The sequence below is a fragment of the Labrus bergylta genome, chromosome 5 (genome assembly GCF_963930695.1).
Source record: "Labrus bergylta chromosome 5, fLabBer1.1, whole genome shotgun sequence".
Taxonomy (NCBI): Eukaryota; Metazoa; Chordata; class Actinopteri; order Labriformes; family Labridae; genus Labrus; species Labrus bergylta.
Window position 1 is genome coordinate 15258890 of NC_089199.1, and position 266764 is coordinate 15525653.

Here is a 266764-nt window from a genome sequence, read left to right on the forward strand (position 1 = left end):
AGAGAACGAAGAAGAGACGAAAAGATGGACAAAGAAAGGGAGAGAAAGACAAACAGTTAGGCCTACATGTTAAAACAAGGCAGGGGGGTTTGTTTGACGCAAATACAGTCTGAAAAACCAACCAAATCAGTTTAAGTATGTCATGTCTCTCAAACTCTTTTTCCCCATGTCCTGCCCCACTTTGTCTCATCCTCTGTCTTTCCAAATGTTTCAGCTAAACTCTAAGTACTTTGCCTCTCTCCATAATCCCTCCGCTGCCTGTAATTTGATTTCTTCCCTCAGTTTTACCCCTTCAGTTGTCTTCCTCCTTAATTAGCTCATATCCCTCTGGTTGGCCAGATTGAGGGTGTTGACACGCACTAGGCACAGCCCCATATCAAACATATAGCCTACTACAGTATATAGATAAACTGCCCTCCAGATCAATATATGCTAAGTTTTTTCTACTTCTTTCAAGAAGCCTTAATTGCATTTTTGTGCTTCTTCTGTTTTGTGTTGCTTGCCGACATGCAGCTCTAGTTATCAGTGGTCTTCTGTTTCATATAAGTGTGGGAAACCTCACAGTTGACAATATTAGATTGTAGTTGTTTACATCTATGTCTCTATCAGATGAGGTTTACATTTTCTGCATTTTAAAAGTGAAAAAAAAATTGGTGAATGGTAAATTCCCTCAAAACACTTTATTCTAAGACTTCAGTAATGCATTACAAAGACGTTAATGCGTAACGTTTGGTCCAGTGTTATGTTCTGACACTTTGCCTCTACGTATATTTCAACTGTCCTAGATCATTTTAGTGTAATCAAAGAAATAAGGAGGGAAAGTGCTTCTAAAAGTTCACATTTCAAATATCCAAATTGTTTTACGCAGCTTTCATTTATTTACCTAATAATCCCCTGAAGCAGCTGAAAGACTATTTACTGTCTGTAATTTGGAGTCCTGTTGCTTTTTCTCCAAGCGTTAATTAACCTTCAAATGGAGAAATTATTGCAGACACACAAGTATGCATGCACGACACACACACACACACACACACACACACACACACACACACACACACACACACACACACACACACACACACACACACACACACACACAGACTCTGACAATGGAGGAGATTCTGCATGCTTTTCATCCGAGATCTCCTTCCCTGCTTCTTTGTCTTTCAGACACACACGTGTATATTCCAGACTTAAAACATGCAAGTCAACATTTATTCTCCCCCCCCCCCCCCCCCCCCTTTTATTCATCCTCTCCTCCCTCCGTTCCTTTTGTGCACCAAAGTCCGACTCAGTCTCAGCCTCTGGATTCTTTGTACTCCTGTCAGCGCTGAAAGAACATGGCAGGTTCAAAGATGACACATATCTGTTCTCTGCTCAGAAACCAGTTAATTTTCCTGCTTTTGCTCCATTTGTTTCTTTCTTCGGCTCCTTTTAGTCCTATATGTCATCAGTGTGATGACGTAGCTGTAAAACATTCTATTATTTTGATATAAGCCCTAATTAGCTCTTCAGTCTAAATGAAAAAGCTCATTCATATGAAAATGGGGCACTGATAGGGATTTCCTCCGCTAGCAATAATCGCTAACCTTACATAGCAACTCTTAATTAGAAACGGACTTGATTGACAGTGAGTAAGTTCTCATATACACACGTGCATACGTAAGCATTAAATAATACATTCCTCTGACTATGTACCATTATACTTATTATAATATATGTTCTTTTTCCTCTCCTCATTTGTTTTTTTGGTCATGCCTCATGATGTCAGCCGTCTGATACCTTAATTCATGCAGTGTTTACTGTCCCAAAAAGATCCCCGTCAGCCTTCCTCTCCTCCTCTATTTACCGCTTCATGGCTGCATATTAAACATCAGGTGTGTGTACATAAAATCATTGTGAGGAGGCACGGGGTGGCAGGGGGACAACAGAGGAGCGGAGACCATTCTAGGGAGACGCTGAACAGCAGATACAATGACTGATGGTGCGAAACTAAACAAACAAAAAAAATCTCCTTTTCCGTCTTCTTTGATTCCACAGCTGCGTCTTTTAATGACCAGTTTATTGTGTTACCACTCTTTGTGGGATTTATCAGTGCATGAACAAGTTCCATGAAACAGTGGCTCAACTTAATTCAAGATATTTATATGGACTTTTCTGTGGATAAAACTTTACTTTGACCTCCCTTTATAAACATTTTAAATAGTTTCAAACAAAAAGAATATTATTCTGATGTCTGTATTTATGATGACATTTTAATGTTGTATTTATTTTATCTAAAAGCAACCATATCTGGGTAAAGAAGCACATGATGATTTCACAGTAATAAATAAATCTGTGATTACTAATAATGAGCCATTTATGATAAATGATAAAAGTAAGTTTAAGCTATTACCGTGTTATACAACTTTACAAACTTAATCTACAAATCATGTCACGGACAGGTTTATTAAACAAGGTTCATGAAGTGAACTGTTTTCCTTCTTGGTATTGGTGACAGGTTGGATTTGATTTAAAAAAAACAAAATGTCCCTCCTTACTTTCATCTATTGAATATGACCTGCTTCTTGTATTTTCCCTCTTGTTTTAACAGATACTTCAGAGTGTAAAAAAGAAGCTTTTCATTTATTACTACACAAAAATACCAGATAATAACTACAAACATTTAATATTTGGACGGCAGAAGGTAAATCTTTAGAGACTTGGGTTGGGAACTGGAGGGTCGCTGGTTCAAGGAGGCGGACAAAATTATGGAAGCTGGTCTGGTAGCTGGAGAGGTGCCCTTGAGCAAGGCACCAAACCCCAACACTGCCATAGTGCGCTCCCTGCGTAGCATTGTGTAGCAGCCCCACTCTGACGTCTCTCCACTAGTGCAAACCACACGTCCTGTTTGTGCATGTGTGTTATTCGGGCCTTTTATGCCCTTAGAGCTACCAGCCCTGGTGCTCTAGATTGAACCAGTCCTAGTACACTAGGAATCAGACACAGAATCAATTAGCCAATTCATGAACTAAGGCAGTGACCGTCACAATAACAACAGAAACAACAAATGTGCGTTGGAATTGGAACTAGATATAAATAAATGTAAGGTACTAACTTAGTGAAACGATGGTGTATTTTAAAGTCCCTTTGTCTCTGTCATTGATAGTGTTTTATAAATAATTTATTTATGTTTTATTCATTATAAATGCTAATGGTAGGTAAAACGAAACGGTTCTTGAGGTGGTATTTTTAACTGTTAATTAAACAGTCTAACAACATCTACATGCCTTAAAGCCCAGATCAGCAAAGGTCTCATTGTCAGAACCTGCAGAGAAGAGAAAGTTAATGACTGATCTTGTAAAATCATCATCAAAGTTATCAAGTTTTTAAAAACAGTATCAAACAGTACTTTCCTCAAACAAAGCAACGCAGTTTGTTTGGGTTTCTTATCTTTACACAGATTCGAGATGACGCAGTTTTGTGATGTAAGAATCTGTTTCCTGGAGTTCGATCAGCTCACGTGTTTTAGATATGTCAACATTTTCAAAGTTCTTTTTCCCCATTCCTTTGCTAACTTTATATCTACATTAAAAACAACTAGCAGTGTTTTTTTAAGCTGTTCAATTCAGCAACCCGATATTCCCACAGTAATTCACAAAACCATACAGACGAGGTTATGAGTTGAGATTTTAAGTTTAGAAAGTTCAACTTTTAGACTCTAATCTTCACTGTTAATGCTCATCACATTGTTATGTTTCAGTGATTCAGTTTTTGTGAAGTCGTTGTTACTTTTCCCAGACACAAAGAAACAGCCGGAAGACGGTAAATATGATTATTATGAATTCAGCTATCTGTGCCCCGTAGTTTCACCGGCCCTGTCACAAGTGAGTGTGGCTGTCTGTCTGTCTCAAACTAAGAAATCAGATTAGACATACCCGCGGCTCGTATGCACGCTCAGAGTATGTGTGGATGGGAAGATTTAATGGAGGATTGGGGTTGAGGGGTTGTCTCTTTACTGATGTCAGGCCCCAGGCTTCAGGGTAGTGTCCCACGGAAATGAGCCATTAAAATTGAGGACGTATTTATTTTTCTCTTGCTTTTTTCCTTCTCTGCATTTGGCACGGGGTGCAGAAGTCAGGCAGGCTGTTTGGGAATGAGTTTTTGCGGGATGAAGGAAAGTCCTCAGTGTAGAGCGGTCTGTGAGTTAGATTTCGTAAATGGAAGTGCTGCTTCGTTTATCATGGCTTTTCTATTTAATCAGCGGTGTCTGTTAGTGGATGGAATAGTTTCCTGTTGGGCCAAACAGAAGTTCAAGCATGAACCTAGATCTCTTCTCATCACCAGCAGACATTTCAGTAAAGTTAAGTGTGCACCTTAAACTCGCCCAATTGTTTCAGCAGTTCTAGACATCCAAGTGTTGGCTTGTTTAAGATTTCACAGAAGTCAAACACAGATTAAGTTCAAAATGAGGTGATGGTTTTCAGCCAGTATGAGGCCAAGATTTGTGCACTGAGAGAACGTTTGACATGATGTGATCCAGACATGTGAATCCATAACTTAACATAATGTTGAACTCATCAATTAAAGATGATGGGAAAGAAACATTGTTTTTCCAATATTTTCATAATCAGTGAAACAACAACACCCCAGGACTACAGGGATAATTTTTTTTATTTGATATTTAAAACACAAAATGTTTCATCAGAAAACCATCATTATTTTTCATGTGTACCATCCAACAGTGAAATCAAGTGTTTCGTTTTTACTAAACGTTTTTACAAATTGTTAGTTTATACTTACTATAATACGTCGTTCCATTTGAATTGTTTTCCTTTATGATTGACAGAAATGTATTTAACGGCCCAAAGCTTGCACTGTTTAGCAAAAACAACTGAACCAACCCAAACAACAAAACCAAAAATACTGCAACCCAATTTGACTTAATAAGTTGATACCATCCCTCCCTTTCTACATGAAATAATTTGTCTACCTGGCCTATAAGCTCTCTTTCTGGCTTCAGAATGATCACATACAGTAAAAAGTGTTTTCAGGTTTTTTCAAAATGACACCTCAAACAGCTTGAACTGTCTCTCTACTATCTCAGGCTGACATGATAAATACAAACTGTATCAACCCAACTATACAGAGATTTAGTTTCATACTGTTTTCTGTAAACAGTAAAGTTTGTCTCCTAATCCACCGTTTCAGAGTCTAGAAGTCGACACATTTATATTTCGCGCTGCACTACTGTGTGTGTGTGTTTGCAGCGGTGATTTGGTTTGCACAGAGGTCAAGTAAATACAAAACTCCCAGCAACCACGATGCATGGTCATTGTCTGCGCTGATCCCTTCCTGTCTGCTCGCTCTGTGTATTAATCTGTTTAATAAAATGTGTGGTTGATTAAAGCCTTAGTGAATGCAGACTTCAGGATCATCTCACATGGATACGATTGGCTGACTGGTTCACTCATCTGGAGGCAGTTCTGACTCGTGAAAGACACATCTTGGTTCACTTATTGATGTTCCTCCCTGAGCTAATCTTCTCCTTCCTCTTCATCACTGATGAAGTAAAAGTGTTTTCAAACACAAAAAAACATGCCTCTTGTTCTCTAATCTTACTCTTTTTGTCAGTTGAGTGGATGTTTTCATCTATCTTATCTGGTTCTTCTCTTATTTTCTAGTGCTGAGGCTTAAATACAGTATGTGTTGATGAAATGAGAAGGTAATCCAATCATTGTAACATCTGTTGAACCTGTGTAGTCAACACGTTAGATTTAGGCCAGTCCAAAAGTCTAATTCTACATCTAGACATTTTGCATTTAAAGACATTACTGAAAATGAAAAACTGTGTTTATACTGTAAAGCTTTTTTAATTGTTAAGGCCTGCAATCATTGCATGACTAACTACAACACACCATACCAAAGTCCTGTAAATATATGTGTATTTATATTCCTCTTGTGTTTAAATTATATCTACTTTTATATGCTATGTATTCAACATATAACATCTTGTTGGTCATGTCTCAGCTTTGTGCTCTATTAAGTCATTTATGAGATCGGGTCATCAAACCAACATTTCTCTAAAGGGCCAAAATAAAGAGCCAGAAACACTTCAAATTGTTATGAAACCAGAGCGAGATTAAGAGCTCAGATAACAAATAAAATAATTATACGTTAGGGAAAACTGTGCTCACAAAATGTTTCCAAAGTTATTGAGATAAGGGCTATGATATAAAACAGTAATATAACAAATAACAAACTCTCACTACAAAACAACAACTCAAAACATTAAATATCCAAATTTACAATAAAACCTTTCTACATAAAAAAATAAAAAAAAACATAAAATAGTCAAATAAAACTTGTGTTCTCACAGGGATGCGATGCTGTCAACACCACAAAGTGGTATCGTTGGTATTTTATGAACTAACATAAGAACTGCTCACTTTTTGGTTAGAATTCATAGATGAGATAATGGTGATAATAGGAGCATATTTCTACATAAAATCAGCTGTTCTGTTGGACCATTACACATCTCGTTTGTAAGTATTTGCAAGGGTGGCGCAATCTGAAATCATAGCTGAGTTTGTTCGTCCTGTTCTCTTATATTCACAAAGTAACCTTTAGTACCGAGTCCCAACAATGTGAGACTATTACAACAGAAATCTACTTTGGCTCTTCCCTCCTGCTTAAATATGGATGGAGGGATGAAAGGAGTCCATGATGTTCACTCACAGAAGAACAACAAACATAACTCTCTATCTGTATCAGTCCGTTTTTTTCCTCGGATGCTCTCTGCTGTGATGCAGTGACTCAGATTTCAGTCCGCCCCTCTGGAGATTTTTAGATTTTCTTTTGTATAAATATGAATGAATGTTTCGTCTGCATGCATTTATTTAATTGGAACATGTAAAAAAACAAAACAAAATGGGAAGGTAATTTCACTAATTTCAGCAGCCTGTGAAAACACTGCAGGGCAGAGTACCAAGCTATACGTGAGTGTTACTGACTGTACACTCACAAATAGGCATGCACTTGATTGTTCACACAGGAGGAACGGACACATGTAGACATTTACAATCAGATTTTCCTACTTCAATGCATCTGTCTAGGCCTGCAGGCTTTAAAAAATCTTTCAGTATCACTCTGTGAGCTCGACCATATGCTTATTGTGGTGAGTCTAAGAGTAATATTGAGGCTTAATGACATAACTCCCACCTGGAGAAGCAGCCATTATTAAGCCTGCTACAGAGATAAGGCAGACATTAGCAGAGTCTGTTCTTTTCATGGCTACTGCAACAAAAAGAGTGACAGCCTCTTAACACTAAACGTGCCCACTCAGACGCGCTGCTTTCTCTTTCTTGGTTCCTGTCTGCAGGGATGTGGCAGAGAGCATTGTGTTTGGGTCAGAGGCCGTTTTAAATAAGCAATAAATGTTAAATCTGCCCGACATCTTCAGTATCCATTACTGCAAAGAGCAAGCTGGGGGGGAGATAGAGACAGAGAAAAGCGGGAGCCAAGCTGGTAGACGGAGAAGATGAGATCAATAGAGGCAGAATGGAGGATTGATCCGAGCTCTTAGATCTTTCAGATTAGTGGCTCGATTAGGGACAAATATGGAGGCTTATTCATGTGACCTTAGCAGTGACAGCCTGAACTAAGTGGTCAAAGAGTAATTACATTCAAACTCTGATATCACACTGATGCTGGAGATCTGGAGATGATTGCTTTGCTAGATTTTCTAAAATCTCGACAAGACAAAAGTTTGTATGGCCCAATTTTTGTAAAAGGCCAATGCACGCTGTCACAGATGTTGCCTTTTTAACACTCTGAGATTTAACACTCTGCCTCAGATCAAGGATCAAGTCCATGCTTTGGTCGGTGATGCCACATGATGTGGGGTTTAATTTCTGGTCTGTCCTGTGAAGAACGCTAGAGAAAATTGTGTTGAATAACAAAATGTGTTCTCCAATGTCCTGAGGCATTTAAAGCAGCGGTTGTGAACAACGGAGCCTTCATGTGCTGTCCAAAAAAAAAAATGCACATGCAAATATACCATGTTTTGCAAATGATTGTGCTATCCGTTGGCTATTGTAGTCTGTAATCTAATCACAACCGGTCTGACAAGTAGCCCCTGAATACACACACACAGACACACACAGACGAACATCGATCAGAACACAACAATTGTTGCTCATTCAACATTTCCAATAAGAGGCCAAACGAGGCCAACTAGGGACAAGTTAGCAAAAGCTATAAACTCTCGGTGCGGTACACACCAGATTTATGCTCTGTATTTGAACTATATTAAGATAACATCATCAAAACCATATCAAATTGATTGAAATTCAAAATTTACAATCAAGCAAAAATGTGGATATTATATTTTTTGAATCCTTACATTTCTCAACAAACGATTCAGCTGTACTCCAAGATGTATTTGAAATAAAGTGTATGTTTCTCTCCCTGTATTGAACACCTCACCCTGTACATTTGTAAAGCCCATTTAATGCTAGCCCACAAGAGCACCCACATAAATGTAACACGGCTACCATGAATTACTGATTCTCCTTGGTTCACCGAGCTAGCGTTAGCAATTAGTGTTTAGCTAGTGTTAGCTTTAGACTTAGCTTTTGCAAACCTCATCTTTGGCTCCACCCTCTCATCTCATCCGAATACGGTCACTTGTGGTTCCAGCAAACAAAGATGGTAACATTTCAAAAGCAAAACTTGAGGAATGAAGACAAAAGTAAACAAATCAACAGGTGCCGTCTCGGTGGATTAGTTTACTTCTTATGTGAAGTGTTTGAAAGTAAACCTTCCTAGCTAGCACAACGTACATGCTAAACTGTACTATGGAGCAGTCCATGAGTCAAACAAATGCAGTTCTTGTAGTTCTCTGTGCTTTATATCTTGTGTAATTCATGTAGCTGATGAGTTTTGTATGATTGGCAGATGAAGTTTACTCGTGTTGCCCACACCGATACGACTGTGAGAGATACAACAACAAACAACACTTACAGCAAGAATTAGTGAAAGACAAGCCCTGTTTACGCTTCTGTGCGAACGGCTATTTTAAATTAGATGAATAAATTTGGAAGCTTAATTATTTTTGGTGCTTTGAGCTATTATTCTCCTCTATAGGAAACCGAGGGGTGAGATGAGAGGAAGGGAGAGGATATATGATCCCTAGAAGACAATTACAGACAAATTTTTTTTTTACTTTTTCCGTCTCCCTCATTCAGTCCCCAACAGGCATAACTTTAGTTCTTTCACTCATCATAAGATTGGCTCCAAACAAAATAAACTCAATTAACCTTATTTCTCCTCCTTAATTCTTAATTTCTAGAAGACTCCTTCCAGCAAACACCCACTCAAGGGCTCTGAAATTGTTCCTTTAAGTTTAAGCATGAATGTAAAATAGGCTGTCTTAATCAGAGTATAGAGTCGTTACTAACCGCAGCCTGTCAGTCTGTCCACTTTCAGCCCCACACATGGAGTTTTTGGCCGAGTGTAATTCAATCAATTCACACTAACTCTCTCCTCCTCCCCTCTTTTCCTGCTTTACTTGCCAGGTCATGTTCTGTGGCTTGTATGTTTGATTGAGGCCTCCCTCTTGTGTCTGGAAGAGAGGGGAGGTGGGTTCCGTGGGGAGAGAAGGCCTGGTCGCGTCGGGACTGAACTTCCCTGGGCTGGGAAACAATTACAACCCCCACCTCCCCATATTTCTCTATTTCTCCTCTTGTCTGTCCTCTGCTATTCTTTTCTTTCTCTCTTGCTTTAACACTCTGTCTCTTCCATCCCAGTCCTGGGGCACTATATACCCCCTTTATTTATTTATGTATCAGGAGACGGAAATGGATTCCCACCCAGGGAAGAGGGGTGAGAGGGAGGTGACTGGTGAGTGTGTGCACATGGATGTGAGAGTTTGCATGTAGACATGCAGGCATCCAGTACATACAGTGTGTTGTGATGTATGGAGGGAGATTCTGTATTTAAAGGAACCGCAATGAGTTTTTGGATTGTATCATTAAGATGTATGAGGATGCATATGGTTGATTTTATTCCGGCTGATAGATAGTTACTGGTTTGAACATACTCACTAATATAGCAAGGTACCAAAAGAGGCCATGTAGAATCAGATGCATCGATGTTTTAAAATACTTTAAATTGTCTTTGCAAATATTTTCATGTACTGTAGCAAATGCCCTTATCACGTTTGTAAGACCTGAAGGATGTAACTTGAGTAACATTGGAAGTAAACAAAACTTTGTTTACGTAAATCACCCGAGGGTACCTTTAATTCATGTTTAGTGTTTCTTGAAGGGTATAAACCCCAGAGGATGTTGCCATGGCAGCAGAGCAGACTGTCTGCCTCCTCTTATCCTTTAATTTTCTTATTCATGCTTTTAATTTTTGAACACATTCTGAAAACGCAAACACAACACATCTTGAGGAAACTCATTGATATCAACTGATTTTCTTGAAAAAAGTTTTCAAACTGTCAGGAAAAAAAAGCTGTTTTCAGCAACAAACCTTTTTCCATCCCTATAGGACGATGTTATGAAGCAGCAGGCATAGTCTCCATACTGCAAATGATCCTTTTGACCAGACATGACTCACAGCGCACTTAGTGCCTGCATGAATAAAAAGTGCCAAAAAAAGTCAGAGCTACATAAAACGCGAATAATCAGCTAAAATGGGAAAGGCAAAACACAAAGGAAACACTCTGAAAAGCTAATCAGGCTCACAGCTAGATGAGACGTTGTGATTGAGTTGTGCACTTCCCTGCTCATTCCTGTATGAAGAACTTTGCTTGACCTCTAGGTGACCCCTTTGAAAGAAGTCAAGGACTTCTGCTCAGTTGCTTTGGGCTGGAAGTGGAGGAAGACAGGGTGAGCTGAGGTTCAGCGGGCCAGCTTTCTGTTAGCCCCAGAGTGCGTGTTATCACCTCCATCAGAGCAGCACACTGCAGTAATTGCAGCCTGTGATCTCCGTCTGGCCCAGCTTTAAAACATTTTTTTAACGTCTCTCAAATATTCTCCCCTGCTACTCACATACTTCAGATACTTGAAAGCAAATCGTGTTGAAAGAATCTTTTTCAGTCCTTGTTTTGAACTACATGTGTGATTTATTGTGAACATCACACATAAGGCAACAAACTTAACAATGATCACTTCATGTCTGATTTCTGCTTCACATTTTGTTCTTGTGTTGACAGGTTTGATCTTTTGAATTTATTTGGTTGGATTTTGATAAATAATGTCTCACGACAATTCAAAGAAAACATCCTGAGGTATAAGTTTGCCCACACAGGTGGCAGTGTCATAAAGTCAAATCAAAGAGATAATCTGTGTGGGATTTATATTTATTTTTTAATTAATAAGAACACATCTGTGTTCATATTCAGAGCAGACATATGATTATCGACTTCTTATCAGAAATGATGATAAATATGTGATATGATGTTTGAGATGACACAGTAATTAATTTAACTGATGAGTGTACTCCTATTGTCAAATCTGGCAGTATTTTCATAGTACCGTTTTTAAAAACTTTTTCTTAAAAAACTGAAAACTTTAAGAAATTAAAAAACTAAAAGAACAGTGTTTTAGAAAACTGTAACATCTGTGTGAATTATTATCATAATAATTGCCATAGTGCTGGCATAGTACAACATTTTATTTTTTATTTTTTATTGTGAGTTTTTTTAATTTGACTGTAAAAGTTTGAGGAGAAATAAAACTGCCTTTACCTGGATAAATCCAGATATTACATACAAACTTGTGATCTTCACAGTAGAAACATAAACACACACACAAAGTACGCTTTGTTTGTGTGTATTTGCATGTGGTTTGCGTGGCTCTAAGGCTGCAGCTTATCACCTGCCGGGCCAGGTCTGTTTTCTTATCACTCTTTTTATTTATATTTTTTTCTGCCTGTGATTGGCTTTTATCAGCCCTCTGAGCTCTGATTGGCCATTATCTCTGCTTGCTGCTCTGATTGGGAGGTCAGAATGCCTTATTGAAATGGGGCATGAATAGTCTGATAACACACTGATATCCGAGTTCAACCCAAACTCGCTGATAATACTCAACATTATATCCTTTTATCCCTCAACCTGTTCCCACCAGACCCTTCGGCCTCTCCATCCACGAACAGCATTATCTAATTTTAAAGTTATGTAACCTGTCATATAACATGTGCTCACTTCAGTAGAGAAACTGCATGTTTAATGTACTGGACCTTTGAACAAATCTTTGATATTTGTACTTTTATGGTTTGTATTTCCTTTGATTTAATTCTTAAACACTGGAGAAGGAAAATGTGGATTTATGCTCCACAAATAAAATCAAGCTGCTGTGGCATTAAATGATTCACATGCAGAATAAAATAAGTCTAACAATAGAATGCATGTGTTTCATTTAAATGATTCAACAGAATAGAAATGAATCAAGATTATCATTTCATAAACAGGACAATGCTGCTAACTTAATTATGTATCAGAAAAAAATGATCCTTTTTTTATATAATAATAACACCTGCTGGGGCCATTTCTATTCATTTTGAATACTTCTACCTTTAATTCCAATTTATTTTGTTAAGTTACTTTTGCTCTTACTTGCAATACTTCACTAGTTTACTGTTTTTTAGATTGTATTCCTTCAGTAATCTATCTGAATATAAATTGCAGCACTGGTAATACAAGCTGTAGTTGATATTTAGAATATCTCATTCTTACTGTAAAACTAATAGCAGGTTTTTAGGTTGGGTCACCAACATGTTTTGCAACGGTGGTATAACTGAATTGAATTACCTTCTTTTATTATATCAGCTCACCTTGCAGTAGCTCTGTATTATAGACATTACGAGCACAGATATAGGACACACAGATAGGGGGCTTTGAACTCTTATCCACCCCTTTACATCATCTGTTGTGAAAAGAGATGATTCTTGTTTCCCACATGTTGTCTGTTTCTCCTGCTCTGTGAAGTGTTGGTCTTTCTCTCTTTAAAAAAAAATCACATCAGCAGGTCCTCCTTTTTCTGTCTCCAGGATGTCCGTGTACTTGAATATGTACCTCTAGGGGGTAGTAGTAATCAAGAATGCTTAACCTGGTGACTGATGAGAGTGTGTGTGTTTGAGTAGTGTGAGTGATTCTGTGTGTGTGCGTGTGCTTTTCTGAAAACAGCAAGATTTTCTTCAATAAATACTTAGAACATTTGAAATCCTAAATATCATCATCAGCTTACTGTTGACTAAATGGATGTAACTCCCTCCTCTTCAAAACTCTTCAGTTAGACTTCACCCATACTTTAAAAATGACCCCTTCAAAATAAAGTGAGTTTCTTTGTATTACACTGATTTTCACCAAACTCTAAATGTTTAAGAATCAAAAAAGTGAAGGCCCTATATAAGTCCTTGGAACCTACCTCACTTTGATACTGTATGAAAACAACATATAAATATGAAATGTTTGTATAGCAATGACTATAGAGATCTATTCTATTCTATTCTATTTATATTAACAAAGCACAGGAGGGAGTCAGCTCTATTTTTGCATTTAAATAATGCTTTTTGAAATCCTTTGAGCTGCAGCCAGCATTGACAGAGTAACTGTTAAGTACATTAGTGTGATTGTTGAAATACAAGTAATGACAGTAATGTATGTGAGTGTGATAGAGCTAACACAGATATGCTTTATGTTGCCCTGAACTTTACTTTCCCCCCCCTCAGTACCCAGCTCAGACATTTAGTCTTTAATGTTGTATATCAAACCCATCCAGATCTCAATTATCATTCTTAATGAGGGTCTGACTCTGGAGGAATCCCTCTTCCATCTGCAACCTTCAAAGGTCCTTAAAAGAAACATCTGAGGCTCTCTATCGGACAAAGTTTCTCCTTCATTTGAATAATTCTCCTAAATCGGCCAGAGGGAGATATGAAAGTAAAGAGCGCGCCTTTTAAGTCCTGAAAGTGAAATGAGATCTGTGGATCACAGGAGGGAGGTGTGGTGGTCTATGATATGAATGAGAGTTTGAGGATCTGTAGCAAGCTGGAATTGTTTTTATTAATTTCTACCCATTGTACTTTTATAACGTGATTGCACCGTGTATTTAGTATATCCAGTATATTCACAATCATGCACACTTACTCTGAGGTAGAAGAAGAGGTCAGGAGGTGTTGGAGGGGAAGGTGTGTGTGTGTGTGTGTGTGTGTGTGTGTGTGTGTGTGTGTGTGTGTGTGTGTGTGTGTGTGTGTGTGTGTGTGCGTGTGTGCGTGTGTGCGTGTGTGCATGTGTTAGTGTGTTCAGAGGGCCTGTATCTCATTACATAGGAGTGTGATAGCCATCAGAGTCAGAATAATATTTAGCACATGCTGCCTGCTAATGAAGCGGTAATGTCCACAGACTGGAAATGAGAACCAGAGAGGCCTTTCTTTCTTTTATCCGCTCATCTTTACAGCGTTCTTCTTCCATCCCTGCTCTAATATTGCTAATCAAATAACTGAATGCTGCTTGTATTCACTATGTTTGTGACAACTTTGTCTTCCAAAATCCTGCTTCCTTCTTCCATTTGTTGGTTTGGGAGTGATGGGGAAGAGGGCAAAATGTCTCTCTTTTTCTCTCAAAAGGTGAGAAAAACTCAGTCAAGCATTTCAAATGACAGAAGGTCTTGGGATTAAAAAAATGGATACATTTTTATCACCATGACTTTTCAGCCTTTTTCATGACTTGCATTTTGAGCTAAATCTATCATTCGGGACATTTTAGGCATGACTGACAGGTTGAATTTAATAAATATTTTTCTTATAACCACTTTTTCTGCCAAAGCGTATTGCTTACTTAGCGTTACTGTGAAATAAATAAACTACATTACAAATAAATATACAACTGAAGTGCAAATGTAGCTAAATGAAACTTAAGTATGAGTGTAAAAGTTCTCACCAGTTAAATGGCCCCCATCAATGTTTGTTGGTATATTTGACTTTAACTTCAAATAACTTCAAATAAACTGTACTTCATTTTTTCAGGTTCTCAAAATTAAATCGGCAAAGTTACTTATAGCTAGTTTTGTAGTCAAGACAACAGTAACCGAGACCAAGAAATACCCGAGACCGGAGAGCTCCGTGACCGAGAAAAGACCGAGACATTTAGGTATCCAAATCGAGTCAAGACGGCCGTAACCAGGGAGGAAAAAATCATATTACAAATAAATTGAAGTTATTTGTTGTTTTGGAGTGGGCCATTTTTCTTCTAATCACAGTTATGACATGGAAAAATAGCCTTTGTTTGGTGTTCTTGAACGGACTTGATCTAAAGTCTGAGACCGAGACAAGACCGAGTAAAAAAGAGTTAAAGTCATAACGCTCAATTCATTTTACCTCAGAGTTACAAACACACAGTAATCCAGTAGTCATTGTAACAAGACCCCACATACTTAGTTTGCTGTACAAATAAGTTATGTAATAATAGTCATTGTGCTGTTTTGATATATTACTTTGCATCATAACATTTGAGTCATTTGTTTTGTCCCTTTATCTGCACTCAGAAACAAAGAGGGAGGCTACAACAAAAGGGTTTCTGTGTTGTGAATGCAAATCGATCAGAAGTCACGACTACATCTGTGAAGAGGAAATCAGCTGCAGGGCTTCAGATGTGCAAAGCTTTCTTTTTTTTCTAAGTGTGTGTTTTTTTTTTACAGTAAGTTCCATCTCCATCAGCTGCAGATTTTGTACTTCTCCGAAAGCACAAAGCATTATTTCACTCTAATCGTAACAAAGCAGCTTGCTAAGAAGAGAGTTATTATAGAGCATTGTTGGCTGCTGGATGGACTCACCTGTTGTGTAATACAGATATGAACATATTAACATTTAGAAATGAATGGCTGTTTGATTATAACATTATAAAACAACAGCCACACACATACATAAAACTGTCTGTAATTTCACTTCATGAACTTTGAAGACTGTCGGACCTCACACACGGCTCTGATTGTGGATTAGGTTTAGAGTCAAAACATAAATAAGGTTTTATAGCTGAACAATAAAACACTCCTCTTTGTTTGATCCTCTGCAGGTTTACTGTGCTTTATTTGGGTTTTGGTTATATTAGTTTGGATTCTTCTGTGCTTCCATCTTTGGGCTCATGTTACTGTTTTATGATCGGTGCGTTAATAACAGTTAATAACAGCCTCGTGTTATCAAGCAGGAAAGCAGACAAAGCCAGGCCGTTGTTTGTATGGCTTATAATATAGACATTTCTTTAAAAGGAAAAAAAAAAAACCCTTACAACTTTTTATTATGAAATGAGTCCATAAAAGATGTATATTAACTCTCTGCTTTACACACATGCTCACAGACGCACATGTTCACACTCTCTCACGCGCAAATGCACACGCAGTCAGTGTTAGCAGTCGCTAAAGGCCAAATGCAAATCCTCCGAAAGTTAAACCAACGGAGAAAGCAGGCCTGAACTCAGCTTATTTGGTTAATGTCATTAAGTCTGTCTGTGTCAGTCACCCTCCACACAGCCCATCCTTTCTCTCTTTTTTACAAACGCCCGGACACAAAAACACCTGCAGAAAAGAAAACGTGATTGTTTCAACTCTCACCCGTGGCCCCCTGTTCTCTCTCTCTCTCTGTCTGCAGCCCTCATCCTTGTCGAGAAGATTTACATGCCCCCTTTTTTTGCCCCTTTTATGCAGAGACTCTGTTCTATAGAATCCCCCCCCCCTTCAACACACACACAAACACACACAGTTACTGCACAAACACAGCTGACAGGAGGTGGAGGCGCTGCCATGACACAGTCGCGTGCCGTCCAACAAATCCCTCTCAATCCGCCAGCCAGCAGGCCCCGAGTGGGCTTGTGTGCGTCTTTGAAACTGTCTTCAGTCTTCCAGTGTGTGTGCTTCAGGGTATTTTATAGGGTTTGTAGCTTTGTGTGTGTGGATCTGTCCTGCTCCCCAACCATTGTGTCTATTTCAGCTTTTTTTTCATAGCTTCTCTGATATGTTTTTTTTTTAAGGCTATTTGGCCTTTGGATCAAGCAGATTTATTTAAGAAAACAGAAACAGAATCACACAGTCAGTTGATTGTCTTAAAGATGTAGTCAGTGTCCTGAACATCAAATACAAGTTTGTTTTGAGCCAGCTTGTTGCACTCATCAATCCTCTTTCCAATCGGTTAGTCTCTCTTGATTAATCAATATGTCTATTTGATGGACCAGTCTTCCAATAAATCTATCTTATCTCTTTTATGTGTATAAAAAAAAATAAAAAATAAAGTTTGTCTAAGGATTGGTATCTACTTGACAAATTAGGTTAATATTCACCTTTGTAAAATCCAATATGTTGCAGCATGTATTGCTAACCCAAGCAGAAAGACAAGACAACAGCCATTGTAGCCGCTCTGTGCGGCTGAATCTTAAAGTTAACTTCATAGATAATACTAACATATACTATATACATAATACTATGCATTGACAGGTTTAATGTGGTCAGGTCACTATCAAAGTTTAGCAAGCTATTTCTAGCATTTGCTGTGGTAGCTGACAGAAAGTAAGGCTGAGGGGGATGGGACAGCATCTATTCTAAAACCTGTATTGAGTCATTAAGCCAAGTGTTGGGCCAACTTAATTTTAACTTGAGGACTCTAGATGTCAAGTTTGTTATAAAAAAAAAAGAAAATCAACTTTTGGGGCAAAAATATGAACCAAGTGTCATGGCAGTCCATCACTGTCACCTGTGAAGACGCTCAGCCTGCCAGTATTATTTCTCAAAGGTACCATCTTTACAAAATGTAAAATAACATTTATTTTGCAGTCTAAATGCATTATTTTTGTGTAAAATAGTTGCGATAAAACAGCCTAAAATTAGTCTTTCGAAAAAAATCTCAAATACTTGTGAAGATTTTGTATATGTACCAAATGTCCTTGATACAATTTAACATCATTCATATTGCTTAGAGGCTGTGTTCAAACCTTTAAAAACTACACTACATACGGATGTTGCTGTTTGCGTTTGCTGTCAGGATGTTATAAAACCCCACTAATGGAAAAAGTCATGTAAATCCAATGTGTAGGAACAAATCTTAACTCTATACAGCCATTGTTAAGGTTCCTGTTCTACATGTTGGAATCATGCTGCATGTGAATAAAAAACGCACACTTCTTCTCTAAGTCTGGTTGTACATTACATTTTTTCTTGTGTGTATTCCCTCCTTACATTATGTCTGAAAGATTTAAGTGATGCAGTCAGTGACGGATGGCTTTGCTTTGCTGTGTGGCATTTTAACCAGGTCTTTAGAAACAACTCTGCAGCTGCCTCCTGATATATGGCACTGTGGGTTAAACACACACACACACACACACACACACACACACACACACACACACACACACACACACACACACACACACACACACACACACACACACACACACACACACACACACACACACACTCACAGCAGCCCTCCAGCTCTCCTCAGTCCAGGGGGCAGTAAAGTGGTTATCTCTCTCTCTCAGATCCTAATCTGACAGCAGCTTCTGCCTGTTGCCAGGTTACCCCTTGGGCGTCAATCTCTATTTAAATCCTCTTTGCCTCCCGCCCACCCATCAACACCAGCCCTGCACACCCACCACCACCACCCTCCACTCCCCTTCTCTTCCCTCCCCAGCCCTGAGACTCCACTCTCTGTTCCCCAACTCCTCCACCTCCCCGAGTCTGAGTTTGACAGTGGCATCAGGCTGGATTCACACAGGGCAGCAGGTGACACATGGACACTTTGGAATCAGCTTAAGGAAAAAGATGGACAGTGTGTATTTTAGGAGGTAGACTCTCATGATGAAGTTTACTCTACATGCTCTTTGTTTGTTTGAGAGACCAGGTTTTTTTTTGAGAGACCAGTGGCACGCATAGGGTCTTGAAACTAAAAAGAGGATGTGGGCAGAGTCTGCTCAGACAGATGAGGGGGATCGATGGAGAGATAAGGGTGTTCTGATGTCTGACAGAACGTTCTTCTCTTCCTCCTCTCTGTCCTGCTGTGGTTCGTGAATGGAGGTCTATTGTCTGTGTTGGATAGGGCGTCTTGGATGTTGACCCTTCCCCAGAGGTCACAAGGGGAGCAGGGTGCATGAGAGAGCGCAAATACAAAGACAAGGCCACTGAGGGGCCCAGACACTGTGCCAGTTTGACCTTGGAGAGGCTGTACAGTAGTGTGTTTGTTTGTGCTGTTAGTTTGGTCTATTAACTATTGTTGACTGCTTAAGGACTGGAGGCGACAGACGCTGGATTGTTTTCTACAGGAGGAAGAAAGACTCACAGGTGTCTGTTCAAAGGTTCATATGAATAGATAGGTAGATATATAGACAAACGGAGGGACGGCTGGATTGATGTATCTCGCCCAGGTCCGTTTACTTTGATGTGTTCAAGTTTTTGGGGATTTTAAAGTTTGTGGCTTTTTTGAACCTAAAGATGGTTCTTAAGAGAGAAAGGACTTCTTCTTTCTTCCTTTTGTTTTCTTGTTGACAAAGATTCCCACTTGTTCGGGGAACATTGTGCAGATTTGGTATAGTGGTGTAATTTGCTCCTTGGTGTCTGTATTTATATTTGTGGTATATTGATACGTGGCTTTAAAACATCCACAGAAAACATCCGTGGATTGTCCATGGTTCATGAATTTCATTTTTGAAAAGAGGGGATGAAAGGGAGTTGAGCATCCAATGATGGCTTTACCTTTTTCAATTCCAACATAGGCCATAGGACATAGGACACGCCCAGTCTGTACATTCAAACAGTTATTGGTGGTTCCTGCTGTTCTCATGCAATGACACTGAGCCATCTTTGGCATTTCAAAGCGGTGCTTCATGCAGGATCCCAGAAGAGTTGTGGTTTTTGGTGGAGGTGTGTCTCTGCTGTGTTTTGTGTGTCTGCAGTCCACTTGGCTTTCTCTGGTCAGTGTGTCCGTCAGTGGGTTTTGTTAGAGGGCACGCTCGATGCATCTGAAACCTCTGGCTGGACGGCCGGCAGGCACTGCTCAGCCTATGGTGCTCCACCTGGCTGATTGATGCGGGCCTGTTTGAAGTCCTCTCAGGGAGAATGAGCTCCATTCATAAGCTGCTGCACTCTCCACACTGCCAACCCCACCCCTCACTGCTGTCCCTCCACTCTGTTAACAGCTGAAATGTTACCCCGCTCAGCGCTCACAGTGGTATGAGACGGATGTGTACCGACAGCAGCATGATAGACTCCGGATGATCTCCGTCTGTGGTGAGCTGCTGCCTGATGGAGTTAGAGTTCTTTGCTTTTAATTCAAATAAGCTTTAGGTTGACTATCCCTAACCCTTTTTAACATAATGTAAGAAACATTAGATCTGTAATCCAAATAAACAATGTAGAATCTCACAATCAATCTATGATTTTAGTTCATAACACAGACATTTGTTTAAAATGCAAATAGCATTTTCTTTGAGCCAAATATGAACAATTAATTGCTTTTGTCACATTTTAACCTTTGGCAAATCAAAACTAGTACTTGGTATTTTTACTTGAATCACAAATGATTCATCCATTAATAAAAGATATATATATTTGAAAAAAAAAATACATGACAGTTTGCTGACTATGAACCTCTGGTACTTTTTTTTATTATGAAATGATATTGTCATTTTTCAATCTTGTTAAATGATGAGAAATCTCAATCATGAAAATGCTCTATTAGAAAACTCATAACTCCACTCTGTATAGCCCCCAAACTGATACCTTTAAAGCAATAGTTTGAAATCCATATTTTTGAGAATAATATCAAGAGAGAGATACAACTCTCACTTTTGCAAATATTTTATTTTATTTATTTAACGTTTTTCAACCAGTTAATCAACCCATTGAAATGAATTATTCTTTCACAGGGGTGACCAGGCCAAGATGGCAGCATCACACATCATAATAAACACAACATGATTACGAAACCGTTTACAAACAATAAGTTAAGAGTAAAAACAATTAAAATGTGCAAATTGGTTCGCAGATAAAGTGCAGAAGTGGTGATCACAGATTAGAATTCAAAAACATGTTTTTTGTCAGTGAAATGAGGTCTGTGAGTTTTAAATCATTTTGGAGAACGCTCCATGTCTTGCAGCAAAACTAAACGCGAACACGAGGAACAGAAAATAAGAAAATATCACAGGAACACAGGTCATCTGGTTCTTTTGAGGTATGAACATAAATAAGAAGAACTAAAACAAGAAGAGCTTTATGAATAAGACTGAGCCAGTGTCTATACATGCAAGGTAAGTAAGGCAGAACAAGACAGTAAAAAGACAAAGGACAAAAGTACATCCAAAAAGCAAAAATGCAGAATGCAAGAGCCACTGAATACAGTATCCCCCGAGAAACTAAACTAATGGTCACTAGTTATCATATTATATCTGAGTTTGATCTGAAGTGTGAAAAAAAATGTATACAGGTCCAGGCTATAGCCTCTCATTTGCTGGGATATCAAACTTTTCATCTTGAAAGGAACAGAACAAGTTTATTTGCCAAAAAGTCAAAGTATCCTGTGACTTTTAAGACTTCTCATCAAACATTCCTTATTCACTTCTGAAAATGTTTTTGTGCACATGCGCCTGGTCATGCATGTGTACTTCTTGTTGTCTCCTTGTGTCACGGACATGTGAGTAAGAGTACCTCGCAATTTTCTATCAGAGAGATCTGTTGTTGACAGGCAGAGTCGAGGTCAGTTCCTGGCCCTCTCAGCACGTTTTGTCTGCGGGATCCCTGGAATGTGCAGGAATGTGGGCTTGGACAGGTGGAGAGGTCTTCCCAGAGACACACACCTAAACACAACAGAACCCCCCCCCCCCCCCCTCTTCCTCCATACTCCCTGCCTGCTCCCACTCTTTCAAGTTTCCCCTCATTCTACATCTTAAGAGTGAGTTTGAGGACTCGCCCCTTTCTCATTTTGTCTCTGTGAACTGAAGAGACAGTCTGACGAGAAATGGACGATTTTACATTTCCAACCGTTTCATCTCATTTTTCTCCTCTCTGCAATTTTCTTCCTTATTCTGTTTGGTTGAGTTTAGGACACATACAGACAGATAAGCCTACTATTTTATAGATGGACTGTCAGGGTGTTTCAAGGTTCTTCTAGGACAGGTATTCCTCTGGGTTAAACAGGAGAAATCATAGCCTGAAGTATTTTTTATTGACTTTGATCAAGGTGTTTTTTGTGGAAACTTTTATTGAATATATAAAAATGATATTAAAGAAACGAACACAACGTAAAACATTAAAAAACAGAAGACATACACTTGATCACACACAGACTCAAACATATTAATGAGGCATTGACGTAGAGATAATCAAAGAAGATTTAAAGAGAGAAAATGTCAGCATACTTAGATACTAGGGTTTTCAATTAGCAGTGTTAGAGAATTGGAGACTTTCAAGCATCAGAAATAACTTCACGAGTAAATGTAAAAGACAGCACCTGCATTTTTCATTTCCATAAAGCTTCTTTTATCCAACTCTGGTTACAATTTTAAATTTAGCAAAGGTGACTTATCTTCTGGGTCACCTTCATACTTTCAGTAACCTTATGATGTGTTTTACAAGTTCTATGAAGTATAAAACTTGTTTTAATGGAACAGAATAATCATCTGATTTTCTTTTTTTTTGCTTTTATCATGTTTTGTTTAATTTCAACACGCACAAATCTGTTCAGTGTTCACAGCGCCAAAAACACAAACAGAACTTGGGAAACATCCGTTCAGCATATTTGCATTTCAGTTTTTATATTTCCATACAAGGATGCTCAAACACTATTCAGATATCCCATGTCTACTTCCTTCTCTCCTTCATTAGTCTGTCTACAGGACTGTGTACCAGCCTCCTCTGCCCCATTACTGCATCCTCTCAGGGGTAACCAGACCCAACCAGAGCCACCCGGACCCTCTTGACACCCACTCCCACACACACACTGTCCTGTAAGACTTCTGTTCCCTCTGATTAGATTTGTCTTCTCAAATTCAATCTAACTCTGAAACAAACACCCTTTTATTCACCCGAGGATACACACAAACACTCCAAAACATGACACTGAAACTCTACTTAGTTGATTGTTTATGTGGTGACTCTGATTCTCCGTAAAAGCTGCTAATAGGAGCAAATTACTGCCAACAACTTCGAAATATCAAGTGCTAGACTGCTCTGCTGTAATGCAGTTAGTGCTGACCAATCCGATTATGGGCCTGCGAGGGGTTCAATGGAGCACCGGGGAGGGACGGAAGGGATGGAGAGAGGGGGGCGTGACAGCCTCAGGGGACAGGGAGTGGAGGGGTACCTGGCTCCTGGACGGGAACTGTTGCTGTTTGTCTGTAATTGTGTTTGGAGTGGACCCTGGGTTAGAGAGGATACGTGATCTGGTCAGTCTTTATTAGCAAACATAAAACATCTGCTTAGCTGAGGGCTTCTTTTGTCTCTCTTTAACAGAAATGATACCTAGAGGGCTTCAGCAACACTTAGATCGATACATTTCCATGTAAGAATGGGAGAAGGTTTTTTCTGCAATTCAGTTTAATTCAGACATCTTCATTCATCCTACTGTGGGCAAGTGGTTTACATAAAACGCATATGAAACACAGCTACATACAGACAACTTATGAGCTAAAATATGGAACAAGATCCAACACTAATACTTATCATTTAGCGACTTACACAAAAACAAAGTGAATTAAAAAAAGGAAATGTTTCTTGAGTCAATGATAGAAAGTCTGTCAAGATACACAAGACCTTTGGAGTATTTAGTCATCTGCAGATAGTTTGAACAATTAAGAGAAGCACTTATTTTAATAAGCAGGTTCAATTGAATTCAGTTCAAACAACTGTATAAATCCCTCTAGGGGCAATAAGTTCGGAGCAACTTCTATGTGAAAGACATACGGACAACAATAAATTAAATAAGAAGAGAGATCAAATATGGGATAAGATCTAAAAAGAATACTAATATTTAGCAGACTGGTGAATAAATAACTGGATAAAACACACAAGGTATCAGTCTTACTAAAGGGTCAGTCTGAAGGAATTATAAGACCCGAGGAGCCTTTACAGTTGTTATCGCGTTGCAGAGGGGAGTTTTACACACAGGTCAAACTGGACAACATGTCTAGAAGAAGTTCATACTTAGTTTTACACCAATGATTTTAACATTATTGCTAAGACTGTGTTTTACTGTGAGGCTGTCAAACCATCAGATAAAAAAAAAAGCAGAGAACACTCTCTACAATAGAATATGACGTCATCCTGATGGCAGCAGAGCAAATTCACTCGGTATACTTCAAGCCAAAGTATACCGACTGCTTTCTAGAGGATCTGCTGTTTACTAAATCAATTCAAATCACTTTCTTATGACCTCAGTGTAGACTTTTTTTTTCAAACTGTTCTGTTCTGTTGCAGTAAAATGCTGAAGATGATTGAAGGTTGTATTGAGGTTAAGGACATGTAACTTTCCTTTTAGAACAAGCAGTTTCTGCCTTGTCGTGTTTGTTTGTTTTTTCTTCTTCTTCTTCAAGAGAGAGACACATTAGGCTGGTTGTGAACCCAGAGGTCGGCGAAAACACAGATCTTAGCTCGCAGGGTCGACTTTGTTTGACGTCTGGAAATGTCGGAGTGGTAACTCAAACCAGGCCTGTTAATCACGGCTAATGCAAGTTTGATGCCGCTGTATTTCTCCCTCTATCTACTGCTTCATTTAGCCTCCATTACCTCAGCCTTACTTCCTCATTCCACATCCCCTCTCCTCCCTCCCCCCCCCCCCCCTTCTTGTCTCCCCCTCAGGCATCCCAAACCTCATTTACACAGATATGTTTAGCCAGCACAGGAAGCAACCCGTGCCCTTAACAAAATTACGGCCCAGCCAGCGAATGAGCCGCGGGGCTGGTCTGCAGGGACCAATCACAGAGGGGCTTGGCTCTACCACTTCCTGCTTAGTTGGACTCAAAAATACTGACTTTTTTTCTAGCCCCCCTTTCTGTGAGATGAATTTGGACCCAACTGAATGCTCACCTCCTACATCGTGAACTAATGTACTCCATTACAGCTTTTATATGTGCAGCTTTAAACGATGTTAATGATAAGAGCTGTAATGATGGTGATGTAAATGCACTGAGTGCTGCGTTAACAGACTCAGGGTGCACTGCCGCTCCGATCACTATCTCTGCGGCGCCTCAGTAATTTGGCTCTGAAGTTGGCTCTATTAATGGGACTCTGCTTTTCCTTTTTCCTCTCATATCCTTTTATTCTCCCTGCATTCCTTTTTACATCCTCTTTTTCTTCCACGGCCAGTTTTAAAGAGATTGCACTATTTTTGCAGAGCTTCACATGCCTATATGGGGGTTGACAAGGATAAAAAAAAAAAAAAAAGCTGATTTGCATTTGGAGAAACAGGCTGCAAATCAGAAATGTTGCAAATTCAAACACACGTGCATCACTTTTTGAGATGATTTTTCTTTTGCATTTGTTTTTTGGGTTTGTTTTCTACTGTGCATTTTGCTGCCCTTTTTATGCATTTTTGCAATTTGTTTTTGGACTTTTGTTTTTGTGTTTTGCATCTTGCATCCTCTCTGAATGTGCAGCCCAATACTTCAGTGAGAAATCTTATGGGCCATTGTACATAACAGATGTTGAAGAAATACTTAATATACTGTATCTTTAAAAAAAAAACTCTATCCAACAACCATTTCTTCAGTCATCCCAACATGCGTGTTGTATCAGTAGGAGATATCCTAAAGATGAGTGTGTGTGTTTGATTCCTGATTATTATTCCTCTGTTGTCCATGGTCTCACAAGGAGAAGGATGCCACTTAATCAAGTCTCTCCTCCCGCTACCTCTTCTCCTTCTTGAATCCGTTTCAGTATGCATCAGGGACTCTGGTGGGGTATAACCATGTGTGATATCTCTCTCTCCTTCATTCCAATCAGCTCTCCCTCCATGCCCTCCGCTCAGGTAATTAACTTCTCCCTCCCACCTCCGTCCCCTCCACGCCCAGCCTCTCTCTGCTCCTTATCTGTGCTCCTTTCAGACTGTTAAAACTATCAGCCTCCCCCCCTCCATCTCACCCTGTCTAATTCCTCTGAAGGTGGGGAATAGGTAGAAACTAATCCAGACCTTCCACCACATCCACTCACCACCTCCGTCTCACACCACCTGAATTTCTTTATACCCTTTCTTGTCCCTTTTTTTAAAAAAGCATCAGGGCTTTTCACCTTCAGCTTGAAGGGAGATTCAAGAGCTGGAGATTGGATTAATTACACATTTTACCCTGATCAGTAAAAGAGAAACTTGATCGACACGCACTTTAACTGATTAGGACACACACACACACACACACACACACACACACACACTGAGTAGAAAAGGTGAGCACAGAGGCAAAATCTTTGCCGTTTTAGAACTGTGAAGGATTAAAAGGTATTGTAATGGCTTTTTTCTCCTCTCAGTTCATTTGTATTGACAACTTGTTACTCGTCTGTCGCACAGCGGAGAGCAGGGAGGTCGCAGATCTATGAAATGAGTCAGGCCAACAAAGACAGAGGCGGGGGAGGAAGGGACGAAGACGCTTTCATCTTTCCTCCAGTGAGGCCTCTTATGCACTAATTCTAATTCATGATCTGATTCATAGCTTCTCTAAAAGGTAACGTGCACACACTGCAGGAGTGAATGGAGAATACAAAGACAGGTACAATCTGTGACAGATAATCGCAGTCATAATTACCATAGTTTGATAAAGAAGAGACGGCCCTGATTGAATAGGACAGGAGTTTAGCAGAAAGACATACGCGCTCCCCTCTTGACTTCTTTCTTTCTCTCTGCCTCTCAGTATATATAGCCCTCACTAATAGCCTGTGACTGGCAGTGTGTGGCACTGCTCGCTGAGTTAGAGGTCAAGTGTTAAGTGTTGTGTGTGCGCTAAGGATTTGTTCCAGATCGTGTGTGGTTAACCGAGACGATGAGAAGTGCACTGTTAAAATTTTGCTCAACTGGCAAGCACATGACATTTCAGCTGAGCTGGGTCGTAAAATTAAAAGTCATGTTCATATTAGCATTTCAGGTTTTCTAAGTTAGCATTTAGCAAAATGAAAAGCTATTTATCAAGGAAAGTGTTTCTCAAGATTTCTATTCATTTGATGTATAATCGTGGAGGGACAAAACGTTTTTTTTTATTCCACAAAAAAATGTACTTAATTGAATTGAATTATCAAACAGCGTTATCTCTACTTTGTCCTCTATTTGGGTTCTAAATTGTACATTTTGGACCTTTTTTATTGGCAATTGAGCGTCTGTCTTACACAATAAGGAGTGGATCATATTTAAAAGTTGTCAGTATAAAGGACACTTCATCCATCATACAGATTTATGTATTTCTTACTATACAGATGATTAAACTGTAAACTTCCAGTGTTTATTTATTCAAAGCTTATGGATTCTTATGGACAGGTTTACTTTTCATTTGACATTTTTACCTCCATGGGATGTATCTTTTGAACTCTATTTATTGATCTCATTTCCTGTCTCTAAATGTAAAGCATGAAAAATAAACCTTAAAAAAACATTTTTTTGAATGTAACTAGTGTTGAAGACTGGTGAACAAGATCAACACTGATGCCCATAGCACCATGTTTGTTACCTGGCTTCTGACTCTTTGAACTGCATTACCTTCTTTCTGTATAAATATAAACAATCTAATACATTCTTTCACTTTTTTGTTTATTTCACGTTTTTGTTATAGTAAGAAAATGGTTAATTACACTTGTAGTTGTATAGCAGTAATTTTTCTCAACATGTCTTTTAATTCCTTTGACAGTTTAAAATGATTCAGCAAGAAACAGGAAACTCTAAAAATCAATCTGTCACTCTTCTCAGAGGCCAATATGATTGATGGAAACTGGAACTGGTCAGGAAAAAAGAGCTCTCACATGTAAATCGGTGGTTTTCAACTGGTGGGTTGTGATCTAAGATGGTGGTGGGGCTGATTTCAGTGGGACAGGAATGTGTGCCTGGAAAAAAGAATTCCGTCAAAAAGTCTATGAAGATCTTTTTACAACATGTTTATTTAGTTCCATCTCTTTGTTCTGTAACAGGTTTTGTACTGTCTGAGGTCCAAACTGCACTTTTTTTTCATTAAAGAAATCTGATTGGTTGAAAAATATCTGAAATTTGGGTTGAGATTTGCCATTATGGGGTTTGTGGTGGACAGACCAGTTGAGAACCTGCTTTTTGCAACTTTTGGGTGAATTTTACAGTGTGTATTAGTGTGTACTGTTTTACAGTGTGAAAGCTCTTCTGTCAGGTGTCTTTTGTGGGCATTCATGAAGGGACACTCCTCTCTCTACCTGGTATTTAACCATCAGCTCTTTGAAAGGGTGTTCTCCTGATGAATACCAAATCAGATCCTCTCTGCATTGTGTATCTGCTTCCCCTTACACAGCCTAAAATACTATCACTGATAGTTTCAAATGTAAAGACTGCCCTCCGTCACGGCTTCAGCACACACATATAGCCTATAGGACAGTATAAATTTCTGAATCCATGCCTCTTTCTTTTTTACTCCATTTGATGGCTCATGTTGCAGAGACAAAGATACAGATCCCTCCTCCTTTTACACCTCAGAATATAGACCTGCACAAAGAACTGATTCACACACCCTCCATAGACTGTTGAACACTTAACATCCAGCAGCACAGCGCAGGTTGGCCTCCGACTCAGGTCTCTTTGCTGTCACAGTAAAAGTGAAAGCTGTTGAGGCTGTAGCTGTGCAGGCCTCAGTAAGGGAGCAGGATGGATGGATGGAGAAAGAGAATGACTGAGATAAAAGTAGAAATGGAGAGCTGAAAATGAGAGGGTGCAACAGGAGAAAGGGAAGCAGTAGATTACTCACAGTTCTTATCTCAAAGTGGAAAAAAAGGTTATAGTGTTGAGAGGAGAGACATAGAAGGAGGGAGGGAGAGCATTAATGGCTTTGGTCTGGTTGGTCAACAGCTCCGTATAAGACCTGGAGCCCCGCTTGTGTCTGACCTCCCTGTGTAGTTACGCTGCATGAAGATGAAATGTAAGTGCACGTTATCTCTGCACATCACCTCCCCTCTCCTCCATCTATTCAACCTTCTCAGGAAAGTAGTTGTTTGTAGCAGTGGAGTTTCTTCTTCTTCTTTTTTTTACCACAGTGGTGGCACATGGGGGACAACTTTTACTCATACTCAGAGTTCTTTCATCGATTTGAATCTCAATGCAATTAAGATGCATATGGATCACAATGAACACTCCTACTTTCCTGTTCTGTTTTTGTTTTTGTCTTAGGAGACATTTCGATTTGTTGCAGTCTTTTATAATAAATCATTATTTTCAGATTCAGAGTTATACTCTATGTGCGTGTTCTCAGATTATTGATATTAGCAACACCTGTGCTTATGACGAGTCAAGAGGTCTGCTGGAGACAGCCGTTAAGAGGCTGTGCAATTTCATGCTGATCTACTGTTACACAGTTATTGGCCAGTGCATTTAAAAAACAAAACAAAACAAGAGCTTCTTTTTGCTAACAGTTTGATGAGAAAATTAAGACTGCAAATGTAGCTATGTTACCATTAGCTTGCCTGATAGCCAGTGCTAACTCCTGCCCCGGAGCCCGAGAGTTTTTTTTGGTTCTGTATGAATTAATCAAATAAAAGATAACACCAGTGAGCTTTGGAGTAGATTTTAATGAACTTACAAACTAGATGTGTCCCTCAGTTCTGATCACCAGCTTTATAGATGTCATATAAGTCTTTAAAAATGATGGAGATAATTAAATACAAATATTCAAATCTGCTTTACACATCTTCAAGGTTACTTCCAATACACATCACATAGTCGCCATCAGAGACTGTACGTTTTCTCAGTTGAACTCAAAACTGTGTTGAAATGAACTTCTTAGTTTGAATGCTAACATGACAAGCTGATGAACTGAGGACCGTTTGATGTAAATGACACCTCAAACCATTTATCATTAATCTATTCTTTATTACTGCTACAATTATTTCATAATATACAGTAGCATAATATTTCATGAGTTCATTTATTTTTTGCGGTTGTATCATATATTAATTAAATCTTAAGACATTCAAGCTTAACTTATAAAGAGGTTTATTATTCAATCAGCATGGTCCCTGTTCCTCCCACATTACTCCTTTACAATAACGCACTTCAAAGTGTGCTGGTGGCGCAGTTGTTAATGCCCCATGTACAGAGGCAACAGTCCTCCGAGGAGGCCAGGGGTTCGAATCTGACCTGTGGCTCCATTCCAGCATGTGATCTCCACTCTCTCTGTATTATATATATATTTATTTATTTTGGGCAAATTATAAATCCCGCCATCCTTCTATACAAACATGACATGCCCACTATGTCTGTCTGTTTGAACCTGTGAGCTGATTGGCTTGTTTGTATTTCTTGCCTGTTGTTTTTTTATTTTTTTTAACACCCCTCCCTCCTCATCACCTAATTCTAACAAAGAGTGGCCATACCTTCATAGTGTTCACTGTGCTGCATCTACCTCGTCTTTATCGCTCGGCGTTTGTGGGTCAGATGGAAGAATTAGAAACCACATAGGTTTACTTGGTACCGTTTGTTGTTTATCTTTATTTCCTTTCATCAGCAGGTTGCTACCAGAGGCATTGTGTAGGAAAAGGTCAAACAGTAAATATTAAGTGGTACAACATGTTAACAAAACACCATCTTGAGGCCTGCTTTAGGTCATTGCAGTAATTTAAAAGCACTACCCATCGCTCTTTCACTGTGTGACAGATGATACAAAGTATCGTTACAAGCAGCTCCCAGGGGAGGGAACAGATAGGAGCACAGGATTCAGCAGGAAGGAGGACTAATGAGATGCAAGGGATGGTCAGAGGTAGATAAGATTTCTGTGTCAATCACACACACGCTGGTGCAGAAAATATGAAAAGCCAACTAAGCACATATACCATAGAGACAACACCATTTTTTTTTATTTATGTAAAGAGCACTGTGTAATTTTTTTGGGATGGGTCCTCTGCTGTGCCCCCCTGGGTCTGTCTCCTTGTGTCTAACTGGATTAGGATGGACAGACAGAGATGGAACCAGCAGGAAAATAATAGCATTAGTACCTGCACACTGAGCACGAGTGATCCATTGTCAATCCAAACCCATTCAGCTGTGATTGACTGGTGATAAAGACTTTCAAATGAAGAGCACTTTGCCCTCCATGTGATAACCATACATTTATAGAAGGAGCATTCACAGTCTAACGGAATGAGTACACTTTACATGCATTAGCATTGGCTGATTTCAAAGTTTTGAGCCATTGTTAATCAATCGGAGAGAATCTGCTCGTAAACCTGCTTTCCATTGACCATCTTTGTTTTTAAGAGCACAATGAGAAGTAACTAACTGACAGGAATGTGTCCATCAATGAGCACGCTGTGTATCTTTGCTCCCAGAAACAAATCAGAGATGTGGCTGTTTCCTATAAGTCAGCTAGAAATCTCCTGTAAAAGGTAGAAATACCAAGATAGCAGAAAGTAACAGTAATAGATAATTTGTGAGCTGTAATCTCCTGAGATCTCCATTAAGTGGCAGCGACCACAGAGCTGGTCCGATAACCTTTCTGTCTGGGAAGCAGCACTATCTGTTAGAAGAAGACTTCATTGGATTAAACATACCCACCTACAGCCCAAAACATCTGATCTCTGACTGGTAGTTGCCATCTTTAATTACTCAGTGCAATTACAGTAAAGGCGGACAGATGGTGAAACAGTGATTACACTACACCCATGACATGTTTCAAAGCCTTACAGTAACCTGTATTTCTGAATTTAAATTTTTAAGATATTTGTTAAGCAAATGTCAGTAGTCAGTGTGTGAATATTGTCATAAAGTAGATTATCTGATGGATGTGTTATTCATGCATGTATCTGAATTAATTAGCTGTAGCATGGCAGCGGTGGAAGTTGAGTTTTTCTTCTTTATGCAAATTCAATCCACCGTGGAGTCTGTAAAGTCAACTTTTTTTGTAGAAAAAAAAAGATAGCAGCACTTTGATTGCAGATTGAATCAAGAGGGATTCTTTCTCAGGAAGGCATGAATAAACGCTCTGGATTTCAATATTGTTTTTGGGAGGGAGAGGTTTTGTCTTGCCTTTGCCTTTGTTGGTGCTTAACATAGACAGGAACCATGTGGAAGAGAGATGGGGTGACACGCATCATCTGGCAGAGGGTTGGATTCAACCTGTGGGCCAATGAACCAGAGCTTTGCTTCTGTGAATGTGGTCCATGCTCTAACCACTTAATCACACCAGCAACCTCACCCTCAGTTTCATTGTTTATTGAAATATTTCACTTTGAATTGAAAATATGAATTTCATGATGCTGCTAGAGGTCCAGATAAACGTAGTCATCAGGATTCAGGTTTTGTTTATTATGACATCGCATGATTTTGCCCCATCTTTTAGGTGAATCCAATATTTGTTATTTTCATTCTTCAACCAAGCTGTTGACACGATACGATACGATCCGATGCAATACGATACAATTCACTTTGCCCTTTGGGGAAATTGTCTTGGACTCAAGCGCTTAACACATTCAGCTCCACAGTGTCATCAAAAAACAACAACAATAAAAACAAACAACAATCCACTTGCAAACAGAGCAGCACACATCAATAAAATCTTCAAACATATAAATGCACATTACCCATATTGCGCAAAATCCGCACAGCATCACAACATATCTCCACACGACTGAATGAATGTAATTCAGCATTTTAGATCCAGCTGCTATTATACAAAACATCCTCCATTAAAAACTAGTTGAACATAGATTGGTCGCAGATTTCTGAATGGCTTCTATATCATTAGTTTATACAAAAAGTTGAGCTAGTTGTATAAGTGCTGGATGAATGCAGGAATTGGGATTCAGTGAAAGAAAGACAAAACAGAGCAGAAGAGGATGACTCAAAATAAAAGAAGGATGGGTAAAGAAAACATCAACTTGGCTTTAGAATGAAAAATGTCATTTGTTATTGAGGTGTCTGAAGGAAGTTTTACAAATGATTACACAAAGTCTGTACAACAACAAGCATGTTGCACATCTGTGTCCTATCCTGATATCTAGAAATGTGATTGATGATCGTATACATAATAACGTAGTGATAATGCACTGCTCGTATCAAAGCTGTTGCTTTGCTGTTATCTGAAAGGAAGTGTGCTGGCATGAATGAAGTGTGTGTGTGTGTGTGTGTGTGTGTGTGTGTGTGTGTGTGTGTGTGTGTGTGTGTGTGTGTGTGTGTGTGTGTGTGTGTGTGTGTGTGTGTGTGTGTGTGTTGAGAAAGCAAGAGCACGCATTAACACAGTGGAAGTGGCGGCGCTGTTCATTTGTCAAGAGATGGATTGCAGCCATTGAGAGGAAAAGCTTTTAATTTGGCTCTGGTGTGGTAATTAGGTTTCAATTCGCAGCGCTCACTAAGAGGAATTGGGAGCATAATGAAGTTAGTCATCTTACTGTGTGTGTTATGAGAGTGGAAGAGGAGAGGGGAGGTTAAGTATACACAGTGTACATTTCTCAGTGACCCTCATACGCTCATTCATTGTGTAATGCTGTTTATTACGGGTATCACAGTGCCTCTAAGCATTAGTTAAGTGGCCTCGGCACATTACTGTAATGGAGAGAGAACATGAAAACACATTGGAACTTGATCCAGCTCCTCCCTGCTGCTCTCTCCTCTCTTTTTAAATAATGTCTCTTTTTACAGTATAGAAAATATTTTACCCCGGTCTCGCTCTTCCTCCATCTTCTCCCTAGTGTCTCCTTCCCATGATCTGCTCGTTGCTTCGTCTGGACCGAGCTGAAGTCACTAATGGCTGCGTTAAGTATGCAGAAAGGACAGAACATGGGACGTTCATGTTACATGACCTGGGACAAGAAGGAGGTGGGAGGAAGAACGACTTGGCCATGAGAGGATAGAAAGGGTATTAATGTGTGTGTGAATAGGTTTTCCTTAAAAGGACAAAAAATAACAGAAAAACTGTTGTTTACATAAAAAACAGACTAGTCAGAAAGAAAGGTATGATAGATTTCATTTTTGTATTAATGTCTCTAAATGTTTGATAAGTTCTTGCTTCTTGTGTCTCTGTGCACACTTATGCTTTGTGTGTGTGTGTGTGTGTGTGTGTGTGTGTGTGTGTGTGTGTGTGTGTGTGTGTGTGTGTGTGTGTGTGTGTGTGGCGTGCATGCGTTTGTGTGTTTGTATATTTGGCAGCGGGCACAGTAGCCACATGACGACCCCTGCATGACCCCTGAGAAGCGTGTAGGCGCCGGGGTTCAGTCTGACTCTTGTCACATGATCCCCTGCTGCCCTCCCTCTCTCCATTCACAATGGAGTATTAATCTGAACAACACACACACACACACACACACACACACACACAATTTCTAAACAGTCACACATACTTTCTTCGAAATAAAAAAAAAAGAAACCACACACACACTCACAAATAGACGTTTCTTTGTCTCCATGTGCAACGTTTGGTGAGGGCCTGTCAGCTGTAACATTCGATTTGTAACAATCGATGTTCAACACGCTTTACTTTGGACCATTTCTTAATTTATTGGCGTCTTCATAGAAGTCTGTGTGTCTGATCTCGTGGGGTAGAGGTAGGTGTCCTGGTGCATGGAGGCAGAAAAACCTTTCTTCGCAACATGCGTTCTGTGTAGGCATTGATGTCTCTCTCTCTCTCTCTCTCTCTCTCTCTCTCGCTCACTGGTTTGTCATCAGGGGATCAGCAGGGTGAGAGATAGATGAGGTGGTCTGAGGTGCTAATAGAGAATGTGGGTGTCCTGTCAGTTATGTCACTCCATCTATTGGCTGCACTGGAATCAAAGCCCTGTTCAGCGTTTTATTTTGTAAATCTTAATTTCTTGCTTGTAGAAGTGAACACGCCGTTACCCGAGCGACTTCCTCCTACCTCTCCGGTCTCTCCCACGGTTGGGGCCTCCAACCTTCCAGCATCCTTGGTGTGTGGGCTGACTCCAGCCTGGTTTCCTGTTATAGAAATTTGCGGAACCATGATCCCCCTGAACACATACACATACACACATAGTCACACACACACACACACACACACACACACACACATCCTCAGTAGTCCTGTTGCCATCTGTAGGTGAGTGTGTCTTTGAATGTGATATACTGTATGTGTACTGCTTTCTCACACAATGGAGTCCATGCACAAGAACCAACAAGGCTGGTGGAGAAGGAGAACTAAAGTTGAACGGGTGAAGTAAAGTCATGACACTCACATACACAAGGCGCTCACAGTTCTCAAAAAGACATCTCAAAGGTTATCGTCCTGACAAAAAGAATACTGTTATAATATACGCATCACTGTAAAAGATGGGGCTGTGTCAGATTATCCATACTGCTCTTTAACGTTAAGCTGCTGTAATCAATGGTTCTATAGTTCGGGAGGATCAAATGATAATGTGAGATGTGAAAGTGGTCTTTCATTATGATGAACCCACAGAAAATTAGTGGCCCACTTCACTGTTTCCCCCTGAGCTTTATAGAGGCCTTTTTTTTCTTTCTTTCAGCTCATTGTTTTCTTTTTCTTTTATCTTTACAGTTTTGGATTCTGTTTGCAGAAATAATTAACAAAATTAAGCCATTTATTCCCTTCTGGAGCTCGAGAACAAAAACAGAGCTTCAACCTAAATTACGATGTGAGTCCTCGGGTGGCAACTGACTCCACTCTAAATGTCAAAATCAGCAGCTGCCGGCTACAATGCTATACCTTTCCCACTGTTCAAATGTTGCCATTCCCCTACTCATCAATGAGTGAATATGAGATAAACAGGAATTGTTGAATCTTAATAACATGAAAAACTTAAAGAATAGTTGGCATAGTTCCACAAAGGTTACTTTCTGTTTTTGATAAGACTTGCACACTTTTATCCAGCTATAATAAATGTGAATTGATTTTAATGTGATTTGAAATGAAAAGCAGGACACACTGTGACTAAAAGTACACTAACATTAGTTTACAGGGTGTCTGAGGCACCCACAGTGATGGAGGCGTAACCGAAGAACAAAAAAGTACAAGTTGCAACTTCTCGCTGGAGATGAGTGGGGAAGGTGAGCAGCAGGGTGAGGTTTCAGAACATGGACTAATAACCTCACAGTGTCACTCAATCCACAGCGATTGTGCCGCAGTTCCTCGGCAGTGTTGTCACGGCAATCTGAGCACCATTGTCCTCATATGTGTCCTGCGGCAGTGGTTCATGAAGGAAGTCATTTCCTAAATGACAATAAAAAGCACAATGAGAGGGTGTAAGTGAGCAGATTGATCATATTTACTTCACAATAGAACCAGTCTAGAGGAGACGGACGGATTTTCTTTCACTCTGTACACTTGAGGTGAATGTGTGAAAATCTCAGAATGAGCTTCTGTGTTCACATTATACACTTGTTTTATTTTATAACGGATTTGTGATCAGTGTATGGTTTAATAAGTTTATGAAATTGTGAGAGTCTATGCTTGTTAAGGTCAAAGTGATGTAACTGGCTAAGCTTAGGCCCACATTGACTCCAGGTCTCTCACAATGGACAAGGTCTGCCAGCAACATAGTAAAAACATTGTACTAAAACCAGTCTGCTAACCCCCACCCATCTCTAGCCGTGCAGAGAGGTTGCTCATATGCTGTCTGGCTCTCTCATCAGCAGGTCAGGAGAACAAACCCCCAAGAAGAGTTTGAATACAGAGGAATGTGAATTTCCTCATACTTGTATGTTTCAGTAGCTAATGTCCTCCAATTCTCATCCCGCTCCAAACCTGTCTCCTAGAATTCGCTTATAAAGGCCCCTAACTTACAACAAAGGATTATGCAGCAATGTCCTTCCTTAATTGACGTAACTTACAAATATGAAGTATTTGCAAGAGTTTCCACACATTTGTATTTGCATTTTCCAATACTATCTAGTTTTTCTATCATTGCCATTATATAACAAAACAATGATCAAGTTGACTTCTTGATATAGTTGTTTACTGACACAGTTTTAAGGATAGGGTTATGTGACTGATATGTCAAGCTCTGCTCTTCACTGAAAATAACATCTTAAGAAAATTCAGCATTCTGTGATTCATCCCTTAATTGTCATCCTGCCCTGTGTCTGTGTATGCGTTTGTGTTTATGTTTACAGGCCTGCACATGAGTAGCTCAATGGCACCCAGGGTTAAACTGTTTGGGAAACTCACATTGTGTACGAGCTCATTCAGTTGCAGCAGCTGCATTTGCTGCAGAGATTTCTGTGCACATAAAATGGCTCTTCTGCAGGTGACAAAACAGCCTCTTTATACTGGAGCTGTATAAAGGACAATACAACAATACAGTAGGGTGTTGCGGCCACGGCAACAAAGGGAGTGAAATTAAAGATGTGAAGAAGCTGTGTGAGGCCGTGTGGAAATGGTTACAGTGGGTGGTAGTGGGTTAGTGGGAGGGAGGAGGGGTCTGCTGTGTTAAGAAGCAGACGCAACATGGGAAGCGGATCATGTCTGTCACTGTCCTTCTTTTCTTTTTCTTTTGGCCACCTCTTTTTCTCTCATCACTCACAACCATGTCTCCAGTTTCTATTGGCCTGTTTTCATCCCTTGCCCCACCTAAGTGTGTGAAAGTTGTGTTTCGTTCTAAATATATATTCGTTTTAAATAAAGGGTAGAATTTTACTTTCATAAAAAGTAAGAAATTAACAGTATAAATAGGTCAGTCAATATCAGACACACAGGTGCTGAGCGAGTGGAGGAAGGGTTAAAGAAGCGCGCAACACAAATTAGAAAAAAAAAAAGGAAAAGCAATAAAAGGAGAGGAAATGAAAAGCAGCTTGATGGTGGAGGCTGATAAGAGGTCCACTCGTCAAAAAGGCAATCAGTTGAAATAAAAAAAATGTTTAGAGAAGAAGTATAGATGTGAGAAAGAAGAAGAAAAAGGATATAGCAGCACATATGACACATCACAACACTTTTACCATGAAGGTCTTCAAAGTTACTGGATTTATGCATTATCGTGTATTTTTGTGTGTACGTGTGTGCGCGCGTGTGTGTGCATGCATGTCCGGTTTTGCATATTTAGCTCATTATCAGTTTTGACTGCCGTCATTTCCAGCAAGCTGAGTGAGATATCAGAGCTGGGATCTGCAAAGGGGGAGGTTAGAACTATATAAAAAAAAATTACTGGAGTTGCAACATGTGAGCTGTGTGCTGTGGCTGGGTTCAAAACTGAGGCTCTAATGCTGTTCAGCTCTGCTCAAGACAACCTGATCACTTGAGTCAACAAACACAAGCCCAGAGGTCTTCCTCCTTCTCTCATAAACACGCTCTTATTCCTGTCACAGCTTCTCCCTGTCCATCTTTCATCAGGTCTTCTCTTTTCCGATTGTTATTTTGCGGTGCGCTTTCGTTAGTGCATGTTTCTTTTTTTGACTTGGTCTTTCCAATAATGTGTTACTAGGAAAAGAAGGGGCCTCCGGTCTGAACTGTTGTAGCTCTGCTGGTCATTAGAAGGTCAGCGGAGAGACAACCTTAACAGCATAAGCTCTGGTCTTCAGAATAAACCCCAAGCAATAATTATCCACAGTCTCTCAAGCATCCCTGCTCATGGCTGTCACATGGACACTGATTTCTTTTAGGAACAAAACACTGAACTGATGTCGAGTTGACACCAAAGGAAAATGTTTCTATTGGGTGTGGCAAACTGGATAAGTGGCAATTTTGTGGCACTGGAGTAAAAGTTAAGATTTAAATAATGTTTTTAACATTTTATATCAGGTGTGCTTTGTTGCGTGGGGTTTTATGTGGGACTACAGATTTTAAAAAATGAGCGACACTCTAAATCTGGTGAAACCATTTTATATACTATTTACCCAAATTCATTGGTGCAATGAATTTGGGAAATAATATAACTGGAGGGAACAATGGTGTCTAGAGACGATCAGGTAACTGTGTGCATGTGCCAACTTCACATTGTGGTTTATCTGTCACATCTCTTCAGACAATAGATACACAACATAATAACAGTAAGCAAATGTTCCTCTCTGCCGTCCCTCAACATATTTTACAGTAGCACAAAATGAAAGGACTGTTAGATTGGAGGTGCTTCTCCATCTATCATTTGAAGATGAATATATACATATATTGTGCATCAAACTAAACAGTTGTAGAACGTTGTAGTCATTAGATTATGACTGACAGGTGCTGAGGTTGGGCTTCAATGAGTTATCATCCTGAAATAATGAATGGAATAACAAGAACAAAGAAACCCTATGACATATCAGATCACAGACTTTATTTTAGTTTTAGTTTTGACTACTGTTTTTGTTTAGTTAGCTCTAAGTTTCTTCTTCTCCAATAATTCATTGACGGCTTTATTGAGAAGCACTTTGTAACGTCTGTTCTTAAAAGGTGCTATATAAATAAACTTTACTGACTTGATAATCAGCTAAGAGAATTCAATGAAGATGCATATTTGGCTGAAAACTCTCTCAAATCTTAGGCAGTTTGTGGTCATTTGTAACAGGTCCAGTTAGTAATTTTAAATCATACTCAGTCTTTACAGACATACAGTATATGGGCCAGTATGGGTGCAATGTACCTGAGGTTTTTTTGTCCCTTCTTTTTTCTGTACTGCGCTCCCGGCCTAGATACCCCTCCTCTCAGATTTCCTAAGGGCTGAGCCCTGGGCCTTTTGTCAAACGTGTTATAAGATAGGGGGGGCCCAGACGCCCAGTCCCAGGGGCCCTAACACACAGGACGTTAGCCTGGTGCTACAGAGTAGCTCTGTGGGGTAGACGTATTTGTCCCCCGCTCTCTGCTGGACCCTCCCTCCTTTTTTTATTGGAGCATCCGACCAAAGAAAAGAGCTGATTGTTTGGAGACAAGAGGGATGAATTTGTCCGCCTCAGAAGGGAGAAGAAAAGCAATTTGAAAAGGACTTGTCAGTTGTGGATCGGGTGGTTGAGGGGTGTCCTAGTTTGCATGGGGAATGCGCTGTGTGTCAGCATGTTCTACCTGTTCTGCAGAATACAGTGTGTGTGCCCATTCAGTGTTTGTATTCCTTATCCAGTCTGTAACACAGGGATGCATACATCCTGATTACTCCTTTTTGTTGTGATTTATCCTCCTAACTTTCAGCTATTATTATGCCTATCCTGATTTGTTTTGTTCACGATTCACGGTCTGCTATTAGATTCTCTTATGTTTCTTGAAAACCTTCATGATATGTCGTATCTTCATCCATAAATGTCAGTATAAAACTCATGTATGGCCTCAGTGAGAGTATGTCATTGCGTCACTGAGAATATGAAAGTTCTGTTAGTGACGTGTTGTTCATTTCTCCGTTTGGATGCAGCTGATGCTGATGGCATGTTCTCAGGATGGCCGATAGTAGCCCTCTCTTTCTTCCCCCTTGAGATACGAGCAGAGACAACACCTCTGTGTATCAAACCCAGGTCTCTCTGCAGCTTGTCCCAGATTGCAGCAGAGACTCATTGGTGCAGAATGGACACGCCAAACATCCCCTGGCCCTTTTACAGTAAGCCGTGTGGGAGCATGGTGTTTAAAATAAAATGACTGCATCTCAGGTTTATTTGTCTCTTGGTTACCCCGGGGACAGGTTTGAGGAGGATTTTGTTTTAGTTATTGGGGTCAAAAAGTAATGTAGGTGTCGCTATGCTCCCAAAGTGTTGTACAATACGTCAACCTTTTTTTACAATGGATTTGTGATGGGCAGTTATATGTATTTATATGCACGTACAATTCCTGCAGTTGACTATTTTAATGACAGTTTGACTTGTATCTACAGTACGTCACCATTAAATTAACATTAACCTGACTAATGTATCTATTTTTGTTCTCCTTCTTCTCAACCCCTCCTCTTTATGTGATTATTGAGGTGGACCTCTGCTCCTTAAGTCTTTCATCTCCTTTATCACCATCTCTAACCTGCTCGTCTGAACTTACTTCTGGCCATGTTTTTGATTCCCTTAATTGTGCTTTGTAGAAAAGCAAATGGTCTTGCAAAGGTTGGAGCTGATTTAAGATGCCCACCCAGTTCCCAAACTCCTAAACCTCAAGAGGACTTTATGCTTATTCCTTGTCTGTGCTTTATCTCCTCTTTATGAGGAAAGTATCCTTCTGCTCATATTTTCAGCCAGGATGTGACATTTCAAAGAGGCGTGGGGTGGGAGGGGGGTTAAAGACTGGCATAGTAAGTGCTTCCAAGGTTAAAGGTCAGGAAAGACTTGAGAGGAGGCTGCATGCTGCACTTGAGTTGACCCTTAACTTCAGTCATGTAAGACTCACAGGTGGAGCCTCGAGGTATAGAGACATCAGCTTCGGATTTCTAAGCAGCTCAAATCAGAAGACGAGACTGGAACACTGACAGTATTTCTGAAGAATCTTTTACTGAACTCTGAGCATTACATAATAGCAGGGTTGTGCACAAAGTTCTGGACCCTGCAAATAGACATTGTCGATGTACCGGTCTTCCATGGCTTTTCATTCACTTGTATTTTGGAGCCGTTCTCACATAAGAGCCTTTATTTTTAGGCCTGTTTTTCATATTTGTACTCCTAATAACAGCTGATCTCTTCCCAAAACTATGTTGCATTTGTTTTATTTTTACCATGCACCTTGTTTTTGGTTCCCATCCTTTCATGCTAGTATGAAAATAAACATTTATAACCCTTTTTCTGCTTGAGATAGAACACATTTGAGATAGAAAGTGTAAGTGTTTTATTAGTAGAGATTGCTTCAGAAGATTTTGAACTGCTCTGCTACACAATGGTAATGCGTCTTTGACCCTAAAGCAGGTGTTAGCTTCACTCTGATTTATTACTTATTTTAAAGTTCTGAGGAAAATCATTTTCGGAAATCCAATCATGTCTAACATGGTCAGCAGTGATATTAGATATTAAAAGTATTAAAAGGTAATGGCTTATATCACTACTGTGCTGGTATCATGTGACCACCTGAGAATGAGAAGGCCAATTTCATAAGAGTATTATCTAATGAGCAGATGCAACTGATTGAGTAATTGTGGGAACATATGGCTCAGCCTGCTCAGTTTCTGTCTCAGCTCTAATCTGCTGCTCTCTGTGAAGTGACCTGTTTATTAGAAAGAGGTGCTTCGTGTCAACAAAGGTTACAGCGGTTATGTTAATGCACTTATACTGTGATGAAGAGAATTACTGCAAAGCCTGTCCTGAATGAAGAGGATAGGCGTGTTATCAGGAGTGTTACAAAAGCCCCTCTATGCCCTGGTCAGACAATAAACTTTAAAAAAATACAACAACAACAACTTTTTTCAATACATAAAAGATTTAATAATAGGGTCTAAAAATGTTTGTAGACCCTGAAGTGAAATAATTATTTTTAGTCATCATTGCTACATTTCTTTATTGTCGAGAAGGGGTATCCAATGACCCACATTTTCAACTTTATATGACAGGTCAAATAAATCTACTCCAAACAAAATGAAAGTGGCTCACAGATATACTTACATCACATTGCTTACTTTTATTCATATGATGTATCTACACAAAAATACACGTGTTTACATGAAAAATGTCAATACCCAAGGCTCACATCAGAACATCTTAAAGTTACATCACTAGCACACTATGTCAAATGTATCTGTGTTTCAAATGTCAATGTGTCAAGTTCACATGTCCAGCATCTTGATTTCACATCAAAGTCTGAAGTAAGCATTATTAAACTTATATTCTGTATTCTCGTATCAGTGTATCACCTCCATTAATACCCCTTTTATATCCAACATATTGATTATGTCACCCTGATTGGTGTTCAGAAGAGAGGTGTAGGAAGATCACCCAATGTAGTTAAAGCAACAATTTATAACTTGTGTACTTTCAAAGTCGACCTAATACTATGATAACTTTCAACAGGGAGAATGGTGTCTATCCTCTACCGCAGAGGTCCCCAGTCGCCTGCTTTCAGCACTTTGAAACTTTGGCAGCGGGCCGCAGTTCTCTCCTGAGAAGTGCGTACGGCCTCCAGCTAAAAAGAAGCCATTTAGCCCGTTTGATACAATGGCTTTGGCTAAGAGACAGTGGTGAATGAAGCTAAGACGAGAAGAGAGAATGATCCAGCTAGAAGCCAGACTAAAGTAAATATTGGACTTCGTCAGTCAAAATGGTTCTTTGGCTTCTCACGTCTTTTCCGGTGTGAAGATGTGCAGAGACTTATGTGTATCCTATAACTTTATATTAATTCACTACTTACTCCATTGATGTATTATCAGAGTATAGGAGCAAGTTTGGGTTCAGGGGAAGTGTATCTCGATGGACAATTATCCCCTATAAAATCCCAGTACAGAATCACTTTAAAAAAAACACTATTCACTACATTTTCATTGTAAGGAAGAGAGAAGCAAGTTGTATTATCAAATTATGCTCCCTGTACTACACAGAGCCGCATGGTACCACATTTGTGTGGGTAGCACTATTCGATTGGAACACTTCCTTCACCACCCTCTGATTGTCAACAAAAGGACGTTGTCTATTGGGTCAGCAGTGAACTTAGAGACCTTCCATGGACACCAAAGCTTACCAAATCAAATTCCTCCATATTGTTGCTTTCAGTCCTTCAGTTCTGAATTTACATTTCATGACACTCATGAAAAAGCTGCTTCATAAGGTACATAAAGCCAAATAAAGACGACACCAACACCATCCAAACAAATAAAGAAAACTGGGCAGTATCACCTCAGTCCACCAACTTGCACCTTGTCATGGCCTGCTCCAGCTTTCCCGTTACTTCCCCAATGGCTTCTTGTGTTTTGCTATGTGTTTGGAAGGACACTCTAAATGATAGCTCTGATGCCGTGTTTGGCATCTTTGTTGGTTTAATGACTACTGGTTGGATTTTTTCTGTGTATTTGTGCAATCTGCAGAGAAGTTTGGTGCAGTTACTGTGGGCTTGAGCATGGGGCTGCGCATTGCTTCTTTAGCTAACTGAAAGTAAGGCTGGTACCGTAGATGAGGCAAACACACTTGTCCGTCCTATTCGCAAAAAAGTCTCCCTCTTTCTGTCCAGTGGAAATGTTAAGTTTTTTTGCTTTTTCTAGGCATGGCCAACTTTGTTTTCCATTATAAATCTGGCTAAACTGACTTGCTTATTGCACTGAACGCCTCGCTTTAGCTCAGCTAGCATACAGCGTAACCATTTGGATCTGATGATCAAAGTTGCTGTGACATTGCTGTGATGGTTAAATTCAGCTGCTGAAAAACTAGACAGGGGATTCACCTTTTTATTGACAGCTGACAGGCCTATCCTTTTTGGACACTGTCTATAAACCTCTTGGGTGAGCTACTGAGAACCTGGCAACAGCCTACCTGTAGCTCATGAGTGATTTTCCTTTGTTTAGCTACAAACATTTTATTTGCAAATGTGTGGCTGACGTTCCAAAAATAAGGACTAGTCCATTTTTAATTTTAAAATATGAAGCTAGATATCATTTTCGGGTCTGTATGTTGATATGAAGCTAACCAGTTAATTTAGGTTAGCACAAAGACAGGAAGCAGCTAGCCTGATTCTTTCCATAGAGCACCATTAGCAACGGTAATGCTTGTGTGAAAATGGCAGAGTTTGATTTAGAGAAATATATGTGTGACTTTGCCTGGCGCAGAACCTTCTGGGACATTTATGGGATGGAAGTTATCGGTGACTGTCAATGGATTTCGTAAATGGATAGAAGAATGCTTGTTGTTTCCCCCCTGTTTTCAGTCTTTATGCTAAGCTAAGATACCATTCTAAATAGCAAGGGGATTACTAAAGTCTTGGCAAGAAAGCACATACGTGTCTCTAAGAATGTGTACGTGTCCCTTTAATGTGTAGCTCAAGAGATAAACATAGATGCATATAAAGCAACAGAACATTTAATGCACAGAAGATGAACTTTAGATGGTTATTATGACTGGACAGGGGAAAAAAGAGGAGTGACTGACATCATATCTTTTAATTGTATGAATCTTTTATCTAAATGTGCATTAATGAAAAGGGACATTTATAACACATACACACCTATGTTTCTCAGGTTTAACATGGTACCATTAATAAGGAGGAAAGCTTAGTTAGCCATATCATTTCCTGCATCTGTTGTTTTTATGAAGACATATATATATTAAATACTGGATATTGAATAGAAGGAGAAGATGTGATAGTGAACTTGATCTCTTTATTTCTTATGAGTATAAATGTTGACCAGCTCAGAGAAAGCGCTTCAGCTAGAAATATATAATCATAACTGTTGTAACAGTATCCGTAATATGACTCAAGGGATATAGCCACAGAAAAACAAGGCAGTGAAAATAAATTATCTTAATAACAATAATTATAATAATAACAATAATTATAATAAACAGTCAAATCAAATTTAGAATCATAAACCTTTCTTGCTCGCTTGTTTCTTTGTGGAAAAAGTTGTCCATAAGCAAAAAGAAAAAAAAAAATCCAGCATATTTAATATTCAAAGTTGTGAAGGGGTTTCTCAGTCTGAGACGTCCCCATCAGACTCGCATATTTACAGTATTCACAGTTTATTATAAACCTGTTGGGCACATACTGAACCACACTTCAGTGGTGTAAAACTTTGCTTTACGTGTGTATGGCTGACTGACAAGAAGGAGAACATCTCTTTCGGTCTTCGTCCAACAAAATATGTACCTATAGATCAGGAGTAAACTGGTCCTTTCCTTCCATAATGCATCTGTTCTCAATCAGGAGAAAGTTCTCCAGCGTTCTTATTTGTTAACCTCTCTCCCCTCCTCTCCCTCTCAGCCCATGGCCGTAACCATGTTAGAGTGGTGCGGGTGCCCAAAGGACGGGTGTAGCGGGGTGGGCGTAGGGAGCATGTGTCCTGTGTGGCTGAAAGGCGGCAGGTGGCCCATTGACATGTGTCCGGCCAGAGAGGCTGCGCTGAAGGGAGAGCTCTTGTCATGCAGGCTTTTTGAAAACTCCTCGTAGCTGTCGCTGCACCGCTTGTTCTTTTTGGATTTGTTGGACATTTTTCGGTTGCGCGTCTGTATTCCCTCTTTTTTCATTGTCAGCGGCCGGTTCACCTGTGTAGAGGGGGGAAACGTGGGTGTTAGTGATCAGCTAAAAGTTGAGAGAAAAATATCAAACCAAGTAGAGGAAATGGTTATCCAACAGACTGAATTCAATACTTATGTCTCCATATGGCTAACAGAAGTAAAAAGATTAACATCATTTATTTTGTTATTCTTTACGTCTCCGGCTTTTTACCCAGAGACTATTTTTAGGTGGAATGTTAAACATGGCCGAATGAAAAAAAATTTTTTTTTCCAAAACATTTGTGGAGGTCAACATAAGAGAGCAAATCAGGCTTAGGCTACACATACAATACTAGCTCATGAGAACATTCATGGTTACTGGTTTTCTTCTTTATACAAATAAAAGAAATAGAATCAACCATCAGATTCATCCTTTAAAGTATGCATCATAAGTCATTTGTGACTTGAGTGATAAACAATAAACACTGAATAGCGTGAAGACGGAATCCAATCTTTATACTTATTCTGAAGTACTCCACTCTTATATCAGTTCCACCTTTGTGACTCTCAAGGAGATTGTGCCTCCAATGGAAACAAAAAACACAAAGAAAGATAACACCAACCGGTCCAACAGTCTCTCTCTCTCTCCTTCTCTCCCTCTCTCCCTCACTTATCCCTCAACAATCAGTGTAACCTTCCTGACTTTGCTTCCCGTCTACCTGACCCTGCCTGCTTTGTGCAGGCCCTATACCTGGCGATCAGCAGACACTTACATTATGCAGTTTGTAGTAGAGGCCGCAGGCATTGCACACAGGGTCTCCGTTTGCATTGCGCCTCCAGAGCGTGGTGGTGGTCGTCTGACAGTTAGCACAACAGGTGCCTGCTCGTCTGGCAGCAGACTGTGGAGAAATATGAATAAGGCTTTAAGAATCAACTTGGAAATACATTTCATAAAGTAAGAGATGACGATTCTAAATAGCTGCATGGCAGGTCACTTAAACTCATTTTGACATTTTACAGCTGTTTATTTTTGCAGTACTAACAGTGCATAATAATAAATCTTCAATCATTTATCAAGTTATCTTTGGTCATGTTCTTCTTGAAACATGACTTAAAACATCAGTTATCACTATTGTTTAACATACATATGTGTTCAATTTCATGGGGGAATCTCTTCACTATTTTGATAACAGAATTCAAACAGTCATACATTGATCTTAAGTATTTATTCAGCGCTTAAAGCTCTGATCTAAACTTGTTCAAACTCATGAGGCATGACAATTCAGATGGATTCTTTACACTTGACCATTTCATACTTTTCATACTTTTCACCACAGAAATAACACATCCATCTGCATCCAGAATCTCCTTATCCAAGTTTCATCTGACAAAACAGTTTTTAATTTTTGAGATATTCAAATTATTATTTATAGCCTAACTCACTGTGCCCATATTTCTCCTGTGAGGTCATACATCAGCGCTCATAACTTTCCCTATCGTCGTTTTAATGTTCGCTCAGTACTTTCTCTGTCACGCACTGAAAGCTTGACCACTGTGTTCGAGCTCGGAGCCTGTAGTCAGGAGTCCGCAGCAGGAAACAGGCGCTGGCCCCGCTGCTTTATCTTGACCGGTCACACATCCGGAGAGGAAACAACTGGAAGCTGCTGCTCAACGCAGCGAGCTCCGAGCCCACCGAAGCGTACGGAACATAGTCTGATATATGGCTGAGTGTGACATTATGGCAGAAAGACGCCGAAATAGTTATCGTATATTTTGTGTAGGCTAAGGCAGACAGGTGTTTGCAGGTCGGCATCGAGTACATGTCGACCCGTTTGTCGTAGTGACGTCGCCCAAAAACTGAGAGCAACTCCCGTGCGTCAAAACAGAATCACTGATCAGGTGATTCCTTTTTCTAAATTAGATATCTATGGAAGTCTTTTAATAATAATAACAGATTATGTAGTATTAATCATTTTCAACCAATAGGTCTTTTTACTGTATTCCATATCATAGCGCGATTTGTTTCTTGATTGACCGATATAGGTTACCGCTTTAGAGTAAAACGTCCCTCCATTTGAGAAGTGTGGATTTTACTTTAATACATTTTTTTTTTTATTGGTTTGTCGTCCCACTTTCCCACGTCACCCTCTGCATTCGTTTATGTTTCCTTCAAAAGAGAACAGTCTCTGTAAATGAAGGTGCTGTGAAATGAGCAGTGTCGTTTGACTCTACTTATGTCTGTAGGCTGTACTTCATTTCATGACTGCTTCCTGCTGCATTTTACTTAACTACACATAACTAGTTTTTAGTAATTAATTACAATTATATCTCACACCTTAAAATGTCCACTCCCATAACTTGGTCGCTGCACAATTGGTGAAGTGTTTACAGATTTGAGCTCTCAGATGAGCTGATATGAAATTGGCCTGACTGCACACAGCATCACTCATGTTTGAAGCAGGTCATCATGGGACATGGGACTTTAAACAGCTCCACATTTGCTCTGTCCCTTCACACAGACTCTGTATGCCCTTTGAACATTGTGTCTTCAAAACATTCACTTTCAAAGTGCTACAAAAACCTCCCTGCGTGGTTCCAGCTGATAGGAAACCCAAACCCACATAAACAAACAGCTTTTTAAGGGCTTAGAAAGATAGACAGAACATTTTCTATCCACCTTAAAATGAATAGTAAAATAAATACCTTCAGTTTATTTGAGAAAAAAAAAATCACAATCAACTAATTGTGTGTGAGCACAGCCCTGTAATGCGGTGCTTACTCTGCTATCAATGACAGTATCAGAAGCAGCAGCAATAATGATAACAGAAACAACTCAGATAGTCCCTCTGTGCTAACACGCTGAACTGAATGAGCCAGAGGTGAATGACAAACACAATTCCTGGAAACTGATTGGAAAAATATAACTTTCCTGCAATTGTGTTCCTTCTCCCACTATCCCTCCACCTTACTCTCTTTTGATTTATTAGCACACACAAACACACAAACACACAGATGTTACTAACCAGTCTGCGTTTGGGTTTGATGAGCGGTCTGTTCTGGCCGTTCATCTTGTGGTACAGGCCGCAGGCGTTGCACAGATAGTGTCCCGTGCTGTCGCGTCTCCATAGAGGGGTAGAGGTCGCTCCGCAGTTCACACACTCACGGCCCTCTGAAGAAGAACAACACACTTTGTGAGATGTGTTTGAGAAGTTCATTTTAAACCTATTGCTCAATTGTAAATCTCTATTTCATTTGGCTATCGAGCACATTTGTTGAATCCAATGATCATGTGTAGGGGTCACTATCATCTTTTACTGCCACTTATATGGAGTAACTAATGTGTGCGTGACTCAGTATTTGTGTGGACTTATTGCTTGATTAGTAATTGCATTTCCAAAATTCAGTTTAAGATAAAATGCATTTTTGAGTTAACTTTTCACCCTTGGAGAGAAATGAACCGCAAGTATAAAGTAACTTTGTTATAGTTATGCACTAGCAGAAGGACAGAAACAGCAGAGAAAGATTTACAATCATTAAATGTAACGTCAGTTAAAGCTTCAAAGCAGCATGATAGATAGAGTTGACAAAAGCAGAATAATTTAATGCAATATATAAAAACATAAATGATCTGAATGTCCAACAAACAAACAACCAATCAGGGAAACATGAAATAATGCCGGCCAGTATTTCTTCACATTTTAAACCAAGTATTCATAATATAATCACAGTAGAGTCACAACAGTAACTGTGAGAAGAAAATGTCTAACTGAATAATAAATATGTTACTCATGTTATGTTAGATAGGTCACCCTACATTATAAACGTGTCAAACACAGCCAGACTTCAGCTGGCAGCGCCCTGCTCTAATCAAATAACAATCAGGACAGGGTATTAATGTCTAATGTAACAGAGACCAGACTGGGAGCCTAAATGCTCAGGTTTTGGCTCTGTGCACCTGCGGATCTTCCTTTCACAACTCTGGGCCTGATCCAGTTCACAGTTCATCGTTGTTACAGAGTCATGCTGCACAAAGAAGGATTATCAACGTTTATCTTTGTTGAAGCGCTGTTAAGGAGTGTCCTTAGACAGCATCATTGAAAAATAGAACTGTTTTTATACATTATTCTTCTGTTGCCATTTCTAAATATCACCTGAATGTGACAATGATCAAATTACAGCCTTTAAAAGGCAGGTTTTGTAATGCAGAATAAGTCATAAGAAATCAATCTGGTTACATTGGAAATATAAGCATATTCACATCTATTACCATATGACTTTTACACTACCATTTAAGTATTCAGACAGGCAGTATGTGCATACATTTCCCCTCTGTGAATCAATATTATAAACACTTTTCTTATCTGAAAAGAACATCTTGAAATATTTGGCTTTAATGTCAAATGTTCTTTATTTAAACAGAAAACAAGTTTAGGCCTATTCTTTAATTAGTCATGTTTAATTAACAGTTAAGTTATTTGGAAAAAAATCTTTAGATTATAATCTTCAACCATTTCAATCCTAATTATGACTTTATTATGTCTTTGTTTTTGTTCATGTATCAAATGATATAAAATCATCTGAAATTGGTGGAATATATATAACTATTATATCTTTGTAAAATATTCCCTAAAAGAACTACCAAATGATGCATACATAAGATAAAGATATTTTAGCATTACCCTTAACTACACCTGATGTGAATTTGTTTTATTTTGGTTGTTTTTTAAGTTTTGTTTTTACTGCCACCAGTCGGCTCACTAAACAGCAGACAAATGATATGCTAACTTAAAAATAGACTGAATATTTCTATACGATCTTTTGTAATCCTCCCCCCCCCCTCCTTTAGGCTACTGTTTGTGGGACTGATCTGAGGTGTGTTTCAGGTGACTCACCGGTGCAGGAGCGTGTCTTCCCCTTGTTCTTGGAGATGAAGCTGGGTGGAGTTCCCAGCAGGCTGCCGGGGTGAAACAGACTGCCGCCGTACTCGTGCGCCTGGAGAGAGTAGGGATAGGTCGGTATGGGGTGGTGGGTGGAAGGGGTGTGAGCCAGGCCGTTCCTCAGAGGAGAGGAGCCCTCCATCTTCATCCCATCCGTTAACGACACCTGGTATTTGATAGATTCCTTCTCGTCCATCCTGCTGAGGCAGGGAGACGTGGCACCGGGGTCCGGTGATACGTCCTTTGGCGGTGTGGGCGGGAATGTGTACAGAGACGGGCTGGAGTGGGACGGCGGCGTTAACGAGGAGGCTGAGACCGTGTTTGAGGTGCTGCTGCACGGGTAGACTGCAGAGAGGCCAGCGGGGGACGCGGAGCCTGGGTGATGCAGGCTTGGCTTGCTGAAGGGGCTGACGGCCCAGGCGTTGTGGTGGTGGAGGCCTGACAGGGCTGCTTTCCCTCCGTCCAGCCATGAAATCCCCGGGCTGTGGAGGATTTGAGGCCGGCAGACCTGAGTCCCCGTCAGACGCGCTGAAAAATAATCCACAAATTGAATAATTATTACAAACAGACAGAAAGATTAAGTGGCTATTACAATAGGCCTAACATGTGAGGTGTTTCGTAGCATGCAAAAAAAAACAAAAACTACCATTATATTCATCGATAGCTACATTTTCCCGATCTTGATGTGTAAAGAAAGTCACCTTAATTTACAAAAAGAAAAAAACGATCTGCTATTTCCTGAACTTGTTAGTAAGTGCTATTAAAATAGTCCGAGTCCCTTGCATGTGTGCAAATTTCCTTTAGGCCTATCTACTCTTTCCGATCTCAAGATTATTTTCTTTTTCATAAAAGGGACAACTCAAAATTATTAAAAAAAAAAAAAAACTCAATAGGGAATTAATATAATTATACAAAAGTGCAGAGAAAACCTCATTTTTTTTATCAACGTGTTAAACTGCAGAAAATGACACGTTCAGTGGGTTAAATAGATTTTTTTTGTTAAAATCTTAATTCTATTGGAAGAAAATATATTTTTTTAAAACTTCACTATGTAGACAGTTTTTATTCATGAAAAAAAAAAAAACTTTCCATGAATAACTTTTATTTCTCATCAATGTTTGCACTGTTGGTAGCTCCATCTTACCGTGCGCTTGGCTGTAGGACACCCTGGCCCGGGCGGAGTTGTGGTAATACGGGTTTCCCTGCGAGTCCAGGTGATTAAAGAAAACGTCCACCTCATCCGGAGGCAGCAGCTGCGCCTGAGGCTCCATGTAGTTGTGACCCAGGCCGTGGTGGTGTGAGTCCGGGTGCTGCCCGTTTAGCACGGCGTGGTGGTGCATCCAGCGGGGCTGATCAGCCGCCACATCCATCTCTGCGTGGGGCTTTACAGTGCTTCACAGTGAGCAAATATCCAGCAGAGGACACCGAATGAGAGGCTGTGGAGTCCTTTATGATATCTTCACTTTGTCCATTTACAGTAGAAGAATTATTATCTTTTTTTTCCCCGTTCTGATTAAATTCCTCTCTTTTCCTGGAGCCTGTACGTGAAGTTTAACACTGGAAACCTGCAACAAGCAAACATCACATGTTAATGTTTTAAAGGCTGTAGCCATAGTGTTTTGTTTCTTAACATCACTTGTCTTTATACCGAGATAGCTTCACGATGGATAGTTAACTTTACTACATCACTCTCTTTACACCTATACAACCCACTTTGTCTTATTGCACAAAATACTTCACTGAATACAGGAAAACAAACCTTGCACACCGTACCTTAGTTGGTTTTATTTTATCCACAGGTTTCGGTCAACTCCTCCTTGGAAAACTATTCTTGTGTCCCTTTCGGCTGCAGCAGGTCCTCTCCTGTCTTCAGCTGCTGTTTGTCAGAGTAAACTCCGTCCGCTGGGACTTACAGCAACACGTATAAATGTGTGTGACAGCGCGGGGCCAGGCTTGTCAAGCTGGTGGGCGGAGCTTTGATGAAAGCTTCTTCTCAGTCAATCACACAGCAGTTTCTGCTGAGGCGGGTCCAGAGAGCTCAGAGTCACTACGATGTTTCTGTCATATTCATTCAGAGAAGGTGGAGGGTCTGCTTTAGGCCTTATTGTGACTTTGATGTAGACCACTTTATGTCATTTAATATTTTATTACCATGGTAATATCCCCTGAGGAGGAGTATCATTTTAAAATGAACTGGCTTTTTCAAAACATATTTATAGTTTATTAGTCTATGAGTTGGCCCAGCCTGCAACCACACACCACTTTAATAATCTAAGAAATATATCTGGCTACACTGGATTTCATTTGAAGATGTAACAGAGGAAGTGAAGCTGCAACACGTGTCACTGCATCTTTTTGTATAGCCACTTACTCTTACATTAGTTCATTCCCTCCCAGGACACTTTAATCCTAAAATGTATGTTCGTGTCTTTAAGGTGCCAAAGTGTCCCAAATAGAATAAATAAATACAAATAAAAATCTAAGATTTTTTTTTTTAATCCGTGTTCTATTATCAATGTGCAGATATAAGAATATTACGTTGAAATAAAATACCTGCTGCACTGATGATATGTTTTGTTATAGATCATTTAACCATCAAATTATTAGGCTAAAGGCTTTTTTTGCAGTCATTTATTGTGAGTATTTTTGGACTCATTCTTGGTCTGTTGTTGGTCGTTTAATAGCTTAAGTTCAGGCTGCATTCTAGAAATGTAACTCTCCCTCTCTCTCTCTCTCTCTCTCTCTCTCACACACACACACACACACACACACACACACACACACGCGCGCGCACGCTCACTCTTTCTCCCCCTCGAGCATGATTGACAGACAATAATTGGAGAGAAGGCGCGTGCAGCCCCGGCCGGCCAGCTCTGCCGCCTGCTTGACGCCGTTTCCTGACGTCAGTGCATCTCAGTGGAGAAAAAAAGAAAATAGAATCAGGACATGAACTTTTAGAGGGACAGAGAGAGAGTGTGTGTGTGTGTGGGGGGGGGGGGGGGAGTCTTCTAGTCCCATCGGATGAACTCAAGGAAGTGATATTTACACTGTGGTAGCATTAATAATACATTAGTAGGCCTTCATCCCAAACCCTGCTGTGATTACTAAGAACATATCAACAAGCAGTGCGTGGCAAACAATAGCTAAGGTTATTTGAGATCAGATTTGATAAGAATAGATTGCAATAAAGAAAAATTCCAAAACTGAGATATTGTGATTAAGGAAATTCTGCAAACATGTAAGTGACCTAACAGTAGGCTACATCACACAAAAACAAGTCAAAGCGGTTTCGCATAGTCTTCTTATCTTACACTATTTACACTCTCTCAACAGTTAAACAATAAAAGAAGATCTTGCTCCAGCTGCGTATAGTGTTTGTTTCTCCCTCAAGCCTGAGTGTTACACAATCCAACAGGTCAGTTTTGGATTTTTTTTTTTAATTGATCCTCCATCCAGCCAAGTAGCCAAGTCATCCATTTCAGCAAAACTATCGGCCTATCTGATAAGAAAGGCCCAACTGGTCAAGGGAGATGGGGTGTTCACCAATAATGGGTTTCTGTCTCTTTTGGTTTCCTGCCATTTTTGTAAAGTGTCATGAGATAGGTTTTGTTGTGATTTGGCAATATATGTATGAGGAGACAAACGTTTTGGCACGCTCTAATATGATTTAAGTCCCTCATTTGATCTATTTTTCTTTGTAAAACTGTGTAACTTCACTTGATAGATGAGTTTAAATCAATGAGCATCAAGTACCAACACTTGTTTCTCTCCGCATGTTTGTAGGGCAGGTGCAAATGTCACTTAGATAAATAAAGGGATCTATCTATCTATCTATCTATCTATCTATCTATTTTAAACAATAAATACGATAGCCTAATTATTTGATAATGTATTTATTGGTCCTACTTCCTGTCAATGATAAACAGTCAAGTTTATCTTAAAAAATACACTCTGATGTATAGAAGTGAATGTCATTATTTATTCAGGGAAAACGCTTCTTTTCAGGCGGTATTAATGGATAAACTCCCTCTTCTATAGAGTGGAGAAAGCAGAGCACAGCGGAGGGACAAGTGCGTCAGTATTAGAGCTCATCAGCATGATAATGTGCAAATACACATGCTTTGAGTGTGAGCCCTTTTGATCTGGCGTGCCGATAAAAACCTTATCGGCAGAGAACATCCACTTCCATTTTAGGATTTGACATTAATTCAATCCGCCCTTTTTAACTGCTCTTTTTTCTCTCACACGAGCTCAGGAGAGAGAGGTCGCAGCTCCGAGAATCTCATTACAGAGCTGCCATTGAAAGAAATGATTTACCTTGCCAAATAATAAAGATTTAAAAAAGAAAAAAAAAAAGAAAATTCAAACGTCACTGATTAAAATAGACCAGAATAAAATGTTTTATTTGTTTCAAGCAAATATAAATAACTCTGATCAGATGTTGGTCTGTGTTGCCCCTTTTTTTTTTAATTTGGTTTAGTTTTGACATTTTGTGCTCTTTGTCTTTTAAAATAATTGTTTTCTATTTAAATGATCGTGTTGTGCTTGGAAAGGGAAATCCAATGCTGCTAGGATCCTTGGGTCGTTGTGATTATCACCCAGCCCGGGGTAATTTTTCATCGGTGCTGGCTAATCTTTGTTCTTTGTGCAGATAATAAATAGCCTAATCGTTATCTGCGAGCTGCTGGAGGTGTCGGGGAGAAAGGGGGCTGATCGGGCCGGGAAATAGGCTCCAAAGTGCCGCGGAATAAATGGCATTTCTTATCTCTCTCCCCCAGATTATCGCCGCCTTTTCAACACGTGCACAACAAATAGATCTAATGCAGGGAATGCATCATTTACTGGAGCAGATCCGTGCAAATGATAGATGCATAGATAGAGGAAGAGGAGGCCGTATGGTGTTGGCTGTGTTCTTTAGAGGTTTAATGTTGTGCTTGTGCATGTCTTATTTAAAGAGCATAAAGAGGGCTCTTTTCTCCTATTACTTTTTAGGTTATCTGCATGAGCCATCTGAGGTTCCGGTTCTTTGTAGTGATATTTCTTTTTGCTTTCATGTTGGATTTTACTGGAGAAGAGTTAAACAGGCGCAGCAGACTCCATCCAGGGAGAAAAATATATTTGAATAGTATTTTCATGTGGTGGATATTCAGTAAAATGGGAGCAGGCGGTTTTAAACCACTGGTTCTGTTTAGAGTTGTTTTCTTATATAAACCACACTTGTTTGAAACTCAAAGGCAGAAGACAAGTGGGATTGATTTGACTTTTATTTCATTACATGGTCTTTACCTTTTATAGCACTTTGTGTTTGTATAAAACATTGTGTTCTCTAAATAAAGAAAACAGTGAAGATGGTTTGATTTAACTATTTCATAATTTCTTCAAAACATCTTAACTCATTTTAAACAAAAGAAGAAAACATGAAAACTTTATTTTCAGTGTCTTATATGAAACACAGAAGCATAAATTAAAGTGACTGAATGAATCAAAGAACATGCTGATGGAAAACAAACAAACACTTTAGTCCTAGCACAAAAAGCTCCACAAAAAGATTCAATACACATTCAATCAGAAAGAGCTGCTATAAAGTCTGAAGAGAGGTGCTGTGTTAAAGCATTGTGCTGCAGTGTGTTTAGGGTGACCAGTTATGGCAATGAAAGGCATTTTTTCATTCTATACAAACGTGATGTTTAATAAGTTGGCAGCTGCAGCAGCCCTGGGTGCTGCTGATGGTCTCCACGGTAACACAGATAACAGCGCAGTCATTTTCCATATCTTACAGTCTATTATATTCAAGGATTAGTTCTCCTTCCCCAAAAGGTCAAACATAAAGTCAAGCCAAGTCCTCCTCCTCCTCCTCCTCCTTCTACAGTGATGGAGCATTTCTCTTATAAACCCGTGTGATGACCTTTGTTGACATGCTTTGATAGATGCATACCTCCCACTGAGGACAACAAACCTCATATTCTCAAATAGGCCTGACACTGATTTATATTTGGTTTGGCTGTGATTACATTTTTTTCATATTGTACATCGAAAATCACTGTTTCATCTCCTCTTATATTTACAGTAATTCAATCATCCCTTAGTCAAAGACAAGAGACATATAATGAAAAAGATTAAATTATACAAGAGTTCATCCGTTGTGTTCAGGAATTTGCAGTATTTTAAACATTAATTCGGCTGTTTAGTTCCAAAGATTTTAGCATTTGTCAGGGGGCAGCCTCAATATGTCAGGGTCTTAACTCATAAACCATCCTAAGGCTAAAAGTTGCTCCTATAGCTTGCAGAATTTGGGGAGACTTCTGAAAAAGTTGTGCCAGTCCCAACTTTAGGACTCCCTTGTTGTACGAAAAAGACCCAACTGCTAGTTAATGGGAAAGCAGGTCTAATCCCCGCGTGTCTTATAATATAAAAATGACAAAATTATTCTTCAAATAATTTACAACAGAAACTTTGGTGGAACAAAGTGTGACAAAGTGTGACAACCAAACTTAATTATTACAAGAAAAACATGCGATATCTCTCAATGGGCGTATTGTTTTTAAAGCCCAAAACCATTTCAGCAGTAAAAGTTGTTCCTAAATCCAGAAAACAGTCCCTTGTGTCATTAAGACCTGCTCTCAATCACAGATGTGGTGAGTGTAATGTGACATATCAAAAACACAAAAATCATCATCCATATTTATATGGCTGTTGTATTAGAAAGTAGTTTTAAAAAGAGTCAAAGCAGCTTACCATCAAATAACACCTGCTACCACTGCCACACAGGCGATACACAGCTCTATTTTTCATTCAAACCAAATGATCTCAACAACCTCACCACCCTTTGATTGTCTAGCTTCTGTTTGTTGAAGCCATACAAATTTCCTCCATCTCAACCCGGAGAAAACTGAGGTCCTTGTATTGGCCCCTGATCTATTTCAGCAAGGAGGTCAGCCATTAAATCCGACCCCTCTCCATCAACACCAAGTCCTCCTCTAAGAACCGTAGTGTTGTTTTTGACAAACGTTTAAACTTCAAGGGCCACATCACTGAACTGGTTGAATCCTGCTTCTTTCATTTAAGAAAAATTGCAAAAAAATCAAACCTATTCTAACAACCACACACATTGAACTCTTAATACACAACTTAAACTTCTCCCACTTAGATTACTGCATGTCTCTCTTTATGTTCATCACTTAGTCCTCAATGTCATGACTACGGTTGGCACAAAATGCAGCAGCTTGGTTGTTAACACACACAGGTTGTCATTCCCTTATCACTCCAATTCTTCCAGTTCACTTCAGGGTTGATTTTTAAAATGTGGATTATTAAATACAAAGCCCTGCATGGCCTGGCACCTACTTTTCCCTCCCTGTAGCAGCCACCTTCTCCAATGTTCTGATCAGGGCCTGTAAACACTTCCTCGCTCTTATTTTAAAACCAGAGGTGATCGAGCGTTGGCAGAGGCAGCTCCTAAACTCTGGAACAGTCTCCTGCATAACATCTCCTCTGCCCAATCCGTAGTTTCTTTTAAACAGCTGCTAAACACTCATTATTATAGGTCTGACTGTGAATGTGACTGGTGTTTGTGTTTCTGTTTGAATGTATGGTTTATGTTCCATAATCTAAGTATGTATGTGTGTGTGTGCTTGTCCGACTGTCCTCAATCTGTGATTATGTGAAGTACTTTGTAACTGTGTGTTTTTAAAAGGATAAATAAACTTTATCATCATTATGATAAATCTAAATAACACAGGGCTAACAGAGAATACAATTGGAACAACTCTTCACTTCAATGCAGTGCTGATGAATGAATGTGTCACGCCTGTTTTTGAGTGGAAGTCCTTGAACTGAAAATGCGATGAGCACTGTAGATGTGCTCTGACGGTTCTTGTCACACTGGAATGAAAATCAAAGTGATTTTAAACACCTGAACCCACTGCGACGGGGTAGATGAGTCAGTTACAGCATGCTGGATAGACTTTTTTTCATTTTTATTTTCACGGCAAAGATTCACACTTAGTTATAGATTAAACTGTTTAAAGAAACCAGGATACATTTTTTTTCTTCTTCTAATCATTTTGTATTGTTTTTGTTGTTGTTGTAATTAACCATGTCATCATGTATGTTTTGGCCGGATACACTGCAGGCAAGAATACACACAGACACAGAACAGTTGCAGCATTGTAGTGGTTAGAGTTATTTAAGGTTTCCTCCCCTTCTCATTGGTACTTTTTGGTACCTTATAATTCAGAAAAAGGTGCCTAAAGTCTTGCAAAGAGCCTTCAAGTAAGTAGACAGTGTCTCTGGTCCGTCTTTTGAATTTAGGAATTGTTTGTGCTTTTCAAGATAGAAGTATGAGCCACATGGCTATTAAGGAGCTAAATGCTATAACTATATGATCTTTCCTTTTAGGTAGAAGAGTGTAGAGGCACTCATGGGATTGGGAGTGATATCTTTTTGAAACACGTTACATATGTATTTGCAAAGAGTCCAAAATGTGTTAAGGCTGGCACAGGAGCAGAACAAATGTACGTAGTTCTATAGGGCTGACCTTCACATTGAGGACATAAGGGGTCTTTATTTGGGAACAATTTGGTCAGCCTTGCCTTGGTCAGATCTTCCAAACAATTTTGACCTTTTTCAAGCAGTGTTTATATATGGAGAAGATTATTAGGCCAAGCACTGCCTCTCATTGGTTACAATACCATACCATATAATATCATACCAGTCAGAACCATTTGATTTAACTTGGATCTTTTGAAGCACATAAAAAGCCTCCTAATGATAAGATACACATTTTTGAAGGCCCTGCATGTTGGAATAATCAGGTGGACAGTGACACCTAGGGGAGAAGTGCTCTCACACTGATGCAGCTGCCTTCCTCTTCTCTTGATTCATACGTAAGCTTTGATTTGTTTCAAGGGTACTGCCCACCTGTTCATTTTTTTTACAGCAGTATGAAGAACTCTACATTAAAGATAATCTCTTCTGAACTTAACTCTATGCTTACAGTAAGCACTGGAGAGTTTCTCCGGTGTCTTTCGAACGCCCTTCTATCTCTTGTTTCTGTGTGCAGTCTCTTGAAGGATCTTGAGTGAGTCATTAGAGGTCAAAGGTTCACTCATTCACTTCCTCCGAGGGAGCAGCAGGAAGTGAGAGTTTACAACACCTTGTTGCAAACAACCTGTCAATCAAATGGAATCTTTGGAGCTGGTTGGGGAATAAAAGAAGTTAAAACACTTTTTTTCAGCCTATGAGTCTTCACCAGTTTAGGACGTTTTGGTTTTATTTTGTCTTTCTGAGCCCCTCTTCTCTCTCGCTCTCTCTCACTCTGTGCTTGCGTACATGGGTGTGTGTGTGTGAGCGTGCTTGAGTGCAGTGTGAATTAATTCAATGACTTAAGAATTGTTTTTTATATACTCACAGGGATTATTAACCTCACATTTTAATTTGTAATTCTGGAATATTTAATATGAGGATTATATTTGTATTGCTTTATAGTTGCTATATAATTTTAGTGAGGTAATGTTTATTGAATTGAATAGTGAACATGGATAAAAGTGATGGATAAAACTGCCAACCTGCCTATTGTAGGACAACCTGCTATAGGGTCACTGGTTTCTCTCAGTGGTGAAATCGTGTGTTCCACAAATGTCATAGCCCTCGAAGAGGGGGCCCCCAGTTTTACTCCCAACTTTCTCCGTTTACTGCATGTCATCCCCCAATTTCTCACCCATGATTCTGACTTCACACACTGTCCTGTCCTCTCAACAAATGCATGAAAAGCCCAAAAAATATCTTCACAACAGTCATCCAGTCATTGTGGCAATATTTCAGTTTGCACAAAAGTTGTGTATAGACGTGGTGGACATTGTTATCCATACAGTGCTAGAAGTCAGATATGAAATGAATGCAAAAAGGCCAATTTCCCATGTTTTCTTTCACTCAGCCAGCCTTTATATAAAGCATGTTTGATGAGACAATCTGTTCGACTGCTGTTGAAATGACTTCCCTACAGTATATTAGAACATCTGTATGTTTGATTTTGTCCAAAGGTTGAGGTTGAATTCATGCAGAGAAAGAACAAGTGTGTGTAAAAAGAGTTTTCTTCATGTGAGTATCTGTGTTTGTGTGTGTTTTGCTAACTTTCATGTTTGTTTGTGTGTTCATTTCTCACCTCATCCTGTGTTGGATCCTCATTGAGTCTATTAATCCCTGACTTTGTCCTCATACTGTGAAGACATTTAGGAAATGTGTGCTGCTTTGCTTAAGCTGAATCCCCAGCAGTAACCTGTCCTGCCTGTCACACACACACACACACACACACACACACACACACACACACACACACAAATAGAAACAAACTCCTTCACAAGTGAACCTTGTCTTGCTCTCTCTTGCTCTTGGTTTAATCTTAAGGTTGCTAAAGTTACATCAATCATTGTGTCATTAAATGGAGTGCATGCATATGTCTGTGGGTTTGTGTGTGTGTGTGTGTGTGTGTGTGTGTGTGTGTGTGTGTGTGTGTGTGTGTGTGTGTGTGTATGTGTGTGTATGTATTTGTGCTTGTCTTTTGTCACTCTACCTCAACTTTCTGCAGGTGCAAGAGAGAAAGTAACAGTGAGAAAAACACAAATACACACCTGACCATTGGGCTGCTTTACCACATCCTTTGTACTGTACTTGACTTCTTCCACAACACACACTTACTTACACACACGCACATAAAAGCACAGAAGTTTATGTTTCATAACCTTTGACAAGCACGGGGTGTGTATCTCGTGGTTGTTTTTTTTTGTCACAGGTATTCCTGGTGTTTATGGGGGATTATGATGAGCTGCTTCTGACTACCGGCTTATTTCCTTTCATGTGTGTTTGTGTCAATCTGTATTATCAGTCTAGATAATCCTCTGATTTCACAAACAGTCTGCTTGATCAGCATTCTCCATCTCCTCACATCTCCTTTTGCTGCAGCTTCTCTCCTCATTCTCGTCATCAAAGTGACAGTTTGGTGGATTAAAATGAAAACAGTCAGGAGAGACTCTGATACAGAAGTAAACTAAAGAAGAGAACTGAAGCCTCTCTGTTTAATGTTGGGAGTGGAGGTTTCTATCTGTATACCTGAAAAGAAATAAACTTATTTATTTTGACAGCAAACTTCAACAGCAATTGCTCAAAAAAAACTCTGAACATGCATTGATCTCTTTTTTTTATTTTTTTATTTCTACATGAAATGAACTCTTCAGAAAATCATAGTTTAAACCAACAGAAATGGTCACAGTGCACAGAAGGTTTGAATTCAGATATACTGTGATAATCTGTTTCCCTTAACTTGCAAAGATAGATTGACCTTTAACCTACAGATCTAGAGTGTTGGCATCTCTGAGAAGCAAAAACAAGCTGTGAACACATCAGTGACCTTATCACCTCTGAAGATATTGTGAATTTTTCAAAGCGCAGTTGTTTACACACAGGAGACAATGAGCTATTTTATTCTTCATTTGAAGTCGTGTTTCAGTGCACTGGAGTCAAGTACGCCCAATTCATTTTTAGTCTTCATATACAGTATGTGATGTTATAGCTTAAAAGTGCTCAATGTTCGCCAGGTATTTCCAATGTTTTATGGCTGCTATTTGATGCTGGACACACAAGGCTGGTTAGAGGGTTGACAATGAACCAAAACAGTAATGTTGCAGGCTGAACAGATAAAGCTACAATATCTGCAAAGTTACGAAAGCTTGAGGGGGTCTACAATCAGGTGATAAAATCTGTGCATTCATCCCCATAACCATAAAACTCCCTGTCACGTATGTCATTATGTAATACAAAATACATAATGACATGCAAACATTCTCTATAGCTACTTTAAATATAATCTGATAAATCCAGCTCTCTCCAATACAATGTTACAATTCACTTAGCAGACACTTTTATCCAAAGCAACGTACATCAGCTCAGCTGGGGATTGAACCCTCAACCTTCCGGTCGCGAGGCGACAGTTTTACTCTACTGCGCTACAGCCGCTACAGCTGCCTTGTTTGAGCTACAGCTGCCTCGCCTGTCCAATACCAGACAGGACACACGGAGACAATGTTGTTTGAATATTTTTCTGCTTTTAACGAAGTCATGAAAACTATGAGATCACTTAAAGCATGCCAGGCTGTTCTTAAGTAGAAATGCACATTGTTTATCAAAGTGTAAAAGATGGTCACATTTCAAATAGCAGGATTAAAAACAAGCAAAGGAAACACAATGAAGTTGAAAAAGTTGAAAATGAAGTGTTGGAATAGGAATTGCTGAAGACCTCAGCAGTTAACCTGACTCCAGTTAGATATGTTACTAGGGCTGTGAATCTTTGGGTGTCTCATGGTTCGATTTGATTTTGATTCTTGGGGTCACGATTCGATTCAGAATCTATTTTCGATTCAAAACGATTCTGGATTCATGGTTCAAGTCTATTTTTGAATAAGTACATACTTCGGGATCTACTCAAGTCATCTGTGAGACTGGCTGAATTTCTTGCTGCTCCATTTGGCATTCTACTGAGTGAAAGAGCTTCTTTTTAATGGATCAGGTTTATTATTATGTATTCTATTTTTGTTGATATTGATTTTAATAAAGTACTATAGGCCTACATGTTCACACAATCAATGATGTAACCCAAATTTCTTTCTGCAGCAAGACATAAATGTTTGACAACCCCCCCGTCTACAATCATGCATCAAGCAGACAAGCAGATGCTGCTCGTGTTAGTTTCATAAATATTTTAGACCTAAATGTTTTTCTATGTTTGAAAACTTCACATACAACACATCCTCCCCCTCTCTCCCTCTCACTGACAAACCCCCTTCATCACCACCTTCTCATAGAGATCTAGAAATGACAGCGATTTATTGAGGCCTAAAACGCATGGGGCTTTCTGTGTCGTCCCCTCTCTACTCTCTCCCCCTCCTTCTCCCCCCAGCTCCTCACCACATCAGGATACACTTGTTCTGGTGAATTCCGGTTTCAAACGGAACGCTGCCTTGCTCTGGTTTTGTGCAGGAGCAGTATTAAAAGCAGGCACATGCTGTCTCTCAGTGGCCCTGTGGTCTTGGGGGGTGGGGTGGGTTTGGGGTGGGGGGGTGTAACGGCCACTTAAACCTCACACACCTTTGAGACCTCACCCGCTCCTGCTTCCTCCCTCTCTTCACCCATAACAGCAACTTGTGCAGCCTTATCAACATGAGAGCAGATAGATGGATGGAAGGTTCCTTCCACAACAGGCCAAAGTTCAACACCTCCTCCTCCTCCTCTTTGGTCCTCCTGCCTCATCAACACTGTCACTGATCACTGAGAACACCTTTACACCAGACTCCCTGATGTTCAGCCTGTGCAGTAAATAATCAACATATATTTCACATTCAAGCATAAAAGGGAGGCCACAAACCGTTTTAAAACTTCTTAATCGCAACTCAATGTCTAATTCTGCCTTGACCCCTAACCTCAGTTATGCGGCCCCTAGTGTGGAAAAGATGTACTACAAAGAGTTTTGAATTTTATTTTGTTTTTTATTGGTGAGATAACATATCAAAAAAGAGACATAAATGACTAAAAGGTGCACGATGAGACAATTGACAGACACAAATTCTTAGAAACAATGTTCAGATGATGAAGATGAGTTTGGTAGCAGAGATATAATGTTCATTTAAAAAAATATGTTGAGACCTGTTTTCACATTTGTCAGTCGACGCTCTCTTGTTTTTTCAGTTGTTCGAGAACAGAACTCAAAAAGGTATCAGTTGTAGACATCAAAACCACTGCAAAAACATAACATTTTTCAAAAAAAAGCTTTAATAAGTATGACAGCATTCCCTTTTTCTCACTGAATTGTTCTTATAATCCCTGAGTGTTTGCACAAGTATTGTTTTGAGTGTTTATTTCTTCTCAGAGCACAATATCTATTGTTCTGTCATTTCAATGCACAGAGTTTCTGCCTTTTTGTGTTTCTCATGTGAAACATTGAGACAAGACGCCCAACCATTTTTTTTAGGCTCTGCTAAGCAACATTGCCACCTGGTGTTAAACAGAGTGGGCCTTCTGGATATACTGTATCGTTGCTCGTGATGAGCCCTTAAGGAAGGTTTTGGTCCCCACCTGTGATCTCTGTTACTGAACCAGAGGAAGGAACTTCATTTGTACTAAAGTGTTGAAGTTGCAAATTGCAAATTTAAGTCATATTCAGCCTTTACATGTCATTGTTTGACCATCATTAAAGTTGTCTGGATTGATGGATGTTTCCTGAATAATCAAATAAAACAATTGTTTTAAAGCACATTTAAGTTAAAGTTTACATTTAAGTTAAAGCTCTTTTGTCAAAGTTGACAAGAGAGCTCAACAATCAAAAAATAAAACCATAAAACACTAAGACCAATTCAAAAACAACTGGGAAATAAACAGGAAAGTGTGAACATTTTGATTTGATATTCTTTATTAATCTCTGAGGGAAATTTGGTGTGAAGATTGATTGGAAAAGAAAAGATAAAAAATACCATCTCTCATGCAGAGCCAAAAGCCTTGGAATAAAAGTTTGTATTGAGGTCTGATCTTAAAAATAGGCAGTGTGTTGGTGCCGAACATGTGGAGACAGAACGATCACTTCACCTCAAAAAACAGCTCTTGAATTTCAATTTTAGTTGAAATTTCCATAGCAATTTTGGATTTGATATTTTTTGTAATTTGTCTATGTATTTACCTATTATTTTATCTTATAGCTTTTTAACCTTTCAAAACTTGGGTTAGGGTTAGGGTTATGTGTTTACATTAATTAAGCCTCTTTTATTGCCATCATAGGTCAGGCTCTTGCTGTGTTTTTGCAAAATTTGTCTTTAAAAAAAAAACGTTATATTGACTGCTGCTTATGCATATTATAAGGACGTGTTACAAGGGAACTTTCCTCAGAGCACTGCAGTGTTTCTCAGAGCGGGATGTGCTGGCTAACCGCTGCCCAGGCTGAGGCTTCCGGCCTGGGGGACAGCAGAGCCTGCGGGTACCCCTTACACCCTGCTGCAGCTTCACTATCACCTAACACCAGACACTGTGCCAGGATACTGTGGTGACACAACCCTGGGCCTCTGTTCCTCCCTGTCAACAAGACTGATGGATGTACAGTGAGGAAATGAAGAGGACAGGAGGAGTCATTGACATTTAGAAGGAGAGTAGCTGATTAAGATTTTTTGTTTGTCTGTTTTTTATCATTTATTTTTACCACCAGTTTTTAAAAGGATTTCTCTCAAATATAAACTTTACTTACAGGTCCAACAAAAATGTGTTTGTTCCAAATAGAGTCACTGCAGAATTAAGCTGACAGACATCTTTAGCTAAAATGAAGTTTTCATTTGGCTCTTCAATTTGTTACCAAGCCACCAGGGGGCAGAACATAGTCTTTTCATTATTTTCTCCTGTAAGACAACATACATACAGGACACAAAGGCAAAATCAAATGAGAAAGCTGATATTTTAATGGACTTTATGGGTGATTGAACTTGATTACACACTGAGTCTCCTGTGTGTATGTGTGTGTGTGTGTGTGTGTGTGTGTGTGTGTGTGTGTGTGTGTGTGTGTGTGTGTGTGTGTGTGTGTGTGTGTGTGTGTGTGTGTGTGTGTGTGCGTGTGTGTGTGTGTGTGCATGTGTGCGTGCGTGTGTGCGTGTGTGCGTGTGTGTGTGCGCGTGTGTGCGTGTGTGTGTCAGGCCTCTTTGTGGGGACATATGTGTAAACCAAAGGAAAGGGTAAAAGGAGCTTGTGGATGAATAACAATAATTATGCCGGCGTGATCAAACCATCTTTAATGGAGGCCATTTAAGGTTAGAAGTTGACCTGTTTTAATGAAGTTGAGCAAATCATCCATCTCTTTATCTGCTGAGAGAGACACTGAGTCTCCTGTGTGTGTGTGTGTGTGTGTGTGTGTGTGTGTGTGTGTGTGTGTGTGTGTGTGTGTGTGTGTGTGTGTGTGTGTGTGTGTGTGTGTGTGTGTGTGTGTGTGTGTGGGACGAGAGAGAAAGAGTGTGCACTTGGATACAAGCACATTGTAGATGTGTGTATAAGTAGTGTGTGTGAAATTCCGTGGCCGGTCGGGAGTCTGCCTGAGATGAGTCTGTGTGTTTAGATCAGAGTCCACTGGGCTGAGCCCCCTCATAGGTTAATATTAGACACCCAGCTTGTCGTAGGGACTGACAGCTCATCGTGAACACACACACACACACATACACTGTGAGAACCCAACGCATCACTCACAAACCAACTCTAAGCTCTCAGGAAAGCCTCCATGTCTCTCTCTGACTCCAACTTAAAAAAGTGGGTGAGGTCAAGTGTGTGTGTTTCTGTGTTTTTTTTTTCACTTTGTGGTAGTGGGAAGAGGATACTTTGAGACTATGACTTCAGGGTAAAGCTTCCAAAGGTCAGTGTGTCAGACTTAGACCTGGGAAAGTATGAGAAAGTTAGGAAAATGGCCTCTTCCAAACTGTGCTTGTCTGTGTTAAGTGTGAAACCACCAGCTTTGGGTTTGGCTCTTCCGTAATACAGCTGGAAGCAGAACACAAGAGGCAGTGGGTGGACAGAAGGGGGGGGGGGGGGGGTTAAAATCCCTGTCAGCTCTCTGCTGCATGAATAACATGATGATGAAGTTTACATTTCAAGAGCTGTTTTTCTACCATATCTAGGTTGGTGATAACCTCTCATCTACTGTTATGAAGACGTTGACTCTCATGTCATCATCTGACCTGAAATACATGTACATGTTAAAATCCACGTGAAGGCTGTATTTCCCACAAAATGAGAATCTATTTGTGGTTGTTGCTGACTGGAGTGGTTTATTTCATCTTAAAAAACGAAGAGAGAGCTTGTGGAACATACCATACTAACTACATACTTGGTAGAGCAAGCAGCAGGATAATAAAACAACCATGTAACTAAGGAAATAATAAGGGTCTCCTATCATCAGCTGTATTTTCTGCAGGAAGAATACAGCAACATTTCTCTCTCCCATGTATGTGCTGCAACAAATAAATCAATGTTTGAGAAACACTGAACAAGCTATCTTGCCAGATATGGAGAGCTTAACACTGATAGCTAATGTTAACATAATGTTCAGTTATTATAAAAGCTGGAGCAAGGAATTAGCTGAGGCAACACCAAGCAGACAGTCTAGAACCAGACAACCACCTCCTGATCAAACATAACTTGAACACTAAACACTGCTTGGTCTACATGCCATTGTTGTAGAAGTCACCAATCCTTGAGTCCCCAGTGCTCGAGGCCGAGTCAACAGAGAAAAATCAAAGTCAAGTCCGACTCTGAGTCCAAGTTTGAGTCCTCAGGGTCGAGTATGATCCCAGATGGGCTTCAGTTTTTCACTTTAACACATTCATTTATTGATGTAAAGGTGTTAAATACTAAGTCTTCATGTTTACACTGTACCTGAAGGTCTACAGGTTGTAAAACACAGAGCCAAATTAACATTGAATAACTGTAAAAAAAAAAAGAAGAAAAAAGTCAGCATTGCAAAATGTCAGGTGATTTTATAGTGTTGTATTGACATGAATTCACTTTCAAAGATTAGAGAAGCTGTTTACAGGAGCTGTAAATGTTTCCATGTGAGCAGTGATATCGCAGCAGCAAATATCAGAAACTTTGCAAGTTGCCAAAGCAGAGGAAACTCTCCAGATCTCCAGAGAGGAATGATGAACTGTAAGCATCTAAAATAAAATGTTGAACGCAGCTCTGATGGATCTCTAGATTTATAAGGAGGAGCACCGCTGATTATGTTTCACTCTATGAACCTCGACTGACTTTGTGGGACCATTTGGACATATAGAAAAAGTTAATACTGGATTCTGAATGAGCTGGAATTTTAATTATGAAGTCCAAGTTGATGTCATCAGTGCACGAGTCAGAGACAAGTCACAAGTCCTGAACATCAGAGCTGGTGTTGGACTCGAGTCCGGGTCCTGGACTACATGCCTCACCCATGCTGGTTATTAATTTTTATCATGAAATGTTCTTTTATAAAGTAAATCAAATATTCTGGAAATGTATTATAACAACAACTTCAACAAGCAGTATTATCTATTATGCGTCATTGTTCTGAGTAATGGTTTCAATTTGGTTTTGCAAAAGAACGGCCCTTTAATAAACAGAGAATATTACAGAGTCGTATGGAGTTCCAGTGAGTGCTTGGATGATTCTTTTTAAATATATTTTATTCTGTAATCTTTTAGCTGCCATGTGCATGTTATTGACTTAAAGCTACCTTACATTGAGTAAAAACATCCTTCAAAGAAAAAGCCAGGACCAAACTGTAGCTGACATGCTGTTATTGTACTTTAGAGGATGGTGCTGTGACATGTGGTCATCATCTTTAGGCTGTTCCTGCAAAGTTCCTGGGTCTTGTCTTCATCTCCACCCTCTTAAAGGAGTAGCGCTCTCCTGTTCGGCCATCTGTCAGGATGTACCATGTACCCCAGTAGATACCGTTGGTCACCCCATTGTAGCGCCCAGGGTAATACCGTCCATTCAGGTTTGCTGCCAGGCATGCATCAAACCACCATCCTGCACCATAGTACTGACCACAGTTCCCGGCTACGTAACGGTCGTTGTCTCGGTCAGCAGTACTGAAAGATCTGCCATCATGGTTGTAACGTTTGCTGTAGCTCAAAGCATTGCCTGCATCACCGGAGTACTCCCGCGCTGTCAGACGATACCTGAAGACAGGGAAGCAACATGTTACTCATTTTAGTTGGCAGGGTTGTTCTTTACATCCAAGTCGATAGCATTTGTGTCAGTGTATACTGCAGAGCCAAGTAAATACAAATAACATCATACACAAAACCATGCGTGCATTGAGCCAACTGGAAAAACACTAAACCTAGACCATTTACACGTCATGTTATCCTGTGGGAGAGGGCAAACGAAACATTTCAGGCCCAGTTTTCTTTTCTTTTTTTTTCATGGATAATCAAATTTTAAAAGCTTGGTATCTTATTACTGAAAAACTTTACAAGTGTGTGTTCATATGTCATAATGTCTTTAGGTCTCTAGAAGTGACTTGACAATCAATCATGCTCTTGAGCATACAACACTTTGTCTATTTCACTCCTAAGGGGACCGCTGTTGACTTAATAAAGATCATGCTGGGTTGAAGAAGACTTGAAACAAGTGACTGAAACATATCTCTGCTTGGTGAAGAATAAATCGGAGGAGAATAGGATCATTTTCTCATCTTCCATTCAAACAATTGATCTCTTTTGACGGCAATGCATTTACGCCCTGCTGGCCGCTAGAAAGAATGCAGATTCATGTAACTTCCTTACAGGCTTCACTTTTGAGACAAAGAGACTTCATCCACTTCTTATGCACAGTATTGGCTTTAAGTGTTGTTTAAGAGTATGAGCCTCTGCACTGTGCTTCACCTCTGTGCCTCTGAGGCCACTTTGAAGTTGTTGTAGTTGGCGTGGCGCTTCTGCTGGTGCCAGTCCTCCAGCTCGATGCGAACTTGGTGTTGGCCATTGGAGGTGAGGGCGTAAAGTGCTGCGTTTCCCAGCCACAGCTCTCCCTGCGGACTGCCAAAGCCCTCCCGGTATTCCTGCCATGTCTTGTTGAAGTCCAGTGAGCCGTCCTGCCGATTCTGGATCACTGTCCATCCCCCACCCACTGTCTCCATGTCACATTTAGCCTGAGCCAAAACAAAGATATTATAAAGCCTAGATTTTAATGATCCACAGATAGATCAAAGATGCACACCTCTAAAACAGGATAAGTAGGGTGGGGGTCCGCCTGTGTATTTTATGAGTGTGGTAAAGCTGAAATACCTCCAAAGCTGGTCGGTGCAAGTCCGGCTGGATAGTGTAGATGCCATTTTCTTTGATGCCGAGCTTGTAAATCTCTGCACAGTCCTGTGGATGTAACCTCTCCAGAGGGGGGACTAATAACCACACCAGGGCATCTTTATTTAACCAATAATCAACAACAATTGTATCATGTGATCACTGTTTCCTTACCTGTGGGTGGATGTTGTGTAATGCTCTTCAGGAAAAGCAGCAGATCTTTCTCCCCCTCTCTTCCCACGGCTGCACTCTCTGTCACCCCAGAGACAGATTAGGTTATCAGTGTGTTGTCAGGGGTTTAAAATAGAAGCTTTGTGTTTCTAAACCACACGAAGGGGGGCCAGTTTAGATCATGAATCTTTAAAGCTTCTACACATCGGGATCCATTCCATACTGTATGTGTGGCTGTCTGTGCATCTACACAGGAGGCTCATCCTCCTCAGTGCAGTTAAATTCCTATGCACTCACCTATGACCAACACTTAGCAGGCCTCAGTGAGGTTCTGTTTACTATGTGTGGGGGAGTGACTGCCCTGGCATTTTGCATGTGAGTTCGTGTGTCTGTGTGTATTCGTCTGTGTGTTGCAGAGATGGTAGATATAAATGTGTATTACTCACCCAGTCGTTTGGCCATCACCCCAAGAGTCTGGCTGTGACAGTGGAGGTCACACTCCGTCAGTACAGCTGCCATCAGAGCCAGGATGGCCCCTAGAGAGTTGCTGTCCTGGCCCCCGTAACTCCAGGGGCCCCCTGTTTCCTGTAGGGAGCGCATGCAGCGCTGCAGCTGAACGAGACGCTCTCTCACACCTCCAGTCTGCCAAGAAAGTGCTCAAAGGTACTTCTCTATAAGATATTGTGTCATGCATTACACACAAAGGAATCCTAACCCCATTTTAATTTGACATGATGGGAAACTTATGAAGTATAATTGCAGGATATCTGACAACTGTAAGAGGAGTTACCTATAACCACTCACTATGGACATCTTGAGGTTCATTGGGAGATATTTCAAAGTTAAATAACATATCAAATATTATTTGATAACCCATTAAGCTTAACATATAAAACTGTACATTGCTTACATTGTGTTAGCCAGGAGTTTACGTCTATCACTGAGTTATGTAACACAAACAAATGTTAATGTTTCCTTTCAGCTACTTCCTGGCTCACAGTAATATTATCTAGTAAGTGTTTAAAGGCTAATGTGAGTTTTTGTCTGACCTACAGTACCAATTACTGTATGGTGTTAGAAATTTAAATATAGTCCCAAGATCCTCTGTATTTTCACAATCCAGTCTTTACTCTTGATTAAATGAAAAGTGCTACATTGATGATGATTACATAGATGCCCTAAATATATATGATTTGCTACCAAACAATATGACATTAAAAAAAATACTTAATATCCCCACCCTGAGTGTGATGTCATAGGAAAAATGGCCACCTTGTGGATATGATGAATGACCTTTTGCTTATCATATCTATACATTTTGTTGAGTAAACATGAATGAAATGCGTTTGAGTACTGAAACAGAACCTATATGTATATAATCTTGCATCGAGTTTGAAAGATCTCCAAATCACAAACCTCACAGCACAGTGTCTACTGTCACACTCAACCTGTCTCTTACACTTACATCAGCCTTTGTAATAGTCTCCCTCACACACCTGTTGCTGCATGAGCTCAGAACAACCATATGATGAGGACACTTTTAAAGCAGGCCTAATTTTGTCCCTTCTTTGATTTCTGACTGTTATTGCTCCATGACTGCCAGGTGGTGCCAAGTTTAGTGTGCCGACTGTCCCATGAGGAAGGACCTGCTGGCCTCAGACTGATGACACTGCTCAGTCTCACTGTGCATGTGCAATAAACAACCAGAGATCAGCTCTTGTTCTTACTTATATTTTTTCCTAACTTCCCTCGCTGTTACATGGCTGAAATTTTGTTTTTAATTTAAAGATTGCATTATATGGCTTTTTAAAAGAATAACATTTTGATTTAGGTTATGTAAGCAAGGATCAGTAAGTCTAACTTGGACAGATGTGCTGTAGCTGATGCATCTTACCTTTGGCAGAACCTGGGGAAATTCATGCCTGTGCTCCAACCTCTGAGGTGCATTGGAGATAGCTGGGAGGGAGAACCCCATCCTGCAGGCTGATGACCCAGTTTGACCCTCACAGGCACCAGTGCTGACTCCTGCTCCCATTGCTGGCTGGATGGGCACAGCCACCAGAGTGTCCCTGCAGGGAGGGCTTGTGCAGGCCGGAGAAGCATCTGAGGACAGCAAAGCTCCCACATAGAGAGACAGCAGAGTGAACAAGCCGAGAGAACCAAATGCTATCATGGGGATATTCAAAGACACAGGCTTTTTTTAAACTCTTGAGCAATGGTCCCAAGTTTTTCTGCAGGAGGAGAGCTTCCTTCCACTGAGCTGCAAGGTTTTTGTCCTCTCTCTTTTCTGTTGTTGAGGATTCTCAGCAAACTTTCTCTTTGCTTTGTAGCTCTATAACTGCCTATTCAGGTGGCAAGACCTGTTCTTTTTATTAAGATCTTTGGTGTTATCGTCGTCTGTCTTCTTTTTCTACTTGTCTTTCATCTTCTTCTTTTTTTTTGCTCAGTTCACCTTACTCCTGGTTCTTCTCTTCCTTCTGCTCTCTCTCTGTTGGTGAGGTCGCTTTGGCTCAGATTCCTAGATAACTGCAGCACTCTTTGCTGTCTGACACGGACTAATGCACCCACCCCCTGATGCATGCATGCATGCACACACACACACACACACACACACACACACACACACACACACACACACACACACACACACACACACACACAAACACAAACACACACAGACACACACGCGCGCACACACACACACACACAGACACCACTATCTATCCATCCCATTAACTCATCTCATTCTCTTCCTCTTCTCCCACGCAGCCATAGAGGTGCATGTTTAAATACACACACATACACACGACTCACACACACATACGGGCACCCAGACTTTAAAATAATTATCACTGAATTGAACTGAGGTGCAGTGCAACATTTTGCATGTATCACTCAGACTTTTAGAGCTCAATTTTATATAACGCTGTGCTTGAGCTCTGTCTGTCATTTTTACCTGTCCCACACTGTATTTTCTACACACTATGTGCTACAGTCCCTTATGGTTCCTCTTTTGAACCCCAATACACACTCTTAACAGACTTTAACCTCCCCTTACCCATACCTGTCAACATGCATACGTGTCAGTGTTTGTTGAGATGAAAATGCAGCAGATGCTTCAAGTATGCAGCTCCTTCCATCCTGTGTGCCATTTTGTCACTCCTGTTCTTTTGTGTTGCAGAATTTGTGTTTACAAACGGAGTTCCACAGAGGCCATAAAGGCACTACATTCAATAGGGGCGAGAAGGCAGGAATTCCTCTATAAACATCCAGTCATCAGGATTCTGCAGAGGCACACTCCCACTAACAAGAAGCACAAACACGCACACAAGGAGACACACTAACTCATGAACATGCAGAAAAAAAGATCAGTCAGGAAAGATAGGTTGCAAGTGGCAGCTCTGGTTAAAGAAATAGGATTCTTTGAGTTTTAAAGAACGCAAGAAGACTCAAGTTAATTTTTTTGTGACCAATCATTCATTGAGTAAATTCTTATTGAAGCAGATGCTATATCTGAATTTGTTAAAAACTTAAATTACAACTGATTCTTCTGAAGTTATTCAATGAACAACGTAAAAAGGACTGCATATCATTTAGTGTGTATGAGTGTTTCTAGTCTGTTATTTCCTGTTTGACAAAAGCTTTCTTTAAAATTGAATAAAAGGTCCAAAAGCTCCAGCAACACTTGTAGTACGATTATCAACTTTATTAACAAATTAGACCGACGCGTTTCGGCTTGTGGCCTTCATCAGGGTCACGAGCTTTCAAAGCCTTTCACTCTTCATGAGTGATAAGACATAATAAAAAAGTCAGGTACAGGACAGTACAATATTCTCTGCACGTAAGATAAGCGAGGCAAAACAAATACATTTGGCTATTGAGGTTTTACAGATCAGGTTAATGTAGCTCCATCTAAACCACATACACTTGTTTTCTTACTATCACTCAAATTATTTTAGAGATCAGATCTGATGTAGATGTACAGCAGCTGTCACTCGAACAGAAAATAATATTGTATGTGCATATTGTTGTGCAACATATGGTATACCTCATTAACCATGAATCACATTTCTTTAGGAAGTTTGGGTGAGTCTATGTTTTCAGAAATTCAATATTTTGTCAGTCTTGTGTTACAATATGCTCTAACACACACACACGCACACGCACACAGACACACACACACACACACACACACACACACACACACACACACACGCACACAGGCAGGAACATATTTTCTCTCATCTCATGGACACTTACATGCTGTAAAATGGACAACAACAGCAGATTGCTCACTTATCTGTGACCTTCACACTCTCCCTGGACAAAACCAACACCACTGAGTGTTTGAAACACAAGTGTGGGCTTATGTCAAGGAGCTCCAGTAAGATTTGGTTCATTCATTTTAAACGAGTTGAGACTGCCCTCTAGTGGTGGATTGACGCTTCATCAATCGAAGAAGAAGAAAAGGCCACCAAGAGCAGTTTAGTTACACTTGTAAACATCACAAGACTCATTACATAAGAGAGCTGGAAAAAAAAAATCAATATCTTTCACTACTTCTCTTTAATCACAACATTAATCTTCACCTGGGGATGGGATAATGTGATCAAAAGCTTAAGAAAGGCCACTTAGTGGACTTTGAGACTATTTTCTCAACTTCCGTTCAAATGATACCTTGAACACATACTTTCAAAGGAGAACAAAGTTTAAAGTTATGAAGAGTAGCCTACGACTCTCACAAAGCCTGATAACCATGATAATGTTGTCAGGGTTATCTCTGTCTTTTCAAAAAGCATGACCTGTTTTTTTTTCCACAAGAATAATAGCCTGCAGCTGCAGGGCATTATTTTTTTAAACTCATGCCTAATCATTTTTTCCTCTATGCAGCTTTGATTCGGACTATTATTTTTAATCTTTCATGTTCGGATCCCTTATAGCCTATTTATGTGTTAAAATACTTAATCTATGGAGTTGCACTTTCATACCCGTTATGTTCACAGACCAAACAACAGTAAATCGCCATACCAATACTCATATTAGACCTACATGATCTATTTTTCATATGAATTGTTCTGAATCCTGACCTGAAATCCTGAAAATCCTGAGACCAAAAATGCAATCTACCCTGATTCCTAAATAGTCTGTGATGAAGAAATAATTTACAAGAGGGCTGGAGTTATGGAGCTGCGTCTGACGTAGGACGCATGCGTGGTTTTGGAGGAGGAAGTGAAAGGGGAACAGAGGTTGGGGGTTGCAGATATTTAGCTCGCTGGCAGACAACCCTTCAAGGAAAGTACCAAATTAACATCCCAATTGGAAAGGACCTACTTTGTCATTTCGTGACATTTCTTTTTTTTAATAATTATTCGCGTAACGACTCACGACACGCCTTTCTACGAATTCAAAACGACATTGTTAAATTAACGGTGTCTTACTCTGTACTGGAGAGCTAGCTCGCTAGCTAGCTAACGCCTAGTCAGCCTCGTACGCTGACTGTCCTGAACAATAACAGCTCTTTAAGAAGTCGGTGCCCCTGTGTGCTACACGTTCAAGGTAAGTTTCGAAACGACAGTAGTGTGTACATATATATTATGTTGGACCACTCATCAGTGTGTGCTGAATTACATTAAACAAACACTATAATGATTAATTGTGATGCAATAATTTTCGAGAAGCTACTTGGCAAAAACAAGGCCTGTGGCTCCTCTGGGAGACAAACAAGGACTACAGTGGAGACAAAGCATCGATACAAGCTTTCTTTACAGTAAACATATGTGTTTATATAAAACTTTATATGTTGTGTTTATGTTAGTAGGGAAGCATGGGGCAGATGGGGGGGGGGGGGGTTGTGAGTTTTATTACATGTATACTTTACAGCTGTTAGTGTTGCCAGCTTCACATATGACTAAGATGGTCATGTGTTTTCCCATGTTATCTAGTTTTTGTTTCGCTTGTGACTCACAGGTCACGCAGGTACATGTCGTACTGTTGGCACTTAAATAACAAACTGCTCTGCCTACAACGCCCAAAAGATAAAAAACCCTCCTGGGATGAAGTGTAACCTGTAATCTATTGCATTCTTAATAATTAAAGTCCTGAAGCCCTTGGCTTTCCAAATCAAGCACAGATATTTGTGACACTGTTATACAACTTCTATACCTTTTATGTTTTGTTTTAAAGATTTAATTCATCATAATTTTACAACAGTATGAAGACTGCGACTTGTTTATTCTCCATTTTGTTGTATTTTGCACTCTGTAAACCATCCCTCAAGTTAATTGAATTTCAAGTCTTAACTTGACTCTGAGGTACCTGTGCTGTACTCTGACCGGCTCTAATTTGAGATTTACTCATATCCTATGAGTTTGCATGAACGGGCTGAGTCTTTGAATACAGTTTCTCAACATAGCTTCGGTTCATGTGGGCTTTTATGGTTTAACACAGCCTGCACATTTTCCTCACAGCTTACATTGTAGCATACACAGCTGGATCTAATTTTACGCTGCACAGTGTACCTTCCAGTTTGTTCTGCGGCACTGACTCCTTGAGTGTTTTGCAGTTGAATGTTGTCTGTGAGCTCGTGTGGGGAAAAATGGTAGGTCAGGAAACCATCGGTCTACCTTTCATCACAATCCTGAATAAACACATAAGTGGGTTAAATATATTTCTCAGTAAATGTAGATACGATTTTAAATCTTTAACTGTAAATGATGGTGTATCTGCTACAGCGTTGGAAATTTACTTTTTTGCCTACCTGCCACTGATCTGCTAATAACCCTACAATATCTAACTTAATCACATAATTCATTTAATTTGAATGATTTGTTTAATGCTGTCCATACTTTTAATTTACTTAAGTTGACAGTACTTATGTGTGTGTGTGTGCGTGTGTTAAACCTGGGCCACTGAACCGACAGTTCTTCACATGCACAGTTACCAAGATGCACATCAGATAGCTAAACATAAAAATGTCTAACCTCTCTAGACATGTTCAGATGGGTTATACACTCCACGGGTTGGGTTCTTGCTTGTGTATTCTGGTTTAAATCAGAGGTGATCTGTGGATAGATCTAACTTCTTAAAGTGATTTGAACACTTTTTATTTAGTCTCAGCAGCACAGTGTTTATCACACTTCTATATATCAGATTCTTAAAGTTATTACTGCACTGGTGTTTAGTTGCCACAGTGAGTATGTTCTTGTAGGTCTATGGTCAACAGGGTAACCCGTGCACAGCCTAAACACGCTCCCAGGTGCTCACGGTTGCAGGATCAAATCATGAAAAAACAGAAGTCCGTGGCACACTGAAAATGACTTCAGTGTGATATCGGTTAAAGTCTAACTGTATCAGTTTAAGGGATTCCATAAAGCTGTCGTTCATAAAGTTTGTTAGATTGCATCAAACATGAACTTAGACCTGAAAAAGATGGATCAACTTTCCCTTTGGAGATAAAAAATAGTTTAGCAATAGTTATCTGTGCAACACTACATTTCCAGATTTTTTAAATGCATAAATGTGTTACAGTGTTTCTCCTACCATTATATTAGGGGGGCAGCCCCCCCCAACGGCCTCCTTGAAGGTCAAGTAAAAACATTTATTTTTATTTTTTTTAAAGATTTATTTTTGGGCTTTTTGTGCCTTTTATTGTAGAGATAGGATAGTAGATAGAGTTGGAATTCAGGGAAACAAGTCATTTAAGGATACCTTTTCGTAGAAAAGGACAGCTGTCATTAAAAGTAACACATAAACACAAAGACTCCTTCAAGTGTTTGTGTCAGCGTGTCGGCATATCGGCGTGTTCCCCCCCAACGCTGTAAACCTAGTGGAAACACTGTGTTATAAAAGGTTTCTTTGTTTTTTGCCTTTACCTCACATCTGACGCCTTTAACCAGTAGAACTTATTTATTTCAACAGGATAATGACAAAAATGAGATCCAATAATTCCAAATAATAATATATTATACATATATATATATATATATATATATATATATATATATATATATATTAATATACATATTTCTTCAAAGTCAATTCAAACAAATGTAATGCTTCTTGATTTTAGATTTCCACACATCTGCAGATGTTTTATAAAACTCGTCATAGTTTTTTTTAAAGAATTGTATGGAAAGAAATACTCCCAGAATAAATCAGACTGAACCTCTTGTCAGAGACAAAAATCTTAATTGTCTCGATATCTTACCACTCAGCTGTTTGTCAAAGGTTACCGATCTGATTCGAGGTTCTTTTGATCCATATTGTGGTCTGAGCATGCCCAGTCATCAGTGTTGTTCTGTAGTTCATGCTGGTGTCGGCTTCTCTGTGCTTCACAGTATGTCGGGATCTCAAGTGCTGTGCTCGTTCTATTGAGAAACAAGTGTGCTTTCCAGTTCCTGATGGTAACTCAAGTGTTTGTGTTTTAAGCACAGTTTCAACATTCAGAGTCATTTAAAAGCTCAATGTTTTGATTTTTTTATTCGTAATGGTAGGAATTATTTGGTTTCATAATTGAGTTGGAACAAAAATGGGTTTGTGTATGTTAGATGCTGATGTTCATGAGGAGCTCATGATTGGATTTTGGTTTTCTATTACATGACATGTTACTGTGATTAACTGTCAGAAAATGATGAAAGTCATGTTTTTTACCGTAAAGGAGCAGGTTGGATAGGAACAAGGTTTGTGCACAAACAGCAAACATTATCAAATCCACACATTTCTAGAGGTGGGGGGAACAGAATTGATACAGCATAGTATTGTGATATTTTGTGTGGCGATATTATATTGTCTAGTGGCTGCCAAGTATCAATATTTTTATTATATTATATTAAATATGCTTTTAAATCTTTTTTTATTTTTATTGCTGAAGGAGTTTCACAATTCATTTTGAACAAGTTGCATTGTTGAAAAATCATGTTCAAGTTTGATTGGACTGAAATACTAACAGTTCAGATTGTTAGCTGCATGCAGCCTTTGACAGGCTTTTACTTTGATCAGTGTTGATCTGTCTGGGGGCTTGACTCCCATTGTGTGGAAATAAGAAGACTGAAGTGAGATGATTAGAATGAGAATGTTTTCTTATTTGACAAAACTGTTTTTGATTTATTTTAATTTTGTGGACAAAATAAACAGTTAAAATATCTCAATCGCAATATATTGTATCACAATTCTCAGCATATTGCAAAATGTTTAAAATTGCAATAATCTGAAGTATATAATAATGACTAAAGTATCTTGGGGCCTCTGGTGATTCCCACCCTTACACATTTCTACAACTTTATTCTTTTGAATTCTATATTTTGTGCATTCTCAAATATCAGTTTGGTAAATTGTCAGATCATCCTTAGTGGTATGAAGTAGCTCAATCATAGAAGCCGAATTCATACCAAGCATCTGTGAAAGCTGACAGTCTCACTGAGAGCATGAATGTCTTCATTTAACCACAGAAAAATGTTTTCTTTCCTGTCAATAGTGCTGTGCTGGACTGTTTATGTAGCACTGATAAGATGAATGTGTGTCAAAAGATAAAGCAGCCTCCTTAGAAATCAAGGTTTATTTTAGTCTTTTTGGTCTATTTACTTGGAGAGGGTTTCAGATAACAATATCAGAACCAAATTACTTTTCTTTCTTTTACTGTCCCAAAGTTCATTTTTCTTATCAGAGTTTCCTCCGTTAAATATTGAGTTGTTATGTTTGATTTTCACCGTAATACAATTCTGAATGGTCGGTGGGATAAAGAGAGAGGATTGCTTCCAATACTTTGTTCGACCTTATGTCATTCTTAATATCCAACAGACAGATCATATTAGTCAAGGAGTAGTAGTGTACAAGTAATGGCTTCTTTCTGCCGTTTCAAAATGTGCACTGTAAACTACAAGATTTTTTGTGAAAAGATGTCTGAATGAAACTTCAATTTCAAAAATGTCTAAAACAATCACTCATTCATGTGTTCTTTAATACTAGGATCTTATTTACTTAATTTGGTTCATGGTTCACTTTACATTTGAGTGTCAAGGAACTACACGTTACAAAATCATTAACAACAGTTTTAGCTTAAATTTACCTCACTCACTCACAACCAAATCTCTGCCTCCATCTTGCAAGCTCAAGTTATTATATGATGTGTAAGTAAACTCCATGGTGTGTTTCCTTTATATATTTACTACATATATCATCATCAAAAAAAAAACTGCCAGATGTGTCACTTAATTTGTGCAATACTGAGAGTGGTTGAGACCTCTAGGAGGAAACTTCTGTGCTTCGTGAGAGAGAAAGAATGATGTGTTCCTCGTGATTTGCTCAACAGCTTAGAAAGCACATGACTGGAATGAGTGGTATTCAAACCTGATTGGTCCAAGGGCCATGAGTCTTTATACACACGAACAAACTTTTGGGCTAATTTTTTCCAAAGGGCCTGTCTGCAATGCAAATATATTTACCTTTTGCATTGATCATATGTTCTCTGACCAGTAGGAAGCTGGTGATAAGGTCGTAGCGATGAAGAGGTCAGGGAGGCGTGTGGTGCTGTGTCTCTCTGTGTGCTGAAGTTGTTGCTCTTTGTCTTTCTGCAGCCGTGGAAAAATGACATCTCGGAAGAAAGTGCTCTTGAAAGTCATCATCCTGGGAGATTCCGGGTGAGTCACATCTTGGCATATTTCTCTGCTACATGTTAAAACCAGAAATGCAGGGTAAGAAATAATCAGTTCGCATGAGTAATGACTGAGTCAGGCATCTTTCAAAAATTGTTAAGTGTTTAGAGTCATTGAAGAGGATTTGTATCAGTGGTACTTCCTTGTTAGCAGGCATTAATACATTATCAGCTGTCTCTAGGCAGAACTATGCTCCTGAATTATACAGCCTTCCTGCTATGTATCTGCAGACTTATGAGACTTTATCACATTATGTATGTTCTTTCTAAGTACGGCACAAAATTGTCTGTTAAAAGTTGTAACATCATTATGTGCAGAATATTTTGCACACTAAGTATTCTGCAGAAATTTATATCCTTCCTTTGTCAAAACATTTAGCTGTGTTAAATTGTGGTGAAAAGGTTAAAATCTTTATCACATATTGAAAACAAAAACAATCAATAGCAATATCAATCTGACTGCAAGGCAGTTGGAGATGTCCACTTTTCCAACAGCGAAACAAAGTCAGAATATTGCATTATTGAGTCTGTCACAATGCTTTCTGATTACAGAAAGGAAACATGAAGTCACCATAAATTACGGAACAAAATGAACCAAGATATCAGACAGGATCAAGACATTTTTCGAGATATTGGACCCCTTTTAGGCCCTTTTTATATTCAGATAAAGTCCAGAGTTTATTACACTACAGACACATGCTTCTGTCAACTGGATAAAAAATGTTTGCATCAGTCCTATATTCTTCAGTAGTTCCACTTGGAAGGAGTTGGTTTAATCGATCAGATATAGTTTGGAGTAAATAGGGTCTAGATTACACCGATAGCTGAATCAGCTCTTCATAAATCTTTTTACTGCATGTGTCATACTACCTATCAGTTATCTGCTCTTTGTCTTTAATATAGAATCTGATATCTTTCTGTCTGTTTTCCTCTGCTCTCAGTGTCGGGAAAACCTCCCTAATGAACCAGTATGTGAACAAGAAGTTTAGTAACCAGTACAAAGCTACAATAGGAGCAGACTTCCTGACCAAGGAGGTGATGGTGGATGACCGGCTTGTTACCATGCAGGTACAGAGCACATACAACTTAAAGGGTCACATCCTGGGTAGATTCTCCTTCACAAGAACGTCAGAGTTAAATCTTGATTTCTAGGCTACAATCCAATTCATAGACGATTCATTAAAACAGATTCTGTATTATTCAATTCAGGCCGTGGCTCATTGATAGCTGAATTAAAAGTATTTTTTTCCCCAAATAACTGAGAAAAAAATAGGAAAAACAAAATTAAGTGTCTCTGTGTTTATTACTTCTCTAAGAGACAAAAAATGAGGTCTGCTGGGAATATGAACATTTGACATCACGTGTATGAACTGAAGTCTTTATCACACCAAAGCTCATGTGAGAGATGTGGTTTAGTAAATAACAACGAGCTTGTTATTCAAAAAAATATTTCTAAACCCTGTTTGTGATGTTGATGTATTTATATTCTACCGTCTGTTGTACACAGATTTTAAAAAAGCACTTTCTTCTTAAATTGATAGACATTGCTGGCACGCAACAGTGAAAGGCTGTCTTCTTGTGGTCTTGTAATCAAAGTCATGACTCTCAACCACAAGTAAAGGTCACAAACATAAACAGTGGTGCAAGATATCACTAATCTCACAGTTCAGATTTGATCGCTGATTTTAGTCACAGATCGGATCCTTCATTGGATAGCCTTAAAAATAGTGTAATAATACTTTTCTTCTCCTCAGCTAGCTAGGATTACAACAGATTCATTTTAACAGCACTGCAGATCAAAATGTATATCCATGAATTTTAAAATTGTATCAAATTGCTACAATTTGAAATAATAATAATACAAGCTAGATGAACCTGAACTCCTTTTATTAAGAAAGTGCTTTTAAAAGTCTGAGTACAACAGACTGTAAAATAAAAAGCTTACTAATTTCAAACACAGTATTTGTTTCCTCACAACAAAGAACATCAACCTACAAACAATAATTTGACATCTTCATGTGACTCACCAGTTCGCTGTAATCTACAAGAAATATATATTTTCTCGTTGAAAATGTTGAACATATAACAAACACAAACTGTTCATTAAGCGGTTGTGTGTGTTTGTGCACTGGCTGCACATGCAGCACAAACCGTGTGACGAAACAACGAAGGGGCCGTGTGCATTTAAGTCATAAATCTTAGGTTTTTGGACCGAACAGAGTGCACTGTAAGAGATTCCATTTGGCTAAGTTTACTGCTACAGACGACAGCAGGCTCTACATTAGTAATGTTAAGTGTCTGAGATACCTGCGAATAACTTGCGGTACAAAAAAACATTTTAAGAGCTACATTGTCTTTCTATTGGTACAGCAGATCTCCACTGTGCACACACACACTTCTTAAACGCTGCCTTCTCTTCACAGAGACTCCACGCAGGGATTTAGCAGCAGTATGTTTGTTTTACACCATTGTGATACATTTTCCATTGATCTGATCAACTGTGATCCTTTTCACCACTATAAGCAGCACAGAAGACTACAGATACCTCGATGAAAACAAAGACTTTGCTGACTTGTGGCTGGAAAAAGTGTTTAATATTCTGGTCGGCTTGTGCTGCTAGCTAGAGCATCTTAATCCTGGTTTTATCATGCTGTTTCATCAGGTGAGGTTTGGCATTCATAAAGGCTGACTTTTGGACTCCATTTGTGAGGTGGAGAACTATAAATCACTTCAGTGATCTCAGACATGTTTAGTTTCTGCATGCAAGCCACCCACCACTAACCAGCAAGCCAGCTAGCTAACTTGATTCTCTTTAAATGTTAAAGGTCAATGTCAGAGTCTTGCAAAATTCAGGACAGTGAACACTGTTTTCAGAACAAGCAGCAAAACATCAGTAAACTAGCTCATAACTTTGATTTGGACAATCAGTACGTTTTACATTCTTACCCATCACCTGCCGACTTCAATGTACTCATATCTTTCACATCAAGATCAGTCACTGTTTTGGGATAGTCATTCTTCACACCCCTCATCCTTTAGAAGGACAATTTATATTGTTTGAGTATTTAAAGGGCATTATTTTTAACGTTAACTAGAATGACTTCTCATATCTCCTGTTATGTTGTCTATTTACGGAACATTTTGTCTCGTTGTGGTTGTGTAGATCTGGGACACCGCTGGCCAGGAGAGGTTCCAGTCTCTGGGTGTCGCGTTCTACCGTGGAGCCGACTGCTGTGTGCTGGTGTTTGATGTGACTGCACCCAACACCTTCAAGACGCTCGACAGCTGGAGAGACGAGTTTCTGATCCAGGCCAGCCCTCGTGATCCTGAGAACTTCCCCTTCGTGGTGCTAGGCAACAAGATTGACTTGGAGAACAGACAGGTTGGTATAAATTCCTCCACGATTGTTTCTTACATGGTTACCCATGCAGCACTTAAGTGTCAGTGTCCTGTTTTCATCACAAACAGCTATTGCTTTTTCACTCATGTTAATCATATTTGGTTGTGAGTGGTGTTAAATTGCAACAACAACAACAACAGCACTATGGCTGCCACTGTGTGCGTTGGCTAGTAAACAGACGGACTAAGCCCTAAAAGAATTGACGTTACCATAATAACCAGCACAAATGCCCAACAGGAAGTGTTGCTGATGTGATTTGGGGTAAAACTTTAAGCAGGTTTACAAAGGCGCCTCGGTTCTGCCTCTCTTAGTAACCATAGCTTTAGCCAGCAATGAGGTCAATCAAGTCTGAGAGTTTTGAGAGTTGCTCTGTATAATTTCCTGCATTTTTGTACTTAATCACATCCCATACGTATCTGTGGTCATACTTTTAAAGGTATAGATCAAACAAACAAACAATGCAAACAAATTAACATAATACTTCAATGGAATGAATAATTTCCCACTGCTTTTGCTAGAAACATTTTTAGTGGCATAAAACAACATGAAATTTCAATGAAAGAAACCTCCCACCTCTTCCTCTGCTACCTCAAATCTCTCCGCTAAGCGCCTCCTCCCACCAAATGATGCACCAAACATGCACACCAACTGTGGCAACTGATGTGGTGTGCTGCACAGCTGTTGCACCATGGGCCACCAGCAAGGCAGGCAGAAAGAGCAAGTGAGAGAGAGAGAGGGAGATCTGCTAGAACAGGTTACACACTACAAGATAATCGGGCAGATTTTGGGCCAGAGTCCTTTCTTCCGACCAAAGACAGCAAAGGTATGATTACCTGATGGTTTTAAAGATTATCTTGTCGGATGTTCCTGTGGTGTGAGGTGTGTTAGGAGTGGTTTTACACTTCCCAATATGCTCTGAAGATGATTGGGGCTGCCCAGATTTGAAATCATAAATATTGAACATGTTCAATATTTATGGTTAGGAGTCCTGTTGTGTGGGTAGAGCAACGAAGACGGCCGAGCCCGGACTCTTTGAATTGTCGCGTGGAACTGAAAAATTGGAACTAGGGAAGCAAGCTGACTGAAGCAGGAAGCACAACAAAAATAACCATGGCAACAACAGCAAACACAAAGCTTAAAGTTAGATGGATGTTTTAAAATCAGGACCAACTTGGTGATTTGTGGCAACAACACAAGTGTTTACACACCGTGTCCCGTAAAACAATCCCACTGACAAGGAAAGGAGTTGGACCTAAATGTTCACTGTACTGGATGTACCAGCTAACATCTAGCCACATTTAGCTTGTCCTTTGTGTTTGTTTACACCTGTGTTGCATTTGACTGCGCAAGGTTACACGATTTGATAGTGGAGACTGGTTGTTGGTAAATAAATCGGTTAGTGTGTGTTGTGCCGAGTTGGTCGTCTCGTTGCACACCACACACTGCAGGAACTGAACTGTTAAATCTGTCATGATCTGTGGTCATGTGTGGGCTCTCACATTTAAGAATCGTTTAAGATTTTTAAAATCTATTACTGTGTGCCAGGCCTAACAAAATTCATGTAGCAGCCGGATGCTGCTAAATTGTACAGAGTTATATACGAATGGACTGTGCTCTACTACTATCATGCAAGTTAGCCCTGACAAGTTTGATTAAATTATAAAATATTATTAATATTAAATTCTATTGAACTGTTTTGACTACAGTAGCAAAAAAAATAAAAAAAAGATTTGCCACATTTTATTTTCATTGTTCCATTATTGGACATTTTATGGCTTTTCTGTCATTACAATTTTTAACATTATAAAGGATATGCTGCTATATGTTGTTTTGAATTGTGGATAATTATTCGTATGCAATTTGTGCAGAAAGGGATCAGAGTTTTAGAACCTTCTTGCTTAGTTGTGACTCTAAGCCTTTTGAAGAGGAGAACAGGGACAATGTGGTCATAGTGTGTTTGTCTTAACAAAGGAGATGCTAAGGGACTGAAGATGAAAGTTAGATTTCAGCAAAGTCATTATGTCCTATTGAACCTTTTATTTGGAATATGTCTCCTGGTCCAGTTATAAAATAATAAATGTATAACTGAAACCACCAGACTATAATATAACCCTGATCATCACGACCTTCAGGAGCCATCAGGATTTTTTATTATTTACCCTAAAACTTTTTATGTCCTATTATAATATTATTTTTGATGGTGTGTAATGAACTCAGCCTACTGTAATTGTAGAAAGAATAAAGTGTTAAATATTCCAGACTTTAATTAAAATGTTTCTTTCATAGCAAACCCTGAGCGCCCTCGTTTGCATGTCAGCTCACTACATGAATGCATTTCTCCCTCTTCTTACACACAGGTAACCACTAAAAGGGCTCAGGCTTGGTGTCAGAGTAAGAACAACATCCCTTACTTTGAGACCAGCGCTAAAGAAGCCATCAATGTAGAACAGGCATTCCAGACAATTGCACGTAACGCTCTCAAACAGGTACGTAACCATTGCTTGAAATGCAGAATAAAAGACAATGGGACTTTGAGTCTTTTTTTCCATGCTGACTATTTTCTCTCTGTTTTGCATTGTCAGGAGACAGAGGTGGAGCTGTATAATGAATTCCCAGAGCCCATAAAACTGGATAGGAATGACAGAGCTAAACCTTCAGCAGAAAGCTGCAGCTGTTGAGGGAAAACTTGGACCATCTTCTCTCTTGGCTCTCTGAAACACCGGTTACATCACCTGCACCTTGCTCCCTGGGAAAGTACTTCCCTTCTGGTCTTCCTCCTTCACCCCACTCTTCATTCCATCCACAACGCCCCTCACGCAGTATGCTGCACATGGATGTACACGCCCCTCACACAAAAACACAAACTTAGCACACAAATTATTACACTAGTGTACTCTAAGAAAATTCGCTGACAAATCCCGTTCCCAAAGATCGCTTGAGAGAAGAATGACACCCCTTCTGGCCCGACAATCCCAGACTTGAGAGGGAGTGATCTTCTGGCCCCGCCCACCCACATTTCTGACTGTGGCCCCCTGCATCTCACACTGAAAGGGGAAAATGGAGCCATGTTCAAAGAGTGCAATGGAGAGCGCTATAGGACTGGCTGATGCTCTGTAATGTGAGATGATGTTGGCTAATGTCAGCATCCCAAGTATCGTATTCTCTCTTTCTGCTTTCTCTTTGCTTTCTTTTGCCAATGTGTCAAATAATCAAGTTGAACTATATATATAAAAATATATTTTAATTGGCTGATGTTATTTGTCAAGCCAATCTAAAACACTCTCTTGTTTTTTTGCACTTTCTTTTTATGTTTTTGCCTTTAAATGTTATAGAGGGATGACTGATTTTGGACAACATCTGCTAGCAGACGCCTTTTGGTATTCTTCAAATTTAACCCCCTACTCGTTTTCCCTGTCAAATCTCCGCTCAAACACTTTGGTGATTGTACTGCCTTTTCCCTCAAAGGTTGCGTTAACTGCAGAAGAAATGTTGACAAAGTAGACAAGCCGATAACGCAGCCACTGTGTAAAACAAGGTTTATTCCTCAATATATTAATATTTGCCTTTTATGTATCATTAATTGTACTGCTACTATTACTGCTGTAAATGTTCTGTCCGTCATCAGACATCTTTCAACGCTGTCAAATTACAATATGTGTCACCAACACAGCAAACACCTGTCTTCTGTCATGTCTGTTATAGCTGTTCTCTCTATCTGCTTGTAGCTCAGGTTGGCTAAGTACTTCATATTTTTAACGGATTGTGCATTACGGTGTATAGATGGTAAAGGTAAAAGGCAGGTGGATGAAACTGAAATGGATGGTCTCGCTTTCCATTTAAAGAAAAATCCAACTTTCTGCCCTGGTATAACTCTTTCTCCTTATCGAAAAAAAAAAAAAAGAATCACTGCGATGCCAATGATGTTGTCAAGAAAACTGGGACGTCAAATAATTAAACTCTTGAATATATCAATGGTGTGGGATTATGTGTCCAAGTTTGTGTTGAAAGTACATTTTTGTAGTGCATCCAGGCACTGCCTCGTGTGCACATCATATCAGGGTCTTTTTCTTTTTTTTCAGGTGTTCTTGTCAGGTTATTCTGGCCAAGTAGGCCTCTCTTCAGGACTCTGACGGTGTTTACACGTGAAGCTTGACTCCTGTTTGTGTAGCTGAACCTTCAGGAAAGTAAATTGGCGTGCATAAGACGACTACCCTCCAACCAAAGCAGTTCAATGGATTGCATGCATCAATCATTTGATTTATAACACCAATGATCTTCTGCTTGAAGAATATCATCAGTTCTTCAATAGATAAAAACATTGTAATCATCAGACATCTTGTATCTAGAGAGCATGGAAAAAAAAGGTGTCTTTCTGAATCTGTCATTGGAATTATCCAATGTGCACATTTTAAAACTACTAAAGGACTTGCGTCTGTAATGTCCTCCACATTATGTCTCTTCATTATAGGCTAAATGCTGTTTTTCCAAAGCTGTCTTCCATGTCATGCAGAGTTGGAGAAATCTAAATCCATTTTAATGATACATTTCCCTGTGGTTAGTCATTTAATGTATTTTTCTACAACATATTAGAGACGGATATAAATTGAATGTGAATTATGCACATAATCATGAAACCATTTCCCAAATAATGTTTAGGCTTCTGTTCTAGCAATAGTGTAGTGCTCTGAATCAAAGAGAAAGGGCGTATTCTGGGATTGTTATAATAAATAAAGCCGAGCTGGAACACAAACAATCCCTTAAATTATAAATGAAAAGGTCGCTCCAACACCACAGACTGATGTGACTAGTACACAAAAAAATAAATACATAGTTAACCATTTGATTCAATTCATAGTGGTACAACATGATTTGTCTCCAATGCTCTTTTCATTTATTTCTTCTCTTGACTCTTGACATGCTCCGCTGCAGAGACAGCATAGAGTTAAGAGTTGAGTTCCTGTCTCCTCGCGGAAAGGTAACCAGCGCACTGACAGCGTAGCTACTTCCGCCTTTAGCCGCCGCTCGTCACAGAGAGAAATGGTAAGAGAAATCAGACTAATATGCTAAATAAACTCCTTTTTTTAACAGCACCATTTATGACATTTTCATTCCTCATAGACATTAACGCATTACTCCCGCTCGTCTTACACTGCATCATTTAGAAATGGGACAGCGTACGCTTTCCTCTGGTTGTGTTTTGTACTAGCTTAGCAGGAACGCTATTAGCCATCAGGCTAACGTGAGCTAGTCGGTGTAAAGAAAACATGCGAAGTGGAAGATATTCAGTCAAAGGTATAAACAATGCTGATCCGAGGTGAGGTGGTGGCTGAGGTCTGACACAGTCCTGACACATGGTAACACGTCGTTAGACATACAGTGATGAAAAGAATAAACAAGAGAAAACATCAGCTGTCACTGAAACCAGCTGATATGAGGGCTTGTGTCAACCTCTGTCCCTTAAAATTACCTCTTTAAATAAACATCATTTGGTCCACCTGTGCTCCTACTATTTTTTTTCTAACTGGCTGACCATTTTTCTGATAGCAGCTGTCAGATGATGTTGATGGGGTTGTATATTTCCTAAGGTAATATTATAGTTCAATCAACAACTGAATAAAGTGTGTTTCTCAAACAGCAATAGTTCATGCTTCTAGTATTGGTATTGTGTTTTTCTTTTCTAAGCTACAGTAAAACTAGGTATGAGGGTCAAATCCCAATGCAGTATGGCGTCATCAGTTATGGATAAATAACAAATGAATAAATAATTGTATCAAACTATACATTTTCTTACATAAACGCAATAGTGTTGATCGAGCAGAGCTCTGTGGGGTTGTCAGAGCTTGTGTATGACGTAGCTCAGGACCCAACCAGGTGTAGTTTGTCTCACCTCTTTTTTCCATACTAAAGTGGGTCAGGGACCGAAATCCTCGAGGACATTTAAACTGAATGGGATATGTTCAAAGCCTCTGGATGTGCTTCTACAAATTGTGACCTATAGGTTCTCTGTTCCTGTCTTTGTGGCAACGTCAGTACCTGCCTCTGTTTGACACCTCGATGAAGGTAGGAGAGCTGAATAAGACTGCCTGCTGGTACTTAGAGGGGGTCTCCTGAGGTCAGAAATACTGCAGCTCTAGGGGTAACCAAAGCAAAAGCCTGTGTGCCTTAGATTTTTGGGGGGCTTTGGTGATGTACCTTTTTTAGTTTCTAAACTGTGTACTTAAACCCATTGATACATGGAGTAAATGCCCTTTAAGATAACCTGCAAGTGTCAAAGGCCAAAGTATTCTAGGTCAAGGCTTAAGGTAGTTAGTGATCTTTTCTGCGTCATGTTATCAGGTGCAGTGAAATCAGTGAAGAGTGTACATCTCCAGAGCATCTCAACAGTCAGTTTAATTGACTCTTCTCTCTTTGTCTCCCTCAGACGGCAACTTTACGTCCTTATCTAAATGCAGTGCGTGCTACTCTGCAGGCCGCCCTCTGCCTGGAGAATTTCTCCTCGCAAGTGGTGGAGAGACACAACAAGCCAGAGGTGGAAGTGCGGTGAGTTTGATACTGCAACTTCACCTGTGACTCTGAGGCCACTTTAATCCAAGCGAGGCCTGAAATCTGACCTTCGTCTCTTCATGCCCACTTTTAGGAGCAGTAAAGAGTTGCTGCTCCAGCCGGTGATCATCAGCCGTAACGACAAGGAGAAGGTTCTGATCGAGGGATCTATCAACTCTGTCAGAGTCAGCATCGCTGTCAAGCAGGTCAGTTAGGAGGTCAATTGTAATTCAGACTCTGATACTAACAGATGGTTACTTTACAGTCATTCATTTGAAATAATCTGCTGTTGTAGGCGGATGAGATTGAAAAGATTCTGTGCCATAAATTCATGCGTTTCATGATGATGAGAGCAGAGAACTTCTTCATTCTGAGGAGGAAACCTGTGGAGGTAAGTTGGTGATAAAAAGGATCAAATATAGAGAAGTTATTCAGCTACTGAAAAGTGGAACCAACATGAACTTTTTGTTGACACTGGTGTGACTTGTTGCTGATTAAAGTTCATTGTATTCAGCTCATACAAACACACCTTGTAGCTGACCCTCATCTTTTGTCATCATCCTCATTTTGCAGGGCTACGACATCAGTTTTCTCATTACCAACTTCCACACAGAGCAGATGTACAAACATAAACTGGTGGACTTTGTTATTCATTTCATGGAGGAAATTGACAAAGAGATCAGCGAAATGAAGTTGTCTGTCAACGCCAGGGCTCGTATTGTTGCAGAGGAGTTCTTAAAAAATGTAAGTTCTACAGTTTCTACAATCTCATTCTCATTGCTGAAATCTGTGCTGCGTTATTTTGAAAACATTTTGTTGTGCCTTTGTTGTCCCTAGTTCTGAGAGAACGGGAGAAAACCCAAACAACCTTTTGCATTGTGGCCATCACAGTGGCGGGCTCACATCACTGGGTGGAGGAGGCAAAGTAGGATCAATCAAGAGACGCTGATGACGTGCAGATAAACATGCACAGGCCAACGAGTGTTTTGCCCTTTAAACTTACTTTTCCCTTTGCGTTGAAGTATTGATGTTTGTATATAATACACATTAGTTTCTGCCATTAGAACATCAAAAAAAGGTCTGGTCCTGTTTCAAACCATATTTTGTTTTCAATATTTATGAGCACAGGGTAATTTGACATTTTAAAACGTATTTAAATGTTTTTAAAAAAAATGTATATTATACGCATATACATTCAATTTAGGTATTTTTTGTTATAACAGATCTGAAACCATGAGGGCAATCAATTGGAGTTATGTTTCCTGTGTTAGTACACAAAGCGAACCCTATTGTAAATGGAAATGATGAGAATAAATATACATGCTGGCTTGTAATACTTGTGAAAATTAATAAAAAATATGCTTTGTATTGTAATCTTTTTTTTCCCTTTTTTTTTTTTACAAAGCAAAAACAGCATCTCAGTTGTAACCCCAAACATCAAGTGTTTATTTTGAACTTGACAGCTGGACACAAACAAGGCCTTTGGAATCTTACTTTTAGTACAGAAATGTACAATAAAAAATGCAGAATTATCAAAGAAGAAAGGTTTCACAAAAAAAAGGGTCACAGCATGTAGTAAATGTTGGTTTTGCACACACAACTCACGTCAGACAAACATGCAGGTACAGTTTTCACAATACTGTTAAACTCTCAAACGGGCATTTGAAAGATGAAATTCATGAGTTTAATGCTGCTGCTTATTAAGTAACCACCATGCGACTGAAGATAGTCACAGCGTCACGAACATCTAAAAAAAAAAAAACGAAGCCCAACCCCAACAGTAATTGTTTCGGTTCTGACATAACGATTGTGTAAAAAAGAGCCTTATCTCAAGATTTTTGGTCCCAGAACATTCACTACATCTTAGAGAAAAGAGTGCTTGCTGCTGTTACAGCCTGTTTCCACCCTTTGCTGTCTCAGAAATTGTCCTCGGGAATGTTTAAGAACAATGTTGATCTTCATTCACTCAGAGAAGATAAACTTATCACATTTAAAGCAGGGGGCTAATATCCAACCTTCATTAGTGTCTTGCATTCATTACATTAAATGATTGAGGACTTTGATCAAGAGCGTTTTAACAAAAAGATTTACAGTTGCCTCACAGTTTTCATGGGGATTATGAATTATTATTTTTTTAATAAAATAACATCTTTATAAGCACATAAAAGTCGACACAGTATGCAATGTATTTTACAGTAGGTATTAACTATGATCATGGACAAAATATGCCAAATGTTGAGGGAGAATCATTCATCATACAATAATATTAGACGCATGTAAAGATATTGGCATGTTCTTTTAGCTTTCCTCAGTGGGCCTCCATGTACAAGAAGCAGTGCAGTAGAGATCACAACAGAACACATTTATAAAAAAAAATATAAAACATTTAGTGAAAGTGCTTTACAGTAAGTCTGGGGGGAAAAAACTCAATTCTCTGTACAAGTGAATTGAACAGCACCATTTTCCCATAATGCTGTTTGTGGGTCCAAACAGAAATTCCGATGAAGCCTCGGCTTGAACAAGAAAGTGCAGGAAATCAGAAGTGAAGTGGGACTGTTCCCAAAGCGTCTTCTGTGGTGCGCTGCACGTTCACATTCTGCAACAAGGACGAGAGGACAGAGTCATTATCCAACAAAACTTCTCTGACCTTAACATACCGAACAATCCACTCAGAGAAGTGTGTCCCATAAAAAATGTTCATCCTTTCACTTGATAAAGTATTTAGCACTGTGGGCAGTTTTTGTTCTTTTCAGTTTTTCCCTGAAACACATTTAAGGCAGATTTTGAATCATATTAAAACATGCTCTTAAATCTGTTTTACCAAAGACACATTTTAATTGTTGACTTCAAACAATGAAGACTTAAGTGTTTAGTGTAACTATTCATTTATTACTTTATACTTTACTGAGAAATCCCTCAGGGTCCTACACACTACCCCCCTCTGCCTGTCTACTTATACTTTGTAAACACTTAATAGAGAAGCTATGACAGATTAAACAATCATTGATGTTTCAGGAGGAAGGCAATGATGTTTATATAAATTATATAACATTAAGTTATCAGACAAACACAAAAATGAACAAAATGTCCCATGTGATTTATTCAATTAAGAATGTGTATTCAAAACCAGCAGTAAACAACATTGGAGATGATTCAATAATGAACAGGTCATATCGAGGATTTAAGTGAAGCTCAGGTGAAATTTCAGTTTCACATTTCCTTATTTTAAAGTTGAAGACAAATAGTGGCCGACAGAGAAGAGGCCTTCACATTTGAATGGAAAACAAAGGTTGGCATAGAGACAAAGACAGAGAGACATTAGCTTTAAACAAAAATATAACTGGTATGAAAAGTATATAAATAAAAAACAGCAAAAATGTTTAATGACATTAAATGTATCTTTCAACTGTCACCTGTAAACACAAGTTTAATAAAAGCAAGGTTATATTAAACACGTTTATGGGTTCATGTTCAGACAAAACAGTTATGTTAACACTTATAATCAAGAAATGTTTAATTCTACATGGTCATTAAAGACATTAAAGAAACATTATTAGCTTTCAGTGTGATTGTTCTAATGGAACTGAGTACCAGTTAAGTAATGCCTACAAAGTAATTCAAACTGGGAACAATAAGACGCTCCCCTGCACTCCAACTTCAGAAAACACAAAAAACTGAGAAAATCTTCACTAATCTGTCACCCTATGCAGATCAGTTAGACAAAAATAAACAACAAATTAAGAGAACACAACCCCTCATAGACATACTGGGAGTCACAATGAAAACAACTTGTGTCTGAGGTATTTAAAGATAAGATGAGTATGACAACTTTTGTTTAAAATCTGATTGAATGATAAAAAAGTTTTTAATCTGGCATCAGCTTTTTACTGAAAAACAGTTTACGGATTACATTCAAAATCATGAATTCAGTGTATTAAAAAGCAGAAACTTAACACATTTGACCCTCATTTTCTTGTGACTTGCAGTATTTCTGTATTTGGTTCCATTTTCTTATTTTGCGTTGTTTTTTTTTCCACTCTCCACGTGCTTCCACTTTTCTCTGTGTGCGTTTTCTCAGTGTGCTTTGTATTCTGGCTCACTCTATTGGAAAAAAACATGATGTAGGAAAATAAACAGCACGATGCCACCAATTTCTGCTCCCCTGAGGGGGGAAAAAAAGGCCAGAGACAAAAAGTCAGAATGGAGGTAGGAGTGTAACTGCTAAGGGATGTCACAGTTGTCGGGTTGCTCTCAGGGATCACAGGTGGATGAAGACTGAACACGGCTTCCTCCGCTGTGTGTCAAAGATTTACATTCTCTGTGCAGTAAGAAGAGAGGGAGGGATCAGTACCAACTAGTACTCCTAAATAAGCTTGAAGAAAACAATGCGCCTCTCCAGGAATCAAATAGAGAGAAAAACATTTTTTTTTAAAGTTAAAGCATTTCCTGAATTAATTCCTCCTGCTCACAGAGGAGTGGAACAGAAAATGAGATGGATCACCCCTGATGTCGATTCAAGTTGTCAATAGGCATCTTCAGACCGTAGGAACTTTTTCATAGTTCCAGGAACTGTTGGAACCCATCCCTTTATTTATTCAAAAATGTAAACTGTTTTAGACCCTGTTTAGATGAACCTGTTTAGCTCCTGCTTCAGAGTAGGTACTCAAAGCTTTTAATATTATAATTTTAATTGTAATAGTAATTAATTTATTATTGCCATATTTTGTATATGCTATAATAATTATAAACGTTTGTCAGCTAACACCATGACGGTGCAAATGCAGACAGAAGAAAAGTCCCCATGGTGTGTAGTTCTCAAAGAACTCTCTTGTGTGTTTTCTTGGGATACCTACCTCTGGTCTGTCTCTGTGAGTGTTCACAGAGTCCACCCCTAAATACACAGACTCCACTTTACATCCTGAAAAAGAGCAAAAATCAGATTTAAACACAGAACTTTCAACAAGACTGTTTTCAAACATAAGACAGGATTATCTTTTATATCTGTTTAAGACCACGACTAACTACAAATCTATTCAAATTCATTTTCTTTTTTTAAATTGTGGAAAAAGATTGCAAAAGTTACGCACCATAAGCCATGGGGGTCAACTTCAACACAGTGTGCAAAGGGCACTTCAGATAAGGCAACTCATCTGTGGGCACAGAGACATTTTATTATTAAGGTTATTAAACCTCATAAGGTTTCAGTGTAACGGTGTATTCATTGTATTTATTTTAGGTTGGAATCACGCTCAGTAGTTTTTCATATAATATAGCCAGAGCAAGATTTGATAAAAGTCTTGACATGAATCTTTATTAAGTAATCGTAATGTAGGTCCTTCACACCTGCAGTCTTGTCCAGGAAATATGCAAGAAGACAGCGCATGACGGCTTGGTGACAAACGACCAGGACATTCTCCTGCCTCTCCAGCTCCATGATCACCGGCTCCAGTCGCTGCACCAGGTCTTCATAAGACTGACACAGAATCACATCAACAAAATTACCAATCCTTGCACCTCTGAGGGAATTTAAGAGACAGTTTAGAGACTTGCAAGAATCAGACTCTCACCTCTCCTTTAGGATAGCGGTACCGGTACTTGTCCTGGTCTCTCAGTGCAAACTCCAGAGGGAAATTCTCCTGGATCTCCTCATACATCATTTCCTCACATACACCCTTTGTAAAGACAGAAGAAGAAGGTTTTACATCCGAGTGCACACACATCCGTTTAAAGGCAATCATTAGGAGGAATACAGGAATCAACATACAGCATTGATTTCATTCAGAGACTTCCACTGTTCATACGGGACTCCGAGGCTCTCAGCTGTCTGGATCGTTCTCTTCATCTGGCTCGTCCACACTTTGAGATCTTTGATGTTCTGGTCTTGGAGGAATTCCCCCAAACTTTTGGCAAACTAGATGGAAAGAGACCATTTAGGAAAACACTTCAAATACATCCTTAAATTTGTCTTTCAAATTATTTGAAATACATCCGTCTAGGTTATTTTGATAGCATTAGAACTCCTGACTGGCTCACAGCACACAGTAACGAACCTCTCTTCCTCTTGCAGAAAGGCCAGAGTCTCCTCCAATCCGTCCTTTGATGTTGAGGTCACTCTCCCCATGGCGACATAGGTAGATTGAGCGCGGTGTGATGTGAATGTTCATCAGGTAGTAGACGATTCGACTCTGGATGTGGTCCATAACACGGTTCACCAGGTAACGTCTACCCACATCCATAATCTTTATGTAGGACAGATCTCTGCAGCAACAGAGTCAAGTTAACCGTCTGTGATTTGAAGAGGTTGTTGATTTAGATCGGAGTAAATTCTTTGTGTGTCCTCACCTGTCAAGAACCTCGTCAAGAGGCTGGTAAGACGACTCGTAACACTTGATCCTCTTCATAAAGTCTTCAATGGCCTCCTCTGTGTCGCAGTGGATGTAGTCTGGGCTGCCCAGCTTCACTTGCTACAAAGAGAGGAAACGCAGAGAAAGGATGTGAGCAGAGAGAAGAGGAAGTATGCTGTCTGAAACACTTCTGGCTTTTTATACATTGAGCATGTTTGTGTACATCGAAAAAGAGGCTGAAAATATTCTTGGCCTGTGCCAAAGGGCCTACATTCACAAGCTTGATCCAAAGGCAACTGGACTTGTTTGAAGAGCTAGAAGACGTTTCACCTCTCCTCCAAAAGGAGATAAAACATCAAATTTACCATGACCTGGATGACTTAGAACCTACTCAAAAGGCCTAAATATTGCCAAATGTTGAAGTACATCACTTAAAGATGTTGACGGAAATATCTGTGTGAAACCACACTTATGAAACAGCCATCTTCTTTATAGTTACAGACCTTTTTATTTTATTTCAAAAATATCAGTGATGTAATAGAGAAATGGACTTAACTTACCACTATATTTTGTGCAATGACATCTGGGTCCTCACACACAGATTCTACAAAAAACACCTGGATTCAAAAGAAAATTAATTAATTAATTTTGAGATGATGTAGTTGCAGAGAATGGTTAAATCTGACTAAACTGTTCTTTGGCTCACGTACCTTAAACCCACTCTGCTCAGCAAACTTAACGATGGTCCCTCTCCTCTCTCTGGTTGTGTTTGTGGCATCAAAGACCTAAAACAGGAGTAAAAACATGTTTCTTATGCAGCCCTGATGTGTAATCTTTGGGCTGTAATTTTGATCATTTGTCATAGAGACTCACCGCCACCTGTCCTCCTTCTATACTCAGGTACTGTCGCACATCATTAAGAGCTGACGTGGCGCACTGACTGTGAGAGGACAGCAGGAAAACAGTCAAGTGTACTGATGAGCTTTTTAACAATATGTTTTTTTACTCACATACTAACTTACAGTGACTGCTTATTTTTTTAAATTAGAAAAACACAATATATAAACTATTTATATATATACAATTTTATTTTCTGTTATTGCTTTCTTTGAATGGGACCTGAGCACCTGATTTGTCTCCCTTCCATGTACTAAAAGATTTTGAAATGAGAAATAAACTCTCTATTATTCTTGAATCCCTAAAAATAATGTTCAATCAGGTTTTAATTTGAAGTTTAGATGGGTGCAGATCCTTAAAACACTATCTGTTTATCAGGATGGTCAAATCCTGGGCAATAGACAAGCAGAAGACTTCAGAAGAAGCAGAAGAAAATCTCATTCTTTTCACTACCCGGACTGAAAGTAGCAGACTGCATTGTCAGTACACTTACTGCCTGATTTTTAAGCCTTCCTCATTATCTGGACGGAAGAATTCAAAGGACTTGTAGATCTTCAGACACTCCCTGCGGTACTGGCCAACATTGAACTCTGTTACAGACAAAATATGTAGTTAGGCTTTTGGGATCCTGATCTACTCAAAGTCATCCATGGAGAAACAAACTCCTCATATTATTACAATAAATAAATGGCTGTTTTGTTTGAAATGATGATTGAAAAAATGTAATCCAGCAAGCAGAGAGAATAGACGCTGTACCCGTGTGTATGATTGTGTAATTCAGTGAAAAACTAAAAGCATTACATGTGGAGAGAGTAAGATTTTACAGAAGTTTGTTTGATGAAACCTGGAAACACACAAAGGACTGATGTGGTGTATCTCTCTATGCTACAGCAGTTTGCTGTTTTGAAATGTTTTCCTTATATCAATATTATAACACACTTTGTGCTTTTTAAGAGAAGCTGCTCTTTTTTAAAAACAGTTATTGTTGTGTGTTTTATGTAGGATATGAAGTGTTCATTATTTATTCTTGTGGTTTGATGGTATTTCTTCAAAGCTCTGAAAATATAATAAAATGTGTATTCCAAAAATATATATAAAGATTCAAGTATAACTGCTCCCACCTGAAAAGTGATTTGCAAACATAAGTATGTGTGTGTGGTGAGGCTGAAGCGTCTACCTTTGGTTGGCACACCTATCCAGTTTAAGTATCGCGTCAGCTTCTTTGAGATGTAAGTCTTTCCTCGGGCTGGAAGTCCAACAGTCACAATGATGGTTGGACAATTTGTCATACATACTGAGAGAGGGAGAGAGAGAGAGAGAGAGAGAGAGAGAGAGAGGGACATGGAGGGAGGGAGAGAGCGAGAGGGAGAGGGAGAGAGAGGAAGAGAGAGAGAGAAGGAGAGAGAGAGGGACATGGAGGGAGGGAAAGAGAGAGGAAGAGAGAGAGAGAGGGACATGGAGGGAGGGAGAGAGAGAGAGAGAGGCACACTTTTAATGTGGTTGAAAGATTTCAGTTCATTTGATATGGAAATCAAAACAAAAATCTAATATATAAACAACAACCAAAAGTGTGCAAAAGCTGAATATTTTTTCAAAAAGTATTTTTTCTTATTCTTATCAAAATACTAAGCTTCTTTATGGCTTATGTAAATCAAACACAAGAGCAATTTCAGAATCTGCAAAAACAAAGTATACCTTAATATCCTTTTTTAAAAATAATTGTTTACTAAGTGCCACAAGCCTGGTAATAGAACATTTTAAATTAACAATGTTGTAGTCACAAATCAGATACCTGACATCGATTTGGAATTGAAGACGTATTTTTGCTGTAAATATAATTTGTATACTCCAGGTAAATGTCTGGTGTCGGATGCAGGGCTGATCCAGCTGCACCCTGCTTTAAAAAGGGATGCAGCTCTGAAGAGAGCTTGACTAAGCAAAAACCAGCAGAGGGAGAAAAGCCAGTTGCTCAGTGTCACATCCAGACTGAAGGGTTAACGTTCACAGCATCAGACGTGCTGGTCCACCTGGGTGCAGTCTAGTCATGCTTGTCTCATTAGTTAATCTCATAAAATTAACTCCCCTTCATGATTCAAATGTAGCTATATGCGCCTGAAACAAGGAGCTGGCAGACAAGGCAGATAGGTGGACATGACGCAACACTGTCAAACATCAAAGGTAAAGGATGCTGCTCATTACTTTAAGAGTGCGCAATATCTAAAACAACAGCTTCAATTATTGGACAAGATGGGTCTATGAGAACGAGCCTGAAATAATATGTGAAAAATAAATAAAATACATAGAATATTAGCAAATGTCCAGCATCAGCTCCCACATGCCGGTTAGCTGCATCTCACCCCTTCTATGAGCTATGTGTCCGTTTCTGCACGGCATCCAGATCTTCCTGAGCGGGTTCTGCGTGAGCTCCCGCGGGGAAGTCTCCAACATGAACTCATCGTTGTCTAACATCCTGGGGTTTCGATCACTCATGTTACCCTCCTAGTCTGAAAGTGCAGCGGTGGGCTTCAGCCCTTGGAAGTCTTGATTCTGCAGGGAGGATGGATCCCTCATAATCAGCTGAGAAACAGCAGTTTCGTATTACCGTAACGACCAGAGGAGACGCGCACCGGACATTGTGATATCAAAACAAGGAGTCTGGTACAGGATGTGACTTTGCTTACCCAGCACTTTAACCGTGACACTTCACCTCACTTTCCCCAGGTCAGTCCTGGCATGAGGAAACTGGAGAACAAGTCTCTCACTTGAACGAGTTAAAAATGAACCAGGGCTTAGATGTAACAAGGAGGTGATATATGATAAGTGCTTCATAGATAAATAAATCTATGCCAGTGGTTATTGCGTCTTTGGAGTTGGTTATTGGAGATCAATGGAAAACGCCATGCTTGGCAAAATAACCCAAATTCAAGGCTTAATCCAACATTAAAACAGATCACAATCTTTAAATAAAGGGAGGGAGACTAACTTTTTTTGAACATTACATAAACAAATGCACTATTTATTATTCACAGAAAGATATGGATGTAAACACTACCCACATGACCTGCTTCATTATTATCATTACTAACATTGTATTATTATTATTATTATTATTATTATTATTATTTAGCATCTATATATATATTTATACATATATACTTTACATTCTATATATTTTTATTATATTATTATACTAGTCTATATTATATAACATTTCATTATATTACACTATATTGTTCATATTGCACTATATTATATTATATTATACTACATTATATTATATAACTGCACTCTGCATTACTGTGGTACAACACTGCCTCTCTTCTCTGCTGTTTTACATTACTTGCTGCTATTTATCATACCAAGTCACTTTAATCATCACTTGTCACTTTATCTTGTCATTCTCTGCAAATACTGTCTCAATTCTCAATTCCCCCCAGTTAACTTCATCATTCATTTTGTACTGTTTTTATTTTTATTTTTATTTTTATTTATCTTATCTATTCTGTTTAATGTGGATTTTGAGCTTTCTTGTCTGTGCTGCTGTAACGCCCGAATTTCCCCTCTGGGGATCAATAAAGTATTATCCTATCTTATCCTAAGAAATGGGCAGCAGGTACTTTTATTTTTATGTATGCCAACTTTGTGTTGTAAAAGCATCAAAACAATTCCTAGAATCCCTCTCGCATATATTTCTAGGACACCGGCCAGTTAAGAACCGCTTTCTTAGACAACACCTTGGTTACCGTAAATGTGCGACAAAGGAGCAAGAGAATCGAGGGAAAACAGATGTTAGAAGAATAACAAGCTGTCAGCCATTCACATGCAGTGCACATGGGCAGTGAATGCAGCTCTGAGCTGAGCCAATCGTAGAGGAGATGAGAGGAACAGCAGCCAATGGGAGAGGCGGGTCTCTGAACCGGAGGGCGTGCTAACTGCTGATAACTCAGATAAACGTATGCATGAAAACCTGTGTAGCCTCGTGGTGCACGACATGGGCCCCACGAGAGCATCACACAGTCAGTGTGTAAAAAGTCAGAACCAACTTCAGTTACATACACCGACACTGCAGAGTACCCTGTGATAATGTCAACATGTTGTTACTCAATGTTGTCACTTAAGACTTAACTGAAAAACAAAACGTTTTTATTCTTACTATTTTAAAGAAAGTCAGCTCAAAATCGTTTGAAAACATCGTTCTGCAAAAACACTATTCAGGGTCCCAATAATTGATTATTTCCATCATTTGTGAATCAACTTCTTAAGTGATTGATCCATAAGTGTATGACTACATAAATGTAATGATAAGGTGACCCTCAAACTATCTAAACAAATTGCACACTTATTTCGACCTTTGAAGGCTAATCAACTTATCATGGCAGCGTTTTCAAGTAAAAGAAAAAAAAAAGTTTGAATTTTTTCAAAGAGTTGGTATTTTTAATGCTCTTCTCTGTTAACAAAACACGCTCTTTCCTGAACCCTGAAAACTTTTTATATTTAAAAATGCAGAGTATCATCTTATCTTTCCATTAGGAAGCACGTTAAATGTACGAGTGATAAATGGCGTATTATTAAAACGGTTGACTAATTTAGATTTTTGGGTCAGTTGTGGCACAAATACCTAAGTTGGAATTCATGTTTTTCTCTTTGCAGCAATGTAAAGAAATAACATGTTTGCTTCACCTTTGTAAAAGCTAAACAGCAGATAGAAACTAGTCAGAAAATGCTAACATCTTCAGTATCCAGTGCAGCAGCTTTGCACACAAACATTCTTCAGCAACCAATGAATGAATGAATGAATGAATGAATGAATGCATTTCTGTCACATTTACAGTTGATTTTTATGAATCAGGGAGCCTGCACTGTTTAGTTTGTATTTCTAAGAGCTTGTGGTGTGTGCAAGTGTACACGTTATGACACTAGGGGTCGCTGTGTACTTACTTGATATGGTAAGAAGTTTGAAATTCACTTGGAGTAAAAATGTGTATCCTTGTGACAGGTGTGTTAACATTGAGCATCTACTGTGACAGTGTGCACATCCTGAGGTCAGCATGTCAACAGAGTGAATCACATCAGCAGAACACCACACTTCACAGTTTCAAAGCATAATCGCCCCCCCCCCCCTAACAATAGGTTTCCCCTAACAATATGTCAACAGCTTCAACTGTTTTCAAAACAGTAAAGATACAATGAGAACAAAACACCCACCATTATTAATAACATATTTTTAACTTAGACTGCTTCAATACAGTATCCATACAATTATTTGGATGAGATATAACTCCTGTAAAACATTAATACATTTCATAAAAAATATATAATTCTATAAAGCACATACACTTTTTAACAACTTGAAAGTATTGAGCTTAAGATTTAATTTACTCTAATTCTTTTAATTCAAATGTTTCCCCTTTTATATCATAGAAATTACTTTCTTAGGCAGCATTTTTAACTTGGCCCTCATCATGAACATAAGCCAGTTCATAGCCCTATTTGTACTCGCCTTCATTCCCATGTTAAAAAATGTATGAATAACTTATTTTGCAAGTTAAGTCTGATGAAGCTTCAAACCTCAGTTTCAACCAAGTGACAACTTCAGAGTTGAAAAATGAAGCCAATGCAGAAGTGTAAAAACCTGCAGTTCCTCTAATGTCCACTTGAGGCTGAGGTCACAAATGCGCCCCTTATTAAAATGTTAATTTTTACAGCAGAATAAACATGTTTACAGCTTGGTACAAAAAATAGATTTTGGCCTGAATATTTCATGTCTTTATCGACACACACTGAAGGAGGGGTGATTTTGTTTTAATTATCCTCATTTTGATTTTATGAAGCTATTCATAATAAGGGTCGTGGCTGAGCTGACTGACAGACTGGCTTGTTATAGCTGTTTGTCAGGAGACTCCAGCTCCAGCTCTTTGCCTGATAGGTTGCCGAAAGTTAGTTTAAGACAACATTTTCAATATGTGGATTTCCTACAATGGGCTTCAAAAGTCTGCTTCAGTAACCAAAGGGTGACGTTACTGATACTAAGGCCATGTTTAGTCTATGGTTTCAACCTACTTTCACACCCTGCTTGTTAGTTTCAGCTGGTGACCCCTTCCTATGTGTTGTTTTCAATTTTAAACTACAGCTTCCTAAGTGTACTTTATGGAACATTTCTAATTCACTGAGTTCTTCCTCCATGTCCTCCTCAGTTAGCTGGTTGTTCTCTTTTCATATAAATATAAAATATCACTCTCCCTCGATTCTTCAGGGGATTTTCTTTACATTAGCCTAAATGTTGTTGTTTTTTGACAGGTTTTCATGGCTGGAACCTGTGGTATTAACAAAAAAAAGAATTCAAGTAATTTTTTGGGCCATTTTGACTTTATTAGATAGGACAGCATAAGAGAGACAGGAAATAGTTTGAAACCCACCGGCCTCTGTAATTAGGACTACAGCCTACAGTAAATAGGGCGCATGTCATAAACACTAGACTAGGCACATCCAGCGCTCCTTCAAAAAGATTTCACTATTCAAGTTTATCAGAGAGTGACAGCAGTGAAGCTACTGAAGGCACACGTGGACAAACGAGCTCAGAGGCCTTTATGAAACGTTGATGCTGTAGCAGTCATTAACAAGTTGATCTCACAAGAGTCACTTACAAAACACTGGTATCACAGGAAAGTGGTATGAAGCTATGAATTATTTATAACGGTTTTATATTTTTAAGGCTAACTGGCTCGGGCCAGTGGAACGTGTAATCAGCTGGCCCAGATATTTTTAATCAGGAGTCTGGGCCAGAAGGCCAGTTATTATGTTGTGTCCTGAAGGCCAGTGACGTTCATCCACAATCAACTGAGAGCCTCAGGCAAATTTCCACCTTTGGTGGACAATACAGATTTATTATATTCTATATTCTTACTTGTACCTGGAAAAACCTAACAAAACAATACAAATTTAAACAATTAATTACCACTCCTCACAGCCTCATGAGAAAACACCAAAGGCCTGCTCTGCTTTGTTTGTACTGGGCTACTGTAGAAACATGGTGGTGTATCATGGTGGACTCCTTGGACAAGCCCCAATGCCTCTGTTGAAAGAGTTCCTTCTAAGGTAAAGAAAATATGGCTCATACTCTTAGATGATTATACATACACTAATAAAAACATATAAACTATTTATGTTACATATTTAATCCCCTCCTCCCAAACCAGCACCATCTTACACTGTACCCTTACATGTAGAGGTGGGAAAAAAGTCAATTTATGGAAAAATCGAGATTCTTCTCTTCTAAGATTTTAAAATCGATTCATAACTTCCAAAAATCGATTTTCAAAATAAATATTTTTTTTAAAAGCTCTAAATATTATTATTATTATTTGTTTTTTGGGAGGGCTTATCAGTCACTCCCTGCTGAGTGCTAAGGCTAGCTCTTTAATGGCAAATAGAGCAACAAGAAATTCAGCCAGTATAACAGATGACTGGAGTAGATCCTGAAGTATGTACTAATTCATAGACTTTGAATCCATGGATCAATGAATCCAGAATCATTTTGAATCGAAAAATCAATTCTGAATCGAATCGTGACCCCAAGAATCAAAATCAAATCAAATCATGAGACACCCAAAGAGCAACTTAAATAATTACTTTTTTTTACGTTTTTAAGAAATGTAATGTTGACCATCCAAATTAAAAAAGTAAATATCATTTTCAGCACTATTTTGTATCCCATGTAATCCTGACTCTGTCTATTGCTCCCTGTAGTGTTATATGTGACAGGATGACAGGAGAGAGCCTAAAGAAGCAAGATTAGACATACATGTAGCGAAATTCTCAAACATAAACATTTCAAAAATAACAGTCCTTAAATGCCCATGTATGTAAAACATCTGCCAGAAGAGTAAACTATGCAGGCGTACACTTGTACTGCATAGTCACCACACACACATAAGCTACAGCTCTGCCTGAAGCCTATAATGAGATTCTGAATGTGCTGGTGAACTTTCCCCCAGATAGAGAGCAGACACGGGGAGGGAGGGAGCTGCAGCGAGCGAGTGAGGCGGAGTGAGTCAGTGAACAAGGATGAGAAGGAGTGATTTATTTAGAGGTCGGCTAAAGAGAGAGATAACAACAAAAAAAAGGATTATGGAGTAACATACAAAAGTGGAAAAAAAAGGGGCAAAAGGAGGCAGCAATCTGCAGCTGGTAACGTGAGAGGCAGTCTCTCAGGCATGCAGATAAATATCCTGCAGGGTTTAAAGCTACTGTTGAAGGGAGCATGTAAGGATATAATCTGTGCTGAGTCTGTTGCACACACTAAAGCAGATCTCTCTCTGTCTGCAGTTATAAACACATATGCGCTACATGTGCACTCTTGAGACAAAAGATAGAGGCAGTGCTCTTACAACCAGTGTCTTCTTAACATTAAATGTGTATCAGTTGTGAAATGCTAATATCCATGCCAACTGTTAACACACCAAATCACAAAGTATCTGTTTTATATTTCAATACAATAAATAACTAGCTTACACTAACAGGCAAGTATGTCACTTCATAGCATGTTTTTCCTGTTTTTCTGCTTGGCTCCACCTCTTTGTGTTGGCAGACAGTCAGCCAGCAGTGCACATCTCCTACTCAGCAGCAGCATAGCCTGAGCTCTGTTCATCCCCTGTACATCTGCCACACCAGCTCAGCTGCAGACATTTAAACAGCTGTGACAAAGGGAACAGAGTAGAATCCCTCTATCTGGATTCAAAGTCTGACAGAGGCCTTGCTAGACTTTGTCCTTCATGCTCGGTGTATGTCAACAAAACAGCATGTTAACCAGACTTGCTATGCTACATTGCAAGACGAATTACACAACAGCCTGTTCTTTTAACAAATGAGTCATTGAATTATATAGGTGAAAGTATTAAAAACCTTGTTCAAGATGCCATTCATATAAACATTATTCTTTCATAAAAGGAGAAGTGTTCGAAGTGGAACCCTAAACCCAGGTCAAATACAAGAGGTTGATATCAAAGCATGCCAAAGTAAACATTTATAGGTTCAACGAGAGCAACACTCAGGCTTATTTTGGAACCAAATGAACACAATACCCAAATAGACGTTGAACTCTGTCCTCCATCTGTCTCATCGCCAGCTACACATGTTGTGATCAAATGAAGCAACATTTACAGCAAGTGTCTGAAGTGATATGACTTAAAAAAAAAAACAAGATGAATCATTGAGACACAACAAATCAAGCATATAACTTAAGACAATCAAAAGCATATTTAATTCTTTGAAAACAAGAATGTTGTGTTCTTTTAATGTAAATCATGAACCACATAAGGGAGCTCCTCGACATGTTTTAAAGAGGAAAGTTGGCACCTAATTATAAAGTAAGTATTACTCTCTCCTTTCCAACATACATGCAAGGGCAGATCGAAACTTGTATTACAATTGTACAGAATTAAAAAAATAATAATAATGTAGAAATTCCACAAAAAAACCTGTCGATTTTGGTGCATCTTGTAAACATGGTGTTATGTCATTTTAGAAGCCCTCAGTGTTTACATCCCACCAGCCTACCAGCTAGCTAGCTAACCAGCAGCTGAAGCCAGGCTGAGCAGCAGATAGTAAGGGCTTATATTTACTACCAAGGCATCCTTAGCATTCGCAAAGTTACCAACTATTTCCCGGTTTATTAAACCATTCACACCAAGTCTTTCCCGTGTTTCCAGGCTGTGTGCCGCCGTCTGTTCCACCTCTGTATGTAAAAGCCCCTGTCAGACCCTGGAAGCGTGCCTACGTGACACAGACTTGTTTACTTCATCTGCTCGCTAGCACAGCTGCTCTGTAGCACTCACTGCTGCACACACTGTCACCAGAGTAAAGAGACAATATACACAGAACAAAGTCAGATTTGAGCAGGAGTGTGCACTCTACCTGCCCTTTCCCGCGTGTGTCTCGGGCGGCATGAGCCCCTCATGGTCGCGATATGAAGCCTCGTCTTCCCCCAGCTCTGTAGACAGGAGGACCTTCAGTGGCACAGCAATGAATGAAGCGAGCGAACAGTAGAGCGCGCGCTCATTGTCGCGTCTACCCACACGTGCACACAAGCAAACCCACTTGTTATTTGTTTAGCACTGAGCTCCATCTTTAACCAATCATTTAAAAGTTTGAGCCGTTTTGAAATAGGCTACTATTCGCTATATTAGCAAATGGAATTGCATACAAATATCCCATTACCTTTTTCTTCTCTGCAGTTAGTTTTTAGTTATGCAATGTTGTTACAGATTTTGCATAACTCAAAGATACAATAATTACATTTTGAAATAATACATAATGTTTTTGCAGGAATCTGAGCTTCATCTAAAAAGAAGCATTCATTTTATTGCTTAATAATTTGGTGTTTTCCTTTGATGTCTTTGAGCTTCTTTCACCAGTTGTTGCATATTTTCACAGGAATGCAGTTAATCACAACATCCTACACTCTTGTGCCCTGTGTGTCATACAGCCGGTGCCCCTGCCTCTGGTAAAACCTGAGGTATTCACTACCTGGTATAATAACCACTAACATTTCCATATAGAAATAATAATAATAATAATAATAATAATAATAATAAAAGATTGTCCCTTTCTTTCAGCCTGTAGCTGGTGTACCTTTCAAAAATATCTCAAACCAAAATAAATCCAAAATTGTAGTTTTGTCACCTTTTGACTTAAGGAAAATGGTTTAAAATAATATATACAGTAGGCCTATACATGTATATATTTATTTTTAGGTTAAGATAGAGTGATAAAGGCAGTCTGCAAAGTAGCCAGGTTAGCGAGTATAAATTTGGCTACTTCATCAGCTTAATGAGATGAGATGAGATGAGATTCAACTTCATTGTCATTACACACACACATTAATATTATATTGCCTTAATAAATGTGACTAATGTCATTGTAACTAATACTTTACAACTAATACTTTACAATCATTGTTCAGCAATCATATACGTATGTCTGAGTTGAGTCAGATAGATTTCCATGGGCAATGGCAGTGGTTTATAATTTAATATATATGTGTCATTTGATCCCACATAAGTTGCATAGGTATTTTGCTATGTGTTGATTAACCTTAGCAACAGCATGTCAAAATTAATTTTGAAGTCCAATATATTGAGACCCTTGTGGGGATCGTGTGTAAGAATGCAATAATAATTCAAGCCCTGTACGCAGTGTCTGTTATGATCTTAAAGGGTTTTAAGTGGACCCAAAAGCAAGACCAGAAAACAGGGTGGTGGGTAAAGGGGTATTTATTGAAGTGAGGCTGGTGAAGGATGGTGAGGCTTGAATGAGAGGCTGGGTGGTGAGGCACTGGGGAAAAAAGAAGACAAGGGATAATTAGTGACAGGTATCCAAAGCACAAAAAAGTCTACTGATTCTGAAAAGCCGCTCTACCACGGTGTAGGTGGAAATAATCTGGCAGTTTGGGAAAGTTGAACCATGCAGGGTCTAAATGCTGCAGCTGGTGATTACAGATAACAAACAGGTGAATGATTGCAGAGAGCTCCAGCAGCCACACCCAGCCTCTGAAAGAAAAAACACAAGCACCAACCAAGGAAAAATACACAGAAATGTCCAATCACCACAGTTTATGAGCCTGGTTTTGCCCTAGATTTCTGCCTCTGAAAAGGAAGTTTCTTCTTGCCACTGTAACTTTGATAAATGTTGCTTTATGATGCATTAACGTTGGGTCTTTGTAATATAGCAATGAGTAAGATCTTTTTACCTGCTCTTTTGTTATATTACCTAACACAGAGTAAGGTCTTTTACCTACTTTTTGTAAAGTGTCTAGAGATAACATTTGAATTGGTGCAATACAAATAAAAACTGATTGACTGATTGATTGACTGATGGACAGCTCTTGCTCCCAGAGTAGCTTTGCACACTGTTCAAGGCAGGACAAGAAAGGACTAAGGAAAATGAATGGGTGGTTTTGACCAGCTATTACTTAAGGAAAAGCACAGTCCCCATTATAATGGGTATCTTTATTGTTATCAGAGGAAACTGTAAATTAAAGAAAACACTTTAAGCTGTCACATGAGAACTATACTAAAAAACCAAAATGACAAGCTCATGACCATATGTGAGGGTCTGAACTTAAATTAAAAGTTAAATCAAACATTTTGCCTTTTGACTCAGCTTCTTCTCCACCACGATGGTCCTCCACAACAACCTCAATACTGCTGATGGTGCCCTAATCCTTCTGTACAATTCACACTCCATTTTACCCTCACTCATGAACAAGACCCATGAGATAATTGAATGCCTTTGCTTAAGGCAGGGACTCACTCCCCAACCAAAGAGTAATTCATTAAAGAACCATGGCCTCTCATCTACACCTGGCGGGTTGCCATTGAGGATCTTTTTTTTACCTCTGTGACTTCTGCAAAGGAAAAAGGTGAGGCTTCCCCTGGGTCATAAGACTCTGCCTCCTCATCAGAGAACTTGTTGGTTAGTTTCAGGAGTTCCTCAAAGTGTTCCTTTCACAGCTCAACAATATCCCAAGTCCAGGTCATAAGTTCTCCGCTCCTGCTGAGAACAGCCTGAGAAAATCCATGCTTTCCCCTCCTGAGTCATCTGACTGTTTGCCAGAACATCTTTGGGGCCAACCGGAAGTCCTTCTTCATAGCCTCCCTGAACACCTCTCACTCAGGTTTATGCATCCGCAATCACAGAAGCCAGAGCCCTCCGAGCCACCCGATACCTACCATGAGCCCCCCATGAATCTGCACCTTATTGTGCTGGAGGGGTTTGAGTGTAACAGTGAACCTGGGAGCTGAATTGTCAGGGGCATTAATATCTGGTAGAATCTAGGCATGGGGGTCAGGTGCATTGTACACCGAACAGCAGGCAAAGGCAATGGTCTTGGCGTGCTGATCCACAGTGGTGTAGTGTTGTGTTGTGTTAGCCAATATGAGTAAATGGATCTGTTATCATTTCCACTGTTCTGCTTATCTTAGTTTAGTACAGTTGCAGGAAGTTGGAGGAAATGGGCTTATTTTTCTTTCTTTTTTAAACAAACTCCAGTTGTTGTTCTGTCATCCTAGGTCTGTTTAGCCATTATACCCAAGACATTACTTCTGTATCTACATTAACAGTAGAACAAATCATCACAGTTTGCAGTTTACATCTTACAATCCACTCAGACATATCATCAGTGATGTGTCCCGGGTCATGGGGTGTTTTGGATCTCAAAACTGTGTAGCATTCCTAACAGGCTCACCTCTCCTCAGCCACACCCATCTTGAGGTCCTTCCTGATGTATTTGTGCTGTGTTTGATGGCCTGCCTCTTTTGGACACCCGTGATGCCAAGGACATGCTCTGGCTTCCTCGCAGTGGCCTCCTCCAGTCTTCTCTAGGAACTGTGAGATCCAGCATCAGAAACATCAACCGTCTTGATGTTTCTGACAGCAGAACTGTATCTGGTCTGAGCGTGGTGACTGTATTGGGTTGAGGGAACCAGAGCTGTTCCCCCATCAACCAACAGCTGCCAGTCTTGGGCCGTTGTGAGGAGTCCTGTTGTGGCCTGCGGCCTTCTCCCAGGGCTTTTGGACAGCAGCTGAGGATATGCTCTAGAATCCCAGTCCCAGAACACAAAAATCAAGCAGGGGTCTAAACAGGGGTCCCAGCAGAAAGGGTTCAATGAAGTGGGGAGAAAATCATACACTGACTGCACAAGGAATATAACACAATGAGGTTCAGCCTGCCACAGGTCTGACCAAGATACAGTCCAGTGCCTAGTTCCAACAAATCCGTGCTTGCTGCAGGCGTATCCCCACTGCCCTGTAGCATGATGTGCTCCAAACATGCCCTCACCTCCTGCTGGACCAAGTGAGGTCAGGCTCTAGCACTGTTGCTGGATTTGTTGTAGCTGGTTGTGGGGTTGCTGCCTAACCCAGCCAGCCTGTCTAGATGTCCCCCGGCCCACAAGCATCCTGTTTCAACACTGGGACTTGGCTTACTCCGCAGCAACTTCCTCCCCATCCTCAATTAAATCCCAGCACTAAATACCTTGGGGTCCTTGGACTACCTGTACTGCAGCACCTATCTTGAACAGTGAGTGATTAGGAGTGTGAGCTTGCTCTTGCTGTATGTACAAAGTGATGCACACAGGATCCATTGGAGAATAGCATGCTGATAGTTCCAGGTCTTAAAATTGACAGGACTTGTTGACAGCAGCCAGATGGTTCACCAGCTCTTGCACTGCTCTCTTGATGGATTCCGTGCCCTTCAGAGAACCGTTCAACACCTTGCCCAGGCTCTTCATTAGCTTCTCTGAGGTTGTTGGGATCTTAGTGCCTCCCAGGGAAAAGGTCAACCACCTTCCCTTTCCCCCACTGAGGACCTGGACTTTGCTGGTTAGAAATGTATCTGAGCCCATGAGCTTATCCAAGCCTTTCACCTGACATCTGCAACCTGGGCCTGCTATTGTGGTCACCATTAAGTCGTCCAAAGAAATACATTAAGACAAAATGATGAGCCTCTGATCAGCTCCCCCTATGTTTAAATAAAGCATGAACATATGAAATTGATGCCCTAATACTTTTATCAAAAACGGATTGAAAAAAATCGAATGGTATGTCTCCTTTCTATACTTTATTTCCTATATTTTACATAATTACTTTAGCCATCTGAAAGATGTATATTGCTCTAAACAGTTTGAAAGGAAAGTCAGCAAGACTTTCAAGACCAAATAACTGAAACTAACTCACATTTATGCCTCAGAGTAATCTTGAGACATTGGTTTAGTTTCAGAGTGTTATCTGTCACAGAGGCTGTTCCTTGGGGGCACACTGATCTATCTTCGGAGGTGCATGATACAAGGAAATGATTCATGTTTTGATCATTTGTCATGGCTTCATGTGATAATACTACATTAGTATAAGCCTACATGTGAGAAACCCAAACAAAATAATCACAATAGAAACGCTGCAGGTTCAGGGTGAGTGTTTTCAAGTATTTTTTTTGTTTTGTGTGTTTTGTTTTAACCTTTTCACAAAAAATGTTTAATAGTATAAATGTAAGGAATTGATCATAGAACATAAATCTTACACCAACACACTCTAAAGTCAGAAGGCTGGCTATAAGACAGCTGAAAACATTTTTACACAACTGTAAAGAGACTGTTTGTTAAACAGACAACATTTGACATAGTTCTTGTCCCCCAGTTAATGGTTAACATTGATTTCTTTGCAGAGGCTGCCTCAGAAAGGAAATGGAAAGTGTGCTGAAATGTTTTATCGTGTTGGAAGATGGTTTATTATGCGTTGAATATTACCTTACAAATATTTTTCATGACTTCCACATACTGTCTTTCTTTGTTCACAACAGGAGGATTAATACTCCCACTGCCACAAAATCTATGCCTCAAACTTACTAATGAAGTCTATGTCATTATCTGTGTCAAAGAAATGGTTGAAATACAAAAGTGACACAACACATTTGTCAAACAGACAAAAATGAAATGTTTATTTCAATGCTATGGTGGAAACAATCAAAATAAATGATGTCTTTTGAAAGACTTTAGTGCTATGATACAAGTAAGACAAAAAGTGAGTAAAATACAATGAGTGATATGAAAACAGAAAATAAGGCCCACTCTGGTTATCATACATTTACACTACTTGTGTCAAATGCTCATTTTCCCATGCTCTACAGGAAATGCAACCTCTCTGTCACTATTAGACACCAGTTGTCCGTCTCCTCCTGTCTCTCCTTCTTCCCCTCCCGACGCGGGCCTCTTTCTCCTCTTGTTGAGAAGAGGATTGTTGGACATGTCCAGGTCTTTGATCTTCACCTGGTCGTAGTCAACTCGCATGGTGGCCAGGGCACTAGTCATTTCCTCCTGTCGGGGAGACATTAAATGGAGTAAATCTGGTGCTTTACTGCCATCTGCTGGTCGAGTTTAGGAAACAAGACAGTCGGCGTGGGTTCACCTTTACGTCATCCCACAGCTCCTTGTCTTCGGTCAAAACTCGAGAGGTGTGCAGGGGCGTCGGAGGGACTATCATAGACTGCTGCTGTGTAAACAACACACAAATCTTAGGAATAAATGTAGGAAAGATACATAGTATGGCAACTGAAAGACAATGTGATGACTAACACTGATCCAGGGATGGTTCACAAACTGTCCAATGGTCATCCTCTCATTGGGGTCGGTCTTCAGCAGCTGATAGATGAGCTGTTTCGCTACAGAGGTGAGAACATAAAACTTGATTGTACTGATTGTAATACAATGTACGCAGTTGTTACCGTTTTTTAAATCTCTTCCTTTGATTTATAAACCATACGTTTGATATCTGACCTTCCTCAGAGACATCAGCCCACTCAGGGTTTGGGAACTTGTACTGGCCCAGCCTGATCCTCTGCTTCATGCCTGGAGAGATGGCCTGACCTGTGTTTGAGTAGAACGGAGGAAACCCACACAGACTGAAGAAAAAAGAGAAGACAGGAAAGCGATAAGGTTATTATTCTATCTTTATTTACCAAATCACAGGGTTTACCATTATATAACGCTTCAGAAATTAGCTATAAATGGATTAAGTTCCATCAGTTTCAGATGTGCATGACACTCACAGAATGTACATGATTACGCCCAGAGACCACATGTCACATGACTTGTCATATTTCTCTGGCCCAAGCACCTCTGGAGCTGAACAGACAAAGGCACAGAAAAAACAACACAGGACTGTGGAGAAGGACAGACACTGTTCCACAAAAGCAGTCCATTATGTAGACAGACAAGATGAAATCAAATAACATCAACAATTCAAAGCCTACGGCTATAATAGCACATTTAAAACAATGACACAATAATGATTTTACGAAAAGTATTTCAGACATACAGCAGCCAATACTCACCGACATAATATGGAGTGTAACAGGGAGTCTGCAGGGAGTTGTATTGAGTTGTCTCCTTAGCAAAGCCAAAGTCGGTCAGTTTTAGTGTAGCGTTACTTTCTTTGGTGGTGTAAAGCAGGTTTTCAGGCTAAAGTGTTCATGACAATGAAGAAAACACTTAAAGATTCAAACGTTTAAGATTCTCTCACATTATTCCTGAAGAACAACAGCAGCAGTACCTTTACATCCCTGTGAGCGATGTCCATGTGGTGCAGGTACTCTATGGCTGTGCCAATGTCATGCATGATCTCTGACGCCTCTGATAAACACACATTATATCAACATATCAAATACAGGTGAAGAAACTCATTATTAGAATCTGTTTGAGGTTAATTTCTTAACCAACCTCTCTCGGTGAAGGCCTCATCCCCCCTGGCCTGGATGTGACTGAACAGCTCCCCTCCCTCCATACTGAGATGAAATTAGATGAAAGATCATAAAGGGGAAAGAGAGAGCAATCCTGGCAAACAGACTCAGCTTTGTAATCCAATTGTGGTGGGACAACAAAGGAATTCATTTGTTTACTGCTGAATTGAGTCCAGTGTTGGACACTCACGCAACATTACATTCAAGGGAAAATCTAGCCAGGAATTTGAGACGTTTAAAAAGATAATGTTTGTGTTCATGATATGGAAATTCCAAATGAGCTTTATTTCAATACAGCAGTAAAATTACCTTTAATTGTTGCTAAAAATATATTTATTTCAATGCATCTGAATCACTTCTGCAAGCTGCAAAATACAGGCGTGAATACTTCCTGTATCCAGTTGCCTTTTGGATTAAACTTTAAATTACCTTGACCTGGATGACTGAGAACCCGACAAATAAAGACATGCTCACCACTCCATAATAATGAGGAGACATTTCTTCCCCTGGTGCATATTCTCATACAGACTGAGGATTCGAACGATGTGGGGACCTCCAGAAACTCGTAAGTGCAGCTCTACCTCCCGTCTGGCTTTAGGGGTATCGTACAGGATCTGCTCCACAAACACATATCAATCAAATGTCCCATATTGGTAAAAGAGTATTGTTTTGTTGAAATTAAATCATTTGAAATCCTTTTCAAGAAATCACTTAACACACATGGAAAAGCCCTGTTTGCATGCAGACCTGTTAGGCATCACAAAAACAAATGTAGTTCCTGTTTAAAGTTGTAATTTCTAGCTTAACTCTCTCCCCTCTCTTCCTTCCCTCCCCTCTGCCCCCACGAACACTGGACGTTGAAACCCCCTCCCGTTTTCCACCAAGAACTCTGGACTAATAACTCTGAAGCTAACTATTCAAAAGTACACTCAGTTTACTGCACATTGCACACATTGCACAAGTTTACCTTTTCTTTAAATTTTATTTTATTTATTTACCATTTTGTACCTTTTGCACAATTTAGAATTTATTACTGTAAATATTATTTATCTTATTTTTACCTCATTTTATTTGATCTATTTTACCTTATCTTATTTTACCTTATTTTGGTTGTATTGCACCGCGGGACGGAGACAAACGCAATTTCGATTCCACTGTATGTCTGGCATATTTTGGAATTGACAATAAAGTTGACTTTGACTTTGACTAGAGTGAATAGTTCATTACAAGTGAACGAATTAAGAAAGCATTTAGCCCTTTAGCCATATGCTGTCAAAGGCACAGTATGTAGCTGTGGTGTTACAGATAGGGGAGGGGGGTGATATCCTTTATTTCTGGACATGTAGACCCCAGACAATTTTAGATCTCAATTTTTTTTTTTGTCCAAATTTTCTTGAAGCCACTATGAACCACTATTAACACAAAACACAAGTTAGAGCTAAGGCTATTATACTTTTTCACTTTTGGCTTATGACCAACTGAATCCCAAAGAAAACATGTGGAAACCCCCATGTGGCTGCTCTTCCTGTTTGTATTTTCTTATGGCTTCAGTACAACCCTACAGACAGCTGCTTGATGAATTAACGGCTTTTCCATATTTCCCAGACTTTTAAATGTAAACTTCTAGTAAGCTCTTTACTTAATTGGGAATCTGTGAGTGATACCAGTTTGTTAGTAGACAAAGATGATTATGTAGAGCATCAGAGCAGATCATTGTTCCACACAACAATCTCGTTAAGTGTGTCAAAGCATCCCATAGCACATCACTGTCTCACACTCATCTACTATCTGGGCAGCTCAATAATAAACTTTAGCTTAAGATTATTCCTTCAGGCGTCATGAATTATTTCTACTTCATCCGCATTAGATAAAACACTATAAAAAAAATAAATGTTCACATAATGAAGCTTCAGCTGATTCAGATTTCCAGTTTGATACAACATTATGAGTTCATAAAGAAGAAATTAATAATTGATGGATGCTCTCTTTCTCTTCAGTGACTCCAGAAATGGACACGTTACAGATCACAGTTGGGTGAAGCAGACAGGCCCACATATTGACACAAACAAAAAAAACACACACACCTTGAGGGCACACTTCTCTCCTGTTTTCTTGCAGTAACACTCCAGCACTTTGCCATTGATTCCCAAGCCGAGAACCTGCGCGGTGATTTTATAATCATCTGTCACTGCATTTCTCTTGAACTCGAGGTAAGGGTAAGGAGGGGGCTGGAGCCCGGTGAGGCCACTGACCAGGCTGCTATCCGGGCTGGTGGAGCCACTGTGGCGTGCTGTCCCGTGCTGCGCAGTAATTGGATTTACCGGCTCTTCCCCCCGGTTGTGATGCATTTCATCCGAAACGGTGATCAGCCTCTGCCATAGAAAATATTCAGAATCTTCCTTGCCCGCAAGACTTTTGTACTTCCTCTAAACGCACTTTGAACACTGTAAGAGCAAAACAAAATCTGCATTCTATCCAAAAAGGGCGGAGGTCTGAAAACGCACCGTTATGTTGGCACAGGGGACCTCAGACGACTCCACCTGTTTTCTGAATGTGCGTGAAGAGATGGGTAAACAAACCAAATGACTACGAGGACAGAACAATGCTAAAAAGTATGCTGGTATCCCTGGTCGGTCTTCATCACGTTCATCTGCCTCCTCATGCAGGGAACACCAACCTCTCAGATTCCCTGACGTCAGCAGAGAGGCTCAATTCCAAATTCTTAAAGGAACAAATACTTTTTATTACCTCGGTTTCCCGTGATATCTGTTTGTTTTCTCCAGATCTCTTATCTCCATAACTTGCAAAGCAAACAACAAAAATAGATAGCTTATAGGCTTAGTTTGCATCCTGTGGTGGTCTGGCCTTTCACAGTGACCAGTCTTTTGTTTTGTTACTAGATCTAGAAGCCTTGTTACCCCACCATAATGGGATAAATGAATCCTTTATAAATGGGAAATAAACAGATTTTTTTTATCCCCGAGATAACAAATAAAGTAAGTACAGAGCTTGAGAAAACAACCAGAAATGACTTATCAAGTGAAAATGGAGTTTATGGTTGAATATATTCTTATAGCGCTTCAATACATTTTATCAAAAGTATTTGAAATTTTACATGTATGATTCTTTCACAACATTGACCTAGACTGTGACATACAGTGCACTGAACTATATTCATATTAGATGAGAGCTTCGCCACTTTGTAGCTCGCTATCTATCTCGCTGTAGCTCTTATCAACAATGACTTTGTAGTTGGAGAAAATCAAAGCAGTTTCAAAACTTAGTTTTAACATCCCTTCAGAAGATCCTCCAGTTTTTGACTGCTCTTTTTGTATTTTTTTTTAAGGTGCTCACACGTCCAACTGTCTCTTCAGGTGGGTGCTTAGGTCGAAAAACTATGACTTTAAACGAAAGATCCAGCACACTACTCCTGCTCAGTATTTGGTGAAACTGAGCAAGAGTAGTGTGCGGGATTTTTCTTTTCTACTCATTCTGTATTAAACTACAGTCCTTTTTCTAATTTAACAATACAAAGTATTAAAACATATCTCCATTTTCATATTATAATATTGAAGAAAACATTTTTGAATTTGCTGATAGACAAATGACTCATATGGGCTTTGTTCTGAATGCACTTTTGGTTTAATATTTGGCACTGGACATAATGAATATGTGTTTCAGGATTAAAAACCTAAGCTTTATGTCTTGTTCAGCCTTGCAGGGCACGGTCCAGTATATGCTCATCCTGAACAGGAAATGGCATGGTGACCCGCAACTGGCTGTTGTCCTCCATGGTGCGCTGGATGGTTTCGTAGGCATTGGAGTTTCCAGACCAGCATCGACGAGCCACCTGCAGCACACATAAACAGATAAGAGCAGGCCAGCTGTCAACTGTCAAATGTTTTCATGTAAACTAAAGTGAGGCTGGAATCTATCATGTGACTCTTCTCTTGTCACACTCTCACCCCATTGGAGACGTCCCAGTTGAGCATCAGTCTGGCTCGCTTCCCTGCCTCGTCTGAGCCATCCAACAGCAGACCAAAGCCTCCGTTCATCACCTCGCCCCTGTGGGTTTGACAAGAGATCAAAAAAAATAAAAACACTCTGACATGGTATAAGGTATGTTTTGATTTACTTATTGGCTAGGAATAACAACAACCATTCACACAGATTTGTATTTTGAACAAGACAGCCTTACCAACCAACACCACCACCATTGTGAAGCGCTACCCACGTGGCGCCCCTGAATGCATCACCAACAAAGTTCTGGACCGCCATGTCTGTATGGAGGAGAAATTGTTATAACTATAATCAGCTTTACGTCTATTATCTATATTGTAAATGTTTAAAGTGAATCCAAAAGCTACTTGACTTAAACTGCCATAAAATACATTATCAGTCCTCCCCATTTCGTTATCCTCAAAGTTGTCAATATTAAAATGATCTCATAAGAATCTAAGTCTAGACTAGTTACCATCTAAATTAGTCCTCATGACGAGTCTGTGTGAATGTCTTTAGGGTGTATTTGGTGAATGGAGTGTTTTTGATCAAGGCAGTTAGCTGTGTTTTATCTTTTAACATACAGCCATGGTAAGTAGCACTCATTTTGGTACTTGAATGTGTTAAGAAATTATTTACGCATTGTTTCAATTAATCAATAATGTCAGTTTTTTTTTAAATAAATTTGGTATGCCACATAAGCATTAAGTTTATATTTATTGCTGTGTGATTTTATTACAAATCATCAGTCATTGTTTTAAGGGTGGGGGTGTTACAGCTGTATGTTGTTCCCTGTGCAGTTTGTCCCTTCTCCCCTTCTGTTGTCTCCACCTCTATCCAGGTGAAGCCACTGATCACTGAAGGTGCACCTAGCCTCAGTGTTTAAAAACACAGGTACAGGCTTGAGAAGGTGGAGGCTTATGAGTGGGGACTGCTGCCTCAGACAGGGATTTTGTGTGTTGTCTTGCTGCTTTAGTCCTTTGTTATCTACTTAGTTGTATATGTAAAGAGTAAGGTCCAGACCTGCTCTATGAATGAAGAGAGACTGGGAGGAGAGGCAATAGAATATTGAACCATTGATATCCTATCGCCTTCTCCAGCCTCCCTTTTCTCTCTAATAGTGGAAAGGAAAAGGAGGCTGGATGTAGAATGCAGTCTCATTATTTTCATGTCTCGTGTAATTGAGATATTACCGTATGTGTTCTGCTGCTTCCTTATGTAATGCTACAATGCATCACTGTCCACAGAGCATAGAACTGGCAATACATGATAAGTGTTACATTGTCTTTGACCGGTGTACATGTATACTTCTGGTTATCTTTAGAGAAAAGAAAACCTCATAATAGGTTGGTTAGTTTCAGGACTCATTTATATTGTAATATATATTTTGAAGACACATTAAACATGCCTTAGGTTTTATTTTATTTTACAGTTGATTTGTTTTTAATTTTTGTTTCATTATAGTCTGGTTATGCAGGACCTGTTTGTTCCTGCCAGTCTGAAATATTAAGATTGTCATATTGAACTGCAGTTTCAAGCTTCAAGTTTCAAGTATCTGCACAGCACATACCTGCACAGAAGGCTGATCCATCATACACATTGGAGGTTTCTCTGAAGGGGCTGTCTGTGCCACTGACGTCATGATGGTCTCTGCTAATAACCACAGGAGCCTGAGCAACAGAGACAACGTGAGATAACAAACAGACCTCAGTGAAAACTTGATATTCAGTATACCGCATTAACAGGAAATGATCTTCTTAGCAGACAATTTATCCTCTTACTGAGACTCTTCCATCAGCGATCGCCTGGTTTATAGCCAGAGCAATGGAGACTCTTCCTTTCTGGTCAGAGTAAAGGATCCTGGCCTGGGATCCCACAACCTAAACAAAGAAGAATACAGAGGAAATCATCCTGCTACTGCTTTGTATGGCCTTATCAGATTCCCACTGAGAGAATTCAAATTCACTAATGCTGCTGACCATCTTGTGTTTTCCAGCCTCTCTGATCCAGTGTATGTTGTCATCATACTGCTGTCTGACGCGATCAGTAACATTGGCACTCATTTCCTCCAGGACAGTCGCCGCGATGTTGTCTGTTACAGCAAGATCTTGAGGGTCCCCAGATGTGCACACCCAGCGAAACGGGCCGAAGCCCAAAGAGAAAATATCCCTGGGGCACAAGAAGAAGCATACAGAACCTTTATAATACATTGCAAAAAAGAAATGATTTGATCAAATTGTTGGTCTGCCTTTTTCTAAAGTTAAACATTTCTATTCAAAGATCACAGCTAGATCAAATAAATAAGAAAAGGTCTCACCCCATAATATCCTGGACATAAGACGGGTAACGAAATTCTGTGGCTCCTCCACCAACTTTTCCTACATCTGCGCCTGTAAAAAAAAAAAAAAAAAAAAAAAACCTCTTTAATGATTTGACTTGGACTGTATGGTTGTGAAGTTATAACTTGTGTGTGTAGTGTTAAATACTAACCGGCTCTTTGGGCCTCTAGTAGAAACGCATTACCGTAGTCCCAGAAGAACATACCAGCATCAGACAGCTTGTTGACAGCTCTAATGTGTCTACAGAGGCTGTGAAGTTTTGCAAAACATTTTATATTATCTAAATAGACCCACATATTTAATAGAATATGGCAGAGAAGTAAATCTGGGCGATTAGTTTTACCTTTCCTGAACCATGGTCCGAAAACGATTAGGATCAGTTGCCATGAGCTGATTGGCTTGGCGGAAGCTGAGCTGAACTGGGTAGTATCCGCCATTAAAAGGGTTGTGCAGGGAGGTCTGGTCTGAACCCAGATCCACCAGCAACTCCCCCGTCCTCTCGTGCTCTAACAGCAGCCTCTCCCTGATCACAAAGAACGAGGTCGCAGAAAGAAATAAGCTGCTGACCAAAGTCCAAATGTCTGTGCCGTGAAAAAGTTTTCACCTATTACTTACCATAGGTCTACAATGTTGCCATGGTAACCCAGACTGAGGGCAGTGTTGGAGCTCTTGGCTTCTCTGCAAGAGACAAAATAATCAAAGATACTTTGTCTTACAGTAGACATGGTTCAATATGTAACATTATATGCTTGTGGTTAAGAAATACTTTTTCCTTATTTTTTGTTAGTTACCTTATGCGTTTAATACAGTGCTCAGTGTTGCTAGTGACCTCCATCAGCCAGCCTTGCTCATGCCTCTTTCTTAGAGGAGCCTCATCCACCTACATGCAAACCAAATCACACAATCACGTTGACATGATGAAGTTCCTTTCATTTAGCTCCAATAGAAGTGAGTATTAACAGGAAATGACTCAAGACCAGTTGACCTCTGCGACCACGGCAACACAACCAGCAATAACAGCAGCTTTAGCCTGAGCTCCACTCATGCCCCCCAGGCCAGAGGTCACAAAGACACAACCGCTCAAGTCACCTGAGCCCAGGTACCTCCGGCCAGCATTCAGCACAGTCAGCTGTACAGAAAGACACGAAGAAACGTATTAAAACAGGAAACGAGGTGTGATTTCATTATACATTGAACATTGATTCCAACCAGTTGTGTGGGCTGCAAGGAATTCAACAAAGAGTCGTTTTCTCTTCTCAAATTGAATAATTTAAAAATATAAAAGGTGTAAAAAAATGAAACCATCCAGTGATTCACAAGAAAAGGTCAAGAAGTAAATATGCGAGAAAAACCTTAAAAGAAGAATAACTTTCTGAGAGGCACAGTTAGATTGTTACACTAATAATAAGACCTCCTGGGTGTAAAAGTAAAACAAATAATTAGAAAGCAATATGTACAAACAGTGAAAAGTTAAATGCATTTGATGTCTTCAAACATTTGTTTGAATACCATGACTTTTCACATGTCAGCTTTCCTATTTATATACACATGAACCTATGCATTAATCAATTGTTAAACTTCTCCATATATCTAATATTTAATACTAATTATCTGTCTTACAAATGAACTAATATACATTTATTATTATGTACTTATCTTGATGTAAAGACCAGATATATTTTCACATATGAATGATTAATATACAAGATGTGATTACAATTCTACAATTCACTTAGCAGATGCTTTATAACTCATTCTCATGATAAACTCATTCTCATGATAAAATCTCTATATATTTGAGTACACCCACATAACCTTAAACAGATGTTGACATTTGTATATTTATATACATGGTATTTACAGAAAATAGAAGATGAACTAAAAAAAATAAATAATAATAACCAACCATTGTGCCATGAACAATCCCTTGAGGGCCAATGTAGCAGTAACTTCCTGCTGTCATTTGACCGTACCTGAAAATAGACAGAACACACATAAACACACCTGGGTCTAACTCTTCTCCCATACAGTAAATATTACATTATTTTCTACCTCAAAAAAATAAGAAAAGCCAGATAACTCAATTTAAACCTCTGTTAAGAACTCACATTGACACACCAAGAGCAAACATCTTTTCATACTGCTCTTTGGAGGAGTAGTTTGGAATAACCTGAGTGATTAAACAAAAAGAGTAAGTTAGGACAGCAGAATGGGAATAATATTGACTAAAAGTATTATTTGATCAAGATTTGTGTTGGGTTGTTACCATGCCGTTAGTGATGATGGCGCGGGGTGAGGAAGGCAGGCTTGGGAACAGGCCCATGGGATGACCGCTGTACATGACAAGCGTTTGTTCGTCCGTCATCTCACTCAGGTAATGCATCACCAGGCGAAACTGCATCCAGACACACACAAACATTAATATTCTTGCACTCAAACTTCATCAGTCATAACAAAAACTACTTGTTGACCTAAAAGCTAACTCTGGGCTAACCTGGGCCCAGTTGCTGAACACCTGTCCGTTCCCTCCGTATGTGACGAGCTCCTGGGGGAACTGAAGGATCAAGAAACATGAAGGTGTCATTGAAGCAGTGAATTAAGACCTCATACAGAGATTTAGCTTTGACACAAGTGTCACCTGAGCAACAGCAGGGTCCAGGTTGTTCATGATCATTAGCATGATGGAGGCTGCCTGACGTGAACGGCATGGATACTGATCAATGGGGTAAGCTCTGATGAAACACAGAGAAAGACACCATTGTTGTGCAATGTAAATGACTGGACAATACAACATTAAAACAGGACAATGAACCTTGTAGTTTTAATTACAGGAGGACCCTGGGAATTCTGACCTAGTCTATGTGAGGAAAGGTGCGTTTATTTAATTCAACCAGTTAAATCTTTACCTAGAACTTAAAAAGTCCTTACAAATTGACTCAAACCAGAAAGGTTGTAGCAGCAAAGCAACACTATGTGCCATGTTTTATTTGACATTTAATATGTGACATTTGACTCTTGGCCTGGTATTGTCAAAAAGCATTACTGACATCTATCCGTTGTTGTTTTTTTTATTTCTAAAAAAGGAACTTCTCCTGTCTGGGTACTTTCATGGTTGACAACTCATTTATGTTAACATGTTGTTTTATATTCTACCACAACGCATATTTTCGTTTTAACCTTGGAATCAAATTGAAAGATTATTACCTGTCAAAATATTTTAAATAAATTGTATGCCAGTTCTGGTCGCCTCACCTCATGCGCATTGTGGGGCAGAAGCGGTACATGTAGATGTGGCCGTACTGCCGCAGCTCTTGAGCAAATTCAGGTGCGAGTGTTGAATGGTGTGACGGGGTGAAATACCGCAGGGCATTTCTCAGTGCCAACTAAAGGGATCAGGAATTAACAGCAGGTTAGTGTCACACTGTGATATGCAAACCAATGTTCAAATAACATTCATAAACATAACAGTTATACCACTCATTTTTTATTTTTAGATTGACTATATATGGGTATTGAGTCAATCAATTCATCTTTATTTGTATAGCACCAATTCCAAAAAATGTTATGTTGAGACACTTTACAAAAGAACAGGTCTAGACCACACTCTTTGATATACTGAGTATTTGCTTCAAGTTTGGGCAATCAGTTTAGGACCTAAGAGAATAATCCAGTGTATTATTAGATAGGACATGGGCCAGCAAATGTGATGTAACAGGTCAGAGTACACAGCATGCCATAATGACATCGTCTCTGGAAAAGCAACTTTTAGAGTTCTCCGCTCAAAATAACTAATCCTATAGAAAATTCAAATATTGTGCATGTTACATTGATAAATAATGCAGAGCCAATTGTAAACCATTTTTTAAATGCACAGAAACTGTATGTATTTACTCACCCGTTCCTCCTCTGCTGTAAGGTTGGGGGTCCTGATGGGTGCATGCGGCACATTGGGGTCTCTTCCCTGGTTAGAGGGCAGAGGGTCCAACGGGAGACCACTGCATATCTCCTTTAAAGAAGACATCCTGCTGAGTATTTTCTGCCAAAGACTTGAGCAGACACCTGGAGACAGAGATCACACTGGAGAGAGGAGGCGGCTCCCACTGTCACTGCTGAAGGTAGTCTACAGGGAGGGAGACTGTGTGCTGGTGAAGATCTGAGGGCGATCACTCTTCAGCTCATTGTGTCATTGGCTTTTTGGTTGTTTTAGTCCTTCACAATCCACCAATGGTAGGGCAGGGAGAGAGATGGGTGTTTGGTAATTATTGATCTCTGATAGAGTTTGAAGTGGCACATGCTTCAGTGGACAAACACAGCAGCAGACCTCTGACCCCTGACGCTCAGACATGTAACTTAAAAGTTAAGCTAATGAGTGTGCCAGAACCTTTGAACAGGTCAACAAATTTTATGCAAATATCTGCCCAGTCCCTTTTATGTTTTACTGGCACAACAAAAATCGTTTTTTAACAACCATGACATAAAGATCCATCCATCTTTTACTTAACAAGTCTATGTAACAATACATGCACAACTTAATTTCATACTTTGAGGTCTTTATTCTCAAATTATGACTTTTTTTCTTTAGACAATGTGATACAAGGTATAGAAACTTTATTCGAAAAGGTTGAATATTCTTTAGAATTCTCTGAATTATCGTGGTCATATTTATATAGAAGAAAAACCATACGTGTCATACTCAAGAGATCCAATGACAGAGCTTTTTGTCTTATGTGCTGTAATAAATGAGTTTACTTGCTGTGTTAAATATTTTTAACCAAAATCATGGACGACTACTTTTCAGCAAGCTTGCAGTGTTAATACTGAACAAAAAAAAAACAAGTGGTGAATTATAATTATTAAAATGGTTTATACCATACACCAACTTTCATAGTTTCACCAGTATTTCTCCGCAATGACTGCTCATGGGATCTATTGATCCCAACACAGCGGCTCTCTCTGAAATTGCAGATTTCTTACAGACATAAGAAACATAAAGGTGCAAACAACAATAATAACTAACAAGGATATATAAAGGTATGCTATTTATTTAAAAAAAACAACTTTAAACAATATTCACTTCAAGTCACTTCGTCAGTCCTGCGTCGCACACAAATGGATCCTCAAAGTTCAGCTGAGGTAAATGTTTAAAGTCAGGTAATAAGTTAGCAGAAGAAATGCAGTCCCACAGCACAGAGAGCAGCTGAGAATCCCATATTAGGAAGATTCAGTTTTTTTTTCCCTGTACATTCTTCACACCTCTGTGAATTTAAAAGTTTAATATGAAAATCAACAATCACATGATGATTGTCTAAAATGCCCTTTAATGAAAAATGCATGAGCAACATATAACATGTTTTCATGGTAAATCCTATCCAGGAACTGTCATTCTTGAAAAATTGAAACTGAACTCTATACACCTTAGTGTACTAAAGAAGTTTGGTCCATTAAACTCTAAATGCAAGCCAAACTTTTTAAATCTAGTTTTTGCTTCAATCCAGTAAAAAAAAAAAAAAAAAAAAACCTTCAATTTAAAGGTGCACTCTGTAGTTTTGGTAGAGAACTGTGAAAGTTGGAGAAATGTACAGATTCTGTGGTATATGTTCATAACTCTATACACAAACTGTTCTCAGAGGAAAATGTGGTCCCTGGAACAATGTCTGAAGATAAAATTATAAAAGAGAAGTTATGGTGGGGGCTCTCCTGCTCACTTTTTATCTCCAAACAGTGTTCCAGGGAACCATTCTTTTCTTTGAATACAGTTTGTGTATTTAGTTCAGAAAATATAGCATACAATTGTTTCGCTTTTCCAACTTTCAAATTTCAATCGCAAATCTACACAGCGCACCTTTAACCTTTCCAGAGAAACATTTTTTCTTTGGTCACATTATATTATTTAAAAAAGGTATAAACCATCTTATTTACTATAGAAGGTTTAAAGTCCAGCTGAAATGAAATGTCTTCTTTTGTGTCTTATACAACATCCATATTACCCATGTAAACCACATGTTCAACATTCTTGTTTTATGATGAATGAAAACCAAATGATTATTTCATGGCTCCATGATGATTACATTTGCATAATGCGACAATTCCCACCTCAATTCTCCTTTAAATGTAATTTAGTTGTTTTGCACATACCCCTGTTGATTAGGCAACCTAACAAACATCTGATAAGGAAAAGTGCACTGCTCGTGTGAGTTTGCTATTCAGGTCTGATAAGCTGTTCAGCTTCAGCGTATAAAGTAGTATGTAAACATTCCCATTCAATATCATTTTGAGTTTAGACCCTGCTGTAAGCCTTTCTTTTTTAACATATTATCAGCAGATTGATTGTGAGGTAAGGGTGGAAGTTTGTCTACTTTGTTTTTCAGTCCTCCGCAGGCCACTTGGACAGCCCTCTGAATTCAATAATGCACATATAGTATGTTCCATCGGCTTCCTATAGTATGATGAATATACTTCTCTGAAATTTACTTCCAATTTTTAAAAAAAGTAAATTGAAAAGAAAATGATTTTTTTGCCTGCAGAAAGGGGCGTGACTAGATGGGATTCAGTTAGATCTTAAAGTGTTGTTGCCAACATCACCCCGAGGGCTGATTATTAGCTTTCCATTGCACCTTCTTTGTTGGGTTGTGTGGTGTTGGAGTCTTTTTGAAAGTCAGATGTCGAGTTTGCACCTGATGTTTCTGCGGATGCGGAGTCTTGTGATGTCTGGTCTTTTTCTGATGATTTTTCTCTTGACTCGTTCTCATCCTCCTGTGGGTAGAGCTCTGGGTAACGCTGCATACACCCCTGCATGGACCTGAACTGATCCAAACAATCAGAGCCCTTCACCTCCTCCTTACTATAGTGAAAACAGGAGAAGGCCTCCTTAAATTCAGTCCCACAGGGACCACTGGCCATCCCACCCAGGCAGGGGCAGCTCCAGTTGATTTCCCCACTGGGAAGAATCAGACCTGGGATTAAACAGCAGATATAAATGAATGTGCAGCTAATAAAGCATTTCAAAGTTTAACCTCGAGCTCCTGACATATCTGACATTGTGTTCCTCTTTGTGATTTCACTGCTCCTTACCTCGCTCCTCGTATGGGTCATCAGGATCCTCCTCTACAAGCTCAGCATTGCTGGGTGCTGCATGATCCTCTTTGGTCACAAAGATGATTCTGTCTTTACCTGGAGTGTAACATTTTGCAGGACGAAACAAACAAATAATCAGTTATGAATATTGTGGCAACTTGCTTCAAATTAGCAGCTGATATTCTAGTTTATATGAACGTTTGACATGTATGTCAAATGAATAATAATTACAAAGTGTGGAAAGAGGTAATAGAGAATAATTTTGATTACACTGTGTCACACCAAAACATGTGTGCGCTCATAAAGGTTTAAGTGTGTATAGGCTTTCTTTGTCCAATAAAGGTTATTGCTTAAAAGCGAAATAGTTCTATCTCAAATATAGATTTCATTTGCTCTTAAAATGCAAATTAAGTACAAGTCCTAAATTACTGTTTACTGAAATCAGCACTGTCAAAATGTTCATGACAACAAGACAAAATCTTGAAAACCATTCATTGACTGTACTACAATTGACTTTCAATGAAGCTCACCTTGCAGTAAGTCATTATGAGATATATGCTTCATTACACGTCACTGTGGATGCTGGTCAAGGTTAAACTCCGATGTGACAGTAAACTAACACTGCTCTCATCTTAGTCAGACGCTTGTTCAATCATTCCAAGGACCAAAATCCAACATTTATTCATCAGTCAGACTATATTTAACTTCAATATTAGCTTTAGCCAGATAGCAATGCACGGTTACCTTCCTGCCTGAGCGAGCTCATTTCTTCAATATAGATTCAATTCCTCTTATTGATGCACAGAAAATGTTACGAGGATAACCAATCCTGTTGTCGCACAACGATACATAACAAATTGTCAGGGCTTCCTGTCCACCACTGCAGCTCGTTTCACAACTACCCTCGCTTGAGTGAAATGAGTCTTCTTCTTCTACTGTTCTGTTTCCGGTAGCGCAGACGCTCCGGGGGCGTTTTGCCGCCACCGGTGGAAAACTGTTGGAACAGTGTGTTCGTCTTCAAATGGCGACCAGGCGGAGCATTACCGCCACCTACTGATGTATTAGTCCATTATTCCTTCATTGTTAATACCATTGTTATCAGTCCAGAATTGTAGAGAAAGATGAAGAAATGCTGGGATACTGATTTCCCCCAACTATTTGAGAAGATTGTTTATCGATCCACATTTATTTCCTTCATGTCCCATATCGTTTTTTAATAATTGTCTTCCATTTCTATATTTGGAGCAGATAAAAATGACATGTTCCAGTTTCCATTTGATTGAGGAAATTGTAAGTTGTAGAAATATAAATCATGATCTCATGCACTGAAGATCACAATACATGCATAAACAATGTAATTGTTAAAATTTGCTTGCTTTATCAAAAGAAGACAAATGATTAACCTATTTGTCACAAAAGGTTTTATTGAGAATGTTTTTCTATAAGTTTGTTCTGAAATGCAGAAATTTTTACACAATCAAAAGCTTTATCTTACACTTAAGACAAATACAAAGTTATTCGATTTATGGCCTATGTACACAAAATCATAATTTGTCAGGTGTGGAAAGCAATTAATGGCCAGTATGCTTAGAAGGAGAATATTTTAAAAACAAAATCTAAAGGGGATAACAAAAGAGAACATGACGTGTGAGTTAATACTGCATCTCCTTGGGAATGCCATACATTTAAATAGAGAGGGTCCTTCTTAATGGTTCATAAGTTGACTGTCAACAAAATTATTTAATTTTACTACAGTCCGACCCTAATGTGAGCTCAACTTCCTCTTCTTACAAGACCCTATTCATATAACATCTATAAAAAGGGTCACACATCAGAAATGACAGAACTTCACACTTCAGCATTTGATGGTTCAAGTACTGGTCCACACAGTCATGTAATTGTCAGGTTCATGGAAAATTAAAATAAGGATGAAAATAAACTTAGACAACATCAAGCAGAGTATCAAGTGTTTTTTAAGCACAAAGCAGGCAGTTGACCTCTGTCCTTTGTATTGAGTACGCCTGCATACTGAAGCACTCTATTGTCAGTCTGGAAAAACATCCAAACTCCAAAAGGACTTCATCTCATACACAAGAAAGATCTTGGGGATTTCAAGTCAGACAGAAAATCTGATGTATTGAAATGTCATTCTTTGTGAAAATTAAGAAGATTTGTGGAACAACATGCCGTGCAGCTCCCATTTCAGCTGAGATCCCCGGAGACTCCTCATAATGCTCTTGAAAGCTACAGACGCAGGGGCTTCACGTAGATGTAAAAGAAATGCAAGGTTGGTAATCGTGATAAAGTTTGTAGACAGTGGGAGTTTAAACTTTTTTTTTTTTTTTTTTTTTAGAAGAGCAGGGCCCCCATGCTGCCTACTTCACTCTGTTCTTTCACAAAGATCTCAAAGTACTGATAGATGATGGTGACAGCCAGCAGGATACCAGTGCCAGAGCCAATGGCTCCAAGGAAGTCAGCCATTACTGATAGTCCACCTATACACAGTCCACCGAAGGCAGCAGCTGTAGGAATGTACCTGGAGCACAAAACAGGGATAATCCGATAAATATTAATACTAATACAAAAGAAACTAACCAGAAGTTATAATCATAAAGAATGGAAGAAAGATACTGAAAGTCATTCTTGATGACAGTGCATAAAATAACTATTACCTGTAACTATAATTATTGAACTGCTGCCTACTTTGAATGAGTTTAATAGAGCTCAGTAATCGACATTGCTGCATTTTTTGCAAGAAGTACTAAACTTTTATATGTATGACTTTTAGAGCATTTTAGGAAACACAAATCTCATCATAGAACAAACATGTGAAAAAACAAGAAAGGTGAGTCTAGTGCAAGAAGTTAAACCTACACTTGTACGCTTGAGTCTGGATTGTCTTATTATACAAAGTATTTGATAGCTGCAGTGTTTAAAATGGAAATGTATGTGATTTAGCATGTTAAAGTTAACTGTTGGTAAAACCACCGCAGCCCACATTGACTAATACTAATGTTATTAGGTGAAACAGGATGACGGTATGTATAGTAGATTTGATAATGAAATGAGAGTTATTTCTGTGTGACAAAACAGATTACAAAAAACCACGATGAAAGATTTTAACTTTCTGAATGAGAAAATTGTATGTAAATGAAAAGCAGGAAAGAACTGTACATGAAAGGGTTTTTGGTTTTACCTGTTCAGTTCATGAACCATTGAGGTTTCTCTGTGTCCCCTCATCACCATCTGCTGTTCCTTCAGCTGTTTGGCCACCTGGATGAAAGTCAATTAAATAAGGTTAAACGCAGTCCGTTTCGAATACACTCATGCCATCACCTGTCTTATAACAGCGGGACTAGGACTACAACTTACATCTTTAGCAGAGGAGCCTGAAACTTCAATCCAGGTTTTGGAGAAAAAGGCACATGATCCGAGCATGAAGACAATGTAGATGACTGCATGGACCGGGTCATCCAAAACTGAGCCAAACGACTCAGGGGGAGAGAGGTAGTAGCAAAGTCCAGCTACAGGGTAGGCACGGGCCGGACCACCTGACGTTGTGTCCTGCAAACATGACGGAACAATAAAAGCTTTAACAGGCAAACAAATATTGTAATGTTGGGTTACAAAAATCTGTTAAACCCCCCCCCCAAATAAAATTGCAATAGAACATCTAAATAAGTGTAGCATTCTTTGCATTCAGCTGTAAAAACTAAATAGAAAGGTTGATTAAACAATTACTTACAGACCAGGTACCAAGCAGATTAACCAGGAAGTTGCCACTGAAGCGTGTCGAAAGCATCTGGGAGATAACATACAAGTTGGAGACCAGAGCAGACTGGAGGATGATGGGGATGTTGGAGGTGTAGAAGAGCTTGATGGGGTAGGTGTTATATTGGCCACGGTAACGTGCTGACTTGATGGGCAGATCCACCCTGAATCCCTGTGAGGTGAGGTGAAAATGTAGGATGACTTAACAATAAAACTGCGAATATACCCTCATTTCATGACCTGGACGTTTTGTTTTTTTTACTCTGAAAAGACAGCTGCATACCTGAAAGTATATCACTACAGCAAAGACGAACACAGTGGAAATAAGATTCATGAGGTTGGGCAGGTTCTGTCTGTAGAAGGCCTCTCTCAAAGCACGCACTTTGTCTGTGCGAGTGGCCAGCAGGTGGAAAAGGGCAATGATTGCTCCCTCAAACTCTGTACCTAGAAACATAGAAAGACACAGGGATGAGGCTCGGCTCTGTGGAGTAACTAAAAGCTACAGAATGGACTTTCCCCATCCACTGCTATGGCCTCTACATTTATAAATCAAACCCCCACATAGTTCCTTACCTCTTCCAGTGTTCACTGTTGTGGGGCTGAAGGCCTTCCAAACAATCGTCTCACAGATGTTGGTGGCAATAAAGAGTGAAATCCCTGAACCAAGACCGTAGCCCTTCTGGAGCAATTCATCCAGCAGCAGAACAATCATCCCAGCCACAAAGAGCTTTGGAAGAACACAACATGAACAGTCAGCTTAGAAGGAACTGAGCTAGTGATGGGAAACTGTTTGTTTTGTTTGTCATATTTTTTTAGTATTTGCCATTTATTCTGACAAGAAGAGTTATGCTATGTTTTCAAGATCTGAACTTCAAAACAGAGTAAGCTTAATAAGTGCAGCATTAGAGCATATTTGAATTTCTTATGATCTCAATTAATCAGCAAACCTGCTGGTCATAAAAATTATAAAGAGCAAAACATTACTGAACTTTAGGACTTGAATGAGAGGTTTCGTCAAGACACTTTGAAATGATCTCAATGCATCTCTTGTACTTCAGTTGCAAGTCTGTTTTTAGGATTTGTGAGATCATAAATTACCAATGTACCAAGAACTTTGAAACTATGATATTTAAGAAATTTGGGCTTAAGCTTACATCATATCATCCATTATCACATATATGATTTTTTTTATCCCTATACTGACTGCCTTTTATTTTTCATCAACCTTCAAAATTGCTATGAAAAATTATAGAAAATGTCCCTTTCTTACTTGAATGATGATGAGCAGACAGATTCCTGCACCCATCTCTGAGGGGTCTCCATACATGCCGGTCATTACGTATACAATTGCCTGGCCGATGGTGATGATCATTCCAAACACTTAAAAACAGTAACAAAGGTTAGACATTGAATTGGACATGGTCCCTTTCCATATGTTTACAGATCATCACTTGATAAGTGCTTTCTTACATTTCTGAGCTCCATTGAAGAGGGCTCTGTCCTTTGGTGTGTCTCCAACTTCAATGATCTTAGCTCCAGCCAGCAGCTGCATTATCAGGCCTGAGGTGACGATAGGGGAAATACCCAGCTCCATCAGGGTACCTGGAGGGCAATACACAGGTTAGAATAACCTAGCAGGAAGGGCCCCCTTTATTTAATCTCTTTTTCAATTATTAGAGAAAGAAATACCTCTGTTTGAGGCCAGGATTACTCTCATCCAGTAGAATGGATCCGCAGAGTCTGATGACATTATGCCAAAGAGGGGGATCTAGAGAAAAGATTTTCACAGTGTGAGGCATTTTTTATTATTTATTTTAACAGCTTTTATGAACCTGCAAGTGTTGATTTTACTACTCTCAAAATATAATAGAACCAAATCACGTGTAAATAGAAGTACTGCAGGGTTTCCCTCTCCCCATATGGAGAGAGGCGGCCTGCCCTGAACTCGAAACCCACCTCTCTAAAAGAAAGGCACAGGATACTTTCTTTAAGGATTGACGTAATATATTTGCACTTGTTTTTATTTCAGCAGAGCATGAATGTCTTTCATGTGGTTTGCTGTCCTGAGCAATGACTCTGCTCTGCTCGCATGTTCCTACCAAGGGCGAGTTTGACACGATCATACTCACTTAAACATATCATTTAGGGAGGTTTGTGTACATACACACAAAAGAACATAGTTTATTTGCATTTACTGTCACCAACTAACATTAAATCAACTAAAATGGTATATTTTTTATATTAGATTATATATATTTATTTTAATCTATATTATATCAGATTAAATGCACTGTAAAAGAAATAGTCTTCTTTTGTGAAACATAAATGTAAAATATATACTTCCTGTAATTCTTGGCGCAAAAGCAACAGAAAAAAACAAATTCAATGCAGAACTTTGAGCAACACGTGTGGTCAATGTGGATTTTAGACTTTTTCCAAAGAAGTCAAAATTATTAATGGAAACAATTAATCAGTTAACAAACCATAATAAAATATTAGTTCACACTGCAGCCACTTGAACCCCTTTGTTTACAAGATTTCGGTTGACTTTAAAACCTGAAAGTCAGTCATGAATCTAAATTGACAAAAGCTCAAAGGAGCAGATTGTCATAAATAATGTGAGTTCATGCATTGATTTAGAATGCATAATATATATGTTGTTTAAATCTGGAAAGTTTTACAAATGGCAACCACATTGATTTTTACAGATTTAACATGTAAACTGATTGCAGCAATAGATTATGTGACAATACTGACAGTAATACTTGGTTAAGCTTACCTGGCAACACACCAGGAAGATGAAAAGAGTGATGGCAGTCCATAATACTTTCTCCCTGAACTGGATCTGTTGGACAATCAATTAGAAAAGTTTTATAAGGAAAAAAAACTTATCGCCACAGTGAGACAATGATCCTATAAAAATGAGTAAAACAAACCTTTCTCTCGGGTTTTTGGATTTCTGGCAGCACTGCACAGAATGGCTTTATTACCTCCAAGAATTTGACTGAAAACAAGCAAACATCAAAGTGTAAGTGAAATAACTTGAGATGATAGCAGGACATCAGCAGTGGGACGTGGCAGTGGATAGTGGGCGGATTCAAGACATAAATAAAATGATAAAAAAATAAAGCTACGCTAATTTCACAAAACTTTTGCTGGTTGGTTCGTTATAACTTTATATAATCGACTACAGATGTTTGTTATTGACATTTATGAGCAGGTTCAGGTTGTGGAGACCAGAGATGACAGTGGTGTGTAATGCGTCGTCATCACTAGATTGTCAGTGTCTCTGAATGAGTGGCTAACTAGTTAGCATAAAATATGCTTCCAGAGTACCCGCATTTTGAGTTTAAGATCACACTACGAGCAAGATAACCAACCTAAAGAAGAAGCCACCCTCAATGTATAATGAACTCCACAAAAAAAGTCATATTGTGAAAGGCTCACAAGAGTACAAACCCACGGCCATATAGCTAGCTAGCAAACCAGGCTAAGTTAGCTTGCTTTCAATGCCAGCGCTAACACCGTAAACTAAGTTGTAAAATAAAAAAGTTAAAACAACATTTCAGCTCTCTCTCAACACACCCCAAAAATATATATGTAGATATGTCACAGAATATGTCCATTCAGATTCATACTTACTGCCCATGATGTCTAAGCAGTACTCCTCGCTGCTCCTATAATGTATAAATCTGACCACACTTCAGTCTCACTATTGAGTCGCCGGGAGGAGGAGGAGCAAGAGGAAGGACAAGGAGGAGGAGCAAGGAGGAGGAGCAAGAGGAGGAGCAGAAACCTAAGAGACACGTCACCACTACAGACACGCACACCAACCAGACGCTAAAATCACCTCTGAATACTTATTGGTAAATTTCACATTCATTTCATTTTCATTTGACTTTTATTTATTCTCGAGAAATCATTGAGGGCAAACCCTCATTTACAATGACGTCGAGAGTACAATTAAAACGAATAAGAGACAAAAAAACATCTAAGACAAAATACATAGATTATAAGACCAGAAGAATAAGCAGTAAGCAGGTAACTACAGTTAATAACATTTACACTCATGAGTACAGTGAGCTGTGATCAGGTTTTTAAATTGACCCATGGTTTCCATTGTATTGAGTTTTAATGTGTTTTGTATTGTGTTCCAGGTGTGTGCAGCACAATAGGTGAAGGATGTTTTCCCAAAGTTAGTTTTTACATGTGGAACCGTTAACATTAGCCAGTCACTTGATCGAGTCTGATACTGATTATCAGCCCAGATTAATAAAGAAGTGATGTATGCTGGTAGATTACCCGAAAGTGATTTATAAGTAAATAGCAGCCAATGCCGTTCACGTCTAACTGTTAGTGAAGGACAACCAACTTTATCGTACAGGATGCAATGATGAGTGGACTATTTGTCACCAGTGATAAATCTGAGGGCGGAGTGATAAACTGTGTCTAATAATTTTAGGCAGAAGCATGTCTATAAATTACATCCCCGTAGTCCAGAACAGATAGGAAGATGGCTTTAATTATTCGCTTTCTACTCTCTAAAGGGACATTAATAGGTCAAAATTCAACTAGTCTCACCCACGGTTCACAGTAGTCATCAGTGAATGTAAAAACTGTATTGTGTCTTTTAATTTAATCACCAACAATAAAGCTGTAATACCTAAAGTAAACCCGATTCAGGAGGCATTTCTTTTGTATTTGTTTTTACTTGGTTTGTCAAGAGCTTTGCCTTTGTTTGTTGTGTTTTATTATTTACCTTGTTTATTTTAAATGTGGTCTTTGTTTATGAATGGTCATCTCTCATGTGCATTTGTTGAATCTGGATGCAGGAATTTCAAACTGTTAATAGTCCTGAATGGTGATTTCAATAAAAAAAATAAAAGTAAAAGAACTTAGCAAACATGACATTTTCTTCGTCTAAATAAGTCATAGTATCATGGACCCCATTAGTCCTGAAAGGCAACACGCCCTGCATCTGCAAGTTGTCTTAAAGCTTGTCCTAATAGTACAATAAGCAAGCGAGTTAGTGACAGATTTAAGAAACACAGGGCAAGATGTAGAAAATCCCTTATGTGCAAGCACCTAATAAAAAATAAATAAATAAATAAAATGGCGTCCCAGAAACAACCCCCTCTGTGTCAACCTGGACTGCTACCTTGGGGCCCAGCAGGAGTCCTGCCTCTTCATCCACAGCCACTGGCTGCTTCTCTCCGCTGCCTCCGACATAGCTTTGGATACTGCCTTCAGGATCTGACCTCTGATTCCTAGGTCTCTGAGCAACCTCATGGTAGATGTCACCACGAACCCCCTGCACCCCACTTCCACAGAACAAACTTCGGTGTTCCAGCCACAGAGTTGTGCTTCTGCTGCTAACTCGGCACAACGCAGCTGCTTCCGCTCATATGCCTCGTCCACTGAGACCTCCCAGGGTACCATTAGTTCAACAATGAAGGCCTTTCTAAGAGAAGGAGACAAGAGTACCAAGTCAGACCTCAGGGAGGTGGTTGGGAAATACGAGCTGCCAACCAACATCAACTAGCATCATCCAGTCATGGGCTAAGCGAAGCTGGCCTCTTTCCAGAGGAGTGGGTCTGCTCTTGGTTGCTTTGGCCCCCTCACGGATGAAGATGGTAGTTTGCGGGGTGTTGGTTGCTGATGGTGGTGGTGGTGGTGCGGAGTTGGTGGCTACTCATTTGCTTTCCAGGGTGGAGGTGAGGCATTTAAGGACATTATTGTGATGCCAGGTGTAAAATCCCTGGGTGAGGCTGTCTTTACTCACTGTAAGTATGTGTTTGAGGGAGGTTGCCTGGAGCAGAGGAAGCAGCCTGGATTTTCACCCACCCACTGCTGAAGATTAACCGGTGTTGGGAAGACGTCAGACGTAGCTCTAATGATAAAGCTTAGTCGGCTTGCCTCTATGCCCCAAAGCTGATCTTCCTCCTCTCTAAACTGTCCCATCATGTCCACTGTCCTTGTTGGCCAAGGGAGACTGCCTTCTGCATTTGTTGTATCTGGTCTTTGTCTTTCAGGCATGCATCATACCACCTTCCCAGACTTTTGACATGCTTCTCAGATACTCTTGGGATTGGGTCATCCCCAATGAAGAATCTAATATTAGACAGTACTCCCTTGACAGTGGAAATGCTGCGTGATTTAGATGTGCATTTAGCTTCATGCGAGCCCAGCTGATATCACGGGGCGGTGGAAGTCAGAGTAGTAATTTCATCCATAAAAGCTCTGAGAGGAGAGAGACGCAGGTCCGAGGTGAGGCGTTGTCCACCAACCACCCACTTTGAGGCATGGATGATAACCTCCATTGCCATTGGGAAAGTGAGGGGTGAGATGGTGCATCCTGCCATAATGCCCACTTCCAGGAGTTGCGAAGAGGTGGTAAACTCAGATGGCAAACAAAAACACTGATCCAAAGGCTTTGGCAAGGTCAAGAAAGACTAAATGAAGGTCCCTTTTCTCCGCCTTTGCAGATTGGATCTGGTGCCAGATCATGCTGGAATGTTTGAAGCACCCAGAGAACCTGTATACTCCTGCCTTCTGCAAAGATGTATCAATGTACTTGTTTCTTTGCAGATACTCCCACAACCTCTGAGCAAAAATACTGAAGAAGACTTTACCCTCGAAATTCAGTAGGGAGATCGATCGAAATTGGCTGATGTTCTCTGCCACCTTCTCTACACCACACTTTGGGTATAGTCTTCCTCTACCATGCCAACCTCATAAGCCTCCAGAGATACCTCAGGACAGTTGGTTGAAAAATTAGACTGGCGACCCAGACCCACTATATGCAATAATTCTCACACCCTATTCACTTTGTATTGGACATGGGCAAAGGATTATGGAATGCTTGGTGAGCAGGCCAAGGCACAAGACGCGAGAAAGGGGTGGGACAAAATTTGAACTTCAGTGAACAATATTCTAATTAGGGCTGATTACAAATATTGATTAATCAATGCGTCGATTGCAATTATTTTTAATAATATCGGTTCAGGGAAATCCTGAGATCGATTATTTCTGTTGTAATGACGCCTGCCGCCATACTTCCGCATACTGTACTTCAATGGGTTTTTTGTTTATTAAAGAATAATGAAAAGATTAAATACATTTCTGAGTCAATTTGTTCTAAACCAATACAAATAATGCACACATTATTTAAAAAATATAGGAAAGGTACTGTGATTAATTATCTGGGTATTTCTGTCATCTATGCGTATTATTAAATTGATATAGAAGAATATTGGTCAATATTGAATCGAATCAGTATCAAATCGAATAGTAACCCAAATAATTTAAATTGAATTGAATTGTGAGGTTGTGGACAATACCCAGCACTAATTCTAATGAGTACAATGTGAGCTGCGCCATCCGCCGTTTGATTGGATATTCTGGATGTTTCATACATAAACAATGCACTGAAACCTCATTCTGAAAGCATTTGGTACGAGATATTTGTAATGTAATTCTGAACCTGACGCATTTGGCCTAAAGAAAAAGTAAGTTTGAACTTTGCATGCGCTGCTGTGATTGACAGCTGTCTGTGAGGCCATGGAGTATACGTTTGCGCCATGGTTCACGCCTACAAGCAGCAGGGAGACTAGGTGACAAGCAAGGTTTGCGTGAAATTTCGTAACTTGTTGTATGCAGTGGGATCGCACCATTATTCTATTGTTTTCTATGGAGTGTCCCAACTGCCCGCGCAGGGCCACGCAGGGCCGCGCTGTGCCGCGCAGTGCGCTGTTTTTACACCAACAGCCCGGAGGCTGGGGAAGGAGGTGGCTTTACAAGGCACTGGCACTCACTTATTTTCACTCACCAGGTTGTTGGTTTCATTTCATTTATTTATTAAAGGACAGTGTACATTAATCAACATTTCTGTAAATGTGCCAGTGTTAGCCAGCAGGTTAATTTTCAACTGTAGTCCTTTGGTAAGATGTTAAGCTAGGCACAGGATGGCTAAAAAATAAAAAAAACATGTTAAAGAATACACACAGCAACAGATAACAACAGCATAACATGATGCCAATATACTGGTTCCATTAAAACATATAACCATACAACCATTCATACAAACCACCATGGGTTAGACAGCACAGCTACAACAATACATAGCAACAGACAAACATGCACTCAGATTAAATACTATAAAAGGTGTTCACATTTTTGATTGCTTAAAAGCCAGTTCTTGGGGTGGGTAAATGTATGGTGGGAGGTGCAATTTCTAATCTCCACTGGCAATTGGTTCCATAATTTAGAGGCTCTCACAGAGAAACATAATTGACCAAAGGAGCTGGACCTAAGAGGGACTACACAGTCCCCTCTTAGGGCAGACCTTGTGGTTCCATTGATAAGCTTAAAAATTAGGCATGCGTCAGTGTGTTTTAAAATATTTTCCCAGCTGAGCAAGTTATATTTGTCAAGGATGTAACAGTGGTGGTAAAGCTTGGGTTTTCTGTCCAAAACTTTAAGCGCTTGTTTGTGAAGTGATAAGATAGGCCTTAATGTTGTGCTATTCACCTGGGTCCAGCTCGTCATACAATATGTTAAGTGGGGAATGATCATAGCATTCATGTAGAGCTTTGCTACAGTTGTTGTCAAACAGGCTAGATTGTATTTGGTTATTTGCATTACCTTGCTCACCTGGTTTTTGAAGGACAGAGTAGTGTCAAGGATAATACCTAGATATTTAAAATGTGTAACTGTTTGAATGACCTCCCCAGACACATAGACCTTGGGTTCACAGTGAGATACAGTGTTAGTCTTGCTAAAAAAACATACAGACTGTCTTTTTTACATTGAGATACAACTGTGAGTGAGCAAGCCATTTATGTACAGTACATGTACCATTGTATCACTGAGTTTGGCAGCAGCTTGGGCTTTGGTTTTTGCATGAACATAAATTACTGTATCATCAGCATACATCTGAACCTCACATCCAGTGCAAACTGATGGCAGGTCATTTATATAAAGGCTGAACAGAATAGGGCCCAGGATAGATCCCTGGGGTACACCCAGTTCATTCCTCAGGGGAGGTGATGTCTCACCACTAACCCTTACACACTGAACTCTATTTGACAGATATGATCTCATCCAGTCAATTAAATTGGTTGAGAAATTAAAATAAGACATTTTGGGAATGAGTATTTGATGATTGACAGTGTCGAAAGCTTTTTTAAGATCTAAGAATATTGCTCCAACTATGCCTCATTTGTCCATTTTTGATTTGATGTTTTCCACAAAAAACAATTTGCTGTCTCAGTGGAGTGATTGGCTCTAAACCTGAATTGCATGGGGTGTAGTGTAAAAGGACTACTGTTAAGATGCTCAGTCAATTGCTCAGCCACACATTTTTCAGAGATCTTAGACATGACGGGTAAAATAATAATCTGCCTATAGTTATTCATATCAGTTTGTTGTACAAAGAGAAGATAATGGTGCATAAGTAATATCAACATCCATGATTGAAATGTTGATCTTTGTCTTGTATCAACAACACCGGGGAAAAACTTTTTTCAGGTCACCACGAGCCGTTATTGAAGTGTTGTGATTTGAGTCAACAGATCGTCAATACAAAGCACCACACACACAACTGTTAGTCCACATTCAAGAGCACTAAATGTCATATTGTTTGCAAGGGGGATCTGAAATTCAAAGCGCAAAGAATGAAATATTTTTATCGGATGCAGTGTGGAGAGCCAGCTTACTATCATGTGCGATGCAAAGCGATATCTAACACTCGCATGCTGTTAGGACACAGATAGATGCTAATTGTTAAGATGGTGCGGCTGTTTCCAGATGCCGTCCGGACTACTCCACTGAGGCTGTGTGTTTATTTCTTTAATTATTTGGTTTTTCTTAAACTTTTTAAATGAGCCTTTTCAGCAAAGATAAGCTATGATTGTAGTACACTATTGGACATAGAGAGACTGGTCACAAACACAGCTTCCAGCGTTGTCCATGACGATCAGTCCTGCATATTACAACACAGGATGGGAATAATGACCAGAGGAGGAAAAAGCACTGAGGTGACAAGGTGGTTCAGGCTAAACTTAAGCCCAACGCCAAACCTTGCCAAGCATCCTACTTGCCAACGTCCAATCCCTGGATAACAAGATGGAAGGTCTGAGGGGTTGGCATGATCTGAGGTGTCGGGTAAAATACCAGTGGGATATGAGGGACTGTAACATCACCTGCCTGACAGAAACATGGCTCACTCCTCTGGTGCCGGATCAAGCAATCATGCCATCGGACTCATTATCTGTGTTTCGCAAGAACAGACCGATCTTCAGATGACACTGTCTCCCAGGTATTTCCCTTAACCCTCACCTATCTGGACAGACGGAAGGGGGGCTATGTGAGACTGCTGTTTATTGATTTTAATTCAGCTTTCAACACCACAGTCCCCGCCAACCTTCATTCCAAGCTGGTAGACCTAGGGCTAAAAAAAACCCCTGTGCGATTGAATCCTCGACTTCCTGACAAACAGATCCCAGGTGGTCAGAGTCGGCAGACACACCTCCAGCCCCTGTGCCCTTAACATTGGAGCTCCACAGGGCTGTGTCCTCAGCCCCCTGCTCTTCACCCTGTACACACACGATTGTGTGGCCACGAGCAGCTCCAACATCATTGTGAAATTTGCAGATGAAACAGTGGTGGTTGGTCACACCAGCAACAACGATGAGCGGACGTATACAGAGGAGGTTGCCAGGTCAACAACCTGCTCCTGCTCTTTTATACATGAGGCCCCAGGACATTTTCACAAGGAGGAGCCCAGCCAGGGCAAACAGGATCATGAGTGATCCCAACGACCCAGGTAATGGACTGCTTGTGTGGCTACATTCTGGCAGGCGACTTCGACAAAACAAGGCAAACACAGAGACTCATAAAGAGCTACTTTCCTCAGGCTGTCAGGACTGTTAATTCCGCCCTGCTCAGGTCAAAACCTGTAATAGTCTATGGTCAAAATAGAGCACCTCATCAACATAACACACGGAACTGACTGTAACATACATGATGCACACACACACACACACACACACCACACATTCAAACTCTGCACATTGCACTTTGACTGTTCACGTTACATTTTCTACATTGTGTATATTATATATTTTTCTCTTTTAAATCTTATCTTATATTTCTTCATTCATGGAATCTTATTTGTGCCAAAAAAAATCAAACAAAACTTTTTAAATTGCAAATAAAATAAGGCTTTGAGAGAGATTTCACTGATCAGACATTTGCTCTCACTGTCGGCTTTGCGGTTACAATTTCAGAAAACCAATTAATTATAAAAGTCGGGGGTGATCGTTGATCCTTTTTTATGAACATTTTCCTGTGAGAATCAAACTTTATTTCTCTAACTTGGATTACTGAAGCCTCATAAGCTCTAGATAAAATTTGGGAGGTGAAATCTACCAAGCAGATGGCTTGGCAAAATTTTTGAAGTCAATTTTTTTTCATAAACATTTTCGTCAAGTCTGAAGTCAAAATTGTGGTCAGCAGAAGGAGGTAGACTCACCGCAGACAGAGGCTGCAACCCAGCCTGTTCAGCCAGAAAGACAGAACACAGGGACAACCAAGACTCACTCAACACCGGGCTTTGTTACAGAGTACCGGACAGTTAACATCAGGGATGTTGAACTGTTTTCAATAGAGACTAAAGGTGAGGACTCCGGTTCTGAAAGTGATGTACAGATTGAAAAACCTTACTATGTATATGTAAGGGTAAATGAGAAACGCCTAAAATGGAAGTAGACACAGAAGCTGCAGTATCTGTAATTTCTGAAAAACTGTAAAAAAGGTAGGTTTAAGAAGCTAAAACTTATGCCCACAAACTGTGTGTTGAAAACCTACAGCAAACATTCACTTAGACTGAGAAGAAGCATTTTGGTAAATGTAAAGTGCAATGGAATCAGTCGAACACTAAGTGTATTAGTGGTAAAAAGGGATGGTCCAGCATTACTGGGGAGAGACTGGATCAGGAGGCTGAAACTGGATTGGTCCTCTGTAAACAGAGTAGAACCTGAGAGTGTGGAGGAGCTAACTGAAAGATACCCAGGGTGTTTCAGCCAAGCCTAGGAAAGGTGACAGGGTTCAAAGCTAAACTCTATGTTGTATCAGGGGCCATTCCTAAGTTTTGAAAATCCAGCTCAGTGCCATATGCACTTCGGGAGGCAGTAGAAGCGCAACTAAACAAAATGGAAGCAGATGGAGTAATTACACCTGCTAACTACGTATAGTGAGTGGGCTGCATCTACTGTAAACATTCCAAAGTTAGATCACACAGTAAGGATTTATGGGGACTATAAAGTATCTATCAACCCATGGCTCTAGGTAGATCAGTACCCCATACCAAAACCACAGGATCCTTTCACAAAACTAGCAGGAGGTAAGAGATTCACTAAGCTTGATCTTTCACAAGCTTATCAACAAGTGGAGCTAGAAGAGAGCTCTAAACAGTGACTATAAACACACATAAGGGGCTGTATAAAGTTAACAGACTTCCCTATGGTGTAGCAAGCGCACCTGCAATCTTTCAAAATCTGATGGATCAAGTCCTTTAGGGTCTTGATGGTGTCATTTGCTACTTACATGACATTTTAATCACAGGGCCAGATACAGAAACACACATGAAAAATCTTGAAGTGTTAAAAAGACTTAACAACTACAACTTTCGGGTTGACAAAAGCAAAATGTGATTTCTTTCAGCACAGTGTGTCTCATTTGGGACATGTCATTGATGCAGAGGGAATGCACCCCATGCAAGTTAAATGTGAGGCTATTGCTAAAGCAGCAGTTCCCACTAATACCACTCAACTGAAGTCTTTCCTCTCACTGTTGAGTTACTATGGGAAGTTCATTCCTAACCTCTCAACCCTGATAGCTCCTATGACTGGGTTGTTGCATAAAGATGCTAAGTGGGAGTGGTCAGAGTCATGCCAGAAAGCATTTGAAGATGCTACGAAGCAACTTCTCTCTAACAGAGTTCTTGGACATTACAACCCAGATCTACCGCTCATATTAGCTTGCGATGCTTCACCAGTGGGGGTAGGGGCTGTTATATCACACAAAATGCCTGGCTGTGATGAGAAACCCATAGCTTCTGCTTCTAGGATGCTTCATCAGTAATTTCTTAAATTGAGTGCAGTCAAACACATTAAAACTCCAGCTTATCACCCAGCCTCAAATGGGTTGGCAGAACGCCTGGTCCATAACTTCAAGAAGTCTTTGTCAGTTTATTTAAATGTGCCTTTCAAAACTCTCAAGGTCACCCTACAAAGCAGCGATAAAAACAAAGTAACAACACATCAATAAAATTGACATTAAACACACAAATGTACAGGACGTAGAGGATTTATGAGACCAGATGGAGAATGATTAGACTGAATATGCCAGTTTAAAAATATGTGTTTTGAGATGTGATTTAAAAATGGAGAGAGAGTCGATATTACGGATGTGCGGTGGGAGGGAGTTCCAGAGGTGGGGGGCAGAGCAGCTGAAGGCCCTGGACCCCATGGTGGACAGACAGGCGGGTGGATCAGTGATTAGAATTATTCACCTGTTTTTGTCTTTTCTGCATAACTTTGTAATTCTTATCTAGCCTTCTTCTCCTTTTTGTGTCTTATTCACAATAATGAATGCATTTATTGAGCGCTGTATAAACATGTGGACTGGACAGTTGTTTCTGCACTATTTCAGCCCTGCAAAGTTTATTTAGCCTATACAAGTAGCCTGTATGTAAAGCTGATATATCATTTAGTACGACAATGGCAAACAATATGAAAATGTAAACATGATCCAGTTGTGATTAATTTTCTGTGACACATGGTCATACAGTGATCATATTTTATCCTTTTTCTGGGTGGTTGTTTTTGTTTTAAGAGGGGTCACAGTTTGATGGCACAGATACAGAGAGAGACAGAGAGAGACAGAGTCGGACTAACAGACAGACACAGAGGCATAAAAAAACAAAAATACATCTTTAAAAATAAAAATTTGAATGAATAAGAGAGCAGCTTTTTTTCCCCCTAGCTGAGCCTTCGGGGGCTTATGCAGAATAACAATACTCCCATTTAAAAAAGTTTCACTTCGTCCTGTAACAACATGTGGGCTACTGCTACTGTGGGGAGATTACGAATTAAGACGCAAAAAAACCAAGAGAGAACGCACAATCACATCGGCAGCAAGCAACTGTGCAAAAAGAACAAAAGAACGGCATTTGAAGTAGAAAAGCATACACTGAAACAGATACATTCAATGAGTCTTAACAGCAGACACTGCTCTCTGTCTCTCTCTGTCTCTCTCTGCTCACCTGCAGAGTTTTTTTCCCACAACTAGATGGTGCTTGTTAAGCGCAGCGAGAAAGAGAGGCAGTGCAAAGAGGTCTGTTACTTTGCAGTGTTTCTGTATCTCAAAAGTAAAAGCCATCTAGCCCTTCATACATTGATTGGTAACTATTTTTGCTGTCTTGTTTAAAAAAAATGTACTGAGGTCCACACCTCGGCGTCCTCGTAGCTGGTTACTGCCATACTTGTTTTTTAGTCCACCCTCTCCACCTCCTGCCCTGGATAATTGGGACAGTATTCCTCCTCTGTCCTACTGATGTTAAGGTTGCAGGTGGTAGCTGTTCTACAATGTGGAGAAGTTCTCTATCAGTCCTCTACACTATTTCTCATTGTCAACAATGAGGAGTAGTTGGTAAACACAGAAAAGCTGTTACTATCTAAATGTAATTATTACCAAATTGAGTCATCAAAAACAAATGTGTGCATCAACAAATCTCTTCTCTGTACTTCATATCTTTTAATGACCATTGGCTGGACTGACTGGCTGGAGGGTCTGAGTATCCACTCAGTATGTGGACATGCTAAAAGGCTGATGTCAACTAATGTCATGTGTATCTGCACAGTGAAGTCTTTGTCTTTGATAATAATAATGATAATAACTTGGATTTATATAGTGCCTTTCAAGAAACCCAAGGATGCTTTACAGTAGTAAAGGGGGCAGTAAAAGGAGACAAGAAAAAAAAAAAAAAAGAAAAACAAAGGAAAGAAGATAACACAAAAACAAACAAATGAAGAGTGTTAACTGAGGCTGAATGCTTTGGTGAAAAGGTGGTGTTTGAGACACTAGCGTCCTCACCACTATCTCAATCAATAGTCTGCCATCTCAGATCCACTCTTATCTGGTATCTTCTATATGTACTACTAAAAAAAGGGTAGGAATTTTTTACAATGGCTCATATGATCTAACCCAAAAGTTACACTTTGTGAAGTGTAATTTTTGAAGAATGTTATTTTTGCCAAAAATATTGTATTGAAAGAACATGTCAATTATATATTTTCCTTCAAATTATTTAAAGTTGGTTAGTTGTGAACTGTATATTGTTAGTAACAGCATCAACAAAGGGCACAGAAAAAGGTATGTTTAACAATTTTATTTGTGAAAAACTACAAGCAAAGTTCATAAATAGACATTTCTATTTGAAGCAGAGGAAAACGATCACGTTAGCCTTTAAGCGCAGTCGTGCACATGCAAGAAACATGAATTATTTTTATCATTACAAGCCTGACAAGAAGCCATGATCCACTGAAAATGTTGCGCACATTTCCACATCAGAAACATAATTTGACCATTTCACAAAGGGAAGCAATGACACAAAAAGGATAACTAAACCTGGATTAAACAAGAATGGATTATTGTACTTAACTTTAAAAAAAAATAAAAAATTCAACTGAGCAATTACCGTACTTTAAAAGCATTGTACAAATACAGTGTTATATGAATAAATCAGTTTGTAGACTACAATAATTTGAAATTCGTAGTAAGATTATATTAAATTAAATTAATAAATGAGCCATATTCTTTTGGGGGGGGGGCTGTCTCTTACAAACAAAGCAAAAAAAAAATTGTAACCATCTTTACATAGTAAATTAAGGTTACTGGTCACACACAAGAACAAAACTGCTTGCGTGGAGAAAGGAAACAAAAGAATCCAGATCCTATGCCTTCATAGTGTTTCTCTTTAACATAGTTTAAAAGTCTTTATTTTTTTGTAATTTAACAAATAAGCCTTTCTGTTGGGTACTCAGTAAAGGGCATTCTGTTGCAAAAATGTCAGCTAAATTATTGTGTTTAGGCACCAATCCTTAAACAAAGCAGCCTTTAATTATTTGAGAAGTTTGACTAATCATTTCCCCTGCGAGCTAACAGTCCAGATATCAAGTTCAATTATTTCCCTGACCATGAACTCTGATTCCATATTTGTATTCCATTGATTACTAAAGAACCACATGTCAAAGGGAAGAAATACATCATGAAAAAATCTTTAGGGCTTCAAACACTGCTTATGGGTCATGATTCTCATCTCTAGCCCTTTCAGGTAAGAGATCCACTACTTGGTTTAGAGCTGACAATGGTCTTCAGGCTCACTGGATTTATAGTTCTCCATTACCAATAATGCAATAAGAACACCATTTATATGGATTATATTAGTCTTTATTTAAGTTGATATTCATCTCATACATACGATAATGGCATTTCAAATTGTTATCTATTTAGCATGTCAATATGAAATTCCTTTGGTCCTTCAATAAATAAAACTAAGATATCATATACACATTTATTCTTTATACATTTTCATACATTTAAAAGGAAATTAGGTCGGTCTAGTATCCGTTATGATGAAAAGTGAATTCAATCCCTTTAATATGTCTTGCTGTTGTAAAAATTGAAGAAAAATTATTCTATTTACTACTTAAAATATAACTGAAGACTCCAGTCTTAAACAGCAAACATTTTTAAGTCAATTGAATTATCATTCTGTGCTAAATTGTTTGATGGTTGCTTTTTTTTTTTCAAGTAAGGCATTTAAGTTGTGTTTAACAATCGAAAAATGGATTCTCTACAATTTGAGACAACTTGCCTTTGAACAGTTTGACATGGATTTACCAAGTGGAACTGTATGTATCCATTCTTCAGTCACAACAGAACAACCAGCTCAAGTAACTTCAGCCTGTAAACTCAATATGTTAGCATGGAATGCAGAACATAACAGCTATTAGTGTTTTACATAATAGCCTACACTGTAAAGTTAAGGACATCATATACTGTATAGGAGATCTGCTGTAGCATACTAAATCAATGAAAATCTAGTTGAAAATTCAGATATGTATGCCTCAGGTGACAGTCTTTTGATGCACATTGACCTGTACAAAACAAGAGAACAGATATCTGAGGACCTGAAAATTTCAGAATGAGACAGTGCTGTTGAGCAAAGTGAATGAGAATAAGATTCATCAACACTTTGTCACGCTGAGTGAATGTGTATGCAAAATCCCAGGTCTACAAAAAAGCTTCACAGTGTATCTAGCACCAGTGTGTATGTAAGATGTGTCTGTCAGACTTTAGTCTTGTCCTATCTTTTCTAAAATGTAATAAAAACATTGACGAGATGAACGATCAGCAGTGCTGCACAGCAAAGCTTAAACATAAAAAGGAGAACATCAAAATATACAGGTGCAACAGTTAATAAATAAGAGTAATAATAGTTAAAAGTCGTATAAATGATGTTGGTTATTGTGCCCAGCAAAGAATTCCTCTTTACCAAAAAAATGTCAACTTGGCCTCACATCCACATACAAATATAAAACATAACATACATGTGTTCGGGTGCTACTGCAAGGTAGTTTGGATATGGAGGCGTTATTTATTTTCGCCTAACTCTCCTTGCCTGTGCCATGGGTGTAACCATGACAGAATTTCCCCAAGCTTGGTGCTTGTTTCTCTGGCAAATGTACTGCACTGTTCCTCTTAGGGCAGCCAGCTACTGTCAGCATCCAGGGTTGGTCATGGATTGAAGGCAGGGCAGCAATGGGAGCGGTATCTCTCCCCCTACATATGTCCAGAAGTGTGGAAAAAGAAAAAACGTGATGCAGGGTGAGGGAGGAGGGCTGGGAGCTTCAGAATGACTCATCATGCCCCAAAGAGAGATCGCCTTTAGGTGTTGAGGCACGTGAAGAGCCCTTGTCTATACTTTCTGAGCCAGAGCTCTGGTGCTGTTGTTCAGAGCCCACACTGGATGTAATGGTGGATGAGGACGTGGAGGAAGAACGGCTCTTCTCCTTAAAGTCTGTTATGATCACTGTCACATTCCCTACAGTAATAGCCAACTGCTGAGCGGTGCTCCTGTCAATGTTCTTCAATTTGGGCCTGATGGACATGGGAAGAAGAGATAAAATGAATGTTTAGAGCCAGACATGTCAATACAATATATGTCTCAGCAACAACAAGATGCCTTCAATGAGGGGTCGGATGTGTTAAATTACGTAATTCATCTGGTGACATATGATCAGTCAGAACAAATGTTTGTAAAGTGAAAGCTGGTGTTCAGTCTAAAATATCTTGCACGGGTTTCTATAAAACCAAGTGCTGCGTTGTTAATGGTGTGTAACATTTTGTTTTGCCAAAGACACGCAAAGAAATAAAATGTTCAACAAACCTGGAAATGTAAGAGTTCTTGTTGGTTTTGGTTGCAGATTTTCCCAATAGTATGCTGTGTTTGTCACTGGTAGGGCTTTGATGGTCTGATTTGGGCCTGGACAAAATGGATAAACACTAGTGAAGATGTGATCAAACATTGTTTATTGAAGAAGCCAGAAGCATCCTCAAAGTCACAAAAGTGACTCAAGGCAAACACAGCAAAGTGGAATGCACCACTTTAGAATTCCAGAATCCAGAATTCTTGATTATTCGATTTCCTTATTTTCAGGCTACCCTTAAAGGTAGCGCGCGTTGCTCTGCGCAAGAGTGTGTCTGCGCCCCGATGAGCTGAGCACAGTGCAAGGTCTCCTTTGCAGTTCTTGCGCGCTAAGCTGAAGTAAAAAAAAAAAATTTAAACTGGGGAGCGGCGCTCTGTGAAGTCACCTCCGCGCGTCCAACAGGAGGGAAGATCAGACCACAACAAACGGTGTCCCACTTTCCTGAGCTCTAGTTTACGGACCTACAGGGACATCGGAGATAAATCTCTAAATTGAAAAGAAATATCCAACAGTTTGGGCGTACCAGGTGTGTTTAAAACAGCAGCAGAAATGTGTGTTGTGCTTGGGAAGTGCTCGTTACAGAGCTGTAGCTCCTGGTGTAGATTTCATGATCACACACCTTCTAATTCTTTGCTTTCCCCCTTTCTTTCTCGTTGCCTCCCTCTGGGCCGTACAGTACGAGCTGATGGCTGTTCAACATGAGCCTGTTTCTGCATTTCTAAATGATGTTTTTTCCTTCAACTGTTGCCAAATTTTGCCAAGTGCTTTCTTACGGTGGATTTATTTAATATTTAAACAAACAGTGCTGGCCTCACATACAAAAGCAGCACAGTTCCATCCTGGTGGCTCAGACATTTACAATGCATCATGATGCCTGTCAGTCCTGTCTTGAACTGGAAATGAAAGGACTCCAAGTCTTCCAAGAGAAGTTGTAGTGGAAGTAGAGGACACTGTTAGTAAAGGCCCTGACACACCAAGCAGACGGCAAAGAACTAGGGGCGACGAAAGCCGCCTTACAACGCTTTTTGTCTTGGCCAAAAAGTTGCACTTGAACACAAAGACTACAGCCAAAGGCAAACCACCACATACGTTCTTGCGCATGCGTGAGAGGAAATAACTCTCCATGCCAGCAGGCTGTGATCTTCATTCCAACAAGGGTACACCGGAAGAGGACGAGGACGGAGAAGAATGCAGATATATAAACCGTTGTTTTGATAAGAGAAGACAATTTTCACACCGCTGTCGCTCACCACTCAATATAGGTACCTCTAGTCGAGAATAATGTCTGATAAAAAGTCGTTTACTTGCTTTTGTTACTTCAGTTTTTCTTATCAAGCACTGATTTGTTTATCTAAACAGCCAATCAGAGTGATTCCTCTCACCAACCGCGCCGACGCCGATTCAAAATGTCGAAACGGCTGAAAAAATGCTGACGGGGCTGACAGGTAGCGACGGAGCTGGACACACCACCAAAACAAGGGCGACGAACGCTCACCGTTGGACCGACGGTTGACGATCTCCTTGGTGTGTCAGGGATGGCTCTCTAAAAAAAACAAGAGAACACCAGTGAAGATAATACCCACATAGGCAACATTCAGACGCAAGTAAAAACTGACCAACTCACCTTGTCTTTTTGCTGTAAGGCTTCTTTGTAACAGCTGGGCTGATATCTTTCTCTGTATCAGGCTTGTCTTTGATTGGCTGTTCCTTGTCACTCTTTTCCTTTACAGGAGTGTCTACCTCTGGCCTGTCTCCCTCTGGACGCTCGATCTCTGGACGCCCTTCTTCGTTGGTTGGCTCCCCTTCGCAGTCTAGGCGCTCCTTGTCTAATCGTTCGCTCCTCTCCCTTCGCTCCTTCTTTGGTGGGGGGGGCATTGGATACTGCTGAGCCACCTGCTGAGCAACAAGCTGGGAGTTGATCCTTGGTTTCCTGTAGAAAAGATTGAAGGCACAAACATGGATTAACCTGATAGAGGGGCTGGGAGCTGATTCTGGCTATGCAGCATTTCATCACACGCCTAAATGCTGTTCAGTTAAACTTTGTTTGCTGAAAATGTTAATTTAATATTATTTATTTTAGGGTTGTTGGGAAGTTGTGTGTGACTACAGTAATTGTGAGAGACAAGGGAGGACAGTAGTGTCGACCAGCGGCAAGATTCAACCCGCACAGGTGCGCTGGACATCTGAAATGCATATGACCGTTACAAATGTACCTCCAGCTCTCTCTGAAGAGCAGACTGAACTATTTCTGCACCCAAACTTGTCTTACATGTTCCTTCCTTTCTGCGCAAAACATTAAAATCACAATTTTAACTGACAACTACTTTGTTTATGAAGTCACGTGAGGTGGTGCGTTCCTTCCTTCCACGATAATCTAAATAAAATCCTGTAGCATGTGATGTGCCATCATTTTCATATCTTGTAGTGTGTGAATGCTTTAGATCAGTGGTTCTCAAACTATGGTACGCGTACCACCGGTGGTCCGCGGGCTCCCTGTGGTGGTACGCAAAGAAATCTCCACAATATTAAAAAAAAAAACAAAAAAAAAAACGTTCAGCATAAAATGTCATTTTTTTTGTCGTAGCCTACTCTTATCTTATCTGTCTTGTATCTATTGGGTTGTATTTATATCAAATGTGTTTTCCCCTCTAAATTAATCTAGTTTTTGCAACATACAACTTTAATCTGCTTAATATTTGCTCGTGCGCGCACTGACCTAAACAACAACAGGGGTACGCCTCGTCTTTTTAAAAGTTCCACTCGATATTCCGTTATAGTTCAGTACTGAAACAACAGCAAGCAGCTGTAGGCCTACATTAACAGATATTCTGTTATTTATTGGAGTTCAGCACAGAAAGGGTAAATGTCAGTGTTGTGTGGAGTGTAAGTGCCAGCCCTTATTAGTCCTACAGTGTGGCTGCCAACAGTCAATAATAAATAATATTCTTTTATGAATATATTTGCCTCCTGCGTAAAATGTGTGTTGAAATAGGCCTACAGTGTATTTTAAGCTATTCATAAACAAAGTAGTTGTCAGTTAAAATTGTGATTTTAATGTTTTGCGCAGAAAGGAAGGAACATGTAAGACAAGTTTGGGTGCAGAAATAGTTCAGTCTGCTCTTCAGAGAGAGATGGAGGTACATTTGTAACGGTCAGATGCATTTCAGATGTCCAGCGCACCTGTGCGGGTTGAATCTTGCCGCTGGTCGACACTACTGTCTACTTACTACTGTCCTCCCTTGTCTCTCACAATTACTGTAGTCACACACAACCTCCCAACAACCCTAAAATTAATAATATTAAATTAACATTTTCAGCAAACAAAGTTCTCACTTTAACTGAACAGCATTTAGGTGTGTGATAGAACAGCTCAAACGTACTTTGAGATGTATCACAGGGCGCACTATAGACTACTTAATGATAATTAAAGGGTAAAGACATGAAGAGTTTTTATGCTCCAGTCAAAAAAACACGACTATTTAAATATATAGAGTATTGAAAAAGGCTTATAATTAATCTACTAAAAATAAAATCATTTGAAATTTAAAATACTTGTGTGCAATATAAATACTGAATTGATGTCCTTATTGTGGCAAAATCTTACTACTACAGTTTTTAAATGAACGTTAAAAATAACTGATTAGAAAAGCACTGTACAAGCTCAAGTCCATTTACTATCAAGTCTTCTGACTACCCAAAGTGCTTTTACACCGTCATACACACTTAAACGGCACCAACAAAGCAGGGGAGATCAAGCCTCCAACCCTTTGGTTTAGAGACGTCAGACTACTCCATGCCACCCTGATGTCACGTGAGTGCCAAGCAAGAACTGGAAGTCGTTCCGTGCCGCCATGTTAAAGGATGGAAGTCTTTTATTTTGACAGAGGAGCAAGGATCGAGGAATGAGGTTCAAGGAAATAACTCTGGACCGTCTTTTTACTGACAGACACGCCCCCCGTATCGAATATCACTCATGGATTGGACGCTGCAGCGGATCAGACTCCAATGAAACTTATCAACATTAGCTGAGTTTAATAACAGAGAAAAGAATTAGATTAAAAAGACGCTTAACAGACTGTAAACACATGTCAGTTTCTAAAGAGTCAGTCTGTGATTAGCAGGGATTAAAAAAAATGAGGATTAACAACGATATATTCAGCATAAATTCCTTTAAATCAATATAATGGAGTAGCCTACAGGCCAATCCCCACCAGTTTTATATTTGATTTGTTTTCAGAATCATCATCAAACAAAAGATGGTGAATTTAAAGTGTCAAAATCAAAAGATCATAAACAATCCCCATTATTACAACAGAAATGTTTTCTTTCCATTGTCAGTCAGTCAGTATTTTATCCTATTATGATGAGAATGACAGGCTGACAAGAGTTGGAGTCGGTGTGTCAGTCAGAAACAAGCCTTGTATTTATTATGTTAATAAAGTTTCATATAAGTAAGGTAAATACTGTAAATAGTAGAAATGGCCCGTATGTTTTAACAGACTGCAGGTTGTTCTTCATATGCAGTTGTTATCAGGTAACATACAGACACTAACACTGTTACTGTGTGTTTTTTATTAGAATTAATGCAGTGCACATGTGAGCAGACACAAACAGCTGTTAAAGCCGACTGAAAGCTGAGTGGTGATCAGCTGATTTCATCATCACAAACAGATATCGCTTCACGTGACGTTCCTCTCTCTTCGGCTTCGATTCCTTGCGTCTCTCCATGCATCCAAGAGACATGAGAAGTACCCGCAGTGAGGACAGACCCCCCAGGATGGTGAAGATGCGTTTCCTGCACTCCTTGGCAATAGAGAAAATGCTACAAGCGGCCAAGGCAATAATAGGAATAATGTGGAATGGCTGTGAAGTTTGTTTCTTCCCAGACATGTCAAGAAAACTGGCTGAAAAGTCAAAATCCCTCTCCCACAGCACGGAAGCTGAAAAGTTAATTCTGGAAAGATGTGGGGAAGACAAAATTGCAACAGCAGGTGGCGATAACTTCTCAGGTATGAGAGGGAGAAAAAGGAGCAGCCAATGACAGGAGTACAGCCAGGTATGTCAGGTGGCACAGCAAAGAGCTTGATAATGGCCATGTCTCCCTTTCTTTCTCTTTTTTTTTTTAATGGGGGAATTTATTTTGCCTTTTTGCCATGCGGCTAATTTGGCAGAAATGTTTTATTTTTCCATACAGTATATGTATTTGTGTTGTTTGTTTATTGTTCAAGCATGTCACACTGTCAGTATTTATTTATTATTAATAGGGCAGCAATATACTTTTCTGGTGGTGGAGTCTCAGCTCAAAAATCTTAGCCATTTTGGTACCATTCACTGATTGTCAGAACCCAAGATACTAACCTGATATAGTTAGCTTAGCTCGTAGCTGCCATCCAAAACATGGCACACTCATGACATAGGAAGTGTTTAAAATTATGTCCCACTTGTCCTCAGTCCAAGATGATTAAAATTGCCGGTTGTGGCAGTGACTTGTGGCAGTGACTTGTGGTCACAAGGTCGGCTGAAAGTGCTGTAACTCCCTGCTGTGTTATTGAAAATCACTGCTGAGCGTAGCTCCCCTAAATACATTGTGCATTGTGTACAATGTCCTGAAAGTTCTTCACAATAAAAGTCCTCATTTGTTATGTATACTTTTATTATGAATATGCCATATCAGGTGATGAGGTTTTTTCTATGGCGTTAAATCAGCCTCAATGTTCATGAATGCACACAGAAGGATTCACAAATCTATTTCAATGCACACACAAATATTTATTGCTAAGCGTTACATCTGCGCAGACAGCGATTAGCCTAACTGTGTAATTGAAGTCATCTTTATGCTATTTTGACGAGTACAAATAGTCACTGTGATTGTCGTACTATAGATGGATGATAAGATTGATCCCAACTGGTGGAAAATTATTTAAATCCCATAATTCCCTATTCAAGTGTGTGTGGAGTATGGTTCATAGAAAGTATAAAATATCACAATCCAATCAATTATACTATTCATTCTGGTACAACCCTATTTTACGCATTTGAAAGAGAACAGTATACTGGACCAAGTGGCAATCCAAGGGAGTAAACACAATAGGGGAAATATGAAGAAGGGTTATTTAGACATCTCTGATGCATACATTTCAAAACCAAGCCCACTTCTTGGCCGCTCTGACCACAATGTCATCTTGTTACTGCCAAGATACAGGTCACAACTGAAAACAGGTAAACCCATCAAAAAAAACATCAGTCTGGAATAAAGAAGCAACTGAAACAGTAAAAAGGTGGTTTTGAACTGACTGACTGGGATTTGTTCTTTAATGACTGCGGCAGTGATCCCAACATGTTGGCAGATGTTTACCTCTTATATTACAATCTGTGAGGACACTGTAACTCCCACTAAACACTCAAACCATCCACCCAAACAATAAAAAAGGGGTAACAGAGACATGAAACTCTGCCTGGTCCAGAAGAAAAGGGCTTTTTTTTACCCTGACAATCTCAGGGTAAAGGAAGTAGAGAAAGGGTTCAGAAGGAGAAACAACTACAGAAACAGGATGGAGCAGAAATAAACTTCTTGAAATGTAAGGGAGACGTGGCAGGGTTTACACACAATGATGGGAAGAACCCCAAACCTGCACTGGTTAACTGCTAGGGGTGGGTATCACCAGAGTCCCAGCGATATGATATTATCGCGATACTCGAGACACGATACGATTCTATTGCGATTTTTAACATTTTGCGATACGCTGAGGATTGCGATACAATATATTGCGATTAAGATTTTTAACTGCATATTATGTCCACTACACCTAACTAAATCAAAAACTGTTTTGTCAAATAAGGAAAGATTTCCAGTCTGTTCATCTCACTTCAGTCTTTTTATTTGTATTTCAGTCTAATTGAACTTTAAAATAAATTCTTAACAATGCAACTTGTTCAAAATGAATTGTGCAACCCCTTCAGCAGTTGCAAATTAAAAAAGCATATCTAAAATATCATATCTAAAATATCATATCAAAAATATCGATACTTGGCCGCCATGAGACGATATAATATCGCCACACAAAATATCGCAATACTATACTGCATCAATTTTTTACCCCACCTCTATTAACTGCCCAGACTCTAGCTCCTTTGCAGAGCAGCTCAACGCCTTCTTCTCCCGTTTTAAGAGCAGCAGCAGCAGCACACCAACCAACTGTATCTGGTCTACACTCCCTCCTGCCCACTACGCTCTGCCAATGAAAGGCGTCTAAACCAACCTTCACAACAGGGTCCTAAGCCTCTGACTAGACTCTTCTACTCTGTCGCCCCCCGGTGGTGGAATGAACTTCCAAACTCCATTCGATCTGCAGAGTCCCTCTGCACCTTTAAGAAAAAGCTAAAGACCCAGCTCTTTCATGAATACCTACTAACTTAATGATGATGGTCTCCATATTATTGATGATGATGATGGTTGTCACGATTGTTTTTGTTTGATAACGATGACTTATAAGATGGTTTCTATACTGATTAGAGCTCTCAAGAACTGCCGTCAATGTTGTGCTTTGCCTCTGTACAATGCCTGTCAGCACCTGTGTGTCCAATCACACTCAAAGCTGATCGTTTGCTCTTACTGACATTGTTCCCTTTTTTTCTAGATCTTTGCTTGTGTTGTACTTACTCTCTGATGTACGTCGCTTTGGATAAAAGCGTCTGCTAAGTGAATTGTAGGATAGTAGAATTGTAGAATCTGCCCAACCCCCAGGTCCACCCACCAAACCCTCCCTATTAATGAACAACTGGTGACCTCCATCCTGCACAGAGTCAACCCACACAAGACCCGACAGGCGTAGAGGCAGGGTGCTCAAGGATCGATCCACCCAGCTAAGTTGGGTTCTCACCAGGCTGTTTCCTCACCAATTTGGATTCTGGGTGTGTCCCAACCAGTGGAAGGAATCCACAATAATAATAATAATCCCAATCCCCAAAAAAGACACGCTAGGGACCTTAATGACTACAAACCAGTGGCCCTGACCTCTGTGTTGTTTAAATGTATGGAGAGAGAGTAGTGTGTGACCATCTGTTTAAAATTGGTGTCAAACAAACTTGATCTCCTACAGCTTGTAAATAATGCCAAGTGTGGTGTAGAGGATGCAAGTCTCACACTTGTAGACACTGTCACCAAACACCTAGACTCTGCAAATCCCAACACTAGAATTTTATTCATGGATTTCTCCTCTGCTTTTAATACTGTACACACAGACACTCACTGCACCACCTTTGGGACCTTCACATCCACCCCACACTGGTTTATGAATTAAGATTTTTTTTTACATGAAAGACCACAACAAATGGTTGTGTTTTATCTCCCATTCTCTTCTCTGTTTACACAAACAAGAAGTAAAGGAAATACACTTTTTAAGTACGCAAATGACATGGCCCTGATGGTGCACCTGACTGACACCACTGCTCTGACCCAATACCAGCAGGCAGTCAACAACCTGGTCCAGACATTTGGTGAAGACTCGCTGGAGCTCAACATCACAAAGACTAAAGAGTTGTGCTGTGGGGGCAGTGAAAAATCATCACCATCACCTCTCTTCCGAGCTAGAGCAGGTTCAGTCTTTTAAATATTAGGGAACAGAGATTGACACCTCTCTCCTTTTCACAGCATGCACAACAAAGAAGCACAACACAGCCTCCACCTGATGAGGAAACTAGGGTAAAACTCCCTCACCACCAAACACCAAACCAAACTCTCCCGCATAGTTAATCTGGCCAGCAAAATAATCGGTTCACCCCAAACTGCACCCTTTTACGAAATGTAGTAACAAGTCTACAGGGGATAGCTTTAATAATCACAAACTGGTATGACAGAAGGTCTTTCCAACCAATTGAAGATGACGAGGGGTTAGACATTCTTTTAAACGTGGATTAGAGAGGCCAGGGGGAAACTTATTGACTATAAAGTATTACACAGATATCACTGGAAGCCAACCCAATTACACAGGATGGGAATTGCTGATAGCAATCAGTGCTGGAAGTGTAAGAACGAATTAGGCCCATATTGACACATGATCTATGAATGTGCTATGGTGCATCCATTCTGGTTCAGTATTTTGGAGATGCTGGGGGAGTGGATTGGCGCAACTCTTCTGGTACATCCACGACTTTGCCTCGTTTGCAACAAGACATTGAAACCCAACATAACAAAAAAAAAAGTATTATTTTAAAGGTTGGATATATCACAGCCCAAGAATTATTCTGAGAAACTTGAAGTACTCCAGGTGTCCTACTGTGAAGGAATGGACTGACAAAATGGTTAAGATCTCATCATGTGAATACACCTTGGGAGAAATTAATTTGGGAGGGAAGATGACTGAGATATGGGATCAGTTTTGACAACATGTTAAAGCCATGGTCACAATAGTTGGCGGCTGTGCCTTTCTCATGTCTGTGGTATGATTTTGTTTGATATATTTATCTCATGCTAGGATATGACTTACATGCGCTACCTTAATGCTTTGTATTGTGTTTGATGCAGGATGAAACTAGAGATGCACCAATTGCAATTTCTCTGGGCGATTACGATTTTTACCTGGTCTGACCTGCCAAGACCGATTTTAGCCGATACCAATTTTCTGTCTTTAAAGCTCTATTATTGACAGCAAAAGTAAAAAAAAGGAAAATGTCTTTGATTTAAAACTTTTTGTTTTTTTAAAAACCTGACAGTTAACTACAAAAAATATTAAAAACTGCCACAGGTTACGTGACGATCTCTCATGCTCACTCAAATTAATCTCCATTTGAACATTTTGAAAATTAAATCCTTTGTTGATTGTATTCTACTTTAGTTTTAAGCCATAATTTATATAGTGAAAGTGTCTCTGCATTACATTTTCACATTCTGGAGATTCTAAGAGCCATTAACACTCTTTATCCCTTTAGGTTTTAATCTATCTCATTATTTTAAATTTTAAAAACAGAGAAGTTTGCTGCTTGAGTCTGTTTAGCTGAATTCTCCCTGACTCCTGAAAAAAGATCACTTACAGACTCTCATCTGTCTGCCTCTGTTTCTCTCTGCCTTTGTGATCGCCATTTGTGTTTACAAAGAGAAATCAAATCATGTTTATATCTGCTAATTATCGATATTAATCTATAATATTTTCTGCAAAGTTAAAGGCTACTTCTAAACTTTTATCATTTGGGTGTCCCTCCGTAACCAAATAATATTACGGAAATATCAATTAAATATTTTAACGTTCGCTTCCGATCTGCCACAGGCAGAGAGGTGAGGAGGGAGCGAGTGCAGGGAAACTGTGTGTTTCTTTTCCTGTGTCGAACCTTTTTCTCCTCTGCTGATGGGCACCTCACGTCGCCTTTGCCGACATGTTAGCTTGTTGTGTGTGTCACCGTCCCTAAGTGCTTGTGTCGCTGTGCGCAAATTAAAGTCTTTGTTTAATTTTCCATGTTTACATTTCCAGCACAAAGTGTTGCATAAATATTCCTCAGAATGCAGCAAATTAAGTATAGTATAGTATATAGCATATAACAGACTTTGGAGCGGAATGGAAACACAGCCGAAATTAGCGATAAACACTGAAGAAAACGCTGTTTGTAGCGGCTCGAAAGCAGGGAGGAAACACCGTCAACAAGATGACAAGAAAGACCACCCAACTTCCAGAGTTTAGAGACATTTTGGCTATTTACATTTACAGCTTTACCTCAAAAGCCATGCTAATGTCCAGTTTATGCATTTCCTGCTTGATACACTGGACTTGCTCAAGGCAGTGGGCCTCATTCACTAATATGTGCGTAGAAATGTTCTTACTTTGCGCATAAAACAAGTGAATACGCAAAATCACCATCGGATTCATGACAGGTGCGTACCAGCCAATTTTGTTCTCACCAACTTGCTTATGTCAGTGAATCAGAATTATTCTAAATCCACAGGCGCGTGTCTGCAACCTGCCATCAGCTTACTACCACACCCCCCCGTCTCTCCATATAAGGACATCTGATTGGTATATCAGGACGAGAGCGGTGAGGTGGAGACATGTAGAAGTTTTTAGGAGATGGCTCCTAAAGGTCAAAAAGATCGGTGTGTCTGGGGGCTTAGATGCCGTTACAGTGAATGACATAGTTAGATTGGCAGACAGAAACAGCTGATCAGTCATTCGTCACACTCTTCAAACATGTTTTGACGGTCTGATGTGCTCTCTTCTGAAAAATTAATCGCAATAATATCGTGAGACTCAGCAGCTGTAGAGGAGAGGCGGTTGGCAGCTGCCGAGCAAGATTTTGAAAATGAGGACACACCACTGTCTTTTAATCGGAGGTGTGGAAGCATTTTTAGCTTCCCCAAGACAGAAAACGAAAGAGGTGAGAAGATAACAGACATGAAGACAGGGAACTACACAAATAGCACAACCAAAATGATGCAGCATTTAACTGACACCACAATTGAAAGCTCCAATCACCTCCTCTTGTTGCGAGAAAAAAAACATTAAAAGGCCAAACCACACTGACAAGTGGGTTTGAAGCCCCTAAAGGAATCTTTTTCAGTCATTTGTCTATTCTCACTTTGTAAAATAAACCGTGAGAGAATCATATCGTCAACCCAGTATTGTGAATCGTATCGGTGCATTGAGTGAATCGTTACATCCCTACAGTTAAAGCATGGTGAAGTTGCGTGCATTCAGAAAAGAATCCTGTGTCTCATCACTGGCTAAGGGCTAAGAGGTAACTAATGGATGTAGCATCCTTCTGAAAGTCACTTAACTTGATGTTTTTAAGATTTATTCCACATTCCATGACCATGTAAAAGGCGTGGATGTCTAAGACATCAAATTCATTTATACCTAATTGTCATTCTGTAAGCTGTTTTATTCACTCCCATAACCTAATGATGTAGAGCAGGGCTATTTAATTGGTAGCCAAAGGGCCAAAAGCGGCCAGCAGGCAACGTCAGAGTGGCCCCAACCCGATCAGCATGAATCCAATAATGAAAAGAATTATTTAACAGCATACAGAACTAGCTTGCAAGTCAGGCATCTTACTTCATTCCTATCTTTGTTGAGAGTTTGCTGTCACCGACTGATCAGAACAGACGTTTGCGGAAGTAGTGGTGTTCAAAACATTCAGACCATGCTTAGTAGCCTTGCTTTTAAAATGATTTAAAAGAAAACTATACAGCAAAAACCACCAGTTTTTAACGTGCCTTTACTGCAAAGTATTTAATTTTACTAACAACTCCAAACGCAAAACCAACGTGCCTCGTTTGCACCAAGTGCGTTGCAGTGATTAAATAATATAACAATCGAATGCATCACGTTGAAAAACACACAACTTAACCGGACTAACTTTGCTGAGGGATCACAGGAGAGGGACGTTAAAGTACAGAGTTTGTCCGTTGTGAACGGAGACGTAAAGCCTGTTGCGGACCTGCACAGCCCAACAGAGAGACACAGCAGCTTCCCTCCCACCCTCAAAATCATTTTATGTGTGTTTGAATGGTAGACACACAGGAGGAACAATGATAAAACAGGCAGAGAGAAATATTGTGTTACTGGTTATTGCCACTTTCCATGGTTCTGTGCAGTGATGATATTGGGTTCATTCAGTTCACGCCATTTCATTGCCAAATACATTTTTGTCTTTTAGTACATTCATTTCCTTTTTTTTGCCAACTCGCCAAATGTCCTGCTCACTTAAGTTTCCTGGTTTTTAAATCTGGACCTTTTGAATTTGTAATTGAATAGTCCTGATGTAGAGGAAGTCCTCTTTGAATTCTTTCAAAATAAAATCACGTTTTATAAGGAAACCAGAAATAAAGAGACTTAGGCTTGTGGCAATAAGTAAGGCAAAATAAAGACATTACAGAGAGCATGTTTCTCGTCAATCCAATTTTTAGAGCTTATGGATAAACATTTTATGGGCAGACAAGTGTATTAACATGTAAACTAGGGCCCGACCGATGGGATGGGATTTTTGGGGACGATACAGATATCGATATTGAAAAGAGAAAAAATTTGATACAGATATTAGCCGATTTCTTTTTTTGATGTAAGTTCGATCTGTTTGAACACATTCATTACGTCGATCCCTCGAATGCAGTTATCAAACACTTGTCTTGTGGTAAAGATACGTATACGGTATCTCAACTGAAAAGTAACTGTGCATACATGCGTCAACGCTTGACACTCTGGAGAGTAATGATGCCTGTTGTAACCCACACAGCACCCTCTGCTGGTGAAAGAGAGCGGTTGTGTAATTCAACTATACTTAAATGAAATGCTATTTGACTGGTGAATAAATTTAGTAATATCGGCATATATCTGGGATAGAATTAGCCGATACCGATAGTCTCTTGATAAACTTATAATCGGCCGATATATTCGGTCAGGCTCTTATAGAAACAGCATGAAAGAAAAATGAAAGGAAAAGAAAGAATTATGAAACTTTCAAATCTATCATTTAAATTTTTAGAAAAACAACAATGAATTCCTCTACATAAACAAACTTGCATTATGGCAGGTGTGAAACAACAGACTTAAACTTAATAGCACCAGAGTAGATAGATAGATAGATAGATAGATAGATGGATAGATGGATAGACGGATAGACAGATAGGTAGATAGATAGATAGATAGATAGATACTTTATTCATCCCCTGGGGAAATTCTGGAAAGGAAGAAATATGGTCAATGTATTTCTAGGGTTTTATTCTAAGCTTCCAAAATATGTTTATCTCTTGTACATCCTACTCATGCACCATCAATTATATGTATCTGCAATCCTTAGGTAGGTAAAACAAACACCTGCATGCATTTAAGTGTTGCTGAGATGGTGCAAAGTACGTCCAGTATGAAGAGTGGTACCTTCTCCCCACCCAACCCCCAATTTGGCTACTGATGCAGCAAACCTACCTAGAGAAATGCAATGCAAGTTTCAGAGGCTGAGGGATTGCGGATATCCACACAATGGCAGGAGATGTTGGCAATTTTTTCACTGAACAAGTCCCTATTTGGTCACTGAAAATTAGGCAGTCGATCAAAGTTGTCCTTCCCATGAGTTGCAATGCAGCTATAACAAGCCAAGTAGGGAACATCGAGACGCTCAGGCGAGGGAGATACAGGGACCGAGAGAAAAAAGGTGTGTTGGTATGTATGTGTGTGAGTGTGAGTGTGTGTGTGAGTGTGTGTGTGTGTAGGGGGGGGCGCTATTTTACCTTGTGGATGTGCCCTTCCTCACATCGCAGATGCTGCATTTAAATGCCTCGGCAGTGTTCTTGAAGGTGCAGACGCTACAGTCCCAGTAGCCTTCGTCAGCGGTCTGCTTGGCTTGTCTTTTTGGCCTTACAAATGAGACAAATGTTGTATTTCAATTCATCAAAAAGGACATTAACGACACCGCTAACTTATATCATGCATAACAAGAAAGGGGAAGGTGAGAAAACAACACACACGTTTAGTCACGGTAAAACACATGCTGCACATCAGAGCAGAAAGGATGGTGGTTGTTAAAGCTCCTTGAATAATATTTCCCCCTCGATATCGCAGCTTCATACCGTGTGGTTGTATGGGCCAAACTAGGCTAGCAGGCAGACAAGATTTGCCATTTTTTTTTTTTTTTGACATCGAAACTTAGCATGCCGGCTAACCAAACCAACAATAAACACAACCCATTTTTGACAATGACACTCCAAAGGATCAATCGTGATGCAAATCCTTAACAGGCAGTGCCTTCTGTTTCTGCAGAGAAAAAAAAAATCCCTTTGTCTGTTAAGAGACTGTAACAGGGAGCCAGAAGCCGCCATAGTGACTGCACTGTTCTAGCTAGCTGTGGCATTACTGACTGAAAAAGGGCAGAAACGATCTCTGACGCATCCTAATATCGAGACCAAAACGCACAAAGCAATCACAATTCGTGGGCGGATGATTGCATTACCTTGTGGGGCTCTTTTTATCGCCCATGATGAAAATTAGTCCTCGAAAATAAGAGAAGATGGCCTCTTTAATTGACAGTTAAGTGTAGTGCTTTCCAGATAGATCCGCTACTGAAGCTGTGGGAAGACAGGCTCCACTCAGGGCTGGCTTCAGGCACGGCACGGCTACTGACTGCACTACGTCATGTGACCGCCTCACAGCCAATCAAAGTTTGTGTGGGTTTAAAAGTCTGGATTGATAATTCAAAACTATTTCAATTACTATTAACGACCCAGCTGAAGAGTTCACTGCTATGAAACTGATTTGGCACATGCAACTATGTTTTTATAACTAATGTATTAAGGAATATTGAGAAACAACAGAAACGACACAAGTAAATGTAAACATTAAACACATGTGAAAGTAAATGGCAGACAGCATATGGCTTTTAGGCAGGTGTACTTCCCATGACATAATAAATGTTTTTTTTTTTTTCTGGTACTGGAAAAATCAAATCAAACCTATGGAAAAATCACTACAACGCCATGAAATCCACCTTAGACAAGCTTCACTTTAATAAAAAAAGAAAAAAGAAAGAATTAAAGCTAATTTTCCACTTCATCACTGTGAGTAGAAGGAAAACGCCTCTTTCTAAAAGAACAAATGTAGTGAGATGCCTGCTGGGATTTTTCTGTGATATTTGTCTTGTCACGATCTCGTCCTGCCTTGGTCATCGATCCCTAAATGTCTCGGTCTCGGAGCACTCTGGTCTTGGGTATGTCTTGGTCTCTGGCTGTCACTCAGAGGCCTGGAAAATGTAGACGCTTTTCTCTCAGAGTTTTTATATTTGTCAGATGATAGCCAATGAGTTAGAAGCTGAATACTGGCCTTTTCAGTCCAACAAGAAATTACTGGCTAGTCTAATTTGTCACAAAAAATAAAAGGTTCCAGGTTTACTTTTTGATAAACATTCTGTGCATTTTATTGTAACAAGTTCAACATCATCTTTCAAAATGTTTAGCATGGATCCAAAAATCACAAGAAGTTGAGCCATAGCTTAGCTTTCCTTGTGAAGAGTTTTACAGACATCTCTTTTTTTTCCCTTTGGCTTTTTGTGCCTTTAATGAAGAGATAGGAAAGTAGGAAATCAGAGAGAGAGAGAGAGAGTGGGGAATGACATGCAGGAAAGGAGCCACAGGTGGGATTTGAGCCTGGGCCGCCCGCTTGGGGGACTATAGCCTCCAAGCATGGGGTATGTGCACCACCAGCGCCCCCAGAAATCTCTTATTATGCCTATGGAATTACTAATATGACCACAGCTCTTTACTTGTTAAACAGCAGAGTCATTGTTAGTGTAGTGGTTATCATATGTTTCCTCGATGGATGTCGTGTACATATGCACAGACTTTAGTGAGGGGTTTAATGTGAAAGTTAAAATTGAGATAACAAAATGTATTGTGCAGCCCTTGAATGGCTTATAAGAAGAAAAAAAATGGATTGGTGCAAAAAACAAATTAAGTCCAATCCTTGTTTGTGCCTCTGATCATTAAAACTTTTCTCCCACACACAGAAGTCACAGTCCAAACATGTACTTTGTTGCATGCCAGGCGAGAAAAACAAAAGTGTGAAACTCTCCCTTTCTCTGTAAGAAAAGAGGGTGAATTTTGATTCTTTCTGACAGAGCAGATCCCACAGTGAACGCAGATCAAAGCAGCGGTGCTGGACCGGCTCGCTCGTCACTCAGCTCCTCAGAGTGTACCGGACTCTGTCAGGATATAAACACGACCGCACAGGCGAAAATATTTCATCCACGGAGATCCTAACTCCAAACAGGGGTGCCTTTCGATGCATCATCTGTCATCATGCAGAGCTGCACCACATGCACGCTCGGCGAACACCTGCGCTGCAGACCACGCCGCTCGCTCGCTTGCTCTCATGGACATCAAACAATGCAGGAATGTCCCAAACGCACAGCGCCGAGGCTACTACGTCCGAAAGAGAGAGAGAGAGAGAGAGAGAGAGAGAGAGAGAGAGAGAGAGAGAGAGAGAGAGAGCTAAAGCAGATGAGTCATTAGAACGCAACGCCGCAGAGACCGGGGATCGATCAGCAGCCAAGGACCAATCAGGGAAGCTGATTTTTCTGTGATAAGGATTTTAAAATACTTTGAGAAACAGAAAAAGAAACTGAGTCCCAAATCAGAGAAGAATAAGATGTATTATTAAAAACAAGGCAGTAGATAGGAAGAGGAAACATATCATTCATATGTGCTGTGTTCACACTGCAGGTAGGAAATTACCTTAAACCAGTTTATATTTGCTCATATTTCCGATTTCTTTAATGACAGTTTAAACATCACAAGTCGCATTGAATCTCCATCCATCTATCCATCCATTTTCTTCCGCTTCTCGAGGGTCAGGTCGCTGTGGCAGCAGGCTAAGCATGCTGACCTAGATGTCCCTCTCCCTATTAACAGATCTCTCTCCTCCTGAGGGACCCTGAGGCATTCCCAGTCCAGAAGGGATATATAATCCCTCCAGAAAGCTCTGGGTCTACCCTGAGTCTCCTCCCAGTTGGACATGACCAGAAGGCATCCTTATCAGATGCCCAAACCACCTCACCTGGAGGACGTCACAGCCTGGCTCAACCGTATGCAACAAAAGATGGAGACCACACACAGTCGGCAACATTATGCAATATATTTTTATTAAATTAATAAGTCTCCTGGTTTTAAGCTTGTACGTTGAGATAATGATTATGATGGAAGAGGATGTTGTCAGCTGGCTGGTCTGGGAGGATGGACTGACTGAAGGGCAGAGGGAGACTCAAGGTCTGGGTTCTGTCTTAGGCATAGTTCTCCCCGAGCCCAGACTGTGCCTAGAAATAGACAAACAGGATGAGGGGATGAGGAAAGAGGGTGGGTGGATGAGAGGAAGGGAAGGAAAGGAAAGGAGGGAGGGTCAAAGAACTGAGACAAAGGATGGCTCGGTATAAGTCGGCTCATCAGGTGATTGAATGTGTGGTCTAGGCGTTGTCCTGCTCCTGAACCTAAGTCAATATACTTACTTCATCAGTAATCTTTTTTTTTTTAATAGTTGGAAATAAAGGGACAAACCAGAGCTTCCCGGAGTAAACTCATACAACAGAATTCATGATCAGAGATTGGTGTCAAATGGTCGCGCTCTGGTCTGCGTTCAGATCTCTACTTTACTGAAGTAGGTGATCCAGCATGTATCTTGGGCTCTTGTCAAGGCGACCATGGCCTGTTGTTCCTTTATCGGAGATTGGTGGAAAGCGAAGAGGCTCTCGCGGTTGCTCACACCACTGCTTTCCAGGCGGACGGTTGGACGGACACGGTGTGGAGGAGCTGTCATGTTTTGTGTTGTTCTGACAGGTCCTATACACACATCCATATTTGGCCTTACGCACGTATATTGTGCAGTCTGTCTTGGTGTCAGGAGGACATGGAGTGAGCACATTGTTTTTTAAATGGTTACTTCTGCACACAATGTGGTCCAAATCAGGAGACTTGACCCAAACTTTTCTGGCAAAGCCACTGAGCGGAGTGCGAGGGTCATGCGGTGGGACCCTATCCCGCACATCTGGTGTGCTGACGTTATCTTTGTTTTTTTGTTTTTTTATCTTAGTTTCCGGGGAGTTTTCAGTCCCCTCCTTGACTTGGACAGTAGCACGCTGTTGAGGCTCCTTCTTATGTTCTCTTAAGATTGAGAATTTGGGATTTTTGTCAATTATGTCGATCTGAGGGACGACCTTCATCACCCTCCGATACAAGACATATACTTAAGCGTCCGATATCGGCGGCCTAGCCTTTTCAATACTCTCGCTGAGGGTATCGCATTTGTCTAAATCTTGGAACTTTGTTTTCAGCTTGTGTTCAAGCTCCTTGTCTGATCTGTGTCTTTCTTCATTCTTTTCTTCTATCTTTTCGAGTTCTTCAATCATTCTAAAATTACTCTTTTCTTTGCAATTGTCTTTCAGCATCTGGTAAGTGCTCTTTATGTTTGTTTGTATGTCTTCATATACTTGTTTCCACCGTTTATGGACGCTTTTTGTTTCTGCAAGTATTTGATCCTTTTCCTTTTCCGCACTTTGAATTTCTTGTAGCTCGTGGTCAAAATTCTCTTGAGGGCTGGAAGACATCAAATCCCATTGGTGTATACCGAATAGGCCGATAAAGCAGCCGGAGTTCGTCCACACCCGAACATTGCAGTCCAACCCTGCGGTGACTATATGTTCACGCTTAGAGTCAAACGTCACACTCACTACCTCTGTCAGGTGAGCTTTCCAGGAGCCCAGCAAAGGGGGAGGACACAATGACACTTTCCATCCATTTGTAATCTCAAATGGCTCTTTGAGTGACTCTTTTCCTGACCAAAATCCATCAATGTCCCACAGGCTAACCTTCCCTAGACTGTCCCCGGTGAGTAAAATCTGCTCATCGACGTCAGTTGACATGGTGGTAAAGACGGCACTTTCATCTTCCACTGCCTTGAACTTCCCTAACAGACCTCCCTTGACTTTAAGAGACCAGGCGTAGATGTAGTCGCCTGCATAAGTTAAAAGTGTGGCTATGTCTACTCTGATTTCCCTGGTCTTCAGACATATTAGAGAACGGTTGTATTCAGGAGCCTGACAAGAAATTTCACTACGTTGTTTGTTTCCAGCGATTTTCCTTTTACACATATCCACAGCCAGACACCTGCTCTGTCCTGGATCTCTTTTGTTCACCATGTATGTGTGAGGACTATATTGGGTATTAATCCAAAAGGCGGCCTCTGCAGCTTCAACAGACCACAATTTCCAGACGACAATATATCCATTGCTAGAGGCGGTGATTAGCATGTTTTTATGCACATCCCTCGAGGAAATATCTTTCAAGTACTTGTGCCTCGTGTATCTGTGGTCTTTGTCTTCCAGGTCCATGTTGAAAATGGTCCTAGAGTTAAGTCCAGACACAAAAATTCTGTCATCGACGCACACAATACCCATCACCTTGTTCGGCATGGTACCAGAGAGAACCATGAGCTCTTTTCCGCAGTTGAAGTTCCAGAGTCTCACTTTCCCGGCCTGCGAAATTGTGATCAATCTACGCTGCGGTTCATCGAACGAGACGGCGACGAGCCCCACCTGCTGGTCCGGAGTGACTCTGAACTGCAGTTCAGCCTTTCCGGTTATGATTTTCCACAACGTCACGACACCGTTTTTGGCAAACTGAGACGACCTGTTTGAAAATACTGTTGTAGATGGCGCAGCACACGGGCTGACCGTGGGAGTTCAACGATTTTTGAAAAACGTCTGTTCCTCGTCCGAGAGTTGTCGCAATGTTTGAGTTGGCCACAACTAACTCGTTATTTATGGTGTTGTAACAGGTGCTGGTGATCGGTGCCATCCCCATTCCCTGGACCTGGAAGCTCTGCTCGCAAGCCAGGTACTCGTGCACCAAACGTGGACATTCTTGAATGATTTAATTAGTTAAATATTTATTTATATATTTGTTGATTTATTTCCAATATTAAATAATTGATGACACATTTAATGATTTAATTAATTATATATTTATATATTTCATTTTGGCACTTTTAGTCCTCCATACCCGAGGGCACTGTTCTCAAATAAATAAAAGGAGCCTTGCATAAATACAGAAAAGATACAACTGTCTATTAAATCTATATCTCAAAGGAATAAGATCACAGAAAATTAAAGGAACACTGAGTGAATGCAACAATACATTTTGACGAACTTCAATTATCTACAATAACCCTGTTACACTATGAAACTGATTTGGCACATGCAACTATGTTTTTATAACAAATGTATTAAGGAATATTGAAAATAGAAACGACACAAAGAAAAGTAAACATTAAACACATGTGAAAGTAAATGGCAGACAGCATATGGCTTTTAGGCAGGTGTATTTCCCATGACAAATGTTTTTCTTTTCCTGGTACTGGGAAAAAAAATTAAACCTATGGGGGGAGACCAATAACAAGGAAAAATTACTACAACGCCATGAAATCCACCTTAGACACGCTTCCATTTAAAAAAAAAGAAAGAAAAAAGAAGATAACCTTTATTAATCCTGCAAGGGGAAATTCAGTTTTACAAACCTTTGAAGGATCAAATCTTAATCTCACAGCTTTCTTGCTCATTGTTTATTAAAAATGGGAATGGTTGTGTTAGAAATGGTTAATAGACACACTGGCAAAGCAAGGGATCTGTGAATGGCAACAAAATAGGATTGATCATACTCTGCTTGTTGAGCCTCTCTGAGAATTAAAGAGGGAAATGCTCTTGACAGATCTAAATTGGCAGTATGCACTTTGCACTTTCCATTCAGTTTCACACATTTAGGAAAGTAAGCGATATGGTAAAGGGAACTTGGGCCCCTAAAAGTTGAGATACCCCTACCCGAGGTAGAACAAATGGTAAATGGTGAATGGACTTGAGCTTATATAGTGCTTTTCTAGTATTCAGACTACACAAGCGCTTTTACAACGCATGTCACACCTACCCACTCACACACTGATGGCAGTGGTTGCTATGTAGTGAGACCATCAGAAGTATCCCATACACATTCATACGCTGCCAAAAAAGCAGTGGGAGCAATTCAGGGTTAAGTGTCTTGCCCAAGGACACATCAGACATGTTGCTGCAGAAGCTGGGGATCGAACCCTCAACCTTTCGCTTGAGAATCTAACAACTGAGCCCCAGCTGCAAAGCACAACCATATTTTTTTAATAACTTCAACATGTGTAGTTTATTAAATGGATTGGTTCTTTAAAAATATTTTACTGCAAAATTACTTAAAAAAATAAAATGTATGCATCTTACCAAAAATACTGACAATTAGGACTTCTCCGAAAGGGACAGCTCCTGACTTATCACATGTATCTCTGGATATCAACTTTGGACCGGATGTTCAAAGGTAGTTATTAATTACAGTTTAAAGTTTTAATCAATACCATTTCCAATTTTCGAAATATTCACACCTAAACACTAGTTTAGGCGAAACTTGAAAATTGAAACAAAAATTCAAAAGGTATGTATATCAAAGTCTGTCATTTTGTAAGTAAGGACACCAATCATCTCAATCTCAAGCAAGTTATTTGACTTTTCACTTGACCCTATGCTGTCACCAGCCCCTAACAGGAAACTAGTGGAGCCAAGATTTCACAGCGACCTGTAAAATGGGGCCCTATGGATTATGTGGGAAGAGAAGAAACAAAAAATAGATCAAGACTAAACAACAGGATACAATTTAATTGTAGTCTATAATATATCTTTATTGTAAAACATTTTATAGATATTCTTAACACATTTTGTCTCATATTTTCTCTTACATATTAATATGATAACGCTCGGAGTCAACCAACTGCCTTCAGTTATATTGTCACCTAGTATGAGATTGTATATCGACCATACAGCCTGTTGTTGTTTTTTAATGCAATTCAGTCATATAAAGACGGCGTGTAGCCACCATGTCTCCTGCTTTTAAGATGAACCCTAGTTACTCCAAAGGATTTACTGGATGCAGGGATAGTTTTTTATAATACCCTAAGTAGAAGCGATCAAAAAAAGTTACAATAGCTATTTTTGTTAAATAATTTAACAGGCAACCAATGGAGCTGGGGGTACAAAAAAACTCTTAAAATGGCATAAATATGTGTGAAGTAAATTAGGATGAAAACTTAAAAAGTTTAAACAAAAAATGTTACAATAGCTATTTTGGTTGAATAATTTTTATGTAGTCACAAAGGGCATTCTTTTTACTTTGAAGTATATAGCAAACTATAGACAGAAGACATTAACCAGAGAGTTGGCTTTAATTTGTTGCTGCTTTAAAGACAGACTCTCAAATAATCATTCCTGAGAAACAAACAGGTTATATCATCTTTAAATTACTGAAACTGCAGAAATAAAATAACCAACACAGCCAAATCAAGACAACACAACTAGAGATGGGACCGATCTGATCTAATATCTCGTCTGATATTGACATAATTTACAAATCGGACATAGGACTGACTGTGCCGATCCACGTCACCGATTAATAAGACCATTGGGCACTTCAAACAGTCTCAGCTCGTACAGTCTCACTTTGAAGACATTCAGACTGAACAGTAAGAAGTGACCACAAATCGTCTCCATGACAACGTTCAGAAGAGATGGAACAGCTCTTTCTAAGTGATTTAAAGTACAATTGTTAGACTTAAGTTAAAAATATTCATTTGAAAACCTAACAGGTGTTGCTGCTTCCTGTTTGTATGTGAAGCCAACACAATGCAATGCTTTTTTTACTCCAGCTCTGTGTAGCCTTACACATAATACCAACAACAACAACATTATAAACAACAACAAAAAAATATTGGAATCAGTATTGGCATCTGTACATATGTATCGGAATCGGATCAGAACTAAAGAAAGTGGATCGGTGGATCTCTAAACACAACCGAACAAAGACAACACAACCAAATCAAGAAATGTCTTTGGTTGTGACGTCTTTGTTTGTGCTCATGCTGCTGTGCGACCCAGGAGCAGCTGGTGTTTGTGTTGTCTTTGTTGCTGCTGTCTGCTTGTATACCCTATCTGTACCCCCATGGATTATTAATCGTCGCTTCCATAATGAGGGGAGTTTACACTGTGATTTTTGCTGCACTTTGGACACTTTTTAGCTGATATACCTGGGGTCATCTCCACGGCACTGGCAACTTTGTCAACAGGATCACCTACAGCCGAGAGGTTCTTCTGTCCCTTCGTCCACTTGCAGTAAGTGGCAAACTATCACACATCCCTCAATTACTTCACTGTGACAGTCTGAATAATTCAGCGAACAGGGTACCTTCCTAAAAATCCCCGGAGGAAGAGAGGGAGGAGAGGTGGCGTACAACGCAGGCTAAGGAAGTATGGCCTTCATGACAGACGACGGCTCCCTCCCCTCCCTACTGTTTTGCTGTCTAACGTGCAGTCGATTCGCAACAAGTTGGATGAGCTGGAGGCCCATGCCATCTGTAACCGCGATTTCAGGGAGACATGCTCACTTGCTTTCACTGAAACATGGCTGGGCTGGGAGATACGGATCGAAAAGAGGCTCTCCCTATACGCAGCTTTGTGTAGGCTACCCTGTGCGCATGGACCGCTCACCTCTCATTACAAACAAATCAACCAGGGGCGGAGTTTGTTTTTATATTAATGAGAGGTACTGTAACACAGTGGTAGTCCGCAAGGAAATATGTACACCATTTGAATTATGTCATACAATATGCATACATAGAGATCAAAAGTATAATGCAAATTGGATGACTGAATATTAATTTTAAATATAGGTCAAATAATGCACCTATATTCTGAAAATTAAAACATGTTTCTGTTACTGCATTTTCATTTTAAAATTAGCTTTTTCATTTGAATTATGATATAAATTTAGCGGGGCATTTTTTGAAAATGAAAAAGCAAATGTAATTTTCTTAAATTTAATTTAGTCAAAGAATGTGCATTTTTGAAGTTGAAAGCTAAAATTCAAATTAGATAAATTAGTCATTTTATTTTTGAGTCAAATAATTCACCCATATTCTGAAAATTAAAAAGCATTTCTGTTAATGGATTTTCATTTTCAAATTAGCTTTCTCATTTGAATTCTGATCACTAATCGCTTCCATAGTACAATATAAGACTTTTACAAACACATTTTTAGGTTTTATTAAACATTTTGAAGGATGCAAATTTTGTCAATTATTGTTATCGGAAAAATCAGCAAAAACATAAAAATATTATTTTTTGTCAATATCACACACCTCTACTATAAATCACAAGGACAAAAAAATACCAATTGAACAAATGGGATGGAAATTAAATCTTTGAAATAATTTTGTTGAGAAAGATTTTGCAAAGAGTTCATACTTCTCAAATGTCTTCCACAACATTTTTTTGTCAGCATATGATGTCATCCATCAAGATCTTCCTTCATTTGGATGACCAGCAAAGGGTTTCGACAAGGATCTATCTCTAAGAATGTCCCACAGCTGCTCCTTCCAGAGGTTTCATCAGTTTTTTCTGCACTGTTGTTCAGCTGTGAACTATTTTGTAGTGTTTTGTAGCTGGACTCTTGAGTGATTTTCAGCTCATCTGCCACTCTTATGCCCAGCTCTTGGATCAGCTGTCTGGAGTCTTCTGAGGATGAGGGTAGGGTGTCCGATTTCCTCTCTGCTGAGAAGAGTAGGGTTTGGGGAACCTTGGGATCAGGAGAGACAGTTGAGGTGGGTTGGGGCTGTAGAGGGTTGTCTTTAGATAACTCTCCTCCCTGGTTGGATTTGTTGCAGCCTTGCCCTTCAGCCTCAGAATCATTGCTGTCATCAGCTGACTTGCTGCTGCAGTCACTGGAACAGCTCCTGCTGTCACTATGGGCTACGAGAGAACTTTCGAGGGTCCCCTGCTTATTGAATTCTTCCTCCATCACCATTTTCGCTGCATCCTCTAGCTCCTCAAGTTCTAGATCCAAGTCTTTTTTATGAAGGGAGGCATTTTGTAAGATTTCAGCCAAGGCTGTCATCCTCTTTGACCTGAGAAGATAAAGAGTGAGAAAGGCCAAGTCAGAGTAGCAAAACGTTTTCTTAATTTACCTTATTTATTGTGTGTATGACCACAACAAAATGACAGAAAGAAAAACATCCAGTTACAGTTTCATCAGTGGTAAAACCATCTACAAAGTGTTAGGTATTAGTATAGCCCTGGTTCCTGGTGAGACCCTCTCACCAGCCATGCCTCACTTTACCCTGAAGAAAGACCAAGATTGACTGAAATGTCTGCATAAACAGTCTTTGTTATAAGTCCTACTATGTTTCAATAATCATGTTTTCAATGTGCTCCTTTTGTGCAAGTCCTTATGGATGTGAATGTATGGACATTGAATGCCCTGTTGTGGCATAAGACCTTTCCAGGCCACTACTCAATACTACTGATGCATCATTTGGGCTGAGTGGCATTTTCTTAAGTGTGGGGTTCATGTGTTGCTAAACTTACTTGACCTTCTGTATCCAGATACAGTAGTCTGTGATATACAGATCGTTCAGTATGTAGGCCGGGTCGTTCTCTCTGAAGACTTTGTGAATATCTAGCAGGCATTTAAGGACACACGTTTTCCCTGGGCACAGGAACACAACATAACAGGCATATAAATAAAGTGTTATTTCCACAAAGTATTAAGAAGTCATACAACAGATAAAAGGGCCTGACCGCATGTGATGAGTGATCTATGGAAAATATATCATAAAATAAATGTACTGCCATATATCCCTGTGCAGAGTCTCAGGTAATAGAGGTCAGCGTTTAAATAGGTCGTGTAGGTGCAACTGAGATCCGCTCCCTTTAACTCTCAACATGTCTGCATTTTTCATGCAACTTATCCCATTCATACACATGCATACGCCGCTGATGAAGCAGCGGACACAATTTGTGTCTTGCCCAAGGACACATTGGTTATGTTGCTGAATGAGCTAGGTACAAATTGGGCTCCAACCATCCCGTTAAGAGGAATGCTTGAGAATATGGGTGCATTATATACTTCATAAACAAAAATAATACTCATTAATTAAATTTGCATTTTCACTTTCAACTTCAAGAATGCACATTTAAAAATAAATAAATAAAAAATGAAAAGTTATTTTGATTGAGCACATTGTAAAATTAAATTAACAGAAAGTATTTTTGATTTTCAGAACATGGGTGCATTATCTGACTCAAATAAAATTAACATCCAATCATATATATTAGGATTCAATTTTCCTCTTCCAGAATGCACATTCTTTGACGTAATAAAAAAAAAATTGTCAGACAATGCGCCTATGATGTGAAAATTAAAACATTTCTAAAATTAATTACTGTTAATGCATTTTAATTTTCAAATAAGCCTTTTAATTTAAATTCTGGTCACTAGAACACTAAACTGAAGGTATAGTCCTAAACACACATTTCATGTCTATTGTTCTGTCTGCCTCACACATCTCGCATAACATTATCAACATTGTCAAAGCTCATACATGTAAAAAAAAAAAAAAAAAAAAAAAAAATAGTTCTTGTAGATTGCAGCATTTTTCTTTTTTAACAGAAAGACTGTAATGTTGATGTACTTACTAAGGGGGTTAATATTATTGTAATTGAAATGATGCAGCTTTTTATTTTACAGACTTGCACTTCGAGCAGGTTCAGGTTTATCTAACGGCTTGTATCATTATTGTAAAATGCAGTTTGAGACATGGCCGAGGCTGCTATGTCAGCCCATCAGCAGTAACAAATCCATTCACACACATATCATGGTTATTGCTGTGGTGCTTTAAGGATACTCACCTAGGCTCAAGAGCAAAGCTGTGTCACTGATGGCCGCAGAGACCATAGCAAAGTGTCTGTAGAGTGGGTAGCACAAGACCCTCCGTCCAAACGACAACAGGACTTCTTGCAAGGACTTGTATGTCTGCAAATCATAGAACATTAAAATAAGAAATCTGCCCAGCATACAGCATCAATAACAGACGGAAAGAAATATAGACCAAAAAATGCAACTAACAGAAAGTGTTTTGTTGAACAATCAGTGCATTTAATTTCTCCCAACAAGTACAAGCAAAATAAGGCCTTAAATACCTCTTCTGCCCTAGTATTGTTAATACAGGGTACCCCCCAGGGTTCTCAAAAGTTAATTTAGGACTATATAAGACCATTTTAATACCACTTCAAATGGAATTTAAGGCAAACTTCAAGGCTGTACTGGCAAAAGTATTAAGGATACAGTATGGGATGTAAAATTTAGCTCTAGAAATAATTTACCAAATGAACTTGAATTACATAAAACATCTTATTAATACTCACATTCATATGTGATACGCGTGTCTTTATTCTGATGAAATTAAATGAAAAATGTATGCATTTGTTGCATTAACCCCTCTCAATGGCCTCACATAGTGCCATCTGGTCACAACAAAAGCTCCTATTTGAACTGAAGCTAGGTAGGTAAACAAACAAACAAGACATTTAACACACAATAGCTGTGCGAAGTATGTCTGTACTCTTGTTAAATTAAATGAAAAAGCTGCACATTGTCTATTTTCGACCGAGTATGCTGCAAGCATGTGTCAAGCTGGACAGAATATGAAAACCCGGACAGACAAGGTCAGACAAGGCGATCGTATTAATCACCTCATTAATCACCTCAGGAAATCCCCCCCGATCCCCCTCCCCTCTGACAGGGATAGTCTCCAGCTGTGAGGAGCATATGTGAACGGCGAGGTCGGGAGAATCTCCGGAAGATATAGGTTCAGTAAGTATACAAAGTTTAAATTGTATTCATTTTACAGTCCTACAGGCTTTTGTTATGAGAAAGAGTTATAAGTCCTTACTATCAAGGGGTTAAGGAATGCACAACTCAATGGAGTCATTATATTTATTTTCTTATTTAAAGGAGGAGTAATAGGCCCTTTTTGCACTCATCTTGCATCCTATCTTTGTCAGACTAAAAAATATTTTTATATATATATATTTTAGGGCTGGGCACGGTAACGCGTTATTTTCGCGTTAACTCATTAATTATCACCGACAATTATTTAAGCTCGCATTAACGCAGTTTTTATTATTTATTTTCTCATTGTAAAAATCTGTTGCTCACTGGCTTTTATTTTATAAAATTCCATCGTGAGTGAGCCTCGCATGTTGCTTCCTGCTGCGCATGTCTGCTGCGGCGCTCACAGGAAAGAGGAAACAGTGTTGCCAACTTGGCGACTTTCCAAACCCCCTTGGCGACTTTTTTTTGTCAACAGCTACTAGCGACAAATCTAGCGACTTTTTCTGGTGTTATTGGAGACTTTTTTGGTGTAAGAAACTGACGTGAAAGCACGTATTGCTCCGCAGTCACTGTCCTCAACGAGCAGCGGGTGCTGCCGTGAGCCCCTCCCCCTTCCAAAAGCTCTCACAGGCTGTCAGTGTAGCCTCACGCAGCAGACCCAGAGAGGAGACCCACACCACTCTGCGTCCACACTGTAATGAATGCAATAAGCTTTAGTTTTGTATTTATTTGCTTTGTTTACATTGTTTAAGTTGAGAAGTACATTTACAATAAAAGTGCGCTATACACTACTTTTTAATTCATTATTGGATTTTGCGTATAACAATGCAATTAATCGTGATTAATCACAGGAACTCATGCGATTAAAACTTTGAATCGATGCCCAGCCCTAATATATATATATATATATATATATATATATATAGTGAAAAAACATTTAAATGTGTCAGAATTATTGATTCACTGTTTTCAAATATCTTATTTTTGTGTGCAATAACTGACTCACTTCCAGCCAGCATAGAGTCCCACTTAGTTTTCTGACAGTCCAAGGTGACTCAACCTGCAGGGAGAAATAGGACCACTCATTATCACAGCAATAGCAGGCAGGAAATAATGCAAGACAAAAATGTTGTTCAACTAATTCTGCTTGGACAAAGTTAGGAAAGCTAACTCTCCAAGTTTTGCCTCTTTTCACAAGCTCACACTCACGTTGTGCTCTCCCTCTGTAGATCGCACTTCATAGGAATAAGCCAGCAGGATATCCACAAGGCCTGTCCACACTTGGTTTCGGGAAATCTTATCTAGCAGGTAGGAGCGGTTGTTGAATTTCCTTAACTGTTCCTTCTCAATGTCCATGAAGGATATGGCTGCACGAAAACAAGTATTCAAACAGTTTGTTATTCCATTCCATTTTCTCAATCAAATTCTCAGTAAATGTGGCCCTCCTCATGGACAAAGTTCAATGTCTTGACTGATCCTGATGTGAGTGCAGTATTCTATCTATCCAATCATCTTCTCCTACCTTCTTTAACTAGCTAACATACCTCTAACTGTGAAACATTGCACTGGAACTAAGGATCTAACTAAGGGGATTTTGTGCTCGAATCGGATGTTCATCTCTACGAGCCGCAATATAGCGACAGTTTAACAGAGTCTGTTTTCTGCCAGGAATTTCCAAGATGCCAATTCCTTCTGGAAGAAATCTCTGAATCATTTGAGGAAACGGCCGTATGTGTTGTAGTTAATGTCTGTAAATAGAGGACCCTAGCTTCAGTGGGAGTGGCCTGCGGTGCGGTGCATTCTGGGAGTTGTTGTCTTTCATCCACATGAGCCAAAAATACACTATGGCTTTTCTCAGTCAATCAGGCACCAACTTCAAAATGTATTTCACATTTCTACTACTTATATGACCCAATTTCAATACAGATTCAATTGAAGTATCCCTTTAATGATTTTAGGTGAGTCGCCCTTACATCAATTGTGATGACATAATAGACTTTTATTTGTTGATTTTTGCATGCTTTTAATACCATCAAATCTCATGTGTCTCTGAATAAGATTTAAAGAACAATTTGATTTAGGTAACAGACTGACTGGATACTTGACTTCTTAACTAATATAACTAAGAGAGTGAGGATAAATGGAACCCTATCTAAACAAGTTTCTCTTCAACTTGCTCTCCACAAAGATGTGTGCTTTCACTCACAAGCTTCTCCCTCCGGCTCTTTAGAAGGTTTCAGTTTCGCCCACCATGGTTTATATTTCAGCAGCCTCTGTATCTCATCATCTTCAAAAAAATCTGCACTGCAAAGAAAGGAAGATATTGAATACCACATACAGGGCAGTGGTTAATAAAAGGCGTGGTTTTAACTTTGATAAACTCACAGGTAATGGTCAGGAGAAAAGTCACACGCCTCTGCATGCAGCCGTGACTGTCTCCTCTCTGCAGCTGTGGTGTCTTCAGGGTTCTTGACATCAGTCACATCACTTATTTCTTCCTGTCAAAACAGTCATAAATCATTCAAACTTGCAACGTTATCTTAGATCTACTTAAATGACAGTTGCAAATTCTGATACAACTGATAATATCAATAACATATATTGAGATTTTTCTATTATGAAAATAACCATTATTTTTAACATCACCTGTAGTCTTGCAAATACTCCAGTCCGCTTATTGCCAAAGCCGTATTTCTGTTTCTCCTCAGAGCTCTCCTGGAACATCTCCTGCTCAAAACTCCAGTCAAATTCTTCTTCATCTTCATCTTCATCATTCCCAGTACTTTTACTAGATTCTTTACAAAACAAAGGTTTAGATTAATACAAACCCACACCATGTTTTCAATTTATAATCTACACTTTTTAATTCAAACAATATATTAAATAGATTTTACGTACCTGTGCTTAAGACCTCTATCAATGGTTTTGCTGAACGGGATCCTTTAGGGGCAAGGAGACTTGTTAGCATCTGTAGTCCTTCAAAGTGTTCTCCGGGTGTTTCTTTGGGTACCCAAACAATGAAGAGACCTATGGCAGGGTTGTATGTTAACTTGTAGCACCATGTATAAAATGTCTGTTACATTTCAAAAACCAACCACAAGTAGTGCAGTTTATCAGTTAAAAAGTTTGTGACTGGTAAAGGACATTAATGTTGCATACAGTACACAAAGTCCAAACTTAAACAAGATGATTTCTGGATAAACACTTTATTTGCCCATAGGACAAAAACACGAAATAAACATCATTACACCTTTTTTGTACCAGCCCCTTATTAAACGACAGCATAGTGTAATGGCATATAATTAATAATCAAGGTTTATAACGTTCAAGTAAAACGCTATTTTATGAATTTAAATGTTTCAACTATTAAAGAAAAATCCTTACAAGCTCTTCATCTCACTCACAGTTTTAACAGTTTTTTTTTATTATTCTCCAATGCAGCTGTTCACTCAAGGGCTTTAGCTGCAACTAAAACTGAGAGGCAAGATATTCAATTTATTGTTTTAAAATGTGAGCTTACATGAGATGTTTTTATAAGTCACTGTGTGTTCACCTCTAAGCAGGCTACGTTGAGGCCTCTAACTCAATCCTTGTGGTTTGAAGTTTTTATTTTATTTTTCAGACATCTGATTTTTGTTAAGTTGCTACAACTAAAAACACCTATATTGCTGATATGGCTTCTTCAAAATCTCAAATAGACAGTAATAATTGAATTTCATGGTGAATAACTTCCTGGAAATTAAATGTTTTAATCACTCTTCAGCTTTAGAGGAGCTGCACTTAATGTTTATTCTCGATAACGCTGTCAGGAGTAACAGCATTCACAGCCACAGCCTCCTTTGAAACGGCTTGACTCTGTGTCTCTGTAGGATCTTCATTACAGCTAAAGGTGTGTTTAAACTGATGTCTCGCTGTCTTCAGTCCAGGATAACTAGAAGAAGTGGGCTGTGGCGGTGACTCGTGATAAAGTGAGCGGCTGTAAACACAGTTGACTCCCAACCCAGCGTCATCGAGAATCACTGCTTATAAGTGCACCTCCTCTAAAGCTGCGTTCGATCGATGATAAACACATTCTATTTCCGACAAGGCTACAACGCCCTGAGAAGGGAACACACAGTGACTTAAAAACATCTTTCTCTCGTATAATAAACTAAACACACAAAAAAACGTAAACTTATTACCGATGCTGTAGACTACCTATATAATGTATTAATTTTAACTTACAATGTAAAGATATTGATAATGAGATTGTTGTCTAAATCACTTTTTAAATTACACAAAAGAAGTTCATATTTATCAGACTGTTTGTCTCTGTTTATGAAAAAGCAGCCATGTGCAGTAATATAGAAAATTGAGGATGAATCGTGATATCGAATCGAATCGTTGACTGGATAATCGTAATCGAATCGTAAGACCAGTGAAGATGCACAGCTCTAGTAAATTAAGTGCAGAAGCTCTTTTGAAAGCAAAGATATAGGAGCATTTTAGAATATTGAACAAAAACAATGTAAAATACTGCAGACCAACCTCCATCTTCACATTACCAGACACCATCCTAGTGATCAGCTAGCACCAAAAGTGGGGCCCACTAAACAGGGCCACCAACACTGAAAGACGCTTTCAAGTCAAAATTTTCTCGACTTCTAAGTGGGCTCAGCAGATCAAAAAGCACTTTTATGCTCTATTTGTAAAGACGTGTGCTCGTGCAGTGTAGTTGATAACAAAGGCTTCACGCAACTGCTTAATGAGAGTGAACCACGCTATGTAATCCCCAATCGTCAGTTCATTATAGAAACTGCGTTGCTTAAATAAATAATATTGTATTTGTATTGATTTTGCTTTTAATTTCAACTAAGAATTTCATGAAGGACATGGTAATTATCCAAAATCAATGTAAATCCAAGTGGCAACCTCCAATGTTGAAAAATGAAGCTAATGCGGAAGTGCAAAAAAAAACAAACAACGCATTTCCTTAAGTGTCAGCTTGAGGCCGGCACCAAAAGTCCCAAAAACACTCGATATTAAAACGTTTGTTTTCACAGCAGAAATTAACAAGTTTACAACTGGGTACAAAAAAATGATTTTGGTCTCATTAGTTAATGTCGTTATCATCATACACTGTACTGGGTTTAATAAGGTTGGGCACCCATGATGTAGGATAACAGATCCTTCTATTGTTACATTACCTATCAACTGGCTTAACAGCAATTTTGTATGTTTTCATTATATATCAATGTGACTTACCTTTATCAATGTCAAACTTGGCCCTCTCTCTCCCATCTTCCACTATTTTTCCAGGCAGCGATAATCTGAAGGTAACATAAATATTCACATTTACCCAGACAGACAGAGACAAAGTCACATGTCCAGACAGTTGAATCCTGCAATCTTTTTTTAATCTGTAATCATATATTTTGAGTTATTACATGACCAGGAAACAAAACTAACATGCATTTAAGGTTAGATTTGAATAGACATTGCTGGTTTACTCACCTGAGAAAATAGGGCTTAGCGTAGAACTTTAAATCTGTTCCATCAATATAAAGATCAAACTCTGATGTTCTGGTGTAAGGCACACGAATGTTGAGGATCAGGTACTCAGGATCTTGACTCAGATCAAACGCAGGAGTTATCATGATGGATACAGATGTAACGCCTATGCCTGTAGCACCAATGACAAGAAAAAACATGTTGAAAGAATGAATGACCATCTAGCTGACAATATCACGGTCCCTTGTGTTTCACTTTGTGAAACGTTGTAGTTGATCACACATGCAGCAGTTCACATGAGCTCCCCTGATCTGGCCAGCGCTTTTCTAAAACCCATCTGCTCCTACTGCAGCAAGATGAAAACAATTTAATATATTAACGGCGTTCAAAAGTCATTATTCTGTTATAATAATGACTGTTATTTCATACAGACCAGGGCTGGGAAATATGGACTAAAAATAAAATGTAATTTTTTCACAGCAGATTTACGATTTCAATCAAATCATTTTTCCTTCTAAAAAATAAATAAATAAATATATATATATATAATAAATATATAAATGACTGCTAATATTCAATTATGTTGATAAAATAAAAGCAAACTTAAATTCCCTTTAAGGATTATAATATTAACCTGAATTTATTTTGACAGGGTTATAAGGCAAGCTGTAAACTTGTCTATGAAAGTTCACTTTGCAGCATTGGAAAGTACGTAGGCTTTACATTTAAAAAGATCTTAACTGTAGACCAACTACTTTTACTTTAAAAGCCCCTCTCAGTCTATATTACTGTGAATATACATCTTGTGTACACACAGCACTGCATGAACATTACAAGAAAACATGTTGCATTACGATAAATCACATGTCGCTGTTTTGGTCTTTACGGGAATGTGTAGGCTGTGTGTGATTTGTGTGTTAGACTTTATAATTCGTCGTTAAGTTTTTTTTTTTAATGATTGGACAGGTTATTAAGTAAGTTTGTTTTCCACATGATAGTCTACCCGTGCTTTGCTAACATATCACTGTAACACTTTCATGTGGTTCATGTGGTGCGGTAGAAAATGCAGTGTTATATCTAATTTCTGTGACAGTACCTAAAATACAGCACATAACATGATAAACAAAGACAAATACTCACCAGTAAGTCACAGAGTTATCAAGTTATGGTTGTAACACGTTTCCCAGTCAGCCCTGCGTCATGTACTTCCTCTTCCTCTTCTTCTTCCTCCTCCTCTTTTCTTCTTCTTTGGATTTTATTGGCAGCTGGCATCCAAAAAGTTGCATTACTGCCATCTGCTGGATTTAATTATTACTCACATTCCTATATCCTCCTCAATAAACCTGTTCTCAAGAGATATTTAATCAAGCATCTTCGGCCTTTCCCTCTCTCCCCACACTCCAAAATACTTTTGAAATCTATTCTTACGAGTCCCTCTCTCTCCACTTCTGACATCATGTTATGTCTATGTGCTTCATACTTTCTACATTTAATAACTACATGTTCAACTGTTTCTGCTAGATTGCATATCTCACAAAGACCGGATGAATGTTTTCCAATGATATGTAGAGTGCTTTAAATTACTGTGACCAATTCTTAACCGGGACATTACGACCTCCTCTCTTCTGTTGCTTCCTCTGTATTTTACTTTATCTATTTCCCTCTGAATTGAATATAAATGTCTTCCCTTTGTCTGATTGTTCCCATATTGTTGCCATTCCTGTTTCATTTTACTCCATGTGACTCGTTTCCCCTCTGACTTAGATAATTTGATGTTAATATCAATCCTCTCTTTCTTTACAGCTTCCTTTGCCAACCTGTCCACCTCTTCATTTCCTGCTATGCCTGAATGTGCTGGAACCCACATGAATATCACATCTGTCCCCTGTTTAACCACCTGGGAATGTGTAAATCCTCTTCCTCTTCTTCTTCTTCTAATGGACTTCCGGCAAAATCTAAGAACTGCGCCCCCAAAAGATTGAAAGTTTGTATCCACAGAAAATATTGACTTAAAGGAGAACGATAGAGAGAGATGATAGAGAGAGATGATAGTCCCAGGTCAGATAGGCAAACTCCCTAAATAACTGACTTCCTATATTTAACACAAACAAAGACAACATGACGGACTGTTTCCTCCTTTCCACACTGGCACAGACCATTAGGGTGTTTACCGATTACCTTTAAATAACAGGACAAACCACAGTGTACTAACCTTAACCTAATCAAAACCACATCATTCTTTCTACAACATTTTAGCAGAAGCCTCTTCCATTTTATTGATGGTTGCAGAGAGAGAACATCCCTGCCGTTCTGCTCTTCATCCCATTCTCTCTTCCACTGACACTATAACCTTTCTTTATAAATACTATAACATTCACCTTTCCCCAAAGGAACATTCATCTCAATACCTTGTTTTAAGAGAGACATTCCTCTCATATCCCTGAATGACCTGGTACCCATAAAAACTCAACTTGACACCCCAAATCCTCAACCTGACGTAAACAGCACAGGATCTCCTGAATTACATCAGGACAAGATGCTGATGACCCCTCTTTCAATGCCAACAAGGCAACTGCTGAATCAGAACATCTTAAACTCTATGGAGGTTGAACCTCCCCAACCCACCATATGGCCCATAAAAAAGCCAAAAGTTCAGAAGTAAACACAAACAGATTATCAGATATGCGGACACTCTGTCGGATCTGAAGATTAACCACATACATACCAAACCCAGCTTTCCCTGAGTTTGGATCCTTGGACCTATCTGTGAAAATCTGCATATATTCATCCTGCATCTGTTTTACATATAAGCCTAAACTCCCAGATTTATTTTTTACTATACCTCTGTTGAAGCAGGGAAAGATCAACCTCAGGTTCTGGGAGAAACCAGAAAGGAGCAGGCGACCCCAAACACAACACATCCACAATCCAGTGTAGATCTATAATGACCTGATAGGTCATATACAAGGTTCACATCTCAGCCCCCCACTCACTTCCTGCTAGGCTTCTGAGGATGTTATTTACTTTCTCACATTTACAGATGATTTTTGTACATTCATTTTCCAAGTAAGTCTCTTATTCATCCACACACCAAGAAATGTAAACACATTTACCCTTTTAAGGAACAAAGATTTAAATCAGGAATTTTCCTTTTGAGGCCAAAAATCATAAACTTAGTCTTAGCTGCAGAGATCCTGAAGCCCCACCTATCCGCCCACTGCACTACATGATCCAAAGCCTACTGAGTTCGTAAGAACAAATGCTGAATATTTTTCCCTCACCTCCAGATGGCGCCATCATCTGGAACAGGGACATACCAAAACCATCATGAATTAAAAAAGATAATAATTTATCATAACATTGAAAAGGACTGGACTGATTACTGAGCCTTGGGGAGTTCCATTTTCAATGTCAACTGTTTCTGAGCAAGCTCTCCAAACCCTCAGCTGAATTGACCTATGATTAAGGAAGTCTTTAATCCAATAAACATTCTACCCTTAATACCTGCATCGTGGAGTTTGGTAAGCACACCCTCCCTCCACATTGAATCATATGCTTTGTCAATATCTAAAAACACTGCCAGCACAGCTTCTTTGTTGATTATTGCTTTCCTGATGTCCTGATCTAGAACTGCAATAGAATCCATACCTCTTCCAATCCTGAAAACATTCTGATAGTTTACAAAAAAAAATTAAAAAATCAAGAAAATACACCATTCTATTTGGCACCATTCTTTCCATCACCTTACGTGTTAAAGCTATTGGCTGATAAGATGAATGAAAGCATGGCTCTTTACCTCGTTTGAATATTGGAACCACTACTGCTTGCTTCCACTTTGTTGGTAGCTCACCAGCCTCCAAAATATAATAACACAGAGCAAGAATTTCATCACATACTATATCTTCTAAATGTTTCAGCATTTCATAACTTATTACATCTTGACTTGGAGTGGTGTTTGCTCCGGCCTGCACTGCATCTTTTAGCTCCCTGAGAGAAAAACATATTATACGACCTGTTTTCTTCACATTCAAGTTCAATTACGTCAAAACAGGTACCGAATTAACAACAATGCATCCTCAGAAAGACAAAGCAACATGTTGTTTGCATGTTTTTCTCTTTATTCCCACGGGATCTTGTAGTTCTCCTGTCATCTGTCATGTGTCATGGGTGCGCTCCGCTGCGCTGACGTCCCCGAAATGGATCCAGTGTGAATGGGTGCGAGTGTGAGTGTGAATTGGGGGTCAGACTGTCCATCGTTAAGGACTGGCATTGATGTTCTTCCTATTTCCCCAGACATTTGCTGTATTCTGGCCCATATTTGCTTGACTGGGGTATCAGGATCCAGTGTCCCATAATCATTTCTCCAAGTTCCAACACTATTTTTTTGCATCCTTAACAGTCTTTCTTTCCACTGCTCTGTGTCTTTTGTTCCCAACAGTATTCTCCTGAGTAGGATTTAAATGCTTGCTTGCTTGCTCTTCCTTACAACTTTACACTTCTAAACTTTTTACTTTATTTTCCCTATGGGGAAATTCTTTTTCATAGCACCATTACTGTCCAAACAGACAAGTCCCACCAAAGAACATACACTGTAAAAAAAAAAAAAAGAACACTCAAGATACAAAATTTAGTTTAAATGAAATATGTATTTATAAATAATAAATTATCAAAAAAACAAGATGTAACAAATTAATGTGTACCAGGCTAATGTAAGGTTTTGTATTTCACAAATGTCTATTTATAACAAATAACAAAAAACACTTGAAATGAATCAAGGAAAACCCCACAATTAAATAAAAGAAAACAGGCCTTCAATTCACAGATTCTTACGGGCACCTTTTACCCTCCATACAGCATAGACTAAACATTCCCAATTCTATTCATATAAATCAATGCACCAAACACATTACACTTACTGCAGTTATTTGTTATGTGTGTGCAGAATGTTTGAAGGATTCAAGTGTTTATTTAGGTAGGGGAAATCCTACCACACCATTCAGCCAAACAGCCAGGCTTGAGGCCTGCCTTTTGAGGGAATCTCCATGAGTCTTTTGAAGTTGCTCCTTTAGCTCGCCATCTTCATTGCTCCGGCAATGTGGCCTGACCTGTTTAGGCAAACAGGTAATAAAATCACAAGTCTGCTCAACTTGGGAGCAGCAATTAAATCAAATTTTCCATTGTGGATGTCTCACCAGTGTTCAGTCCTGAAACAATCCTCCTCAGCAGCAGCAGCAGCAGCACATCAGCTCCTCAAGGCTTGAAGTCTCAGTGAAGAAAAGGGCCAGCTTTGTGTCCGGGGTTCAAAGCACAAGTTTTAACTTTAACTAAGTTCTCCATGACTGTTTTAGAAATGACTGGTTGTATCCGAATTGCCAAGTACCTACTCAATCTGTCAGTAGGTAGTAGGCACCTACTATCCGTGCTGTATACTGTTTAGTACCTACTATTCAGTAGGCGTGCACAGTAGGCAGATATTTGTTCCTACTTCTTCTGATTCATTCATTATGGAAGTGGCGTCATTTTTTTTTTTTTTTCCCAGTTTTATTCAAGAAGAGTAATGCACATATACAGTCAGGTAAAAAAAACAATATCACAAGTAAAAGACAGATTAAATAACTAAATAACATACAGTAGCCTACATAAAGAAAAATACAAATGAAAGACAGTAATATACAGAATATAAAGTAAAATAAACGAATAAAGACGCATTTAAAAAATGAAATCATTATTTAAATAGTGGGGGAAAGGTTTTATAATAATGCAGATATTTGTTTTATTTTCTGTTGTTAATTAAAAGTAGTGATTTCAGTCGGGACTTTAACTCTAGATTAGAAATTGATTCAATTAATCCACGCTCGTTTGTTTTGATTTGGAGGCGGGCGTGAAGTGACAATTTACATTTAATTTCGCACAGCATTGTGGGTGGTAAAATACAATTCATTTCCTGAAAGCACACATCCGATCCATACTGCATGAAACCCGGAAGTTAGTATCCATACTGAAATGTTCAGTATACTGAGGTGGACCCAAAAAATGCATACTGAATGACCACGAAAGTTCAGTATACTGAAACTCCATACTGAAAAGTACGTACTGCATACTGAACTGTGGCTATTCGGAAAAGGCCCCTGTGTCCTGCTTCCTTCTGGCTGACTACTTGAGTTTGGTTTCAACCAGGTGATTAGTTCACCTGGGGAAAGGGGGTAGATGCCTATTGACTGCAGACTGCAGACTGCAGACTGCAGACTGCAGACTGCATCCAACTGGCTCAGGGGATTTGATTGACAGATGCTGTTGTTGACGCTATTTCAGCAGTGTTACAAACAACGTAACATTTACGGTAAAATACTGGCAGCTGTGGTTGCCAGAAATTTACCATAAAAAAGACGGTGACAATGTATAAGACATTACGGTATATTGTTTGGGCAACCGTACATTTTACGGTAGACAACTGTTATCTGTTTAGGGTAAATTACATGAAAATAACGTATATATTATAAACCTGTATACGGTTATTTGCTGTAAAAATAAGAGTTATATTATAAACCTTTATAAAGTTTATCTCAGTAATAAACACAGTAAAACTGTAATACGTAATATGGTACTTTATTGAAACTACTTCAATTTAGAGATAAATTACCGGCAGCTGTGGTTGCCAGTTGCGAGCCAAGGCACGGACCATCACATGTCAGACTATGACAAGCTTTTTGCATTTACACAATATATGTGAAAAACAGATTGAACTGATTGGATAACTTGTCGAAATACTCACTAAACAGTTTTGAGATCTTGGGAAAAAAAAAAGTATCCATGTGGTAAATCATAAAGGAATGGATATACTGTACATCAAGACATATGATAGCCAAAATAGCCAATTGCCATGGATTGATTCAAGAGTAATGAGTCACTGAGTCCAGTACTGACTGAAGAGGACACTCAGGACTGGACCGGTCAGGATAGAGTTTCACGTGGACACGATTTTCAAGAAACTGGAACTTCCATTTTTCACCAGTCACTAGTTATGCTTGAGGACTCACATGTTGTCCATCAGGTGTTGCCTGACATGATCCTCTCTGCAGCCAGAAAACAGAGAAAAGGCAAAAGTTGCCTCTCACTGATCATGAGAAAAAACTTCAATTCCCACAACAGATTCAAACCTGGCCATAATGTGTTCCATTGCATTTCTTGCACGAGGACAGCCAGGGTCCTGTACTCCTGCCCCACCTGACCCTGCTTGCTTGTTTTTGCCTTGTGTCACCTGTCTCTGAACCTGTACTTCATCTGTGAAAACAACTCAAAACGGTCTATTAAACAGTTAAATACACAGAGCAAAACACACCAAAAATTAGCAAAAAAAGGCATAGGTACCTTGTCTGTAGGAGCATACATTGTGCTAAAAGTGTTAACAGTTGATAGTTAACTTCTTCTTATGAACTGATAAATTATTCGTTACACAATCATTGTTCTTTGACAGATTCAAAGATGGACTTGCAAGTCTGCAGTTTCTGGATGCACTGCAGCAGCATTCTAGTGTGCTGGCCCCTGTCCTGTACCACTCTGCCAAGACCCTGACTGCTGCAGACATGGAAAGCATGTTCAGATCAGACCTCAGTCCAGCAGGAAGCAACAGGCGGCAGAAAGAAAGCCAAACACTTGGATTTTGGGCAGACTATCTTCTCGATTGTGAAGGTTTGTCATGGCTGTTTTGTAAGATATTCGTAAATAATGTAGTATTGTTTGTAAATCTTGTATTTGTCTTTAAATCTAAAATAGGAGACAAATGCTGCACTTGATGCATTTTAAGTTAATGCAGAGTCAAAAGAAATGCAACACAATGTTGATTTTCTCCTTTCAGAAAAAGTGACATCTGTGTCCCTCCAGGAGGTGTTGATGTTTGCAACAGGATTAACATCACTTCCACCTGCGGGAATAGAACCTCCGCCATGCATCCAGCTTTTAACGGATTCACCGTTCCCAATGGCAAACACCTGTGCAAATACACTAAAGCTTCTGCTCTTGGAGTCATACAATGTCTTCATGACCAACATGGACTTTGGCGTACAGAATGCACCCGGATTTGGATGTTTTTAAACATCCAAATCCGGGTGCCAGCTTTATTTTCATTTTTTCCTAGTTTGTTCAAAGGGGACCTATTATGCTTTTCTTTATTATTCATCACAATATAAGATGCTCATAGTGGCCAAAGTTCCCTGAAAATTCCAGCAACCTATGTTGGTTTTCAATAAATAAAACAAATACCTTTATGATGGTAAAATACTGGTGTGTACAGATGTCAATTGTGTAATTAGTTTTCTTATTTGTTGTTGTGTTTTCTTATTTGTTGTTGTGTTTTGTGATTTGTGGTTGTATTTTGTGATTTGTGGTTGTGTTTTGTGATTTGTGGTTGTGTTTTTAGATTTTTCGTTGTGTTTTCTTATTTGTCGTTGTGTTTTGCACTTCAGGGCCACCGTAATAAATACATATATCAATACTAGACAAGTTCAATATAATGTGTACCAATTTTTTTTTTATTATCTTCATATTAACATACTTTTGTATGAGCTTTGATACAGCCACTCACCTCCAACGAGAGCGTAAACAGCTCTGGTCATGTGAAAATTCACTTCATTGAGAGGTTTTGTTTTGTCAGTTTTTCATGCATTGATACATAATTTTATTAAATTTTTACGACCCTTTTACTGAAATTTTTTTTTTCTGTCACTATTGTGTCTGATGGGATTATATACAGCTCTCTATGTATCATTTAACTTTCTATTTTGGCCAAGAACCGGAAACAGCTTGTGGCTTAAATTATTGGCAAACCTATTCTTTCTCTATTCTATGTTCTACATATGAGAACATTGTTTCAGCTCCAGTTGGATTTTATACAGAATCCTCACAAGTCCAGGTTATTTTTCGAAGGTGATACAGTACTTAATCTGTAGGGCTATTAAAAAGGTGTAATCAGAATAAAAGTGATCTGGATTTAGTCATCTCCTTTTATTTTCTTACAAATAATACTGAATTTAACTCGTTTCTATCACGTTTCAAAAAACCCCTCCAAAAGCAGGATTGGGTGCCTCTAAATGGGACTTCACAGTACATACTTTGTCCACAAGGGGCATCAAAGTCCACACAAAACTAGACATTGCAGCCTCACAACTCCTACTAATATTAAACTTTCTTTGAAATAAAAAGGGTAAAGACCATGACTCAGATTCTACTTTGAACATAATTTAATTTAACCTGAACAAATGATGTGATACAATGTTCAATATATAACTGAATTTTAAGACCACAAAATGGAAAAAGGGTTGTTACAGTGCAGGCAGCTAACAGAGTAGATCTAACTGTGTTGGTGCTCAGAAGTAGTATGGATACTTCGATGGAGATAGGCACTGGGATCTCCCCTCTTCTATAGTGATACAAGACAGGTTGGGTAGGCAGGGGCAAGTATGGTGGAATCTTTTTCCAAAGAAAGGAACCTGCAAGCAGAAAGGGAGACTATTGGTATGACATTTCATGTTCCTAAGATACTGTGTATTCAATGTTTGTTTTTCTGGCATCTTATCTGATTTCTAAACAGGATAGTCTAGATGGTTTAGAAGTACGATCACAAACACATTTAAGTATCACATTTAAGTAGCAACAGGGTCAGGTAATCTGACCTCAATCCCTTTCTGTTAGAGAAAATCCCCAACTTTATTTTTGTTTATGAGCTTAACCTTGTATTTTCTACAAGCTGCAACATCACTGTCGTCTGGGCGAAGAAATCGCTGATCCAATACACTTTACAGCTATGATAAGCAATCTGTGTAGATAATCTTACGTTGTGGCTCATTGGGTGACAGTCATCTGATTCCTGTCCCATTTGCGTGCACATACGCAGGCTGCGGATCCACAAGCTCACAGCACAACACATCCCGCCTCCACACTGAGAGTCCTTCTCACAAGCCTACAACACACACATACAAACACACACACACACACACACACACAACACACACACACACACACACACACACACACACACACACACACACACACACACACGCACACACACACACACACACACACACACACACACACACACACACACACACACACACGGAGAAATGGAATCAGTTATAATGTGAATATTTATTTGATTAATGCATTAACGAAATATGGCATGCAATTTAACAGAATCAGATTGATAACTTTTATACTTAACAGTAAAAGGCAGGTTAGATGTTGTAAGTGCTTAGATATGTTTTAACATAAGAGGTGCTATGCACACTGCAAACAGGTTCTACTTAAATGCACTTTACCTCAATGGTTTGAATATGATATTAGTCATATCCCAAAAGGATGATATGACGGATGGGTGAATAATTAGCGGCTTTCATACATGATCATGATATTGTACAAATCCTGCCTTGGATAATTATTTTGAAACCTCACTGGTGGTTGCTTCTACAATTTCATTTAGCAGACACTCTAAATTGACATACATAAGAACAACACAAGCAAGGGTTGAGAGAAAGAAAGAAACAACATTAGTAAGTACAAACAAAGTCAGAAACAGGGGCTGAGGCAGTGCACACAAGCAATGCACAGGGTACGTGGCATAGATTGTTTTTTTTATTTATTAAGAGCTTCATTATCAATATCATCACAATTGGTTTCTTTTAGAGTTATATTTATAAACTGACAGATATAATATAATTGCAAATTTACACTTTTGTTAGCCCTCAGTCATTTTTTAGGTTACAAAAATGACCTTTGTATAAGTCTGTTGTGAGCCATTTCTTAATTGTACTTTTTTTCAAAAATCATTTTTTTCTCTCCTGTTGGTATATACAGTATATCTTCAAAAATAGATTAATATTTCTCTGCCATTCTATATACTAATAAGTAGTTGTCCAAGCTTTTTTGGGCAAAATCTGTGAAAGCACAGTAAAATGCAAAAACTTGCATTCATTATAAGGATCATAATTTTGACATGAGGTATGGGTTTAGAGTGGTACTTTATAGTTTAATTTGATGTGTCCTTTCCTTACAATTTTTTATTTATTTATTTTTATTTTGTGATTGTGATACCCAAGAACTTGCATATTGTAGTGGTTGAAAACATCTGAATTCAGCTGGTGCTAAATTTAGCTGCTGAAACAATGGAAAATTCTAGACATTCCCTTAATGATTTTTTTTTTGTAAATCAAGCGCTTATTTTTGTATTCCCCTTACACTGAAAGACACACAAAGCCCAATTGAGATTTACAACTGTCAGCTCCCACTTACCCCAGTTATGACAGCTGAAGATCCTTGGGGTACCAACAACAGGGAGAATAGAAGCATGAAGATGGATCTCATGGTGAAAGTCTGCCCTTGTCGATGTGCTCCTGTGCCCTCCAGAGTGAAAAACAAGGATGCAGAGGATGATGGACCTTGCTTTGTGTGCATAGGTGACAGGTGACAGCTCACAACGGTCTTCTGAAGTATCTAGTGAAGATTTATAAACCCAGCCCACAATACAAAAGATTCTGACTCATTCACACCAGCATGACCCAACAGTCATGGAAAAGACCAAGGTAAACTTTTACAAATGACAAAGCCCCAGCCTTTAATTATTAATAAAATATTGTTTTCCTTTATATAGTTTACAATGAATGTTGGTAGTCATACCAATAAAAAAAACATTATTTATACTATATGCTGTTGCAGATCAAGGCCAGTATGCCTTCCTATTATATTTGTAATACCTTTCAGACTTCAAGGCCACAGTTTTGAATACATCTTTTCACACACACTCCAGTGTTCATGATGAAAGCATTTCTGAGGCGACTGTATTCCTGGTACTGACCACTTTTATCTCAAACTGAGAATTCTGGTTCTAAATATTATCTGTATATTAGTGGCACTTACATATCTACGATTTAGAGAAATGTCATATATCAAAACAAATGCAATTAATAAACATCTTCCTTCATTAGAAAACAAAAGCATGTTTAAAAAAAAAATATGTTTTATTGTATAAGTTAGAAGATAAAGCAGGGTAGGCTTGAATATGTGATTAACAGTGGGGGTGCACAGTACTTTCCTGCATCCTTCCCTCTCTTTGATACAAACAGAAACAGATACACTTAGATAATAAAACACAACTGAGAGCTAGTTTTTTTTATAATCCTCAAACATAACTACCAGTGCCACTGGGTCAAACCACTTTTTAAAAAAACCTAAAAAATGAAATGATTGTATTTCTGACCACTCTGTCCCTGTCTACTACATCTGATAGTTAAATCTTTGATACCATACATTTTCCAACCTTAGGCAAAATTCAAGATAATTAAGATTTACTTTGTCACTAATAGTATGTAGTTAGCCACAATACTCCTCTTAAGTCACAAAGCTAGAAGTAAAATGTTACCCTCATTTGATCTTTGAGACCTACAATAAACAGTCTTGTTCAAAACTCAGAAACATTGCAAAACTCACCCTCCCAGAAGTAGAAAAACTCATCCACACCTTTGTCTCCTCCAGGCTGGATTACTGCACTGAACACTCATAGGGAAAAACTCCAACATGTTCAAAACAGAGCGCTCTGATTCTGATGAGAGTGTGAAATATGAACTTCACAACATTTTAAAGAGTAGCTTAAAGGCTTACTATGCAAATTTTTTGATCCAGCAGATGTCGCCCTTGAGCATCAGCATGAAACCAAAACAACTGTGTCAGCATGCTAATGCTAGCGATCTTTATTATGCTCGTACTCTTCACTTCACACTGCATGTAAATTTACCTGAAATGACCGTGTTCTAGAAACGCAGTTAAGCAGTGAGTACAGTATGTTATTCTTCTTTTCTCCAGTCCCTCAATTAAACAACTTTTATACGTGAGGGGAGGAGTCGGCCGCCGTCCCGGCGATGCAAGAAAACTGAAGATATGACTCAGAAAACTGGGAAAGCATCACAGACAGTGGGACTTGGGTGTTACACCCATTGTAGACAGTCATGACTCACAGTTATTTTCAGAGGATATACTTGATTTCTATTACATTTAAGTGTGAAAAATCGCATATAAAGCCTTTAAGGTAAGTTAGGAGCTCTCTGAGAGGATTTTCAGAAAGTTTGTGAATACAGGCCCAGAACCCCCTGTGCTGTCATACCAAGCAGGTTGGCTAAAACCGACTTCATAGAGTTAAGGGAATCTAAATGTCCGTAATTCCTGTGGCATCAACTTAGCCCTGCAGTTCTACCACTCAGTCTTAGATCTCTCAAAGATCTGGGCCTGTATTCACAAACATTTTGAGAATTCTCTCAGGAAGGTCCTTAATTAGCTTAAAAATTCCTAGCAAGGAGTATAGCATAGGAGTGATTTAGGAACATTCTCAGAGCAACTCTGAGCAAGGAAGAGAGAAACTTTGGGTGCATTCGGATTGTCCCTCCTATCCCCTTTCACTATCCTCTTTACCTTAACCCTGTGGAAAACTTCATGAGGTTAAGGAAAGATGTTAGGAGAATTCATAAAGGACTACGGGAAAGGCGATCGTGTTGCTCTGACAATCCGACTGCATTTCCCCTAGGCGACGTACTTAAATGCGACGGCGGAGGTTCATGACGTGGGTCTGCCGTGGTGAAACTACAATGTTCCGAAAAAAGACTACTTAAAACGCATCTAATAAACTTTCCCCTGTGCCTTCTAACCGGTGAAATAATCCTAATAACCACAAGGAATTGAAATAAAAGGCATATAGGCGACCAGGCTATGAGTAACAAAAGTGAAACCATCACCTTCCTGTCCACTCATAAATCAACATTAATCGAGAATGGCCTAAGTATGATTTTATGAAATTAATTGTTAAATGTATACAAGATATACATAATGTTTTAAGCATACAAATGTACAACTGCAAAAGCATTCTTAGGTGACTGAAATATGTTGAATAAAATGTTAACTTAAATGCTTCCGGCCTTTCAAATCACTTATTTTGGCTCCATCATTGATTGGATGCTGCAGCGGAGTTTAATAAGGGAGAAAAGGCGGACATTAAAAAGACGCTAAACGGACCGTCCAAAATGTAAACATCTGTAAACATCAGTCAGTTTGTAAAGAGTGTGCTGGAAATTTCGGTTAACAATGCAAAAGAAAGGATCGTGAGTCAATCAATGTCTTTGTTTAGTTTAATTCTTCTTGCAAGTAGAAGGAACAAAGCTTCAGAGTGTCAATACAGTCTGAAGGAAAGCTCGAAGTAATCACAATATGCTTGGGGTTATATACACATGCTTCACAGAAAAACCTTCATGCCTGTATAAGGATTGCAGATACAGGTGCAGTCAAATATCAAATACATTTTGTCATACATTTCAACACGTCGCACAACAGTAATGTCAAGGAAACATCAAGTCTGAGTATCTTTGATATTTAGCTATTTGTGAGAAACCTTCATCCTCGGGTAAAGACAAAACAAGAATATTATATGTATTAACTTATTGTAGCATTTTTCAAGCGAGCTGTAAGTAAAATGTGTCCTTGGCAGTAAACATAATTTTTCCATTACATTTCCCTCCTTTTGATTATATTTTAATCACTTAAAAGAATAAAAGACCTGTGAAAAGGCAAACATCAGTTATGACAATCCCTAAGGTTCAAATCACAACATCATAAAATTCACATTGAAAAGCAAGTCGCTTTTTTTGTAGCCATTGACGGCTGTTAAAAAATGGCAAGCATTAAGTCATAGAAGATTTAAGACACAGAATACTTTGTCATACTTATCCATGTAAGTCATGATTCTTGTCGGCAGAGGACTCATTTGAATCATGATGTTACAATTCACTTAGCAGACGCTTTTGTCCAAAGCGACATACATCAGAGAGTAAGTACAACAGTAATCCATGCATACACCGCCACTGAAGCAGCAGGAGCAATACAGGGTTAAGTGTCTTGCCCAAGGACACATCGGACATGTTGCTCAGCTGGGGATAGAAAGGAAGATTGGCCAGAATGTCAGTTACGTCAGTCTCAACATGCATCAGTCTCTGAGTCGAGGCAGATTCAATGGTCTTCTCAGACAACCTGCGTAGGCAGGGAATGAAGCAGCAGCCACATCCTGCTAATACTGAAACACAACAGATGATGGCAACAAAGGCTGAGGTGAAGAAGGACTTCCATTTACCAAACAGGGAATCAAAGAAATTCCAGGCCAAGTCTTCAACACCATGGTTTTCTGCTAATTCAATTGATAATGCCTCTAAGCCTTGTCAGTCTTATAAGAAAATGTCAATAATCATGAGACAGCCTTAGTGTTTATAAAATACAGAGTTCACTATCAGAGTAGGCTATCAGTAAAAACAAATAATTAATAAATAATTTAATATATAAACGATTTGCATGTAGTAAAGTTCTGTAGGTTTTTTTTTTTGCAGAATGCAGGTTGTTCTTCATGTGCACGTATGGCCTATAGAGTGCCACAGGAATGAGTCCTAAAACCTGGAAGTAAGTTAGCATTTGAGAGCCATGGGGTCTAACGTCTAAAAGTCAATGGGGATTTTGAATGGCTTTGTGGTTAGACGCCTGAAATAAGGTCTATGGTTAACACAAGCTGAAAAGATGTTGGCGTTTTGTTAGACCACATAAACTACGTTAGGTAATACCCCCACTTGTGAATTTTGAAGTTTTTACACGTCTTTAAAAAGGCGGTGGCTAAATGTGACTACAGTGGTTGTTGGGGACAACAACTTATTTTCTGCAATGATCCAAAAGGAGGAGAGGACGTCTCATGTCTGTCAAAACATATTTCCTCGATCCTCTTTCCTCTGCGTTGTTTCCTTGTATCTCTCCATGCATCTCTGGTGGGAGGGACTAAGGCGCAAGTGAGGGAGGCAAGTGAAGGAAACATGGATGCAATTTAAGAGACATGGGAAGTACCCATTGGGTACAAATTATAAATTGATCTACAAAAACTAACCTATGTTAGTGATTGTAGACCAAAACGATTGAATTGATTGCATCTGGATGGCCAAGTTATAGGGCTATCATTGGACCACACCAACTCTGCCATGTGGGTTAGACAGGTGTGTCCACAAACATTCAGCTGTTACTCGTCAGCTGAGCAGATACTAGGCCTATTTAAGTGTGAAAAGATGCCAAATCAAATTAGAGAACAACATGACAAACATGGAGCTATCTGCAGGATGGAAAACGCTGACCGATGCCAAAGAGGCCTCAAGGCGCAGCAGAGCCAGACTGCGTTTGGCCATGCACTCCACACTAGAGGTACAGTTAGGACTGGACATTTTTGGACACTGACACAAGTTTTGTTATTTTGGCTGTTGACCAACATATATTCAAGTTACAGTTAAAAAAATGAATATGGGCTTAAAGTGCTGTCTCTCAGCTTTAATTGGAGGGTATTCCCATCCAAATTGAAGGAATAACAGCTCTTTAATATGTAGCCCCCTCTTTTTCAAGGGAACAAAAGGCTCAAAGGCTGTTTCTTGGACAGGTGTGGGCTATTCCTTTGTTATTTCTTCATCAATTAAGAAGGTAAAAGGCAGTGGCCAGATCAACAGTTTGGTATATTTTGAAAAAAAAAAATAACGCACTGGTGATCTCTGCAAGACAAAAAGGCCTGGACGTCCACGGAAGACAACAGTGGTGGATGATCATAGGATCCTTTCCATGGTAAAGAAAAAACCCCTTCACAACATCCAGCCAAGTGAAGAACACTCTCCAGGAGGTAGGCATATCATTATCCAAGTCATCCATAAAGAAAAGACTTCACAAGAGCAAATACAAAGGGATCACCACAAGGTGCAAACCATTCAAAAGCCTCAAGAATAGAAAGGCCAGATAAACCATCTAAAAAAGCCCAGCTTTTGAACAGCATTCTTTGGACAGATGAAACTAAGATCAACCTATACCAGAATGATGGGAAGAAAGAAGTATGGAGAAGGCTTGGAACGGCTCATGATCCGAAGCATACCACATCATCTGTAAAACATGGTGGAGGCAGCGTGATGGCATGGGCATGCATGGCTTCCAATGGCACTGGGTCACTAGTGTTTATTGATGATGTGACAGAAGACAGAAGCAGCCGGGTGAATTCTGAAGTGTATAGGGATATATTGTCTGCTCAGATTCAGCCCAGTACAGTGAAGTTGATTGGACAGCGCATCACTTTACAGATGGACAATGACCCAAAACATACGGCGAAGGGAACCCATGATATTTTTAAAAGCAAAGAAGTGGAATATTCTGCAATGGCCGAGTCAATCACTTGATCTCAACTCGATCGAGCATGCATTTCACTTGCTGAAGACAAAACTTAAGGCAGAAAGACCCACGGACAAACAACAACTGAAGTCAGCTGGAGTAAAGGCCTGGCAAAGCATCACAAAGGAGGAAACTCAATGTTTGTTGATGTCAATGGGTTCCAGACTTCAAGCAGTCATTCCTTGTAAAGGATTCTCGACAAAGTATTAAGAATGAACATTTTATTTATGATTATGTTAATTTGTCCAATTACATTTGAGCCCCTGAATTAAGGGGACAGTGTATAAAAACAGTTGCAATTCCTAAACGTTGTGTACTATATTTTTGTTCAACCCCTGGAATTATAGCTGACAGTCTGCACTTCATTTGCATCTCGGTTGTTTCATTTCAAATCTATTGTGGTGGCGTACAGAGCCAAAATTATGAAAATTGTGTCAGTGTCCAAATATTTTCCGGACCTGCGAGTGATGGTGGCTACCCCTGCATAGACAGACCTATGCAGTGTGTTTTTGACAATTTCTACATTTTGGTATGGGACATAAAACCATAACCTCTGACCCAAGTTCTTGTCTCTTGACTCCACTATATTGATCCCCTTGCAGTCATACAGCACTAAAGCTCCACAAAGAGTAGACACCCTGCTATTGCCTACAGTGTTAAGTGTGATAACGTAATGGTTAATCCCAAGATTTCATAAAAAAGTGTCACAACTGTTTCAATGCAACTTAAATTTCTTCTGATTAATCAAACTAAAATAAACAAGAAAATTAATCAGAATATCCAACTAAGATACAAATAAACTCAAGTCTTTTCAATTTATTGTTCAAATAAATCTAAAAAGTGTTTTGAGTCTGCTTGTTGGGCCTGGAATCTCTCCTTCTTTCCTTGCCTCCTCCCTCAGGAGGGCTATTAACGCCCCCCTGAAGGCACAGGATCAATTAGCAGGCGGGCCTTGGGGACTACCTGAGGTGGAGGCCTCATCTTGAGGGTTACAGGGGCAGCCAGAGGTGGATGGCTCTTCATGAGCAGCGGCTACACTGTCAGGGCCACATCAGCCACAGGATCCTGGTTTCCCCCCACACTTGAGTCCATCAGGGCTGGGGGCTCAATAGAAGGCCGCGCCCCGATGGCCTCATGCATGAGGGCAAACCAGGGCCAAGTAGCTGCTGTGGCCTCGCCCCTGACTGTCCCCGTTGGAGGCGTTTTCAGCTCCTGGAAGATATCAGACAAGGGGTCTATCAGTGACATGTAAACACCATTAGAATGTAATGAGTAATGTAAAACTGTGACAAATTCCTTACCTTGTATTTTCTCTTTAAATTGTCCAACTTCTTCGCAATCTGGGAGTGGGTGATTTCCCCTTCTTTTTTTATCATCCTTATGATTTCACTGTGGAGTGACAAACACATCAACTTCAATCTTTATTTGTATAGCACCAACTCATGGCAAACTTATTGCATCCCTGGTATGATCTTCAACACAACATGGCTAAGTTCAATGTGAGTAAAAGGGTATCTCTTTATGATGAATGTTATATTACAATAAAGTGACCATGCCAGACTATATTCAGCTGTGGTATTGTGCTGCTCAAAGTCAATATGTTACTGGCAAGGTTTATTATCACATGTGGTCGTGGACTCATGAGAGTGTCATTTGTAAGGTGAGTGGAAGAACCTGAGTGTTAACACTTACAATAAGGGAGATGAATAACAATTTTAGCAAAGACCTATATATATTGTAGATGACTGTGATTGCACAAAATTGCATTAGTTATCACACAGTGCAGATGCTTGTGCTGGTGAGAAGAATAGCATGGTGAAAATGGACAACATTGTGGACTCACCCTCACGCCTTTTTGGCTGTGTGCCTCCTCCCAGTGAACTAGTGGTTGTTTTCGGTCCTTAAATGAATTAAGGCTCTAATGTCATCATTGGTCCCTGTTAAGTTAAACAGACCTGTCAGTAAAAGGCAGCCAACAGGCCACAATACAATATTTCATAACAGAACATGCAGATCAATAAATTATTGGTTTGTATCAGTGACAGCCTGGTCCTTTAAATTAGCAGCTGTAGTGGCAGCCACATGAATGCTTGTAAAGTGGTTACTGTTTCAAGCACATTAGTTAATATGAGTTGAAAATTAATAAGTAATGTAATAGTAAATGTGAACAGTGAAATAGGAAGATGGACTAACAAAACGGTTAAATAGGCAGGAATTTCCACAACAGTGATGTGATTACTAATGCAAATTAGTGTTCATTTGCAAAAGCATTCATTTTTTTGTAAAATTCCAGATGTTTTTTTGTTTTCTCCCAATAATAAATACTCTTATGTACTGCACTTTTTAACAGTATCAAATAAAAACACTCAACTCACTCAATCTGTCCACAGTATTACATGGAACATACACATTAATCAGACTCATTTTAACATTTTCATATTGCACTCTAACCTCCAATAAACAGCCTTCAATAACCTCCTCTACCTCACATGAAGCAGGCAGAAAGCCACTGGAAAAAAATTAAGGCCAACACCACAGCTGGACTTATGGCTCAGGATGACCTCCCTCAGGCCACTCTTTCCTCCACTGACTCTCATTATCAGAGTCACTCCTGAATAATTGAAATATCTATTTTTTAAACTCCATCAGTTTAAAGTGTAGCTCTTTTTGTATCATATCTAGCCCCATTTAAATGATTGAAATTGAAGTGCAGATTTTGAAGACACACAAGGAGAGAGATGAGTTTAAAAAAGAAACAAGAAAAATACAACTAGAGAAAAGAAATGAAACGCTGTATAAACATCATTATCATTAATTTGTGCTTTATGTTATGGATCACTTTACGGAGACGATATATCACCTTATCGGTGAGGCTTCTTCACCAAAAGACATGGAGCTTTTAGTTAAAGGCTTAACTGAACTAAGAAACGTTTTCAGGTCTGGAATGTAGTCCTCCAAGTTCACCAGCCTGAGCCCCTAAGTGTCCTTAAGCTGAAGTGTAAGTGATATGACCTTCCTCCTGTGTGGACATGAAATCACTGTCACTCTCTGCCCTCACTGTCCCAACCTTTCTACCCTTCTTTACTTTCATGGCTTAAGCACTTCCCTGCATGCTTTTTGGGCTCTTCCTCTTTCATCAGCCACGTCTTCATTCTCAACATAATCAGCACACACACTTTTATTATTTTCCTGGCTTACCTGCTTTTCCTGACCTTTATTAATCAAACTATTTTCTTTCTCACTTTGTTCATTACATTCAGTTATTTATTTTTCTTTGTCTCCATGTTCGCTGTCTTTTACCTGACCTTTATCACTTACCTCACTAGACAACTTCTCCCCATCAGACATTTTACTGCTCTGGGGCCCAGCTGCATCTCCGTCCAAGAGAGCTTCTTTAGGACCCGCTACAGCGACCTCTGCTGATCTCCACGGCGGCAGCATCGTCCGGCCCACAGCCCCAGCAGTCGGGGATGCCTGAGCATTTCCCGCTCATAAAATATGTTTTCTGGGCTGGAGCGGATTAAATGTCCCTCTCCACCACAACCAAAACACTTCATGGTTTCTGACGTGGCAAACAACAAAGTTCAATCAAGACAGAACTTTTATTTATATAAAGAAGTTTGATCTCATACTTCTTACAGTTATGTGTATAAGATTGATTGAGAATTTAACCTTAAGAGGTATCTGTGGGGTGGCTTTCTTAGGTTTAAGAGTGGCTCTTAAGTAGTCCTATGTCGGCTATGGCTATAAAATTAATTCAGGAGGCTAGTGGGTAATTTAGAAAACCAGTGCAGCATGGACATCAACGCGAAAATAAACTAGATTTCAATGAAAAATTATATTTTAAAATATTGTTAACAGGTTTCATGGACACCAAAAAAAACCCCAAAAAAAACAACTTTCTTATAGCATTAAACCTTTTTGATTTTGGCTTTATGTTATTAAAAAATGGTGCAACCTTATAAACTCAGGACTTTCCTTACAATGCTCCTCCTTCTCTCAAATGAAAGAAACTTTATAGTTTAAGAAATATTCTATAAACCATGCCACCTTAGCCAACCACATACAACTGCAACTGCGGTCATTGCACAAGGTGTCTTGACATATACTTTCTAAATTATTTTCTCTTTCCATTTTATTTCACTCTAAATAATACAGCCCCCGGCAGTAAAAGGGCTTACTGTATCACATACTGTAACCCTGTTAAGTCAGACCTTAATTCACACAACCCATAACCAGCACAATTCCTGAAGTATAAACATGATGACAATTTCAAAAACCCAAACAAATGACTGCTGGGCTTTGCTGAGCCCATGTAATCAAGGTACCAAAGAAAGACCAATGTGTAACTTATTTTCTTCAAATTCAAATGTCTTTATTTGCATTTAAGTGTGGTCAAAGCATCAGAATCAATTTCGCCAATCATCAGTACAAAATAATTTATAAGCATTAAACACATTAAGATCAAATTCAAACATTCAAATTCTATTGCTATGTGTATTATTTTTATGTCTCCATAATTGGCCTCTTAATGTCTTGCGTGTAATCTTCTCACTTTCATCCCTCTAAGATAGAAAACAAAAAACTATAAATTACTTGGGCAACAGCAATCATACATAAATACCATAGACTGTATATAAATATAAAAACTAAAGGTCCAACCCCATTCTTCCAGTTTTATTGAAATTGAAGCAGTTCAAGTCCAGTGAATATACATGGGGGACGGGGGCATTTGTGTATGATACTACACTTTACATAGAAGCAATAAGCCATTTAATCCATAAATTCACTTTGTATATGATGTAATAAAATTATTACCTTATTAGGAGAAAAATATTTTGCCTGCTCCATAACGTAACAAGTTGTTACATTTTGGGCAAAAAGTTATTACATTTTGGGCTCAGCATCTTGTTACATTATCGACCAGTTATTACATTTCTGGATTTATTTCATTTTTTGTAACAACATTTTGGTTTGTTTTTACATTTCGGGTCATTGTTACATTTCACGCTCTTACATGCCTCAATTCATATGTCTGAAATCACCTCTGTAGCATCCTAACCCTAATCACAATTGTTCAGGGTACTTGTTTATCGCTCAGGGTACATGCATACCACCATACCATACCATTTATTTTCAGGTCTGCGGATGCAAACCTCCTGCAGGACAAACTATCGGTCCTGGGGGGACTCCATTGCTGCTCCCACTCTCTGGAACTTTGGATTATTATTATTATGGATAAGGATATGCATTTACTTTTGCAAAATGTAACTTACAGTATGTTACTATGCTTTCATTTTATTTGGAAATCTTTTACAAACCTCTTTGCGTATGACAATTATGGTGTAGGCTAATGGTGTCAACTGTTAAACATTGTTATTATTCATTTAGATTGAGGTTGTATTTTAAATGTTTCTTGGTAGGTTATATCAAACACCCCAGGTTTGTGACACAGGAGAAAAAGCAGATAATGCTGTGATTTTCTGTTTACTTATTTTGTGTCAGCTGTTACAATAACTCGTATGTAACACAATATAATGTCTGTAAAATAAAAAAATCTTCAATGGTTCCTTTTTTTGTTAATGAATTTCTGTTTGGATTAAGAAATGCGTTATACTTTTTTGAGGGGTTTCTGAATTAATAATGCAATGCTCTAAAATTTCCTCAGCATTTTTTATTATTATTATTGCAATAAAAAGATAGGTAAGAAATAGTGTAGTGACTTAAAGATTTAAGAATATTAACTTAAATCCTCATAAAGTCACATAAAACTGATTGGAAATTCTGTGTAAAGACACTAATAAATCAGTGACTGAGCATGGTCAGAGGGTGGCGCTCTTGACTAAGAAACAGACTTGGTTGAGGGGTTTATCAACAGCGTTCCTGCCATGCATCTAATAAATATACTGGCCCGAAATGAGCTTTGAGGTATAAAGTTCTTAATACATTTGTCTTGAGTTGAACTAAATGTTGCTTTCAACTGGACAGCTTGAGTGTAATGTGATAATTCTGTGTCACATGTTTAAGGATATTTTTAAAACAGAGCAGACCTTTATAAATGCAATACATTGTCGCAAACAGAGATTCTTCAAAACGTTTTTGAAATTTAGATACAGTCAAACTTTCTATTAGGCAATGTGGTTATTATCAAAGGAACCTGTCAGCACTTTGGTTATCCCTACAAAAACCATATTGTTTTAGTTAAGACTCCTCACAATTGATATAAAACATGTCATGGGAGCCTAATGTCTACCCCCCCCCCCCTTTTTCTTTTTTTATTTTGTAGTGACGCTTTGGAAAATGTACGATTGACCTCAAAAAAGGACAGTTGAATTTTCTGAATTAACAGAATTGTATTCGCCTCAGTTGTAATTATTCAGCTTAGAAATATGACAGCCCCTCTCCTGTTAAGACTTTGAGCTCAAACTAACGCATATCGTTACATTTCACTGTAGAAACGACCGACAAAGTGCCACTGTTTTCTTCTTTTGACTTTATTTCTTTGAAGGAACTTCGATGATATGCACGTTATTTACCCGGCAGGTGGATATGACGTCATGGTATTGGAACATCAAAACAACAACATCCAAATCAGCGATTCTTGCCTTTTTATTATTTCCTTGGTGTGTTAAAACTAATAACTACGTTTATAAAGGAGCTCTGCCTTTCAAACGGGACAGGCTGTGTGTCAGCGAGTGCGAAACTCCACAATCTGCTGTTTCTGATGCCTCGGTAAGATTTTCTCCTTCTACTTGTAGTTAAGTTTGTTTGTCGTCCTGAAACCTAACCCCAGCCACCCAGCGTCGCTACAAATTCCGGAGGCAAGCGAAGGAAAATTGTTGGTGTGTATTTGTTGTCTAACGTGTGCTCGGTACTCAAGTGTGCGTGCTCGGGTTCGTTCATTTAATATGAATTGTTGCTGTTCGCGTCCCCCGGTTTGCTGTTGTTAAACATTTTGAATAATGGTTAGTTTCACTTTTGCAGTGATCACATTGGCTTTGTTTTCGTATCTTATCCTATCGTATCCTGCAGCTGCACTCACTAACACACACAGTCATCTTCTACTGAGTGTTGATTTTTTTTTTTAAATATCTTAATACAAGGATAAACACCTGTATTGTAAGGCTGAGGAGTGGCTGGTATCGCAGTTTAATGAGCGCCTGTTAACAGTATCTAACTATTTTTTCAAGTTTTATTTTATTTTTTCATAGTCGAGGCTTCTCGGACATGAGTTTGGTTAGGGGCTGCTTTGCGGTAGTCGTAAACAGTTAGGCCTATTACAATGCCTACAAGTTTGAGTGCTGTGATTTTTCTGAATTAAGACCAGAGAAAGAACTTTTCCCACGTGCTTACTTTCCTCCAAACGGAACTGAGGCTTTACTAGTGCTGTTTGTTGTTGTTATGCTGCACAAAATAGTCTAGCCTACACATGAAGCAGGTGTTTACATGATAGTTTTTATTAATAGTAGCCTAATTATTACATAAATTACACCCACCTTAATTTAATGTTTTTACATCACAAATTCACACTTAAAATGTAACAATTGCATTTTTTTATCAGTATTTTTTTCAACTAGTTTGATTGGATCAGGTAAGATGTATTGTGCCAGTTGGACATTTTGTTGAATGTAAATTGGCTTAAGTTGTAAGTCTTTATCCTGGTTGAAGAATGCTTAGAAAAAATATCACTTTATTACAGCAATATGTACAACTATTATGTTGAACTATTATGATATTTTCTTAGAGTGCAAATAGACCAAATTAGTTACTTACATTATGTTATGCACGGTAGACTACTGCAGATAAAAAAAAGAAAAAAAAAACAATACACAGACAACATGGAGCCCAGTGAATTCAACTAGAATATTTATTTTGTTGTAATATTAAATACAAGTCTTTAACTGCCTTTGTACAAAAACAAATATTGCATATATTTTATCACTGTTGTAATGCGAGAAAAATGTACTTCTTTCACCAAAATACATGATCAAATCTATTGGTAATGGCATGCATGCAGGTAAGAAATACATATTTCTCTTATAGAATACACTTCAAGAGAGCTGCTGACAAGAGCAATATTATAAACATTTGAATGTTAACATAAAGTAAACTGCAGCTTTAACAGTGCTCCCTCGTCCCTCTCTATTGGATCTGGATTAGTTATTATCTAAAGAAAAAGAAACAAAACAACACATTTTTGTCACAAAATGAAAGTGAAAAGCCTCACACAAGAAAACGTGGACAAAACACAGAATAAACTTTGTCTTTCTGATGATTGATAGTTATTATATGCAGACATCTAGCATTTATACAATCATAGACTGTCCCTACATTTGCCCTTAAAAACAAGAATAGCTCTGCCCAATACTACAACTGATTAAACTGCTGGCAGGGTGAGTGGTTGTTGGGAATAAAATATCTTGAAATCTGAGATAGAGTTAGTGTAGAAACTGTATTGAAGCATAGTCCCTAATGGCCAAATATGTCCTTGTTTCTAGTTTGACCTCTTCATGCTGGGGCGTAAGCTATTTTTTTTATAGAGGTGAGGCCCAACTGGTAAAATGTAATCAGTCACTCACCCCTATAATGTGGGGACTCTAAGCCCTGAGTGGAATGGCACCCTTTTTCACAAGAAGGCCACAATGTTTGTGACCACACATTTAAATACCATATTTTGGTTAATAGGATTCTGCAGCTCTATTTTTTTTAGATATATTTGCTGCTTTTACCCTTCAAAACATTTTTGCACAAAGCATGACAAGTGGGCAGATGAACAAAGGGATTATTTTGGCACATTGATTTTTCCTGCGATTTACGCATCTTAGATGTACCAAACACAAGCACAGGGGAAGAGTGTTAGCAAAATGAATAATTGTGTGACATCTTAATTCGTGCTTTATAACATAAATGGACACAAACAGTCATATCAAAAGGCACTGCAGACACTGCACAGTGCCTAGTGCTGAAGTAAAGCACTGTCATATCAGCTCAAGTCACCAAGACAGTGCCTTTAAAAAAAAAAAAAAATCTGTACAGTATGATTTTGGTTGGAGGACACATAACAACAGACCTACTATCTTAATGTGAAAACTTGCTCCATGTCCCAAAACTCAGTGAGGTCTGGATGTAGTCATTGTCTGTGGTGCGTATCCCCCCCCTCCCTCTCTCTTTCTCTCTCTCTCTTCCTCTCTCTCTCTTCCTCTCTCTCTCTTCCTCTGGTGATAACTGTTGCTGCTGTGGTGGTGCTTTGCTTCATCACCTGTTCCATAGTGGGAATATTTGTGCCGTTCACTGATCATCACGACATGGTTAAGAAAATATACATTTTTTAAAATGATGCAAGTTTTAGTGGCCATCATAATTCACATTAAGTTGCAGGAGAACATCTTAAAGGGCTTAATCCTTGACTTTCTGGCAGTGTTTTCAGTTGGGTGAAAGGTTGGTGTGCTTTGATCATGCATTTTGGGCGCTTTACTTAAGCTAAACCTGCTGCTCACTATGTGATAAGCCATCAGAATACTTAGATCTGAGTAGGAAGTAGTTTGAAGTAAGGAGAGAGTAATGGGCATGGGGAGAATGCAGCAATGCAAATTTTGTTGATAGACCACCTCTGTTCTCTTTGCCTTTAAATTTAACAATGTTATTGTCCAAACTTAAGTCATCAGTGAATAAAATGTTGTTATTTAAGGTCTGGTCTGTTCATCACAGCACTGAATCAGTGTAGATTTTGCTGTTGTGAATATCAAAACACCTAGATTTAGACGTATAAATGTCTCAAAATGTTTGATTTAATCTTCAGAGTATTATGTTTACCATGGTGACACTACTTAGCATGCATCTTAATGCTCTATTTTCAAACCACTTTCTTCTGTCTGTACCTAAAACATCATTTTAAACTCCCCATTAAGTGAGGGTCCTCGTAATTTGACAGGTTGTGTTTGTCTATTTGATATTTGGGTGGTTATTGTTAGCAGTAGTTAGCATAGGTGCTCCTACAGATGTTACAATACCTGATAATACAAAAAGTCCTTACAATGGGGTACCCAATGTTCCCCACTCACTCTCTCCCCAGTTTCTGACTCTATACATTGTCCTACTTCTAGAGTGGAGGCATGAAAGGGCTGAAAAATAAATCTATAAATAAATCTATAAAATTATGTATCAATTGACTTTAGTTTATTTTTTAAAATAAAATGTATAAAATCATAGAACATTTTTATATAATTGTATTGTGAGTAGGTGTGGGAATCACCAGAGTCCCCACGACATGATATTATCCCGATACTCAAGACACGATTCTATTGCGATTTTTAACATTTTGCGAGATTCTGAGAATTGTGATACAATATATTGCGATTAACTGCATATTATGTCCACTACACTAAACCAAATCAAGAACTGTTTTGTCAAATAAGATCAAATTCTCAGTCTGTTCATCTCACTTCAGTCTTTTTATTTGTATTTTAGTGTAATCAAACTTTAACATAAATGCTTAAAGGGATACTTCACCCATTTTCATTGAGCTTTGTATCATTAGAAACCTGGTAGTATCTTTGAATGGTCGTGCATCCCGCCCTCATTTTTCCCTGAGATGGGAAATCTTTGTATTTCTGAGTCTGAAAAGGAGCTTCCGATGACACAAAAATCGTCATTTTGCGTCATCGGAAGCTGTTGCGGTTAGCGAGGTGAAACTACAACGCTAGATCCTCATATTTTCGACCACTGAAGCTACAGACCAATCACATATCAGTGGGTGGGAACTCACTCCCAGAATCGAAACTTAACGTCCGCCATATTGCTTGGAAGATATGTTAACAGGCTCTATGGAGAATGCTGATAATTTAATTTGAAAATTTTAATTTAATTTAAAATATATAAATATAGCGGCGAGATGGCTGCTGCCAACAGGCCGGTCTTGTGTCTTGGCTGCTGCGGCCGCCGCCTGCCGCGGTGAGGACGAGGAGCCGGCGCCGGCTCGAGCTGGGGCGGACTGGTAGTGTCTGTGCTCTCACTGTTTGCCTATGGACACAGACATAGAGTCTGTTTTCTGCCAGGAATTTCCAAGATGCTAATTCCTTCTGGAAGAAATCTCAGAATCAGTTGAGGAAACGGCCGTATGTGTTGAAGTAAATATGTCTGTAAACCTGACCTTACTGGGAGTGGCCTGCAGTGCTGTGCATTCTGGGATTTGGTGTCTCTCATCCACATGAGCCAAAAAGACACTTTCTGCCTTTTCTCGGCCAAGAAGGCACCAACTTCAACATTTCTTTGACATCTCTACTACATATGACCCAATGTCAATACAGATTCATGTTTCAACGGGTGAAGTATCCCTTTAACAATGCATCTTGTTCAAAATTAATTGTGCCACCCCTTCAGCAGTTGCAAATTAAAAATGCATAAAAAATATCATAATAAAAATATTGATACTTGTGGCTGCCATGAGCAAATATAATATCGCCACACAAAATATCAGGATACTGTACTGTATCGATTTTTTTTACCCCACCTCTAATTGTGAGCCTGGTATCATGACATGTATCGTGCATTTAGTGTATCTACTGTCGCTTGAAAATTAATGAACTCTTATGTGCAGTTGACTGCTACTAGGTTCGCTTAAGCACAACAAATGCACACGGCTACATCAAGTTGGTATTTAGACTTTTTAATTTTGCACACACACACTATCAGCTAACATAAACAAATCTTTACAGAGCTTGCCCGGTGTCTCCAGACCTTATTCAAGTTTCTTTTATCTTAAAAATCCAAAAGGAAAATGCTCCTCCAGCGAGGAGTACAGACTGCTGCTCAGGCTTGTGAGTATGTGTATCTGTCCAGCTCCAGCCTGCTACTGCACAGAGAGAAGAAGGAGAGCAATCACTTAACAGATTTCACCTGTGGTAATTAACTCTGGCACTGCTCCCCCAAGCCACCTACAAGTCTCTCCCCTACAGATGAGCCTACAACAACCCCACTACCACAGTTATCAACTGCGTCACAGCAGGGAATCTCATTACAGTCACAGGCTCTCACAGGTCCAAACACCAGTCACAGCCCTTTCATGTAAACACTGGAAATTTAAGGTGGCTCCATCTTTTAACTACTCCTGTGATTGTTATATTTGGGTAGCGTACTGATACAGTTTTGTGACCTATTCAGGGAGGGTGGTGACAGTATCCACTCTTACTCTTGTTGAGACAAGAATGGTGTGTTTAGTGTTTGGCACTCAATTTAATTTGAGTTAACTCTTACTGCCTCCTAGTCTCCATAATTTATTTAGTTACTATCTCTTGCTTGCTGATTTATGTAATCATACAGAGTTAATGGCTGCATGATTTAGGAATAAACTGACATTGCAATATTTTTCTTTCTGTGATATATAGTTTGGTTCAGCCCTCTGCTGAACCATGACAGCAGCATGGGACCCATGGGACAATGAGTGGTCACCATCTCTTACTACCTGCCGACTCACACTTCACCAAACTATACTCCCAGATCACCATCTCCCACTAACTCACACATCACTAAACTATAAGTAAACAGCAGTTGAAGCTGCTGAAAGAAAAACTCTGTGCCACATTTGCTTCATTAACAGACCACATATAAAGCCATAGCTTAAACAAGCACTGAGAAAACATACATTATTAATGGTAATACACTCCCTCAAAGGTGCAATTGCAATGCTCAAACGATATGTCGTTCAGCCCTAAATAGGATCCACTCAATGTTCATGCCCATTGTTGTGGTTTGAGGCCCTACTTTTCCAGTTAACCTTCAGGCTCGCTGTCGTTTGCCTGTATTGATCGAAGAGTGTGACTGACATTTGTCTGTCATCAGTGTGTCACTGCCATCATTGTGTGAATGGGTGTGAATGGGTAGGTGTGTCTTACAGTGTAAATTAACTTTGAGTAGTCAGAAGACTAGAAAAGTGATATATAAACTCAAGTAAATTTATACAAGCTTATGTTGATTTACTGCAAGAAGGCTTGGTGGGCATAGGGCGCAAGTGGAACTAGGGGTGTTGCTATAGTGAACTTTGGTGCCTTGCTCAAGGGCACCTTGGCAGTGCTCAGGAGGTGATCGGGCACCTCTCTAGCTAACTTCCATACTTGGTCCGCACCGGGACTTGAACTGATAACCCTCCGGTTCCCAACCCAAGTCCTTACAGACTGAGCTACTGCCGCCCCATTCAGTATATATTGAGGCATCTGGCAATAAAAATAGTGTGCAAAGAAACAGAAACAGTGTAGCCCTGCTTGCCACTCATTATTGCCTTGCAGGACACCGTGAGTTCATTATTGATCCTTTTTGAACTGAACATGAAAGACGCTAAGCTCAGGGTGATGTGATTATTCACTGGATATTCTCATCTCCCGCGAGCGCAGTTTAAGTGTTTATATCAGCAAAGTAACGTGTGACCACTGATGACCCCTGGACAGGTGTAACGACTGGTGTCATCTGCGCCATCATTCCGCTCATCTTCTTGCTTACACAGGTCACTGTAGTAGCATTAGCATTGCATAACTTGAGTAATCCAATTAGAACACACCATTAAGCACAAGTGGCTGACAAAATTGTCCTTTGCTGGAGATGATTGCCTGTGGCCTGCATTGTTGTCTAAGCAGGCTAACAATACCACACTTTGGTTAACTCATAGCTTCATATTGTGCATTGATTGACATGGAATGACCGTGAAAAAAGCACACTTGCGTGATATCCAAATAAGCAGTGAGTAGGCTATGTTGTTCTTTTCTCTAGTCCTTGACTTAACAGCTTTACATGCAATGCCGTCCTGTCCATGTAAACATGATGTAAACGCGGCTCCGACAACATTACAGCTGGCGCAACTCAGGCTTCTCACTCTAGACAGTCATGACTCAGAGAGACATTTACACAGGATATACTTGATTTCTGCTCTATTTATGTGTAAAATGTCACATAAGGGGCGGCTGTGGCTCAGTTGGTTGAGTTGTCGCTTCTGAACCGGAAGGTCCAGGGTTTGATCCCCAGCTGGGCAACATGTCCGATGTGTCCTTGGGCAAGACACTTAACCCCGAATTGCTCCTGCTGCTTCGGTGGCAGTGTATGAATGGGATTACTTACTGTTGATGGATGATACTACATAGAGATCACTATCATCAGTGTGTGAATAGGTCTGATATGTGGTGTAAAAGCGCTTTGAGTAGTCAGAAGACTAGAAAAGCGCTATATAAGCTCAAGTCCATTTACCATTTACATTCTTCCTTTAAGTTAGACTAACTGCATTTTGCATCGCCGCTATGATTAATTGTCATAACTGCGCTACCTGTATGGCCTCTCGACATCTTGTGGATAGCCATGATCTATCTGAGGGAGGTTCTCGAAGAGGAAACACCATCAATATGAGAAATCATATTGCCCGTTTCCACCCCGAGCTAATGTTGGGGAGAAAAAAAAAGTTGTGCCCATTGCCAAACAGAAAACTGCTGAACAGGCACTCGTATCAAGGCTGGCACCGAACTCTGACAGGGCAAAAAAGATAACAAAATCTGTTGCAAGTTTTATTGCTAAGGATTTGCGACCTTACTCCGTCGTGGCTTTCGTTTTCTCCTGTCTACCCTGGATCCGAGGTTCAATGTCCCATCACTGCGATCCTTCACAGACACGGCCATACCAGAGCTTTACAGTGATACCAAAGCTAACAGAATCACTCTCAAGTGCTTGTCGAGTGTTAATAACCTGCGTTTCTTGAACGTCTGTTGCGACAGACTTCTATGTAACGGAGACTCATTATATTAGCGACGACTGGCAACTACAGTCACATGGGTGCCCATTTGGCGGAATGGTTGCAAGCTGTGGCGAAAGAATGGGAACTCACAAGAGAAGCAAATGGCGATTTAATGTTAAGTAAACAAACCTTAGGTGCAGTTTTTGTGAAAAGACTCCTCAATTCATGACAACATGTGAGCAGCAGACCTACTTATGTCTTTGACTTGTGCAGTTGTTCCACAGACATTGTTCTAGAGGTTCCAAAATAATATTCAGCTAGAATTTCAGCTAGAATTTCTAAATTTAGTGTGACAACTACTTATACTGCTTTATCTGTTCTTATAGATCATAGTTTTGAATGTCCCTGATGGCTATGAGGCGGCCGTTCTGTACTTTAATGTGTCAGTAACATTGCAGTGCACACTAACGCACAGCAAACGCATCTAAAATGTCACACTCACACAAAAAGCAATTCAATGCACAGCAGCAGGCAAAAACATTTGCTGTAGGCTATACTGTAAAACGAAAAGCTATTGCGCTATTTATGGAATGAATTGTGGGCTCGTCCACTTTTATTCAGGTCCCTGCCACTGGTTGTGCCTAGTGGAATTGTAAATAATTGAGGTTTGCTTGGGCTACTGCTTGTAAAGCAAGCATCCACAGGTTTCCACAGCACAATATTTGCTTTGCTATTGCACCAAGTGAGATTCTCAATGGAAAAACAAGTTAAAACGTATAAGCTGATTGCTTTATTTGTGTGCAATTTTGAGCACCCCTATTTCCAGGACTTATGCTTCTCTCTACTGCGGGCATTTTGAAACCTGCTGCTTGTTCTTCAGCTGTGCTAGTCTGTCATCTATAGCCACTATCAACCAAAAAGTGTAGTGCCAGCCACATCTGCATATCAAATAACAATGTGAAACTGATTTTCTAATGCAATTAAACAAATAAACAGATCCTATGAAAAAAGATTCAGTACCACAAACAACAAACAGCTTATGCAAATGATGGGAAAATGTGTTCCAAAATTGATAAGCCCTATTCGTGTACAAAAGGACTATAGGACAAGGTTGACCATTTTACTCAGAATTCCTGTTTACTTAGTTGGCTTTTTTTATTGGCAATTGCACCCCCATCATATTTTTTACTAGACACACTTGAACCCCACATACTGAGATTAAACCTGTTGTTATTGATAATTGTGATATGTACTCACTCTAAAATGTATATTTTATAGTTTATTACTGTCCACACATCAAACCAGAAGTTAGAGGCATAGATTTTGTATTTGTGGTGGGAGAGGGGTCAAACTGTTACTTCGGTACTTTACTAACTTTATTGTTCAATTTTATATTTATGTCTCTGTGTTGAAGAATTCTGTCTCGTAATTGTCCTGTTCTTGTTGTTGAGGTTCAACCTAATTTTGAGTATTTCATCAAGGTGTCTGGCAAGACTTGCTGTGTTTTCTATGAGATATACATTTTAAGTGAATGGGAAATCGAAATAGCTCTTCCCATCATGCAGCTTTTTCTACAAGTCACCCTGCATTGGTTTCTGTGCCATAAGCAACATAAGTTTGTCTAGAAAATTTAATTTTTTGAAAGCTTTATCTCTTCCAAAGACTGGCTCATTCTTTAAAAGGGAAAAAATGAGTTTAGCCAATAAAGGCGGTATCACCAGGGCTTTTAATTATTATCATTAACTGTGATCCCAAATGGCTCCTGGGATTGTTATTTGTTGAATTGTCTCTTGCCTCTCTTCTGTTCAATCAAGTGTGCATTTAGCTGTGACTAGGAGTAATTGTTCCCAAGTGGGACACACACTGATCTTTTAATGTCTGCATTGACTCTCTAACCTTGAGAGCACCTCTCCGGGAGGAGTTTAAATCATGTGGATCTTCTCTGTGTCTTTAAGCTACCGGGTCAAGTAAGTGGTTGACAGCCCTAAAAGACCAATCCCTTGTAATTGTCCCCAGCTGCATGGGTCAGTCATGTGTGTTCCCAGAGACTGTCCTTTATTAGATGAGGTACTGGGAGTGGGGTGTCTTAATGGTTCAAGCCATTGATTTGTTTTAGCACAAATTTTTCTCAATGCACTCCTGCAATACCTGATCACTAGCTTAACTTTAAAAGAAGAGTATGCAATTTTTCACACTTAAATGTCGCAGAAATCAAATATATCCTCTGAAAATAATTGCGAGTCATCACTGTCTACAATGAGTGCGACAGCCGAGTCCCCCTGTCTGTGATGCTTTCAGAGCTTTCCGAGCCGTAGCTACACTTCGTTTACATCGCAGGGACGGCCGGCCGGCTCATTACCTTGTGTATAAAAGTTGTTTAATTGAGGGCCTATAGAAAAGAAGAATAACATACTGTACTCACTGCATATTTGAATGTCATGTAAGCATTTTAGATCACGGTCATTTTGTGTGAATTTACATGAAGATACGAGCATAATAACGATCGCTAGCATTAGCATGCTAACACAATAATGGAGTGCAAGTTGTTATGGTTTCATGCTGGAGCTCAAGGGCGACATCTGCTGGATCAAAAAATCCCATATTCGTCCTTTAAGGATTGTAGGTGGGGTTACATAACAATTAAATCTCCTCACTAACTTTATGGATGCTAGGTCTGTATTTATTTGCTCTTTTGGAGGTTTTTGAGAGCCTTTAGTTTTCAAACCACTCAACGCATGTTACACTACAGCCTCATTCACCCTCTCACAAAAACATCAAACTCAATCATAGTACATCTCCCATGGTTTCTAACTTTGGTGCAACTTTATTTGATAGTATCACAACATTTGCCTAGAAGTGTTAAATTATTGATAAGGGCTACTTGTGCTGCCATCACCACTAAAAGGAGGTATGTTTTTAGGCATTCAGGAGTCAGACCCACTAAAAGGTGCTAATGATTGGGAAGTGCAGGTTGTTCTCAGGGTCATAGATGGACTTAGCTCAAGCAGTGGCACTGGCCAAGATGGTCTGGAGATTAAGTTTCTAAAAATTGCCTCTCATGTTCTGTCATACCCACTTCCATTAAGTTCCATTAAATTGGAAATGTGCTCGATTTACTCCCTTGCTCAAAGTTGGTAAACCTCATGATATCAACAATTATATATCTTTCGCAATAATTAATTGTGTAGCCAAAACATTTGAAAATGAAATCTTAAATCAACTTTCCCAATATATTAATGACTCCAATATCTTATCCCCATACCAATCTGGCTTCAGACCTAACTTTTCTACAACCACAGCTTTATTGAAACTTACCAACAATTTTACATCATCTTCAGACAACAACATGCTAACAGCTGCCATATTTATAGACCTTACCAAGGCTTTTTAACACTACCTCCTCCTCGACAAACTTTATGCAATTGGTCTTTCACAACATTTTCTTCTCTGGTTTAACTCGTATCTTCATCACAGTGTGTGATGAAGATACGAGTGAAGATTCAAGGATTTCAATCTGATTATATGATCATGGATAAAGGTGTACCTCAAGGTTCCTCCTTAGGCCTGTTATTGTTTAGCATTTGTATCAATGACCTTCCACAAATTTGCCCCAACTGCAAATTCAACTTAATGCAGACACCACCGTTATTTACACTTCCAGATCCGATATGTCACAAACTAAGGTAACTTTGCAATCTGATTTTGATAATGTGCAACAATGTTTTCTTTTCCTAATAAACTCATTCAAACTTTATTGACATACAAATCAATTTCTAATTATTAACAAACACTTTATATAGTGTGTAAAATGTTATAAAGTGCACATATTTATTTTATTAACATTTTATCAATTACATTTAATTTGTAGAGTAAATAGGACATACATACCTTCATTAAAAAAATCAGTCATATTTGGCTCTGTTTATTTAAACACAATCAAACAAGTTTTGCTTTAAGTAGCATACTTCCTGCAGAGCTTACAGGCACAAAAAATCACAACGTTATAAGGGCATTTGCAATAAACTAAATCCAAATACATCATTAAGCATAGTTTACATGTATCACACCATAGACATACAAAATGTGTAAAAACACATGAAGTGTTTAAAACACAAAGTGAGGACGACTCTACCAACTGAGCCACAGCCGCCCCTATTCTAGTCTGTAGTGAAGCACATTCTAATAGCTTGGAAGTATTCTTTAACAATCACACCTGGCACTCTAAAGAAGTCAAAAACCATCCATATCAGGCTGTGCGTTACTGAACCAAATGCATTTGCTAGATCTAAAAAATACCATATGTAAATCCCTTTTCTCTATCTTGGCCGCCTGAATCTGGTGCCATCATGAATATATCCATCTTACACCAAAAAGTTTCATCTTTCCTTGTTGATGTTTAAGTTTATTGTCTTACTTTATAAGGTATAATTGGTTTAAGTAAAAGCCTTACAAACCTATCTAAACTAACATAATAAATTACCCTCTCCAATGTAGCCATTTAGCCACCGGGGGTGACAGTAGCTCAGTCGTAAGGGACTTGGGTTGTTCGCCGGTTCAAGTCCCTGAATCTAGTGTCTTTTCATAATTTTAATGAATCTCTTCAGATGGCTAGCATGGTGTGCAAATTTGTGTTTTTAATGGTTTCAGGCCAGTGGTTGCTGCTAATGATGTTGTAATTGATTGTCTATGTGATTATGTAACATTTCCTATTTCCATGTCAAGTTCAACATTTGATAAAGGAGGACTCTTATAAGAAGGCCATATTTCACCACTAATAGAGAGAATGGAGAAAGAGAAAACTGAAATTACAGCTTGTGATTATCTTTTATTCTTGGTGATTACAAGGAGTTACTTTTACTAGATCGGACAGCTGAAGTGTAACAGGGAATGTGAAGCGGAGAGAGTTGAGTGGAACCGCATCAAGGGCTCAGGCCGGGAATTGAACCAGATGCTGATGCGTGAAGGAATGTATTCCATCTCCTGCACTATCGACTGCGCTAAACCAGCATCTCATCTTCGGTTATTTTTGATTGAGAAACTCTTCATCATTTGAAGAGTACAGAGTAGGTTAATTTCATGAACCACTGATTGAAATTGCTTTTTTTGGCTTAAAGTTAACCATACACTTTGTCCATATTGTCCAGTAATATGATAAACATAACAGGTACATAACTGGAGCAATTGAAGGACAGGTTTATTAACAGCCCTTGTACTTTCTAAAATGCGATAAAGTGGTCTCATTAACAGACTTCTTCTGTTCCTGAATCAACTTTTTCCATATTGAAGTATTGGGGGCAGATCTGTACTAGTTACAATTTTAATGATCTTATCAAAGCAAACAATTGAGAGGTACATTTAATAGGTCTCCTGAGGAAGCTACTTTTCACAGTTATCCCTCTGCCTTCTCTTTGCAATTCGTATGAGTACAACTCTTTACTGGTAATGCCAAGTATGCTTTTGCACTTGAGTTGTGTAATCATTAAAATGAAGAATTTGCTTTCTTAATTTTATCTCAGTGCTTAACACTTGTTTGTCCTTCAAGGACAAATGATGTAGGAGAAGACAGTTCCTGTGTGAAGTCCCTGAGCTCTTGCCGAGAGGCGGATCCCTTTCAGTGCCAGCTGTTCTCTCAGATACACGTGCTGAAATTCTCTTAATATAATTCTGGAGGCTCAGGAGAACGGTACAAAACAAGTGTTCCAACCAGGAGTTGGTTGAATTTTAATCAGTGGGCTTCAACTCGTTGAGTTAGTGGGCAGTACTTTCATTCATGAGCAGATGTTCAGTGCAGTTACACTCTGCAGTTAATCTGAACTTACTGGCCTCTCTGCCATTGGCTGCAAGGACGTTGGCAGGATCCTGGCATTAGAGAATTACTCCTAGAAAATGATGCAGGCCTGGAAAGCATAGCCAAGCCTTTTTTAGCTACAACCCAGCCCAGGAGCCGAATCCTGGACAGGAGAAGGTAATGACAGCCCATCCGTCTTCAGACCCTCAGTGATGATACATTCCCTACCACTGTAGCTTGGGGAGTAGCAGTACAATTCTATAAGATCGTGTCTCCAGGTTACATTTCTGTAAAAGGCTGGCTAAACACAAACTTACCACCCAGCAGGCGAAACATTGTGTGTTATGATTATATACAGTGTTTGTCGAACTATATAAAAATAGTTTTACATGTTGAAGATTTTTTTCACCACCCTCAGTAGAATCTCAGTGACCTGTAAGGGGGATCTCTGGTGCTGGTCGAGTAGCTGTACCTAACTGGTGCTGTGTTCAGCCTGGTGGATTGTATACCTCATTCTCAAGCTGCTTATCCAGGGTTTTATTTGGCCATGTCACATTTGTGATGGTTAATTTTAAACCAAGCATAAACTCAATTTCCTGTTAAGTGCCTTTAACTGGTCAGAGTTTCCACAACATTGTGTATGTATTCTAATCATTTCTTGTGTGTTAAAGTCAAAGTTGGGTATATGGAACTTAAACCCTGGAAATGACAAGGTTTTATATCCTCACAATGCCTGATTTTCGAATTCTAAATTAATGGAGAAGAAAACAATCAGCTAGATTGTACGGGTTTCTTCTATTATGAAAAGGTGATCAACAAAACAATGAAGATTTTTAACTTATTTCAAATTGCTTGTTTGTTTAAAACCAATAGCTGAAAGTCACGTCAGATCTCCTTGCATTTTTGTCAGCAAGATCAGGGCAGCTATTTCTGCCTTTTTGCTTCTCTGCTCTCTTTGTGATTTGTGGGAATTGTTTTAAGGTGTGGTTGTTTCTGCTTTGATTGGAAATGTCCTGCTGACAGGATCCGCCTAGCAAGTTTACAGTAGCTGTGACATTGCTGTTACCTTTATTCAAAGAGTTCCAGTTGCTGTCAGCCCTCAGGAAGCACAGCACAGGCCAACATGGGCGGCTGGCAGCCCACAGTTAGGAAAATGAACCCTGTTTGAGTTGGCAGACACTTACCTCTCAGGGGAACTTTTGCTACCTCTGCAGAAGTACTAGTGGTAGCAGCTCTGGTGGGGCAGCAGTGTTTCTTCGAGCAGGACAGGTTTTTTTCAACTCTCACCCTTTTCAGGAAACACATTGTGCTTGCTTCTTTCCTATGTGTTTTCAAAAGGAAGGAAGAAGTAAAGCGGCATCATGCAATGGAAGTGAATGGCAGAGCTTAACTAAAAGAAGCCGTTATTTTGAACATGGGCATTTTAATGCCTTAAATTAACTGGTGAAACGTATTTATAGATGATTTGTTCAAAACATGAATAAAATAACTTTATATTGCGGTTGGTCTTGTTTACTTTTTACGTAATATTGAGGCATCTGTGTTAAGTTTGTATCACAGCTCGCTAAAGCTCCTCAAAGAAAAGTAAAAAAAACGGTGTAAGGCTTGTTTGAGGTTGTTAATTTATCCTTCCTTTGAATATACTGTATAGCCTATTAATAGCATGATGGTTTCCAGCCTTTCAATAAATATTTCTGCTAATAATCTAGCGTATTCTTGGTATGTTTGAAAATGGAAAACTTAAACAGTATATAGAGCCAAAAAACCTAAGTCACACACCTCGTCAAGCTACCTAAGGTTATGTCTTTGTCTCAGTGTTGTACCATCCTGTTTTATTTGGAACGTACCTGTCTCTTCCTCATCCAAAGTCTGGATTCTAGATGCCTGCACCTTGTGATTACTGCAACCTGTGTAAGCTTTATCTCACCGGCCTTAACTGCGTCTTTTTTACCCCTGGCTGTGTCTGATATCACATAGTCATTAACTTATAGTGAGCTCATCAACACAATAATAATAATTAAAAAAAAAAGTTCTATACTACTCAATATCTCGCCTAATGCATAAAATGAGGTATTTTTGGTCACTTCCCTCTTCTCTGTCAGCCACTTACCTTTGCACTGCAATGCATGATGATATAAAGTGCATGGTTAGTGACCATCGGCTGTACACTACTTTTCACAATGCATCGCAGGATAGAGAGAATCCACTATATAATGTATAATAATTCTCACTCAATTCGGACAGCACTACAAAATGATATATTCCCTTTAGTGTACTATATGGTGAGTATGTGTAATCTCGGACACAGTCCCTGTTTGTTCTTCCTCTATATGCCACTTCGATGTGCTTTCCTGTGTCACCTTGTCCTACACCTACTTGTTCCTACTCACTTGTGTTTTGATCATTGCCTCACTTCTGACTCTGCCTTCGCCTGCCTTTGTGGATTTGTTTGACTGTATCTGATTTTCTATTTATGGAGCCCTACACTGGACATAAAACAAAGCCTTTTTTTTTAACCTGTCCCTGGCTTGTGTGAATGCTCTACTTGAGTCCATCATATGTCATTCAATTTTTCCTGCTGTTTCTGCACGTTACTATGTCCAAGGATAGACAGCCAGAACACATTTAAATAGTTTCCCAATGAAAACACAAGGCTGGAGTTTTCTTAAATGTTACTGGAGTTTTCCTCTTGCTTTTGATATTTTTGTAAAAATGTATAATTTAAAAGAAAATAATAACTCAGTAAATGCGTAAGCATATAAATGGTTAGTTTTACTATCCAAAGACACAAGCAAATGCTGCCCTGCTGCTCATTCAACACAAAGCTACTGCAGCAAAGGGAAAGATGAAAGTCAGCTACTACGGTTAACTTTTTGATAGCAGAAACCCAAAAAACCATCAACATCAAAATTCTCTTTAGATTTTGACTGCTTTAACGCAGAAGCGTAGTAGACAAAACATTCAGCAGCAACACAAATGGTGGGGTTATTGTCATTGTGTTAGGGTGGTTGTTGCCGGAATGTTTTTCTTTTTATCGTGTGTGTGTGTGTGTGTGTGTGTGTGTGTGTGTGTGTGTGTGTGTGTGATGAAGATGAGGCAAGCCATACTGCATAGTGTTTTGTGAAGCCATGAATGACCCCTTGACATGTAAACATAAGAAAACCCCACATCAATAGCAAGAGTATATATTTCCTTGTATGTAGCATTAGCATATCATTTAAAGGGGTTGATGCCACATACATTTTTCACATATAGAAATGCCTCTTTGCACATCTATATTGAAAGAGAGGTGTTTAGTAGAGTAATGCATCAGTAAAACTTGCAGGTAAACTGTTTTTACTTTTACTGTAATGCTGTTATCTTTTCATATGCAGAGGACTTGTTTTCAAGATAAACAAATGCATTTTTGTTGCACTATTCTTAATCTGTAATCCTAATTTAATTCTGTGTCAGGCCTTAAAGTACTCCTGCACCTTGCTGGATCTCTGGCGTGAGACTGTGAGAAGAAAAGATAAGAATAGTAAATATGAATACACGTGGGAGTTTGTTGTGGATGTGCTTGATAAAGTTTGAGTCAGTGGCGTTACCCTACCAATGTTATGCAATACAAAGCAGCTCTCGCTCTCAACCTAAACAAATTTACGGAAATCAAATTTTGCAAATCACAAACAGAGTAGGTTGGGTTTTGGCAACACTGGAACTGTATTTGGGGGGATCTAGCAATGCAGCATGTTATTCTAGGGGTGCCGTTGGTGAGTTTTTGATCAATATGATTGGCATTTAAAGAGGTCATATTATGCCCTTTTTGGGGTTCATATATTTAATCTTTGTACCTACTAAAGTAAGTTCACAATAGCTAAAGTTCGAAAAAAGTGTATGTTTTCATGTACTGCCGCTCCATGCACCGGCTCGCTTCTGACTCTCTCTCTAAGGCTCTGAAGTGCCCACGTTCAGAGTCCCCACGTGTGCCAAGTCTGGTCTTCTCAGAAATGTCAAGCAGCTTTTACCATATTGCAACATATTGCAACAAACATTAGCACCTTAGCACTACTGTGCTACTGCAGGCTACGGCATATCGTGGGCGTGCTACAGAAGTTAACGGATGTGCAACATGAGCTGCTGGGCTTGCCACAACGAGCCAATGGGCTTAGATCAGTGATATCACACTGACAAGACGTCACACTGGCAAAATTTTTTCGAGGGGGGCTAGAACCGAGCGTCACATGCAGCTAATGCTACAGCTAACAGGAGGACGTAGGAGAAGCCGCGTTTCCGCAGACTTTGAATTTTTGCACATAGATGTGCCTAAACATGCACAGGACACTTGGAAAACACACTAAAGAGCATATAAAACCAGAAAAAGCATAATATGACCCCTTTAAGACCAATGAACTAAATGATCAGCTCCCTATCTCTGTACCCCTCGCATACATGTCGCAGGTCTGTACACTACACTCTGCAGGGGGCCCAGACAGAGAGAGAGAGAAAAAGAGAGAGATGTCCGCTGTGAGTTCTATGTCGGCAAAACACAAAACTTCAAATGACGTTAAAATGGGAGTGTGTTTGGAAGGATTCATTTATTTTTGATCCACATAATGTCAATTAAACGTTGAATATTATCAGCAGAGTTGTGGGTGCAATAAAACCAACTTGGTCAGGATGAATTAGGCTGGTTATCACCTTAGAAAGGATCTTATTGTCACATCCAGTCAAGCTTATGGTTTTGTAGCTTTTGCAGTCTAGTGGGCCCTTATCTCTCTTTAAAATAAGGAAAATGAGTGCATCAGATAATGTATGGGGTAGACTTCCAATATCCAGAGCTTCAATATACATCTGTTGAAGCAAAGGGGCGAGCTCATCAGCATAGGCCTTATAAAAATCTGCTGTGAAGCCATCGCCTGGGGCCTTACCAGTCAAGAGACTTTTAATGACCCATGCAATCTCCTCTGTTATAATTGGTGCTCCCTGATGCACCTAAACTGCAACTGTTTACAAACTAGGATTACTACCCTCCTACTTTTACTACTTCCACATGAGGCAAAGACATGACCCACCCAATTCCTGTAAAGTTTTCTTGATTCCTGGGGGAGTAAATGGATCTCCTGAAGAAAAACAATATTGCTTTTTTTTAGATTGGCTAAACGTCAGAATTCTTTTCTTTTTGATTGTTGTTTAATGAACAGATGGGAGACAGTATTATTTCTTATATATTTCATTTAGAAAGAAATCTCAAAATAATTTACAACTGGCTCGCGTCTTGGATATTTTCTGCAAGTTTTTCTCTTATTTATTCTTCCAAATATGGTAATGCAGTAGGTCTTGATTGGCAATTTTTTTAAACAAATATTTTTCTTTTAAATCAGTTGTTACTTGCTCTATATATCACAACATTTGGAAGAATAATAATACTTGAGAGATTGTAATACACAATTGCAATATTCAAATAGATATGTATTCTGGTTTTTTTTTTGGTGTTTTTTTTTAATGTGGGAGACAATAATTAATTGGCAAATTTGCAGTTTTTGTATCAACTTGTATCAACAAAAATAAACCTTAAACACACATCCTATTGTCTTGAATCCAATTAACCGAAATATAGCGTTAAAATATTTAACAGTAGATGATGTAAAATAATAGCTACCTTCCTTACAGGGAATTCAGGGATTCAGTCTTGGGAAGATAGTAATTAAACAGTGCTTGATCTAAGGTTAGGGAGGAGCAGTGCTTAAATGCTATCGGTGCAATGCTTAAATTAATTTGAACTCTATTACAGGTTTGGTAATGTGTCATTATTTATGTAATCAAGGGAGTTCTCATTTGAGATGCTAAATGCATATTCAAAAATGTTCGTGTGTGTGTGTGTGTGTGTGTGTGTGTGTGTGTGTGTGTGTGTGTGTGTGTGTGTGTGTGTGTGTGTGTGTGTGTGTGTGTGTGTGTGTGTGTGTGTGTGTGGGGGGGGGGGCAGGGCAGGGCAGGGCTGTGAAACATTTATTCTGCCTTTAATTCTGAGTTAATGAATATTAATTTAAAATTGACCCGTTTGTTGTCCCTCCACTGTTGCTCTCACACTCAACATGCACTCAGCAGTGCATATGAACACTCGCCCATTAACCATCAAGCAATTAGCATCTGAGGTATGGTACCTCGCCTGTTTCTGTATATATAAAGGTGAATGTGTTTGCTTTGGTTTGGTTGCTTTTATGTTTAAAGTAATTTACACTTTTTTTTGTTTTCCCTTTTTGTTTAAAAGCTCCATGTGCACCTTGGTCAGAGTTAGTTTACACGCCTTTAGCTCTTTTCAGGTCGGTGTTGCAGAGCTGGTCTTACTGAAATTTAGGTTGAGGTCTCTTGGTGGCCACCAAATGGACTTCAGACAAAGGTTATAATTTTGTTTTCAACGTGAGGTTGTGCATTTGTTTGTTTTTTGTAAACTTATGTTAATTATAAGTTATTTTCAATAGTTATAAAAGCAATCTGTTTTGATCTAAAGCTGGAGAAATTCATTCCTGTTAAGGGAAGACTGGAGGCTGATGTATTTTATGTATAGCCCAGTTACTTAATGATAAAATGATGTCTCTAATGAAGGCCTGAATGTTACATTATCCCTGGAATGCTAACAAACTGTGATATTTCCAGAGGAATTTTCAGTGCAGGTCTCAAAGAGAAAGGGGGGGGGTTTCGGGTTTTGACGGAGGAGGGGCAGTGTTCACGTGATAAGCCAACATGTTGTTCACATTTGTGTCAGATTGAGGCTAATGAAGGCCAGATTTATCCTTGGATGCAAGTCTTAAGTAAATGATCCCTCTTTGAATATATTAGAGCCCCATAGCGGTGTTCTGCCTCCCTGCCGTGCCATCTCTGCTGTCTTGTGGTCTTGTAACGCCCTTCAAAATGACAGTTATGGTGTTTGATCATATTTGTGCACCATACAACCTGCATTCATTTTAAGTACAGCAGTATTATTACACTAACTTGTTGATGAACCACACATACACTCAGCGTGTATAACTCATCAGAGTTTCTGCGAAGCATTGCAATTGCAAAAAGAAAGTGTGAGTGTAGTGTCATTTGGAAATGTGATTGAGACTTTTGATATGTTTACCCACCCTCACTGCATTTACAAAGCAGGCTGGTCCTAGGTACTCTTGCAAATTGTTCATGTGGATAAACCTGAGTTGTATTATTTTTTATCTAATAATAATTTGAACTGGAAAAAATAAACAGATAAAAAACAGAAAATATTAGCTAAAAAAGATAATTATAAGAACTGACCATGTTGAAAATTATACAATAATAAAACCACAAAAATAAGTATTTCTCCTCAATTTTGCACATACTGGCATTTTCGAAAATTGACAGAATCTTTAATTATGCATTATTGATTCACCCTTCTGAGGTCTCTCTGTGCTACTGAAACATAAATACTTTGTGGTTCTTTACTGCTGGACTCATCCCACTCTTAGTTCAATCAGGAGAGACAAGTGAATTAATACATTTATTTATTACAATGAAAAACATGGAAATGTGAATTAACAGAAATCTTTGGCGCTTGGACTCTATGGGGTGGGTCATGTGTTTGGAGAATGACAATTCTGAATGTCGACAGAATCATTTCCCCCATCGAGTCCAGACATTGGTGGTGGTGAAGCTGATGACTTGATTGAGACCGGATGGGTAAAGAATTGATGGATGATGATTCTGCGAAGACTGGCTGTGTTGGGGAGGTGGAGGGGCGCATGAAACATCAGCATGAACTAAGGCAGAGAAAGAGGAAAAGGGGAGCAGAAGGGAGGAACGCCATGCAATTGGCAGTACCGTTGACGACACAGCTGATTATCCAATGACAGCACCAGAAAATGACAGCTCAAGGATGACAGCTCGAGAATGACAGCGGAAATGCGAGTGAGCGTGCAAAAAAGGATAAATGGCAAAGACCCGATCGTGAAGGCAATTATATAGTCTTCCTGACTGAACTTATGCTAGAGCTTCATTTGATTTTTTTTTTTTAATTCTCACTGAGACAGCATAGTTACTTCTTGGATGGATGGATTTGGTGGATACAATTGGACACAATATCTTATTTAAGTTGACAGCTGTTGTTTTTTTAAATATCCTAAATTTTGGGAGTTTTATGAAATGATCATATAAAGTACTTCAAAAGCCTATAAACATAGGGACTGTCACACGAGACTAGAGTCACACGAGCTACCAAATTCCAATGAAATGTCCAAACTCCAGTTCATTAAAACGTTTTAGAAAAATCTTAAGGCCCTGCTCTACCATGAATTCCTATTTAATGATATTGATCGTGATGTTATAAAGGCTTGTGTTGATAAAGGTATTCATCATGATAATGATATTTATGATGAGGCTGTTGATGTTGTTGATTATAAAACTATTCTCTGCACCTTGTGTATAGCCTCAGTGAACTGTTTGTCACCTGTCTTGTCTTATTTAAAACTGTTTGCTCCTTTCTATGTCCTTTCTTGCACAGTCACAGTCTACAGCCTAAAAACCACACATTTGCAGAAGGACTGACTGCTTTGACCACAGATGCACAGGTGCACATAGTTCCCTCATCTTCCAAATGTGCACCATGCTGGTCTGTTTGTAAACCTTAGCCCTAGCTGTAAACACTGACAGAAGGATAAGGAACATATTGCCCTTGTGGGACTCGGCACTAGAAAGGCAACACAACATGACAAACAGCAGATGTGTCATGCAGGCTGAAATCAAAACAGCTGTCCAGCATGGAGTTGTACATATCATCAGACAGAGTTGCTAGATGAGACGGTAAGGCAGTGAGCGCTGCTGGCAGATGAGACAAGGCAGCGTCTCGGCTTTTCTCAGCTTCCTTTCTTGAAGAGGACAGTCATGTTTGAAGACTGCTTTGACAACCTTAGTCTCTATGTCATGTGCTGCTTACTGCTGCTCTGATCACAAATACACACTACATTCAAAGAGCGTTATATCAGCTGTGTGACAGGTAGGCTCCCAAAGAGACAACAGCCAAAGGGGATGTCCTTTTCAATGCACTCAGTTCAAATGCACTCTGGGCCAAGACAAAATAAAATCTTTTGACACATTTTTGAGTGCTCTTATCTATAAAAAAAAAAAAAAACTAAAAGAAGTTGGTAACAGTGTCAACTTTTCCACATTATAACCAGTGTTTGGACTGTGTGTGTGTGTGTGTGTGTGTGTGTGTGTGTGTGTGTGTGTGTGTGTGTGTCTCCTAAGGCAAGTCATGACGTAAAAAAAAAACCGCAGACGAGTCTGCTATACAACGCTTTAATGGGAATATCTACTTTTATATCAATGCTATCCATAGTTCAAAGGAATCACAATATCAACAAAAGAGTTGAGTGAAAAAACTGAAGAACAGAAAGCATAATGTAGCAGAATAATTATGTGCACGGAGATTGTAGCGTTGTATACATGCACTGTGCACTGGTCATAAATGTCACCATCTCCTTCTAGAAAGACAGAAACTGTGGATAAGGCCCAGATTAAATATTTGGCTGTTTTCTCTCTCACATGCAGCTCCTCCAGTAAATATCAGGAGTTTTTCAAGAAGTGTGAAACCCTTTATGAAATTTACTACATCATGCAAACTGACTGGTTTGAGAATGTCAAAGGGTGGTCGGCTTTAGCAATGCAGAAGGGAACATGTTAATGATGTTCTAACAGCGCTGTCTCCTGATGGCCACTGCCCCATACACAAATGACTTTGTTACATGTTGAGCTACGGGGGGAAAAATAGGAATCCATCATCAGAACAAGTCAATGAATGAAGGCGCAGAAACTTCTGCTTGAGTGATCATCATGCATCACGGACTTTACCACACATCTGTTTACCACTCTGACGGCTACATGAGTGTTTATATCCATGGGTGTACTGTAATTGAGCTATTTTCCTGAGGGCAGCGTTAACCCACACTTTGTTATATCCATTCTTTCCATTACAGTGTGGAGGGGAGTTTTACTGTGGAAATCATTCACAGTAACAGTTCTATGTAAATTTGGCTCATCAGCTTTGCCAATTTGGTTGACTAGAATGTATGTGGGTGATTCACATCATCAGCTCTGTGACTCTGACACGTACTGTGGTCATTTATTAAATATAGGTAACTTGCATTGTTAACAAGCATGATGGAAGAATACAATTATGCAAATAACACTTTGTCAAACCAGACACAATGCAAATGTGCTCAGTCCCTTGCTTGCCATGTCTACAAACTTAACCACCTACACTCAGTGCCAACAGTATATGTAAACTAGACTCAAACATTTAGATACTCAAATGTTAACACCAAACAATAAAACACATTATGGATTTAAGTATTTGCTTACAACTCTGTTTGCTGTGAACTAGAGGTGATGATAAGGCAAAGGGAGGATATGATGCACACAACAGAACCTTTGTCTGTAGTTTTTTGGATTATGATATCTGGTAACTTTAGAAATTATATTATAATTATATATATAATATTTAGAGTTGAAACAGCTGGCATATTTGACACAACATTGTGTCCACTCCTAATTATCTCTGTTTCAAGGAAAAAAATGTAAAATGCATTTACTCATCTTTGTTTTTCCTTGACACAACTATACTCTAATTAGATATTAATTTAAAATGTGACATGAAAGTTACATATAATGCTTGGATTGTCACTCGAATATGTACTGCATTTGGTCATGTTATGTTATTGCAAAGCTTTTAAAATTCAGTAAGGATTGTAACACCATACACACACACACACACACACACACACACACACACACACACACACACACACACACACACACACACACACACACACACACACACACACACACACACACACACACACACATCAAATAAGTATCTTAGGACAAAACCCTGAAATCATGAAAACTGTGTCCTTGCAACATCATGTCCTGTGTACCTGCAACTCAATTTGTAGGTAGGTAAACTCTGAAAGCAAATCAGGGAGGCACAGAAGAATGTTGACAGGAAGTAGGGAAGAGTTGCAGGAAACCTGTGGCTATGAAAGTATTTAACATAGTACAGGATTGCCTGTGACATGTATCCAAAGTTAACAGTAATTTCAATCCTGGAAATAAAATTTTAATTTCAAATGCTTCCCAAAACAGCCTCCAGTAATGAATATTGCAAGTATTAAGCTAGGCTTATGCATTTTAACTTTGAGTATAAATATAACTGGTGTCAAAGCAGTGTGATTAAATATCCTGACAATTTATCTCTGTTACTATTATTATTTTGCTACTAGCCACATGCTACATCATGCTACACACATAACAAGGTGTCATACAAAAGGTGACTCTGCTAATTCCAGTGGACCGAAACCCACAGAATAAACGGCCAACAAACAGACAACTAAAACTCCCAATTACTGTTAGAACTCTAATTTTGTCATACCTTTGATTATTTTGTGATGAAAAAATTGTCCGTGTCAAACAAATCAACAACTGATGGATGTCTCAAGGTCATTTTGAGTATTCAAGCTGGTCCTCAATCTCAATACAAAATGTTTGGCGGCATCTATTGGTTGAGCAGTTCGATTGACCAACAATTAGCCAGTTGCACAAAAAATTTGATGGGCAAAGAGCTTGAAGCGAAAGGATGGAACCATCCAGATTGACCAATGGACTGCAGAGATATTCATGAACGCAACCCCAGAACACCAGAGCTCTCCCGCCTAATACGACAGGATACATTATGCATTAAATCAGTGCATTACAGCCGAAAACAACGTTTTTTTCCTTTGGACTTTTCCAAAGACCTAAGAAAGATGAGGACTACAATTTTCACCATACTGAAGCACTTGACTCACAAGCTGACAAGAAATGGATCTACTGGCAAAAATATACAGTGAATGAAAAGTATGGAATCTCTAAAGTGTTTCAGACTACTTTTGTCGTAGCTAGTTTAGAACCGTTTTAATGTGTGAAATCTGTTTGTTTTGCATTGTTTACCCGGTTTTTAAAAGGCGCCTGTCTGTTTACTCTGCTGTGGGTGACATCATTGTCCACTTAAATTGCATTGTGTAAAGAAAGTCGTTTGCACAATGAAACAATACAGTTATTTGTATAACGACATTATCATTAGTAAACAGAGAACATTTGATTTCCGACGATCAGCACAGTGTCACAATGTCTTTTTATGTCTAATTGTAAACACCGAATAACGCTACTGCTTCGAGTTATCATTACCAAACAGAATGCATGATAAGTACGGTGTAAAGATAAAGTATTATATCAGTTTATAAGCCTCACATGGCAACTTTCTGACACGATACTGTACAATATGTTATAATACTATTTCATGTCACTGTTATTCCCTCTCATTACCAATCAATGCAGACTATTTGTTGTTTTTAGTATCTTTTCATTCACCATGTCCCAAGTATTGGCCAGTGAGTAAACACATACGTTACAACCCAGATTGTTTTCTTCTTTTTCTAGTTTCCAAAGTGAAGATCAGGATCATTCTGATGAAGATTATACATCATCAACCACATCCTTCATTACTCCACCCTGCAAGAGTGAGACTTGTGACAGCTCAAGTGGAAAGGACATCTCTGACTGAAAAACCACGAGGATGATACAAAATGTGGATCACTATGTTTTAATTTGTTATAATGAATTATTTTGTAGTGTTTATCTCAGATTATGATATAAATCTGAGTAGAACCTCATAGCCTTTGTTATTTTTCTTGGGACATAAAAACATATAGAGGTCTGTGCCAAAATGGCACAGTGGAGACTACTGAGCATGCCTGTAGGAAAACCTCTATAACTTTGCACCGCTAAACTTTAATTAAAAGGTGTTGCTATATTGCTTCTAACAGAGCTGTAATGAGCAAGACTAATATCTTCTTGAAGACATTTTCTAAAGGCCATTATTTACAGTTGTAATGTAATTTCAATGTTAAGATTTTTGGGATAAAAAATCTACTGGCATCCAAGATGTGCCAACAAGGAAATAACTAAATGAGATGTGACACGTGCCCTTAAAAATGTACAACTGACCTTAGTAAAGAACCTTATTTCTTGGCTAACTTTCCTTCTTTTTAGACTGAAAATGTGATCATCTTACCTGACTTTTAAAAACATTGAGTTTTTTAGATAACACATGGAATATCAGAATCTAAAGATTAGAATGAAACTGTTGATATCAAGATTTGGCTAGCTCAGTGGATATCGCTTTAAAGTGGACAGTATTTACTGCACGGTAATATTTATAAAAAATAAAGTCTCATGAGATTGATGCTGATTAATTTACTAATATGAGAAAAATCAAAACTGTGTAGTTTTTTCTCACCTTTCTTGTGAATAGAATGTTTTAAAAAAAAATTCCTGGCTTGAGTCTCCTTGATTTTTATTTTTATTTTTGATATCTTGATTTGGCTTTTTTCGGGGAGACTTGGGCTGCAGCATCAGTCACTTAGCCATCTTGACTGAGTCAGATCAATACTGTCAATTGAGAGGGGCAAACGGAACCACTTTCAGATTAAGTAGGGATGAGAGAAAACCGTCCAACAGACAGCTGAGATGTACGGATGAAACTCCTTTGCTTGTGTTTGTTATTTGTCATGAAACAAGGTGATGCCATTCCAGTCGTCAGGCGGGTGGTTGAGGGATGACACAGTCCGATGGTGGTAGAACCAAACCCAGAGTGAAAAAAAAGTTGTGGATGCGTAACAGTTTGCTCCACCTTGTGTTACTTAGAAATACCTTTGATATTTGGTACAGCCTGTAGTGTATTATTATCCTGTTCGAGACCTGGCGGCCCGTCCGTGATAAGATTGCCATGCAGGAGGTGTATTCTTAACACTCACTTTTGTGTACACAACTGTTTTATGTAGATGTAAAACTCATGACGTTCATTGTTTGAAAGCTGTGCTTATTGTGATAATGACTATGTTAACCATTTCAAGTCCAATCTATGCATCTGTCAGAACCACCTTTCTGACAGGTGCCTTCCCATCTTTGTTCTTTTTGGTTAAAGATGAACAATTTGTTGTGTTGTTTATTTTTGATTACTTCTTTTCTCTTTTTTTTGGGGGGGGGGTATTGATCAAATAAAGCTCAGGGGTTAAATCTTGTGTCTGTGTTGGCTTCTTATATGTTCTGGTCACCTTTGTTTTTGTATCCTTATTGAATGATTCTGGAAGTAGGATGTAACAGTCTTAAATGGTAGTAAAAGAAGCTTTACAAAGGCGACACGGCTTCAGTGGAGCCGGCTATAGGGAGCACAGTACTGTGTGTGTATTTGGAGCTCCTGCTGTGCCGTGCAATGGAAATTCACAGACTGGGACACCAATATTATGCCATCGCAGAATCAATATGAATGTACAAAGACAGGAGCCCAATGCATGCACTCGTCAAGCTGGACAGAATAAAATGACCGAAACAGGACAAGAGACAAAGAAACGCACAGAGCGCCCGGTCAATTTCAAAATAAAACACGATGGTATTTTCCATTACTTTATCAACATTATGTCATAACAGGCACCAAACGAACAACAAATCATCTTCAGAAAGACAAGACATGTTTTTGTGTTGCATGCCGTTCTTGCGAGATGATCACGGCCAACTTCCAAAGTTACAAAGAGCAGTAAACGGGCTACCCAGCCGTGCTGTGACATAGGAAAGACACCATTCTTCCTTTTGGAAGTTGCACATTTAGATCCACCTCTAAAACTGCAATTTTAGGGTGGAAAAGCTACATGTTGTTTCTTTAAGGGCATCTCAAAGTTAATAAATGTATAAGGTATTGATTTGTTCACATCTATCATTCAGTGAATGATACAGTAAAAGTTTTTCAATATTATTTGCCAATCTTTGGTTTGTAAATAACAAAGTGACAATTAATGGATGATATGATAAATATGTTTATCAGATACAAAATATATTTTACATAATTAGAAAATTAGCTTACACTTATGAACAAGTAATGAAAATGAATATGTTTTAAATCAGAATGTCAGGGAGCAACACAATAAAGAAGACATGAAAGACTTGATTCAAAATCTGGTGACCAAGGAGAAGGACATTTTTTCAAATCTGTGATATCTAAAATGTTTTCAAATGAAATGAGACATGAGTAGAGCAGGGGTGAGTGGTTTCCCTTGGTTATCCTCCAGGCTGCTGTTTTCTCAGTTCGTCTCTACCTCATTAATGTTCAAACCATGTGAGAGAAACAGACCATACTCCATAACCCAAGGCTGGGTGACATCTCGGGTTGAACACACACATTTACACAACAACATATGTTAACACACACAAAAATCCCCTCAGCTGTTTAAATTCCACTGCCTCTTTCAGGACGTGATGGCCGCCGAGCTGTCCTGATTAAAATGACAATGGCCTAATTAACTTGACCTCAGTCTCAGTGAACTAAAATGGCTGTTGGCTCGCCAGTTCCTTTTCTAAAACCCCTTTGTCTCCTCATCGTCACAAAATATGACTGTTTCTCCAAGAAAAATGCCTCAACCCAATTGGGTGAGATCCGCTAATGGCAATAATTTCTTATGAGCTAATTAAATCTAGTTACTCCATTTATTTATTTTATTAATATTGTAGTATGCAATTCTCCAAGGACTTATGATTGTGGGATTGAGTATAGCTACCACCTTTAACTAATCTAAGTTATTCAGATTACATACATTTCCAAAGGTTGGACCTCTTGATTTTTTAGCAAGTCCAACCTTTAGCTAGTTATGTTGCTCTGCACAATAAAGCCCTATTGACAAATGCAATGCAGCCCTTAACCTGATATCACCCAAAGGAGCTAAATTTAGGAACAAATATGTGTGAATCAGTTAAAACGAGTGTTAAACGTGCTACAGTATCTACCTATTGCAAAGACTGAGTAATATGTGACTGAGCTGATGTGATAACTAGCATATAAAATTCATAGACTTGCATGTAGTTTACCTGCTTCATGTAATTTATTTGTGCTTACCTGCATGTTGTTTTCCACTCTTTAAATTCTATTTTGGAAAAGTCAAACTACATGAAGTAAACTTCACAAAGGATGAGTCCTCCTCCTGCACGCTGTATTCAAACTCTGCCCCTCAGCTAAACCAACAGAATATAGTGGTTTGATAAGACAGATTTGAAACACGCACACATCTTCTTCCGAGCCATCCATGTTTCAGATGGAAATTCCCGAAACTGTATCGACCTGAGTTAAAAGGCATTCTTCGGTGAGAAAATAGAAACATTGGGCTTAGTTGGTCAACAGACCAAACAGCTGGATTAAATATGATTAAAGTCGGCATACTCATGCAAATTTTAAGCAAATCGTTTACTGCATCTCACAAAATTTAAAAACAAAACTTATGCCCCTATATTTCGCCGGTTCAAAGTACAGATGAAAAAATACAATATTTAAAAACCTTTAATGGCTGAAGAAGACACTGACATATTGTACTTTTGTCAGTCTTTTGGTGAAAAGGTCTATAGGGAGATAATTATGCGTTAGTCCGGAGTTGATGAAACAAAAACTTTTCTTTTCTTGTGGAAAGGAAAGGCAGATCTTTTGTACTGCTATCCGTAGACATCTCCCACCCTTGACAAGTCACAAAGAGGACTGGTTTTGCTTTAATGCTGCAGCCCCTTCTGCTGCCTGTCAGTCTTTATAATTTAAGTTAGAGTCAAAGGGGGCTATCTTGCAATTGGCTCCTTGTGAACATAAGGTATGCTGAAAAAGAGGAAAATGAAAATATCACATCAGTTCATCTACACAGAGGTTTGAATAAAAGAGAAAAAGAAAAACATATATAAAGTTTGTTACAGTACCCCACTTGCCATTGACTTGCCATTGACTTGCATGGATTTTAATATACCACAGGGTAATACAGGAGCCATATGTGTCATCTCTGTGTATGTGACTTCAGACAACCTTTTTGAACTAAGACAAGTAATGAGCACAACATTGTCTTGCATGCCAAGGCCATACGGCATGAGCAGTGACCAGAGAGCACATCGTAAACTGTGCTTGTGAAAGTTCACATCTGTCTGTTTAACTATGGGTCAGTCACCCTTCCCCTGCACACTTCTGCCCCTCCATCCACAATCAATGGGTGCATTGGGAGTGTCCCTCCTATCTCCTTTCACTATCCTCTTTACCTTAACCCCGGAAGCATTTAAGTGGCTGCCATGATAAAAGTCACAGTTCAGAATAGAGTGCAGACTTTCAGTAGGGGGTTTCAGTAGACTGAACTCTCATGGTCATTCAGTGGTCATTTTTTGGGTCCACTTCAGTAGACTGAACATTTCAGAATGAATGCTAACTTCCGGGTTTTGTGCAGTATGGTTTGGATGCATCCTTTAAGGATAAGAGTTGTATTTAAACACCCACAGTGCTGTGTGAAATGAAATTTAAAACGTCACTTCAAGTGCGCTTCAAAATAAAAATTGAATGGATGCGACCGGATCGGGTAGCGCGCCTTTTTGAAAGTTAAGATGTTAAATTGTTTACATGCAATGTGAAGTTTTGTATTATTTATTGAGCCATCGTGCATATCACAATTGAGTTGGTGTGTCAATAACATGAAGCAGTCTACTGTGCGCGCCTACTGAACAGTAGGTCCTAACACTATACAGCACGGATAGAAGGGACTTTCTACTGTCAGATTGTGTAGGCACTTTGCAATTTGGAGGCACCCTATATTCACTAGGTCACAGACACGTGAGGACAATTAGGGCAATCAGACAAAGAGAGGAAGTAGGACAAGAAAGAAACACTGAGGACAAGAACTACAAAATCAAACAGAAAAAACTTAAAGGGATACTTCACCCGTTTGCATTCAGCTTATTTTGGTAGTATTTTTGAATGGTCGTGCATCCCACCCTCATTTCCCCCCTGAGACGGGAAAGCTCCGTGTTTCTTGTCTGGAAAGGATGACGCACAAATTGTCATTTTGCGTCTTCTGAGGCTGATTTGGTTAGAGGAGGTGAAACTACATTGCTATGTTCCTCATGTTTTCATGAATAAATAAATCAAACAGAAATTGAAATGTAATTCAAAGCAGAAAAAGCCCATATTTTTCTATCTCTTATGGAGAATGATGACTTTTTCCTAGCTCTCCAAATCATCTATTCACCAGATTCACCAGATTGCACTGATGCTTATTGAGCTAAGAGTGAAAAAAACATACATATATAAATATACATACCTGCAAACACATTTTTTCTAAACCAACTGCTAGGCCCTGGAATGGTAAATAAAAAGATGTGTCGTGATAGATTTATTTAGATTCTGATACTCTCTCTCCCAAATGGAGAATTTTGTCAAACTCCGATTCAATCAATCAATCAATCAATCTTTATTTAAATAGTGCCAAATCATAACAAATGTTATCTCAAGACACTTTGCAAAAAGCTGGTAAAAGACCTTACTCTTTGTTATTTTATATTACAAAAGAGCAGGTAAAACACCTTACTCATTGTTATGCTACAAAAGAGATTGACAAAGATTGAGTTGAGCATACATTAATATGGTAATGATATGAGAAGGTTCATTAATGATGTGCCAGAGAAGTAGCCACATGTACAGTTTTAAGTGTACTTGGAGTAATTAATGGAATAACTTTACTTAGTGGTAAATATTCATGGGCCCTCAGCTTTTTGTCTGCACAGTGTGAAGAGAGATGAAAGCTTGTCCATTAGTGGAGCTGAAGAGCTGTCCACAGTGAATACAAGCCTTTTGTTGGTATTGGGTTTGTTTCAATGGAGGTGTGTTTATATTGCATGCAATCTTACCACAAAGCAAAAGGTACTGCTAACATTCCTGAGACTAGAGAGCATATTGTAAAGTCCTGACCCTCTCAAAAACAGGGGACTCCACTCCATAGGTGTGTGGACAGACTGAAATGAGTCTTTGTTTGTGCTCAGAATCACAGCAGTTCATTATCATAGAAAAAAAAAACCCTTTTGATTGCCCTTCTCCTTTAAAAAAAAGGTTGTTTAATATGTTTTTTTCAGCAAACAATTATAATGAAACCTGCAGTATTTGCATAGAAAATGGGAACATTATTTGGACCATATGACCCTCTATTAGGTATCAGGTTAACGGCCATGCTGTCTATTGCACACAAATTTCTTTGAACTACAATGGGATTTTTCTTTGTCAAAAGTCTTTAATGTCCTATTTTCCACTCTGTTTGACCTATCGCACAAACAAAATTATCTGAAGACCTTAAAAGAGAACCTTGCCAAATTCTCCTTGGATTCCATTGTCTATTTAAATTGTTACATTTTGATTCATATTCTTTGCTTAGGCCTCTTACTGAGCATGCACATAAACCACCTGGGTGGGTAATTATCTCAACGAGGAGTTGTTCTACTCCTTAAAATCTCAATGTGGGAGTGTGTGATGGGCTAGGTTTTCCCATCCGGATGAAACAGCATGTGCTTGTTTATCCTTACCCTACATTCTGTGCACTCCTACTGTTCTAAATGGCAATATTACAGTCTTCTGCTGTTTGAAATGGAGACAATTATCTGCTTATGCATTACAAGATGAGCTCTGTTTTACAAGGAGAGTACAGATGCTCTCAGGATCCTGTTTTGCATTTTCTCTAAAATGCTAAATTCCCTCTATTAAAATGATGATACATTTATCTAGATACACTTAATGCGTTTTGTGGGATCACAAAGGCTTAACAAAATCAATCCACATTTTTCACTGTATCCAAAGTATGGCAAATTTTGTGAGAGGATATCCAGGTAAATGTAGATTAATCTTCACCAGATGTCACAATGGAAGTTTCATGTTACATTATCACTTTTAATTGTTTCCTTTTTAGTCGTGGCTTGTTATTTTGTATTTATTTGTCACACACTGTACTACTATTGAAGTGAATGTTGTGTGGGAATGGTTTATTGTGGATAATTGTTCATCCCTCAGTAGAGCTCTGAGCTAGCTGCACGTTGACTTTTCTGCAATAGCATTTAACACACAGTTAACACTGAGCAAGGTGTCACTTTGTGTTTCTATCTATGCTAAGTCTGCTTTAGACATACACTTGCTCAAACACCTGACCACAGTTTTGACTGTCAAATGTAAACAGCGAAAAAGAACAGTGGGAGAGGGATTCTGATCTTTTTTTCCGGCTAGGCTTTAATGCTTTTATTTAAATCCACCAGAGATATGGCTCAACAGTCTCTTCTCAGTTTACCATAAAAATAAGATTGTGTTCCCCTCTCACCCCCCCCCCCCCCCCTTCATTTCCTGGGTTGAGAGCTCAGTCAGGAAAGCTGTGTATGTTGATCAAGGCTTTGCAGGTGAATTGGGCTAAGCAGGTACAGGTATACTGTTCACCACCAGGAGAAGGGCATCTATTGTCAGCGACATGATGAGTTTTTGTCTTGCAAATAAGTCATTCACTCACTTGCTCCGTTGTTGATTCGTTATCATGACTGGGTTTATTTGAGGTTACCAAACAGAAAGAAAAAAAAAAAGTGCCTTTTGCCCTGCTCAGGACAGAAATTGTGGCTGTTTGCCTGTAGCAGCAGAGGGAGGTACATTGATCATCTGGCTTCAGACAAACAAAGACATGCAAAGAGCAAATAATGCAGTGACTAAATACAGATAATTACTAAGAACATACACAGACCGTACATGTTATCCAAATATATCAGAGGAAACTGGTTTGAAACCTACTGTGAACTTCAGGTGAACTACACCTGCAATCTTTTTTTTTTCTTCCTGTAAGTCATTTTGTGGATGCTGATGATATACCTCATGTTTGGACGTATTAGATATTTAATTACTCTAAATAATTATTTGTTTCATGTCCACAGGGCCAGGAGGCTGTTTTATCATCGCTGGAACTTAAGATTGCTCAAGTAAGCAAACCATTGTAGAAGGTAAGCATGAAATCATTCACCAGTCTCCATTCTCTGTATGCATTTGTATTGAACTGGCTTAATAAGTTATTATATGCAGAGTGGTTGACTTGGTTGCTGTGTACAGTCTTCTTGAGTGTGTATGTATTGCAAGAGGGTGAAATGTTGGTGGTGGATAGTTCAACAGATGCTCTTTGTGAGTGAAATAACAAGAAAAAAGTAGCACAGAGAAGGTCAAAATGTAGAGTTGTTAGTCTCATAACTAGTTTGAAATTAGTTGCTGCACTGTTTAACATCTAACAGTGGAATTATTTGTACACCAAAGTACCGCCAGATCTTTGTACATGTTGTTTCTTATCAGGGAAGGCTTCAATGTGTTAAAGCAATGTTTATTAAACAAAGGTGTGAGTGATTAACAGTATTACTGCCATTGGCAACTCAACCTTTTTTATGGTTATCTTGTCTGTCTGTTGCTTATTTCCATCCCTGTTAGGAGAAAAATATAGGGTCTGCTCTGATGTATTTTTGGGCGAAGCATGCTGTCAGGGTAGAAGGGGTGTTAACAGTTATGTCTCGTTTCTGTCTGCAACAGCTTCAACTTCATTCATATCTTTGCCACATTCCTCCTCCTTTTCTATCATTTTTTCTCCTTCTCACTCACTCTTGCCTTCTGTCAGTATGTTGCAACTTGCTAGCACATGTTGTATTTAGACTGTATTTTTGAACAGTGATTTTATGTTTGAGGAAAATAAACAGAAAGATGTGAGATGAAACTGGTGTTCAACAAGACTAATTTCTGAGATGTAAACTAGTTTCATGATTATTAAAATACAAAAAACAAGCTTTGCCCTTGGAATAATTACACACATGATGAATATCAGAGGTGGAAAGAGTATTCAAATATTCTACTCAAGTAAAAGTACTATTATTATGATCAAATTTGACTTAAGTACAAGTAAAATTAACAGTTTAAAATGTACTTCAAGTAAAAGTTACTACTTACTCTTTTTTTTAAAAAATGGGTCTGCCCTGTGTAGTGCAAAAAGGACAAGAGGATTCAAATCTCAAAGTAGTTTTTAATTAAATGCAAATCTTTACAAATTAAAGTGCAATAACAAAATAAAACAAGTGGACACCTGACATTTAAAACCCTTAGGGAGGTATAAAGTGTCATTTTTCTCTTTCGTCTTTTCTTTAGGCCGGCGCTGTATGTTACCATTTTTAGCTTATAGACAAAAGCTTGTAGCGTGATAAATAAAACGTCTTTTTAAACTCAAAAACCAACCACAGGTAGTTCAGTTTATCTTTTAAACAGGTTGTGATAGCAAAGGAAATGAATATTGCATACAATACACAAAATCTTAAAACAAGATTTTTGTGCTTTACTTGTCTATAGGACATAAACATAGACAATATTACACTTATTTCTTTACACCATTCTTTGTACCAGCCACTTTTTTTCAACCAACAGCATGTTTAATGGTGTAATCAAGGCTTATAATGTTCAAGTAATAGAATGTTTTATGAAATGTTTAAACTATACAAGATAATACTAACAGAGTCTTTGTCTAGCTTATAAACAGTTTAATGAGTATTTAAGGCTTTTCAGTTTGTTATTTTGAGGCTGGTTAGTGTCCAATGCAGCTGTGTCATCAAAGGCTGATATGGCTGCAACTAAACCTGAGAAGCAAAACTATCCATTTATTGTTTTAAATTGTTTTTTATACACTGTGTGTTTACCTCTAAGTAGGATATACAATGAAGCTTCTAAATGAATCTGTTTGGTTTTAAGTTTTTATTTTTGATCTTCTGAGTTCTGTTAAGTTGTTGCAGCTGAAAACACCCAACTTCCTGATAAGGCTGTTTCAAAATAAAAGCACTTCATAGAGACAACAAAAAGGTGCTTTTATTGTGAAAACTTTACAGAATTAAATGTATTTATCGCTCTAGGGTGCTCTGGGAATTATGTGTTTTTTGACTCATTTGCTCAAGTGTAGCAGCTCAGTGTGCCAGGTCTCATGGCAGTCTCAGTTAGAGGGGGTGTCTGCCTCCTGGACCCTGACTGGTGGATGATTCCAGGGGGGTGATAAGGCACAATGAGCTCTTTAAGATCTGATGGTGCCTGGCCATCAAGCAATCAAGTGCTTTCTAAGTGAAGGAATTAATTTATATTCTAGATTTTAAATGGAACCAGTGCAGAAAAGCTAATTTAGTTTTAAAGTAATGTATCTTTCTGTAGTTCTAGTCAGAACACATGCTGCAGAATGTGGACTAGTTTAAAAAAGTCTTTACAGACTTGTCAGGGCAGCCTGAAACAAAAAGGGAATTGCAATAATCCAAACTAGAGGTGATAAATGTGTAGGCTAGTTTATCTGCAATGTTTATCGAAACAGGTTGTGCCTGATTGTTGTGAAGGTGAAAAAGGCTGTCCATGAGATTTGTTTTGAATTTTCATTTAATTTATTATACAGTAATGATTAAAAGAAACAAAACAAAAGTTACAGTTAAAAAGGCCTGACTGAGTTAAAACTGGTTTACAACAGGTTCCTCTTCTGCAGCACATAAAAAAAGATCACATCAGACAAAAGACACAACCAACAATCAGACTAAACAGCAACATAGGCATGGTGAATGATGAAGTTAAAGCAAAGAAGATTAATTATGAGGGAGGGAGAAATTAGGCAGAGGCGGTGACCTCCAAGTTTTTATTGCAGGAAAATCCCTGTAAATTCAAATTTGTAATATTTTTGTATTCAGAGTTATTGTCAAAATGTACAAATGGCTTAGAAAATCAATCAATCTGTGACCTGAAAATCGATAGCGAAATCAAGAGTAAGTTATTAATAATAATTAATCATTTTGTATCACTTTTTGCCTATAGGCTGCCATAAATTGGTTCAGAAATTTAACCCCACATTAAAAAAAGAGACTTGAAGAAAATTGAAACTGAGGATACGTACAAATGTATTAATGAAGATATCTAGAATACAACATCAGCATATGCCATATGCTCATACATAGAGCTGATGTGTTTCTACCTATAAAGGCCATGTTATTCAGACATGATGACATCCATCTTTCAAGAACTATTCCTCTTATAAAATCCTCAGATGCCCTAAGCACTTCAAAATTTGCATAGCTCATTATCAACATGATTTAAATGTTATAAATCCATGTGAAGGAGAACATAAAAACCATTTGTTGTAATTCTTATTTTGCTGAATTTTTTCTTGTGAAAATGTCCTTAGTTTTAGTTGTTTTATCAGTTTTAGTTGGTATTTTATAATTCACTTTCTATGGAAATATTAAAAATAAACAAGTGTATTCATGAGTGGAGCCAACAGAACGGTTGTGTGAGCTTATATATAGGGATAAAAATAGGGTCTCTGTAATAGTTCTCTTCAGCGCATTTACGTCTAACTTTAAAAAAGTAATTTCTTTATATCAGCATCGAGCAGAAAATTGCTATGTATTAATAAAAGGCTTGGTAAGCTTCTAATTCTTTGGCATTTACAGTCCACTGTGTTTCCATGCATTTATAACACTTTGAATCTTAAGAGCTTCTTTAATCGCTTATGCCTTGCCTGGAACATAATAAACAACTTGCTGTAGTGAAAGTGCCACATGGGGGTATTCTAGCAAGAATGTTAAACACTGGCAGTTTTGTTGCTGTTTTTGTCATGCACTGTAAGTACCATTATCTATATAAGCTTGGTTGCTGTAGTTAAAAACAGAAAGAGGTTGCATAAATGCAAGGCAGCGTGAAAATGCAATTTATCATTCTGACCAAGACATCACTATAGATGCAAAGGCACAACATGAATGTGTGCTTCTGCCTTTGAATGTTCATTGAGATCTCAGGATATGTCATAGCCATGTAAAAAAACAAAACTATAGCGCCTACAACGTCAGAATAACATTACTGCACACCTTTTAGTTCATTCATATCTTAATGCATGTCTTTCGCCGTCATCTACACCAATAACCATCCCACAATACAATTAGAACAATGCAGATAACCTGATAGGGCTGAATCTTGGTTGCTCGCTTAGACATGTTGACCAGACGGGGCATTCCTTACCGCGTCCTCTCAGACCATGGGACACCATCATACAGAGAGAGTAAACTATACTCTAAAAAACATGATCACATGTTGAGTGTTTTGAATACTGTCTCTCGCCAGTTGCTAGGTATGAGCTCAGAGGTGAAATGTATAATGTATAAATGTATACTGAAAGAGGTTGTTTTAGCTGTTTTTATCACCACAATCACCATATTGCCATTACCATGTTGTTAACACTGTAACTTTACAACCAAGAGAAAGTGTAATTGGAATTATTTCTCAATAAAAGCAGGTATGTATATAAAAAACAGAAATAAAGAGACTTAGGCTCATGACAGTAAGAAAGGCAAAATAAAAGCATCACAAAGAGCTGTTATACGAAAAAAGTTAAAACTTAAACTGGGTTACTTAAAATGGATGCGTAGTTAGCAGTGTTGAGTTTATTTTAACTTGTTGATGTGTCAGTTTACATTTGAATCATTCCAAGTTCAATCCTGCTGGCAAACTAACTTCATCTAAGATAATGATAGCTGAAATCATTAGGATGTATTGTCAGAGATAGACAGTTTAAAATGTCTCTTTTCCCTGCAAGATCTTAATTTGTAGGTTAGTAATATGTAGCAGATCATTGTTGTTAATGATAGCTGTTTATTGACATTTCCAGCATACTTCTTTTTCGTTTTGTGATGTAAATATGAGGAGATACACAAAGACAAGGCCAGAGAAAGATTGACTCAATATAAAGCCAAATAGTCTAGCAGGTAATAAGAAACTTTATGGGCTTGCTAGTTCTTTGCTTTTGTAGGAATCAGAAAGCTAATTTGCAATATTGGATTTTAATCGTTCAATTTAATAGTAGTTCATTCATTCTGTTCCTCAATAATTGCTACCTACAGTAGGTGTTCATTTACGTAAATTAAATCTATTTGTTTGAGCTCAAACCCGTTTCAAAAAATATAAAACATTTCCCCCCTACATCATTTCATCCCTTTTATTGCTGTGTTCTTCTTGTTTAGGATAGGGAATCACATCAGGCTTCCACCTTAATGAGACAGCATGTACTTGCGCAGGAGAACATTTAAATGAATTTAGTTTGTCATCCTATAAGAATCAGAAAAACTTTTTTGATCCTTGAGGAAAAGTATAAAGATAATACAATTAGAAAAGGAAAGATAATTAGAATAGGAAGTGTGATTCAAACGTATTGTTATATATTTGTACGAGTACACAATATTAATTTTAAAGATACTTTTTAGGCTTTTGCATTCATTTATAGAGGACAGTGGATGTAATAGGAAATCAGGAGGACAAGAAGTCACGTCATGAATAATAAAATAAAACCTGAACATACAGTTCTTCAAGTGCATATAAAATAAACATTATATAACATATATGTGAACACTGTTACTTAAACTATACATCACATTATGTACATTTATATGTGAATGAGAACACAAAACAACAATGTAGCTACTATAGCTGGTCATTTTGAAATGTCACAGAATAGAATTTTATATTTTTATAACAAAAATAAACTTCCAAGGACAATTGTGTACGATTCAGCTTCAGTTACGTTTGTGTCCATCCTTCAGAACACCAGCAGCAATTCTGGCCCCAACACTGAACCAAATTTAGAGAGCATGAAAAATCCTCTTTATCTCGAAACTCTGAGCAAGAATACCACATACGAGAGCACTCCAATCAATACTCTGCTGTTGGACATTGTAGAATGTTGTTCTGAAGCTTGTTCCAGGTCAAGAACATTTTAGCATGCAAATGACTTACTCTTTGAGAGACTATTGTCACCATTGTGCAGTTATGGTAACTTGTTTGAGCTGACTATTTATTACCTGCAACTTGGGAGTGGCTGCCCATGAGATATAACTGCATGTCATGCACAGTGCAGAATGAAATGATTGAACACTACATGCTGTTCACCTCAAGGTTGTTTGTGGTGCATTTGTCTCTCATATGTGTGTAGGCTGACCACTTACAGACCAACCAACATTGGATCATATGAGCACTTATGTCAAGTCTTTTCTTTCCCAGCGGTGTTTATTTACATTTTCTTTATTTTTTAGTCGTGGGGTTACAATGCACCTCAGAAACCCTTTTTAACTGCATCAGGGACATATTTCATTTTAACCTTTAACCTTTTTTCAACCTAGAGAAAACTCATTGAGATTAAAAAAGTATTTTCAAGAGTGTCCTGACAAAGGCAGGCAGCAGCACAGTTATCAAAGTGTCTGACCACAATCGTAAATATATCAGGCAGAACATCTTAAGATGTATATACCTTCAAGTCATTCAAATCCCCTTAAAATCTTCCAGTGAGACCAGGGGTCATATTCACAGAGCCTCTCAAATACTAAGAGTTACTGTTATGTGACAACATAACATAAATTCTTAGAATCACAGCATTTTGTCAGAATTTCCTGAATTGAGATATGTTCTCCAAACACTAACTAAAGAATATTGTTGAATCATAGGTGGGCAGAACAGACTGGAGTTATTTCTGCTGACATTTCAATCCATCAATGACTTATTTCAGTGCAAAGTGAGAAATGCATGTTGAGTTTCTCTACATGTGGTTACCTCCACATATGCTTCCAATCACTAATTAAGGCTCTTTACATGTTTGCGTAATTATCAGCATGCTGCACAATGGGGCGTGTTATTTCAAAGAAGCTTAATACTTTTAAAGTATGTCTTACGATTTATCCAACAGAGATGTTAATTTCATAGTGTTCATGATTATACAATGCAGACTAGATTCTATGATTGGGCCCAATGGATTTGACTGTTCATCTATGCCCATTATCACTAAGAGAGCACTTTTTTTTTCTCAATTTTTTGGATTAACAAATCACAGCTTCTGAAAAAAAGTGTCATACCTAGCAACAGGGTCAACCCCGCCTCCATCTCACTAAAATAAGTTTCTGTTGCTTCCTTGCTCAGAGGGACTGCACTATTCTTGTTGCCAGCAGGCCAAGGATGACAGGGGACATCAGAAAGGTGGCCAGCTGGAAAACGAGGCATTCATAGCAATCTCTTCTGACTAGCACTTGGCTGGTCAGTAGGGGACAGTGACAGGGCTGGCAGTGTGGAACTTCCATTTGCAGGAGGTGTTACCAGATTGGGCCTGGCCTGCAACGAGGTCATGACAGGAGGACTTATAAGACGCAAGCACTTGGACCAGCAGTGGGTGGTGGAAGAGGGGTCTCAGGAACCAAGAGCCATAGACAGCCATCACTGGAGTAGTCTTGTCCAACACTGCACAACAGATGGAGATGGCACCTTCAGTGGGGGAGTGGCAGCCTAAGGCCAGGGTTCAACATGTCCCTATACACATTCAAGACCTTATACACAAGTGCCACAGTGTAAACTGCTCCTTCACCATAGGGGGCCCTCAAAACCTGGTAGAACTCTCACCTCAAGAGAGCATGGATTTTGTGGTGGCCCCTAGGGCTGTGGTCTCTCAGGTACACCAATTGGCTCACTGGAAGAGCTGCATCCCGGACCTGCTCATCATGCTGCTGTTTCCGTCAACCAGCTGCATGAGTCTAGCTTGGTCTTTGATGACCCCATCTTGTACCTTGCCTGGTATTGGGTCTTGGACTTGGCCCAGGAGAAAGTCAACAGTGTTGAACCGTTCGGTGGAACCATTTGCATTGACTGTAACCCACAAGATGGTACAGGTTGGTACGAGATTTTTAAACACCTGGCCAACAGCAGCGTTCCGTACCACTTCATGACACAGCAGTCATGTTCATGTTCTTGGTCAAGCAGATTTAAAGTATCTTGCTTAAGGAATGCAGTTAGAGAAACTCATCGACACGGAAGAGCTGGCATAAAAAAACCCTGTCTTTCTCCACCAGGTGATCCCATTGGTGTAAACCTGCTACGGCAGGCCTGGAAAGCTGTTGCCTTTCAGATGAAGTAGGCGGAGCCTTCCATCGCCAATACACCAGCATCTCTTTCAAGAGGGCCTCTACTGGCCTAAGCCACCAGTTTCACTTCACTGTCCGTCTTCTGTGAGAGGACAGCCCTAAGGCCACTATGACTAGCACTAGACTTTAAGGCCTTGGAACTTACCTCACACTGAGATGTCCATGCAGCACTCAAAGCCTTGGCTGAAGTAAAACTCCTGCAGCCACTATCCTTCAGGTTGTGGCCGAGAAGTCTGCTGTAAGGTAATATATGACTGAGCACAACCATATAATTCCTTTAAAATGAACTAACTTCCTCCAATAAAACTATTGGATACAATAGGTGCCACAGGCTAGCCGGGACATGGGTCAAACTAGAGGCAGTTTTTCTTTGTCTTTCTCTCATTTTAGCCTTCGCCTAGCCTTGTTTTCAACTGTCTGGCAAGCTATAAAAGGCAGGGGTGCTCTTTACATTGAAAACAGGAATGACAAACACAAGTTCTTTTTTGTACTTGCTTGTACAAGTAAGTTATTTAAAGCTTGAGTATTTTTTAAAGGTCACATATTATCCTTGTTTTAAACCAGTTTAAATAAGTCTCAGAGCTCCACAAAACATGTCTTTGAAGTTTCTTGTTAAAATCCTGTATTTTAGCGTGCCTATAAACCCCACACTATTTCAGCCCTGCTCAGAACAGGCTGTTTCTGTGTCTATAGCTTTCAATGCAATTGAGCTGTTTCTGACCCTCTGGAAGGGCTTGGGTGGCTTGGGGTCTCTTACTCCATGCGCTATTGTTTATGATGAGAAGGCGGACTAAGAGGACAGAACAAACACCTAGCTATGGTTGTGTCACCCAACTGGGGGAGGGGTTACTTCCCATTATGATGTCACAACGGGCAAAACTCCAAGTGGCCTGTTTGAGAACACATTTACTGAAAAGTGGAGCAGGCAATAGACAGAGAGGATGGACTTTTCTCATAATTGGGGAGTTTGTAGACATGCAAGGGAGAGATTTTAGTGTCAGTAAAAGGCGTGCAGTCAAAGTGTAATGTTTTTTTATTCACCATGTGAAAGAACACTGTTGTAAGTTCATACACTATTCTTCTTCAATGTTTTCATGTATGATTACAGTCCTGGCCTGACCACACCTTTGTGTGACTATTTGTACAAGGTCATAGTGCCCCCTAGTGCTAGTAGGAAATGAAATGTTTTGCTGCTTTGGAGCCTATCCAGCCCAAAAGTGGTTAGAAAAGACATCAGACCTCAAGATACTGGGTTGATATTTTAGCTCCAAATTTTACAGATTTCATAAAAGTGCCATCCTAACAACCTCTACATGTATTCTTTGATACTCAAAATTTACCTATTAATATCTGCAGTCCCAATGCAGCTTCCCCTGCGGTTGCAACATACCCAAATGTACATCGTCAAAGCTGCTGCTTTAACTTTTTTAGTAACTTTTGTTTTCAAATGTATATTATATCATTTATATTTGGACTAAAAAAGTGCTGTTCAGTCAACTTTCATTTACCTGCATATTAAAAAGGGTGACTCTGAGGAAGGCTTTTTGAGCTACCTTGCAAATATGCTAAAAAATCACTATGTTTTATCTAAAAAAAAGAAGCTGCAAAGCTATTGAATAAACCTAGCTGCAAATGATATGTGTCTATGCAGAAGTGTGTCTGCATATATTTAGTAACAGTCAAGATAGTAAAAATGTTTTTTTGTGTGATTTTGGAAGTCTACTTAAGTGTTCGACTGAGGCCACATTCAGGAATCAAGCGTGAAGTGATTAGTATTTATTGATGAGCTCCTGAAGTGGCAAGTGTGGGAAATTGGATCTTTGATCTCCTGGTGTTATGGAAATATATTATGAGTGAGTGGAGCTCCCCAGGTGAACACTCACACACACACACACACACACACACACACACACACACACACACACACACACACACACACACACACACATACACACACACATAAACACATGTATGCCCACAGTAATGTCTTATAGATAGGATATTCCTTCCTCCCCTCCAGACAGATTTGTTTTGGATGTATTTACTAAGAGTCTATATGTTGATGGCAAATAATTATTACCTAAATTGGGTATTTGTTTCTAACCTTTAACCAATAACTTTGACATGCTAATTACAGTGTAATTTAAATTGAGTCCTGTAATGATTATGCTGTTTTATGGACATGAATGATACAGTTAAGCTGAGAGTAATCTCATTTGCATACTTTACATGCCAGTAAATTAAGCCCTTTTCTGCTTTGCTTCAGCTCTAATTTTCCACACTGCATCCCTCATCCCTCAACCTCTTCATCTTATAGCAGGACAGTGTGTTTGATGTGGAGAGGCGCTTCTTCATACACACAAATCTAGTCACAATATGTAACACAAAAAGAGTTTCATTATAACTCAAAATGCTCTTGTATTATAAAGCAAACATATAAAGCTTTTCATCCCGTGTTGGGATACAAAAACTTGTTTTCTTCTCAGTATACAGTATAATATTCAAAATTTGTTTTATTAATTTGTTCTTAGGTAGTTCAGATAAGATATATGGTCTTAAAGAATATTTGTTTTCCACATTCATTGTATTTAAAAGATAGAGGGAATTTATTGCCTATCACCAAAACTTAAGTGCAAAAATATTTCCTTATTCTCTGTTAGAGCGAATTATATGAGGTATTTTCTTTTGACAAATGCTCTTAAAAGCTCCTGCATGTGTTTTAATTTGACATGCTATAGTGTCTGATTGTTTGATGTTTTCTGTATGTGGGTAACCATGCTTGATGCACAGGCATCTGTATATGCTACGTCACACATGGAAGAAGACGAATGAATGTTGAGTAGTTGGGCTCACCACGTGGTCAACACACACAATGTTGTGAACTTGTACTTACATCCCATGCTTGCAAACATATGACAGCACCCTATGCACTTTTAAGATGGGTTAGGTCAGGAGACTAGAAAAGGGATTTTAACAATGACAATGCAATTGTCCTTCACTGAGAATCTTGCTCCCATTTGTACCAGTAAGAATATTATTTCTGCTAGCCTATTTTCCCTGTTAGTCTTTAATTGGCTACATAAATCTCGGCCGTAGTGGGTGAAAAATGTTGCAGTGTCACACAGTGTAATCCTCACCCTTATTTACCAATTCATTAAGATTCATTGATGCAGTATCGGTGAGAGGAAATGACAGCATAAATCAGGCCTCCAACATAATGACCTTAATCAGTTGGGAATAGCAGAAAATGTCATGATGAACTATGTTCTTTTGTAACTACACTTTGCCATTGTGCTGCTTTATTAGTGGGCCACATCCTCCTGACATGCTGCTGTATTAGACAAAAAAGAGTTGTTAAACCCAATTCTATTAAAACACTGAAATAAACTGAAATGTACAGTACGGTCTTTAGGTATTTAGCTTTTTGGTCGTATATTTTCAATGTAACTGCTTAATAAAAGGCTAAACTACTCTACTTTTCAACCCTCCATTTTCTTTTTCTTGGAAAATTGGGCTGTTGGAACTAAATTTAAGGCGTAAGCCAACCCCTCTGCAATGCTCCTTCAAAAGCAGCTGGAAGGGTCATTAGCTCGGACTACTCCCATACCGTAAACAGTGAAGCTGCCAATCAGTTGCATAAAAGCAAAGTGACTATTGTTCTGCATGTGTCTAAACCATATGTAAATATTAATGGACAAAGTCTGAGTGACCTCACCCATCTGTTGCGGCAGCGGGGCTCCAGAGGCTCAATGGCAGCAGACGCCATGCTGGATATGCTGTCTCAACCTAAGTCAACCTAGACTGCTAACCTAACGAGGCTGAGAGCTGGAGCGGGTTTAAAGCCTAATGACAAACTATTACATAGCGGCCACCTGTCAATCATGTCAGCTAAGCGCCTATATATTGATAACACGTATTGTTCATGAAATCAAAATGGAGCTGTTTAAAATAAATCCACCCCCATTCAGTGTGTTCCCATGATGACCATAACTAATAAGACCTATTTGTTTTTTGTACCAGGCTGTAAACATGTTGATTTTTACTCTCAAAACTGGCTTTTTTGCTGTGGTGGTATTTTGTCCTGGAGCCAGCCTTAAGTGGACCCTCGACCAACTGCAGGCTTCATTTTTCAAGACCGAAGGTTGCCCTTTGGTCTAAACTTTAAGCAATACAGTACATATACAGCTGAAGATGAGAAACAATTGAAATTAAAGCCGCAAATGGCGATGAACAGGCCCTCTCACCTTAGTGCACAATGGGGTGTTGCTGCCATAGGGAGTGGCATGCTCAACAAACACACACATTTCCAATACTATCCAGCTGCTGCCCCGGAGTAGAATAACTTCTACATGCTTACCATGGGTTTTGATAATTGACTGAATATTTATTTAGAAGTAAACCAACACTAAAAAACCGAGGGGAGAAACTTTTTCCTAGCGAGTGCAGGAGAATTTGGACCGAGATAGCCGTGGTCACGTTTCTAATAGAGCATATTGTGAGGCTAGATGTTGGTTTGACTTGCCAATCCAATTTAAGCATCTTGAAAATATATTAGCTGAATTTTATACAACATATTTTGGCATCTGAATTTGGTCTGAATGACTGAATGACACGGATAAACTTCCATATTTCTTTCTTCTTAGCCTACATACAATAAAACATGCAATAGCTATAAGCAAATCTTTTGAAATGTTAATTGAAAGGACCCTGCTCTTACATTTAAAGTTTGAGAAGATGTAAGAGTTACAATTGATTTTAAGTCATTTGACAAATTGGCAAAAAAAAAAAAACGAAAAAAAAAAACATAATTTGTCCCCCAGCCATGGCCACACCCTTCAACAAAAAGAAAATCAAGCCTTTAAGCCAACTGATTTTGAATCCTCAAGGTGTCTACAATAAGATGTCCAAATTTTGGGAAGATTGGATGAAGGAGTTTGTTTAAATTATTATTCACTTTCTATTGGTTTCTCACCATGACAATAAGCAACATTTGATCATGACTTGACGTGATAAATAAGCCTACCAATTTTTCTAATTGTAGGTGAAACTGGTGCCAAAGGCTGACCTATTGTAGTATCTAAAGCCGCCATGTGGGGTCATTTGCTCACTAAAGCAATTCATTTAGCAAAAGAGTGAACATGTGCATTCCAGTAGGGTCTTCCATAACAGCCTTAAACAGCCTATAAGCAAGGTGGGAAATTGACTTTGTATTTTTGTATTTCAAGTGAAATGTTAGTTTCACAGCAATAATAACTTAAAAGGCAGAGATTACTTCTGAAACCAAGTCTACGGTTATCACACTTACAGCAGTACTTAAGATAAAATAGATTAAAACATCTTGTTTGTTGGCTTACTCAACTGTAATTAGTGTCTTACTTTATGTCCAAAGCAGTGGTTTGGCAAAAGTCTGATTTAACACTCTTAAATAACAAGCTTTGCTTCCCAAAAAGAATGATGTCAGAAGGCTGTACTCCAGTGAGATGACATATGCCCAGAAGACAGCAGTTCTAATAATATTGTCCTCTCTGTGCATAAGTATGCAGTATTAATTAGAAAAACTCGTTAAGGCTAACCTTGGTTATCCCAGGAAATGCATCTGACACATTTCCTCTTGATAACTTTGCATTCCCATACCCAAAGGAACAATTCTTTCATGAATTCTTGTTCGAAAGATTAAAAATGTGTCACACACTTTAAGCAATTTTTAACAAATGCACTTTGAAGATCCCATTGGATGCTAAAATGTATGTTGTGTTTTTTCTTTGGGTATGTTGTTTGACAAATCTTATCATTAGATAAGTTGCTGGAGTTAATGGGGTTTTTCATTTGCATTGAGCCTATGGTCATAAAAAGAGGCCCTTTGTCTCCTGGTGTCTATCCTCTTGCCGTAGTGTTAATGGGCATGGGCCACATGTGAGTGAGATAAAGTCAAATGAAGGAGAGTTAATGAGAAAATGTGTGGTGATTCACTGCTTTAAGAGGCTACACGTTTCATAATTATAATTCCCATTCATAGACAACCCGATTTAAACTCATTAGAGTTCTCTATTTTCTTGGTATACAGCGACTTTAGTTGATCTTTTTCCTGCCTTAGTTGACTTTGCTCTATTGAATCCTTGTCTGAACTCAGTGGGCTTTTAGACTTAGGTTTGTCTCAGTTGGGTCCATCAAAGGATATTATAGTGATTTTTGATATTTTTTCTAAATAATGGATCTGCACCCAGCTTTTTCATTGGACTCTGCCATCTATCATCCCAAATACTGCTAATTTATCTGAGCCTGATCATGATAATGGGTTAATTTTATTAAAGAAACAATATGTAGAAATTTGGTTTGTTGCGTCTACATTTTGAGACATCTGATTCAGCTTACTGTCTAAGGAGTTATGTTCACTGCAAATGCTGAAAACACGATTTGTTAAATAAACAGAGAGGAGACATTTTCTTCAGAAAAAAATTTGATGTCTAGCAATGGGAAAAAATAAATAAATTATGTTTAATAAAATACAACAAAACTGTTCATATGATCACTTGAATTTGCTTAGCTGATCAGTTTGCTTTGAAGACTGACTTCTGCTTTTTTTCGGTTGCAACTGAACGGTTTACATTCCTAACACCTGTTTGAAATATTAATCTTTTTAAATGTTGCCACCTGTTGTCGGGTATAGGAAATGCATTTGGTCAACGCAGAAGCATGGATAAAATGTATTCCCACCGGGGATGAAAATTAATTATCAGAGAGGAGGGGGAATTAAAAACAGAAGGGGGACAATCCTACATCCCCCCCCCCAGCAATTTTCACCCTGTCCCTATGTTTCGTTCTTTTTATTTACCTGCCATAGTGGATGGTAGGTTTAGCAAATTCACCAGTAAATTAAATTTCCCTTTTGTGTGAATCAAGACCAAAACTTGTTTGTACACAAAGGAAAATGTGTGATAAACCGGTAGGACATTATAACAAAATCCATGTTGTGTAAATGTTTACGGTATTGAAATGGTACACAGAACAGTACAAATAAGGTAATCCAGCTCTCCACTGCTTAGGTGTGTAGGCTGTAAAGTAGACGGGGTGACACCAAGTTGTCGAGTCATATGATGGTGCAAAATGTACAGTATAGTCAAAAGACATGAAGAATTGTTGTTTCTTTCTTGGTGGTCTGACGGCTGCGTAGATTGTGGCTGCTGTTGTGGTTTAATTTGCACACACACTGATGGCCCAAGGGTTGGCCGTCTGTGTGTGTGCCTTATGTATTGTGAATAGGCTTGTGTAAAGATAGGCAAAATCTGACCAATCAGATATCATTATGTAAACCATTAGTTGGGGATACCCCCATGAAGTAGTAAAGGGTTTGAACATGGATTTCATGTCTATAAATCCTAAAAGATGTCCCAATGTGTTTGGCACTCTAGCTTTCATTTTTGCAACTGACTTTTTGGGGGGCTAAATGACATCAGTACGGGGAGTGGAGACAGAAAACTATTAATTCTGAGTAGAGAAACCTTGAGGGCTTCAGTCTGATGTGTAGTTGTTTTATAAATGATATGGCTGTGAATCAGTGGGAGGTAGGGGGTTCAATCCCGGCTCCTGCAGCCACATGTCAAAGTGCCCTTGGCAAGACACTGAACCCCAAATTGTGTGTAAAATGTATGAATGGGGTAAGTTATATACTGATGGAAACTTATCAAAGCAGTCTCTGCCATCAGTGCGTAAATGTGTTGTGAATGAGTAAGTGCACATGCAATGTTAAAAAGGGCTTTGAGTAGCCAGAAGACTAGATAAGAGCTATAGAAGCTGAAGTCCATTTACCAATGACCATAAATTAATTTTTTTACAGTCAAGGTTACCTGCATAATTGAACAAGGTGTAAATGTTTAAGAAGGTTCTTAAAAGTTTCTCACTGTTCTGTTGTATAAAGCCATTTTTATTTCAGGCTTTGAAGACTTTAATCGCTTAAAACACTTAAAAACTCCCAGACGGATCAGTTGGCAAGTCAAAAGTAATATGCACCTTGTGTCAAACAGATTTGATCACAAGGTACTTTTTACAAGTTTTCGAGCTACAACCCACAAGCTAAGCATACAGGTGAAGCTAATCAGACTGATGTGGTGCGGGCAACCACATCACCAAAGCCAGCAGAGCACTGTGATGGAGTGATCAAATTGCCACAGACCTGTTAATGAAACTAAATGGTAGAAGTTAACTATAGTGCTCCTTTAATACGTACCAACTGAGTGCAACATTGAGTTCAGTCTTCATGTTATAAGCACAGTTATAGCCCAATCCGGAAGACATTGGGTTTCAAGACCCATGAGCCAAACGAAAGCCTTGCATGTTTATACTTCGAAGTATTTTTGGAGCAAAACTCCTGAGCAACTGTGACAGTAGAATTTGTGCTTGTAGAAAATAGTCACACGTGTATCAGTAAATTGTAAGTCACAGAGAAAAATGCTATAGGAGTTGCAAACTAGAAATTGTTGTCTCTCCCACAAACATAACAGTTACTGCGTCTCAAATTCTTCATTGCAGGTGCACAAATTCTATTTGACAAATCACAAATTAGGAAACTCATGCACTCACATTTTTAACTGCTGTTGTTGCAGTGAATATAGTGCAAAAACAAATTCACACACCAATATCAAAACATTTTAAATAATGGACAAAATTGAAACATATGTTAATCTACAGGTGTACAACAAGAGATACACACCTGTAGTATACTTTCTCACATTTTTTCCTGGATATTTTCCTAGCACAAACACAAGTCGATAACTGCAACTGCTTGAATCTGCCACTATACGAGTCTCAAATGCTGGTCTTCCGTTCACAAATAACAAGTTTGCAAGGCCATGCCCGAAACTAATTTCATTGGTCCTCCAAACTGCCTTTTTCATTCTTCATCCTGCTAGAGTTATGAGACTCTAGCAGTCTGCACCAGGGCACCTTCGAACTAGATTGGCTCATCTTTGAACCAGAAAGCTAACTTTTTGCTAGCGAGATTTAAAGTCAATAATTTGGCGTACTAAAACAGTAATTATAATTTCATTGTATGTTTAACAACAATTCTAGCTTGCTAGCCAGCCATGCCATTATCCCCAAATCAATATCAAGATTTTCAAGAATATGTGTAGGCTAGTGTCAGGCGCAGCCTTAAGATAACAATGTGGACAAAACATGTCTTTATTTCAAACTTAACAGGGGAAGAATAATGTATGTTTAGGTTGATTTTAAATAGCATTTAATTTCAATGGAAAATTTGTTTCTGATTGGCATCGTGGAGAGTGAGATGTTGAAATCAATTGCCTGTAAATTGAGTTTTGGCTAGACGCACCTTATTGGACAGTATTCCTTTTGTTCACTCCCTGTTTTGAAAATCAATTTATGGAGAGAGAGTGCCCCAGACCGGAGGGGTGAGCCAGGTCAACATATGTGTGGAGATAGAGGGGGGCTGGCTCTAGCCACTGCCTAGAGAAAAGTGCATGTAGGCTGCGTCCAAGATGCTTAGACAGGCCCCCTATTGGAGGGGTGTTGTGACACACAACTGAATTGGCACAGGCCAGTGTAGAATGACTCACTTGGATATGCTTCTTATAAGTAAGGCTTTGACGGAGAGAGATTTCAACCATAGTGAATTGTTGGTGTTTTGCTTGTGTTTTATGAATGCCATCACAGCTCAAAACTGCTATTGACCCATGCATTGAGAGAGCAGGGCTGCTTATTTTACTTTTTTTAAAGACTATTGCTCGACTTTAATCTCAGTAATGTTGTGTGAATACTCTCTACTGCTTCAAGATGTTAAGCCAATTCCATATGTGTCAACCTGACTGTCATGTAAAAATGGCTGTCTTTGGTCCTATGCATAGCAATGGCACAGTTGTCTTAGTGGATGATGTTTTATGAAATTTGTAATTACAAACCAACATTATTTCACATAGGGGAACGAGAGGTGGGTAGGCAGTGATTGGCTAAGTGGAGAGATAAATGTAATTTGTAACATAACAATATGTAAGGTCTTTTACCTGCTCTTTTGTAACATAACAATGAGTAATGTATTTTACCTGCTCTTTTGTAATGTTAAAAGACAAAGAGTAAGGTATTTTACCTGCTTTTTGTAAAGTGTCTCGATATAGCACTTGTTATGAGTTGACGCTGTACAAATAAAAATTGATTGATTGATAAAGATTGCAGACTGGTGGCAGAGGTTTATCCTGGAGCACAGGAGAATTGCAACAATCTTCACATAAATAAACTCTATTAATGATCACAAGGACAACCTAGTTGGCCATAATGTGGCTCTATTGGTTGAATGGAGAAAAAATTGCACTGCAATATGATCGCTTGATGAATAACAGGGGAGCAGGCAGATATAATCAGGAGGAGGAGCAATGAAGGAATACTCATTGGCTTGCTTGAAGCATTTAGCTGTTTTCTCATCTAACGCTGGCTAATCACTGCAACTTAATGTAAAATAAAAGGGTGCAGTATTAAATGCTTCCCTGCTAGTATTTTTGCATCATCTTTCTATATTTAGGTATAAAAGACATGTCCCCCAACAACTGAAAAGGGATGAATAAATTGTAAAGAAAAAAAATTATTTTTGAGCCCTGGAGAATTGTTGCTTAGCCTCAAATAGGACCTTTATCATGGAAATCCTTTGAAAGGTCTCATAGTGTATAGTCACCCTGTTTCTTATTAAAAAACAGTTTGTTATGTTTCTTTTGGAGCATTGTAAGTAAACATATTAATTTCCATAGAAAGGGTTTTGTTTACTTGGTTTGTCTGCTCTCACTAACTGAGTTTGGGTTCCTCTCCAATTTGTGTGTGACACCCTTGTAGATAAGTCCCTCCCTTTTCTCTAGCCTAGTCTGAACTTGTCAAAGGATCTTCACCAGAAAGGAGATTATATCAGAGTGTGTGGTAGTTTATCTCATTACATATTCTACAACACAAACAAACAATGCACAAACCAACAGGAAATCCTGCAATTAGTTATATTGTGGGAAGGGTTTGACAGAAATGTATTGTCTGGCCAAGGATTAAAGTGCAACCTCATTGCTGTGGGTTTTTTCTCACAACTGTTGAAGTCTGTCTCACACTGTGTCTCTCTCCCTGTCCCTCTTACTGTTCTTCTCTCTGTGTTTTATCTTAGGTTTACTAAGTCATGATGCAAGAATCTGGGGCGGAGGTGACAAGCAACGGAACAGCAAATGCAGCAGAGAGTGCAGAGGACAGTCCCAGGGATGGACGTCCAAAGAGTGCCATGCCGTCAGCTGAATTGACTGCAACTGACCTCCTGCATCTCCAACAGCACCAGGTAAACTACTGTAGTCCCCATTTCACACCTGTCCTAAATTTATGAAGCCATTTCATTTGCAGGCCTATTCCTCGTATAGTGCCACTTAATATTTAATGCCAACTCAAAGTACATAAACACATTATTATTATTATTTATGCATAATGAGGCCTTTTTAAATATTTTAAAAAAGTCAAAGTGCTCTCACTGTGAGATTGTGCTGAGTTCTTTGCGTGTTTATCACAGCATACAGTATCTGCATTTTAGTGAAATATTTATCATGATATTCTAGCATATTTTAAAGTTTAAGGTGCCACAAGATTTTGTTGACAGTTAAGAAACCATTAGATCCAATAGGATGCCAGCACCTTCTCCTGACCCAATGTAAACACACCGTACACTCATAACTAATGCAATGTTCTGCTGTGTTAACCAATGAAGTCTGAAGATGCACGACACTGTTATCGTCTGTGAAGCCCAAAACATTTTTACCATCTTAGACTTGAGGCAAACAGACAAGCACTTTCTGTTGGTGTCAGTGTTATGTGTGGCACACGACAGTGTGTTTACGGAAACAGCATTGAAAAGATCAGGGTGTCCTCTGCAATCTCAGTCTATCTGACATCTTGGGTGGTTGTCAAGAGCTGTTTGGTGATGATGCACAGACTCTGTGTCGCTGTCGGTTGTCACAGTACATTAATCAGTATTTGAACAGGGAGGGCAACAATACTGCAAGAATGGGCAACATATTAAGCTTAGCAATAATGGGGTTTTATTTTGTATCATCTTTCTGTAGAACCATCAGGACATAGTTATTATAGGATATTGCGACACTGTTTTACACCCTTCTGTGTCCAGAACTGATAATAACAAGTTATCAGTTCATTCATGTTTTCTTTAAGCATTTTGATAGTATACGAGTGACATTTTCAAGATAAAGCTATGTTTTCTTTCAGAAGATGTTTCCATACCGCTTGATGTAATATGCTGATCAATGCATGGGTAAAGAGTTGTTAACATACAATTTATCATGGTGAAATTGATCACTAAAATGGATTGGCTCTGCATATATATCATTTTTACAGCATAAGCGTAATTGCCTTTACGTCTTGATTTTCAATGGTAGATTTATTATTTTCTATTTCATGTTTGCTTTATTTACCTGTAGAGGAGAAAGGATTGTATGAATAACTGGCAAGGGGTAAATATAGGAAACAGGCCAAATGTGATATGATCGCCTTTAGTTCACACTGATTGGCCGTTAGCCCTTACCAAAGATCTTCTTCATCCCGGTCCTAGACCCCATCCCTCTGTCCACCTTTTTTTCCAGCTCAAAATGAGCATGTCATCAGAAAGAAAATCACAGCCATACCACATTCATTCCTGCAGTACTCATGAGAAACCTTAGATAACATTTCACTAACTGCAGGCCACAGTTGAGTAAACAGTTGGACTGAAACTGAATTCCTCCAGACTTTTCCTTACAACTTTGCCAGCAACCCAATTGTGATTTGCTCAGCAAAGACAAAAGGGTTAGGAGAGTACAAGGGGCATGGATGGGCACTTGACACCTAGAAGGGATGGAAATTAATCCTCCCTGTTAGTATAGAGCCACTCGTCACAGCATGTTCCTTTATCTCTAGTCATCCAAAAAGAGCTGGTACTCTCTATAATCTGCCCTGGCATTTAAACAAAGACAAAACAAGCAAGCCCCATTTCCTGCCTTCTGCTTTCAACTGTTTTAAATAGCAGTAACACAGTACCAATAGCACTTATTCCTTGTGCTTTTTTTTGACTAACCCAGTGATTAATTGTGGACTGTGGTTGGACTTGAAACAGGCTCTTAATATTAATATATATATTAATATATATTAATATTTGTGTGATAAATTAATCATGGATTGGGAAAAAGGACGAGATGTCTTACTTCCAGCTCCTGTAACTGCACTTCATAGTGTAGTGTCACTGAGATTCAGGCAAGCGGTCTAGGAAAACCAAGGAAATAGACTCATGCACTGTGCATCATCGTTAATTGTACCCAGGATTACTATCTTCACAGTTACTTAATAACTTCACTTTGTGAAATCTTATATTCTCTCTTTTCATTTTTGCATCTTGCACTGTTACAAATCTAACACGCAAAGGACCACCTCCCCTCCCCTTTGCCCCCTAGAACATTTAGCAGCTTATTACCCCTTTTGGGCACACAAAAATATATTTAAAATATTCTTAATAATTTAAGTGCAAATGTCTTAAAGTCCCTTGAGTGAGAAGGAACAACAAACCTGGCAGTGGCATATCATTTATTGTTGTTATGGAGCAGAACCATGAAAGACAGCCCTCATTAATAAAGATGTCGGATGAAATAATTGTTATCTGTTTGATCATTTTGACTGTGACAGGGGAATTCATCTTGTAGGCTATGAAAATTGGGGGACCATAAGCATGATTTAAGCAGCTCTATTAGTAAGTCAAATACTGTTAAGTCAGAAATAAAAAACAGAAAAAGTAAGGAGCTACTGGTCTAATATTTTATTTAATGAGGCTGTGAAAAAATGTAAAATATATCACTTTAGTGTCGCAGGGTTAGGTGTTTGGATATTGTAATTAATAATTATTTTACATCATGTCACTTCACTTTAGTTGTTTTTTAGTTTCTGTAGCACTCTGTGTTTTTGTTTGTGTTAGAGAAGTTGTGGTTTTAACATATCCTCATGAGGAAGTGAAGATACTGACAACAACAAAAACATAAGCATGAAAGAGGGTTGTTTCGCAACAACCTGTTTTGTGATTTACACAATTTTGCAACAGGAAGGCGTGTTCTGTAGCTCTAGTAGTCAAATATAAAGTGACGAAAACAATTTTGTCTTGTAAATTCTTGACATTCAACTTGTAACACATATTTGGTGATAGGTGTTCAGCATAGCATTTATATTATGTCATGTGTTTAACCATGCAAGTGAGAAAACTTGGACACCTAGGTCTTAGTTTGTCACTTTGCACAGTCCTTCTACAGGAAGTTGGACTCGGGCAAACACACATCTTCCACCCACAGAGCTCCTGGAGTGCTGCTATAAAACACCTCATTCTGTGTATAACATATCTTTACAGTGCCCACTTTCATTGTCACTTTTAACGTTTTTATGGCTCTATTTCTTAAATTTTGACTAATAGAT

The 266764-nt window shown here is 39.1% G+C and overlaps 13 protein-coding genes and 1 long non-coding RNA gene across 19 annotated transcripts in view; 4 read left to right on the forward strand and 10 right to left on the reverse strand.

Moving 5' to 3' along the window:
- Positions 1 to 45270: 45270 nt before the first annotated feature.
- gata2b (GATA binding protein 2b) lies at positions 45271 to 52993 on the reverse strand. The gene is made up of 6 exons (XM_020646800.3): positions 52836 to 52993; positions 52207 to 52627; positions 51018 to 51590; positions 49149 to 49294; positions 46899 to 47024; positions 45271 to 46173 (listed from the first exon to the last, which is right to left on the reverse strand). The coding sequence occupies exons 2-6, from the start codon at positions 52430 to 52432 to the stop codon at positions 45889 to 45891; spliced, it is 1356 nt and encodes a 451-aa protein (XP_020502456.1). The 5' UTR covers positions 52433 to 52627; positions 52836 to 52993; the 3' UTR covers positions 45271 to 45888.
- A 15586-nt stretch (positions 52994 to 68579) lies between these two features.
- si:ch211-157b11.8 (fibroleukin) lies at positions 68580 to 75045 on the reverse strand. The gene is made up of 6 exons (XM_020646853.3): positions 72975 to 75045; positions 71527 to 71722; positions 71084 to 71161; positions 70895 to 71007; positions 70496 to 70758; positions 68580 to 69787 (listed from the first exon to the last, which is right to left on the reverse strand). The coding sequence occupies exons 1-6, from the start codon at positions 73251 to 73253 to the stop codon at positions 69445 to 69447; spliced, it is 1272 nt and encodes a 423-aa protein (XP_020502509.1). The 5' UTR covers positions 73254 to 75045; the 3' UTR covers positions 68580 to 69444.
- A 1250-nt stretch (positions 75046 to 76295) lies between these two features.
- On the forward strand, positions 76296 to 89096 carry LOC109993753 (ras-related protein rab7). Its single transcript, XM_020646822.3, has 6 exons — positions 76296 to 76636; positions 81652 to 81714; positions 82670 to 82796; positions 84892 to 85110; positions 87486 to 87614; positions 87711 to 89096. Exons 2-6 carry the CDS (start codon positions 81662 to 81664, stop codon positions 87804 to 87806), a joined length of 624 nt encoding a protein of 207 aa, XP_020502478.1. The 5' UTR covers positions 76296 to 76636; positions 81652 to 81661; the 3' UTR covers positions 87807 to 89096.
- A 915-nt stretch (positions 89097 to 90011) lies between these two features.
- arpc4 (actin related protein 2/3 complex, subunit 4) lies at positions 90012 to 93045 on the forward strand. Its single transcript, XM_020646817.3, has 6 exons — positions 90012 to 90168; positions 91550 to 91668; positions 91766 to 91877; positions 91967 to 92062; positions 92245 to 92415; positions 92509 to 93045. The coding sequence occupies exons 1-6, from the start codon at positions 90166 to 90168 to the stop codon at positions 92512 to 92514; spliced, it is 507 nt and encodes a 168-aa protein (XP_020502473.1). The 5' UTR covers positions 90012 to 90165; the 3' UTR covers positions 92515 to 93045.
- Positions 93046 to 93089: 44 nt separating this feature from the next.
- pfkfb4b (6-phosphofructo-2-kinase/fructose-2,6-biphosphatase 4b) lies at positions 93090 to 108983 on the reverse strand. 3 transcript variants are annotated; one of them, XM_020646816.3, is made up of 14 exons: positions 108825 to 108983; positions 100090 to 100206; positions 99406 to 99502; positions 98889 to 98955; positions 98726 to 98800; positions 98576 to 98632; positions 98014 to 98135; positions 97722 to 97929; positions 97436 to 97582; positions 97239 to 97343; positions 97015 to 97144; positions 96759 to 96821; positions 96525 to 96589; positions 93090 to 94267 (listed from the first exon to the last, which is right to left on the reverse strand). In XM_020646816.3, exons 1-14 carry the CDS (start codon positions 108865 to 108867, stop codon positions 94208 to 94210), a joined length of 1356 nt encoding a protein of 451 aa, XP_020502472.1. In that variant the 5' UTR covers positions 108868 to 108983; the 3' UTR covers positions 93090 to 94207. The 3 variants fall into 3 exon arrangements, with proteins under 3 accessions (XP_020502472.1, XP_020502469.1, XP_020502471.1); XM_020646813.3 differs by lacking the exon at positions 108825 to 108983 and adding an exon at positions 101270 to 101497; XM_020646815.3 differs by lacking the exons at positions 93090 to 94267; positions 108825 to 108983 and adding exons at positions 94748 to 95989; positions 101270 to 101497.
- A 5391-nt stretch (positions 108984 to 114374) lies between these two features.
- On the reverse strand, positions 114375 to 118890 carry LOC109993740 (MAP kinase-activated protein kinase 2). 2 transcript variants are annotated; one of them, XM_020646803.3, is made up of 10 exons: positions 118284 to 118890; positions 116674 to 116813; positions 116180 to 116244; positions 116013 to 116092; positions 115795 to 115921; positions 115510 to 115585; positions 115238 to 115362; positions 115037 to 115122; positions 114870 to 114950; positions 114375 to 114778 (listed from the first exon to the last, which is right to left on the reverse strand). In XM_020646803.3, exons 1-10 carry the CDS (start codon positions 118545 to 118547, stop codon positions 114563 to 114565), a joined length of 1260 nt encoding a protein of 419 aa, XP_020502459.2. In that variant the 5' UTR covers positions 118548 to 118890; the 3' UTR covers positions 114375 to 114562. The 2 variants fall into 2 exon arrangements, with proteins under 2 accessions (XP_020502459.2, XP_020502457.2); XM_020646801.3 differs by having other exon boundaries at positions 114870 to 114953.
- Positions 118891 to 119818: 928 nt separating this feature from the next.
- uroc1 (urocanate hydratase 1) lies at positions 119819 to 126749 on the reverse strand. The gene is made up of 19 exons (XM_020646847.3): positions 126433 to 126749; positions 125790 to 125920; positions 125176 to 125269; positions 125032 to 125091; positions 124804 to 124932; positions 124646 to 124707; positions 124444 to 124510; positions 123523 to 123666; positions 123329 to 123417; positions 123153 to 123215; positions 122881 to 123060; positions 122689 to 122786; positions 122516 to 122588; positions 122178 to 122367; positions 121980 to 122078; positions 121769 to 121868; positions 120398 to 120479; positions 120165 to 120264; positions 119819 to 120049 (listed from the first exon to the last, which is right to left on the reverse strand). The coding sequence occupies exons 1-19, from the start codon at positions 126556 to 126558 to the stop codon at positions 119909 to 119911; spliced, it is 2028 nt and encodes a 675-aa protein (XP_020502503.2). The 5' UTR covers positions 126559 to 126749; the 3' UTR covers positions 119819 to 119908.
- Positions 126750 to 127561: 812 nt separating this feature from the next.
- On the reverse strand, positions 127562 to 130858 carry LOC109993768 (mitochondrial intermembrane space import and assembly protein 40-B). 2 transcript variants are annotated; one of them, XM_020646842.3, is made up of 3 exons: positions 130356 to 130858; positions 129609 to 129707; positions 127562 to 129490 (listed from the first exon to the last, which is right to left on the reverse strand). In XM_020646842.3, the coding sequence occupies exons 1-3, from the start codon at positions 130375 to 130377 to the stop codon at positions 129135 to 129137; spliced, it is 477 nt and encodes a 158-aa protein (XP_020502498.1). In that variant the 5' UTR covers positions 130378 to 130858; the 3' UTR covers positions 127562 to 129134. The 2 variants fall into 2 exon arrangements, with proteins under 2 accessions (XP_020502498.1, XP_020502497.1); XM_020646841.3 differs by lacking the exon at positions 130356 to 130858 and adding an exon at positions 130142 to 130349.
- Positions 130859 to 131009: 151 nt separating this feature from the next.
- On the reverse strand, positions 131010 to 137137 carry LOC109993770 (SEC61 translocon subunit alpha 1). Its single transcript, XM_020646843.3, has 12 exons — positions 137025 to 137137; positions 136319 to 136386; positions 136162 to 136227; positions 135072 to 135150; positions 134853 to 134984; positions 134653 to 134762; positions 133956 to 134109; positions 133666 to 133826; positions 133357 to 133554; positions 132984 to 133175; positions 132808 to 132884; positions 131010 to 132147 (listed from the first exon to the last, which is right to left on the reverse strand). Exons 1-12 carry the CDS (start codon positions 137029 to 137031, stop codon positions 131961 to 131963), a joined length of 1431 nt encoding a protein of 476 aa, XP_020502499.1. The 5' UTR covers positions 137032 to 137137; the 3' UTR covers positions 131010 to 131960.
- An 11681-nt stretch (positions 137138 to 148818) lies between these two features.
- On the reverse strand, positions 148819 to 167015 carry rybpb (RING1 and YY1 binding protein b). Its single transcript, XM_020646852.3, has 6 exons — positions 166865 to 167015; positions 166146 to 166271; positions 153561 to 153866; positions 153432 to 153479; positions 151897 to 151992; positions 148819 to 151607 (listed from the first exon to the last, which is right to left on the reverse strand). Exons 1-6 carry the CDS (start codon positions 166888 to 166890, stop codon positions 151358 to 151360), a joined length of 852 nt encoding a protein of 283 aa, XP_020502508.1. The 5' UTR covers positions 166891 to 167015; the 3' UTR covers positions 148819 to 151357.
- A 9526-nt stretch (positions 167016 to 176541) lies between these two features.
- Positions 176542 to 186905, reverse strand: shq1 (SHQ1, H/ACA ribonucleoprotein assembly factor). The gene is made up of 12 exons (XM_065954970.1): positions 186816 to 186905; positions 185679 to 185847; positions 185430 to 185494; positions 183084 to 183212; positions 182832 to 182980; positions 182571 to 182683; positions 182392 to 182489; positions 181395 to 181552; positions 181192 to 181245; positions 179201 to 179324; positions 177878 to 177998; positions 176542 to 177417 (listed from the first exon to the last, which is right to left on the reverse strand). The coding sequence occupies exons 2-12, from the start codon at positions 185819 to 185821 to the stop codon at positions 176802 to 176804; spliced, it is 1770 nt and encodes a 589-aa protein (XP_065811042.1). The 5' UTR covers positions 185822 to 185847; positions 186816 to 186905; the 3' UTR covers positions 176542 to 176801.
- A 592-nt stretch (positions 186906 to 187497) lies between these two features.
- LOC136179343 (uncharacterized) lies at positions 187498 to 195031 on the forward strand. Its single transcript, XR_010666485.1, has 3 exons — positions 187498 to 187659; positions 193150 to 193364; positions 193531 to 195031. It is a non-coding gene; the product is annotated as an uncharacterized lncRNA (long non-coding RNA).
- Positions 195026 to 197125, reverse strand: prok2 (prokineticin 2). Its single transcript, XM_020646835.2, has 3 exons — positions 196956 to 197125; positions 195505 to 195630; positions 195026 to 195160 (listed from the first exon to the last, which is right to left on the reverse strand). The coding sequence occupies exons 1-3, from the start codon at positions 197115 to 197117 to the stop codon at positions 195038 to 195040; spliced, it is 411 nt and encodes a 136-aa protein (XP_020502491.1). The 5' UTR covers positions 197118 to 197125; the 3' UTR covers positions 195026 to 195037.
- Positions 197126 to 209366: 12241 nt separating this feature from the next.
- Positions 209367 to 266764, forward strand: part of foxp1b (forkhead box P1b) — a 130466-nt gene continuing 73068 nt past the window's right edge. Inside the window, exons 1-3 of one of the 2 annotated variants that reach the window (XM_065954973.1) lie at positions 209367 to 209660; positions 244241 to 244306; positions 263445 to 263609. In XM_065954973.1, coding sequence (XP_065811045.1) covers positions 263457 to 263609 — 153 coding nt within the window. In that variant the 5' untranslated portion in view covers positions 209367 to 209660; positions 244241 to 244306; positions 263445 to 263456. The remainder of the gene's footprint in view (positions 209661 to 244240; positions 244307 to 263444; positions 263610 to 266764) is intronic. The other variant, XM_065954972.1, reaches the window with a different exon arrangement.

Coding starts and splice junctions, on each gene's coding strand:
- gata2b (XM_020646800.3), bottom strand. CDS start 52,432: ATGGATGTGGCGGCTGATCAGCCCCGCTGGATGCACCACCACGCCGTG. Junction 51,591..52,206: donor GTCCTACAGCCAAGCGCACG/GTAAGATGGAGC, acceptor ATTATTTTTCAG/CGCGTCTGACGGGGACTCAG. Junction 49,295..51,017: donor GAAGACACGCTCCTGCACCG/GTGAGTCACCTG, acceptor GTTCTTCTTCAG/AGGGCCGTGAGTGTGTGAAC.
- LOC109993740 (XM_020646801.3), bottom strand. CDS start 118,547: ATGCATCACAACCGGGGGGAAGAGCCGGTAAATCCAATTACTGCGCAG. Junction 116,245..116,673: donor CTCCTCATTATTATGGAGTG/GTGAGCATGTCT, acceptor ATTTCATCTCAG/TATGGAGGGAGGGGAGCTGT. Junction 115,922..116,012: donor TCGCTCACAGGGATGTAAAG/GTACTGCTGCTG, acceptor TGAACACTTTAG/CCTGAAAACCTGCTTTACAC.
- uroc1 (XM_020646847.3), bottom strand. CDS start 126,558: ATGTCTTCTTTAAAGGAGATATGCAGTGGTCTCCCGTTGGACCCTCTG. Junction 124,933..125,031: donor TGTTCAGCAACTGGGCCCAG/GTTAGCCCAGAG, acceptor GTCTGGATGCAG/TTTCGCCTGGTGATGCATTA. Junction 124,708..124,803: donor CCATCATCACTAACGGCATG/GTAACAACCCAA, acceptor TTAATCACTCAG/GTTATTCCAAACTACTCCTC.
- prok2 (XM_020646835.2), bottom strand. CDS start 197,117: ATGCACACAAAGCAAGGTCCATCATCCTCTGCATCCTTGTTTTTCACT. Junction 195,631..196,955: donor CTTCAGCTGTCATAACTGGG/GTAAGTGGGAGC, acceptor TGTGTGTTGTAG/GCTTGTGAGAAGGACTCTCA. Junction 195,161..195,504: donor GTCACCCAATGAGCCACAAC/GTAAGATTATCT, acceptor TTCTGCTTGCAG/GTTCCTTTCTTTGGAAAAAG.
- si:ch211-157b11.8 (XM_020646853.3), bottom strand. CDS start 73,253: ATGATAGCATTTGGTTCTCTCGGCTTGTTCACTCTGCTGTCTCTCTAT. Junction 71,162..71,526: donor GGTGATGGCCAAACGACTGG/GTGAGTAATACA, acceptor CTGGGGTGACAG/AGAGTGCAGCCGTGGGAAGA. Junction 71,008..71,083: donor TACACAACATCCACCCACAG/GTAAGGAAACAG, acceptor TGTGGTTATTAG/TCCCCCCTCTGGAGAGGTTA.
- shq1 (XM_065954970.1), bottom strand. CDS start 185,821: ATGATAACTCCTGCGTTTGATCTGAGTCAAGATCCTGAGTACCTGATC. Junction 177,999..179,200: donor AGCTTTGCTCTTGAGCCTAG/GTGAGTATCCTT, acceptor TCCTGTGCCCAG/GGAAAACGTGTGTCCTTAAA. Junction 177,418..177,877: donor ATCTGGATACAGAAGGTCAA/GTAAGTTTAGCA, acceptor TTATCTTCTCAG/GTCAAAGAGGATGACAGCCT.
- rybpb (XM_020646852.3), bottom strand. CDS start 166,890: ATGGGCGATAAAAAGAGCCCCACAAG. Junction 153,480..153,560: donor CCTTACAGCAAAAAGACAAG/GTGAGTTGGTCA, acceptor TGTTTTTTTTAG/AGAGCCATCCCTGACACACC. Junction 151,608..151,896: donor AAGAACTCTTACATTTCCAG/GTTTGTTGAACA, acceptor CATGTCCATCAG/GCCCAAATTGAAGAACATTG.
- LOC109993753 (XM_020646822.3), top strand. CDS start 81,662: ATGACATCTCGGAAGAAAGTGCTCTTGAAAGTCATCATCCTGGGAGAT. Junction 82,797..84,891: donor ACCGGCTTGTTACCATGCAG/GTACAGAGCACA, acceptor GTGGTTGTGTAG/ATCTGGGACACCGCTGGCCA. Junction 85,111..87,485: donor TTGACTTGGAGAACAGACAG/GTTGGTATAAAT, acceptor TCTTACACACAG/GTAACCACTAAAAGGGCTCA.
- LOC109993770 (XM_020646843.3), bottom strand. Junction 136,228..136,318: donor TCCAAAAACCCGAGAGAAAG/GTTTGTTTTACT, acceptor ATTGTCCAACAG/ATCCAGTTCAGGGAGAAAGT. Junction 134,985..135,071: donor AATCCTGGCCTCAAACAGAG/GTATTTCTTTCT, acceptor ATTGCCCTCCAG/GTACCCTGATGGAGCTGGGT.
- arpc4 (XM_020646817.3), top strand. Junction 91,878..91,966: donor TCAGCATCGCTGTCAAGCAG/GTCAGTTAGGAG, acceptor CTGCTGTTGTAG/GCGGATGAGATTGAAAAGAT. Junction 92,063..92,244: donor TGAGGAGGAAACCTGTGGAG/GTAAGTTGGTGA, acceptor CTCATTTTGCAG/GGCTACGACATCAGTTTTCT.
- pfkfb4b (XM_020646813.3), bottom strand. CDS start 101,402: ATGAGTGATCGAAACCCCAGGATGTTAGACAACGATGAGTTCATGTTG. Junction 97,583..97,721: donor TTTCTGCAAGAGGAAGAGAG/GTTCGTTACTGT, acceptor CTTTCCATCTAG/TTTGCCAAAAGTTTGGGGGA. Junction 97,145..97,238: donor ACCGCTATCCTAAAGGAGAG/GTGAGAGTCTGA, acceptor ATTCTGTGTCAG/TCTTATGAAGACCTGGTGCA.
- LOC109993768 (XM_020646841.3), bottom strand. CDS start 130,175: ATGAAGCATATATCTCATAATGACTTACTGCAAG. Junction 129,708..130,141: donor TCATAATGACTTACTGCAAG/GTGAGCTTCATT, acceptor GTTACACTCCAG/GTAAAGACAGAATCATCTTT. Junction 129,491..129,608: donor TGACCCATACGAGGAGCGAG/GTAAGGAGCAGT, acceptor GTTTAATCCCAG/GTCTGATTCTTCCCAGTGGG.